Source organism: Pelodiscus sinensis, chromosome 2 (assembly GCF_052426305.1).
Source record: "Pelodiscus sinensis isolate ZL-2025 chromosome 2, ASM5242630v1, whole genome shotgun sequence".
In the NCBI taxonomy this organism is placed as follows: Eukaryota; Metazoa; Chordata; order Testudines; family Trionychidae; genus Pelodiscus; species Pelodiscus sinensis.
This window is the reverse complement of record NC_143053.1, coordinates 74,038,361-74,326,718: the sequence shown is the minus strand read 5'-3', so window position 1 is coordinate 74,326,718 and position 288,358 is coordinate 74,038,361. Positions and strand designations below refer to the sequence as shown.

Sequence of the window (288,358 nt, the reverse complement as noted above, 5' to 3'; positions counted from 1 at the left end):
ATGCCGGCTGGAACCAGCCAGGGCCCCAGGGAATCAGCCCAGAGCCCGCACCTCCGCAAGGGTGCGGGACGCAGAACAGCTCACTGTCCCGTGCCTGGCTGTGAGGCACAGCCAGCTGCTCCTGGGAAAACTGCAGCATCACAGCCCTGTGAACCTGGCCCCCACTGAGCCCCTCGCCTGCTCCCGGTGCCTTGGCTGGCTCCCCGAGGGAAGTCCCCACTGTGGCCATACATGTCCCTGGGCTACGTGTGTGAGGGATAGTGAGAGGGAGAAGGGGGGGGAAGTGCTCGGGTCACCCCTAGGGCCGCCTGAGTTTTGCTGCAAGGATGGGACACTCCCCAGTCACTCTCCTGGTTCTGTCCAGGAGATATCCCACTCGCTGGGGATCTGAGAGCCCAGACCACGTCTGCCAGATGTGCTCCCAGGCACTGTGTGGGGATTCATCTCGCTCCCTGTCAAACACCAGTGATTAGCCCAAAGCCTCACAGCCTCCACCAGCACGGAGTTCCACAGGTTAACGCAACACAAGCACCCTCCTACCCTTCACGGGGCCAGGACACAGACCGGTGGTTACAATACATGGAGGAGGACCCTACTCCAGGGGCGGTCCTCCTTACAAACATACAACACAGGAGGCAAGGGGGAACCAAATGGGCCCAAGCCACACTACTGTGGTGTCACCTGGGCTCAGGGGTGGAGGGCATGAGGTGTGGGGACAGTGACCGGGCTGCTTGACTGACCCATCCTTTCTTCTCTTTCCTGCAGCGGGACCAAGCACAAGCCGGGGACCCTCCAGTCTGGCAGCAGCAGCGGCAGCACCTCCAGCCACCCAACCACCGAGGCAGGGGCGCCGCCACTGGGACCAGCTCCTTCGGTGCCATGTGCAGGCCGTCGAGCGCATCGAGGATGCCATTATGCAACGCGTCGAGGGGGACCTGCAGTGGTGACAGGAGGCCTGGGGCGCCTTCCAGGCCCAGTGCACGAGGATGGCCGACTCCATCGCCACCCTCACCGCCCATATTGGCCATGCCATACATTATGGCATGGCCTTGCCCCACGCCCCCACCATCCCTCCCCTAGCACTGCCACTGCACCCTCCTGCAATGGCCCCTCCTGCCCACCTCCCCATGCATCCTGCCCCGATGCGGCCTGCCCCCCCGTGTCCAGGTCTGCCCCCACAGGAGCGGTCGCAGGGGCCACCCCTCTGAGGAGTAGCTCCTCCCCCTCCCGGTTGAAGGTCTCCTCCCTCTCCCCCTCCCAGTTCAAGGTCTCCTCCCCCTTTCTCCCTTGTAAATAAAAACATACCAGTTTTTCTTGTTAAAAACAAAACTGTGTTGTTATTGTGTTACTCGAGGTAACTTAAATAATTGATTTGAGATGCCAATTAGCCAACTAAAATTAAGAAGATTACAAAATGCGGATATCAAATACCGTATTTATCACTGGTTGTTCCTTTAATTGATCATTGGTTTGTGGCTCATAAATAAATACTGACACTGTAGGTAAAATTTAAACCACAAGACTATATTAACATAGATAACAAACAAGCAAGAAAGGTTAAAACACAAACACAAAGAATTTGTACATAGTCTAGACACAGGGACGATTGTCGTGTTGCTGGCGACCTCAATCCTTTGGTCCTTCTGGGCCTCGGGAGAGGAACAGCCAGGAGTCCCTCGATGGAAGACGACGCCAAAGCTGGCGACCTCAAGTCTTTGGTCCTTCTGGGCCTCAGACGAGGAACTGCCAGGAGATCCCTCGAAGATGACTGGAATCGGGTATGATGACTCGAGCCTTCCGCACGAACCACGAATCCTCCTCCTGTTCTTCAGGACAGCTCGAACAGGCGATGGTGGCCTAAAACCTAGCCTAAACTAAAAGAAAAATCCTAGCTACGTCCGACGCACCCGACAAACATGCACAATGACGGCCGATATGCTTTGAACCGACGCTGCCTGACGAACAGTCACAACGATGATAGCTAATTTAACTAAACCTAACTCTGGACCCAATTTAAATTGGTAGGTGCAAGCCTTCCGCTTGACCTGACCTGTCAGACAAGACTACCAGGAGTCTTCATACCCAAACAAGTATAACCAAGGTTGGTTTGCTGAATCCAGTACATTTACAATTGGGAGGTAAGGGGGCAGAGTAGAGGATGGGAGGGAGTTGTAGGGGGAAACCGAGGTGACTCTACTATGGGGTCATGCATGCCCTGTGTGAACATGCCCGTCAGGGCCTCTTGGATGCCCACCCCATCCTGGTGCGCCTGGCGGATGGCAGCTGTGTGAGGCTGTTCATAAGTCTGTGCCTCGGCTGCCATCCATGTGGGGAGGAAGGCCTCCCCCACTCTGCTCCACAATGTGGAGCACGCAGCAAGCGGCCACTACCTCCGTTGCATTCTGCTCACCCATCTCGAGACGGGTGAGCAAACAACAGAAGCGGGCTTTTAAGTGGCTGAAGGAGCACTCCACTTGATTCCGGGCCTGGTTGAGGCGGCTGTTGTACCGGGCCCAGTTCTGGTCCAGCCGCCCCGTGTAGGGCTGCATTAGCCAAGGCAGCAGGGGGTAGGCCGCATCCCCAATGATGCAGATGGGCATAGGCACATCCCCGACAGTCAACTCCCACTGGGGGAAGTAGGTGCCCGCCTCCAGCCTGCGAAACTGTCCGCAATTGCGGAGGATGCGGGCGTTGTGTGCCCTGCCGGACCAAAGTTTGCCATTTTCGCGATCGGGACATTTTGCGGAAAACAAATCTCAGCTGTCTACACTGGCCCTTTTGTGCAAAACTTTTGCTGGGAGCAGCATAGAATTTCCGCAAAAAGCACTGATTTCTTATAGTAGGAAGTCAGTGCTTTTGCGGAAATTCAAGCGGCCAGTGTAAGCTGGCAAGTTTTTCCGGAAAAGATTTTCCGGAAAAACTGGCCAGCCTAGACACAGCCTATGGAAGGAGGAAAAGTTGGTTGTTTTCTTTCCAAGATGTATGCTAGAGACACTACAGAGCTACTGAGAGAGGACAATAAAAGTAGAGAACACTTTTCTTTTGGAGAAACAGGTATAAATGTAGTAAATGATTATAAGCATTAATAGCACTCTTGACATCTGGTAGGCAATTGTGTATAACCATCTGTTTCTTTGTTAGCGACTTGTTTCATTATCTGGTTTATAGCTTTAGCCATGTTTAGTTTTGTCACAGTTGAGGGCCTAGCTTGGCAGTCCACCCAAGAAGCATATCAAGAAGCAGCCTGTTATTAGAGGGATGGTATTTGCTATAGCATTGATAGTGGCAAAATACATCCTGCTGAGAAGATGGAAGTCTGAAGCAAGTCCCAAATGTACAAACTGATTGGGTACAGTGTCAAACTTAGCATTTGTTAATTGAATTGGGTAAATAATTGGGGAAAACCAACTATACAGGACAGATGGAAATGCTATAAACTCTACTAAATATAATTCCTTTCTTCTGCATGACTCAGTACTCGTTCTTTCCACTTGTCAGCACATTATGGACTCCTTTTTAGGTTGCTTACTTGCTTGGGGGTTGTTCCTTGCAGCAGCTGCAGCAATGACAAGTGTACTGTCATGCAGTATCAGCTTGCAGCAATGGTGGCAAATAAGTCATCTGACTGTCTCTAGATGTAGAGTGGTTGGGGATGGGTCATTTTTGCTAGTAAGATAGTTCCAGAATGGATTTTGTTTGTTTCTTGAGGGAAATTGGTCTTCCCTGACTGCTGGATGTCTCTTTGAGACAGAGACACAATGTGTATTAGGGATGTAAAATCCCATTTAAATCAGTTAACTAGTAAGCATCAGCCAGTAAGGTCTTCTGCATGATTCAGTTAACTACATGTTAACAACTAGCATTCCTAGTGTGAATATAGAAAGGGGCTGTCTCAGACAGATGTATGTGTGGGAAATTTGAGTGGGAAGAGAAATGGGTCTCCAGAGTCACCCCCAATACCAACTATTTAAACTCAGGAGTTCACATTAAAAAGGCCTGGTCAACAGTACTGAGTTAGTCAATGTAAGGCAGCTTACACTGACCTAATTGTGTAAGCATCTGCACTACACTAGTCCTCCTGCTGCTTTAATACAATTACTACGCCCACCTAATCATTCCACCTCAGCAAGAGTCATAGTGCTGAGCTCAACATAGCGCATTGCAGTGTCAGCGTAGACACTGCATTACTTACGTTGACTTTAGTGGCCTCCAGGAGGTGTCCTACTGTGTCCCACCATGACTGGTCCGGTCGTGTAATGCAGGTACTCGCTCCTCCCCTTTTAAAGCCATGGGAAATTTTGAAATTCCAGTTCCTGTTTGCTCAGCATGAAGAGCTAACATAGCAACTGTCCTGCTGACCATTCCTGCTCCATGTAGAAAAGGTGTTTTTGCCTAGAATACAGGAGATAGATCGCCAGAGTCTCTGGGGACAGGAAAACATGCAGCCACGGCTCCACTCAAGCTGTAGGAACATTGAGATCATTCTGGGCATGGGGGAGAAGAGCTACAACTAGGGTTGCACCTTTGAAATGCAAAAACCTGGCAATCCCTCCCCAACACATGGGAAGCCTGCTGCAACTTTAAACCCCATACACAAGGCAACGCTGCAAACTTCTCACTGCTTACCCCCACTCTGCTTCAATAGCCACTTATAGTATCTAGAGAAATAGCATATACAAATAAGACTGATAACATTGCACATCTCTCTCTGGACTCAAACCCTCTGGCACACATGCACATTGTGCCTGCGTGTTGGTGGGCACACAGCTGATACGTTTTCAACAGTTTTGATTCATTATCACTTATACTGTGGAAGTGGGAACTCTGCAGCATCTTTACCTCGATACAAAAACTTTTAATGTTAGGTATCCCAGTGTACTGGGATAATATTACAAATCTTTAAACCCCTGGAAGATTAAATTATTTTTCTGACAACTGGAAAATCCTTACAAATCCCAGGCTGGTCAAATACAAGCTAGGTGATAATCCTAGCTGTGACAGGGACACTCAGCAGTGCCATGTGAAAATTGAGGAGCTGCAGCAGGTGTACCAGAATGCAAGGGATGCAAACAGTTGCTCTGGTGCAACGTGCCACTTCTACAAGGAGCTGTATGCCATCCTCAGCAGTGAACCCACATCTACCACCAGGCATCCCGTGGATACTTTAGAGGAGGTGTAGTAATAGGCCAACACCAAAGGACTGGGACACTGGATGAGGAAGGAGAGTACAGAGGACAGGAAAACGGGGTTCCAGTAGCATGGCAAGCCAGGACCTGACTCCTGAGCAGTTGAGCCACTTCCAGCAGTCCAGCACTGGAGAGTCTGATTCAGGGAGGAAACTTCTGGTAAGTACTCAATTTGTTTCAATATTGCATAGACACTTCTGTTCACATACTGTTGTTTTAATCAGGCCACAAGACGAAGTGAGTTAACTGATAGAGGCACAGCTGCTATCTGCTTCTTATTCCCCTATGTTGCTAGGCAGAGAGTAGTGCCCTGTGGAATAGTTTGTTTATGTGCATTGGGATGTCCCATGAATCCTCCATAGAGGCTTCTAGTAAACTTTCCTGAAAGTTGTCTGCCGTCCTATGTCAAAATTTTCTTGGGAGGGCTACCTTACTTCTTCCATGGCAGTGGAACACTTCCCTATGCCAGTCAGCAATTACATCAGCAGATGCTATTGCAGCAGACTGACTAGCAGCACGTAGCCCTGGTCTGCAGCCAAATAAGTGCAGGAGCTGTTCACTTGCAGCCTCAGGGTATGTCTATACTACCCCGCTAGTTCGAACTAGCGGGGTAATGTAGGCATACCGCACTTGCAAATGAAGCCCGGGATTTGAATTTCCCGGGCTTCATTTGCATAAACTGGGCTCCGCCATTTTTAAATCCCCGCTCATTCGAACCCCGTGCCGCGCGGCTACACGCGGCATGGACTAGGTAGTTTGGACTAGGCTTCCTAGTCCGAACTACTGTTACTCCTCATTCCATGAGTAACTAGGAAGCCTGGTCCGAACTACCTAGTCCATGCCGCGTGTAGCCGCGCGGCACGGGGTTCGAACGAGCGGGGATTTAAAAATGGCGGCGCCCAGTTTATGCAAATGAAGCCCAGGAAATTCAAATCCCGGGCTTCATTTGCAAGTGCGGTATGCCTACATTACTCCGCTAGTTCGAACTAAGAGGGTAGTGTAGACATACCCTCAGTTACTATCACGAGTGAGATATCAGCTAAAGTTACCACTGCTGGTGGAGAATGGTGCCAGTATTTGGTTTAGTTGCCCCATCCTCTTGTACTAATGCTCGAGTGCTACCCTCTTTTATTGTTCTCACTAACCCCCACTTCTCCAGCTATATTCATGGATGGGACCACTGCTGTTCTCTAGGCCAGCAGTTCTCAATGGGGAGCCAGACCCCCCTCAAGGGCTGCAAACAAGTTTTAGGGGGGGTGCCAAGCAGATTCAGCATTAGACTCACTGGAGTGCAGGGCAGAAAGCTGAAGCCAGAGGTCCACTGCTGAAATCCAAGCAAATAAGCTTCAAGTAGCTATGTTTGCATGAGTGTGGATTCTATTTATGGAAACTTAATTAATCTTCATTAGTCTCCAACATATGGTGATTGTGGCTAATATCCAACAATAACAGCAATAGTTGCATTTGCTTTGTTATATTAGCACGCATATAGCACTCATTACAAGGTTCATAGCACATTGTAAAAAAAAATATATCTAGGCCCAGTATACCACAGCAACACATGTGGCTCATTGTTAAAATGCTCTTTAAAAGCCCCCCTGAGCTGAAAAGTTCCCAGCTGAGCTTTTCTTATAGCCCTGGCATCTGGCTGCACAAAATCAGCAGACAGCCTATCCACCTCCGCACTCCAGCCTTACAGAAACTTCTCCCCCTTTTCTTCACAGATATTGTGAAGTGCACAGCAGGCAACTGTGACTGGGGGGATATTTTCTTCGCTGAGGTCTAATATCATGAATAGACAGTACCAGCAACCCTTCAAAAATGGCCAAAGGCATATTCAACAGTTACTATGTGTCTACTGAGTCTGTTGTTGCAGCACTCTATGATGCTGTTGAGGTGGCCAGTATATGGCTTCATGAGCCATAGGAGTAAAAGCTAGCAAGGGATCACTGTTGGGATTTCAACATCTCTAATGTAGTTCTCTTATCTGGAAAGAAAGTCCCTGCGTGTATATTCTCTACAGGCCTATGCTCCCAAAGATGCATACGTCATGCACCTTCCTTGGCCAGTCCACACTGATATCAGTGACACAACTCTAGCGTTTCATTGCTTGCAACCCCGTTGTTTGTAACACCATAGAAAAATATCCTTTTCTATTGATGTACTTCATTGCAAGGTGGCCTGATGCTAAAACAGGGATATGCATGCCATCTATCACCCCTCCACAGTTCAGGAACTGCATTGCAGCAGAACCATCCACTGTTACCCACATATTGCCCAGAATCAGTCCTTTATAACTGAATGTGATTAATGGCCCCTCACATTTCCATCAAAGCAACTCCCATAGGGGAATTACCATCTCCAAATCATGGGCAGCTGGTGAAGGCTCAGCTGGGGAAGGCAGCCAAAGCCCTGTGTCTTCCGCCCAAAGCCACACCCTTTCCCTGGGGCCATGCCCCTTTGCAGCCTTTCCCTCCATCCCCCGCCAAACCCTGCCCAATCCCAGCTGAGGGCCGGAGCTGCCACATGGCACAGCCCCAGCCTTCCCTGGTCACCGGGAAGTTGAGCTGCCACACAGCGTGGTCTCAGCCCCTCCCAGGTGGCTGGGCAGTGTAGGCAATTTGGGGATGGCAATGCCTTCCCTTGCCTACATTACCAGCTGCCCATGCTCCAAATAGATTCCAGACTAATTGGTAGCAATCTGGCATTGCCAGCTCCCACACAGAGATCACCACACACTTCTCCATTGTGAGTGCAGGTTTCATTTTGGAGTAGCTGCACTGGCAGGCTTGGTTGAGCTCCACATACAGTTCTAGGAGTGTGCCCTTGCATATCTGAATGTACCATAGCCACTGTTCATCATTCCATACCTGCATAGCGATGTGATCCCACCTGTTCATTCTTGTCTCTCAGGTCAAGAACCCTGTGCAGCTGCTCAGTGAATGCTAACAGCAAACCTGAATTGTTTCTTTCCACAGCGCACTGTCTTGCAACTCGGGAAGTATTGCAGGCTCAGGCACATTTTGTTCGTAATGCTCCATGAAATATTGAAGAGCAGTGTAGGATCCATGCTTTTCACAGAGATGGCAGACATGTAGTAAACAAACTAGAGCAACCCTGTAGCAGCTCTCTCAGAGTAGGTCCGCAGACCACTTTGAGAAATACTAGTCAAGAGAAGTGGGGTCTAAAATGCTAGTATTGGTTCTTACACAGGCTTCCTATGTGGCCTTAGGAAAGTCACAAACTTTCTCCCTGTTTCCCTCTCAGTAAAATAGGTTTATTAATACAATTCTCCCTGCTTTACAAGAGTTTTGTGATTAGTTTCCAAAGTTAAGTGCTACATATATTACTCTTATTTTTTTACAAGAAAAGTTACTTGCAAAATATACATTAATGATCTTAATGAACACATGAATGGGGTTGTTGCAAAAGGGCATGGCCTTGATCAGAGACTTTCAGCGGAGGACAGTCAGATGCCCCTGGGTGGGAGGTACTGGAAGGACTCACCTGCCTCACCAGAAGCAGAAGGGCAAGTTCAAAATAGGAACAGGAAGTATAAGAGGTGAGCCCTGCAGTTAGAGTGGGCAATAGCTGCAGGAGGAGCCAGATACCTTCCATCTGCTCCTGATTTGGGAGACTGCAGCAGCCCCTCGTGGAGTGATAGACTGGCCACAAGCTGCCAACCTGTTATGGGAGCTGGAAACCATGGAGGACTTCAGCCATCCAAGGAAACCACTCTGGTACCAGGACTGTGAGATGTGCTTGATGAGGAAGATGTTGGGATTTCCACTCACTGTGTATCCAGGGGAGACAGAAGATGGCCTGTGGATGCAGGTACAAACAAGGGGGAGTTCTGGAAATAGCTCAGGGAAACTGGACTACCCTTTGGCTGGCATGTCCCTAGAGACTGTCAGCATGTTGCAGTGGAATCTCCATTGACCCAGTGGCCAACTATGCTGCCACCAATAGGTCCCTGGGCTGGGATGTGGTGGAGGTGGGCGAGCTTGTGTCCCACCTGCTACTCCATCTCTGGGTGGCAGTAATCTCCCTCCATAAGCTCAAAGACCTGCTGAATGTCCAACCCTGATTCCACAGCACCATACTCTTGCAGGTATTCAACTTCCCTCCCCATGTTGGAGGACCCCCTAGACTGTTTGTGGGTACACAACCCACATGCCTGAGCAATCTAAGTTGCTAATTGCCCTCTGTTTATCTAGTTGGTTTCAGACGCAGCTATCTCAAAGGGGCGTCACCTCCCTCAGAGATTGACAATGAGGGCAAGGGCCACAGATGCGTATGGTTTACAGGTGTTAGCAAATTTTCTAAAAGAAATAGACTTTACTGATTGGATGATTTAAGATATAAAACAGCTTGACTTATATACCAGGGCAAAGTTCCTGAAATATTAAATATACTTCCTCTGTTAGAGAGTCCATAGCCTTTCACGGAATAAAGCAACATGTTGTCTGTGCCTATGCTCCTGATGTGGTCTCTTCTTCAGGTTGGCTGTGGTCTGGTAAGAAAAAAAAATCATTTTTACATTTTGAAGTATAATATAGGTCATAACAAGCTTGTGAAAAAAGATAAACTGCTTCATATAGTTCCTGCATATAAGGGTTTCTCTGTTAAAAAATTGTTTAAAAAAAATTGAGGCAGAACAAAACATTTTGTTTTCTGAGGCCAGGTCTGCACTATACCCGGAGGTCGACTTAAGGGACACAACTCCAGCCATGTAAATAACATAGCTGGAGTCAATGTACCTTAAGCTGAGCTTGGCACTGGGAGGTCGACAGCAGGAGGTCGACAGAAGAAATGCTCCCACGTTGTGAGGAGTAGTGGTGCTGATGGGGTGCTCTCAGCATTTGATTTAGTGGGTCTTTACTAGATTCATTAAATGGAACCCTGGAAGATCAAGCGCCAGAGCATCAATCCTCTGATAAATAAAGATGTGGTGTGAGTAGATTTCTTATTGCTGCTGCTTATAATCTAGCCCTGTATCTGGAAGGCATGATCCTTCACTCTTGACTCAGGCAGGACTCTCACTGATTTTTTTATAGCAGTTTTGGTTGAATACATAGTCTAGCATTGAAGACATGGTAAGTGGTAAAACCTTTTTTACTGTTTTGAATACAAATAGTGATATCAAGTATTTTATTTAATGTAATTAATATGGCACTGAAATTAATGCTCTTATTCAAACTGGGCATATTTATCTTTGGCTGCACCAGCATGTTTCTCATCCTGTGGTGAACTATTTTGTGACAACAACATAAAAATACCAACTTTGAAATTGTATATTACCTTATATATGTTTTTAAATGCAATATTTTCCCATTTCTGTGAATAAGACCCAGTGAGATTTAGAAGAATTTGGAACACAAAATAGTCTGAGAAATACTTGACGGATGGAAGTGAAGTGAAGATTGATTACACAGTTTTTACTTTGTCAGGAAATTGTACTTTATCTCACATCAGTATCAGTGGGGCAATGCATGGAGCAATGTATTACATAATATGAATTAAAGTGGCAGAATCTGGCCACCTTACATTTTAAAGTCTATAACATCATTCACATACCTCTGAGCCTATGTATACACTACAACAGAAAGATGACCTAACATACGCATCTCAAGCTACATTAATAATATAGCAGGAGTTGATGTACCTTTGGTTAAGTTGCTGCATGGTCTACACTGAGGAGTGTCATTGGGAGAAACTCTCCTGTTGACTTATCTTACTCTTCTTGTCTGGGGGAGTGTAATGGGGTTGACTAGAGAGTAATCTGTGGTTGATTTAGCAGGTTTTTCCTAGCCCCATTAAATTGACCGCTGGTGTATCGATCTTTCATTATCAATCCCCACTGTGGTGTAGTTGTAGCCAAAGTGTTCCCCAAAGTTAGGATAAATAAATCACAAACAGTAAGTTATTCAGAAAAGAGGAAATGTCTTTAATTTAGATTTTAAATAGTAGTTCAGTGAATTAAATGTATTTCTCTTTGAGAGACCCTTAGGGTGCATCAACACTGCAATACAGGTCAAAATAAGATACACAATTTGAGCAACACAAATTTCAAAAACGCTTATTTCAAAATTTGGCACTGTCTACATAGCACTTACTTCAAAATAAATCGCTATTCTGAAACATCCCTTACTTCTCGTGGAATGAGATTTACAGGGACGACAGAATAGCAAGCCCGTTATATTTTGAAATAACAGGCATGCTCAAAAGACACAGAATAGCTATTTCAGGATACCGGAGGTCAGTATGTCAGGTAGCAGCGCACACAGTTATTTTTACTTGTGAATTTGTTATAAACATACAACGTTATTGCTATGCATAAATGACTAGGAATTGGCATTCTGGTAAGTTGTGTCAATTGTGTTTGCTTTGAGGCTTTGAACACTTGGGTTCAGATCATGTAGCTGGTGAGCCCCTGAGTAATCTTTATTCACACAAGTGTCCCCACTAAAGTAGGTAATTTCACTGGGATTTGTTGGAGTCCAGTGCTACATATGAGTAACTATTAGTTCTTATCTAGCAGAAAATCACCAACTTCGACAATGAAGCCATCAGTTGGTGACCGTTTTCAGTCACTGCTGACCTGGGCTGGATTTGAACTAATTACATGAAGAATAGGAAATAATTGAGTATTTGAATGGTTTCCCATTCACGCTTTCTCTTATTCACTAGGAGTAAATATGTGGGAATCACTTAAATTGTTTCATGTTTCTACTTATGAACATTTTGATGCCATTGGAAAATCTTTCCCATGTACTGAAAAAAATAGCTTTCTGCTGGATGTGTTGTTTGCATGATGGATTTTGAAGTCCTAAGGCATTGTCATTATAATCATAGAGATCTCAAAAATGCTTTACTTTTAGTGCCATTAATGAAAGGTTTTCAGCAGCTTAAAAATATGCTTATAGAAAGCATTATTTCAATTTTTGGATAAACCATCATGAAAGTGAAAACACTAATTAGTTAAATCCATCGGGATTAATTGTATTCATACTAAACTATCAGGGAAATTATTAATTAATTCCATTAATGGTAACGATTTGGAAGCATGAGACTTTTCGCTGTTTGGAAATAAATTGGCTCCTGTGTAATCTGTCCAATTACAAATTACACTTTCATTGTCAGTCTTTGGTCTTTAAATCAATATTTGGAACACTTCCTATTAGTCAGGATTTTTTAAAATTAAATTTATTTATGTTCAGCCTCACCTTGCACATATTTACTTTTCTCAGTGAAATTTCTCTGATTTGGCCGCCTAAGAGCCAGAACCAAAGTGCACTGAAGAACATTAGATAGTCATTTAGGGTGAATCTACACAGCACCCTTACTTCAAAATAAGGCACTATTCCAAAAAGTCCCTTATTCCAGTGTCAAGCTTCAAATGAATTGGGCAGCTTTGAGCTGGGACCTTAGGCTGAGGGATGTCGGAATAGTGAGGCTGTTATATTTCAATATAATGGGCTGGCTCTTAAGACCAGAGGTATCCTGAAATAGTTCCACTGTGACGTAGCCCTACTGATTTCAATGGACTTTGTTATCCAGGTAAGTGAGGGCTACCTGTGTGAGTAAGTGTATGCAGGATCAGATTCTTCAAAAGTAGATGAAGTCTGTGAAATTATTTGATATCTTTCCCATGTGTGTCTGTTAGATATTGGACTATGGATTTTTTAAAAGGTAGATCAATGTGATGGTAGGACATCAGTGCCATAAAACTTTACTACATAATGGAGGGCTATTGACATTATAGAATCTGGCAAGATTGGGCTGGACAAGATGACTTGTTTTATCTACTCCGTATTCCTACATTCATGACTATATGATTATCCTTTCATCTAAGGCCCTCATTCTGATCTCACTTACAATAGCCCAGTGAAGTCAGTGGAGCATGAGATCAAAAAGTATTATTTGAAATGTATGAAGTGGTTTGCTTCATGATGCATTTTATGTTCTGCAATCTAAACAGGGGTAGTACAAATTTGAGAAGGGTTCTCCCTTTCTTCAGTCTGGGGAACATCTGAGTGCAAGCACACACATAAACAGACATACACAAATAGGAACAGATTGCAGAACACAAAATGCAGGTTCCTACTACAACCTAATCCTAGCTTGCTAAAATACACTGAAAATGGCCAGCAATAAATGCTGTTAGTTGAGCTCAAGATGGATCTCTAATGTTTTTAAAAGAATAATGTTAGTAACATTTCATTTTGCGCACCCTTTTAATTTCTCTCTCTCTTTTTTCCCTCCTCGCTAGCCTACTCCAGAGTCATTGGGTGAGTTCTGTTCAGAGTTCTATATGAGTGTGCTGAAGGCAGCTAACAAAAACAGCTGCACATAAACACACCAGTGTCGGTTATCTTATTGCATTAATTTTCATACTTCATAAAGATAATAGCAAAGATTAATGTCCTATCTCACTTGCTTTTTGTTTTTCAGAAGTAGATGTAGATGGGGGAATTGATCAAGATATTTTGGACATCAATGAAGGTGGATTTAAAAAAATATTCTTTGTATCTTTTGAAAGTTTCATTGTAATAGTAAGAGATCAATACAATGTTTGAATGTTAATCAGTTGTTACTTTTTAGCTTTAGGACTGAATCTTTTTGAAGGAGATATCAAACACGATGGGGTGAGTTTACACATAAAATATGAAACCAGAAATGTGCCACTGATTTATGTAATATAAAGCACCGCTGATCTGAAAATGCTCAGCGCCTCTAGTTTGTACTAGCCATAAATGTTGTTTCTGTAACCATGAACTGAAATAATTTGGGAATGATTTGTATGAAATGTTGTAAATAATGAATGAGTTATGTTCATTTACAAAAGCTTTAACCAGAGTAAAAATCAGTTCAGCCATCAGATCAATGTAATAAACTTATTTTCTTTATTGTGACTTGAGACTTGTAGTTTTAGGAGTATTGGCAATAATCACATGCAGAGATGCCTGCTTGAGATATTCTTAGTTTATCTGCAAATCTGCACAATGTTTGTCAGTGTATGAAACTTCAGACATTTCCCTGTAAACCTTTCCTTCTCACATAAGTTGCCCAACTGAAATTTATGCAAGTTTAGGTCCTTGATTATCATTTCATTTTAGACTATCCTTCTGGTATCTCTATTCACCTCAAAAATAAAAATTGTATTATATAATGCACCAAAAGACATACCCAACATTGCTAGGATCCTTAACTCAAGTCGTGTTTGCTTTTTAGAAAATAAAATAAAAATGTACATGCTTCATTTAAATAATTGCTCTAGGGTGGGACTGAGGATGAGGGGTTCTTTATGCAGACTTACCTGGGGAGAGAGGACTACCCCAGCCCTCTCTCACTGCAGCAGCTTGGGGCTAAGTGAGAAATGTCTCTTTGTGGGAGCTGCAGCTCCAGCAGGCACAGCTGGGGGAGGGGTGCATGTCCCCCACCTGAGGCAAGTTCAGATTCAACTACTGTGCTCCCCCGCCAGAGTGAGGAATGCAGCAAACTGTGCACTTTCCCCTCCCTCCCTGACGAAAGAGAGCAACCAACAATGATCCCATAAGAATCAGGGGGAGGGGAACTTCAGCCCTCCTTAAAGGGCACCTACGGGTGAGTGTGTAGGAGGCTCGGGGCTGAGGAAATCCTGGATAGAGGGGTCTATCCCCTGCTCATCCCTTTCACCTGCCTAGTGATTGTGTCTCTTTTGTGTATGATTTAATGAGATGCTATCCCACTCCAGGAACATCCAGACCTTTAACATTTTATGGTAAGACAGTGTTTCCCAATTGGTGCTCCACAGAAACCTGGGGGTCCGTGGAGCAAAACTAGGGGTTCCGCGAGGAGCCAGCACTCCCCCGCCCCCTCTGAAAAAGAGAGAGAGAGCTGGCTAGCCAGTAGAGGCATGGGTGGCAAGTTGTGTGGGCTCGTGGTGCCCATGCTCCAGCAATATTTGGAGCTGGAACGGGTCCCAACAACCCCCTCCCGCGCATCCTCCCATCCTGGCCCCAGAGCGTCTCTCCCCCATCCCCATCCCGGTCCCGTCCCTGCCATGCGCAACCTTCTCTGAGCTCCCACTTGCTGGCTGCTGCTGCCCTGCACAGCGCGCTCAAACCAGTGGGTGGGGAGATACCCAGACGTGACGTAACGTCACGGCCCGGGATTTTAAACCTGTTGGGCACTGTGTTGCGCCGCATGGCTGAGTTGCAGGTTCGGAGTCCAGGGACAGAGTACAGACTCCGTCCCGGCAAAGTGGAAGGCAGAAGGTACGGGAGAGGGAAAGGGAAAGGGAGGGAAGGGGCTTGTGCAGAGGGAAAAGGGAAGGGCTGGGACAGGAAGGTGCTTGTGCGGAGGGGGAAGGGAGAGGGGGAAGAGGAAGGCACCAAGGGACAGGGATGGAGGAGAGACAAATGCCAGGGGGCCAAGTGCAGACAATGAGGAAAAAGGCAGGAGGGGAGGTGTCAGTGGGAGGGGGACAGGGTGATGCTGGGAGGGAAGAGGGTAAGGGCATTGGGGGCTAGAGGGGTGAGGGGAGGTGCTGGGAGAAGGCTTGAAAGAGGGGTGGGCATGAGAAAGGCCAGGATGGAGCAAGTCATGTGTGAGGGCACAGGGGCATGAGGGAAATGGGGGCATAGGATGGTGAGAGGTGGGCATCAGGGGAAAAGGGGGCAAAGGAGGCAGGGGAAGTGAGGGAAGGGGGAGGCACCAGGAGGGTGCAGGGGTAAGAAAAGGTGCAGGTGCCAGGAGATTCTGGGGGTGAAGCAGAAGGGCAGGCACCTGCAGGGGAGGGACCAGCACCAGAGGAGAGACGCAGGGCAGGTTTGTAGAGGGAGGTGTTAGGAGAGGGGATGAGGAGGGGTAGCTCACATGATCAGAGTGGGGCTACTGGAGGAGTGGGCACAAGAAGGAGAGAAGGGCTGGTGGAGGAGGGCAGGTTGCAGGAGGGCTGAGGACAGTGAGAAGGGCAGGAGTCAGGACAGCAGAGGAGGGTGAGCAGTGGGGAGGGGGGGGGCAGCAGGCACCAGAGGAGCTGATGGAGCACGGGGAGGAAACATGGAAGCAGAGGGAAAAGGTAGAGGTTTAAAAATATTTATTAATAACTTGGGTGGCACATTCAAATAAGCCACATAAACTCAGTACTGGTGCACAACACAAAATTATTTTTGCTCATGTAAGGAAACTTAGGCAATGTCTACACTGGTTGTTTCTTGCACAAGAACACCTTGCGCAAGAGTTCTTGTGCAAGAACACATCCACACTGCCATGTGCGAGCTGTGCTTTTGCACAAGAGCCTATGGCAGTGTGGATGCCCTCTTGCCCAAGAAAGTGTCGATGGCCATTTTAGCCTTAGGGCTTTCTTGAGCAAGAAATTCATGTTGCCTGTCTACACTGGCCTCTTGCGCAGAAGAGTTGCACAAGAGGGCTTATTCCTGGGCGGGAGCATCGTAGTTCTTGCGCAAGAAGCCCTGATTTCATACATGAGAATGTCAGTGTACTTGCGCAAGAACACACGGCCAGAGTAGACAGGCAGCAAATTTTTGCACAAGAGCGGCTGCTTTGGTGCAAGATCGTGCTAGTGAAGACACAACCAAGGGGAGGGAGGAAGGCAGGGGCAGGGAATCAGCACTGGCTCAGCATGTCTGCATGGTTTGGGGGAAGGTTCAGGGAAATTGAGCTCAGCTGGGTTGCAGAGTGGGGAGGTCTGGGGAGCTGGGCTGGGCTGTGGGGTGGGGGGGGGGGGGAGCTCAGAGCTCAGTTCGGCTGCAAGAGGCAGGAGGTGCCAGGAACCGAGGCTAGACTCAAGGGGAGGGAGGAGCAGGGAATCGGCTCTTGGCTCAGCAGTTTTGTGGGGCTTGGGGGGAGGTGCAGGGAAACGGGGCTCAGCTGTGCTGTAGGGGAGGTATGCAGAGAACCAGTGCAGGGCTCAGCCGGGCTGAGGTGGATGGGGGAGGGGATACAGAACAGACTGGCGGCTCAGCTGGGCTGAGAGGGGCTGCATGGAACTGATGCTGCACTCCCTTGGATTGTGGGGGATGGTTTTGGGGGAGGTGCAGGGAACAAGCAGGGGTGGGCAGCTCAGTTGGGTTGCAGGGGATAGAGGTGCAAAGAAGCCTAGTGGGGAAGGGGAGGGGGAAAACCAGGAGCCCTGAAATGACCTCCCGTGGTCCAAAAATTCCTCATCTGGGGCCAGTCAGGTCCAGAGGGTGCCAGATCAGGGAGGTCCAACTCCTACCCAAGTCCCCTACTCGCACCCTCGTAGCCAGACACCCTACCCCAAATCTGCTCCTGCTCCCTCCCCCAGCCAAACACCCTACAATCAGCCTGCTTCTGCACCCTACCTACCACTCAGACCTTGACTCCTTCCGCCTCTCACCTTCTTCCCAGATCCTGCACCACATCCCTATCCCACTCCTTGGCAGCCCTGCCGTCCACCCTAGCACCGCCCTGGCCCCAGCACCTTGCCTCACACCCCAGGACTCAGCAGCACCCTGTTCCTTGTCCCAGCACCCTGCCAGTCACCCTAGTGCCCAGCAGGACCATGTCCCTGACCCCAGCACCCTGCTACCTGAACCAGCATCCTTCCACCTAGCAGCACCCTCTCCCCATCCCCAGCACCCACTAGCACTCTGTCCCCTACACCCACCAGCACATTTGGGACCACATTAGTGAGGCTTGGGGTTTTTTGGAGGAGTGGGTTTTTTGTTTTTGTTTTTTGCATCTCACTTGTGTGATCCCAACTGACTTTTCTGTGGGTCAGTGACCTTTGACTCAAAACAGGTTCCTCACCCCTCTCATAAATAAAGAAAATGCTAAAACCTTTTGAGTTTGACATAATTTATTTAAAAATGAAACCTGTCCAACAACCCCCCAATTGGGACCAAACCCTCATTTCACTGCAGCATCATAACACTTCTGCACCACCTGACCCCAAATCTGAGCCTATCATACACTGGAACCCCCTATCCTGAGCCTCTTACATCCCCAAACTCCTGCATCCCCACATCTCTAGTCTTCTGCCACAACATTCCTCCACCATCCACACATCACAAATCTATGTCCTGAGCCCATCATACTCACAACCTTCTTGCCCTGAGTCCCTCACGTATCCAGCCCAAACTCCTGCACCCTCACAGACACAAGCCATGGCTTGCTCAAAACCCCAAGCTTCCACCTGAGCCCAACACTCCCCAGCCTAGAGCCCCCTCCCCGAGCCAACAGCCCCTTCTCCTACATTCAAATTCCCTCCCAGAGCTTGTACTTCTCACCCCTTCCCACACCCAAATCCATCATTCCCACCCCACACCTCACTCTCACTAGGTTGAGATAGGTATAAGGGTTGGGGATAGAAATTGACGGAGAGGAGGGGAACAGAGTGGATGAGGCCTCACGGAAGGGAGGTGGGGGGAGTCCATCCCCCCCCCCTTTTTTTTTTGCTTGACAAACCTAGGGGTTCCTTGAAATTCTGAAAAGCTGAAAAGGGTTCCTTGGCCAAATAAAATTGGGAAACACTGTGGTAAGAGGAAGCTGTATATTGGACTTGGTGGCCCTAGTTCAGGGGTGGGCAAAAGGGAATCTAGCCTGCCAAGTGGGATGATTAAGTTTTCTCTGCCCTGACAGGAGTGTGTGACTCCTGGCAGGGCAGGAAGAGACTCTACGTGCTCCCTAACCCCAAACCCTGATTGGACTGGAGGTAGGAGGAGCATGCAAAGTTTTCTCTGCCCTTTCCTGCAAGGAGTGCACAGTGTTTAGAAGCACCACACACTCCTGGCAGGGGGGGAGGAGGCTTTGCGTGCTCCCCCGCCCCGGGACAATCAGGGTCTGGGGGCGGAAGGAGTGTACAAAGTTTCCTCTGCCCTGTCCCCGCCCTGTGAGGAGTGCATGGCACTTGCCACACACTCCTGGCAGGGTGGGAGGAGGCTTCACACGCTCCCCTATCCCCAAGCCCTGATTGGCCTGGGGGCAAAGGGGGATGCATGCATAGTCTCCTCCCACGGCCAGGGGCACAAGTGCCTAGAGGGAATCTCTGGGAGGGGGGGGCAAAGGTACCCTCCCACCCTCAGACTAATCGTGGTCTCTGGATGGGGAAGCAGGGAAGTATCCTGCCCCCGCCCCTTCTGCTTGAGGCCCCGCCTCTTCCTCTTGAAGTCCCACCCCTTTAGGTGTAGCCAAGAGCCACTTCAAAAATTTCTAAATTGGCCCCCAGCAAAAAATTATTGCCCACCCTTGTCCTAGCTCTTACCTTTTAGGAGGAATTCTTGAACAAACAGACAAACACACCAACACACACACACACACACACACACACAAACTCTCTCAAATATATAGTAGATTATATTCCAAAGAATCCCAATGGGAATGTCTGACAATCTGCTTTAGCCTAATTCATTTGAAGTCAATGGCAACTTTGTCATCAAATTTAATGGGAGCAGATGATTATTAGTCACTCCTGAATTACTTCTGGGATGGATGATAGAAATCAATCTGCACATGGCAGATCAGTGACAGTAAGGGTATGTCTACACTACCCCGCTAGTTCGAACTAGGAGGGTAATGTAGGCATACCGCACTTGCAAATGAAGCCCAGGATTTGAATTTCCCGGGCTTCATTTGCATAAGCGGGGCGCCGCCATTTTTAAATCCCCGCTCGTTCGAACCCTGTGCCGCGCGGCTACACGCGGCACAAACTAGGTAGTTCGAACTAGGCTTCCTAGTTCCAACTACCGTTACTCCTCATGGAATGAGGAGTAATGGTAGTTCGAACTATGATGCCTAGTTCCAACTACCTAGTTCGTGCCGCGTGTAGCCGCGCGGCACAGGGTTCGAACGAGCGGGGATTTAAAAATGGCGGCACCCCGCTTATGCAAATGAAGCCCGGGAAATTCAAATCCTGGGCTTCATTTGCAAGTGCGGTATGCCTACATTACCCTGCTAGTTCGAACTAGCGGGGTAGTGTAGACATACCCTAAGGGAAGTTTTAACCAAGGCCACTAGAACAAATCCCTACACTTCTGAAAGAAGTCATGAAGTTGTTAATGTCCAGGTAGAGAAGATAGGAATTTATATTATAATGATACATTGAAAGACAGATCTTTATAACCTGTAAGGAACTTAAGGTTTAGCTGGCGCCGGCAGGGATTTGAAATTCTGGTCCAGGGAAGTCTCTAGCAAAGGTGCCACCTTTGTAATGTGGCTGGGGCAGCTCTCCTCCTGGTGCTGCCCCAAACTTTGCCCCCCACTCCACCCCTTCTCGAAGACCTCACCCCCACCCTGCTTCTTCCTGCCCCTGCCTTGTCCCCATTCCATTCTGCACCATCCTCTGAGCATGTCCCAACCTCACTCCTTTCCTCCCCATCCCTGGGCCACCTATACAGGTTGAGCTGGGGGGAGAGGGAGAACTGCTGAGCACCCACCATTTTTCCCCCCATGGGTGCTCTAGTCCTGGTACATTCATAGAGTCAGTGCCTATGATCGCTAATATTTCAAATCTGAGGCCAACCACTGAGCCATCTTCTTCTGCATTTGTGCTCCTAGGCTTATTTCTCACCTATTCACCCAGATTCATGAGACATATTGCTTACTTGCAGGTTAGAGCTACAAATCTTTCTTTTCATTACCTACTCCTATGTCATTCCTTATTGAACTTTTTATATTGATTTTCCTTCTCAAATACAGACACGAAACTCCATTATCGGTGACAACTATCGGTGGCCCCTTACCATCCCCTATGTCCTTGAGGATAGCCTGGGTATAGTATTTGTGACTTTGAATTATATATATTGCATTGTTTGAAAAATTGCACTAGTTTTAAATACAAGTTTGTTTTTAAAGTCAATTGCCTAAGGTATGACACTACGTGAAGGGAAAAGAAAGAAAAAGTTACTGGGGATCTTTTTAAGTTAAGTTGCCTTTCCATTTGCACAGTTGAGTGACCAAAATTTTGGCTATGAATAGATGAAAGGCTTTAAACCAAATAAATCTCTTCGAGGGGATGACCTAGACATATTGCTAGCATTCAAGGGTCTGAACAATCCCAGTGAGGTGTTCATAACCCTTTACTTTCTCTGGGTGAAATCTGAGTTTTTTTAGTCAATCCTTGGTTCTAAAAATTCCACTAAGATCAGTAGGAGTGGAGAGCACTCAGCAACTCTCAGGATCAAGTATTAAGTACTTATCTTGTATTGTATGCATAAAAATCACCCATAAATATATTGTATTATGTTTAAAGAAAACAAGGCTAAAAAACAATGTAGCTTCTTAGGCCTTTACTGAATTTTTGCTCAATCCTTCATCCAAGATTTTAATAGTAGTTTGCCCGAGTGAGGTCTGTAAAAGCTCTGCAAGGATCTATATTGATAACAATGCTCTGTGTTTCCCTTACAGAAATGAATGCTAAAGGACTTATACTCAAAGCATTTGAACGATATCGTCTAAAAACATGTATTGACTTCAAACCTTGGGAAGGAGAACAAAATTATATATCAGTGTTCAAGGGCAGCGGGTAAGAGGGAAAATGTGACAAATTCTCATTCCATGTGGATATGTGGCCAGTTTTTATGTATACTACTTAGTATGTTCTCCAAAACCAGAGAACTGAATATAATTCCTTATCTCAACCTATTCATTTCTCAGATTTTACATATTGTAAACTATAATTGCCTGAAACCTGGTATGAAGTTGGAAAAGGTTAAGTTTTCCCTTATACTTATTTGCAAACAAACACTCTAGGTCCCAATGGGAGTTGTAGAGAACTGAATCCTTAAGTGACAGTTTTTTCCTTTCTTTGTAAATCGAGCTATTTGATCAAACTCTTGTTTGGCCATTGGACTTACTAATTTCATTGTCAAGTTTTCATACTACATTTCTCTTATAACAATTATGTACCCCACACTGGGAATGCCATAGCTTCAGTTGCAGGACTGCAAATTTGTCCGATCATAATAAAGAGAATTTCATGTGGTTAGTGACATAGCAGGGTTGTTTTGCATCCCACCTGTGCCTGGAAAATGGTTAAAAAAAAAATTAGACCTAGGCTAATTTGTTCCTTCCATGTTTTTTACTATATAGGCCTATGCACTAATAGTGAAAGTGCAAGTGTGATCTGAATACTATGGGCTAAAGCCAAAAAAGGATTTAAGCACCTAACTCTAAAATATAGATAATTAAAACTACTATTCAGCTGCCCTCTAACACTGTAGGTTCCTGGATTTCAGCCACTAGATATGCACACAGCCACCTCAGTCCTGACACCCAACTTACACCCAAGGCCCTGTGACATCTTCAGATTAGGCATCTTTCTTGCATGCACAGTCCAATCCATTAGGCACGCTGAAAACATGTCTAGTAGATGGGAATCCACATGAAATATTATTAATGGTGGTAGTGCCATCTTCTTGTATCTTTTAGCCCAATGGTTAGCACATGCATCCAGCAAGTGGGTGACTCCAGTTCAAATCCCACCTCTGTTTGATGGGAATGAGGATTTGAAGTCCAGTCTAGCACCTCACAGGTGATTGCCCTAATCACTGGGCCATAAAGTATTCAGGATGCCTCTCTGTCTCTCCTGCTGAATTTCTTCTACTTCATGTGAAATACTTAAGTCACTGATCTGAAGAGACAATAATAATGATTCTTGGAACTACCCAGCACACTTGGGATATGTAAGGTTCAACTTCAAAGCCCTGTTCTAATGGTCATTGACACAAAATGGAACAGACAGGCTACGTCTACATTGCAGGCTTCTTGTGCAAGAACTGTTTTGCACAAGAAAGAGTTCTTGTGCAAAAGGTCTTCCACAAGAGCGCGTCCACACTGCCATGTACTTTTGCACAAGAGATGTGCTTGTGTGCAAGAATGTCCATGGCAGTGCGGACACTCTCTTGCACAAGAAAGCTCTGATGACCATTTTAGCCTTAGGGGTTTCTTGTGCAAGAAATTAATGTTGCCTGTCTACACTGCCTCCTTCTGGAAGAGCTCTTGCGCAAGAGGGCTTATTCGTCATGGGGAGAGGAATAACTCTTCTGGAAGAAGCCCTGTTTTCCGATGCTGTATTGTACATTTACTTATGCAAAAACACGGTGCAGTATAGATGCTCTGCAAGTTTTTGCACAAGAACAGCTATTCTTGTGCAAAAAGCCTGCAGTGAGGATGTAGCCATATTACTTTACTTCCTTTCGAGGAGTGTGGCTTTGGCCATACTCCTCTCTTCTGCATTTTCTACTTGTTAGCTTATGCAGCTCACCACTCAGGACCATGCTGGCTTTGGTGGATCCTATTCTTGGCACCAGACTTTCCTCATGCATCACATAGGGACTGGAAGCCTAGACTCCTAACTCAGGGCTGTGGATTCCACTAGCTGGAAGAACACCTAAACATTAGGCATTGCAATGCTGAACCTAACCTATGAATTTATTAACTAAACCTATGAATTTTCCATGCTAATAAATCCAGGTGTTTTACCAGCCAGATCAAAAAAGATCATATACGGTTAAATCCCTGGACTTCTGAACTTCCACTGACTTCAACAATAAGAACTGCAAGATTTAGCCATTGGTGTTTTAAAAGCCTCACCATTATTATGGTCCTTTTTGTAGCTCTATTAGAAGTTATGCAATACCATGCTGAAGCAGAAATTCCGACCTTAAAAGCTTAGTTTGATTACCCTTATTACCTTGGCTAGCTTATCAGTAAAAGTTATGGATAGTCATAGTTTAAATAATGCCACTTAAGTATTTAACTTTACAACCTCCTTGCTGGTAAGTTTCAACAGGTACTTTTTCAAATTGGCTCCATTATTACTGTCCTTTAGTTCCCCGTGTGCCCATGTTCTGTTATAGGAAAAGATAAAGAGACAAGAACTGATCATCTTTCACTCTGCTCTACGTAACCTTGATTGTTTCAGTCAAGTCTCCTGGGTCTGTACGTTAAAAAGCCCTAATCTAAAAGATGCCATTTAGGCAGTAGTGTAAAATTCTTGGGGATGATATACACATAGATAGATCTTTTGGGGGGTAATAAAGTTTTGATAAATCACCTTCTCCTTAACATACATGTATCTAATTCACTTGCCTCTATAAAATGACATCAAGAGGTGGGAAAGTAGGTGTTTCAGAAGATTAATAATGAGATATGGAATCTTTTAATGTCTAGGTTGTCTTTTTAAAATTCAAATGACATCAGTAATAGAAGAAAATTGTTACCATCTGATTGCTGTTCAGCATCATGTATGAAATAAGTTGATGGTGTCAGTTCTTAATGGAAATGCCTCCACTGACAAATGCCACTTCTACACTTCACACTCTTATTCCTAATGTCACAACAGAGATCAAGAACTTGGTGATTGAAGAACTACCTGCTAATCCATAAATGTGCTCTCTTTTGGTAATAATTGGGGCACATGGTCAGGAAATTGAACTGCTGCTGCCCTGAAGAAGAGCTCTGTGTAAGCTCATCCTGGGTCAGACCAGTGGTCCATCTAGTCTAGCAACCTGCCTTCCAGCAGTGGCCAATGACTGATGCTTTAGAAAGAATTAAAAAAAAAACAGTTATCAAGTAATCTATCCTGTCAGCCAGTTGCAGCATTTGGCAATCAGAGGCTGAAGGACAACTAGAGCATAGGGGGCAATTAGTCAATCTGGACCAGGAAATTATCTCATTCTTTTAAAGTCAATTATAGTTGTGCTGTTCACAACACCCCACTGTAACAAGTTCCATAGGTTGACTCTTCATTGTATGAAGAAATACTTCCTTTTGTTTGTTTTAAACCTGTTGCCTATTCGTTTTATTGGGTGATCCTGGGTCTTCAGTAAATTGAATGAGTAAATAATACTTCCTTATTCACTTTTATAGACCTCAATCATCTCCTCACCTCTTAGTCATCTCTTTTCCAAGATGAACAATATTTCAGCTCCTACGGAAGCCGTTTCATATCCTTAATCATTTTTGTTGGCCTTCTTGCTATCTTTTCCATTTCTAACATTTTTTAAATGGGGGAACTGGAGCTTCATATATTATTCAAGGTGTAAACATACCATCTATATGGCATTGTGATATTTTCTGTTTTAACGGTTCACAATCGTGGTGAAAGAGCATAACAAGTGGGGTTCCACAGGGGTCTGTTTTGGGACTGATTCTGCTCAATATCTTCATCAACAATTTAGGTATTGGCATAGAGAGTACGCTTATTAAGTTTGCAGGTGATAGCAAGCTGGGAGGGGTTGCAAGTGCTTTGGAGGATATGGTCATAATTCAAAATTATCTGGACAAACTGCAGAAATGGTAGGAGGTAAATAGGATGAAGTTTAATAAGGACAAATGCAAACTACTCCACTTAGGAAGGAACAGTCAGTTTCACACATACAAAATGTGAAGCAACTTTCTAGGAAGGAGTACTGCAGAAAGGGATCTATCCTCAGAGGCTAAGGGCAACAATTTTTCTCCCCCCTCCTTGTGACACCCTTTTTGATACCTTAAAACTACTATCATATCCCCTCTCAGTCTTCTCCTTTCCAAACTAAACAAGCCCAATTCTTTCAGTCTTCCTTCACAGGTCATATTCTCTAGACCTTTAATCATTCTTGTTGCTCTTCTCTGGACCTTCTCCAATTTCTCCACATCTTTCTTGAATTGTGGTGCCCAGAACTGGACACAAAACTCCAGCTGAGGACTAATCAGCGCAGAGTAGAGCAGAAAATCATAGTGGACCATAAGCTAAATATGAGTCAACAGTATGACGCTGTTGCAAAAAAAAGAAAACATGATTCTGGGATGCATTAACAGGTGTGTTGTGAGCAAGACACAAGAAGTCATTCTTCTGCTCTCTGCAGCACACCTCCGACTGCCTCGTGGCACACCAGTGTTTAAGAAACACTGTTCTGGACAATACTTGGTCCTGCTGTGAGATCAGGTGACTGGACTCAATGAACTCTCGAGGTCACTTCCTGTTCTATGATTCTGTGATTAGTTACCCCTTTTCTAATGGTTCCCAACATTGTTAGCTGCCTTTTTTTTAACTGATGCTACATATTGAGTGGAAGTTTTCAGAGAATTAGCTACAATGACTCCAAGATCTTTTTCTTGAGCATTTACAGCTAATGTAGACCCCATCTTTTCATGTGACACTTTTGTTGCTTAGTTACCCAGTTTTGTGAGATTCCTTTGTAATTCTTCACTGTCAGCTTTGCACTCTCTTCAGTAATTTTGTATCATCTGCAAACTTTGTACATTGGTGTACCCCCCTTTTTTCTAGAACATTTAAGAATATGTTGAACACACTGGTTCCATTACAGATCCCTACCTTTTGTTTCCTATGTTCTAATACATTACTGATCCAAGAGAGGACCTCTCATCCCATGACAACTTAGTTTGCTTAAGAGCTTTTGGTGAGGGACCTTGTCATAGGCTTTCTGGAAGATCAAGTATACTATATCCATTGGATCCCCCTTGTCCAAGTGTTTGTTGACTCCTTCAAGAATTCTAACTGATTGGTGAGGCATGATTTCCCTTTATGAAAGCTGTGTTGAATATATTTCTGTTCTTTACTAGAGTTTCAATGAATTTGTCTCGTTCCAAAGTTAGGCCTGCAATTACCGGAAGTGCCTCTGTATACCCTTTTTTTAAAAAAATCGTGTCGCATTAGCTATCATCTAGTCATCTGGTTTAGACACCGATTTCAGTGATAGGTTACATACCACAATTAGTTCTGCAATTTCATAGTTGAGTTTCTTCAGAATTCTTGGGTGAATACTTAAGTCTCTGTCTCATATCAACAGAGGTGTGTCTAATAACAACAATTACCTCTCTCAGCTTGTCTCTTTCTTTCTTTGGGAATGTCAACACCAGTATCTTCCACAAGCAACTACACTCAATAATGGGAAAAATCCTTAATTAGAAAAATAATTTGATGGCCTGAATTTGATAGGAAAAATGTTATGTGTATGTAAGAATAGACATACTGGGTCAGATCAAAGGGCTCCTCATTTATAGGATTTTTGCAGGATCAAAAAAATCCCATCAACCTGTTCTGTCATCAGTATTTTCCAGTTAAAGAAATAAACCGATAGAAACAAAACACGTTCCAGACAAACACGTTAAACTGACTACTAGAAGAAGGGACAAGCTGGAGAACTAACACCAAATATGTTAAACTAGAATAAATTATAAAAGAAAAAGAAATGTGTTCTCTGTGTGGCAAACACATTATTTCATGAAACTTTGTTACTCTTAAATGCAAACTGTATGGGTACATCTACACTGCAACACTATTCCAAAATAACTTAGTCCACGTCTACACAGCAGGCAGTTATTTCGAAATAGTGTCTAAATACCATCAAGCTGGAGGACTACTTACTCCAACTTCTGTAATGCTCATTGTATGAAGAATAAGAGGTCAGAGGAAGAGTGCTCTATTTTTAAATAAGTGCTGTGTAGATGCTCCTTATTTCAAAATAAGCTATTTTGAAATAAGATACGCAATTGATGCAGGTCAATTTGCATAATTTATTTCGAGTTAAGCCCTTCAGTGTAGATGCACCCTATCTGCCAAAGCAGACTGATTAAAAAGATTATTTGGGAACATTAGTTCTTTGTTTCTCAGACCTCTCCTACTTTTTTTTATTAGTTGCTGGTCTTCTGTGGGGAACCGCCAACAAGGGAAACAGCAGCTCTCGATTGGAGCCAACTGTGACAGGATTGGAACTATTCAACATGAGTTCCTTCATGCTCTTGGATTCTGGCATGAGCAATCACGATCTGATCGGGATGATTATGTCTCCATAATGTGGGACAGAATTCAGTCAGGTAAACCATTTCCACTTGCTTTCTTTTTACTTAAGGCAGGAGAGAAGACTAATCTGTTAAAATCCTGCTGTAGCTGAATGAAACTTAAAAATAAAATCACCTCACCTTTATTTATTTAAAAAACTACCTACACCAAAGAGATAAATGTTAAGGGACATCTAATTACGGCAATAAATTCCGTTATTTTCATCTGTATCATGGCAGTTCCTGGAGGCCATAATGAAGGATTGGGGCCTCATTGTGCAGGGTGCAATGCCCAGAGTAAGGGAGCATTTTGGAGCACAGTAATTGGATTCATTTACAGTAGTTTACAATGACTCCATCTATTTCTCTAGAAGCTTTTGGCAATATTTAAAAAACAATCAAAAACCCAGTGCAACCAAATCAAAACCAGGAGCCAACCATGGAAAATCTCAGCAAACTACAATTCCTGCTCATCCAGAAATATAATTTATGCTATCATGTGCTGAAAGTGTCCGTCTGCTATGTACATTGGACAAACGTCTCAGACACTTCGCCAAAGGATCAATGCCCACAAAACAGATATTAGACAGGATCACAAAGAAAAAACAGTTTCTTGCCATTTCAACCAGAAAGGACATTGTCTCAACGACTTAATCACCTGCATCCTGCTTCAAAGACCTTTTAAATCTACACTTGAAAGGGAATCCTCTGAACTGTCATTCATGCTAAAATTCGACACTTTACAAGTGGGTCTCAACAAACACTCTAGTTATCTTACCCATTACAAAGATAGCTTCCCCAATTATCACCTCTAATACCATTAGCTCACAGACATTTACCTTCCTTCCTCCCCCCCCCCCCACATCCCCCTTCGGTTCTGAAATTTGATTTGTCCTTTTCATGTGCTCATTTTTTTAAAATTGTATCCTTTGGTATATATGGCTGTGACTATTTTCTTCCACTATTTGATCTGAGGAAGTGGGTCTGGCCCACGAAAGCTCATCATCTAATAATCCATCTTGTTAGTCTTTAAAGTGCTACATAGTCCTGTATTTTGCTACAATCCACTGGTATTACCAAGTCTTTAGGACTCTTTAAGGTTCCCACACTCACTCCCCCCACTTAAAGGGTATGTCTAGACTACATGGCTCCATCAACGGAGCCATGTAGATGAGTTTTCTAAACATAGGGAAATGAAGCAACAATTTAAATAATTGCCACTTCATTTACATCAAAATGGCTGGCGCGCTGTGCCGATCAGCTGTTTGGTGGCACAGCGCGGTAGTCTGGACGCGCCGCGGTCGACAAGGGATGCCTCGTGAAATGAGGTTTACCAGGGCGGTTGACAAAGGCTTCCATTGTCAATTGTGGCACAGCGTGGCGACCATTTTGATGTAAATGAAGCGGCGATTATTTAAATCGCTGCTTCATTTCCCTATGTCTAGAAAAGTCATCTACATGGCTCTGTCGACGGAGCCATGTAGTCTAGACATACCCAAACTGTCACCTACGTGAAAACATGAATCATGCAGTATATAAGCTCAAAAATGTTGGACTATAAGGGTATGTCTACACTGCAGAGTTTTGTTGGAAAAACAGCTGTTTTTCTGACAAAACTTGAAGAACGTGCACTCTGCAATTGCGTTCTTCCACAAGAAAAATCGAAAGAACAAAGGGGTTTTTCCGGCATTGGTAATCCTCATTCTACCAGGAAGAAGCCTGTGGATAGGGAAGAGGGAGTTCTTTTGGAAGAAGAGGAAAGAGAAAAAAGCTCAGGTGCCTTGGTGGCCATTCCATCCATTGTAATCACAGCTTACATACGAGAGAGCATCCATTCCATGTGGACGCTATCTTTCAAAAAAGTAGATTGCACTTTTGCAGTGTGGACACTCTCTTTCCGAAGAAGATTTTTCAGAAGATCTGTTCCAAAAAAGCTTCTTCCGAAAGAGGCCTGTAGTCTAGATGTAGCTTAATAGACAAGGGTAGAGGCTTGTTCCACAACTGAGGCCCTCTCAGAAATCTTATTGATCTCTGTTTCTTTGGTTCATTGGGATTGTCTGTGTTTGTCAGACAACATGAAGGTTATGGCACTGAATATGAGCTCCATTCCTTTCGGACTCAAGAACATGTACAAAATCCCACAGTGAAAGGCATATTTATTGGATCAAATACATTTTATTTATGGATGATCAGCCACAAGCTGAAGGTGCAAGAAGATATTGTAAAGAATGACAATTTAAACTATCTTTTTTGGATTTGTATTTAATTGTTTTTTGCGGACATTTTATCAGCAGATAACAATGCTGTTCACAATTTTAAAATGCTATATTTCTAGAGATAAGCAAAGATGTTGCACTCTCTCTTATTGGACCAACTTCTTTTGGTAAGAGAAAAGTTAGTCCACTAAAATATATTACCTCATTCTCTCTTTAAAATCCTGGGACTGACAGTGATGGCAACACTGCATATATTTCCACAAAGCTAGAGCACAGATGCTATTATTTAGACAAAATAATTTTAAATGTTTCTAAAATGTAAAACTTGAGTCTCAAACAGATGATTTATAAAAAAAATCTAGGAAATATGTATAGGAACATATTCTGAGGATGGCTGTAAGTGACTTATTAGATAATGTATTGCTAAGTGAAATAACCAGGCATAAAACATCAGGGAATATCAAGCAGAAGCATAAAGCAGTACTGGGTCCAGTCCTAAGGTCTCCCCCTCAAAGGGGTTACTGACAAATTGGAATGGCTTCTGAAAAGAGCTACAAGAATGAGTCAAGATCTGAAGAGCATTGCTTCCAATGAGAGACAGAAGAAACTTTTCTGGTTTGAAGACAGTTGCACACAAAACTCACTCACTCACAGTGCACTAAGTCCATATTTGCTGTCTCTCCGGAGTCCTCTTGCCAAGTGGACAAGGGTGGCTACAAATTGAATTAGCGCAGTCTACTATTTTTGTGGATGCAGTTGCTGTGCACCGCTTTTTTCACAATTCCAGTACCTATCCCACAGTAACATTATAGGTTTACAATTATGGACCTGTCCATTCACCTGTATGCCTTCCCCAATCTGGTGTTCAGTTCCCAGGACATTTCCTTTCACAGCAGAGCCAGAATTTGCCCATTTGCTCCCGGACCTGAGAGTTTCAACAGTTTCTGCAATGCAACTATGATAGTGCTTCAGCTGTCCGAAAACATGTCTTATGCAGGTGCTTCCTGCTGAGCGGAAGTCCTGGATCTCATCATCATCTGAGGAGAAGTGTCCATGCAGGAAGTTCTTGTGGCCAGTCACTGGAAGAAAGACCTTTTTGTGTACATTGCTAAACAGAAGTCTGAGAAGGTCTACAACCAGGGGCTGACCCGTGCTAGATAAAGAGCACTAAGCTCAGGAGTAAGTATATTAGAATGAGGGACAAAAAGATGATAATCCAGAAGAGACTAAGCAACCTGTCCGTTTTATGATGAGCTGAACAAGACCCTACACCATTATAGTGCTACCCATCCAAGATACCACCTTAAGCCTGCCAGCTGTAGAAGTTCTGGGAGAGAGGGGGATGTGCTGATCAGCAAGGCCTGTCAGCAGCCTGGAGGTGTGTGCGGAGAGGGGGGGTGGAAGGGAGGAGGAGGAGTTGATTGGTGGAGACACTAGTGGTGCTGGTTTTTTTCCTATGGATGCTCTAGCCCCAGAGTCAGCACCTATGTTAGAGAGGAGCTATCTCCTGAGTACCAGGATCTTCTAGGGATCTAGGACCTTGATACCAGCCATCTGAAGAGCCAATCCCAGTCATGCCTTGCAACAATTCCAGCCCTGCTATGAAGCAACCCCAACAATGCTACTCCCTCAGTTCCCAATAAACTACCACCATGTGTTTACATGATGCAAACTGAAAATAGAACAGGAATCCCATGTGAATGCTACTGGTGCAACATGCAACTGGGAGTTACCAGACATGCATCAAAAAGTTTTATATTAAACCATCCAAAGTCAAAACTTTCAGTTCTTGTAAGTTGAAGCAACAAACATTTCCAGAACCAGAAATAAGGTAAGTCTGTGTGTGTGTGTGTGTCGGGGGGAAGAGGGGGAGTCTTCAAAGCAAAACTGGAGGTGCCAACAATATACTTTAACCAGAAGTTATGGATTTGATGCAGGAATCACACAGTAAAATTCCATGGCAGCAAGGCAGACTAAATAATTATAATGCTCCCTTTTCCCCTTAAAAATCTATTATTCAGTCCTTGAAATCTTAAATGACATAGTTTTCTTAATGTAAATGCAGACACTTCACATATGTATTTTAGGTAACTTTTACATCCTTCATTAGGTAAAGAACACAATTTCAATACATATGATGATAAAACATCAAGTGCCCTGAATGTTCCCTATGATTACACTTCTGTGATGCACTATAGTAAAACGGCATTCAGGAATGGAACTGAACCAACCATAATAACTAACATACCAGACTTCATGGATGTGATTGGGCAAAGGATGGACTTCAGTGATTATGATCTCCAGAAGCTAAATCGCCTATACAACTGCAGTAAGTTTTTCAAGTTCTCTTGAATCATTATTGCTTATCCTGTCTATTATATAGAAGAAATCAAGAAAAAAATACCCATATTGGATGCACCCAGCACAAGTAACAGAGAAGTTAACAGTTTAAAAAAGTGGTATATTAAGAGCACCAGAAATAACAGTGCAGTGAAAATAGCTAGAAATAATAGAACACTCCTACAGGAGTCCTGCTGTGTAGGAGGTAATGCAAAGCTTCCCCTGAAATTTTATTTGACCTTTAATTAAAGAACGGCTTTACTAGTCAATTGACTTGTGTTTATAGCTTGGGTGGTTGTTTTTAGATATGCTTTGCTGTACACAGTTTTTTGATTCCAGAGCAGTTACAGTAGCAACTGTAGAAAAATACAGTAGTCACTGCTGTTTCTATTATATTTCCACTGGCTATACACTTACCTCTCACAGTTTGTGGGATAAAGAATGTATCATCAAATTAGACTGTGGAGTTTCTCTGAAGAAAATAGGTCTGCATTAAATCTCTTCCACATCTAGTCTATATACAGTATAGTGACAGTGTGAGACCAGTGCTTCTGCATTTAAGCCATGTAATTCAAGAAGATGAGTGAAAACAAGGGAAGATGAATTATAATATATCATGGATCCATATATCTGTAATTGTGATTGACTAAACCAATTCAGTTAAGTATACAATGGCGTACATTCTAACTTTTTTGTAACCTCACCACAACATCAAGCAAATGATGTATCATTAGACATTATGATTAAAAGAATTATGGTTTCAAAACCATTATGCAATAAATACGAACATTAGAATTCTACATATTTCTAGTAAAAATCCCTATTCTGACTTGGGTCCCAGTTCAGCAGCACACAAACACATGCGTAACTTTAGGCACATGAAGCAGTGGAGCTCTGTGGGACTGACATGTGCTTAGCGTTCATTGGGGCCATAACTGGGTTCTTTCCTTATCTTCTGCAACTCTGTTTCCCCTTTTCTAAATTGTATACAACCACTTTCTTGGTCTTTCCTCGCCACATACCTGCCAATCTAGATCTCTTACCTCTATTTGCATTCATATCCAGTGGGTGAGAGAAATCATAGACCTATTGAAGTCTTGTGTGTTTTGCTACAGATTTCATTGGGGCAGGATTTCAACCAATATCTCTCCTAGATTAGCTGTGCTTTTTCTTACAGTCTGCTTAATATTTATTATTAAACTACGTATTGTGCATTCAGCAAGTATAGTTTTAGTTTATTTTTTATATGAGACAGACAAAACTTTCACAATTTCCATGGGCTGATGTAACCACAAGTTTCAAGTGCAAACAGGTGTTTGTGTTATTTTTAATATTGCAGCTAAATTATGTCCAGCATAATGCTCTTTAGTGTTACATTCAACTGATGTTCCAAAATTAGTAGTCATCAGAGAAATTTTGGGAAAACCAGTAGCCATGCCTGGGATAAATGGAGGAGATGTCAGTCTGGGGAGGAGAGTCCAATATCATTTTAATTGAGTAAAGACGGAGGATCTGGGCTGTCATTTTTATAAAGAATTATCTATTTCACAATATCAATATGTGATGGGACATCTGTCCCTTTAAGGGTTAAAGCCCAGTTCTAGGAGAGTGCTGGAGCCCTGGAGCAAACAGCACTGAAGCAGATAGGAGCCAATTAGCACCCAGATGAGGGAAGTACAAATAAAGGCTCCTGGAAGGGAGGCAAGACAGACAGATTCACTCTTCTTGCTCCAGCTGTGGAGTAGGAGTTACCTAGCTATCGGGGAAGTTAGATGTTTCCTAAGGTAGAACAGGGCTGGGAAAGGCAGGCAGGGCTGAGGAAGCTCCGGCCAGGCAAGCTTCCAAGCTGCAGGGCCTGAAGCAAGGCCTGAGGGTACTCAGGCTGCAGAGGGGAAGCCAGGGGAGGCCAATGCAGCACACCCATACCCTCCTTGCCAATGGTGAGTGGCCATTTGAGACTGCAGTTTGCCCCTAAGGCAGGGGCTAGATCAGAGGTGAGCAATAATTTTTGCAGGGGGGCCATTTAATGAATTTTGGTATGTGGTTGTGTGCCAGCTCCACCCGTGGAAGGGGAGAGGTCTGGGGCAGAAGAGAGGGGCTGGGGACTAGCATCCCCCCAGAGTTGTGTGGGCCAGAAGCTTTGAATTAAAAACACAGCAAAGGGCTCACAGCTCTGGCCCTTGCTGAGGTAGCTCTGCAACCAGGAGCCATTTAAATAGGATCCAACTGCCTAAGCCACCGCCTAGAAATTTGGTGGCATGGGCAGCAGGATATAAATAGAAAGTGGTAAAATGCTGTTTGCAGGCCAGATTAATGTGGTAGGCAGGCCAGATCTGGACCCCGGGCTACATCTTGCCCAGCCGTTGGCTTGATGAAAACTGGCAGTGGGTCACTGAGGCAAGGTGGGCATAGGGGCTTGGTTGTTCCCTGAGGACCCCAGAATGTGGGGCCACTGCAGTATCCAAAAGGGAGGACACCACGGTCTGGGCAGGATGTGGGTCCTAATACAGAGGTGGAAGAAAAATAGCTAACAGCAGATGATGCACCACCTGAAAGGGAGCACTCCAGAGATGAAAGCTAACTCCCCAGAGTGTCCAGCAGGAGGCAGCTATGGTGGGGAGCATACCCCGTTACACAATACAACACTTAGAGATGCAGAAGATGATTGATGGTTGATGGAGCTCTTGATTGTGATGGAGTCATTTGATGTTCATGAGTGCTGAAAAAGAACCTGAACTTTGAATTAATCAGTCCCACTCTAATATGTCACTACTAATTAAAGGCCCAATTATGTGAAGTACTGAAAATGCAACTCTTATTGACTTGTTGGGATTGGTGGATGGATAGAATGCCATAGGTGCCTAATGTCTTATATTCTCTCTGACACCAGCTATGGAAGACGAGGATTCTGACTTACCACTTACTTTCTTTTGTATCTTACAGCCTCCTCATTAAGCTTTATGGACACATGCACTTTTGAACTTGAAAATGTGTGTGGCATGATTCAAAGTTCAGAAGATAACAGTGACTGGCAGCGTGTGTCTCAGGTGTCTGCTGGACCACGTACTGACCATACCAATATGGGAGACTGCAAAGGTGATGTCTTGGAATGCTTATCACTTTAGGAAATGTTTTGCATAAATTGTGACTTTGAGCTTGTTCAGAGTGCACCTGAGGATGAATTTTTAACCAAGCAGCATAAAATTATCAGGGACATGTGCTGTTTTTGCTGTAGATATTTATGAAGGTTGAAAGTTCTAGTCTCTTTCCTCTGCTTTCTGACCTTTGGCATAATAATAAAACAAGATAACAGCACAAGATGTTTTAACTAGCTTAAGAAAAGATTTTCAAACCATGGTAGTTCAGGTCTATGAAACATATTTCTGCTAAAATTTATAAATTCTTGTTTGCAATTAACTGCTTAGTAGTAATTTTGGGTTGAGAGAGAGTTGGGATTTGAGAATTTATATTATTTGGGGTGGGTAAACAGTTTATTGGGAATACAAATTGATTGTTTTGAGCCTGCCAAAACAAATATCATGAGTTTGGGTTCAAAAGCCTCCACACTCCAGCTAGTGTATGAAAGCAAATAATTGGCCATGGGGAAAGGAGCCTTTGGGGAAGCAACCAGAATAGTTTTATGTTAGAGCTTGATATTTATTAATGGGATTCTCTGACACAGTTGCCTGAGATAGCAGGGTATTAGACTCAGAGATCAAGAGGTCCCTTGCAATCCTATGTCCCTGAAGGCATGTCTACACAGCAGGGCTAAATTAGAAATAAGCTACGCAATTGACTTAGCTCAAGTCAAAATAACTTATTTTGGCTTTTGGGGCTGTCTATGCAGCAGGAAGTCCAAGGAAGAGCACTCTTCCTCCAACTTCCCTTACTCCTCGTAAAATAAGGAGTTGGAGTAAAAAGTTCTCCAGCTTGACATTATTTTGACATTATGTCAAAATAACTGCTTGTTGTGTAGATGCAGACTATATTATTTCAGAATGACGCCAGTTATTCCAAAATAATACTGCTGTGTAGACATATCCTAAATGGCTAGATCTTTTGGAACATGGATAATAAGAGACAGGCAAATGGAGAAAACAGATAGCAAGAGAGAATTTCTCTGTACTTCAATACCCTATCCCCAGATACTCTAAGCCCTTTGGGGTAAGGACCACCATTTACTATGTTTTTACAGGACCTAACATGTGGCCCCCAATTGGCTAAGCCCTCTAGGCATTACCAAAACATAATGTTAAATATTAATAAAAATGTAAAACTATTTTTTTCTTTTGCATTTCCCATGCACTTTTGACAGATACTGGGTACTTCATGCATTTCAATACCAGCACTGGCAAAATCAGAGACTCAGCTGTTCTGGAGAGCCGAATTCTATATCCCAAAAGAGGATTTCAGTGCTTACAATTCTATTATTACAACAGCGGTCATGAAAGTGATTACCTGAACATCTTAGTCAGGGAGTATGCTTTAGACGGCTCCACTAGTGCTTTAAGACTCGTTGAAAGGATACAAGGTATGAAATAAAGTTGGTTGTTAAATGTGTGCTTTCTGGTTCAATATATATTCAATATGCTTAGCAGACTTCTGAGAGGAAAAAGCACAATACAGTGAAGTGGCATTTTTCTTTATCACTGTTCCCCTTTTAACTCCTGTCCTCTGCAGTTTTATTAGTTGCTTTCTTCTCTTTTGCTACTGCAGTGATTGTATTAGCTGAGGAGTTAATGTGATACAACCTCAGTCAGTCATTTTCCAGTAACATAGTCGGTTACTGCAACTGACTTGCACATTTCAGTATGGTTCTCTCACCTAATATAGCTAAAGGTCCACAAGCATGATAGCTGATCTAAAATGGCAGATAATTATTAATATTAATTTGTATTTAAGATATGAAATACTACAAAAGTGAAAAAATTGGAGTGAATTTAAATTAACCTAATACCCTGGTCTAAGGGACCTTACAGATTGGAAGAAAATATTTCCAGACACTTAACAGTATTTGGACTCTCTTCACAGAAGTATGCAAATAACATACCATAATTTGCAGTTGGCACACAACAAGATATATACTGTGAGCTTTCAACTGTAAATACACTTAAGTGATTTAGGTACCTAATGTCTTTTGGAAAGCAGCAGAACTTAGGATCCTAAGTCACTTGGACACTTCTGAAATATTTTCTCCTCTCCCTCCATTTTTTGAAAATATAATAAACTTTAAAACTGACTTTAAAAGCCCACCAATTTCCAGGCTTCTAGGTCCAGTCAACAGTGGTATATTTTTCACATAAGGACTAATTAAAATGCATTGAAATCAACCTTTTTTTTTTTTCATTGATTCATCAGGTTTTGGATCTGGCAGAAGATCTTTTGTCATTGCTAATAAGTCAAGGTAGATATCATTAGAAAAACCAAATGCACCGTACCTAAACATACAGTTATTCATATGCTCACTCTTTTAGATTGAATAATAAATATTCTCTATAGTCTAGTTTTCCTTTACAACAAAGGCTTATCCTGCACTTCATTAGTCAGTATAGCTTTTTTGGCCATGAGTGTGGAAAACATCACAGAGTCACTGAGGAAAGAACAGTAATTACTAATCATTTGGGGGAGATGGTGTTCTCGCACTAATGGGGAAAAACCCTATCAATGTTGACTAAAGGGTTATGCTGACATGCCTATGTAGGTATAGTCTTCATAGCACAGACATAGCCTAAATCTAATTAGATCTGTTTGCTTACAAGTTCTTCCCTGTAACAAATCTCAAGTCCTTGAGCTTTGTCTTGCTACATGCTTGATTGCTCACATCTGCTCGTGGTTGTGGTGCTTTTGTCATCCCTATACAATTAGCAGATTTCCCTCTGAGGGATCAGGGCTTCTCAGGGCCTAATATAGACCTAAGGTTAATTTAAAGGGATCCTTAAATCTCATTAAACCTATTTTGATAGTAAGTCCTCTCTCTATATATTTCATCCTACTACCTGAAATCTCTCTCATGGATGTTTGGTTGGTATCTGCCTGTCTGCACTTCAAGGTGGATAAGTCAAAAATATTGAAATCTGGTTTAAAAACAATTAAGTACAGTTTTAAAAAAATAAACCTATTTAAAATTAAATTTGAAATTGAAAACCTATATTAAGCCCTAAATTTATTATCCATCATTTAAACTAAATACAAAAATAACTTTAGTCAGCACATAGCTACTGTCAAAGTTTAAAGGAAGTCAAGCCACTAAACTGGTGGAAGACATTAGCTATGCACCTGGAATCAGAATATGTTGACATACTAAACCAACTTGTGCTAGCAGTAGTATCTTCTGCAACTGCAGAGAATATTTTATTTCAGTTTATTTGATTAGTTCAATACAATGATTGATTAATTCAAAGTCTCAGTTGGGAGCTGAGAAAATAGATGTGACAGGGTAAGATCTGCTAATTTCAAAGTCCCGGAGAACATGGTGATAGGAAATAATCCAGTCAATTCACTAAATACAGTTAATATTTCCTTTGCTTAATAAATCAGTTTTCTCAATGGCAAATGTTTGATACACATTTTTCTTTATGTATCTAGAACAGTTTCTCAAAGTGGTCCATGGATCTACTGAGAAACCTGCTAACTGGCCCTCCCGTTTGTTTACTGGCTCTGCAGCCAGAGAGCCTCGTGGCTCCCATTGGCTCCTGTTCACTCTTTGCAGCAAAGGAGAGCAAAGGGAAGTAGCAGCCCGGTCCAGGCTGCTTCCTACGCTCCCTTTGGCTGCAAATGGTGAACCGCAGCCAATGGGAGCCGTTCCATAGCTGCAGAGCTGGTAAATAAACAGGAGCGGACCACTTTGAGAAACACTGATCTAGAATATTTAAAGAAGTTTTATTAATAAAAAATTAAAATGTTTCTTTTGTGCATTTTAATTTACTTGAATTTCCATCCAAATAGTTTGACATAAATCACAAGTAAAAATTAATCTAGTAATCAAAAAAGACATCATTACCCCTTTTCTAATATAAAAACTGAGTATCTGAATACCTATAAATTAAGTTACATAAATGCTTAAATAAGTTTAATAAATATGTACAGATATAGTGTGCTTTCCTGGTGGGCCAAAAAAGAAAAAGCAAAGCAAGCACCATATTTGGTGCAGAAGCTATATTTAGTTGCAAATCAACATATTTTAGTAGTTGCCAGCCAGTAGTTATCAGCCAATGAGAATCAGTCTTTCTTGAGACAAGAAAAAGTAACTAAAAAAATATAGGTGCGAAGCGCACACAAAATGTATTTAAATCAAGGTTTCCTGGTTGCTGAATTACATCATGATTAAAATCGGCAATTAAACAGCTTTCATTTAAAAATCAATCCAACTTTTTTTTTTTTTTTTTTTAAACTTGAAAAATAAAAACCTGTCCATGCACGTGGGCTGCTTTTTGGTAATAGTGGTGGTGAGATGTGGATTGTTTTGTTTGTGGAAGACGGATTTGTTGCAGAGGTATTAGGTAGTTTTTTTGGTGCATGTCCAGTAATTACAACATCTGGATGAACTCACTACCAAATTATTTTGAAAATACATAATCAAGAAAAAAATCTCTAAATTATAATTTTTTCCACTATTAAATTCAGTAAATGTTGTGCATGTGAAACAATTAAACATACATTAGAAAATTAGAAGGGAAAATAATGTATTCCTGCACATTTTTAAATTTCATGAAAAGCAGTGTTTATGAGAGACTGGCAATCTCAGCTCTAACGAAATTAATACATTTTTGTATAATGCTGTAACAGGTCCTGAATATTGTATAGTATTTGACTGCTTTGTTTGGCATCTTGGAAAACCCCACAATTTTCTTTCAGGTTCACCTCTGGATTATTGGCAGCTTTACCACATTCCTTTGAAGGTCACAAGGAAATTCAGGATTGCATTTGAAGGCGTAAAAGGACATGGTTCATCCAATGGAGGCCTCTCTATTGATGATATTAACCTTTCAGAAACAGAGTGTCCCCATCATGTCTGGCATATAAGAAATGTTACCCATCTCCTCAATACAAGTCCTGCAGGGACAAAGGGAAGAATATTCAGTCCACCTTTTTACTCTAGTAAAGGATATGCTTTTCAGGTTGGCTTGTATGTAAACGGTACTAGTGACAACCCATTCACCTTGGCAATATATTTGTACTTAATTTCTGGAGTAAATGATGATCGTCTGCAGTGGCCTTGTGTATGGCAACAAGTTACTATGGAGCTGTTGGATCAAAATCCTGATATTCGTCAACGCATGTCCAATCAAAGAAGCATAACAACAGATACATCTGTACTAACAGGTTAGCTAAAAATTGACTACACTGTCTTGTTTACACAATACATTGTCTTGCTTTTGATAAAAACAGAACAGAAAGACAATGGGTCAAATTCTCTTCTAGTACAAATAAGTGCAACTCCATTGTCTTCAGTAGAGTTTCACTTATTTACATCAGTAAGGAATTTGATGCCATGATAGGAAGCAGAGACATACAAGAATTGTATGTCCCCGAGTGGGACAGGACAGTTTAGATTGAAGAGGGGCCTTGGCATCCTCTCTGAAGATATCTTTCATCTGATACAAGCAGTAACCTATACATCTGCTTTTGAGCAGGTAGTGTTACAACCCTCTTGAAAATAGATCTGCAGAAATAACCAACTATTCAATAGGCATGACTGAATACGCTGTAAGCATGCCGTCATTAACGAGAGCCCATGATGATTGGAGCCTTGGTGTCAAACCTCATCTTCAAATGGACAAAGGACTAATCATTCAAATTCAATAACCTGCAGCTAGAGGGGATGAGAGAAAAGAGACGAGATGGAATGGTGACAGCTTATAGCCAATTTAAAAGAAGAAAATTCAGTGATGGGTCCCCCATTTTAATAAATTAAAACACTACACAAGATTTCCTGTTGATGGTCCTTTTCTTCCCCTGTACATTCTAGTCCATGACACTTAGTCCTTTTCTATCCCATATATGGGCCTATGGGCATGCTGCTTAGCTCCACTTGGTTCTCTACATCCCTGCACATGCAGCCCACTTTCCTTCTTCTCTTTTCACTTGGTCATTTGTATGCTGCTGGCAGCTTCTATCCCCAAGGCTAGCTCTTAATTCTGCTCTTTCTAGGTAGCAGAAGCCTTTAATTACAGGCATCTAGGCTGGCTCCTTCACTACATTACTTCACTTCACTCCTTCACTACATTATTTCCACAGGTGTCCGGTCCCCTGCTTTGCAATGTCAAGCTGGCATGTCTGGAGGAAGAGTTAACAACTTGTGGCTAGCTTGTTGTCCACAGACTACCAGCAAATGCTTCACTTTTGAGAACCACCACACTAGAGCATTTTAAAAACAAATCATGTGCTACCAATTTTCTCTTCCAAAAAATATTCCACAACAGGTTTTTTTGGATGACACAGAATTGGCTTCAGATTCCTCTTCTTCCACTCCCACATAAAAATCTATTTAAGAAGCCACCAGTAGCCTTCCTTGAAATAGCTTCCTGAGAGACACTTCACACTTGAAAAACAACAAGCAGTCCAGAGACTAACAAATATATCATGAGCTTTAGGGGGTAAAAACCCACTTTGCACTTGTGTAGATTCTGAGGGCTGGAAGGTGTGGAGAGGGGAGAGGTGACAATTTATGTACTTTTATGAATACAACCATTGCTTCTCCTTAACTGAGTTTTGGACAACTTCCTGTTTTCATATTCAGAACACACACATATACTAATTCCCCCCTTCCAGGTTCCTCTTCATATTTTTGGGACAGACCAGACAAAGTAGGAGCACCTGCTAATTTCAGTAATGGGACTCAATTCATGAGAGGGCCAGGACGAGGAACTAGTGGATATCTAACTCATCAAAGACTCAGAAGCCTCAACTTCATCAAAGATGATGGGGTTTTCATTCTTTTGTCAATGGAAGGTATGTAAGCCTTGATGGTAGCTATATGTAGTTACATTTTATTATAATGTCATAAGCATGCAGTATTATGTTTTTAGTACCACGTAAGGTCCCCCTCCTACAAACATATGCACACGATTAGCTTTATGCATGAGTAGTCCTGAGGGTCAGTGGATTTATTCATATGTTTAAAGTTAATCATGTGCTTGACTAAATTGCTCCATTATTCACTGTATAATCACTACTTAGCTCATTAGTGGGTTAAAAATCTAACTATACAATACGTAAAGCTGTTCCTGTACAAAATTACTTAGATCACTTCTGGTCTCTTGTCTATTTCTGAATGTAAACTGCAAAACATGGCATAGGAATTTCATGTTGCTGAAAGTTGAAAATATCAGTTATTTATTTGTAACAGCTGAAAATTGCTTCCGCCAGTATATTATTGCTATTTACCTTTAGAATTCATCAGTAGTGCAGTATTTTGTGTTATGTATTCTTGTTGGGGAAATATTTTGTCCCTTTGCAGAACACGAGACAGTTTTAAAAAACAGGATAATGGAAAATTGTATAGCTGGTCTATTAGGGTGTTTCTACACAGCACCCTTAGCTTGAAATAAGCTACTCAATTTGCACTACACAAATTGCATTGCCTATTTTTAGTGTACTTTGAAATTTGGCACTATCTACACAGCACCAAATTTCAAAATAACTCGCTATTCCAAAATGCCCCTTAACCCTCATAGAAAGAGGGTTACCGGGACGTTGGAATAAGCTGCCCATTATTTCAAAATCTATTTCAAAATAATGGACTGCTTTGTTAGACATGGAATAGCTATTTCAGGATACTTCTGGTATCCCAAAATAGCTTCTCACTGTAGATGTACGCTTAGAAAATAGCACGGACTGAAAACCTCATGCTCCTTTTTTTTTTTCTTTAGACATCTCACATCTGATTAATCAATCAGTCTTTATAAATACCACAGCTCCAGGCAGAACCTGTAGAAATTATCCCTGTGAAAATGGCGGTGTCTGCACTGTTGTAGGGGAAAAACCAGAATGCAGGTAACTGAGTTAATTCTGTGGCCATAGACTGTGGCCATAATTTAATAGAAAGGGTGTTTAAAGGGTGCGGACAGCTGCAAACTGCTGCCTAAGGAGTTACCAGGTGTATAGATCAGAAGGAACAGGGCATTTATAAACTCACTAGTAATATAAATGTAAAGTGGTATTTTTCAATAAAGACCCTGAAAGCACCTGCTCCCTGAGCCGGCACTTATATCTCCTGGGCATAATAGCAAACCTAGCTAAGGAGAGGGAAGCAGTTCTTTAGAACAGAAGACTTTTTCTACTTTTTGGTGGATGGTGCTCTGTTTGTCCTACCAATTTCTTTTTCAGAGGGGGGGAACAAAAGGGGCCATACAGAAGTTGCTGCAGTATAAGGAAAATCTCTAAGGGCAGCCCTACAGTACCATTCCTCCCAGCTAGTAGGTGAGAAGGCCTGGACAAGGAAAGACGACATGACTGAAGCATCTTCAGTTGAGCCAGTCCCAGAACTGGGGTATTGCAGTGGTGAAGCTATTGTTGCTTCCCTGCCTCCCAGCTCCTAATACCAAAACACTACTTGGTTAGACCTCAGAATTTGGGCCAGAGTCCCATCCTGATTGTCTTCAGTTTAACAAATTGATATATATGATCAATAATGAGGGAGAGAGAGAAGACGAGATGAGAATCCTGGAAGAAGAGGGCTGCTAGAGTGTGCTAATTGAATTGCTTTGAATTTTAAAACCTTCAGAAGGGCAGCCGAGTTAGTCTGTAACTAGAAAAACTTTAAAAAAACTGAATAGTAGCACCTTAAAGGCTAATAAAACATGTAGATAGAATCATGAGCTTTGGTGGGCATAACCCACTTCTTCAGATGACTGAAGTATTAAAAGTTCAGATCCAAGAATAAATAAGTTGGGGAAGGAGGAAAAAAAAGGAGAAAAAAAGACAGTGAATAGATTGTTCAAGTAGTTACAAGAGGCTGATGAGAACAATTAGCACCTCCATTGTTTGGTTGGTTAAGTCATTAGGATGGGGAAGGAAGTGTGAGCCAGCCAATATCTCTGTTCATTCCATTCTGATAAGACTCAGACTTGTCAACGAAGTTAAGTTCCAACCCTTCCCTGTGTATTTGGCTTGTAAAATTGGCTTGAAACAACACAGTGACTTGGAGATCCATTAATGAGTGCCTGGGTAGATTAAAGTGTTCTCCAACAGGTTTTTGTGTGTTGCCTTTTTGGGTATCTGATTTGTGTCCATTAATTCTTTCCCATAAAGACTGTCCAGTTTGGCCAATATACATGCCAGTGGGGCATTGCTGGCACTTGAATGCATAGATCACATTAGTGGATGTGCAGTTAAATGAGCCCCTGATGTAGTGGCTGATGATGTTTGGTTCAGTGATAAAATCACCCGTGTAGATGTGTGGGCAGAGTTGCACCTGTGCTGATTGCAGAGGTGGTTCCTGGATGATTCTGATGGAGCTGTGTTGCGTGGTTACTAGAAAGAATTTGTTTGAGGTTAGGGCAGGGGTTCTCAAACTTGGTGATACCGCGACCCCCTAAAATGCTAAATAAATTTGTGTGACCCCCCCACCCTCACTGCTCCACGAGTAAAGGGGAAGTTGGGGGGTTGTCGGGGGCAGCAGGGCTGACCGGGGGAGATCGGACGGGGGAACTGGCCGGCAGGAAGCAGGGCTGGCCGAGGTGGGGGAGGAGTTGGGGGGGCAGCGGGGCTGGCCAAGGGAGATCAGGAGGAAGTGGGGAGAACTGGCTGCTGGAAGCAGAGCTGGTGGGAGCAGCGGGCTGGCCAGGAAAGATCGGGAGGAGAAGTGGGGGAGAACCAGTCGGCCAGGAAGGTGTCAGGGGCAGCGCAAATTGGCTGGCGGAGAGCAGGACTGACCCAGGCACATGCAGATCCCAGGGCGCTGCAAGTCCCACTCACAGTCCTGGCAAAGCGCGAGTGAGTTCGGCTGTGGCTCCACCACGTGCTTGACCAGCTCTCAGGAGCACATACAGGGCTTCCCCTCCTCCCCAAGGCATCACACACAACCAGAGGCTCTCAGCGCTGATCGCGCCCCCACCTCCCAGCCACTCCCCCCACCAGGCTTCCGTCAGGGACCCAGCCAGAAGATACCGGACATTGCACATATCTGGTATTTTCTGAATTTTTTTTTAACCGGACACAGGACCCAAAAAACTGACTGTCTAGTTGAATAGCAGACACCTGGCAACCCTAACCTGCGACTGCTCCCCCCCCAACTTGCTCATGACCCCCCTGGTTGAGAAATGCTGAATGAGGGGGTTGTCTGTAGATGAAGATTAGCCTCCCCCCTCTCCCGCCCAAGGCCTGTGAGAGGGTCATTTTCCAGGATAGGTTTTAGATTGTTGATAATGCGTTGGAGGGGTTTAAATTGTGGGCTGTATGTGATGACAAGTGGAATTCTGTTTTCTCTTCTTGGCCTATCTTCACGTCTGAAGTAGTTCACGTCTGGGTACTCTTTTTGGCCCTGTTGATCTGTTTTTTCCATGTTTCTGAGTAGGTATTTCAGTTTTAAGAATGCTCTGTATAAATCCTGTAGGTGTTTGTATTTGTCTTTGGGATTGGAGCAAATCTGGTTGTATATTAGGGCTTGGCTGTATACAGTAGATGGAGAATGTGTCTGGGATGGAAGCTAGAGATATGAAGGTAAGTGTAGCAGTCGGTAGGTTTCCAGAATACAGTTGTGGAAATTTGTCCATCATTTAATTGTACTGTTGTGTCAAGGAAGTGGGTCTCTCGTGTGGATTGATCCAGGCTGAGGTTGATGGTGGGATGGAAGTTGCTGAAATCCCTGTGAAATTCTTAAGAGTCTCTTTCCCGGGGGGTGCATATGATGTCATCAATGTAGCATAAATAGAGTAAGGGGGCGAGAGCTGTGGAAACATTGTTCAAGGTCAGCCATAAAGATGTTGGCATATTGTGGTGCCATGCAGGTGCCCATGGCTGTGCCGCTGACTTGAAGATACAAATTGTCTCCAAATTGGAAGTAGTTGTGGGTGAGGACAAAGTGGCAGAGCTCTAATCAGATGTGCAGTGCTGTCATTGGGGATTGTGTTCCTGATAGCCTGTAATCGGTTTTCATGTAAAATGTGGTGTAAAGAGCTTCTACGTCCATGGTGGCTTCAGGAAGATTACTGATGTTTTGTAGTTTCCTCAGGAAGTCGGTGGTGTCTTGAAGATAGCTAAGAGTGCTGGTAGCATAAGGTCTGCGGAGAGTGTCAATATAGCCAGATAATCCCGTTGTAAGTGTGCCAATGATTGAGATGATATATATCATATATCGTAGATTAAATGTGCTAAGTGTTGCTCTTATTTTATAGGTGTGCTGTAGGTGATAACTGGTGGTATATGGGAGAGAAGTGTGAGAAGAAAGGCACAACTAAAGAAAATATTATAATAACTGTTTCTTCATCAATTGCTATATTTGTCTTTATGCTACTGGTCACTATTATAAGCACATGTTGCATAAAAAAGAAATACCGCCAAAAAATGAGAGAAAACAAAGAAGCTTGGATTTTAGAAAATGTAAGTATTGTCTTTTCAGCTAAAAGATTCAGGTGTTTTCAAAACAAGGCTATTTTGCAGAATAATTTTGGGTTGTGTGTAAGTGTGATAGGTACTTTAGGAAAAGTGAATTTAAACAAGCAGAAGCTGAGCAAAATGTCCAGGGGACTCAGTCTTAACACATAAATAAGATACAGTAAAGAGCCTGTCACTTATTAAGCAAGGTGGCAAGATTTCAATCTCTTCATTTGAAGTACTTCCTTCCCTCCTTGCACTCTGCATTGTTGCTTATATAATCTGCAGCAGTTTGCTGCTTACACAGCCCAGAGTAGTAAACCGCCTAGTCTGTGTTGACCACCTCATTCTAGCACTGTGAAAGTAGCCATAGGGTGTGTCTAGACTACAGGGTTTTGTCGACAAAAGTGGACTTGTCGACAAAATTATACCTGCGTCTACACTACTGCTGAGTTCTGTCGACATAATGTCGACAGAACTCAGCAGTTTTGTCGACGCTGGTAAACCTCTTTTTACGAGGCATAACGCCTTCTGTCGACAGAGCTCTGTCGACAGAAAGTATTATTGCATCTAGGGTTGTGTCTAGACTACAGGGTTTTGTCGACAAAGCAGCTTGCTTTGTCGACAGAACTGAATGTCGTCTAGATGCTCTTTGTCGACAGTATCTGTCGACAAAACTTCTGTCGACAAAAGCCTGTAGTCTAGACGTACCCTGAGATAGCACTTTGGCACTGTGGTTCAGGCTTCAGAGTCCAAGTTGCAGTTTCAAAGTGCTGTTTTTGAAGCTATTTTTAGTATGCTAGCACAAGCCCAAGTTGGTCAGTCCAGGCTGGGCAGCTTGCTGCCACATGCTGTGTATATGCATACACACGTGCGCACGCACAGATTTTCTGTATTACACACCCTAAAAGCAATGAATGTATATGGCTTCTACACCCCATTCTGTTAGCTACAAGCCAATGTTTTCAGATACCCACCATTAAAGATTTTTTTATTCCAACTTATTCCCATGTAAAGTAGCTATTGAGATTAACTTAAGAAAATGAAGGAAAATGCATTTAGTCATAGTGGGTGAAATCCTGATCTCATTAAATTTAATTGAGGGTTTGCCACAGACTTCATTGAAGCCAGGATTATATATTATATGCTCTCCTGCTCACTGTGTGTAAACCTGACGTACAAGTGGTAACTGTCCTCATCTCCTCAATCCTCATCCTCAAACATAAAACGTCTGCTACTGTATTCTCTAGTTTTTATTATGCTCATCTTAAAGAAAAGCATCTCTGCCCAATAGCCAAAAAATTCTTTTGCAAGTAAAAGAATTTTATAACATTTAAAAAGAAAAAATAATAATAATAGAGAGCAAGTTAAAACTATTTAAAAAACAAGTCACCAAATCAGGTGGCCTTACACTGAGTCTTGAATAAAACAGGGTCTCTAATATTCTTCTTGAGGCAAGGAGTTGCACAGACATAGTCCTAAACTGAGAACTTTTATTCTACCCTGACCAAAATGAAACCTCCAAATCCAGCAAGGATGAAGAACTGGCTAATCCCAACATCCATAGCAAGGCACAAGAGTACCACAAGAGAAAATGGCAGTACAGTGAACCCTCGCTACTTCGCGGTTCGACCATCGCGGATTCACGACTTCGCGGACTTTTTCATTACATTATGTATATACGTGAATCCGCGATGGTCGAACCCCGAAGTAGCGAGGGTTCACTGTACTGTGAACATAAAATTGATCCTTACCAAAACTTTAAAAAGCCTCCGGGGAAGCCGGCGGGGGGGCATCCCAGGCGCGCCTGGGCTGCTCCCCCGCCGGAGCCCCTCCACGGCTTTCAAAGCCTCGGGGGAAGCCGGCGGGGGGGCATCCCAGGCGCGCCTGGGCTGCTCCCCCGCCGGAGCCCCTCCGCGGCTTTCAAAGCCTCGGGGGAAGCCGGCGGGGGGGCATCCCAGGCGCGCCTTTGAAAGCTGCGGAGGGGCTCCGGCGGGGGAGCAGCCCAGGCGCGCCTGGGATGCCCCCCCGCCGGCTTCCCCCGAGGCTTTGAAAGCCGCGGAGGGGCTCCGGCGGGGGAGCAGCCCAGGCGCGCCTGGGATGCCCCCCCGCCGGCTTCCCCCGAGGCTTTGAGGATCCTACTTCGCGGATTTTCAGCTATCGCGGTCGGGTTTGGAACCTATCTACCGCGATAAACGAGGGTTCACTGTAATTCAATATAAAACAAGTCTTCCAACAGCATACTGACAAATTTCACTTTCCTATAACATTTCTGTCTCTTAGCTTGTCTTGATCTGCATCCAGATTACACTGTTTAATGTTGTTCCTGGAAATAGTTGTTTGTGTTTCTAGAGTCAATCAAGTTTTGGCATTTCACTGTTATAAGTTGCATTTTCTTCATTTTCAGAGACATAGGATGAATGGAATCTAAGACAAAAATCATGACAAAGATCGATCTTTGAAGTAATCTGGATGCCTCAACCACACAAATGTTTTTAGAGTTATCTTTCAGTTTAGCCTTGCTGCTAAAATCTTAAGAGTGAAAAATAAAGCATCATCTTAAATAAGGCTGGGTACTGTCATAAAACCGATAAAGTGTCTGAAGTTGTTGGGCTTGTGGGTTCTGCTTATTGCAGATGGAAATGTGTCATTGTGTGAGATTTCTGCCGTTTGCTTTAAGTCTCCATGAACATGAAGAGCCATAGAACAAAGAGAGAAGATTTAAAAAAAATCTGTTTAAAAATCATCATGAAGCAAGGTTATCCATTTTACTACGATGACTGACACTGTCTTACTGTGCTGCTGGCATCTTATCTTGACATACACATTCAAGTAAATATACACACTTACTAAATGCTCCCAATACCTTTTCATCAACTGATTCATTAGCTACTGTACTCTCTAGTTGTCTGTCAGCTGCTTGTTTTTACGTACAAAACTTTCAAAATAAGACTAGCTTCAAAGACCTGAGAACGTAACAGTAGCTAAACACTAACTGATAAATACAACATTATCTGACACCTTGACTTGATTGTCCTTTGTGCATCTTGTCCAAGAGATACTGCTTTTTCTTAGATTCAAAACATTGATCATTATCACTGTTTATAGAGTGAAAAAACTGAGGAACAGGGCTATACTGTAACCAAGTTTCTCTGAATGCTTTGAGAAGAGCCGCTTTAAACTCTTTTCCTCTGGCAAAAGTGAAAACGGGTTTAAGGCGAAAGGACAGACTTTTTAGAACACTCGAGTTCCGGTGTACTGGTTTCACAGAACACACATCTATAAGTATATTTCAAAAAAACAGAGTTAGTGATGGCGCATGTTAGGGTTGATACCACTTGTAACTTTAAAAAAAAAAACTTTGACATGCTCAGACAATTATTATCATTTAGCATATTCACTATAGTTCTTGGAATGTTTGTATTTAAATTGTTTGAGATTGTAATTCTTTCATATTCCCTCAGTGATAGATATTCATTTTTGTCTGCCACTTGCCTGCATCTTACACAAGACTTATTTTTTATTATTGCAAATATAAATCCTAGAAAAGTATTTATGCTAAATTCCATAAAATGTCATTTCTTACACTTATATATATTACCATAGCACCTGGGAACCATACACATGGACAAGACCTCAGTGTGTTACACAAAAAAAGTGTACAAACACAGGACCAGGTTAAATGCCATGGGGTAGGGATAATTTCAATGTAAGACAAGAGATTACAGCCATAGGTGTTGAAACGACAGGTGAGGGGGCTACTGCAGCCTCGCCTCCCCAGCTTGAAGTGGTTTCCGTTATAGAAAGGATTTCCAGTTGGGTTCAAGAGCTCTCTGCACCCTCTCCTCTCCCCTTCCCCCCCCCGCGCCACACACACACACACACACAATAAAAATTATTCCAGCATAAAGGCACAAGAAAGTTCAATCAAACAATATTGGTGCTAGACTAACACTGCTACCTTTCATGAGTTGCAACTCACTTCATCAAATACATGAAGGGAAAGAAACAATAGAGTGTGGCAGGGTCACTCCAGAGGGCTACTGCAGTGGGAGAAAGGCAGCCCCCAAAGGATAAAAGACCTGCTAAATAGAAGCAGAGAGCAACAGGATAATTAGAAGCAGCTGGTAGGAAGCTGGCTCCACTGCTGGCTTGGTGGAGGCTTTTAAAAGCCTCCACTATTGGAAGGTGATGGGGAGAGTGAGAAGTAGGAAGGAGAAGTAGAGGAAAGCCAGTTTGTCAGTAAACAGAAACAGCAGGGGAGGAAGTCCCAGGAGGAATGGCTGGGCTCCCTACTCCAGAAACCAGCTACAAGCCCTGACCCCTGGGGAAGGGGGCGAGAGGCTGGCCCAAGCAGTGGCTTGGGTAAGAGGGGCCTTTTCCACAAGAGATACAGAACTGGGAGTTTTACATCAGAGCTAATTCCGTCAGGGTGGATGTGGATTAGGTGGTGGGAATATCCAAAGTGGAAAATTATGTATTTAATTAGTGAGCCATTCCCAGTCCCTATTCAGACTCATTCTGATGGTGTCAAATTTGCATATGAATTCCAGCTCAGCAGTTTCATGTTGGAGCCTGTTTTTAAAGATTTTTTTACTTGATTTTGGCAGCTTTCACAGCTACAGCTATGTGCCCAGGGTGGTTAAAATGTTCCCCCACTGATTTTTGTATGTTGTCATTCTTGATGTCTGAGTTGTGTTGATTAATTCTGTTGTGGAGAGTCAGTCTGGTCCAATGTACATAGCAGTGGGTCATTGCTGGCCTGATGGCATATATCACATTAGTGGATGTGCAGTGAATGAGCCTTTCATGGTATAGCTGATGTAGTTAGCTTCTGTGATTATGTCACTAGGATAGATGTGTGGATAGAGTTGGCAATGGGTTAGTGTGTGTGGTGGTGAGTGTTTCAGATTGGGGTGGGAGGCTGTTTGCCTCCCAAGGTTTATGAGAGCAAGGGATTGTCATCTAGAATAGGTTGTAGATCCTTGATGTGTTGGAGAGGTTTTAGCTGGGGTCTGTAGGTAATGGCCAGTGGCATTCTGTTGTTTTCTTCGTTGTGTCTGTCCGATAATAGGTGACTTCTGGATACCTACCTGGATCTATCAACCTGTTTTTTAACTTCCCCAGGTGGACTTGTAGTTTTAAGGATGCTTGATAGAGATCCTGTAGGTGCTTGTCTCTGTCGGAGGGATTGGAGCAAATGTGGTTGTATCTTATTGCTTGGCTATAGGCAACGGATTGTGTGATGCAAAACACTGTGGTTGTTTTTTCAGAAGTTTACAACAGAATATTGACTTAATACAGCTTTGAAACATTCCTGTGCAGAAGAAAAATCCTGCTTTCCTTTTATTTCATAGTAGCCTTTAGTTCACACAGTCCTGTACAGTGTTTGCTTCCCACCTCCATCTTTGCTACTGCTCGATTATGTACTTTCAGTTCCACATGTGGCATGTCATTGACTAGTCAGGTCCCTGGTATTTGTAATTTTCAGATTCTACTATGTTCCCCATTATGACTCCCCAAGGTAGGAGCATAGAACAGATGTCAAGGAAGTGGGAAAGTGTTGAACAAAACAGACTGTAAACATGTGCCCCAAAATAAAACACACTGATTTTAAGACAGTATCAAATATTTTTGCAAAAGAAAAAATGATGCAAGTCATTGCACTAGTTTGGCTTTTATTTTCTCACTAATATTGCATAACAGAACAACACCAGCATGATGATAAAGAGGGGAGCAATAAAAATAATTCATCAATGCATTATTAACTCTACATGCTCTTACCTATTAATAAGAAATTGATGTCTCCTCTAATGTCTGTCCCATTGTTGAGAACTTTCTCATTACTGCCAAGTACCATACACAAAATGGCTTTTTTTTAATATACTCATGGCCGTGAATGCCTGGTGCTAGACTTGCTTAAATGGTCAAAGATACCCTGTTTAAGAAACAAGGAAACATTTACATTGCACATTATCAACGTTAGAATGAAATCTCATTATCCAGTAGCCTGTGTTAGTGCAATTTGTAATATACTTTAGTTTGAGCTTTGCAGGATTGCTTGATCTTTGCCACATCATCAGCTGAGAATGTGGTGCTGTTTCTTTGCTCATCAGTTTGATATTATTAGCCAGGGTTATTGTCTTGAATATTTTTACTTAGCTGCAAAGACATTTCATGAGGTTAACTATTGAATAAATTAACTAACAAATGCTGCAGGGCCAGATTAACTTTTTGTGGGCCTGGTGACAAATATATTTTTGGGCCCCCATAACACCCAGGCTTAAAAATCAAGTCCAAGCCCTTCTCAAACCCAAATCGGCATTTTTCAGCAGAAAAAAGTTGGGGTAGGACAATTTCTCCCAGCTTCTTGTTACCCACCCTCCCCCCACTCCTGAATGTTTCATATCCCTGAGGAGAAATAAATTCTGCTTTGGTTGGAAGATGCCGGCTCTGTGTGTCTGCCAACAGGGGCTGTCCCAGGCTCTGGCTGGGGAGTGCTTCAAACACTCCTGGGCCCATGTCTTTAACACATTTGCAGCTCTCTGGTTCAACGCCTCAAGATCCACTCAGGAGGGGACTGGGCTGGGTGCTTCCACCTGGGTTGCTCAAGGAGTGCGCCTGTATCACGCCATGCTGAACCCTTCACCTCCCAGCTAGCCCTGAGAGCCACCAGGAGCATGCCTTGTAGCTATCCCACAGCAACTTAAAATGCCTGGGGCTCCAGCCACCTTTGCTGCTCCTGTGGTAGCGGCAGCAGCAGCCATGAGCCCCTGCCCAATGGAATTTCCAGGCCCCTGGGCAGTTACCCCATTCGTCCCCCTCAACCTCCACCCCAGCCCCATCGGCAGAACACCATGAATCAGCTTTTCCTGGCATTCCAGCTCTGGGAGGGATGGGGAGGAGCGGGGACACAGCGGCTCCTCCAAAAGTGCTGGGATGGAGGAGAAGAGGGTCTTGGTGCCCCAGTGCACAAGAGGCGTATGGGGGAGAGGACACAGGTGGTGCGGGGGCCACAGGTGGAGCCCCATGAGGCTGTACCACTGAAGGTCTAAAACCACTATTGATTTTCTTGTTGAGAATCTAACACTTGCCTCCTACCAAATGCCATTTAAATTAGAAACTGCTTACTTATTAGATGGCCGCTCCCATATCTGGGAGTTTGAGGAATGTTTGATGCAGAAGGACCAACACAGGACTCTAGCTATTTTGTAAAACTAAATTTGGAGAGGGAAGGGAAGGAATGGCGATTTGCAAGCAGTGTGTTTTTTGCAAATACTCATAACAAAAGTCATTTGTCCCTTACCGCTCATCACAAGCAGATAGAATAGTAAAGTGTGCGTGACTGGCTACAAATATTGGCACAGTGAATATGACATATTGGGCCAAGTTCATCCCTGGCATAATGCCATTGGCTGGAGTTACATCAGGGATGAACAACAGTACATTATGAGCAGCGCTGCCTCTTTGAGGGATAGCACTGTAACTGGCACTAAGGAGAAAGACCTAAAGCTGGTGACTTACTTTCGTGGTTTGTGCTTTCGCAGCAGCAGGGGCATGGTCAGCTCATAAACCCAGATGATCAGATTCAGTATTAATGGGGTTTGTCTTTAAAAAAAAAAAAATCCTTTGCAGCCACCTAGTTCTTATTCTTGCAAAACGGTAGTTAAGCAAACGGTATCAATAAAGTTATAATCATTAGGATGGATAGACCTTTAGAACTGAATAAGATCTTTGCCACACCTCTAGCTGTTTTCTTCTTTGCTGCCTCTGTATAAATGCACTAAAACATAACGCCGCAGCGCCGATCTGTTGACCTGTACTAATTGAGAATGGTTTATCTAATTTAATAGCAGTAATGATTAAGATGGACTTTAACTGTAGCAGAGCTTTTAAAACGATTGGCAAGGACTGTTAGATAATGAGTCATGAAGCCTAATGAGATTCTAAGGCCAACCGTTTGAACAATGTACAAAGTAGATGAGCCTTTATTTGCCTTTCACCAGCTCTATACGAATCTGACACTGTGTGGCACATCATGGTACTGCAATGGCTAACCAACCACTTAGCTCAACAGCACTTCAGAGAATGACATTAAGTTTACCACTTCGTTGCTGTCCCCCTCTTAGTGATAAAACAGGAGGTATCTTCCAAATCTCTTTATGAAGTCCTGAAAATTCCGTTTCCTCCTGTTACATTCTTCTTCCTCCTATCTCAGGCCTCTCATTCTAGGGCTGGCCTTCAGAGCCACTCAGTGCTGCTGTTTAATGAAAGGTAAGTTTGCTAGCTGACTCCTTCAGCCACCCCTTCCAGGAGTGGAATGCACCCGAGTATTTCTCATCCTTGCTAAGCAACAAATGCAACAAGGGTTCATGTAGATTTATTTCCTATTATCCTTGCAGCTCTACGGGTGCCTTTAAAAATAAAAGGGGCATCAGCATCTCGGAGGAAATATCATGATCTATCATTAGGTAGTGCACCTTAGCCCCTCAGCTTCAGAGCAAGAGATTCAGCTGACGGGCTAAAACCATTTTGGATATGGACTACACCCATTAGAGGGTAGCAACGCACACAGCCCAAGCAAATTGCCTCTTGTTAAAAAGCTATTTTTAAAGAAACATCTGCTATTTGTAGTCCATATTTATGGAAACTATTTATGGCTATTAACATTATGGGCAGGGGATCTGTTTCAGATGTTACATGGAAATCGTTGCATCAAAATATTTGTTCACATTTGAGATGTTTTAATGTGTCCAGTGGGAATATTTTCCTGAAAAGAAATCTTCTGTTTTATTTTACAATATGCAACTGCCTTTGCCTTCCCATCCATGTATCAAATAATCTCTCAAGAGCTTGGAATTCAGCCAGGTACATCCTTCCTAATTAAAGTACATAAAAAAATCAAAGTGTTCCTCCATTTTTTGGCAGTATCTTTTAGTTTTCAGGTGGGATTATTCTTTAGCACAATGTTTCTCAACAACTGTCCATGGATTGGCACCAGTCTATGGCAGCCTTTCTGCTGGTCCTTGAGTTCTCCCTGGTATCATTTAGGAAGGCACAAGCTGGTCCTGGTATGAAAAAGGCTGAAGGATAGATGTGTCCAGCTGTCAACCGTTCCAAAGCAGTGTAACTCCATCCACTTTACTGGAAAAGCCAGGGGTGTTTGACCATTATATACCAACAGAACACAGGTTTAATCAGTTTATGCCCCTCCCTTCACACACACACCCACACCCCAGCCTCAGTGACACATGAAGCCCTGTCCTAGATGGCTCCTTCTGGGGAGGGGAACAACAAATGAACAAGTAGCCTAGGACAGATCATTATTTTGTGTAAACAGAAGTTTTGCACCAGATACTGCTCCATATTTTGCAGGATGTATTTGTGATAGATAAGGCAATTTCCTGCAATGACCTGGACAAACCTTACTGGATGCAGTTAAAGCTTATTAAATCTATATGTCATTGTGGGCCAGGGATGCTCTGTAATACAATGGAGGAAGGGCACCACAGCCCTCCAGGGGCTAAGAATAGTGGGTGTGGAGTGGGGGAGGAAGTAATTAGACAAATTTACTCAGGTGGTAACACCTCTTGAAAGGTACCACCACTTGGAGATGCTGACACATACTGGTTCAAACTGGATTCTCTCTACACGCCAGACAGATGAAGAAAGACATGAGGGTTAAGTAGCCGGAGTTCAAACCAGCCTAGGATTCAGATCCAGCAAACAGTCAGGAGCTTCTGTCTTTTGGAGGCCCCCATCCTTCTAAGGGAGGGTTGGAAGGAATTGGCTTAGTCACTGGGTCTCTTATTCTGAGGGATAGGGGGAGGAGGCAGGGAATCCTGTGGGGGCTGGAAGGAGAGTTCACTGGCCAAAGCCCATGTTCCAGCTGGGGTGATCTTTGGCAAGTTATTAGCATGCAAGTTTTTATTGTTTGTAATTAGTTTTCTCTTTCATCTTGAAGATGCTTGTTTAGAAAGAGCAGCGGGGTTACTTAGCTGTGGCCAATTTCTCTGTTTATGGCCTCTGAGCAGAAAGCAAAGGGCTGCTTAGGCAGTGTGACTTGCTGGGAAAGTCACAGGCAGGGGAAATGTGCAGCCTGGAAATGCCCCAGTCAGGGCGACAGGCCAGGGAAATGTGACCGATGGGGACAAAGGAAGGTCAACAAATGGGTAGAGCTCTGCAGATCAGTGGCGATCTGTGGGCCATTTTTGTAGATCGTGGAGCAGATGTGGATACAGCCACACAAGGCTCTAGGCAGTGTTGGTGCCTGGCTCACAGCATTGGCTGACGGAACTTGGGGGGAAGCAGCATGCTACAGGTTGGTGGTCAGTGGCTGGGGCTGCGTGGAAGTCCATGTCAGGGCTGTCCAGCATCTGCTTGACATGCCACTGGCCTTCCAGCGGCTTGGGCAGTGCCAACGTTCCCAGCAGGATGGCTCAGTGTGGTCCTGCTCCCAACCCACCAGCTGCTGGGCAGCAGGGCCCATTCCTGGCTGCGAGTACCCCTCTTCCTACTGTAAGGCAACACACGTTGCTGTGGCCAGGTGCTGCTGCTCATGAGCCTCTGAGAGCAGCACACAATGTGACACCCCTTCACCCCAGCTCTCCCCCTCACTCCATCCCTTCTCTTTGAGGCCCTTCTCCCTCACCTCTGCTCCCTCCTCCCTGACCCCACACTTGAGACAGATAGGTACTGCAGGTGCAGCTGCAGATAGAGGTAGAAGACAGCTGGTGGATCCACATTTTTATACCCATGCAGGGCTCTACAAAGGGGTGCTCTTGCTAAATCAGAGAGGAGGAATACAGATGCAGCTGCCCTGATCTAGGACAGAATTTATTCATGGTTCTGCACTAAAGATTGTTCTTTAAATTTTAACTGAATAAATTTCCCTAAAAGCATGCTAGAAGATCTAGAGCTCATAAAAACAGGATTGTAAGTGTCCTTGGACAAAGAATAGCTTACTAGTTATAAATTGTTTCCTAGCGCTAAATCTCCTGAAGATGTCAATACAGTGCGATTGCAAGACCACACAACCAGTAGACTTTCTGGAAAGCAGAACAGAGAAGTCTGACTAGTGTTATTGAGAAGAGTCATTTTCCACTGAAGTAGTGGAATTGCAGTGGTGTTGGTTATGCTTGATATACACTGATGTAAGTGTGGTGTCAGTCACTTAATAGGTTCCTAAACCTGAAATGCTAAACAAGTATTCTCTACATGAAACCCATCCATTATTTCAACAAATTGCATACACATTTAAAATACCATGAAAATAGTATCTTTAATATACAGTTAATACTCTTACAATACATAACTGAAATTTGTTTATACACATTACCAGGATATTTATTTGCATCTGGTTTAAATCATCTGCTTTCAGTCTTTTACGGGAGAAGCCTATAACAGCACAGAATTCCACCAACCCTCCCAAAAAATTTAAAATACATTTTATAGCAGAAGTGTACTAAGCCAAAAGATTTGGATTTCTGTGTTTGTTTTCAAATGTTACTTTTTTGACTATACGAAGTGCATTCAAACAGCTAAAACTGGAAGTTTTTACTTTTGCAGGTAAAAAACCACAGAAGACTATTAGAATAAAGAAGAATTATACTCTAGATTTTCAGTCTGGCCATTATTAAAATGGTCAAATATGAACAGCTCTTTCATATTAGGAGCTGAAGACATCATTAATGGAAAGATCCTTTCCCTTAAACTGCAGTAAAGCCTCAGAACTGACTTATTACCTAGATATCACACAATATTAGTGACAATTCAGGCAAAAAAAACAGTTACCTACCTGCAACTGTTATGCTTTGAGATGGGATGCTGATGTGTTTTGCCTGTGGACATTGGAGAACTTTGCCTATGAGCACCTGCAGAATTAGTGCCAACACCATGTGGCCCTTCCCATGCTGTATAAGGGTGGCACCCCTCAGGTCCTCACACTGAATGCCAGAAGCACAGACGGATGCAGAGTGGACAGAGGGTGGGTTGCAGAATACACGTCTGCATCACCACTCAGGGAACAGCAGGTACTGGTAAGTAATTGTCTTTTCTTCGAGGAGATGCAGTTATGTATCCCATCTACTCAGGAGTTCCATCCCATAATGGCATAGTGGTATGCAAAAGTATGCACAGAGGACCAAGTGACCACCCTGAAAATATCCAACAGACCTGAAGAAGACCTCTGTGTAAGCTCTCATACCAACAGAAGTTAGTCCAAGAAAGGAATTACATCACCCACCTTGTCTCTCTGCTATCCTGGGACTGCCATGGCTCCAGCACCACTGCATGCAATATAGGCATGTCATTCAGAAATCCTGTTGACACCACCTGAGCTCTCGTGGAATGAACTCATACCCCTTGTGGAGGCGTAATCTGGGCTACATCATATGCTGTCACAACACAGGAAGTTATCCACCTGTGGAGAGACTGCTTGGCCTTTCATTGGGCCCACAGATGAAACAAATGGACAAGGTGAGGAATGGAAAGTCTTATTTCTCCCTAGATAAAATGCTAGACAGCACCTGACATCCAATGTGTAAAGACACCTCTCTTCTGGGGGTGCACACGGCTTAGGCCAGATCTTCCACTAGGCAATAGATTCAATTTAAGATACGAAACTCCAGCTACTAGAATTGCGTAGCTGGAGTTGACATACCTCAAAATGAATTTGTTTTGCTCCCAACAGCAGGAGGTTGATGGGAGAAACTCTCCTGATGACTTCCCTTCCTTCTCACAACGCCATGGAGTACCAGGGTCGGTGGGGATGCCAGAGTTTGATTTAGTGGCTCCTTTCTAGATCCGCTAAATCAAACCCGTGAAGATGACTCTCTGCAGCATCAATCATCCCATAAGCATAGACAAAGCCTATGCAGTTACATAACTAACACAAACTAAGCCTAAGGCACTTCTACATACAAGGGAAGTTCTCAGAAAAGTAAGAGCAAAAGTGCAAGAAGACATCAGACAGGGCACTTCTCAGTCACGAGTGCTGAGAAGAAACTGAAGAAGTTGGGGCATCACTATCTTTACGTAGCCAATGAAGGGGCTACAAATGCTCAGCAAAGTTATTTGGCTCCAGTGTGCTGGGTACACACACAGGCATCTACTCAAAGAACTTTCACCCTCCCACCCCATAGATTTAATTAGTCTCCTCCGGTCTGCACTTTGAGCATTGCAACACTACGCACAGACAGGGTATGTCTACGCAGCAACTAGACACAGGTGGCTGGCTGGTGCTAGCCAGCTCAGGCTCACAGGGCTGTGCAGACATCCAAATTCGGCTACAGCCTGGGCTCTAGGCTGCTGCAATGTGGGAGGGTCCCAGAGCTCAGGCCCCAGCCAAGCCTGGAAGTCTACACAGCAATGGTACAGCCCTGCAGGCCAGGCCCAGAGAACTCAAGATGGCTGGCATGGACCAGGGGTGGGTTTTTCTGTGCCACATAGACAAAGGTAAGCAACTTGGTGGGTTGGGTCTGTGGCCAGGTTTTGCTTCTTAACACCCTCTGCTAGGCCAGAAACTCATTCTTAGTTTAGTGTGCTCCCCTTTCTATGGTCTAGCCAGTAATACTTCTAAGTAGATTCCTCCTGTGGTCCCTAAAAGGTCATATGCCTACCTCTGCTCCACACATGCTTGCCTTCTGTCACATCTTGCCCTCTAACATCCAACTCACTACTAGTGATAGAAACCTAAAAGGTAAATAACTTGCATTAACCGTTTTTAATTAGTAGAGAGTCAAGAAGTTGTCTCAAAGCAGAAAACACTTCAAGCACTTACCAGATTTCAAATAAAAGGTTTTTAAATGTTGGATCCATTCACACAATGAACTGTTAAAGATATTATAAAATAAAATCAATTTAAGAAGAAACTTAGAGGGTGATACTGACAAAATGCATGCAAAATATGGAGTGCATTAATCCACTGTTTCTTAAATGCAAAGAAAGCTTTTCAAAAAGACATTTGCCTTCTTGTATTTGATGCATCAAGTGTCTTTAGCCTCTAACTTTGTAGCACTAAACTCTTAGTGTTTTTTTACTTTTGCTGCATTAAAACTATCTGAATACAAAGACAACAAACTGATTTCAGTTAGACCTTCGTTAATCAGACAGGCAGTAAGTAATAAATAGTATGTAAAGAGAGAGCTTCCCCTAAATTTCCCCCTCCTCTGAAAAAAATGTGTTGTGACCCCTTACAAAAGTAGACAAGCCCCCTTGTGTTAGAACTTGTCTACACAACACAGTAAAGCACATTAGAAGGATGTGATATGTAAAGTCTCTAACTGCCTCCATGTAAATTATGTTGGCACAAACTAAAAGGTACCTAGTTTGCATTAACATAGTGCAGCAGGTAGAGCGCACTACAAACCACAGAACAGGATTCAATTCAGGGTAGTGTTACAGAATTTGTACTTTTAAAAGAAAGAAAAGTATTACAAATACCAATCATTTAATAAGTATCAGTGGCCTCATTTCCACAAACAAGGAAATCCGAAGTTTGGAATAACCTTCTACTTTTGGGAGAAGAAGGGGGTCTCTGCTAAGCATGTCATTTTAGCACCCAGTCCTGCAGGTGGTGGATCTCTGAAGTGAGCTCAATAGGTATCTTTAGAAAGAGACACGCAAGCTAGTTCAAATGCACATCAAAGAGGATAACAGTTGACACTGACAAGAGTAAAGTTGTTTTCCCATGTGGAACTGAAGAATTTGCTTGTATGAAAAATACATGTCAAAGTGTCTCACTCAGAATAAAAAGAATAAAACATCCACAAGCTCTAAATCTATGAATGTATTTCAATGCCAAATGACTGAGGCACAGATTTATTCAGGTGTCTAAGAGCTGGCTGTTAAGTTGTAAAAAGGGCCTGGAAGCACAGAATAGCATAGTTCAGAAAAGGAGAATGTGCTAAAAGTTGTTCAACGTGATAAAAGTAACATTCATCGAGAGTCCCAGTCCCATAAAGGACCAAGCATTCCCCCCTCCCATTGACTTAAAAGGAGCTGGAGCACATCATAGGAGATGTTCCGTACTCAGATCTGCTTGGAAGTTTCCAATTTAATCAGAAGAGGGAATTTTAATACAGCTTTGAATCTAAGCGTGTACAATCTGTTGGATTTTTGTTTAAGATTGATGCTCCAAAGGCCCAGGTTTTTAAAGCTATTCAGGCTCTGCCATGCTCAGCATCACAACACCTGATTTAAAAACCCAAATGACAGGCACTTAGGGTTCCCACCAATACACGTCGACTTAAGTTTTTAAGTGTAGATACGTCCAAATGCCTAACATCCCTTTTGGAAATGAGTATTGCAATGCTGAGTGCAGCAAGGCATGGAGAGCCTTAAACATCTGGGCCAAAGTCACTTGGTCAAATTATGCACTTAAGCCTTCCAGTGCCTAAAAGCCCTCACTCAGGCCCACAGCTCAAGCAGGCAGCTTTCTTAAGCGATTCAGGACTAAAAAAAGTCCCTTCTTTACAGTTATATATTAGTTGACAGAATTCTAATAAAGGACTGGAAAATTAAGCCTGTGAACTGCTTTTTAGGAAAAGGAGATGGAGGAAATGTTTCACACTAATGTACTGTGCATAAAGATATCCAAGAAGTCCCAAGGCAGAACAAGACATTTCAAGGAGCACAGAAGTCTGATGGGCCTGCAATTATGTTCTCAGCTGGGAATTTGTACATGGAACCTACTTCTACAAACATATATCCCTCTGTTCTTAATGAGGGGAGGGGAGAAGATAGGTCTACATTGTAGTGTAAAAGCCCAGGGTTCGAAGTCTGGCTGAAGCCTAACTCCCCTTCTTTACATACAAACTGCATCAACCCAGAGCTCAGACCCCACAAGGTGTAAAGGTCTGAGCTTGAATCAAGCAGCCCCACTGGAGTCATTGTGCGGGACTCCACCAAAATTGCAGTGTCCTCCAGACACTCTTAGTCATCTGGACAGTCAAGTTTGGCAGACAGTCATGTTTTTCCCCACACTGCACCACAAACAGTAGGTCACCTTTAGGGAAGGGATTAGGAAGTCTGGGACACAGGAGGATTGAATTTAGGCCACCATAAAGTGGAGTGTAAGACACTGGGACCCAGGGTTTACAAACCCAGGGTCTGCCAGCTTGAGTTCTACTAACCCTAGGCTTACATTGCAGTGTAGACCTACTTTTAAGAGGCCTGATCCACTTTAGACTAGGCTGGTGCAATATTAATGCCTCAGATCTCTGCTTTCAGATTCCAATAGGTTGTCTTCAAGCAAAACAGACCAACAGGCAAGGCAGAGCACAGCTGCATGCAACCAACTGTAATCAAACAAGTCCAGTTTCTGTATGTTTTTTAAATATCCTGAGAACCATCTAAGATGCTCAAATGTTAGCAAGACTTCAACTCTCTTTGGAAGAGCAAACCTTTTCTAAGCATAACAAATATATCAAACACACAGAAATACTTTTAAATACATTTAAAGTTTGGGCCTTCCAATGTTGAATGTGTCCACTTGGATTAATTAGGGCCAAAAATAATAACTGCATCCTACACAGCCTGAAGGACAGACTAGCATTGAACTCGGGACATAAATTGAGTTTATCCAATTGATCCTTACTTGAACTTTACAAATATAATTAGTAAATGTAAACCATTGAATGAATATTTACAAACCCTAATTAACAGAGCAACAAAAAAGCAGCTTGGCAAAGTTATTGATTTATTCTATCAATCTGCTATCTAGTCAGATGTTACAATTAAAAACACACTTTAGGGCAGGAGATTTTTTGTTATTTGTTAGGGTTGTCTGGCACCCACCAAAATAGGGTCTTTATTCCCCATTGGGACTTCCGTATGCTCCTGCAACAAAAATAATAAAGCTGCCTTTTGCACTAAGACATGAGCAGAGATGTGTCCAGGTCAAAGGCTGTGTCTAGACTACATGCCTCTGTCGTCAGAGGCATGTAGATTAGACACATAGGCAAAGTCAAATGAAGCCGTGATTTAAATGATCGCGGCTTCATTTAAATTTACATGGCTGCCGCGCTGAGCCGACAGACAGCTGATCAGCTGTTTGTCTGCTCAGCGCGCTAGTCTGGACGCTCCTCTGCCGACATCAAAGCCCTTTGTCGGCAACCCCGTTATTCCTTGTGGGATGAGGTTTACCAGGGCTGCCGACAAAGGGCTTTGATGTCGAAAGGGGAGCGTCCAGACTAGCGCGCTGAGCGGACAAACAGCTGATCAGCTGTTTGTCGGCTCAGCGCGGCAGCCATGTAAATTTAAATGAAGCCGCGATCATTTAAATCACGGCTTCATTTGACTTTGCCAAAACAACAAATCTACATGGCTCCGTCGACGGAGCCATGTAGTTTAGACGTACCCAAAGGCAGCATATTGATTGTTTATAAACACCCCTTTCCCTGAGTGGATGAGAAGACAGTCAGTTTCTCAAACTTTTGTCTGCTCTCTGGGTCCACTATTCTCCTCTCAATAGCAAAAGTTCTTTTTCTGAGTGTCAAAAATATAAATATTGGAGGACATCCTCACCCCCGCTCAGGCCCTTGCACTCCAGGTGAACAAGGCAGAGAGATGTTAAGACACTAACATGGTTGGGTCTAGCCGGGTGAGAATTCCCCTAGGGCAGGAATTGAGGATAGTCACAGGCTCTTGAAGACCACCTTGCAAATCCTGGCATAAGGGTGAGCCAATGCAGGGCATGACAAGGCAGGTGGGCGTAGGCTTTACAGATCATAAGCCACCCTGCTGCTCATAAGCAGAAAGTGACAGGCTGCTGAAGGCTGCCTAAGTTACTGGTCAGGTTCATTTTGCACCCCAAACAGCCCAGAGTTGGAAAGGATGAAAAAGTTGCTGTAAGTCACTTCACCCTCCCAAGGCTTCCCGAGTTGTGTGCTGGGTGTTAGGGGTTGTCCTCAACACAAACTGCATCTGTGCTGCTGCGAGCAATGCAGCAGCATCGATTTAATGGGTCTAGTGAAGATGTGGTAAGTCGATGGGAGAGTGCTCTCCTATTGACTTAAACCACCACCACAAGAAGCAGAATCTAGGTTGACAGGAGAGTGTCTCCTATTGACATAGCATGGTGTAGACACTTCTGTACATCAGTGTAAGCTATGTCAACTTATGTAATTTACGTCAACTCCCAGCATTAGTGTTGGCAAGGCCCTAGAGAAAGAGCACAGAATCTCACCCAGTGTATTTAATCCTCTCTAAATTTCAGTGTCCATACTGCTACAGGGAGTTTGTGTGCTTTTGTACCTCAGCAATGATTTATTTCAGGGGGACTCTATACAAGGGTCAGTATCAGCCTGCACAGAGCTCATTGCAGAGTCTGGATGGGTTCATGGAATTCATCATAACAGTAAGGATGATCAAACTGATGAGAGGGACGTGGAATGTGAGATTTAACAAAAGACTCAACTTACTACATGCCACATGGGGTTCTGCCAAAGAAACATGTGAACTGAGTTGAAGTAAAACTGCCTTTCCCGTGAGAAATTGACATGACCTGGTGGTCATATTATTAAGTGACCTACTGGACAACAAAGCACCTTTTGAAATTTATGGATCATGAACTCTTAATTAGTTTATGGCAAGAGCAGAATGGTTCATAGTAGCAAACAAGTTCCCCCATGGTCAACTAGATAAGCAGGCTCTTTATTTTCAGGAACACTAAGCTTTATTTATTTCATATATATATATAAATATTTTACTCAGAAGCAGTAACATGGCAAATTTGTCTAGGTAGTCATGAAGATATTTTGGTAAAATTATCCTGCAAATATATCGTTTTAGTGGCATTTCAAAAGATGTTTTAAAACTCTTTAAAAAGTTCAAATATAATATTAAAAATGATGTTTTATATATTTCATCATATCCTTTATTAACAGTAGAAAAGGAAAAAAACTAAGACATGGCATGTTGCCAATAATCTGAACAGAAATAACCTTAGAAGAAATGTTTTTGTTTGTTTGTTTGGCTGTTAACACAAACTGGATTTGTGTGTGATTTTTCAGATTAATTGTTCAGTAATAAATACCATGTCTTGACAGACTACATGAGTAAAAATGAATTCTCTTAATGTCCAGTTTTTAGCAGCTGCTGAATGTTCAGTGATGCACAAGGCACACTTCTATGGGTTCTCTACATTTTTATTGACATAAAAATCTTGTCACCACATTAAAACTTTATCTGCATAGTAAGAATTTCTTCCACTATTATTTACAGAAAGGGCTTTTAGTGCAAAAACAGGAAATGACGTACTAGCCCCAGCACTTCTAGCACATCTCTCACATACGTTTGCTAAACACCAGAGAATCACTGGACTACATCTTCGGCCGCCAGCCATTAATGAATTGCAGTATTTTCTTAACCTGCAACTTGCTTAGCTTAAAGTCCTCAGAAAGGATCTCTTCTGTAAGCTGAACCAGTAAATTGCCATCAATCTTCTCTGTAACAAAGAATGATATGACATCTTCTGATAAACCAATAAACCTCAGAGATTTTGACACTTCCTCTATTGAAAGCCCAGAAAGGTCTGTGGGTGGTTGCCAAGGAGAGCCATCACCACAAGACCTTGGTGCTAACTGAAGGTGTAGGGGGGATGAAAAAGGATAAGAAACAGAGAAAATGTCCTGCATGCCCTTTTTAACAGGAAATTGATCTTCTGAGAGGTCTGGCGAACCAGTCTGAGATTCTTCCTCAGCACCATCTATTTTCAGAGGCAAAGGACATGTATTTAGAACGGTCTTCTCATCATTGGATTTTGGTGCACGAGGAGGTAAGGCAGGGCATGAATGACTCTGCTTTGCGTTGCTGCCTGCTAGATTTTTCTCATCAGTACATTCTAAAGAGTAGCTTGCTGACTTTGGACAACTGGAGAAGGTGCTGCTGAACTCTGCTGTTGCCAACTGAGCATACCCAGCAGGGAGTTCACACCCATCAAAGTCAAAAGAAAAAGGAGCTGGACAGTTTCTCTTTGGTGTGCCTGGAGTCTTCTGCCTGGGATAACTATAACTTCTGCTTGGATCCAGCAGAAAATTGTTCTTATTTGAGCCCTCAGCAGCTACAGAAAAATGGTTTGGCCAGGACAACCTAGAAGGCAGAGTTTCAGCAGATGGGCTTCCAAAAGTTATCTTGCTGTCAGGCTCTTTTGATTCAGTTTTCATCATGTTGCAAGGGTAACAAGAAATAGGGACAGTCTCAGTTGGATTTGTTGTATCACCTTCTATGATACTGCTAAAAAACAAAACAAAAAAGATAGTTAATATGAAGACATGTTAGTATTTAAGCTATGTTGATATTTAGCCTTATAAACCAGGAGATGGGAATTACAGAAAGTAAGAACCAAGCCAGAAGAACTTTTAACATCTGAAAAGGTTCATAGAAGTTTATTATTTTGTTAGCCGTTGTGCACATTTGCATGTCTTGGCACTAGCCTAAATGAGAGATGCCCAAGTACACAAGCATATCATTAGAAAGGCATCTGGCCTGGTTCTTCCAATTCAAGTGAAAGGAAGAAACACCAGAAGACTTGCAAGAAACTACATATTATATCTCAAATATCATCTATTCTGCTGCACCCCAATCTAGCTTCTTATACCAAACACCATGGTATTGGAGCACTTCTACAAGCTTACACAGCATCTTCTAATACTGTATTTTATTATTAACAGTAAATATTCCTATTTACTAATGGTCCCAATCAGAACTGGAATCCCACTGTAGTGGGCAAATAATCCAAGCCTTGAAACATTTAAAATTGCTACAATACTCTGCCAGACAGGATCAGTGCTTTATGTCAGGGCAACAATACAGATCAAGTAAAACAACAGCAATAATGAAAGTTTGCTGTCATATAAAATCCATTTAAATTTGCAGGTGCCTCTTCCTTTCAAGTGCACTCAAGAAAGCATAGTCCTAACTGGTAAATTAAATTCAAGATCAGATAATTTATATCCAAGAGTGCTGGAAGGATTTAAGAACTGAGCAGTGCAGTTGCGAAATAAACTATGTAATCTCCTATTAAAATCAGGCATATAATAGAGGACAGCACAGTAGCAAATGTTTTAGCTCCCTTCCCCCCCCCCCCCCCCCGTTAAAGATGTTTGGGGGTAGTCCTAGGAATGACAGACCAGTAAGTCATCTTTTAGTAACAGGGACACTGGAAAGTTAAAATGAACAGGATTATTTACAAAATACCTACATGTACAGTAGACAAACAAGCACAGAAGTGAAAAGAGTTATCTGAATCTTTCATATATATAACTAGGTTTTAAAGGACTGGATTTTTATCAGTAAATGCCCATTTTCCCCATATATACCCAGATGAAAAAATGTTCCATCAATAATAATCAAAATTAATGGATAATTAAGAAAAATGCTACTTGAGAAGTTTAAGGCTATTTCCTTTACATGATGTTGACTATTTGTCTTGTAATGGTTATAAATAAGGCCCTACTTGAACTGCTGGAAGATCTTCAATCATGGCTGAATTGCAGACAAAACATGGCAAATAGTGGAAAAGTGATAACAGACAATGTCAATTTGGAAAAGTCAGAGAAGATGTATCTGTCTAAGAAAAAATTTCTGGAACGATATTACACTCAAGTATTATGCTTTATCTGCTAATGTTTTTAATACCAGATATTTTGCTGTCATCATATTATATTCATTAAAAAAAAGTGACTGGCACAACCTAAAATTCAGAAAACTAAAAGTCTCAACACAATTGCTGTAGAAAGGAAAAGTCAGGCAGTATAAAGATTGGGACAGAAAACAGCAAAAATACGATGGCATTTTATAAAGGTATTGTGTGCTAAGACAGAGTGGAGAAAATGGCTGCAGAGAGCCAGCTCTGCTCACTGATTTAGGATCATGCCTCCCTCGCACACATTATAGCTGCACAGAGGTAGCATTAACTTACACCATTGGAGGATCAGGCACAGCGGAAATCCTCCTCAGTGTTCCTCCTCTCTTCTCCCTATTCTGCCTCTGACCCCCTTCACCACCTCTTCTCTGTGCACTAGATGTAAGGGGGTGGGCAGCTAATATAGGTGGCAGGTTTACGACAGGAGAGAGCACCCCTGTACTTCAGGGTCATTTTCCACTGTTCATCTCCTGCTGTTTTAAGAGCATTTAGTGCCACTTAGGCTATGCAAAGTGGTCTCAGCAGACAAGGGGCTGATAGCTATTCCGGACCCCCGAGCAAGATGCTGGGGGGCCCAACTCTATGAACCCCGGAGGGGCAAGGCCTCTGGAGGAAAGGGCGGGGCTGAGGCAGCCAGCCCTCAACACCACTCTGACTGTGGCACCTCCCCCCGCTCCCCCAGCCCTCAGCACTGCTTGCAGCATGCTGTATGGCGCTCCAGCGGCAATTTAAATGGCCCAGGGGTTCTGGCCAATGCTGTTGCAACTGTCACCCTGGGCCTTTTTGAATTACCAGGCCCTGTACCAGTTGCCTTCTTTACGCCCCAGTTTCTCCCTGCTCCTGCCCCGTCAGCAGGCCTGTCAGCAGAAGAGAGAATCCAGCTCAAGGCCAGTCTAGGTTAGAGGGATAGTTAGTAAGAGAGCACGACAGGGGTGTACAAAATGCACACGACAGGGGAAGTGGATTCCTTACTTCTTTTTACTTTCTGCCACGATACAAGAACAAGGGACTATCTAATGACCTTTTAAAAAATGGAAATAAATTCACTGAAGATGTTTATTAATACCCTTTCCTACCCACAACAAACAACCCAGTTGGAACTCAGTGCCACAGGGCTTAAAGGGGTCCAGGATGAGATCTTTAGATGTGTATATGAACAGTGAGAACATTCAGTTGTTAGATCTGTTTTTTGAAATGGGTACATCCATCTTCATGCTTAATGGCATATACTGACTTCTAACAAGGGAAGTCCAGGAGAACAACTATGGGCTATTCATAATTTGCCTGCTGCATGGTTCCCAACACTGGGACCACACCACTAGTCTGAATTAGCAAGGTAATTTCAACATAAATTAACTTCACAATTTACTACCTGAACCTTAATAAATATACTTCCATAAAAATGTTCAAGAGCAATGTACAAAACAAGAGTGATGATAAAAATTTTGCTAGGATATTAAAATTAATTTTTTCACAGAGTAAAGGTTGCACATACAAGCTACATGTAGCATTCTCGGGCTTGCATTTTTAAGCCACAAAGTCTTAACATTCTCTTCAAAGGCTGTGTTTTCAATTGAGCATTATATAGAATTTTATGTGATTGCCCTAGAAACTTAGGACAGATTCTCTATCTTGTGCCTTGCATACCTCTGATAATGTATGCAATAATTAAGAAATAATTTTCACTTACTGCAAAATAAACTAAGTTTCAGCTTATATAAGTTTGCTTTCCTTTGAATATTTAAAAAAGAGCTACTTTGCCAAGTTAATCCTTAACACAAAGCTGTGACACCAACATGCATCATATATTGACAGGAAAACGTTAAAAAAATGGTCATAATAGTTTCAAAATAGTCTGCCAGAACAGTTAAAAATATCAACGTTCATAGACAAACCATGGTAACTATAGAGGGATGTATTTTAATTTAAAAGCTCAAACACATACATGTTGTGCAGTCCTGAAGAATAGTAGGACAGAGTAGGACTCGGAGAGCGAGTCTGCTGCCGGGCTGGTTTGCTTGTGCGAGGAGGAATGGAAGGACTGGTGGACAAGGGCTTTGAACTTCGAGGTGGAACAGGTGGAGCATTGAGGAGCCTGCATTCCTCTCTTACCTATATTAGAAAAGAACATTTAGCAAATAGCTTAAGAATCCTGGCAACACCATTCTGCGACAGATGGAACCTGTAAGTTCAGGTTTGTACCTTGGAAGGAAATAAAAAGGAAGGAAGGAGAAGAAAACATTAGCGGTAAATAATACATCATTGCCAAACAGAAGATCTCTGCCTTACGGAGACAATTATTTACATGAGGTTTGCAGCCAGGTCTTATTACTGGTGTATGTTTTCAGGCTCTTATTTCCCTAGTTTTATATTTGTTCATTCAAGAGGAGCTAAGACTGAAATGTATTTAAAGGAAACTTTTAAGTAGCGTAGAAGTTTAGTCTGAATATTTCAGGTATTGAGTGTACTGCAGGTTAATGAGTCATTGAAATAATCTGTTTGCTAACACAGTTTAGTTACTTGTAATGTTCCTTCCTAAGATGGGAAGTGAAAATATTTAAATAGGGTTTAATGCTTTAGGACAGTTTATGATTAATACTGAGAAGGCCACCATATCCTGGGCTAATTCCCACCTTCTATCACTCATGATACTATATATATTTTTGTTAGTCTCTGCCACAGGACTACTCATTTTTTTAAGTCACAGACTAATACGGCTACCCCTCAGACATTTCTGCTACTGTATGTCCTACATACCATAGGATGCATTTGATTAACACTCCAGAGCAGATGTATTAGCACTATGGAACTGAAACACGCTAGTTAGGATATCTGACACTTGATTTTGGTTGCCATTTTCACTTTTTGCAGCTTTCTCTTGCATTTTTGATTTAGTGGTCTTCATGGAAAATATGCAGAAGTTTTTTTGCCAGCCAGCAGAGGGCGCATAGTAATCAATTGTGCCTTCCTTGCTATCCTTAACCACTAAAGTACAAAAACTTAAAAAACAAAGAATAGTCTAGTACAGTGTTTCTCAACCTTTTTTTTTTAAATAAAGTACCCCTTTAAAAAAGTACCCCCCCATACCTACAGTTTGCAGACACACAACATTTTTTCTACCATTGCAACACATTTGTTTAAATAACAATCGTAGCCGGGTGGGCGATGAAATTTTTGGGTGCAAAAAGTACAAAACTTAAAATAAAAATTCAGTTTTCTCCAAATTTCAGTTGTGTTGATGTACCCCCCCAGACTTCTCTCAAGTACCCCTAAGGGTACTTGTAACCACAGGTTGAGAAACACTGGTCTAGTAGCACCTTAAAGACTAACAAAACATGTAGATGGTATCATGAGCTTTCGTGGGCACAACCCACTTCTTCAGATGACCTCATGATACCATCTGCATGTTTTGTTAGTCTTTAAAGTGCTACTAGATTATTCGTTGCTTTTTAAGTTTTTCTAGTTACAGACTAACTCGGCTACCCTCTGAAGCCACTAAAATACAAACACCCTGGTTGACCTAATACTAGGTCTGCCTGATAACTAATATACCCTTCTTCTCAGTCTTCACTGATTCCGCCCAATGGGCGTTTAGGTTTATAATAATAAAATAATAATAATAATACATGTCATTACAGATATATTATAGTTTGGGTCTAACAGAGAGTTCTTGATTTTAGTTTTACCAAAATCCAGATGTATTTTAGAAGCCAAGCATTGAGAGAACCTATGTAACCCCTAAAAGTGACTCATCACACTATATTATATGTACATTTACAAATGGACATAAATATTTTTTCTTCTATTTGTGGTGTCAAGTGAAAATGGACTCAAGCTCCCAAGCTCAAAAAGGGAGTTGGAAATAGCTAAAGACTCAGTGTTTGGGACCAAGGGAAGAGGGGAGAGAAAGAGAGAGAGAATTCAGAGAGTAAGATCACCACCACTTATGTAACACAAATGGACTAAAGTATGAGGGAGAGAGCCTGATAAAATACAAACTCATCCTGTTAAGGTGGATTTCAAGCAAAAGAAATATTTGTTACTCGTACATATTTGTAATGACTCCTACTACAGGTAATATTTGGCCCTTCATATACTGTATCCAGTTTATTTTAAATATGTAACTGAGCAAAGGAAATTCTCCTTTTAGATAGACACTGGATTTCTAAGTTTAGGAACACTGCTGAACTTACAGCAACACTGTAACATGCAATTAGCGTTTAAAGTGATTTAATTTATTTTAAAAAAAGGAAACTTGCAATTTACTTTAGTGTTTCCGCAAATGCAGCAACCCTTTTAATACTTATGTAAAAAAGGAAATCAGGGACGGGGACATTTCAGTACATTCCTTTCTCAATTCAGGGAAAGTTAAAAATCACAGGAAATGCCCAATAGCATGAAATGCTGAAATAAATCTGACTAAGGACTCTTGCTCTCTCTAAAAAGTTGGAATCAATTTTACTTACATTTGTTATTGAATTGAGGCATAAAACTCTTCAACCATTTTAGTGCTGTTCCCCCCAAGAATGCCTAGGGACTTCAAAAAACGAAGTCAGACTAAGCAACATTAATATGGCATACTATGGAACGTGCCTTTGGGGTCAGGGACAGGACATTCAGTGCAGTTCATTGTACATACGGAGCAGTTGAGGTTACAAAATTTTTTACTTGAAAGAGCGTGAGAGATTGGCACAATGAAATACGCTTAATACAGGTCACCTACATCATCCTATGTCTAATTCAGGTTAAGGCCACAAACAATAGTAGTTTGCAGTCTCAACTTGTTCACATCACAGGACCACCATAAAATACCTGGGCTCAGCTTCCATAAAACTTAGCACAGTAAGAAGTTGGGACTGAAAGTTACAGGTTAGACTGATCAGAACTTGGGGGAAAACTTTCACTAGGTCCGGCTCAAATTTCATGAGCATTAAAACGGATTAGGGATGTGAACATGTACCCATGTACCCAGTTTACCAATTACTCTAGGCTCATTGGTTAACCTTCATGGTTACACGCAGCCCCCTCTTGCCTCTGTATCATCTGCATCATACTTTGAAGAACAACAGTTATAGGTAGGTAACCACTTTTTATTCTCTCATTTCTTTTAACTACTGGTCAACAGAACTGGTCAAATTAGCTAGTTGCATGTGTTTGCTTTGCTAGGGCTAGACAAAATAGCTTGTTTATAATCAGTTCTCAAAAGTCCTCAGGAATCCCATACTTCATTATTTCAGACCTGCCACACTCATACTCCAGACCAGCGGTTTCCAACCTTTTCCAGATGGGGACCCATTTTGATAATTCAGGAAGAGTTGGTGACCCAGGGCAATTCAAAAAATGTGTGAATGGCTCCTTAAGAGCCTCCTGGGGAGATACCTGGCGACTCTTTGGAAATGTAATAGCGACCCATATTTGGGTCCCGACCCATAGGTTGGGAAAGCCTACCCCAGACCTTATGCTGCAGAGAATTAGGAATCCATGATGATTCCTGATTAAGAGTCGTCCCCTCCCTTCAGCCTCAATACCTGAATTGCCCACCTGCAGCACAATCTTTTACACTGGACACCTGGCTGCATGCAGAACAGATACTCTACCCTACCTTTTTAAAAAGTCACAGTGTAAGCTCGTCTTGCACTGAACTCCATGCTGACAGCTCTCTGTGCCTGTACGGAGCCTTATGGCCTATAAAGGAGATCCACCCACACGGCGGATGGCAGAATTGGACGTATGTCAAGCTGTGTTCCTGAGGCTCAAACCTGAGGGCACACTTAAGAAGCTGGGTGTCATGATTATGAGGGTTAGCCAGCAGGCTGGGGATTAAGGGGTTAACTACACCTAGCCAGGTGGAGTGACCAATAGGAATGTAGGTGGGACTTTTCAAACTGGGACAAAGGAATTTGGGTTTTTTCTTTTCTCCTTTTTGTCTCTCTGGGAGTTCTCTGCAGCTACAGAGAGGGACAAGCATGTCTCTCTCTCTCCAAGACACCATTCTTCATTTTCTGTAAGTAGGGTAAAGTTTAGGTAGTTTCGTTAGGTTTTATTGTTTTATGGATTGGGTATGGGATCTGAGATCTGGCACTGCTTAAAAGATGTTTTGGCTTTTCTTTGTAACTAAGTTCTAGGCCCATGGAGTTTCTCCATGAGTATATTTTACCACCTCCCTATCTAGTCATTATGTTTGCAACAGGAATATTGTTGTAATAATAAAAGTTCTTTCTTTTCTTTTTATTAACCTGGCAGTGGTTAATTGTGTGCCTTGATTTTTATTTTAGGGGTAAGATTTCCCAAATGATCTTTCCCCTGATTTCTTTATCAACATTTGGGTGGTGACAGTGGAAGTTTTATTCCCAAGATCTAGGTTTTTAAGATTTTGGGGGGAGTTTGATACCAAAGCCTGGTAGATAAGACTTTGGGGTACACTTGCTGGCCCCCACTTCTGCATTTATCATGCCAGAGTGGGGAAGGAGCCATGACACTGGGCACAAACTGCAAACTGGCCAAGAGTTCTTATACTTCAATTTCACCAATCACATGTCCAGTGTAAACTCCTCAGGCAATGACCGTAGCAACTTAACCATGGAGTCATAATCAGTCACCTTGGATACTCCTGTCTAGCTTGTCACCTGGGCAATCTGACTCTGTGATAGATGGTCCCTTACACCAAAAAAAAATCACAACAGTATTCATTTTACTCCCAGTCCCAAAGGACTAGTCACTTATCCCAGGTCAACTGTGCCCTAGATCTCACATCAAAAGATATTCCTTGCGGCCAATCCTATAATATATTACCTAAACCTTTATTAACTAGGAAAAGGAATAGGAGTTATTTACAGGGGTTATAGCAGGGAAACATATATGAGTTACAGTCTCAAGTTTCAAAAGGTAACAGAATTTTCTTTGATAAACCATTTTCTAATATGTCCGTTAGTGCTAGCTCGGGCTAAATCCTGGAGATCTTTTGCCTCGAAAGCCTCGCCCTCCCCAGTGTCCAAACAGCATAGAGATTTAATTTCTTTTTGTTATGGGTTTTGTTTGATTCCCTTGATATGAGCTGTAGTTTGGTTGATGGAAGCAATTGACTGTGCACATTTCCTCTTCATGGTGGGAGGATTGCAATCAAGGAAGTCTTTTGTCCTCTGATGTTCCACAATAATTAATCTAGTGTTCAAAGGCCTTTGTTAAGCAGGAAATAACACCTACTACTGAAGACTGGTATTTCACACTAGTTCAGTGATACTCAGACTAAAGTTTGTGAGCTGCAAGTGGCTCCTTAATGCATCTCCTTCACAGACGGCTCTTTGCAGCTCTCTGCAGCAAATATTAAACCAGGGATGGGCAATTATTTTTGATGGGGGGAGGGGGCCACTCCAAGATTCTGGTAAGTGGTCAAGGGCCACACTTTTCTGTGGAGGGGATGTGGGGTTAGGTGCAAATGGGAGCTCAGGGACTGGGGTGCAGCAGAGGGTATAAGTGAGGGGGAGTTTGAAGGAGGGGATCATGACCTGGGGCAGGGGATTGGGTGCAGGGTCTGGGTACAGAAATGGATTCTGGTCTAGGAAAGGGGTGTAGGAGGGTCTGCAGAGTCTGGGAGGGAGTTGTGACCTGGAGGGGGTACAGAGGGTTTGGGGGTGACCTGGGGCAGGGCTGAGGTGCCAGAGGCAGGCTGTGGCCGGGAGGCACTTATCTAAGCAGCTCCTAGCCAGAAGCCCTGCAGGACCCTGAAGTAGGCTGCCTGCCTACTGCAGCCCCAGGGTGCTCAAAATGGCTTTGCTCTGGGTGATGGGGGAGAGGAAGGGCTTGCACACTGCCTCTGCCCCCAGCAAAATCACTCAGCCAAGATTCCCTCAAAGCTGCTCCACAACAGGGCCCCGCAACTGCTTAATGATCCCTGTCCCACCAGGTGCCCAGGACTCCGCAAACAGACCTGCCTGGCTGGGGGAGGAGTACTTCTCCCTCAGCAACAGCAGCAGTTGCCTGCAGAGCACAGAGCAGGGAAAAGACTGGCTACCGGCTAGGAGAGATTTGCTGCTCTGTCCTCAGTAGGGAGCTGCTGCTGTCACTGAGGGAGAAGTGCCCCTCCCCCAGCCAGGCAGCACCAATCGCGGAGCCCTGAACCCCTGGCTGGATGGGGCTCATTAAGCAGCTGCAGAGCCGTGCTACCGCACATCTTAGAGGGAACCTTGCTCTCAGCTCCTATTGGCCGTTTTTGCAAAAACTCCTCCTTCCCCCCCCCCCCCCCCCGACACCTGGAGCACAAAGACACAGGAGCAGTGACATGGGGCTGCTCTGAAGTGGCTGGCTAGCGTGTGCCTGAGGATCCTGGCTGGGCAGTGCATGGGCTGGATCCAGCAGCTTGGCAGGCCAAATCTGGCCCACAGACGGTATCTTGTCTGCCCCTGTAAGTATTGTGATTTCATTATTAACAAGTCAGAATATTTTTACTTTGTTGTTAGCCAATTGTAATTGATAAAGTAATGATTCTTCGTCATTTTGCTGTGAGATATCGATATAGACAGTAAATGAAACAATTAATTCACACTACTGTGGCTCTTTTGGGTAATGTGGGTTGGTGATGTGGTACCTGAACCACTGTGGTTGGAGTATCACTGCACTAGTTAATGCTTCTCTCCTGTCTGGTAATTTACAGAGGATTACAATGCACACACTGGGATATAGAAATTATAAATGAGATTAGTGCATGCGGCAACTTATATGCATTCCATAAAATCTAAAACACATTTTTTAATTCTAATACCTATTTTAACAATGCTAACATAGGTGAGAGAGACAGGTTCCAGCTATGTATGTGTCACTGTTCAGTTGAAAGCTAGGGCCTTGGCATAAAAAGGTACCTGGTTTGCCAGAGTTTCAGTCTACAGACATTGTAACTTCTTGGGGTAAAATTTTCAGAAGCACTAAGTGACATCAGAGCTTCTGAAACATTTATCCATGACACAGAATATAACCCATCTACAGTTTTAAAAGTAAGATAAAAATCATGGCTAAAATCAAATGAACAGGGGTCTCCGCTTGAAATACATCAGCGTTTCCTAAATATATTTTTTCAACGTTTTTTGTTTATACAAACTTGACTTGTTCTTCACAGGCTTAAAAAATAAAAAAATCAGAGAATCTATCCCGCATTAAGTCTTTTAGGACTGACAACTTCCTATTTATAGGCCTTTATATTGAGTTATTTGTTTTCACAATCACAATTTTTCTAATACAATGTTTAGAAAATACATTATAGTGTTTTCACAAAGTATTAAAGTCTTTTGATAATCTTGTAGATGAAAAAAGGTCAAACTTCTAAATAGTTAAATGTCACACAAGCTTTTTTCCCCTTTTACATGTATATTATACATTTTGTGTATTCAGAAGTATAAGCATTAGCCAAGTTTGATGGAGAAATACTATGGAATGTCATTTTAAGGGAGTGATGATAAAACTGTATGTTCACTAGCAGCTACTGAACTCTATAAATACTATTCATGGAAATGGAACAAACATCTTTTCAACCCTCGCACACTGATGAAGTCAGTAGGTGGCTGATGTTCTTTCTAAAGCTATTCCAGAAAGGAACAAAACTGATTCTAATTAATTATCTGATGTATGGAAACACAAGTTTTTGTGAGGTTGCACTCAGCCCTGTCTGAAAATGTATATTAATAACTTTATCAGAAATTGGTTCCAATATACTAAAAATCACTTACTTTGCTCAGCCACAAATTATTCACATACGCCTTGCTAAGACAGACATCACTAAGACACACTTTGAAGAAAACTTTAAAAGGCAACATTCATGGAAATATCAACCAAACTCAGTCGTACTAACCCAGAATAATACTGAATTAAGGTTTCTGTATTTAATGTGCTTTTATTTAGCACTGTAAAATACCAAGTTTCAGAGTAACTGCACACTGTTTAATAAGAAGTGAAGTTCCAATCTACCCTGTTCCTATGGATTTATGTTCTTTCCAGGAAGCTCATTTGACTCCTGTTTCGAATGCAACAGAAGCTGGCATGGCCACTTGTTTTGACAACGTATGTTGCATTGTCAAGATACTTTAATATTGCATCTCCAACTGTCTGTCAGTGCAACTCTTGGGGTTATGTTTACAGACTATATAACGCTGCAGTTCCAGCTTGAGGATGGGTACTGATTTTCAGGAGGGCCTCATCCTGGCACTACAATTCTTTATATGAACTTCCCCGGCACTGTCACTGCTCCCACAGTTTATAATGTATTACCACTATGTGCAAGTGGATATGTATATTCTCAGGTGTGCATATGCAAAGGGTTTGGGGATGGAGAGGTTGAATGGGGGGAGAGTTTGGGTTCTTTTTCAGAAGGGCTGCGTCTAGATTGGCATGATTTTCTGGAAATGCTTTTAACGGAAAAGTTTTCCGTTAAAAGCATTTTCGGAACAGAGCGTCTAGATTGGCACGGACACTTTTCCGCAAAAGCACTTTTTGCGGAAAAGCATCCGTGCCAATCTAGATGTGCTTTTCTGCAAAAGAGCCCCGATCGCCATTTTCGCAATTGGGGCTCTTTTGCAGAAAACAAATCTCAGCTGTCTACACTGGCCCTTTTGCGCAAAAGCTTTGCGCAAAAGGGACTTTTGCCTGAACGGGAGCAGAATAGTATTTCTGCAAGAAGCACTGATTTCTTACAGTAGGAAGTCAGTGCTTTTGTGGAGATTCAAGCGGCCAGTGTAGACAGCTAGCAAGTTTTTCCGGAAAAGCGGCTGATTTTCTAGAGAAACTGGCCAGTCTAGACACAGCCAAGATGTTTAAATTGGGTAAAATTTTCTTCATTAGTTAACCTTGAAAAGAGGTTAGAAAAGCACCTAGGATAGGTTTAAGGCATTCAGATTTTGCATTAATTCCTAAATCAGAGCCTGTTGGCTAAGAATGTTTTTTATTTTAAAAAACCTTTAAGAAAGTTGCAGTCACAGCAACCCATCTAAGATTATCATCTCCGTCCAAGCCTATTTAAGGAGATTGAGGGAGCCCCTAAAGTGTGAGGCCCAGAGGCAGAAGTATCTGTAGCTTCACCTCCCTGGATTTTTAAACAAATTCCAGGGGAGTATTAGAAGGGGGAATAACTACTACAGAGTACAAAAGTAATCAAGCCTTATAAACTAAGAACTCTGCAGGGATCCAACGTGAAATGTAAGCTCCTTTTAATAAACAACACTTTCGCCTTAAAGAAATCCAGAATTAGCTCAAGGCATCTGTCTTCACTAAAACCAATCTATTACTTGCCAAATTTGGAATTCCTAGGCAGCTGTTTTAGACACATGACTTTTGATCAAACCATGTTTGTTAAAAGTCTCAAAAGCAAAGGTCTCCTGGACTTCTCAACTCTCTCTCAAATACCTTGCCCAGTTTGCCTTGAACTTTCCTAAGAGGCAGAGGGGAATTTACCCAGGGATCAAATTGGTCTTGGTTTGGTAGGTGCTGGAATTGAGGATGATTTAAATATACTCCAAAATATAGCCAATCTTATAATGGAAGAGAAAATAATCTACAGTCATTTTATCACTATTAATAATTCACTTAAATTTGAAACTATTAACACAAGATACACATTGAAAATACTGAAGTATCACTGTGTAGCAATCTGTCTGAATTGAGGATGGCTTCACAGTATTCTGAATGGAATCATGTCCAACATACTTCAGCCACAAGAAGCTTGAACAAAATGCGAGGCATTGAAGGAAAGGTATAATAGGAAAAGCAAAGGGATCATTTAGGATCTGAGAATCCTTATGTGTAGGAGCAGTAACTAATGCAATATAAATCCAAAAAACCCAGAAGGGATTAACTGTTAGTAGTTAATTTGTTTTAAGATCAATCCTACGGTACAATTTGGTAAGGATCAGATTACAGTACACATTTCTCCCTTCCTTTCCCATCTCAAGATTGGGTCTTGCCCAACAGTCTTGACAAGAACACTCTCAGTTAAAAATAAATAATTAACACTGACTTACAGCTTCTGATTTGGGAGGCACTGGAGGCGGAGGTAGGGAAACATCTGAAGGTTTTGTTGCTGCTGCTAGCGTTCCAGGTAGAGGAACAGATGCTGTACCGCACTTTGATCGGAAAGAACTTCTGTAATTATCACATTTGGTTTTTTCACTTAAAGAGCGAGTAAGAGGCTGATCGTTGGGCTTCCCAGACTCTTGATCCAGCCACAGTTCTTCATAAGGGAGTTCTGATTTTGCAGGTAGAAACATTGATTCTTCACTAACTTCAGGAAAAAGGTAGTCACTGCTACTATCACCAGAGTCCTGATATTGAAGAGCATCATGAGGAAACAGGGCCCATTCGCTACACAAGTCTCTGCACCCATGAAGGTTCACCTCACTATTTCCATGTAAGTTGTTTCCATAAACGCAAACTGACAGCCGGTGAAAGGACTGCGTTAGTTCATCCCGGGCATAGCTGAGAGAACTGGGCACATGATTGTGCCCAGTACACCGACTTTTCTTAGGGCTCTTACAATCTTCATTCCAGTCCGTTTTCACATCTCGCACGGCACGGGAATATTCATCTATGTCAAACTGTTCCTGGCAGATATTGAACCAGTGCTGGACCAAAGTTTCATGCCATAGCTCTCCTTTCACAAGGCTTTCTGGGAGGCTAAACTTTGGAAGAGTCAAGTGCAAGGGAAAATGCATTGGAATAACTTTGTTACCACGTAGCACACAACAAACCACCACAGTCTTGGTTTGAATGTTGACAAATTTGTATCTGTGCCCCTCACGGATAAAATGCAAGTCATAAGGGTTTCTTGGTGTAGGGCTTGGCACAGTTACATTAACAGGCAACCTTGTTTTTTCTACTATATTGCGAATTGTATGCTCACCTTCTTGCATCTGTAGCTCAAGTGGACTGCGAGTGCTAAATCTGCCCTTGCACTGGAAAGGAAGGCTAATGCTTTCATTGGTCCTATGGTTCATGCAGATGAGACATGGCATTTTGCCTCTGCCCAGTTTACTGATGGAATTAAGTTTCCCAATTTTTTTGAAGATGGTGTTGAGTCGGGACTTTTCCTTGGAAGTTTTTGCATAGAGAATTTCCGCTTGTCCCATTAAAGTGAGCTCATCCCCAGTGCACAGGGTGATATTATAAACCTCTGTATCTTCATTGCACTCACCTGAAGCCACCTGCAATACAAACAAACAAATAAAAATACTTTTTCCTGGAACAGTGTAGACAGCATCTGAACTCATACCACATTTATTTAGGTGGGGTTAGATAGTAGGATGGGAGATTACATCTAGTAAGAACTGTAAATTATTTTTGACTGAATAACTTCTGAATAGTCTCAACAAGGATTTTATCATGAAAATCTTCAAAAAAGTAAAACTACTAATGTGCATCATACATTACTATGGTCTTGCTTGAGAAAAAAGCAGAGTTATCTGGGACTGATTAGAGAAGACTTGTTTTTAGGGAAGGACAAAAAGAAATATTCTGCACATTTAAATAGCAGTCATCCAAAAAGCAGTAAAATATATTTGGGAGATATTGGTATCCTTAATTATTTGGTATCCTTAGTTATTTGGCACCCATTCTCTTTCCTGTTTGCTGCTTTACGACACTTCCCTGTTAAAAAGGGCTCTAGAGGCGATCCGGGCAATTACAGACCGGTAAATCTAACTTCAGTACCGGGCAAATTAGTCAAAACAATAGTAAGGAATAAAATTGTGAAGCATTTAGAAGAACATAATTTGTTGGACAAAAGTCAACATGGTTTCTGTAAAGGGAAATCCTGTCTTACTAATCTATTAGAATAGTGATAGAAATGTAGCCGTGTTAGTCTGGGGTAGCTGAAGCAAAATGCAGGACAATGTAGCACTTTAAAGACTAACAAGATGGTTTATTAGATGATGAGCTTTCGTGGGCCAGACCCACTTCCTCAGATCAAGCCCCTGTATAAAGTCACTTGATCTGAGGAAGTGGGTCTGGCCCACGAAAGCTCATCATCTAATAAATCATCTTGTTAGTCTTTAAAGTGCTACATTGTCCTGCATTTTGCTTAATCTATTAGAGTTCTTTGAAGGGGTTAACAAACATGCGGACAAGGGGGATCCAGTAGATATAGTATACTTAGATTTTCAGAAAGCCTTTGACAAGGTCCCTGACCAAAGGCTCTTGTGTAAATTACATTGCCATGGGATAAGAGGGAAGGTCCTTTCATGGATTAAGAACTTGTTAAAAGACAGGAAACAAAGGGTAGGAATAAATGGTAAATTTCCAGAATGGAGAGGGGTAACTAGTGGTGTCCCCCAAGGGTCAGTCCTAGGACCAATCCTGTTCAACTTATTCATAAATGATCTGGAGAAAAGGGTAAGCAGTGAGGTGGTAAACTTTGCAAATGATACCAAACTGTTTAGGATAGTCAAGACAGAAGCAGACTGTGAGGGACTCCAAAAAGATCTCTCAAAACTAAGTGATTGGGCAACAAAATGGCAAATGAAATTTAATGTGGATAAGTGTAAAGTAATGCACATCGGGAAACATCCCCAACTATATGTACAGCATGATGGGGGCTAATTTGGCTGCGACAAATCAGGAAAGAGATCTTGTGGACAGTTATCGTGGACAGTTCTCTGAAAACTTCCACGCAGTGTGCAGCTGCAGTCAAAAAGGCAATTAGGATGCTAGGAATTATTAAGAAAGGGATAGAAAATAAGACCCAGAATATCTTATTGCCCCTGTATAAAACTATGGTATGCCCACATCTTGAATACTGTATACAGATGTGGTCTCCTCACCTCAAAAAATATATTTTGGCCTTGGAAAGGGTTCAGAAAAGGGCAACTAAAATGATTAGGGGTTTGCAACGGGTCCCATATGAGGAGAGGTTCAAGCGACTGGGACTTTCCAGTTTAGAAAAGAGAAGACTGAGAGGGGATATGATAGAGGTATATAAAATCATGAGTGGTGTGGAGCGGGCCGATAAAGAAAAGTTATTTATTAGTTCCCATAATAGAAGAACTAGAGGACACCAAATGAAATTAATGGGTAGCAGGTTTCATAGGTTTAAAACCCTAGATTAAGGCAATAGAACCAATATTCTCCACCTGTCACCTCTGCCCCCTGTCTCTACCAGACTCTGGGCTTCCCCCTTGGTGTTACTAAGACTGTGAATGGAGAGTTTAGGTAACATTCGTGGTTAAATGTTTCCTAATATGGGAACTGTACTAGAAGGTAAAAAAAATGCCCATGGTTGGCTGTTCAAAGACTGCTGAACTCTAGATCCTGTCTCGCTAGTTAGCCATTCCTTCCTGCTTTAGACTTGGGTGTTTCCAAAAAAACCCACTTCTCTCAGGCTATGTCTAGACTACATGGAAGATTCGAAAGAGGATATGCAAATTCTGCTGGAATTTGCATATCTTCTTCCACTCTCACTTTTGAAAACAGCTTTTGAAAGTGAAAATAGTCTGGATGTGTTTTTTCCAGCAACCTCTATCCCCTTTTTTAAAAAGCCACTTCTCAAAACATGAGGTTTATGCGGCTTTCAAAAAAAAAAAAAAGTGTCCAGACTACTTTCACTTTCAAAAGATCCACTTTCGAAAGTGAGATCGGCAGATATGCAAATTTCCACATAATTTACATATCCTCTTTCGAATCTTCCACGTAGTCTAGTTGAGCCCTCAGTGTAGTAATGGAATTCAGCTAGCCATTTCTTAGCTGGAGCAGCACCTCTATGAAGAGTAAAGTGTTTCAGGCAGACCCTGTCATCTTGTTGCAGGTACCTGCTGTATAACACGGTACAGAGTATTATTGGCTGGGCATGTAGAGCAGGGATTTCATATGCAGATTTTTTTTTAAAACTGCATAAAAACTTTTTCCACCATAGAAAATTCGGTTTATGTGCAGAAGTAGAGCCCCAATTCCTGGCTTCAAAATCTGACATTGTTAGCAAATGGCCTCCACGTAAATGAAGACAATTTACTAACCAATTCTGTTGCTTCAATCCGTTAAATGAGAAACACTAACACTTTTCCTTGTGGACGTTGTGATTTGCAACTTGTCCCTATTTGTGAAAATGTGATTTACTTCTGAGATTTTTTTATAGCAAGTACAAACAATGCTTTCAATACAAGTGCTTTGGTATGTTTAGCATGTCTGCTTAGCATTCCAGTTTCAGTGTTTCCTGAGAGGAAGTTATTCAAGTTCTTCATTATCTAAACAACACTAATCAGCCTACTCCAGGAAACTACCAGGGTTTTATTGTACATAACACCCATTCACAATTTACGTTAGTGGTCAGGCAACATTCAGAAACACTGATATACATAAAAGGAAAGCATTCAGTCTTCTGACGACAACATTTTCATCAAGATCATTTCAATTTACTGTTCCAAGCACAGTACACAGGAAGTTACATTCAGAATTTGGTTACTGGATGTCATTTTGACTTCAGTGGAACTGGTGAGAGTTGAGAATACCCACTTACTTTCTTAAAAAGTCATCTTCTGCAAGAACGTTTATTTCCACAAATTATATGTGTATTGTTTGGAAGCAGGGCACACAATGAGAAATGTAAGACTTGAGAGGTCACTGTATTTTCTTACTGTACGTTTTTCTTAAGGACACCAGTGGGAGCAAAGAAAAGCACAAGGGAAGTGTTATAATCTACAACAGCTGAATTGCTGCTTTTGACAATTTGTAATCCCCTAGAGATCTACAATGATTCACAATAGCGGGAAACACTTAGCCAGATATTAAGCTACTGAGGTGATTAACCCCAAGGCTTCACAATGAAGAGTGCAGTCTATGTTCTGCAGAAGTGAATGCTAGTTATCAGTGATGCCCAATTCCTTTCTTTGGGTATGTCTACACTACAGCACTAATTCAAACTAACTTAATTCAAATCAGTTAATTCGAAATAAGATAATTTGGACTAGTGCATCTAGGCCTAAAAACTAATTCGAATTAGCATGGAGCTGCAGCCTCAGGCTAGCCAAGGGCTGTGTTTAAAGGGACCCGACCCCCATCCCGGACAAACAGTTCTCAGGGTTCCCCACTTGCTTGTCTACCTCGATGAGGGACAGCAAAGCAATCCTGTCTTGGAGTGCCCTGAGTGCCCACACTTGGCACTTCACAGCACTCGGCCATCAGCCCAGCTGCACTTGCTGCAGGCTGCCATCCGGGGGGCTGTCAGGATCCAGGAGACCCTGCAGGAGAGCTTCCACTCTGAGGAGCCCGCAGAGCCACCCCAGTCCTCCCCATCGGGGGCTCGTACCCCATTCCTCCCTCACCTCCTTCCACTTAACCCTCCCTAGCCCCTCTTCCTGATGTAAAAAATAAAGGACACGTGTACTCAAAAATAGAAACTCTCTGTATTTAACAAAACTGGGGGAGGGAGGGATTAACCCCTGGGGAGACTGGGAAAAGGAGGTGGGAGAGGGGAGAGGGAAACCTGGGAGGAGGGAGCTGGAAGGGGAAAGCCAGGGGAAGAAGGAGATAGGGAACTATAAAACTATGGTACGCCATATCTTCAGTACTGTGTACAGATGTGGTCTCCTCACCTCAAAAGAGATGTTTTGGCCTTGGAAAGGGTTCAGAAAAGGGCAACTACAATGATTAGGGGTTTGGAACAGGTCCCATATGAAGAGAGGCTAAAGAGACTGGGACTTTTCAGGTTTAAAATGGTTTAATGGGTAGCAGGTTTAAAAGAGGAGATTGAGGGGGGATATGATAGAGGTCTATAAAATCATGAGTGGTGTGGAGGGGGTGCATAAAGAAAAGTTCTTCATTAGTTCCCATAATATAAAGACTAGAGGACACCAAATGAAATGAATGGGTAGCAGGCTTCAAACTAATAAAAGAAAGTTTTTCTTCACAAAGCAAATAGTCAACCTGTGGAACTCCTTGCCACAGGAGGCTGTGAAGGCTAGAACTATAACAGAGTTTAAAGAGAAGTTAGATAAAGTCATGGAGGTTAGGTCCATGGAGTGCTATTAGCCAGGGGGTAGGGACGGTGTCCCTGGCCTCTGTTTGTGGAAGTACGGCCGTTCTTATGTTCTAAGCTCAGGGCTCAGGGTTGGGGGTCTCACTGGACCACCCTGATTTTCATGCAAACCTGCTCCTGGGTTTGCATGTGGCCTTTGGTGGCCAGGCTGGCAGCTATCCTGCCCTAGACGGCCACTGTCCTGTGCCTAGTGCGGAGGTCGTGGACGTTGAAGGCCTCCCAAACCTGGATGAGGTCCACGATCTCCGCACTAGACCAGGGGGGAGCCCGCCTCTTGCGGCCCCGGGCAGGCTCCTGGGAGCCACCAGCCTGGTCCCGGGAAGAGGCGGAGGGCTGGGTGGCAGCAGGTGGCTGGCTCATGCCGTTCCAGGTGCAGGGTCTGCTGGCTGGGTGCTGGCAGGCTTGCACCTGGCACAAGCACCGTAGCCAGCCCGTGCCCCTTTAAGGGCTCCGGGGCCGGGAGGGGGGGCAGAAGAGTTTCCCTGGTGGTGCCCAGAGTGGCCACCAGGGAAAGCTGGGGAGGGCTAGCCTCCCACTAGTTCAAATTAAGTGGCTACACAGCCCTTAATTCGAAGTAGGCGTTAGTCCTTGTAGAATGAGGTTTACCTAGTTCGAATTAAGCACTCCGCTAGTTCGAATTAAGTTCGAACTAGCGGTTTGTATGTGTAGCGCCTATGGAAGTTAATTCAAACTAATGGCTGTTAGTTCGAATTAACTTTGTAGTGTAGACATACCCTTTCAGAAAAAGAAAAGCAGCATTTAAAAATCAATGATAGTGCAATGATTAATACATTGGATAAATCAAAATTCATTTTTTTCAACCCAGACTCTTTGCAAGTTAGTTTTATTAACTTTACTGCATAAGTTCACATGGTGATGATTAAGAAATAAGGTTTGTTTTTTACTAATGATGTGCTAAACAATAGAAGAGTCTTGCCATAGTTCCAGTTTGATACGGTCCTTGAATAAAATGCAACTCTGCAAACTTCATTCTGAATGGCAAATGACAAACAGCTGTTGTCTAAAACCGTCGTAAGAATAAAAGAACCACAGAACATTTGTTCCCAGGTAAAAAGACCACACAACCAGCTCTCACCTAAAAATCCTCATTAAGGTGAAATTAAAGTTGAAGAAGATCTCAGTGGGTGTAGTGCATATTAATTCCAACATTCTTTAAAGAGAATTATGAAAACCTAACTCCCCTATTCCTAGGTTATGCCTACGTTTGATGTTTTAGTCTTATTTTAAACATATTCATATGGTTGACACACTGGTAGATTCTAGTGCACAGTATGTAAAATGTTTGTTTCAGAACACAAACATTAAGCTACTGGTGTTAAAACATAACCAAAAAAAAAAAAAAATCAAGAAGGGGACATATCCTTAAGGTTATATTTCTCAAATAAGGCACCTTAACTACTGTGACTCTGCCCTTGTAGCTACATCCCGAGAAAAGTAAACTCTCACTAACTTGTTCATAAGAACTTCACATTATCAATGACCACAAAAACTAGTGGTTTAATCTTTATCCTCCTGTGCTGCTCTATGGCTGTCTTTATCATCATATACAATACAAATCCCTGTAGCACAATTTAAGCCAGGCATGTCCAAAGTCCGGCCTGCAGGCCAATTGCGGCCCGTGTTCCGGTTTAATACGGCCCCACAGGTAATTTGGCAATATCTATCTTTTATGGCCCCCAACGAATCCATATGTATTGAGATGAATACATTGTAAAATCTCAGTTAATGTCAGTTGGTCTAAATCAGTTATAAATATATTTGGACACAACATGTATACTTGGTGTTATGTTCCTGTTCATATTTTTTGAACTTAAAAGTTGACAGACAACCTTTATTACCAATAATATGTAATGTACTTTACAATGTTCCTGACATATTTCAGCTTCCTGGATTTTTTTTTCATCTGGCCTTCAGATATGAAAGGCAGAGTGATTTAACACCTGTTTAGATTTGTCATCCATGTGACGAAATGAAAAGTATGCCGTTTGCAATAAACTTTGCATAAAATAGTTAATTTGCATTTAATTTTAATGGTTCAAAGAATGTCAGGCAAAATGGTCGGCCCTCATGCATGTTCACTTCATCAAATCTGGCCCTCTTTGAAAAAAGTTTGGACACCCCTGGTTTAAGCAATCACTTCTCATACTTATGGACCCAATGCTGCCCGAGCTGAGGACACCCATTTTCTTATCAAAGGTGTTCAGCACCTTACTGAATCAATTCCTTTAGAGTCCATGCTGCAGCCAGTTATCCAAGTGTTATTAGATACAGAGTTAGCTTGCTTCCATATTAGGGATGTAAAATCCCATTTAATTAGTTACCCTAACCGGTTAATCAATTAAACTGGGCCTATCAGCCCTTTCGCTTGCTGTGGCTGGGCTGGAGCACCCCTGCCTGCTACAAATGCCAGTTGCTCCAGCCACTCTGGATTGCCCCCTGCCTGCAGGAGGCCCCATGGGACTGGAACAGTCTCCTGCCTACGGTGCACCCGGGGTGGGTGGGTGGGTGTGTGCGCGCGCTGAAAGGCCCCTAATTGCAGCAGGTCTGGCCCGCCGCCTGTGACAGGCAGGGGGGCTGCTCCAGCCCCCACCGGTTAACCTTACACATCCCTACTCATACACAAAGATAAATAATAAGATGCGTGAAATTGAGGATATTGAGATAATAGACATCAAAGAAAATTAGTGGAATGACAACTATCAATGGTACATGGTAATACCGACATATGAAACATACAGGAATAGCAGCCACTTCCCCAATACCAGTCTCCCTTATTTCCTGCCTCTGGAGCCACTCCTACTCCCCCAGCTACAGGGCCAAACATGTAGGTAGGACTCAGTGGAAGGGCGTGTCTGCGTCCTTTACCTCATAGTTCTTGCACAGAGCTCTGCCTGCATACCCAACCCTGAAACAGGAACAGACACAGGAATGCCTCATGTCATTATGGCAGCTCCTCCTACAGGCATCAACTTCCCACAACTCACCATCAATTTGCAAGAGCTGGCAACACTATTATTCTGTCTCTTCCTAGCTGGCTGGAGGGCTCACCCCTTGCCTGCCATTGGCGGAAAGAACAATCACCTAAGCCCTCGGCTCTCCCATCCACCACTGTCCTCTGCACCTTGTCAGCTTCCTTCCTGCCACCAACATCCACCTGCCATCCCCAATTCTGCCTCTTGCTCCCTGCATTGCTCTGCCCCTTCTTTCCCCATCCAACTGTTACACTGCCTCTACTGTTCCTCACAGTCCTTGTCCTCCTGAACAAGAGAATGGCAGCCATTTTGCCTGGGCGGCCTGGCTTCAATCTCACCGAGAACAGTGGAAGGTGGCAGCAAATTTTATTAAGGGCAGCCTCCTTCCACATGCAGATAGATTGCAAGGAAATGGTGGCCATCTTGCAGGATTCTGCTCCATTGATGGTTTTAGATGGTTATTTCGAGGAAGAAAATTTTTTTATGTTGGTGCCTTTCACCATGTTTGCATAAGATAGGTAAAACACCCAGAATCTTGAGCTGGCTGAGTATCTTTAGAGTTGGGGTAAAACGGTGGGAGTTGGCAATACTGATTTATAAACATGTTTAGTCTCGGAACATGCACCCTCCTGACTCGTAGGAAGGTAAAACCTGGCAATGGGAGGGGAAGGATTAGTTCAGTGAATGAGTTTTGTTTCAACAATTCACCTTTCAGCAGTATGATAGCATCACACGTTTTTACATTTCTCTGAATAATTGTAAGTGGAAAGGGAAAAACTTAAGTATTTAGACATTTCATTATAAAACCCCGAGGTGCTTGCAATTAGCTTGGTAATAGGCAAATATTGTGCTAACAGATTCCAAGATCATCTTCCTTGGAGTTGACTCAGCTACTGCTTATGGTTATTATCTCATAAACAGGAAGCTTCCTTGATTTATTATATTAACCTGGTAGAATACTCAAGTAACCTTCTGTTCCTCCACCACACCCAGTTATTTTTACTTTCTTGCTTGTTCTTGAATTATTTTATTGCTACTAACATTAAATATACTTTTTATCTCCCTTACCTCCTACTCCCCTTAAATTTTATTCCTGCTGCTACATGACCACTCCTCTTCTTGACATTTGCAGTAATTGCTTCATTGCATTTCAAAGCCTTTTCTAAATCACTAAGGGTACGTCTACACTACAACGTTAATTCGAACTAACTTAGTTGGAATTAGTTAATTCGAACTAAGCTAATTCGAACTAACGCATCCAGACTAAAAAACTAGTTCGAATTAGCCTTTTGCTAATTCGAACTAGCATGTCCACATTAAGTGGACCCTGAACCGGGCTTAAGGATGGCTGGAAACAGTGCCGGCAGGGCATCAGAGGAGGACTTAGAGCGTAGAGATGCTGTCTCAGGCTAGCCGAGGGCTGTGCTTAAAGGGTCCCGACCCCCACCCCGGACAGACAGTTCTCAGGGGTTCCCCGCTTGCAAAGCAGTCCTGGCTTGGAGTGCCCGGAGTGCCCACACTCGGCACATCACAGCACTCGGCCATCAGCCCGGCTGCACTTGCCGCAGGCTGCCATCTGGGAAGAGGGGGCAATCGGGGGGCTGCAGGAGAGCTTCCACCCCGAGGAGCCTGCAGAGCCAGCCCAGTCCTCCCCATCAGGGGCTCGTACCCCATTCCTCCCTCACCTCCTTCCACTTACTCCTCCCTAGCCCCCCTTCCTGATGTACAAAATAAAGGACACATGTGTTCAAAAACAGAAACTCTCTTTACTGAACAAAACTGGGGGAAAACTGGGAAAAGAAAGTGGGAGGGGGGAAGAGAGAGGCTGGGAGAGGGGAGGGGGAAAACTGGGAGGAGGGAGCTGGAAGGGGGAAGCAAGGGAAAGGAGGGGGTGGGGAAACTCAAGGATCAGGGGTGGGGGTTTCGCCGGGCCAACCGCCTCCCAGCACAGCGAGGGAGGGGGCCTCGGTGTCCCCGAGGGGATGGGGTGGAGGGTGCAGAGGTTGAGGTGGGGGGTGTGGACATTGAGGAAGAGGGTGTGGGGGTTGAGGAGGAAGAGGTGGGAGGCGGGGCAGGAGTGGGAGGAGGGACAGCAGTTGGGGGGCAGCAGGCGCAGGACCAGCACGGGGCACCATGCTCTGCAGCAGGAGCTGCAGGTTGGTGCTCAGCCCTCGGACCTCAGCCAGCAGCTCGTGGCGGACCTGCAGGTCTTCCCGCATCCAGGCCTGCAGTGTGCAGTGCACGGCTCGCAGGGCCCCCAGCTGCTGGTCCCAATACTCCTGCTCCGTGGTTGTGGTCCGGAGCAGGCCACGGGTGCGGGAGCATGTCCCGGGCGGGGTGGTGCGCCCTGCATGAGCAGCTGGTGCAGCTGTAGAGAAAGAAGAGAAGTGGTCAGTTCTCCCTGGGGACGCAGAGGATGATGCCCAGCCCCCTCCCCCACCCCGCAACGTGAGGGTGACCATGTCCTGCACCGTCAGAGCCGCTGTGCTTGTACAGAGGCCATGGTCAGGATGTCTGGCTCTCCCTGGGACTGGGAGCTGCCCCAAGACCGCACCCATGTCTCTGTGCCATGTATAGTGTGGCCGGGGCGGCGGGGAGGAGGGGGACATCTCCCCGCCTCCGTGTAGAGGGGACATGTGAAGGGAAAGCATCCTGCTGGGTCGGGAGCATGTCAGGTCTCTTTGCACAAGCATGTGCCTATTGGGCCATGGCCCCTGGGTGTCACGCAGCTGGAGCCACCTGCCCAAGGGTGGCATGGCACGTGCTCGCACGTGCACAGGTGTCTGCGTGATCCGTGGAAGGCATGGCCCACGCGTGTGGTCTCTGGTCTCCCTCCCGCCTCCCCCCCGAACTACTTACCCAGCACGGTCTCCCTGAATGCTGACCCATCCTGCGGTGGCCCCTCCGCTGTGCCCAGGTCAGGGCCCTCTGGTCCTGGCTTGCTGCCTCCTGGGCTGGTGCGGACCGCCCTGCCCCCCAAGAGTTGGTGGAGGGCGGCGAAGTAGGGGCAGGTGTCATCCCCTGCAGCGGCGCCGCCCCTGGTGGCCCTGGCGTACCCCTGCCGCAGCTGCTTCACTTTAATGCGCACCTGCTCCCGGGAGAGCCTGTGTCCCTTGCGGGCCATGGCAGTCGCTATGCGGCCGTAGACGGCCGCGTTCCTCCTCCTAGTGCGGAGATCTTGGAGATTGGGGGCCTGCCCCCAAACCTCAATGAGGTCCATGACCTCCGCACTAGTCCAGGGGGCCGCGTGCTGTCTACAGCCCCTGGCTGGCCCCTGGGTACTCGGGGACTGGGCAGGGGACGACTCGCTGCCAGTGGCTGCCTGGCTCATGGTGGGGCCACTGGGTCAGGGGCAGAGACTGCTGGCAAGGCTGTCTGTCTCCAGTGCCGTCTGGCCAGAGTCTACCCCTTTAAGGGCCCGGGGCTGGGGGAGAGGAGAAGAGTTTTCCTGGTTGTGCCCAGAGAGGCCACCAGGGAAACCTGGGAAGGGCTAGCCTCCCAATAGTTCGAATTAAGGGTCTACACAGCCCTTAATTCGAACTAGGAAGTTCGAACTAGGCTTAGTCCTCGTGGAATGAGGATTACCTAGTTCGAACTAAGCGCTCCGTTAGTTCGAATTAAATTCGAACTAACGGAGCGCTAGTGTAGCGCCTATGAAAGTTAGTTCGAACTAACGTCCATTAGTTCGAACTAACTTTGTAGTGTAGACATACCCTAACAGACATTTAAACTGAACCACTCCCAATACTGAAAAGTAGGTTTGGGACTTATCTGCCACCAGAAGGATCCTCTTCTATATATTAGTAGTTCTCTGTTTTTTCTCTGCCAGTTATCAATCCGTGTAAATAGTTCAACACTGATGCCAACAATTTTGACCTCGCTCACTGGCTTCCTACAAAACATTTTATCAAATGCACTGCAAAACAGTGATGATTTATATCACAGCGATCTTTTAAGCTCTTCATCTCCTGCCATTCAATGGCAATTTAGATTGATTAAAGTGACAGTTGCTGCAGAAGATAGACATCTAGTTGATAAAAAGTGATTACCTAACAAAAATTCTGTATTGGGAAGATAAACATATTACCTCTCACAAGTTAGTGCAAAATAATAGATTCTGCCAACAGCTGATGTGATAGATTTTCAAGCTCTAATTGTTCTGATCTGTTACAGTTTGATGAAAAAAATGTTTAACCATCTGGATATATAAAAGACATGTTGCTTTATTATAGCTTGTTATGTCTGCTGCATGTTATTATGAAGGAGTGCAGTAGTTATTCTATAGTAAAGGTTACTTAGCATCAGTGCTAACTAAACATCCTTCAACTACAAAGCTTCAGTACTTTTGAATGTTGAGATTGTTTTACAAACCCACTTAAGTTATATGTAGATAGCAAAAGAGGTTAATAAAACAGGTTTTTTTCCTAAGGATTGTTAAACCATATATACATACACACGCTCTTTCAGACGGATGATAAAGTGGAAGAGTAAGCAGTTGTCTACATCCGCAGTTCCCAACCAGTAAGCTGTGGCCCGCTGCTGGGGAACGGACCACACAGCTCTCACCAAAGTTGTTGGAAGAGGCGTGTCCTGCCCCACTTCTCAGCCAACCAGGACCAGACAGAGACGGGGTCTTCTCCCAGCAATACAGGGAAATGCTCTTCTGTGGCCTGGAGGAGACCCCACCCCTGTGGGATGCTGGCTGGCTGAGAGGGGAGGTGCTAGGTGGTGTATCCCAGCCCCAGTCCCCAGAGCTGCTGCAGCCACATAAGGGGACAGGGCAGGCACTGGGGGCTCCAGGGGCAGGACTAGTGCTCAGGGGTCTCTGGAGACTGAGCTAGTAGTGCGGGGGAGGGGGGGGACGGACACTGTAGGGGCAAAGCTGGCACTGGGGACAGGGCTTAATACTGGGGAGAGGCTCAGGGAGATTGGGTGCAGTGGGGCTCTGGAGGCTGGCACTGGGGGATAATGAAGGGATGGGGGAGTTCTAGGAGTTTATAATATAATATAAAATATGGAAATATACCATCTCATAGAACTGGAAAGGACCTTGAGAGGTCATTGAGTCCAGTTCCCTGCCCTCACAGCAAGACCAAGTACCATCCCTGACAGATTTGCCCCAGATCCCTAAATGGCCCTCTCAGGGATTAAACTCACAACCCTGGGTTTAGCAGGCTAATACTCAAACCACTGAGCTATCCCTCCACTCCTATAGGCACCAACTTCCAGGACTTGTTCTATCTTAGCTCCCAGTTATGCTCTACCTTCATGCTTCCAGCCCCACTCTACCCTCAACCTCATTTAATCCCCAGTTTTGCTCTGCCTCCAGACCAGATCAACCACCAGTCTCTGGGGAGTGGAGTGCCCTGGCCCAGCCCCAGCCTGCTGCCCCAAATCCTGCATAGATCAGGGGAGCAGCGCACAGCAGGCTGGAGCTGGGACACTCCGCTTTTTGCTGCTGCAGTGATTCAGAGGGACCTGACTGGTAGAGGCCTGCTGTGTGTGTTGCTCTGTTCCCTGGGCTCCCACCACTGAACTGAGCAGGGGGAACCCCTGCTGCCACCATGTGCCAGACCCCCCCTCAGGCTGCCCAGAGCCCCATGGGCTCTCATCACTATGGGGGACTGCCCTGTCCATAGGATGGCTGGGGCACCCACCACGGCCCCCACCCAAAGTATAGGATGTGGGGTGGCTGCCCCGAATCATCCTCTGGACAGAACAATTCTGTTAAATACATTACACTTCAGAGACTAAATATCCTCCTCCCCCAGCCAAATGATTTGCTCAGTAAGGGTGCATCTACACAGCAGTGTTATTTCAGAATAACGGACATTATTCCAAAATAACAATGTGAGTGTCTACACAGCAATTCCGTTATTTCGAAATAAATTCAAGATAATGGATGGCTTATTCCTACTTCTGTAAACATCATTCCACGAGGAATAACTCCTCTTCCAAAATAGCTGTAGTATGGATGCTTCACTGATGCTATTTCGAAATAGCTTTCTCTCAGGGCCATTCAAAGTAATTACTCCCTAATGCTTTCAGGGGCTCTAAACTGAGCTAGCACATCCACATTAGAGGAGTCTGCCTCGGACTAATTTTGAAGCTTCCCTGTAGTGTGGACGTGCTATTTCGAAATAAGCTATTTTGGAGTATTTTTTCTGGAATAGTTTATTCCAAAATAAGTGTGCAGTGTAGATATACCCTAAGAAGGCATAAGTACTGTAGCACATTTGTATCGTCTACATGCATGAATTCTCAGAATCTTTCTTTGAAGCAGTAAGTAGTTCTGCTAACTCATTTTGGAGATAAGTGATTCCGGCTACAAAATCAGAGAGAGTCTTTGTAAATCAAGAATTCACAGCCCCTGGTCCTATGCTCTATCCTCTGGGACAACTTTGTCTTTCTTTATGGAAGCTTTACCAAGTTACATGACCAATAAGACGTGTGGGGGGTGGGGTGGGGGGGAAGGGGTATTCTTTTCCCCCTCCCCCATCTGACTAGCTATATAGGTACGTATGTGGACTGTCTCTCCCCATTACATCTGAATACGTACCCCTGACAACATATTGTTATTAGCATAGAAAGAGCTAGTTCCCTGATGCAGCTCAGCTTTTCTCTAGTGGTTTCCCTGTAGAGAATCAAGAAAATCAAAGATCTCTGTGGTGAGTTACCAAATCTTACAATGAAGAGGTTACCAAAAAGCATTTTAGCAAAGGACAGGTACTTGCCAAAACTACACATTTAACCTGGAAAATCTCTCTCTCGTAAAATTTTCCAATTCTCATTTCAGTGTAAACTAAATTTGGATCCAACAAAGTCTGTATGTAGAATATTCTAAATTCTCTCTCTCACGCACACAGCACACCTGTGGAGCCTTTTACCCACCAGGAAAACTTAATTTTGATACAGAAGGACTCCTAAATTGTTAATAATTCAATAATTATGCTATTCCCACTTCTGCCTGATGTCACACAGTACTGTACTCCAGTCACATGCACTGCTTCTCCTATCTCACAGATGACCCAGTAGATATTGCACCACGTTTGCTAGCCACAGGTATAGGGTGAATAGGTAAAGAGATGCCCCTATTCTTAGATGTTAGTTATTACGGGAAAAGAAGCCATCTTCCCCACAAAGTGAAGTAAATAACTTCTTTTCCCACTAACAGGACAATTCAATTTTAAAATATCCACAGCTATACCAGAAGCTAGGTTTTCTCCATTTCTCTAATTGTAAATCCTATCCCACCACAAGTGTTTAAGATGGAGAGGCAAGTGGATCATCCATAATAGGAATAGCAGGTACATATTAATGGCTGGTTCAATATGCATAGATGGGGAGCAGTACAGAAGACAGGATCTTTTTCTTTTAAAGTTACCTATCAGTGAGAAGCCCTAACGGTCAGACCTCTATTTTTTGCATCTGAAAACAAAATTAAGGGAGAGAGAAAGCTTGGAGGGGAAGTTTGGAGAACTGTGATAGGAAAAAGCAGACAGGTACGAAACAGAACAAAGAGATGAGCAAAGGGAGATTCAAACAGGAAGTGAACTCTGAACTGCCCTAGGAGAAATAAAGTTTAGTTTTCACTTATAAAAAGAGGGAGAAAAGAAATGGAAAAAATGGTTCAATAGCAGAGTGAAAGAAAATGGATTTTTATAATACTTTCTGTATTTTATTGCATTACGATGTTAATAGCTAGGATGGGACTGGAATGAAATTGCTGCTGCTGAGTATGCAACAATATTATTCTGATGTATAAACATGGAACTTTATTAACTGGGCAGATATTTTTTAAAACTCTGTCACAGTGGCAAGAGACTTTCAAGGCTTGCCTATCAAGCTTTGTACAGAATTTGGGTTTCTTTTTAATAGTAAAAAATAATAAAGACTCATCTTCTTCTAACTCCTGAGTTTTCCAAGATCAAAATACTGACACCACAACTTTGGTTACAAGATTTCCTTTGCAGAGATAGATCAGCAATTCTTAAATTTTCTGCATGTCCGTACCTCCCTGCCATGCAGCTGGGATCTACCCAGAACCCTGCATATGGAAAGAGTGGCAGAGGGAGAAGAAATCACAGCTCTCACAGTCAAGGACCCTTAGTGTAGATCCTAAGAACTTCTTGTGTGCATCTGTGTAAATGCTGCACACATGTGGAACCATCAACTATCTTACACAATCCTCCCCCTCCTTGTATTTGAACATAGAATAATGCTATATTAATTTATAACATAAAACTAGAATGATTTACAGCATGTAGACATAATAAACTTTAGTCTTCTCCCTGTGCTTAAGTCAATTTGATGGGCTCTTGTACATATGGAACTTGTACAATATTTATTTTGTTAGCATCTTATAAAAAGTTATTATTTAAACCATTAGTCAATCCTTTTCAATTACCTCACTTATTTTTGGAAACAAACAGGCTTGATCTGGACAGACATCACTAATTTGAAATAGCTGCGGGGGGGGGGGGGGAGAGCCAAGGCAACTGTTTAGCCCACTGTTATATAGAATTTTTTTAACTGATTAATATTACTGTGGATACGGATTTTCTGAATACAGCATTGCTATTAAAACAGCAAGACACACTGAACTTTCAGTATACGGAACTGGCAAAGACTTTAATAAAAATTGTGCTCCACTTACATGGGAGCATTTTACATTTAACAAGCTTATTGTTGTATACTTCTCACCTTATAAAATCATAGCTATGCACTTCCACTGTGTCTGTATTTTATTTCTTCCATTGATTAAATTATGCCAGTACATTTGCATAGTGCTGCACAGAGCTATGAGTCCCACTATAAGAATGTATTTTATCTTATGGAGATCAAGCTTTGTCTTTGGAATGCAAAACTGCTTTGTACCCTGACATAATGGTGTAAAGTCATCAGGTGCCCAGTTATAAACATCCAGGTTAATCAAGAGTCTATATGAAAACAAATGCGCTGATTTGAAAGATGCATTCATTTTGTCATTACATGAGTGAAATCATATTTCACATTTATATAGCACCCTTTCAAACATCATGCTTCATATGTACAGGACTATGGGTGAAACCCTGGTCCCCTGCTGCAGTAGCACAAGAAAGATGGAGGAGTCATCTAGGGAGTCCTCTTGGGTAGAAAACACATTGGCAGTGTAAAGCCAGCATAATCTGCTGGCTCCCACACAAGTATAGGAGGTATGGTTAGAGCCTACTCTGCTCCAGCTCTAAGAGGTTACGTAATAACCCTAGTTGGTGTTCCAGCTGGCACAGATTAGATCCCGGTTGGGCACTGAACTGGATTGCACTGTATCCTACTGAAACTACAGGTGAGAATGTGTGTGGACAGAGTCAGACATTGTCCTATTTAATGTGGTTTCAATGAGTGTTTGTGTGAGGTCACAGGAGGCCCTTTCCAACTCTCATGTGAATCATTGAACCTCTCACAGACTCAAGATGTACACAAAAAAAGCAAGTGGATCTTTTTGTTGTTTCCTTTACATACAGTGCTATTTAACTGCAGTAGCCTCCCATCTGATTAGAGACAAGTAACTCCATCACAGTAACCTACACATAGAGGGGAAATGAGGCTGTCTGGAAACCAGTTGGAACAGCTGGTGCGTAGTGGGGAGTAAAATCAAGACTGCTTTTTTTGGGGGGGAGGAAGAGTGTGAAACAAAAGACACTTTGTCTAAAATCTGGCAACAGCAGTCAAGTTAGATGGATAGATTATTGGGGGTGCTCCCCTGACAGGCTATGTGATCAAAAGGGCCCTTGAAAAACACACCATGTTAATACTACAAAAAAAATTACACTGAGGATCACTGTCTAAGAATATAAGACTAAAGACTCATCTGTCTTAAAGTCACTTTTCCCACATAACAGTTTCTTGTTTGCCATGTGTATAAAGATTGTAACAATTAATCATTTAGACGGGAACAAATATTTATTCAGGGGCTACCTTAACGTTGAATGTTATTTCCTCCATGACGTAAACTCGTTCAGGAAATGCTTTAGCCACCTCCTCCACACTGTTAAAATACTGCACTGGCTCCTTAATATCTCGATCTTGTTCCAGCAGCTTAAACTGCCCTGAAAACAGATGATAAACAGAAGAGCAGTAAGATATTTACATTGGACAGCTGTCACTGTGGCAACTGCTTGCTCACTCTTTCACTATTATGCGCAGTCAGTTTCATCTGATTATTAATAGTTAAGCAACAACAGAGGAGATTGCAAAATAATCTTCATAAGCTTGCACAGGAAAAGCTACCAAGTTTCACTAACCCAGAAATATAAGAATGTGTGGGAGGTGAAGTCTAATTAAAAAGGAATCTTTTATCAGACGCTCTTTCTAGAGCTGGCAAGTAACTACTACATGTCTATACTTATCTTTTATAGCTTCTGTGTAAAAAGCTCTTAGAATACTTCAATTTAAAGAAAACATTAAAAAACCTCGTGCTACAAAGAAACCAATAATAGTGCTGAAATTTTTAAAGTGTCAGTAGACTGCAGTACAAGAGTTAAACTAAAATCCATCTCCTTAGGCTTACACCATATTTTGACAATAGTAGTGGTTGAATGCTTTCCACATGAGCCTTTCCATTTCAGAAACAATGTTTCAAATAACTTGTTAGAGCTAGTCAATCTGTCTGTCTCTCTTTATTTAAAACCCTGTAGAAGACATATTATTCTCATTCTAAAGTAAATAAATTATGAAATGTTGGAAATAAGTGTTCCCTGCTAACTGTATCCTGAACCACATAACAGACATTTTAATTTTATTGGTTTTCTAAATGTCACAGAAGACAAATTTCTGCCAAGACCTTATACTGTGGTCACAACCAGGATTTTGGGAGGAATGTTTATACAATCCTGAATAGTCATCTCATTCACTGCGTTTCTTTTTATGCACTATGAAAGCACAAACTGAAAGTAAACTTTTGCTGTAAGGAGCAGTAGCTAAAGCTGAGATAGACACTACATACATTTTCGGTATATTAGATAAAGGTAATCAGTGGAGTGATTCTCCCCCATTTTTGAAAAACACAGATTAGTATCCTATGAGATATTCCCCATCAAAACACAGTACCATGAAACCTGCCTTAAGCAAGGATTCCACACAGAAAAATTGGTTGCTTAATTTAGATTTTAAATAGCTAAAATGTGCTTATCCAAGGCTATAGGTACCCTCACACACCATTAACAAATACAAGAGCATCAAAATTATCAATTAAACAGGAACTCAACTAGGCAACCACCTAAAAATGCTCTCCTGCTCCATCTAAGAAACACACTCTCTGACCTCTCCAAAAACCTTATTAGATGGGCATCTTTTGGAGCATACCAGAAATTCGCCAAATGTTGACTGCTTTGAACCATGGGTGGGGGGGGGGCAAGAAAGCAAACCCCAGAGGGCTAACAGCAGCCCCCTTTCTTTTATAGTCGTGGGATCCATTCCAAAGTGTCCCATCTGCCTATAGCCCTGTTTACAAATGTAGGCTAATAAGGTCACTGGATACTTTGGGTGAACTCACAAGATAGGAGTTTGCCCTTCTTGTATATTTCATGGTAACTGTAAGGTACCATAGGCAGGGCTGTTAGCATTGCCTCTTAAAGCTCCCTGACATTTCCCACTACAATAATACTGTTTTCAGTTGCTTATAAAATTTGCCAAACTGTAACCATTTGGACTGACATTTTCCATTATGGTTGCTGGGAAAAATTTAACCAAAATTAGTTTAGCTGTTTCCAAGAATGAAGCTAGGGACAAATAAGTTGTTTTGCCCAGGCTAAACAATTCTGACAGCCTTTTATTTGAGAAACTCTAGATTTCCCTACCTTATAGCGGGGCCAAGTTGCAAGCCTTTGAAGAGTCATAGCTTGCACATGATGAAAAGAGACTTTCTGGAGCTTAATATAAACTCTCCAGAGGTTCCTTTCTCAGTGAGCATACTCCAGCATAGGGCTGAACAGGATTTTACCTACAATTACAGCGTTAGGGAACTGTGGGACAGGTCAGGTCTAGATCCAGGCATTAGAACTAAAGTAGGGTGACTTTCACTCCTGTGCTCTCAATGATTCCTTGCCTGAGCAACCTTAATTCAGACCCTTACACAAATGTAATACAATATTGTCTTTAAATACATGATCATACACTATTTAGCATACTGGAGATTAGAGCTTCCAAGAGCTTTAAACAATTAATAACAGTGACAGAACACGATTTATTTACAATTTTTGGATGTTTTCCTCATTTTCAAATATATTGATTTCAATTACAACAAATAAAACAAAGTGCTTACTTTGTATTTATTTTATTGGAAATATTTGCATTATAAAACAAAAGAAATAGTATTTTTTCATTTCACCTCATACAAGTACTGTAGTGCAGTCTTTATCATGAAAGTGTAACTTAGTAATGTTGACTAATGTACAAAAAGTAACTGCATTCCAAAATAGAAACTATAAAACTTTAGAGCCTAAAAGTCCACTCAGTCTTATTCCTTGTTCGGCCAATTGCTCAAACAATATTTCCAGCAATTTTTTAAAACTAGCATCGTCAGAATGGAAGCATGCCCTCTGGAATGCTGGCTGAAGGATGAAAGGACTTACGAATGTTTAGCATCCCTGGCACGCAAATAGCTCGCAATACCGACCACAGCAGTGTCATGTGAATGCCTGTTCTCACTTTCAGCTGATACTGTAAACAAGAAGTGGGTAGCATTATCTCCTGCAAATATAAACACACTTGTTTCAACTATCAATTGGCTGAACAAGAGGTAAGACTGAGTGAACTTGTAGGCACTTAAGTTTAATATTATTTTGTTTTTGAGTGCAGTTATATCACAAAAACAATCTACACTTGTAAGTGTATTTTCATGATCAAGAGATTGCATTATAGTACATACATGGGGTCAGCTGAAAAATTCTATTTCTTTTGTAATCAAAAATATAAAGTGAACTTAATATAACTTCATATTCTGCATTGTAATAGAAATCTATTTGAAAATGTAAAGAACATCCAAAACATTTAATAAATTTCAATTGGCATTTAATTGTTTAACACTGATTAAACTGCGATTAAATGTTTTGAGTTAATTACATGAATTAACTCCAATTAATTGACAGTCTTGTTAGGTATACTTGTTCTGCCTCAGTGAAAGGGACTGGACTAGAGGACTTCTTGAGTTCTCTTCCGGTGCTACATTTCTGTTTTTCATAGAATCCTAGGGCTAGAAGAGACTTCAGGAGGTCATCAAGTCCACCCCCTAACCAAAGCAGGACCAATCCCAACACAGGATCCGTGCCCTTTCAGGATGTGTCTACTCTGCATCCTGAACTCGAAATAAGTTATGCAATTTGAGCTACACAAATTGTGTAGTTTATTTTGAGTTAATTTCAAAACAGAGTGCTATTCTGAAACTCCTTTAATCCTCAGAGGTTAACAGGGATGTTGGAATAGCGAGCCCATTATATTTTGAAATAACGGGTGTATGCAAAAGACATGGAATAGCTATTTTGGGATATTTCTGGTATCCTAAAATAGTTCCGCAGTGTAGACATAGCCTCAGGGTATATAGCGAACCAGTTCTGGGGTCAGTCAGTCTGTTTTGTAGTGAAGGAGAATTTTCTGTAGGATCCCTGGTTCATTTGTTGCAGAAGTTGGAAGGTATGTAGTGAGAAAAGGACAGTGAAGTATTATCTTTTATTGAATAAACTTTTCAGAACTAAGGTGCTTGAATCCCTTTGGTATATATGGTCATGCCAATTTTCTTCCACAATTTGATCTGAGGAAGTGGGTCTGGCCCATGGGATGCGGGGGCAGGAAGGGGTTGTCCCAGGCCCTGCCACCCTCCCAAGGATGGCTTTGTCAGTGGGGCTTGGTCTCTCCCTCCTCTCCCGTCTCAGGCAGTGTGGCTCAGGAGTTCAGGTGTCAGTCCCTCCTCTTAGAATCATGTAGTATTTTTTGTTATCAGAAGGAGGTCGCAATGCAATGAAGTTTGGAGAATCCCTGACCTAGAGCATGGTATCTGATGCAGTGAAAATAAGACAGTGTTAGGGTTTCCAGGTGTCCAGTTTTGAACTGGACAGTCCCATAGTTGAGCTCTCTGTTTGGGAAACAAATTGAGAAAAATATAAATGAGAAAATATAAATGTTCTTTATTTTTTAAATAAGATGTAATGTCGATCGTGATGTAATGTCAAGTGTATCTGGTGTTTTTGTTGAAACCATCTGGCAACCCTAGACAGTGTATTAAAAGTGCAACACTACCTTAAAATACCATCTAAATAGGCCGAGAAATGAGATTATTTCCATGCAAAGGCGCTGGTAATGAAAATGGCAAATGCAACAGATGAAAGAGATAAACATGGAGACCCGAAACAACAAAATGCTTAGAGCAGCCATCCTTCCTTTGGATAGTACCAAATTTGCTAATTTGGGGATGATCTGTGGATCCCTATCAACAAAGACAAAGCAGTGAGTGAGACAGAAGATCAGCATTTTCCTCTACAAGTTTTGGGATCCACTCTCCTGTAAAAAAGTCCAGTCTCCCTTAAACAGTTCCAAACACAACTCAGAACAGAAGAACACAGTGCAATGAGACTACTAATTATGTTTCTTACTGTAACAATTCTTTCCACTTTTATAGTTAGGGTTTTACTGCTATGAGTTCTAAAAATCCCTGTTTGAATATAAACACTGGTTAAAGGTTAAAAATATACCCATTCCCAGAAAAAAAATGTAAAAGTTAACTCAAAAGCAAATGTGAAACCAATTTGTTAAATCAGTACAGAAATTCTGTAACAGACCATTTTGTGTACAGTGCTTTTGAACCACCAAATTGAAAGGGTGGAGGTTTTAGAGAAACATCTGCTCAGATATGTTACTTGTCAAACCCTTCTCTAAAAAGAAGCTGTACTGTCTTTCAGAAGCGTTGATTATTTAGTCAAATCTACAAGTGAGTTATTCCATCTGCAAGGCCCAATGTTGTTCAAGAATTAATAGACAGTACATTGAAATAGCAAGAGAGAGAAGAGAGTTTTATGTTTCATACTGTGTTTAGTGTTAACAACACACTCAGCATTGTGCAGAACTACAGTCATGGAATAAATTATTTAGAGTCTTTATCTACTTTACAAAATTCTACCATTTTAGGAAAGACGATGTTGATTTTGCCAACAATCCCCATAAGAATTCTAGTGCCCGTGGACACTTCTGCTTTTCTTTTTGAGCATAGACACTTTACTAAGAAGTGAACAGATTTTAAAAGACATAGTCAAAGGAGCAAGAAAGATGTGAATGACCAAAACAATGAATTTCAAACTCAAGTGTCTTGGGAAAGAGGAAGGGACAGCTTTTTAGGAGTGGAATGGAATGGAATACCATGCAGATTTTTGTTTGAAAGGACACTTCAACACTGTTGCTGCTCATCTGGATTGGGATATTGTACATCCTTCTTCTTTTCATTCATTTCATGTAATTCCCATTAGCAGAACTCACAGCGACAGCAGATTAACCCTACGGTCTGACAAAGGAGGTAGATGGGTCTCACTAGTGGAAGGCTCAGTTTATTTGATCAATCTTCATTCTATTAGCTAATAAACAGAGTGAACCTTTCTTACAACACAGATAAGGCAGAGAGTGTTGAAGGGGAAAACTGGAAGCCAGAAAAAATATAGTATAAAAATAACCTTAACTCATACTAACATGCAGGTAATTTTTCTTCCTTTTATAGTTACATTAGCGTTGGTCAAAAAATTATGTACATGGCACTCAAATTCCATTTCTGTCATCACATATACTCAAAGCATCAATTTTTAGGGAAAAACCTCAACAATCATAAACCCTGATGCAGCTGTAATTTGAATAGTTCCAGCTGCATACAATATACTTCATACATACTCAAAGTCATTATACCACCTGCCACCAAAAGCTTACCATCTAGATAAGCAGCTTGCAAAGTAAGGGTTTGGGGGATATACAGCAATAGTGACAATTAATGGGAAGCTACATGTCTTGCTTTCTTCTTTGCTTCCCTTCTTTCAATTTGTTGCAATTTAGAGTTTATTAGTCTTTTATTCATTGGGTTTACAATATTTTTGCAGAAAGATCAGAGGGCAGTAGAAGTGACAGTCATTTTGAAACAGGAGCCCGTGTTTAGGAGGAGAGTGTGATGATATAGTAGACACAGTAAAGAGGTGATCATATGGGGCACATCTATATTTTGCATGGGCTATACACACATTATTAAATCCTCAACAGCTTTGAGAACTAGTAAAATACTGCATTTCTCAATTAGATGTATTTTTTTTCCATTCATTTTTAAAGAAAGGAACCCCCTCTTCCCCACACATGCAAACACGACACCATACACACACTTTTGGCAAATCTGGGAATGGAATGAAAATCGATTTAAGTAAACATTAAATTGTAATTAGAATCTGTGCTATGTACATGAGCTGAATCTATAGTACTGTAAGAGACAACACAGGGCAAGGAACAATAGCACATTCAATAACCTAATAACTGATTGTATAATATCCTACACTTGGTGGAAGACAACTGGCCTATGAAAAGAAATAGGAAATATTTTACTTCTTGAAAGGATAATTAAAGTTTCGGGGGCTTCAAACACCACAATTTATTTTTGTTTTATAACTCTGGCTAGCGGTCCTGCTTTGCTGTCATCCCTTCAGCCAAGACAGACTGAGCCAAACATGATCATTCAGTCAAGGATGTTATAGTGAATGGTTAGCACACTGTCAGGACATCTTTACATATATTGTTCAAGAGATCAGGAAAGGGAATCAAAACAGGGTCCTTCACATGGCGGTACAATCAAAGGCTACCTGAATTGTCCTGGACAACGTATATTCCTGTCTTGGCAAAGAGAAAGGGACCACATGGTCTGTTACATCTTTTCCATCTCCAGTTTCTCTGATTCTAAACGTATAGACACTGGCACCATAACATCAAGCAGTACAAATGTGCCAATGGCAATTTAATCATATTTAACTTAGATTTAACCAAAGATGTTGAATAGGTAGGTTTATTATGTTACAGATGACTTTAAAATGGCTAGCCAAAACAACCACCACCCCCTCTATCCTTTGTTTTATAGGATGCAGTCACAAGTACTAGGTTACCACAATAAATAAGTGATATGATTTACTGAAATCATGTGACTAACTGCAGTATGTGGCAAGAGCATAAAATATTAACCAGGGGTATGTCTATGTTTAAAACATTGCTGCACAGCTGTGGCACTTCATTATAGACACTTACTACAGAAACGGGAGGCTCTCTCCTATTATTGTAGGTAAACCACCTCCCCGAGGGACAGAAAATAGGTTGATGTAAGAATTCTTCCATTGACCTAGTGCAGTCTACAGAGGGGGAGGGATTGAGCCCACCACACTGCGCTTCACAGGCTGATGCTCTATCCCCGAGTTCACTGGAGATCCACTCCATATCCCTGCCTTCAGCAGGTCAACTTAACTGTCTCTCTCAGGGGTACAGATTTTTCACATTGCTGAGAGAGGAAACTATGCTGATGTATAGTATACAAACCTAGGTTTTTGCATATCTTCCTAGATATTATCAACCTCCTTCATAATTAATATTATTTCAGGTTTCTTGTGTGTTGTTGAAAGATATAAAGAACATTACATGAGCAGCTTTCAGTTTCCTAAATATAGGTTGGTGTCCTCTAACAATGGGCAGACTAACATGAATCTATTGTAATGGCTGACTTTCTTCATGAGCAATATTCAAACGCATTGAGCAACACGCTTATACAAATATACCTGGATTAACAGCATAACCTAGAGCAGGGGTGGCCAACCCGCAGCTCACAAGCCGCATGCAGCTCTTGAAAGAAAAAATTGTGGCTCCCGCACCCACACATGTGGCTCGCGGCTCTGAAAGGGGCAGCATGTTTTTGACTGAAAGAGCCAGAGCTGTGGCATCCCGTGCAGAGTTCAAAACGGCCACCTTAAAAAGGCAATGCCTACTCTGCTCTGCTCTTAAAAGGGAAAACGCGGTGGGCCCTTTTTCCTTTTTTGGCTCAACCAAACAGCAGCCGGGTGGAGGGGTTTTTTTGCTCAACTTTTTTCCCTTGGCTCTTTGTGCTGTATCAACCACTATTTTGGCTCTTCGTCTAACGGGTTGGCCACCCCTGACCTAGAGGATGACAGTAAAACCCACCACACTGTGGTATAATGTGGGGAGAGGGAAATGTTAAAGAAAATGGAAAGAACTACTCTAGAAGTTCACACCAAACAAGGTTTGAAAGCAGATAACAGCAAAGATAAAGACACTACAGCAAGGTGGCTTTCTTCTGGGGAAGGGGCAGGAAAGACGAGAGACTGCTAGAGGCTTGCTCAGCCTCTGGCATTACTAAATAAACCAGGGAGTGTGATCTGTGGTCACCAGATCCACTCTACTGGTGTCATGGATGCTGGGAAGGACAGCGGCAGTCTGTGTTGTGGCTTTGGGATGTGTAAGGGGAGAGATATTCTGGAGGAGGCATTGCCAATTCTGGAGGAGGCATTGCCAATTTGTTTCTCGTTTGGCTTGAACCTCTGCCAAAGTATATTGGACAACACATGAAAGGCCGAGATGAGTATGGCAGGGAGGCAAAGGGAAAGACAACCATGCTTTTAAAATTTCTGTATTTTCCCAAACGAACCTAGATACTATTTCTGTTTGCATACTAACTCTCTGATTCAAAGTTAAAAATCTACCAAACGATAAGTTCTTGGACTAGGAAGAAGACTGCTTGGTCACAATTAAAGAAATGCCTTGGTAAAAAGACAAAACTAAGTATAAATAAGCAGCTTAATTTACTGACTGAAACAAGTTGTTACTGTCTGCCCCAGAGAGCTGACAGCTCTAGAACATTTACAAACAATAGCTATTAGGTCTTGTGCATCAGCTAGGCTGACAGCAACAGCGAGTTCAGAATCCAAAACCCTTCCTGCACGTGCTAGGTTTTATTTGTTTGCTTGCTTTATTTTAATAAAAGTTTTGATTTCTAGACATAGGGTTGACCCTGCAGTGCCAACATTTACACAATCTGATTTGGACTAGAAAACTGAGCAAATTTGATGCAGAAGTATCAAATGGAGAACAGACACCAAGAAGATATTTTTTACAGAGTTGCCTTCCAAACCATAACCCAATTTTGAGATGATTTCAGCATTTGTTCTCCAATAGCTGATTTTCTGCTGCATATTTCTGTGTGGGATATTAAATTAAAATAGCTCAGCAGGAAAAAAAGTAGTGCACACATTACTGTATCAACTCTAATCTGCCTTCAGACCTATTCTCCCTCTTACCAACTATAAACAGTGGTCTCAGGGGATATTTGGGAATAAAAAAAGGTGGAGGGCATCTAAAACCAGATGAAAATTTACTCCTTTCACAAGAAAAAGTTAATTTTGATAATCTCAACCTAATTCCTGCTGGACATTTGTCATTCACAAAAAAACCCAGTGTTTCTGGCAAACCAACAAACATACCCAGGTTTAGAACAGCAGACCAATTAGAGGCTGTGTTAGTCTGTAATTTTCAAAACAACAAAGAATCCTATGGCATCTTCAAGACTATCAAATGTATCATGAGCTTCTCTGGGTAAAACATCAGATGAGTTGGAGTAGTTAGGATTAAGGTGCTTTGGCCATTTTTATCTTATTCTCCACATAACACCGTACTTAAATCAGGTATACTAGGTCTTCATCTTCATGCTTGCTATATATTTTTGGCCTAAAGAAAATAGTCATTATTTTGATATTTCTTGTTAAGGGACCCTTCAGCAGTCACTAAGGGTCAAATGCCGTTCACTTTAAAAAGAGTTATAATGAGTAAGACTGAAGCTTTTGTCCCTGAGGGTACATCTACACTGCAAGGCTACTTCAAAATATGCTATTCCGAAATAGCTTATTTCAAAATAGCACATCTACACTGCAGGGAAGCCTCAAAATTAGTCCGAGGCAGGCTTCCCTAATGTAGACATGCTATCTCGACTTAAAGCCCCAGGAAACACTGGGGAGGAATAACTTAGAATGGCCCTTGTGAGGGGCTATTTCAAAATAGCAGCAGTGGAGCATCTACACATGCTTTATTTCGAAACAGCTATTTTGGAATTGGCGTTATTCCTCATGGAATGAGGTTTACAGAAGTAAGAATAAGCCATCTGTTATTTTGAAATTATTTTGATATACCAGAAAGGCTGCGTAGACACTTGCATTGTTATATCGAAATAACGCTAGTTATCTTGAAACAATAATGCAGTGTAGATGCATCATGAGCCCTGGTATACACTTATTTGAAAATAACAAGGTGAGCGTCCACACTACCAAGCCCATTATTTCGAAATAACTCCTGCTTTCAATGAGGAATAACACTTATTTCAAAATAGTTATATCAAAATAGCAAGTGTGGATGCTCTACTGCTGCTATTTCAAAATGACTACTCTCCAGAGTACTCTTCAGAGTAATTACTCCCCAGTACTTCCTGAGGCTCTAAGTCGAGGTAGTGTGTACACATTAAGGGAACCAGCGTTGGACTAATTTTGAGACTTCCTTGTAGCGTGGGCACGCTATTTTGCGATAATTTCCTAATGTAGACATGCCCTAAATGTAGAGCTACACTATTTAAATTCCCTACTTAAGTTAAAATAAATGTTCAGTTCTGACCAAAATTTGTGGCTAGTAAGGTATGTAAAAAAACCCTCATGGTTATCTCTCTAACTCTTTCTAGACATGTGTCCATAACAAATATAGTACCGCTGGGTCATCTCTGAAGCTACAAATTATGCCAAAGGATTGAATGGGCACAGATATACAATTATCCCTCATCTCTAGAAGTTGACTTTCCACACTATGATTATTAGAGAGTCATGAAAGGAAACAGTGGACTGCCACATCCCTCTTCTCTCCCTACACCACCATCACCATAATCACAAGTGCAACTGTTTGGAATTTTAGTACTGTCAAGCTGTCATGTTCTATGGGCACTAAAGTTAAAGCTTTACTTCAAGAGTGGGGAACCTAAGACCTGGAGGCCAGATGCGGCCTCTGGCTTCCCTGGATCTGGTCCACAGGGCTCACAGCTCCCCCTACCCTAGCACTCTGGAGCCTGCATCAGTGCTCAAGCCCCACTTCCCCACTCTCCCATAGGCTGGGGCACAAAAAAAAAAATAAAAAAAAAAATCTACTAGACTGCCCACACTCCCATCCCCCGCCCCAGGCTCCGGTATATGAAAGGAATGTGGGGAGTGTCTTTCTCCTCAGTTGTGAGGCCCTCCCCCGACTGATATTTCTGTGGGTCAGCAGCCTTCGACCCACACAAGGTACCCCACTCCTGCTTTACTTTCTACCAGAAACAGAATGTTTCAAATATATTTTTATTTGCTTATAATTTTACTATTTATAGAGTGTATATTCACCAAGAAGAAGAATGGAAACTCTGTAGTGACAAACATACTACAGTAAAACCCCGATGGTCTGGCATCTGACAGTCCGGCACTCCTGATGGTCCGGCACCATCAGGAACCCGGAAGTGCTCCAGGCAGCCGGACCATTGGAGCTGCTCTGCCCCCAGCTGTCCCGGATTCAGCCGCTGCTGAAATTGACCAGCGGCTGACTCCAGGAAGCCCGAGACAGAGCTGCTCTGCCCCAGCTTCCTGGAATCAGCTGCTGGTCAGTTTCAGCAGCAGCTGACTTGGGTACAGCTGGGACAGAGCAGCTGGGGTGCTGCTGGGTTGGTCCCCGCAGTGCTGAGGTTTGGCGCTACCAGACCAACTCAGCAGTGCCCCAGCTGCTCTGTCCCAGGCGTCCCCAAGAGCAGCAGGGGGGCTGACGGGTTGGTCCAGTAGCGGCAAGGGTCGGCGCTACTGGACCAACCCAGCAGCACCCCAGCTGCTCTGCTGCAGGCGTCCCAGATTCAGCCGCTGCTGAAACTGACCGGCAGCGGCTGAATCGGGGACTCCTGGGGCAGAGCCGGACTATCAGAAGGGGGGGCTATGAGGGAGTCTGGGGTAGCATCCCCCCACCCCACCCCAGACCCCTCATAGCCCCCCCTTCTGATAGTCCAGCATATCTGATAATCCGGCACCCCCTGGGTCCTAAAGGTGCCGGATTATCGGAAGTTTACTGTATTGATAGGATACTATCGGATTGTCTAATAAAGCCTTATTTAAAATTTCTACAAACGTGATTGCAAAGATAAAGCAGACTTATCACTTACTTACCACCTGCACTGAATAAGAATGTATCTGCACAGCAGGGCTTAACCCGAAATAAGCTACGCAAATTGAGCTACATCAATTGCGTAGCATATTTCAAAACAGCTTATTTGAAACTGGTAGCATCTACACAGCACTTATTTCAAAAGAGCACTCTTCCTCCGACTTCCCTTACTTCTCATATAATGAGGGTTACAGGAGTTGGAGTAAGAAGTCCTCCAGCTTGACAGTACTTCAACACTATTTTGAAATAATGCTAGTTATTTTGAAATAATGTTGCTGTGCAGACACCTTCCTAACTTCACCTTCCTAAGTAAGTTAGGAAGGTTTGTCTGATACGCATTAAGAACAAATTCTTGTCAATGGCAAAAATCGTGATGCTTTAAATGAAATTTTCATTCACAATAGGGGCCAAAACATTATCCTACTGAACTCAACAGGAGTCCTGCAGTTCATTAACTACAATATTTGGTTGTGTTAGGCCTGCTCTAAATTCTGTCACTTCATTTGGTTGACTAAAAAACAACAAACAGCTCCAATACTGGGGAAGAGAGGTAGTATATAAAGAGAACGAAAAAGAGGAGATTTATGTGCAAATTAATGACTTCAGTGCTTCTGAAAATAACGATTTATAAAGTTACACCAGAGACAGTTAAAAAGCATGTATTAAAAAATACAGATTTAATGCAATGAGACTGGCCTTTCTATTCAGGCTTAGACACATTGTTTAGCTCTTGACAAATATTTTTAGTCAAAATTCAGATGAGCCTAACAAATTCAAGGCTAAATGATTAATTTCTCTTCCAGAGCATAACAGCTTTGACATTAAAAGAGGTTTCAGGGTTTATGCTTCTAACAGTCAGCACATTAGTACCATGCTAGAAATAGCATGCTAGATTTTTTTCTTTTGGGAACAAAGCTCTCCTCAGCCCCCCGCTTTTCTTTTTATTCATTTGCTGACAAGACTTCCTGGCTTTGCGGCTCCCACATCAGTGCCTTCTTTTCAATAGCACAAGTTTTGCTTCATTCATTGCAACCTTGCTTATTGAGCATTCTTTTGTGCCTTTCAGGTTTTGACCCTGTTCCATGTTAAACAGGCTGTGGTGCAAGTGTAGGATGGTGTATAGTAAAATATTCCGTTTGACAAGGACAGTGCTGTTTCTGGCAGAAACTTCTGATAGGCTGAACAAAGCTAAAGAAAAAGTGCATTCAGACAGCAGCAATTTTGAAAATGTCCATAGATCCATTTCATATAAAAAGTGCTTTTGTTTCATGTGCAGGAACAGGTTTTTTAATTAAATGAATGGGAGGAGCTTTAAAAACCAGAAAAGGACTGAGTTAGCAGCCATACCTCTTCAGAGCATACAGTGTTTTATGGGAGATGGATAAAATAAGAACTAAAATACTGGGTCAGACCATCTTGCCCAGTATCCCATTTTCTGATAGTTGCTTGCACCAGAGCTTCCAAGGGAGAGTGCAGAACAGGGTAATTTTGGAGTGAGGAGTGATCTATCCCACTTCTACTTGCTGCTTCTGGTAATTAAAGATTTAGGACTGCCTCAAACATGGGGTTGCATCAGAGTCCATTTTGGCTGATATCCACTGATGGGCTTAATCTCAATTAATACATACAGTTCTTTTTTTAAAATTATACAGCTGTACTTTGACCATCACAGCATCAATGGCAATGAGTTCTAGGTTAGTCATGAACGGTGTGAAAATATACTTCCTTTCTTTTGTATTAGAGCTACTAATTTCACTGGGTGACTCTTGGTTTTTGCATTCTTTGAAATAATCACTTCTCTCTCTATTCACCTTTTCCACACAATTAATGATTTTATAGAGGTCTATCATATCCCCCTTAGCCTTCTCTTTTCTAAGATGAACAGGCTATACTCTCCTTAAGACTTGATAATAAAGGAGGCCCCTGACTTGCAACCGACCGAGTTCCAATCCCCCACACTTACAACCATTTTTATAAGTGTGGAAGGGGCCAGAAATCCCCAACTTACGTCCTCTGCCCGCATTTACGACGGCGCACAGCACCTATCAGAAATATGGGTTAGAGTTACGATGCCCCTGACTTGCGACACTTCCCCCAGAACCAATCACATCGCAAGTCAGGGGCCTCCTGTATTTGTTGCCCTTCTCTGAACCTTTTTAGATGAGTTGACTAGAACTGGAACAACGTATGAGTTCAGCATGGATTTACATAGTGGCATTACGATATATTATCTTAGGGTATGTCTACACTGCCCCGCTAGTTCGAACTAGCGGGGTAATGTATGCATACCGAACTTGCTAATGAAGCCCGGGATTTGAATTTCCTGGGCTTCATTAGCATAAAGCCGGCGCCGCCATTTTTAAAAGCCGGCTAGTGCGAACCCTGTGCCGCGCGGCTACACGCGGCACGGGCTAGATAGTTCGAACTACGTAGCCATTCCGAACTATCTGTACTCCTCGTTCCACGTACCTTACTTTCTGGGTCAATACCAGACACCTGGAAACCCTACTCAGTCTTCTTTTTCCAATCTAAAGAAACCCAGTAATTTCAATCTTTTCTCATAGGACCTAGAGAGACCTTTTCTAGACCTTGAACCATTTTTGTTGCTCTTCTCTGGACCCTCTCCAGGGGGCGGGAGGGGAGCAGGAACTGGTGCTAAGGGAAGCCGGCTTAAAAGCTGATTCCCCCCAGCACCATCAGTGCAGGGCTCAGGGGGAAAGGAGTGCAAGAGAGGCAGAGCTGCAGCGGTCCTGGAGGCAGAGCGAAATCTACCCCTGCTGCAGCTCTACATTTTAAATGTTGTCATGTACCCCTGTGTACCCGACTCCTACTACACAAACTGCAGAGCCACAACAGGGGTAACGAGCGCCTCCCCTCAATAACTAATTGTATAGTCAATACAAATTGTATCGACTGAACGATTAGCAAGTTGCCCACTTCTTAGCAACCTTAATATCCAACAAGGTCAGATTTTCTCTGTTAGTGTCCAATAAGTAAAACAAATCACAAATACACATCAGGTAAAACTATCCTACATGCATCTGATTTTGATGCACAAAATCTATCTGAAAAACAGTGACATTTCTTGTATGAACTATGCTTTTATCCCTTTTCAATCATCTAGGAATTGATTTTTTTCTACATATCAGAAAGAAGAAAATGTCAGGTTACTTGATTCTAATTTATATCCTTGCAACTTAAGGTCTGTCCTTATAGTATATTTTAATATTTTGCCCAATCTCGTTTTATCTTAAAGAGCTTCTACTATTTCTCAGCACAGAAATCTCTCCACAATCTAATAGATGTTGCAGTCCAGAATATTTTCCCATATAGCCTATGTGATTAGTTTTATTTCATTACTTAGTTATAGCTTCTATGACATATTAAGTAATTACTCTACCATTTTGATACTTTTGACTGTAATCTGTTGGAGAGCAGTACACATACTCACAGTCTGCAGTGTAGAGAAGTTTGAAATCAAGGACCAGTTACCTGAGACAATAACATGGCTAAAGAAACTCAGGCCGCAGCCTCACAATCAACCAGTTGACCAAACAGAAAAAACAATAGTTCATTTTGGATAACTACCTATCATGAGTTTTTATATGGAATATCCATAGTAATACAGTTGTACAAATATTTTTTCTAATGGAAAACCTTATTGGTTAGATTACAATCTTATTTGCAAGATGCCACTTCGTACTGACATTTAAAAATGTTCAACTATCATCATTAGTGTCTTCATGCTAGATGAACATATGCATACATCCCATCTGTATTTTAGGTTGTGTTGCCAAAACATCTGTGTGTGTTATCAAAAAGCTAGAGCACCAAACAACTTTAAATACTTCTTGAGTTACTGTATGGGATTAGCCAACTATATCTTCCCACACTACATATTAATCTAGGCTGGGCTAATACTCCTGCACACAGTTATTACGGAAAGATCATTTTGATGTTGCAAGCATGCATCAGCATATTATATTGATACACTGAACATGGCCTGGTAGGACTGCAACCTCAGACAGAAATGAAGTGTAAAGTAACGATAAACTCGTGTAAGTCTTGCTGTTAAATTCAGAGAGAAAAATATTAGTGTCCCTTTGGTTAAAGAAAAGTTACCTCAGTACAACAAAAAGTTGTGACACCTTAGAGATTAGGAATGTAAAGGTCTAGTTGACTAGTCGCTCCCCCATCATTTGCTGCCTCCATCAAACAGAGGTAGCAAAGGGAGAGGGGGAGAAAGAAGGGTACTTAAAAGCAGCAGCACTGCACGGAGCTTGGCGTCAGCTGCTTCATGCGGTGCTGCTGCTTTGAATGCTGCAGGGAGCCCGTGTCAGGCTCTTCGCGGCATTTCAAAACGGCAGTGCCGCATGGAACCCGGGATCGGCTGGGGACTTCCCAGCTGATCCCGGGCTCCATGCAGCGCTGCCGCTTTGAAATGCTGCACCGGACTCCACACAGCGTGCCAGCTTTGAAATGTACAAGAGTTCCCAGCGGGGGCTCTTGTGCATTTCAAAGAGGAAGCACAGCATGGAGCCTGGGGCCATCATGGGATGCGGAAGTGCTTATTGAGTAGTCGATGGAAATTCCATGGACTACTCGACTAGCAAATTAATCACTACACAACATCCCTATTAGAAACAGGGATGTGAAGTGTTAACCGGTAAGCATCATCCTTACCAGGTGATGCCTACCGGTTAACTGGCGGGAGTTGGAGCAGCGCCGCATCTGCCATGGGCAGAGGGCTGATCCAGCCAGGCTAGAGCACCCCTGTCTGTGGCAGGCCCCTGCAGGACTGGAGCACCCTCCACCTGCCCCTGTTTATTTGGTTAACCAGTTAAACTTGTTTAACCAGTTAAATGGTATTTTACACCCCTACTTAGAGAATAATAGCTTTGAAAAGGCATAAGCTTTCTGGGATAAAACCCACTTCACAGATGAAGTGGATTTTACCCAAGAAAGCTTATAGCCTAATAAATCTCTTAGTCTCTAAGGGTATGTCTACACTGCCACCTTAGTTCGAACTAGGGTGGCTAATGTAGACATTCGAACTTGCAAATGAAGCCCGGGATTTAAATATCCTGGGCTTCATTTGCATGTTCCCGGGCAGGCACCATTTTTAAATGCCCGTAGTTCGAACTACCTGTTGGTGGCTACATGCGGCACAGACTATGTAGTTCAAATTAAAGCTCCTAATTTGAACTATGTAGTCCAAATATATTTAAATATATTTAAATCCCGGGCTTCATTTGCAAGTTCGAATGCCTACATTAGCCACCCTAGTTCGAACTAGGGTGGCAGTGTAGACATACCCTAAGGCGCCACAGGACTGCTTGTTGTTTTTGCAGATGCAGACTAACATGGCTACCCTACCCTGTGAGACTTTTCACCTCAGTACAAGTGAGGCAACCTAACAAGACCTGTAGCTACATCCTCTTAATGATTTCCAAGCAATGTTTGCTCATTATAGTAATTAGAACAATTAGCTAAAGCCTTGCAGGGTCAACAATTTTATAAATATTAAGCTGCTTTAGTTCAGCTTCACTCATCACCAGCAGTAAAAAGTCATTCTTAAACTCTCATCACCAGGCCGTTTACAAGAGAATGCCTGGAGCACCATTCCCTGGGCTTTCAGACACAGTGCTGATTTGCAATACCCAGCAATGCTGAGAGTAGCTAGGAGCACGTGTGTCACTCTTAGGATTCATCTGGTCTTCCTGGGCTCATTGCCCCTCCTCGGTGCTGGGGTCTCGCCTCTGTCCAAGGGAGTGGGATGGCTCAGCCAGTGTCCGTTCTTTATCCTGAAACCCTCCTGATCTTGGGAGTCTGAGCTGCTGCCTTGAGGGCTAGTGTAATTCAACAAGCAGTGCTGTGAAGGTGCTCCTGAAGCCTGCAGGCGTCTCCTGAGTCTGGGCTGCCCGGTTTTTCAGACAGAAAGGCCTGATAACACTAGGTTGGAACTGGTGCTGGTACTTAGTTAACTTCTTAGGGTTTCAGCACAGCGGACCTTGATAAAGGCAGCCCCTCTGCCCTTGGGACTGAAGGTTGTTCGTGCTGCACATGTGCCACATACCAAGATGTTCCATAGGCTTCTTTAGGCCTTAGCCTATGGCTCCACTGCCATTGACCTGCAATCAAAAGGTGTGATTGCAGCTCAGGTAGATTTATCTATATGAGTTTTCATGTAGCTACAACAGCTAAGCACAGCCCTGAATGTGCGGTACAAGTGTCGGCATGAGCTGTGCAAGCCCACCCATACTCTCAGTACTAGCTTGGGCTGAAGCCCGTGGCACAGCATCTAACTACTGCTACTTCTTCTAGCCATGTTACTAGTTGAAACATGAGCTGACATCCCACTTTTGAGGGTCTAGTTCAAGAGCTCAGATTCTGGGTGCTGAGTCTTCTTTTTTCCTGCACTAATGCCACATTAGCTATCAGAAAATCAGGCTGTACACTTTGATACAGATCAGCCAGCAATATTTTTATATCCTCCACTTTGAAAGACTTGGTTCAATCTCTCTCTCTCTCTCCCCCTAAATTGCTTTTGGCCTGAGGTCAGCACTCGGAACTGCTGCTTCTCATGCTAAAAGCAACCAGAAAACTTTTTGAAACTGTCCTTTTTTAGCTTGAAGTACCTATGTCATGGAATCTGAAGCCTAGAGTTCTACCCATGAGGTATCAGAATATAAAATGCTGGCAGGTTGAGATTTCAGAGAAGATTGTAAACCTAATAAAATCAGCCCTTTGACAGGGATTCTTTCTGCTGATAACATTTCTAAACCTTTAGGACTATAATTCTAAATTGGAATGGAAAAATAGTGGTGCTGAAACCATCACTATCTTATACCAAAACCGAACAAACAGATGGACTGATCTGAACACAGATTAAGGATTATATATATTAGATTAAAGAGGTAGCGGTGATTGCAAATAAAGATCTCAAGGCCTTTAATCTCCAGCAAACAGTTGGCTAGTACCCCAGAATCTGCTAAATCCCTTTCATTTTGATTTAGTCAGGTTGCTTTGCCTGTTAACAAATTTGAGGTGTGAATTCCAGTTAGGACCATAATAGTACCCTTCAGTATATTTAGCCTCTGTAACAGAAGCCTTAAGTGGCAAAAAATACTTTCACTATTTTAGAAATCTCCTGGATTATAGCCAAAATATTAGCTGGGCAGTTTAGAAGCGTCAAAATAATTATTCATGTTAAAAAGGCCTCTGTCTTTGGTATGGGACAATAAATTTCTTAGGTTCTTCCACAGTTGAACTATCTTTGCTCCTGGGTTTCAGTTCAGTATTGACAGATACTGTGAAGCAGAGATGGCTTTTGGAGAGAATAATTTTTTGATGCACTACCATTTCTCAGTCTTTATTCTTCTGACATAGGTAAGAGTGTAATAACCGACATCAAATTGTGCATAGGATGTAGAAGGAGAACATTTTTACAACAACAAAAATCAAAGAGAAGGTTTTTAGGCTTTTTTATGGCCTCAGATCCCTGCTGACACTAGGGTACGGTATCAAATAGTATTTTTCCACATACAGTTGTTTGTACCTTAAGCCCCGTTACATTTCATGATTTAAAAGCAGAATCCTTTTAACACTAGTAAAAAACTAAGTTACATACTAATGAAAGGTTATCGTAGTCTTATATTGCAGTATCCAAGACTACTTCTCAATATTAAATTTGTTACATTGAGGTAACATTTTAACAAACAGGCTTATTAAAGAGTCAGCCACACACAAATCATTTACAAATCAAGAAGGAATTTTCCTAGTTCTTGTTAAGGTGGAGCGGGGAGGGGTAGGAGTCACTGTAGTTAAGCAGTCAAGAACCCACGCGGAATTAATTTGCATTGCCCAACTCCATTCCAGTTTCAGTGGGATGGGGAACTAAGTATTTGCCTCCAGCAGAGTAGAAAAAAATGTGTTTCCATGGCTTTGCCGGGTAAAGCGCTGTCTGAAAAAGAGGTTGAGAGCTAGTACTTTAAGTATGAAATGGCTGGGTTAATTTTAAACAGCCCAGAGCACTTCTAACTGGTATAGAAGACTGGAATGGCTAGATTGCTGGTTCACTGATAAAGAACAATGCTTTCAAATATTATACCATAAATTAAATTTAAAGAAAATATTACTTAAACAAATCCAAGAAATTAAGATTTAAGCTAGCATGAGAGCTCCAGCCATACATCACTGAACAGGGTAGAAACTATTGCTCTGTAAAGTAACAATGTAAAATCCAGTTTAATCAGTCAATTGGTTAAACTTAAGCTGGTTAACTGATTAAGCAGGGTCCCATAAGTTCAACCCCCAACAGAGTCACCAGCTTCACTGGCCTGCCCCACAGTAGGCTTTGTGGGGCTGCTCCCAGGTGGCAGTTAACCAGTTATTGTAAGCATCACCCAATAAGTGTGATGTTTACCAGGTAACTGGTTAATTGTTCACATCCCTACTGGAAAGCAAAGTTCAGGATGTCAGAGTTTCCACATTTACTATAAAGCAAGGCTACTGTGTGAAAGTCAAGTATGATGCTGCGAAGTGCCGTTTCAGCATGCCTGAAATCATGTGCTGTGAACACCTCAAGAATACCAGGATTTCATTTGCAAGAGGTTTGTCATCTTAGACATGACACTTGCAAGCATTAAGTTCAGGAACTTAAAGTGCCAAGGGCATGGTGCCAGCTTTTCGAATAATTACCACTGGAGAGGATGTGTGATTAACCTTATTCTTCTTGCCATATGATAAATTATGAGATAAAGGTAATCAATGCAGTAGTCACTGTGCAAAAACCTTCACGGAGAGAATTGTGTCAGCTCAGTCACTGCCATTAGTGGTGCTAAAAGTAAGAAATCTACAAAAGGGCAGTGGAAAAGAGCAGGAATCAAAATGGTTGGCCCTAACAAAGCCATGCATTTACACAAAATGAAAAACCTGCATGATTAAGCATAGAAACCATGTACCCTCTTTATTTGGGGGTAGGAATAGACGGAGCAGGAAAATCTTACCTAATGAGCACAACTGGAGCTCATCTACTACATTTTAAATAAAGGGTGGAACAAGTATGACCCTCAAAGCAGTCAAATGTGTCTCTGTTGCTAGCATCCATTCCTGCAAGTACTACTAATCTCTCGCCTACCCTTTTCTACAAGAACTCCCAATCATGCAGAAGTGGAAGGAGAGTTTTCTTGCTATTGTAAACTATTCCACTGCTGTCAGGGTGATCTCCACTATGAATAATTTCAAATCTGAAATGATTTGTTCAGCAGGAGAAGAAAAGGGGTTGGTTGCTAGGTCCCACAGCAAGCAAGTCCATCTGCCCTCCCAACAGGAGATCCAAGTGGATTTTATGGAGGAGGGGGACGGGAGAAAGCAAAGTGAAAGCTTGTTTGACAATTTAGGATTTTTCTTTGGGTGGGGGGTTGGGAGTGCGATCCAAGTTACTTGGTCATCCCTTGAAGAGCGCAGCCTAACACTGGATTTTGGAGAGCATGTAGGTAGGGAGGGAATTAGAATCTACAGAGAGGATGTGGATGGATAGTGGGCATCAAAAAGGCTTTTCAGATGAACAGGTCTAAATTTTCCAACTCAAGCACTTAAACAAAAGTGATCAGAATTTTCAGAACTTGGCCTAAACGGGAAGTGTGATGGCACTTCAAACATTCAAAAGCTTATGCAAAGTCAAGCTCCATTATGAACCTTTCAGATTTGTTCATCACTAGTTCAAACATTAACCGACTTCCAAAAGCCATCAGCTAACCAGGAGAATTCCTTAAATCAATGAAATTACTAAAAATCAATTATGCATGTACCAAACCTTCATCCAGCTCTCATACTGAATTTTTGTAAACTTCCAAAAAGATGCAGTTACAGTCAGGCCTGGCCTAAAGGGCCTGTGATCAGGACAGTAGATCTGGGTGTCAAATTAACAGACCAGTGGGAGGGAAGGGACATATTGCTTGGGCCTTTTATTTTGTTGGGCTGCTCCACTCAGGTTTGGTTTTGTTTCAAATTAACTCAAGGGCTTTGTAAATGTTTTCTTCACTGGACAGCAAAATACCTAGGGTGTGTCTAGACTACAGGTTTTTGTTGACAAAAGTGGACTTTTGTCGACAAAACTATACCTGTGTCTACACTACCGCCGACAATGTCAACAAAACTCAGCAGTTTTGCCGATGGTGGTAAACCTCATTCTACGAGGAATAATGTCTTTTGTTAACAGAGTTCTGTCGACAGAGGGCGTTATTGCATCTACACTGTCCTTTGCATTTACACTTTTATGTCGATAAAACCTCTGTCTACAAAGGCCTGTAGTCTAGACGTAACCCTAGGGTGGGCCCTGGTTACTGAGAGAGGATGGGGTAAGGGATTAGCAGAGAATGCAAATCCAAACACAGCTTTTTAACCCTTGTATTATAATCCAGGGAAGAGACAGAAAAATAAGAGAAATCTAGCAGCCTGCCACTCTTCTACAACATATGGTCTCATCTTCTATATCAGTGATTCACAATCTTTCATACAAGGGGCTGGCAAACCCATTCACAAATTTTTGGTGGACCAGCAACATTTCATTTGCATAATTGTATATTCATTATGCAAATAAACATACAAATAAAATGTTACCAAGTAAGGTTTCCCACCCTTCCACTACCTCCCAAGTCCCCTGCACCCAATCCTCCCGTGCCAGCCTCCCACCCTTAGAGCCCTCCAGTGCCAGCCCCCCACCACCAGACCACCCCCCTCCAGGGCCAGCCCCTAGTCTCCAATATTAGCCCATCCTCATAGTCCCCCAGTGCCAACTCCCCACTCCGGACTCCCTAGTGCCCTGAGTGTCAGCCCCCCACTACTTAGAGCCCCCCCACCCCAGAGCCTTTCAGCACTAGCCCTGCCCCCGCTCCATCACCTAGCCCTGTGCTGCCTTCCAGCTGAACACTGATGCCCGTGTCCAGGTTGCTCTAAAGCTGCCATGCTGGACTCCGCAAAGAGAGGCAGTGGGGGGGGGGGGAGGAAGGGGGGCAGGATCCAGTCCTGGGGGGAGAGTCGGCTTAAAAACCGGTTCCCCCCCAGCACAGTCTCTGTGGGGAGAAGGGGCAGGGACACAGAGGGGAACTGGCGGCGCGTCTGCCTTTGAAATGTAGCAAGACCATTCGATAAGTTGATTAATCTAAATGTAACATCTTTAATTTGCACTACTATGTGCAGCTACACATCACGGTGTGGATGCAACCTACTTTTCACTGTGTATACTCTACATGCCCCTGCTGGTTTAGAAAAAACCTGTATGCCTCTCTGGCCTTATTTAAAGGTAGCAATGGGCAAAACACAAGTGGTCCTAAGTTTGGTGAGGATAAGTAAAGGATATAAGGTCAGATTCTAGTGGCATTCTCTACCCTTGGCAGTACCGATTTCTCTCTTGCCACTACATTGTTGGTTATCCTTTCCCCATAAATTTCCAGTTTCATTATTTGAATGCTTGGGATTGGCAATACTGAAATTGTGAGCTAAATCCTGTTCCACCCCTTCAAAAAACACAAACAAACAAAAAAACCCCACACCAAACCTGCTGCATGCCCAGGGCTGGCATTGCTCCTGTGCCACGCGCCCGCAGCCGGGGCCACCTCTGTGCCATGCGCCTGGGGCCGGCACCGCCCATATGCCGTACAGCCCTTGCACCGTGCACCCGGAGGCAGGGCCACCCAAACGCTGTGCACCCGGGGGCAGGGCCGCCCATGTGCTGCGCATACAAGATGCACCCAGGGGGTTGGCACCGCCCATGCGCCATGCGCCCGGGCCGGCACATTTCACTTGGCAGGCGCACAGAAACGGCCCGGCCGGCGCCATGACGCCCACAGGCACCGCGTTGGGGACCACTGCATTAGGGTAATTCTTGAATAATAATTTTCCAGCCTTTATCCATAACCATGAGAGCTAGAAACAAAAGAGCTGAGAGTCTTGCAAGTCTAGGAGCTGGAGATTTAACACAAACACAAAAAACAAATCTTGAGACTACATGAAATCCCAAGCATTAGCAACAAAGCATTTTAGTGTTCCTCAGCAGTCCACTCCCCACTCTGATGCAGTGAAACAAGCTAAATTTCTCCACTTATAAATGTTGCAAAACACAATGAGACCGTGGAGTCTTGTTTCTGTGTGCACCATGAAATGGTAAAATTCCAAGCCTTGGTAGATCTCTGCTTCTATTTCCAGGCAACTGCTAATCTCTCACTCACAGTGAGCGATCTTTTTCTCAGAGAGAAATAAGTCCAGAAGGGACCACATCCGTTAGAAAAACATCTAATCTTGATTTTAAAAGTGTCCATGGTTAGCGAATCCACCACAGCTGCTGTTCCAATGCATTACTCTCTCTGTTAAATATTTGTCCTTTGTTTCTAATCTGAATTTGGCTAGCTTCAATGTCCTGACTCTGGATCTTGCTATATGTTTGTGTGCTAGATTGAAGAGCCCTCTTATCAAATTTCTGTTCCTCGTGTAGATTTTTAGGGGCTGTGGTAAGTTGCACCTTAACTTTCCCTACGTTAAATACATTGAACTTGTTGGTCTCATTTTAAAGGCATGTTTTCCAATCCTTTAATCAGTCTCATGGCTCTTCTCAACTCCCCAAAACCTAGATTGATTGGCATCCATTCTAATTACCTTCCTTTAATTTGTCATTATCTCCATCCTTGTTCGATTATTTTGCTGGTTATCAATGTCAGATTGATAGTTCTGTAATTACCTAGGTCATCTGCTTTACTCTTAAAATATTCAGGCAATATTTGCTTTCTTCTGGTCCATATGAACTGAACTCAAGCTTTAATACTGCAGTGTGCTCAGAAAGGCATGACTTTTAAAGTGGTAGAGCAGTGGGATTATCTATCTTGTCAGAGTGGGAAGGAGACTGCTCATTTCACTCCTCCTCTCCTCCCCCCCCGGTGAAACTGGACACTAAAGGGAAAAAAAGACAATGGTACAGGGACACAGAGCCTGATGCAAGTTGTCGGATCTCTGCAAGGAAATATTTTGTTCAATCAGTTTCATTTCAGCATTTCCACAGGCCAGGGACTCATTTACTTTGGCTGCAGCAAGTCAAACAGCTTCAGATCCAAAGCTTAAATATGTAGAATAAAAGCTGCTAAATAATTTTCCAGTCAAGGACTCGGGTGAATCCAAAACGGAACCTTCCTACTTTAGCCTGTATGGAATTGGCAAGCTCACCAAAGTGATGAATGGTCCCTTTTATTATTTGCAATGCCTGCATATGCATGTCTGACCTGAGGGCGGTGAAGGAAATGGTAGTTTAACCATTTTAGTCTTACATTCAGGAGGGTTCATTGAAACAAGCTTAGAACACTGAAATACTGAACTACACCCATGTAAGTCAGTTTTACACAGTCCCTATATCGTAAGCGACAATGGAATTTCAGCTGAAGTCAGCCACAGAAGAGGCAGTTTTGATTGCATTCCTAGTAGAAATGGTGAAAGCAAACTTCTGCCAAGAGAGAAGGTGGGAGCTGAGAACAGAAAGAGAGCAAGTTATCACTCAATGTTAACAACTGCTCCTTTTCTGTATTTACTCCTTTAAAGCACTTGCCTACTTCAAGGTTTAAGTCCACCCCAAGTGGTCTTTGATATATACGGACATCATTTTGTCGGAGGCATCTCTTTTGACCTTATTCCACATTCTGTAGTGGACTCCCCTTAAATTGTATACAACTTTCAAACTGTAACTGTTAGTGACTAGGACAGTCAATCTACATACTTCTGGGAGGACCATTTGTTACAGCTTCAAACAAGACTGAAGTTAGCTGTGCAAAATTATTATACAGGAAAATATACAGCATCCAAGCAGAACCCACAAAAGCACAACATTACACAGTTGATAGGAAGCCTGTCTGAATATGGAAAACCAACCCTGAAAAAAAATTAGGAAGGGATAGGGATGGAAAAAATAAAAAGGAAAGAAAAATGTATCTCTTTCGGCTATACTAATCTTGAGTGACACATGACAACAGTAACATTGTAAGTTTTCAGGCAAAAATATTGGTTTTTTTAAATTTAATGTTTCCTTTTAAATTTCAGTGAGGAAGAACAGCTGAGAGAACTACCTTTACTAATCTAAAGAGTAATCCGTAACCATCACTCAAATGAATAAATTACAGTTGGAATTGTGGTCTCATTTTTTACTTTGTGCTAATATACCATCAGAACTTGGAAATCCAGTTACAGAAGAACACCATGGTCCTCTGAATTTCAAAGCTTCCTTTTTTTAATGCAGACAGTCACTTTCTATAAAATTTAAAAAGGTTTGCTCCCTTCCTCTTCCTTCTAAATCTAGATTCCTTTAATATTAATTTTCTCTTCTCATATATACCAAAGTGACGATTGTTTTTATCCCACAGAGGTTCCTATTAATTTAGAAATGTTTATGAAGGACTCATGGTAGAAACTACAATGAGTGTAAAACATACGATACAAAATGGATTGTAAAATTTTAAATAGATACTGTTGCAATATGGTTAACTAAATTTCAAAAATCAGACAAGTAGAGGAAATGAATTAAATTTTTGGAACTTGGTATTTTGGAAAAGTACAAAGAAACTTTTAAAAAATACAAAGCTTAAGTAGAAAAGTTCATAATTATTTTTTATTTGGATTTTGAATAATACCGCTAGAGGGGACATACTTTGTATAAAACTACAAAAAGTAAATTCATTAATTTTTCTAGTTTTGGTGAGCTGGAGGTCAAATAGTTAATTCAGGAATCTGTTGCCTAAAAGTATGAGACTGAATATTTTTACCCTTCACCTCCAAAGATTTGCTTAAAGCTGTGCCACATGACTTAAATTCCTCTCAATAAGTAAATTAATATTGGAAATTGAGAAACAAGGAAACTTCTGTAGAACACCCTTCCTTCAAAAAATGTTGGATAAACATCCTTTTCTTCAAGGATCAGAGCTGCAAGACGCAAACAAAATATACAGAAGTTTGCAAAAATAAAAACCAAAGTTATAGTAGAAAAAAATTACACACTAAAAACTACAAATATGACATGCCAGTGGTGCCTCCAATTTACATTTATGATAAATGCTATGTGCCTTGTCAGCTCTTTCTTCATCTGTAGGAAGAGAAAAAAAAGAAATCTATAGATTAATTTCTCAAACCATTTATACATCTTCCTACAGGTCTGATTCGGTATGATATTTCCTATGTTTTCCATATTAAACACCATATTTATAAACAGTAAGGATGTGATAGCGTAGACGTTTAAATGGTTAACTGACAAGCCTGATCTCATTGGTTAGCCTTCACAGTTACATGCTAGCTCCCCCCTCCTTCCCCTGCAATCTCTGTATCAGAGGCAGGGGGAGCAGGTGGGAACTGGTGCTTGCTGGGAGACAGCTTTTAAGCAGGCTCCCCACATGTACCGGCTCCCCCCCAGAGCCACATTCCTCCCCCTGGCACTGACACTTAAAAGCTGGATCTCCACAAACACCAGCTCCTTCCTGTCCTGCTGTGTTGCTACCTCTGATGCTAAGGCAGCAGTGCGGGGAGGTAGGGGAGAGCAGGCGGCTCCAAGGGAGCTGGTACACGTGGGGGCTGGCTCCTCGCAAAGCCGCTTCACCCCTCCACATGTAAACAGGTAACCACTGAAAATTCAGAGGCTACACATTTACCAAAAAAACAAAGCAAAAAACCCCCACCACATTTTAACATCCCTAATAAACAGAGTCCATTCTTAGGCTACATCTAGATTAGGAACACTTTACGAGTATATCACATCAGCAATTAGTACCTAGCATATATGCAGCTATATTGGCAACACTCTGCTTTTAAAACAAACAAAAAACAAAACAAAACAGGAGAGAGAGTTACCCTCCTTCCCATCTGAAATAAGCTATGTAAGTAAAGCAAAGTTTTGCCAGTATAGGGATTTTTGCAAACACAGCTACATTGGTCCAAGATCACATCTCACTGCACCCCTGACTCACATATCTATGGCAGAAGGAGTCTGTAGTATAGAATTAGCTTTAGAAAATCTCCCATTTTTAAAATCTACCTTAAAATATTCCCAAGTACAATTCTATTTCACCTTCCTCCAGATGGCTAAATCTATTAAACTGATTTGTCAGTCTGAGTGTTTAAGACAAGTTTAAATTCTCTAATCTCTATATGTACAATGTCACCACAACATTCAAAACTATCAACCATTTATAGAAAAAAAGTTTTGCACCTTTTAACACAGCAGTTGTAGCATAATTAAATCATAACCTTTCAGTTTTTCTTTTGTGCTCCCTTTTCATAGAATTATAGAATACTGGAACTGGAAGGAACCTTGAGAGGTCATTGAGTCTAGTCCCCTGCACTCTCAGCAGGGCGCAACAGTGTCACAATGTTGACTCAATCAACTTGTGGTCCACTATGATCCCTAGATCCCTTTCTGCAGTACTCCTTCCTAGACAATCACTTCTAATTCTGTATGTGTGAAACTGATATTTCCTCCCTAAGTGGAGTACTTTGCATTTGTCCTTATTGAAATTTATCCTATTTACCTCAGACCATTTCTTTAGTTTGTCCAGACCATTTTGAATTATAATGCTATCCCCTCCAAAGCATTTGAAACCCTTCCTAGCTTGGTATCATCCACAATCTTTATAAGTGTACTCACTAAGCCAGTTTGAATATGAAAATTACCTAATCCTGACAGAGAATTTACATCATAGTTTTAGAAAAGTGCAGTGTTATTCATTCTTAGGCATCAAGACTTGCAAGAATAATATTTCCCTGAAATTCAACAATTATCTTAAGAAGTGTTCTGACTGGTAACAGTGTATAAAACAGGACTGCTTTGAAAGTTATAAATATTTATAAGATAACGTGGGTGAGGCAATAGCTTTCACTGGACCAACTTCTCTTAGTGAGAGAAGCACACATCCACAATGCTCTTCAGGGCTCTGCATAAGCTTGTCTCTCTCACCAAGAGAATTTAATCCAGTGAAAGATATGGTCTCACCCACCTTGTGTCTCTAATATCCGGGGACTGACACAGCTACAACACTATACAAATATTTATAGTAGACAAGTTTATATTCTTATAAACAAAATGATTTTTTTCAAACTACTTTCTTCTAGAAGATTCTGGCTCATCTTGGGGAGTGAATTTTTAAGCTTGGGTATATTCTAGGAAGTTACAAAAGCAGGACAATATATGGAAAAACATTTGTGAATGTTAGTCGCTCAGACACTTTATCTTGTGCTAATTTTTATATACTTACCTTTCACTAAGCTAGTAGATTAATAGGGAGAGAATGCATATAATTACTGGCCACAAGATCTCTCATTGCCTCTTGCCTTGGTAGAGTCTAGAATTGCCCCAATAAACTATCTTTTGTACAGGGACTAATGTTCACTATTATTTATCATTAGGCCTAGACTCCTGCAACACTGGACATCAACGTCTTGACAGTGTCCATGACCTCGGATATGGAGTGGCCTTTTACTAGCCAGGAGGTGATTAGGATGCCTGACACCTGAAATAGACCACCAGCATGGTCATGCATTTTGTAAACACTTGTGATATTGTAGCAAGGCTGAAAACAGCACTGTGTACTGGCAATGTGCCAAATCCACTGTGAAAGAGGAAGCACCTTTGTCCCTGGAAGATTGCTATATTGAAATAAGTGTCCTTCAATTGACCAGCCTCCTGAGACCAGGGAGATCATATGGAATTTCAACTTCTTGAAGTATCTGTTGTGGTCTCATAGGTCCAGGAAGGGTCTCAGGCAGTCGCCGGACTTCGGGATTAGAAAATAATGGGAGTAGAATCCTTTGCCCCTGAGGGCTCGGGGGACATCTACCACACCAACCTGAAGGGAAGGTCCAGGAAGGGTCTCAGGCAGTCGCTGGACTTCGGGATTAGAAAATAATGGGAGTAGGATCCTTTGCCCCTGAGGGCTAGGGGGACATCTACCACACCAACCTGAAGGGAAAGAAAGGGAAGGTAGGGCAAAAAAAAAAAAAAAAAAAATGGAGTGCATAGTCCTGCATCACAGTATTGATGACCCAGGAGTCCGAGGCTATAGATGTTCAGGCTGGAAGGGAACACACAAAATACCCTTTTGGAGCTATGCTAGGGGGTGGGAAAAGCCTACCTGCACTGAGGGCTGCCGGCCCTGATGGTGCTTGCAGACGTGCAAAATCCAAATCTTGGTACGGCTATATAAAGGGAAGGCCAGAAGGGAGTGATTTTAATGTTTTAAAATAGATGAATATTTGGTATTATGTCTAGATATATTCACTTATTGGTTTGATATCTGAAAGTCTTTTTTAATATCTTTTCAAGACCTGATTGAAATGTGGAAGAAGGAAAAGGGAATATTAACAGAGCTAGTAAAACAGTCAATTTACAGAAATGCAGTTCTGCTGCTGGGATAAATGTAAGTGCTCTTTCCTTGGAAGTTCTGATGCAGTAATTCCAGTTCTGTTAGGTCTAACTCACACTTCAGAGTTTCCCTTCTTCTGGAAGGGGTTCTGTCTGTGCTGGTAATGGTGTTGGGGTGTAGGCTGCCCCTTGAGTAATTTTCTCCGCTTTCTCGGGATGTACAAACCCACAGTCTTAAGTGTGGTACATGAGTCTTGAGCCTGTAAAGTTTCTCATCAATTTTCCCTGCAAACAGAGCTAGTCCATCAAATGGGAGGTCCTGTAGAGTGCTGGTGGTACATTCCCTGAGGTGCTGAGCAGAGCCACACAGATAGAGACCAAGGTCTTTAGTCTGTGGCACCCCCTCCCCTGCAGAGAAAAAAACTTTATGGTGAGACTAGTGTTGATTAAAAGTCAGAAGGAGTATAGGCAGTTTGATGGTTAAGTGACTCTAGGACAGTAATACTGAAATGCACTTTTTATATGAGCAGGATTATGCCGATATTGGGTACTTTGAGGTTCATCCTTTTAAACACATCACAATTGTTTCCTGCAGATGCAAAGATCCAGCCAAAGCAAGCAGAAGGGTGGACTAACGGATCATGCTGCATATTCGTATACAGCCACAGGATTGCAAACCCCTAATCCCCAATACCTTTCTGAAAGTACTCTGGTATTCAAGGAATCCATTTTGAAACACTTGGAGGAGAAAGTGATCAGAAATATGGATTCACCAAAGGCAAGGCATGCTTGACCAACCAAATTGCTTTTTATAATGAGATAACTGGCTCTGTGGGCATGGGGAAAGCGGTGGACATGATATACCTTGACTTCCGCAAATCTTTTGATACAGTCTCTCCTAATATTTTTGCCAGCAAGTTAAAGTTTGGCTTGGATGGACTATAAGATGGATAAAAAGTTGGCTAGATCATCGGGCTCAAAGGGTAGTGATCAACAGCTGGATGTCTAGTTGACAGCTGGTATCAAGTGGAGTGCCCCAAATGGTCTAGTTATTACTTAGTCCTGCCTTGTGTGCAGAGGACAGGACTGGATGGTCCACTGAGGTTCCTAGGGTACTATGGTATAGCTCGAGAATGCCGGGGGGTTATCAGGAAGGCGAAAGCGCAAATAGAATTGCAACTGGCTAAGGATGTGAAGGATAACAAGAAAGGTTTCTACAGGAATGTTAACAAGAAGGTGATCAGAGAGGGTGTGCGGCCCCTAATGGATGAAGGAGGTAACCTAGTGACAGATGATGTGGGGAAAGCTGAAGTACTCAATGCTTTCTTTGCCTCTGTATTCACGGACAAGGTCGGCTCTTAGACTTCTGCGCTAAGTGACGCAAGATGGGATGAAGATGGACAGCCTGTGGTGGGTAAAGAACAGGTTAGGAACTATTTAGAAAAGCTAAACATATACAAATCCATGGGTCGGGACTTAGTGCATCCGAGGGTACTGAGGGAGCTGGCAAATGTCATTGTGGAGCCTTTGGCTATTATCTTTGAAAAGTCGTGGAGATCGGGAGAAATCCCTGATGACTGGAAAAAGGCAAATGTAGTGCCCATCTTCAAAAAAGGGAAGGATGATCCAGGGAACTATAGGCTTACCTCGGTTCCTGGAAAAAAATCATGGAAGGGATCCTTAAGGAATCCATATTGAGGCACTTGGATGAGAGGAAAGTGATTAGGAATAGTCAGTATGGATTCACAAAGGGCAAGTCGTGCCTGACCAATCTGATTAGCTTCTATGATGAAGTAACTGGCTCGGTGGACATGGGGAAGTCAGTGGATGTTATATACCTTGACTTTAGCAAGGCTTTTGATACGGTCTCCCACAATATTCTTGCCAGCAAATTAAGGGATTGTGGATTGGAAAAATGGACAGTAAAATGGATAGAAAGATGGCTAGAAGGCTGGGCCCAGCGGGTAGTGATCAATGGCTCGATGTCAGGATGACGGTCGGTTTCTAGCGGAGTGCCCCAAGGTTCGGTTCTAGGACCGGTTTTGTTCAATATCTTTATTAATGATCTGGATGAGGGGATGGATTGCACCCTCAGCAAGTTTGCGGATGACACTAAGCTGGGGGGAGAGGTAGATACACTTAAGGGCAGAGATAGGGTACAGAATGACTTAGACAAATTGGAGGATTGGGCCACAAGAAATTTGATGAGGTTCAACAAGGACAAGTGTAGAGTCCTGCACTTGGAACGGAAGAATCCCAAGCATAGTTACAAGCTGGGGACCAACCAGTTAAGTAGTAGTTCTGCAGAAAAGGACCTGGGGTTACAGTGGATGAGAAGCTAGATATGAGTCAACAGTGTGCCCTTGTAGCCAAGAAAGCTAATGGCATATTAGGTTGCATTAAGAGGAGCATTGCCAGCAGATCCAGAGATGTCATCATTCCCCTTTATTCGGCTTTGGTGAGGCCGCATCTGGAGTATTGTGTCCAGTTCTGGGCCCCCCACTACAAAAAGGATGTGGACACATTGGAGAGGGTCCAGCGGAGGGCAACCAAAATGATTAGGGGGCTGGAGCATATGACTTATGAGGAGAGGCTGAGAGACTTGGGTCTGTTTAGTCTGCAGAAGCGAAGAGTGAGGGGGGATTTGATAGCAGCCTTCAACTTCCTGAAGGGAGATTCCAAAGAGGATGGAGAGAGGCTGTTCTCAGTAGTGACAGATGGCAAAACAAGGAGCAATGGTCTCAAGTTGTGGTGGGAGAGGTCCAGGTTGGATATTAGGAAAAACTAATTCACTAGGAGGGTGGTGAAGCACTGGAATGGGTTACCTAGGGAAGTAGTGGAGTCTCCATCCCTAGAGGTGTTTAAGTCTCGGCTTGACAAAGCCCTGGCCAGGTTGATTTAGTTGGAATTGGTCCTGCCTAGACCAGGGGGCTGGACTTGATGACCTTCTGAGGTCTCTTCCAGTTCTATGATTCTATGGCTTGCATCTACTGCTTCTGTGATCTATAAACAATTAGAGGTAGCTGAAGCTTCTGGATCTGCTACCCACATACTAGGAGCTGAATCTGCCCACCATTTTCCTTGTCCCAGCTTCTAAATTTCACCAAAGTAACAGGGCTCTGTCCACTGGTGCCTAGCACATTCCCTGAAATTTTTGAATTGTTTGAATGAAGATATTAAAAAGTTATTGCGTTCCAGACAGCCTCCATTGAGTTGAATGTAAAACCTCACTTGGTTGACCAACAAGGGACAAAAAATTCACACTTATCAAAAAGACAAATATCAAAATAACTTATACAAAGATATTTGCAGGTCTCTAGCTAAGGATATTTTATACGAATGTGTTACCAGACTCCATCGCTTGGATTAAATATGTTCTTAAGACATCAGTGAAAATAATTTAAGGAATTCCCTGTGTGTGTGTCTCACTCACACTCACACTCACACTCACAGCCAGAAAGGAAATGCTTCCATTTTAAATAAGAATCTTTAAACATGCTAGCCAAGTTCTCCCATTTTTTCCTAAGCACTCCCCTTCAGCTTCCAGAAACCTAAACTGTCTTAAGGACCACTATGTTGCCTGATATCCTAATTTGTGTTTTGCACTATGCAAAGCACTATGCAAAACACACGTCAAAACATACCCTAAATCACCTTTCTGGTAAGCCTTCTAGTTTTAGCTCCACTAACATGGAGTATAACAGTAATGCTGTTAGACAATACTTCATTAACAGTAGTTCTACATCAACTCCACTCAACAGGTACGAACAGGCCAGGAAATGGAGGTCAGTCATCACCTCAAAGTCTCAGATACACATATAAATAAATTAGGAAAGGAGAGAGTTTGGAGTTTTAGTGCCTACACAGGAGCAACACCCACCTCCTCCTCAAAAGGTATATGTCTACCAAAAGTAATTTCCTGATAGCATATATAGGTGGTCCCCAAGTTATAAACACATTGACTTACAACCGTTTGTACTTACGAACAGCCTCCCATTAAGGGCATTACAGCCGGTCCCGAGTTATGAACGTGTGAGCCATGCTTACGAATAGCGCAGTCACACTTAAATGAATGGAGTCCGACTTACAAACATATCCAGTTACAACCAAGTGTTTGGAACGTAACTCGTTCGTAAGTCGGGGCCTATCTGTACTTGTGTTTTTCAACCTTTATTTATAAAGTACCCCTTTAAAAAAATAAAGTGTAAGTACCCCCAGTACCTACAGTTTTCAGACACATTTTTTTTCTACCTTTGCAACACGTTTATTTAAACAACTTAATTGTAGCCGGGCAGGTGATGAAATTTTTGGGTGTAAAAGGTATAAAAATAATAAAACACTGTAAAACTTAAAACAAATTCATTTTTCTCCAAATTTCAGTTGTATTGATGTACCCTCCGGACTTCTCTTAAGTACCCCTGAGGGTACTTGTACCACTGGTTCAGAAACACTGTTGTATACCATGGGGCATTCGCCTCAGGTTTAGTTCACCTGCATAGAGTACAGGCCTCAGAACAACAGCTAATGCATCTGTGTACACTACAAGTTTCTGGTTTTAATTCACACTGAAGAGTACTAGTGACTGGAGAAGTTGGCGGCTGTTTAGAGGCCAGATAATGGGGTTCAGGAAAGATATCTTCCAATTATTGACTGCAATTGTTTGACAATACTCTGTATGGTTTCTAAGACAGGTTGGTAGGTGACAACCAGGGGTGTGCAGTTAGTGGATCCCCCCACCCACTGAAGCAGATTCTCTTGGGGGGGGGGTATTTGTTTGCCCCCCCATTCCTCAATATGAACTACTTCTCTAGTGGAATGTCCTTGTCTGGTGAAGGTGATTTTAAGTGAGCTTAGATTTGCATTCCTCACACATGAAATAAATCTTTCCCCAACCCCGTCTTTTGGCCTTCAAACAACCAACCCCCTACCTCAGAAAGCTCAGCACAGACCAACACACCACCTAACATTGTACAAGAGCCTGCCAAACAACAGGAAGTAAAAACTGCAGAGCTATCTCCACTGCTAGGATGTTCAGCATTTCCCACAACTGCTTTCAAGATCCATGAATTTTACATATGCTTATCACAACATGTAATATACCTGTCAATGCATGAAATGCCCCAACAGCCATCATCATGCTGTTAAATAAACTAACCCAGCAAAAACAACAAAAGACAAAACACCCTGCCATCTATGATTGCTCCACATCTGACCTATCAATCCTCATCTTCAAAAGAAACCTGCACAACTCCTTCAAAAGACAAGCTGGAAGTTAAATTCATAACTCTGCTAAACTCTAAAAATCATGGTTTCCACGGAGACACTAGCTTTACGGCTCATTATAACCATTAGTAACCTATACCTACAGAGTATGTTCAGGCCCTCTGGGTTCTGTATTTTTCCCATGCTATAGCTGATGCCTATAGGCGCTAAGGCTGAAAGTTTAATTTTCAGCTCAGGGAGATGTAGGGGGCACAGCAGCGTAGCCCCTGCGGCACAAGCACTGAGATGGGCTAGTTACCTGGGACTCTGGGTACTCAGATGGCTAGCCCCATCACTGCTCACTCCACCACAGCTACACTGCTATTTTTAACATGCTAGCTTAATCAAACCTAGTGTGCCTATGTCTCCCCAAGCTGGAAATTAGAGCTCCAGCTCTAATTGTAGAGCCCAAAGGCCCTAACTAAGCACAAGACAAACACAGAACCCCAATGGCCTGAACACAGGTCTTGGTAGGTAAGTAAAGGAGGAACTATAATTTATTGCTAAACATATTAATCATTTGAGCATTAAGTTGTTGCATTTTAAATAAACTTTACTTCACCTTAATGACAAAGCCCACAGACACAGAGAGTCCTAGAAACAATTAGGCTGCCAAAGAGACTTGGAGAAGCTAAGACATTAAATAACAGACACTGTCCTACATACATCCACCATGCTCATGTTTTCTTCTCTCACAATTATATACAGCCACTCTCAATATTTGAGCTTATGTTGGATTATATTAAATGTAAAAACCATTTCAGTTTAACTCATTTATACACGCACACAGTGGCGTTACAAGACACAAACGAGAGGCTTTCAAAAGTGCCTAAGCCAAAGTCCCTGTACCAAATAGTTCACACAATGAACAGACAACATGAAAGCACAAGGTTGGTGTAACTCAGGTCTTTTGTTTGTGGTGGATAGTGCCTTCTCACTCTGTAAGCCTGTCTAACAAAACAATGCAGCTATACAACTCCCTGATAGCACCAATAGGACTGAGATTGCCTGAGAAGTGGGCCACAATTTCGGAACATTTGCTTAAAACTAAAACTAAATATCTCTAGGAATTAGCTAGACAAAGTTTTGTTTTATTTTTCAAACCATAATGTATAAAGAGGATTGTCCTTGGTGGGGAAGAAACAGCGTCCAGCAGGAAGCAAGTTGTCCAAATTAATAGGCTTCTACGGTCTACACCAAACAAAGCAATCACATTAACTACAAAGAAGATAGTGCCACAGAGTATTAAAAATTTAATCCTTTAAGTTTAAGATATTGCTCTATAGAGCGGGAACATCTCTCAGGGAGATGCTGTACTGTTTTGTGGACAACCTTTCCATTCACAATCATTTAATGATGGTAATGATCCTTAATGATTCTTCTTGGTGGTAGCAACAGCAATTACTGAAATGCAACAGAAATACTCTAAAACAAGCTATAAAAGTATCTAGAAGCTGGAAATAAGGAGCATATCCAGTTCCATGTCACCAGCCAGCCTGCTCTCCAAAGCCCACTAACAAGTGGTCCACTAGCCACAATTCGGGAACATTTGCTTTAAAACTCAATACCTCTAGGAATTTGCTAGACAAGGTTTTGGGTTCTCTCCCCCTCCCCTCCCAAACCACAGTGTAAGAAATAAATCTAAGCCCTTTAATGCCATATAAGCATAATTAATGTATCCAGCTACCCTGCTTAGCCTGACATTCTCTTGGAAGGTGGCCAGAGGTTACAGACATGGTACAGGAAAGGAAGCTACAGAAGGAGCTACTGTATTTGCTTAATAAATCTACTGCACAGACTGCTGTCAATAGATTTTGTTTGAAGAAACTGCACAAACAAAACAGTCTTTGCAGACTGAAGAGAGAGGAGTAGGAGGAAAAAACTGATCTTATGCTCACTAAAACTGAACAGCTGAAATATTCATTGACTGTCTGTAGCGCTTGTGGAGATCTTTTGAACTTTTCTGACAGAACTTTGAATTTTGCAACCCTAGATGAAGAACGTTAAGTGATTTTAAAAAACGGATGTTCACTTAGAACTTGGTAACATAAGCAGTTTCCTGTAATAAACAGAATGAAACTGATCTCACTTTTCTAGCTAAGCCAAACATCTTTTGGAGAAGTTTTCTGCTTTCAATAAATTACCATTTTTTGAGTACAGTGTAATAGGTTTTCCTAATGGAAATTACACTTTCCATTTTTTAAAAGGAGACGCTTAAACATGCTCAAGCAACATTCCCACTGTATACGGTATAAAAAACTTTATTCAGACAAATTTTAAATTTTTCCTCCATCCCTACAATCAAGTGCAATAACAGTGTGAATCCTAAGGTGCTTAAAGATTATATTAAAACTAAACAGAAGTGTTTCTTCTTTCAGCTTCAAATAAAACACAACAGGGAGATAAAGGCAGTAATTTCTAGCTTTATGAATACAGAGCAAAGTTAAGAGTTATTACATTTAATTAACATTCCCAACACAGTAGTATTACTTCATGGACTAGAAGGTACATGCTGATATCATTGAAATAGCGAGTGCCCACTTCACATACACACACACAAAAATTATATACCTAACATTAACTGGGCTCCCAATATAGTCTTCAGAATGAAAACTTTGAATAGACTACCCAGAACACCTAGTGTGTGTGTGGGGTGGGGTGGGGTGGGGGGGGGGGAGATTCCATATGCATGCCAATTAAGGGAAGTTTATTTTAGACAATTAAGTCATCTACAAGTGTCCTTTTTAACTGTGAGCAAGCTCCTTACCATTGCTCTCTATCACCTTCCAAACAGACTTACTTACAGTTTTCCCTTCACCCTTTACTGATTAGAAAGCTAGATACAGCTAATCAACTACATTTTATTTTCCTCATAAAAAGAATTTAAACAGGTTCTCAGCTGTTTGCAAAAATCCAAAATTACCACCAAAGATTCTCCCCACCCATCTCCATTTCTGCAAATTCAGAATTTCATAGATATTTAAAGGAAAAAAAAAAGGAGTAAATCTGACCAAGTGTTTTAGCAAGCAATTATCTGACTAAGTTTCATGCTGGTGTCAGGGAAAGGTCTTCTGCTTGTGGGGCAGGATTCCCACCAGAAGCAGATACTGTAAAAGAGATGCTTGTAGGAATTTATATAGAACCGCTGTTTGTGGATTTACTTTTAAATCACATGTAAAAAAAAAATGCCCCTCTGCCCAAGTAACACAGACTATTCCCCAAATCACCTTGGGGTAGGAAGCCCTAGCTAGTGCACAAGTCTCCTAATACTTCCTTCTGCAGCTGGTCTTTAAGCTTTTATAAAGGGGGGGGAGAGGGGAAGGTTGAAATCATGCTCTAATCTCTTAAATGTGTAAGAATCAACAGAGCTCCCCTTTGAACACCCAAGCCTACGCCAAAGCTCAGAACAGATTGTTTCAAATGACAGCTGCATTCTGGCAGAACACATAGATTCTCTACCAAGAATGGAAGACAGGAAGCATCACTCAGTCAAGGGAAGAGGTTGCCAACATGAGAGAAAAAAAGGAACTCCAGTTTGAATAAAAGATCAGTATGACACCAAAAAGTATCATCATGAACATAATTGGCGTCGCATTTTACACCATATCGGTCTCCTCCCTCCCTTTGCATGTTGCTTGTCTTTATTGAACTGACAACTCTTTGTGGTAGGGACTGTGCCTTCCTATGCATGTGTCTTGATTAGACTACAGGGTTTTTTCGAAAAAAAGTGGCCTGTTTTTGAAAAAGCTTCCCCTGTGTCTAGATTGCTGCCGTGTTCTTTTGAAAGTAAATTGAAAGAATGCAGCAGTTTTTTCAATCGTGGAAAACATCGTTTTATGAGGAAGAATGCTTTTTTTTCCTCCCAAAAGTGCTCTTTTGAAAAAAGGTGCTATGTAATGCAAACTGCTTTTTCAAAAGAGAGCACTCAGACTGCCAGGGTGCTCTCTTTCAAAAAACCGGCTTGCTTTTTTGAAAGTGGCTTTTTCGAAAATATCTTTTGAAAAAGCCTCTTTCGAAAGAGGCACATAGTCTAGACGTAACCTGTGTTTGAGTGGTGTTCAAGATGCCATGGGTACTACTGAAATATAAATAATAAATATCAATTATCTGAAAAGGTGGAATTAAAAATTAATCACATCAATGCTAAGAAGTGGCGCAGAGACATACCCTTCAAAGTCAAAGTGAATTTTTTTTGTTAGTCCCTTAGGTAAATGAGCTGCAAGTGGCTAACTTTAGTCACAAATGTCACACTACTCCACTTTGTTTCATTCACTCCATCGTCAGTAGGTGGAATTCCATACAGTTCAAGAGTGCTGTAAACAAACAAAGCCTGACTATGGTTCTACAGAATGGCTATTTACATAAATCTAATTTCTTTAATAAAAATGGCTTCATAGTTTTACTGTCAAACTTCTGGATTTTTATCTCAAGTTCCAGCAAGTTAAATACAATACAGTATTTACTTCCAAATGAAAATACTAAGTGCAGCTTAAAAGTAGTTGCATTCAATTAAAAAAAATGTAAAAGGTCTAATGCTATATGTGTTTGCCAGCTGCATAACTAAGAGTTGTTAGTGAGTTCTCATGTTCTGCAATGGAGTGAAAAACAATTATTTTTTTTTTAAAGAAGTTTATTTTTTTAGTTGTGTCACACTCCAGGACTTAATTTTGAGAAGAGCTAAGTTTTATTTCCCCCTCATTTCGGTTGATAAAACCCTAAACTGGGGCGGGGAACCTTTTTTGGGGTCAGGGACTGCTGACTCACAGATAAATCAGTCAGGGCCCTGGGGGAGGCTGGAGTTCCAGCGCAGGCTCCTCAATGATGGAGGAGGCCCTAAAGCAGGCGTTGCCAACACACTGCTTGCAAGCCACATGCGGCTCTTCCCATCAGTGTGCCTCGCAAAGCCGCTCCGAGGTTTGCAAAGACGACCCCTGAACACAGCCCACGCATCCCAGCTCCCCTGTGCTCACCAGGGCAGAGGAGCAGTCTGGATCAAAATGGCAGATCTAATATGGTGGCGGTGGCTGCCGATGGGAGCCTGCTGAGGTCTCAAAAAGACTTCTTAAAAGGCCAGTCCTTTTTTTCTTCTTTTTGGTTGCTCTACAACTGTTTGCAACATCTCTTCACGCTGGATCCAGCTGGATCTTGGCTCTTTGTCCGGAACGGGTTGGTCACCCCTGCTTCTTAGGAACCAGGGAGTTAGACAGGTGCTGGGGCTGGGGCTGCGAGTCCCACTGTGGTACTGGGGATCTACAATGCTGGGGCTCTTTAGTGGTGTCCCAGGGTTACACTGTATCCCACACTAATGCAGGGGTGCTATACACCAATGAACCCGGATCTGGCTGTTCCAGGGCCGCAGGCCTGAATGCCGTTTCCATCAATAGCTGCCACAGGGGAAGTCCGTGTCTTTCTTCATACACGGCTTGAAGGATTTGCAGATTTTAACAACAATCTTCCTGAGGAGTCTCAAGACAGCCTAGGCAGTCGTGGGGGGTCACTATCAGGCATAGGCTTACGGCAGGAACCACAACCATTGAAGCCTGAGGCTTGTGACACAGCACAACGCCCGAGGCAGGTGGTAGCTATTATATACACCTTAGCTACTTAAGGCATATAATTAATACTAGACTGAGAACATTTTAACTGAGAACAATGAATATGAACTGAAGCTAGGGAATGGCGCACTTACGGTCATGGATGGTAAGACAGAACTAAGGGGAGGGGGTCAGCAAGGTCAAATATTGCGCCGTATACCAGCGCCACTCCAGGAGGCTCCCTGGCTGACCCTACAGAGGCTGCTAGGAAAAAGCTTCCAACAACCGTGCACACATTCCTCAACTGGAACTGATGTGAACAAACACTCGAAGAACCACCAAACTTCTATTTAGGCTTTCAGAGGTGTTGATAATGTAAAGGCAAGATGGATCTTCTGAGGCATTATTATATAGTGTTCTCTTAACTTTGTCTGCCCACAAGCAATGCACCCTGGAGCGTAAGTATTGAATTGCTACATCCGGGTCCAGTCCTCCTTTCTGGACAGAGATACACACTTCTAAGACCCCGTGGATAATTATTGGTCATTATTCCTACACGGGGGGGCGAGGGGGAAGGAAAGGGGAGGGGCTGAGGCACAATCCTGGATGCATGCCATGTCTGTCACCTTTCTTGGGCATGGGAACTGGCAGCTTGGCTCCTTACACCTTGGGACCAGTGCATTGGCCCTCCCAAGCTGTTTAGACATATTTACTTAGAATCCATCTGGTTGTGCAAACTCTTATTTTCTAATGAAACCTTTTAGGGACAACATGGCAGCAAAGCAAGAGACAAAGGCTTTAGCAAAAAAAATGTCTAATAATAAATAAAGGAAATATTCTAATAGCAAAAATAATTGAAAAACAAACAGCTCTGAATGCAACCCTTCCCCCGGCCCAACATTTCTCCCAAATCTCACTTTACACTTTCTGCAAATCCTAGATTTGGAATCCGCATTTCAATGCTAAAATCTGACCCTTTTTGTTAGGTTTCCTTTTGCCATGTGTCCAGACTGAAGAGCTAGTCCCTTCCTTCAGCCAGCCTTCTTGTAGAGAGTACCTTGACTTTCCCTGTGAGCCCTGAGGTATCCCAGCTTCAACTTCAGTATGAGCACAGAGTGTACAGAACAGACTGTCCTTGTCAGATTAGACAAGTTTTCAACACCACTTGGGTATCTCAAAGAGAAAGGTTACAATGCAAAGCAAAAGTTACAGTGAAGGTTACAATCACAAAATGGCTTGAAAGACACCCTTGTATGCTGCAGTGGCTTGGTTTGGGGTTGAAGTTACCTCCTGCAGGCACACTCTCCCCTTTATATGACATAAAAAAGGTTGGTAACCACTGCTATTTCTGAGACCGGCAAACCCATTCACAAACTTTTGGCAGACCAGCAACATTTTATTTGCATATTCATTATGCAAAAATGAATATATCAATATTAATAAAGTGTTACAGGTCTACTAAAAGCCCTGGCCCCCAGGGCTCCCCAAGCCCCCATGGGCCAGCATGAATCCTTGGTACCCCCATCCCTCCACGTCCCTCCCAGTGTCAACCACTGACCCAAGTCCCCTGCACTCAACCCCCCCCCCCGTACCAGCCCCTCCATCCCAAATGCCTCAGTGACAGAACCCCACCCCTTAGAGGCCCCACCACCACCAGACCCCCCCAGTGCCAGTCTCCTGTTTCCAGAACCCCACTGCACTTAACCTGCCCAGAGCCCTCTCCAGTGTCAGCCTCCAATATTAGCCCAGTCCCCAGAGCGCCCCCCCAGTGCCATCCCTGCCCCCATAGCTTCCCACTACTAGCCCCGCTCTCAGAGCCTCTCAGTGCCAGCTCCCCACCCTTGATGCACCAGTGCACCCCAGTGTTAGGCCCCCCCCACCTCTTAGAGCTTCCCACCCCTTTGAGCTCCCTAGTACGAGCTTTGTTCCCAGAGTCTTCCAGCACCAGACCCCTGCCTCAGAGCCCCCAACCCCGGAACCCCCCAGCACTAGCTGTGCCCCAAGACCTCCCAGTGCCTGCCTGACCCCCCTCACCTAGACCTGCGCTGCCTCCCAGGATCACGGCTGCTCTAAGGCTGCCGCGTTGGGCTCCACATGGCCCTACTGCCATACAGCAAAGTGCTCTGTGTCTGGGAAGAGACCCTGCCCGGCGCTCATTCAGTGAAAGGTAGGACAGGACATGCCTCTCCCAACAGCTGCGGTGTACCCCAGCCCTAGCCCCCAGAGCCACCGCAGCCCAGCTGTCAGAAGTTTGCAGCCCGCCGGCAGTCGGGAACCACTGACATATAGGGTTGGGGTCTCCCAATAGAGTGGACCACCTGCTTAGGTGAGAAACTACATCTTGTGAGATCTCACTCTTGGAAGAGATTAACAGTATGTGTACATTGCAGCTGGGAGCTTGACACCCAACCCACGTAAACAGATTCATGGTACTGCTCTTGGCTCAAGCCAGAACAGTGTGGACACTGTGGCATCAGCAGACACACAAGCTAGTCATCCAAGCTCAAACCCACCTGACCCCTTGGTCTGAGCTCCCAGCTAAAAAGGTCCCATAAGCCTACACACCCCTATATGCAATTATTGCAGCAACCAGCACATCACTCCAAACACTCCACTTCTACCACTCTTGTGGGAGCTGCGGCTGCAGGCCCTTCTCTCACCACAAGGGAACAGAGTGGACATATGAAAAAATAGGATCCCTGGAGGAGGGGCTCTTCTGAGTGCCAAAAGTCTAGCTACTTCCAGCGAGTGGGGCTACTTGCAAATATAAGAAACAGCAACTCAGACTGCTGGTCTCTAAGGGTGTGTCTAGACTACAGGGTTTTTCCGAAAAAAGTGTCCTTTTTTTGAAAAAACTTCCCCTGCGTCTAGACTGCTGCCACGTTTTCAAAATTAAATCGAAAGAACGCAGTGGTTTTTTTGACTGTGGTAAACCTAATTTTACAAGGAAGAATGCCTTTTTTCGAAAGTGCTCTTTCAAAAAAAAAAAAAAAAAAAGGCATTCTTGAATGCAAACAGGGCTTTTGCGAAAGAGAGCATCCAGACTGCCTGGGTACTCTTTCAAAAAAGCAGCTTGCTTTTTCGAAAGAAGTGGTTGCAGTCTAGATGCTCTGTTTCAAAAGAGGCGTGTAGTCTAGACGTACCCTTAGAAGAAACCTTTTTTGTAAAAATGACAAGATCTAGAACTAATATTCACCATTTCCCATCTGAGTGATGCACTATATTGATCTTGTTTATTTATACAACTGTGTCCAAAGTCACACGACAGAAAGGTAATTCAAATTTAAGGTTAAAATAGTTTGGTAATTTTCTTAACATTCAACAACTATTTGAAATACACCAATAACTATTTCTGGTCAAATAAATAGCACACAAGGAGGAGTATCAAAAAGCATAATGGGATTTGAGATGCCTGTAAATCTTAAAATAAAATCCTATACTCAGAATCTGACATTTTGTGCTCTGTCACAAGAATATGACAACTAAGAGTTCACATCACTGTATAATTTTAAAACAGGGAGCAAATGAACCCATCTAAAAGTGACTGCTATACAGTATTTAGGATCTGTACAAATCAATACAATACAGACATCAGCTCCACTAACATTGCTTGGGTCAGTCACCAATACAGGCAGTCCCCGACTTATGTCGGATCCGCACTTACGAACAGGGCTCTCTCGCCCCGGAGGTCGAGGTGGTGGATTGCTGCCTGCGAGCTCCGGGGCGAGAAAGCCCCGTTCGTAAGCTGCTCCCGGTGCCCCTGGTCTGCTGGAGACCGTCTCCAGCAGACCAGGGGCACCGGGACTGAAGCCACAGCAGCAGCGGGTTCCCGCGCTTCTGAGGCTTTGCTAGAGCAAAGCCTCAGAAGCGCAGGAACCCGCCGCTGCTGCGGCTTCGCTCCCGGTGCCTGTGGTCTGCTGGGGACAGTCTCCAGCAGACCAGGGGCACCGGACTGAAGCCGCAGCAGCGGCGATTCCTGGCAAAGCTCTGGCAAAGCCTCAGAAGCGTGGGAACCCACCGCTGCTGCGGCTTCAGTCCCGGTGCCCCTGGTCTGCTGGAGACGGTCCCCAGCAGACCACAGGCACCGGGAGCGAAGCCGCAGCAGCGGCGGGTTCCCGCGCCTCTGAGGCTTTGCCAGAGCAAAGCCTCAGAGGCGCGGCACCCCGCTGCCGCTGCGGCTCTGCTCCCCGTGTCCCTGGTCTGCTGGAGGGGGGGCGCAGCTAGTGTGTCCCCCCTCCCCAGGCAGACCAGGCTTTTGTTGTGCACCCTGGGGCAGAGCAGCTGGGGCGCTGCCGATTGGTCCTGCAGCGCCGCTCTGGGCACTACTGGACCAACCCAGCAGCACCCCAGCTGCTCTGCCCCAGGTCCTGATTCAGCCGCTGCTGGTCAGTTTCAGCAGTGTCTGAATCAGGACGCCTGGGGCAGAGCAGCTGGGGTGCTGCTGGGTTGGTCCAGTAGCGCTGAGGAGCGGTGCTACTGGAGCAACCCAGCAGCACCCCAGCTGCTCTGCCCCAGGCGTCCCCAAGTCAGCCGCTGCTGAAACTGACCAGCGCTGACTACAGGAAGCCCGAGGCAGAGTTGCTCTGCCCCAGGCTTCCTGGAATCAGCGGCTGATCAGTTTCAGCAGCAGCTGACTTGGGGACGCTTGGGGTTCTTAAGTTGAATCTGTATGTAAGTCAGAACTGGCGGTCAGTTTCAGCAGCGGCTGAATCTGGACACCAGTTCCGACTTACATACAGATTCAACTTAAGAACAAACCTACAGTCCCTATCTTGTACGTAACCCGGGGACTGCCTGTATTTGTTGAAAAGTCAGTTTTATAGCAGAAGAGAAACAACTTATAGAAGACCAGACAAGCCCAAAATAAATATCTATTTTCTTTTCTGACAAGTGATTAAAACTTTGCATGAGACTCAGCTAACCTGGTTGCTCCTTTGCACATTCTGACCTGGATACTGGGCTAGTTGGCACAAAACAGGCAATGATTAAACAATGATCAAAAACATTCAGATGTTGTTCAAGAGGGCATTCATGCTCAGGAGGACAAGATACAACATAACATGTGACATACTGCCAAACTGCTTCCACTAACAAAATAATACCTCTCATTTCAACTTCACAGCCAGAAGGGAAGTGTTGTATTACTATGTCAACATGGGGATATTTTTGGTGGTCCTGTAATCACAGCTAAAGCTAAAACTGTCTGCTCCTTTAAATTAGTTGAGAGACAACTGCTGTCTGAAGGGGCCGCTATGTTGACACTTCAGACCCAATTATGGGTCTTCAGCTCTGCCTCCTTTTAGCATAGGCAATGACTCTGGGGCACAAATACAATTAATTCTCCAGAGATACAAGGTGAGTGAAGTAATCTAGTGTATTGGGCCAACTTTCGTTGGTGAGAGACACAAGTCTTTTAGCTTACATGGAGTTCCTCAAGTCTGGGAAACATTCTTGATGTGTCACAGGTAAATATAAAGTGGAACATCCTGTTTAACATAGGTAGTTAACACGTTTTAAAGAGAACATTCAAGGTAATGTGGCCATTTAACCTGCACAATACCTTCAAAAGACAAGCCTGAAAGGTTAAATTAACTTTTCTAGACACTAAAAAGTATAGATTTAATAAACACACTGGATCTATGGCTTATTACAATGATCTGTAACCCACTAACCCTCCTTAATTGTCCTATCAGTGCAGAGGTGATATCTGACCATTTCATCATGAATGGTCTCTTAATATGTGTGTTTACTTATGCTACACATTCTAAGTCGTATTTAGCTGTGACATTCTGCATACCTTTCCCAGACTTGAAGAAGAGCTCTGTGTAAGCTGTTGGGCTCATAACAGAAGTTGGTCCAGTAAAAAAATATCCTCACTCACCTTGTCTCTCCAATGTCCTGGGAATAACACAACTACAACAACACTGCAAGCAACAATGGCAGATTATCCCACTAATTGACTGTGCCAACACACCAGGTAAACTTGCACTAAATTACATCAAAGGTATCCTTACATAGTTATAACTGAAAAACTTTGTGTGTTATACTTTGCAGATGCAAAATAAGGATATATAAAGAAGGGCTGAATTCCAAACAGGGCTCTAGCTTGATATGCATCTGTAGAAGTGGTATTAAAGGATTCCGCATCAACCATCTTAATGATTTCAATAACAGATGCAACTCAGTACATGAAGAGAAGTAATATAAACTCATGTTTGTCAATGAAGCTGGCAGATGTGACTGAATACACAAAGGGACAGTAATGTTGGGTTAAAAAGTACCATGCAGAAATAAGCCAGTCTTGGTATGACTGCAACAGCAGTACTTAAGCTTCAACCCGCTCCCCGGAAAGACTAGCTAGCTCCAGTTTAAACACAGACTTAACTTGAGCTAGAAATGTGTGTGCACAGATATCAGTTGGAGTAGGGGAACCATTTGAACTGCATCTCTAGATAACACTGCAGTGAAGACAAGAACTTAATTTGAGGGAGTTCGCTTCTACATTCCAATCAGCTACACCTATAAACTTGTTGCTGTTGATATATATATATATATAATGTCAGAGTCTAATTAGAACCTTTATAAACCAGTGATGAGGCACCTGTAGTTAGAGAATTCAGAAAGACTTGGCAGGGTCTGTAATTTGTTTGGTTGATTCTGAAACTTACTACAATTAAGCTACAAAGATATAAGCACCTTTTTAGCAATATAACTCATTACCAGGAGATGCACAAATTTAAACTATAATCTGTTTTTAAGTAGGTCTATTTAAGCCATACAATAATTACATTTAGATATGCCCTAAATTTTCATAGTACTGTATGAACACATACTGATTTTAATCTTTTGTTAAACATTAAAAGGACTTCAGAGTGTCATATTCTGAAATGATTTCCATTATACCCCTTAGACACAAGACCCTAGCACTGGCCAGTGTGTCCAAAACACGTCAATCTCTTCCTCACATTCACATTTTAAACACATCCTTAATTATTCTTTACCCAAGTCTCATTCAAAAACAACAGAAAGCCTGAAAAGATGTATAAAAAAAATACTTCCAAATGCTCAAAACAAGAAAGCAGCGTTTTAAAGGTGGGATTTTCAGGAACACTCATCACTTCAGGAACTTTCAGTGAAGTCAAAGGGACTTGGCTTCATAATATGTGTATGAAGGTTTATGACTCCAGTTCAGGATACTGCACTAAGTTACATCAGAAATGCACGTATTACTGCTTTATGAAAATAAAGGCAGAGTGATATAATCTCAAAGGCCATTTAAAAAATGTTTCAGCTTTGTTTTGTCAGCTAACAAGTTTACTGAATATACTCCAACAAACATTGAGCTTAAAATACTGCTGTTACTATCCACTTCAATGTCATCAGCGGTCTCATACTGTGATAAATAAAGAAAATGTGAAAGAAAAAATAATACTGAAACCAGAAACACAAGAAGTATGATTCTTTGGCTTTGCTACATGAACAACTTTGAAAAGCACTTCTAGGCATCTACATTGAATAAATGCTTATTGTGTATCTGGACCTCTTACATAGAAATGGCATATGTTTCACCATATAAAGAGTATAGAATTACAGCTTCATAAATTAAATGAAAATAAAGTCCCAGGGAAAGTAAAAGAAATCTACACCTCAGAGGCTACTTTCTAAAACAAAAGGCTTAAAGAAACAATCCAAGTCTTAACACAGAGACACGTGTTTGTATTTATTTTAAATGGAATCTTACTATATTACATCTCCTTAGACTTAGGAAAAACATGATTAAAATATTACAGATGTTGATAAATGTAAAGAACCAAAAAGAAAACTAACACCACTGAACCAATACAGGCAGTCCCCGGGTTACGTACAAGATAGGGACTGTAGGTTTGTTCTTAAGCTGAATTTGTATGTAGGTCGGAACTGGTACATATTGTAGGGGAAACTCTAGCCAAACATTTCTCCAGAGCTCAGTTTTATTCTCCCACACCTCACTTCCCTCAGTCCTTTATTCTCAAGCTGAAGTGTCTGCTGAGAAAAGCTGCTCCACATCTCCCTGGTCTGCTGGGGCGGAAGCAGCTAGTGCGGGGTTGCCTCACCCCGTTTGTAAGTAGGGATCCGATGTAAGTCGGATCCATGTAACCCGGGAACTGCCTGTACAGAGGAAGGAGTACTCAATTTCAGCATTACCAAGATGTAGGTTGTTGTGTCTTTTTTTTTTAAATAAAGACACCCACACAACCCAACCCATTTGTACTGTTGACCTCCAGATAAGCTGTCAATATTGAACTTTGGGGCAATTATAACCAATAAGATATCAAATTTCTGCTTCCCAGTTGGCTAAACATAGGGGAGGATTTTTGAGCAATTAAGCCTCATCAGCTGTTAGAAAGTCTGTTTGAAAGAAAGTGTTCTAGTTAATTGAAGATTGCCAGGTATTTCTGATGAAAATGCTTTCTTTCAGAACACACAACAGCTGAAGTGACTTCAGATTTGAAGAGTAGGGTGTACTGGTCTTAAAGGTATGTCCCTTTTCAATAAACCCTGACTGCCACAAACACCCCTCCCATTTATACAATATGTTTATTGATCAACTTGTAAGTACATTTACAATGAATGAAAACAACCACCACCACCACCACCACTGATTCCAAAGCATATTCTATTTGGAAATAGAATACGTAATCTCTCCCCCACAGAAAACACCTCAGTACACAGTAGCCAAATCAACAGATGTAATACCTACATCTAACCAAGTACAGTAGTTCTTTGGCAAAGTGAACAAAGTCACGAACACAGTTTTGGAAACGGGTGGGAGGAGGAAGGAAGGAATTAATAGTTTAAAAAGTGTTGTACTTAGTTGAAAAAAATAGGAAAAATATGCGAATCCAGGCTTAAACTCTTCTTATTTACCACAATTCTAAAGTTTAAGACAACAGTTACAAGCCTCTGGAAAGTAAGGCAACATCTCTATAATACAGACAGGCCCCAATCACTGGCATGCAGGGTTGAACCTGAGAACTCTGAAGTTTAATGTACAGACAGTACCCGAGTTACACGGATCCGACTTACGGCGAGAAAAGCTGCTCCGGGTGCCCCGGTCTGCTGGGGACCGTCTCCAGCAGACCAGGGACACCTGGAGCAAAGCTGGGGAGGCGGAGGGGTCCCGCGCCTCTGAGGCTTTGCTCTGGCAAAGCCGGGGAGGCGCGGGACTCCGCTGCCGCTGTGGCTTTGCTCCCGGTGTCCCTGGTCTGCTGGGGACCGTCTCCAGCAGACCAGGGACACCTGGAGCAAAGCCGGGGAGGCAGAGGGGTCCCGCGCCTCTGAGGCTTTGCCAGAGCAAAGCCAGGGAGGCGCGGCACCCCGCCGCCACTGCGGCTTTGCTCCCCGTGTCCCTGGTCTACTGGGGGGGGACGCAGCTAGTGCCCCCCCCAGCAGACCAGGGAGACGTGGAGCAAAGCCCGGGGCCTGTGGTAGAGCAGGTGGGGCGCTGCCGGTTGGTCCCGCAGCACTGCTCCTTGGCGCTACTGGACCAACCTGGAAGCACCCCAGCTGCTCTGCCCCAGGCGTCCCCAAGTCAGCCGCTGCTGATCAGTTTCAGCAGCAGCTGAATCAGGACACCTGGGGCAGAGCAGCTGGGGTGCTGCTGGGTTGGTCCAGTAGCGCCGAGGAGCGGCGGCGCTACTGGACCAATCCAGCAGCACCCTAGCTGCTCTGCCCCAGGCGTCCCCAAGTCAGCCGCTGCTGAAACTGACCAGTGGCTGACTACAGGAAGCCCCTGCCCCGGGCTTCCTGGAATCAGCCGCTGATCAGTTTCAGCAGCAGCTGACTTGGGGATGCCTGGGGTTCTTAAGTTGAATCTGTATGTAAGTCAGAACTGGCATCCAGATTCAGCCGCTGCTGAAACTGAGCAGTTTCAGCAGCGGCTGAATCTGGACGCCAGTTCCGACTTACATACAGGTTCAACTTAAGAACAAACCTACAGTCCCTATCTTGTACGTAACCCAGGGACTGCCTGTATGAGCCTTTACTGCAGGAACTAAAACACCCACATGGCTCAAAGCCTAGGCTGCAGCAGACCTACAACTCTCTAGATGATGTAGGTGCCACTAAAGGAGGACAGACCACCATACTGAACAAGTATTGATCACACGCAGAGAACAAAATCCGTCAACCTATCTTATATTGGCATACAGCCACTGCAGTTATTAAATCGCTTGTTCATGCTCATGCTTAGCTTCTGGCATTGACACTGCACATCCCATAGGGATGTAAAATCCTATTAAAAGGTGAACTGATGAAACATTACATTTAACTGGTTAACAGGGATCCCGCACCATGCCATGGTGGGCTGCTCCCATCTGGCTGGGTCTGCCGTACCACAGGCTGCTCGGGCTGGGACAGGTGTAGTTAACCCCTTACTAGGTAGTTAACCTCTGGCTAGGTGTAGTTAACCCCTTAATCCCCTCATAATCATGACAACCACTTACCCAGTAAGCATCACCCCAGTTAACCCTTTACATCTCTACATCCTCACCAGGACACTAGTTAAGTGTATTATCAGGTTGGGGCATGATTGGATTAGAGAAGTTAAATTTCAATTAATTAGCTAGTTGAGTGGTCCATGGAATTTGCCACACCTCTCCCTTTGAAACGTACAAGACCTGCCCGCTGCGCCTCTCCCTTTAAAATACTGCTTCAGTCCTTGTTCACACGGGTTCCACACCGTTCCTCTGCCTCTCCCCGGGGAGACGGTGATGGAGGGGAACTGGCTTTTAAGCCGGCTCCCACTTCTCCCACCTTGATGCCTCTGACACAGAAGCAGCGGGGGGGGGGGGGGGGCAGGGAGAGATAACTAGTAGAGTAGTGACTTGATTAACCAGTAAGCCTAGGTTTATCAAGTAGTTGACTAGTGGCTTACATCCCTAGGTTGAATGGCTCCTGAAAGCCAGTAACAGTCAAAGCAAGAAATGCAGTGTCTTCATTGATACTGTGTCACCCTTATTACCTTGGCTGTGATTCTATGCTGCTCTTGCATGTGGTGTTAATAAATTGGTGCAGAGCATCACTTACGTTGACAGTAGCCAAACTTAAGTGAAAGCACTTCCACAGCTAAGCTGACGCGAAGCAACTTAACCTAATCTTGTGATGTAGACCAAGCCTAAGATTTTTTTTAAGGGCAGTGCTGTCTATCCTTACTTATAATAATCCAGTGCAATAAACTACAATAATTTATCACAATGAAGCATCATCAGTAATCTCCTTTTCCTGCTACCCAATATTATTAAAAGTGTTCCTGGAAGCATAACTTCTATTCTGCCCCTTTGGACATTTGGTATGTTAACACACTTCAGCATTTCTATCAGCCCACATAAAATGCTGGAAGAGCTAGTTACAAAAACACAGAAATCTCCTTTTATGGCATGCTAACAGTCATTAAACAACTTAGCCACAGAAAACTGCTAAAAGTTACTTATTTATGTGGCACAGTAAATTTACACTGCTCTCTACAAAATGGACTAAAGCAATGGAAATAACCTAATAATCAATCTCTTTTATTTCCCTTCTAGGAAAATATTGTTCATCACTGTTGCTTCCAGTTGTTAACTGGAAGTCAATGAGCATCTACACCACTCATGCAGGATCTCACCTAGCTTACCTTGCAGTAAAAGCTACAGATGCCTTGTCTCTGCTACATTTTTACAGCAGGAGAGCTAAAAGTTATATTACTCCAACTACAAAAGCAGTTTCTCCTCTCTTGGGGTATGTCTAGACTAAATGGCTCCATCAACGGAGACATGTAGAGGAGTTTACTAGACATAGGAAAATGAAGCAGCGATTTAAATAATCGCCCCTTCATTTACATCAAAATGGCCGCTGCACTGTGCCGGTCACCTGTTTGGCGGCACAGCGGGGCAGCCTGGACGCTTCACAGTCAACAATGGAAGCCTTTGTCAACCGCTGCGGTAAACCTCATTCCACAAGGCATAGTGGAGCGGTTGACAAAGGCTTCCGTTGTCGACCGCGGAGCGTCCAGGCTGCCCCACTGTGCCGCCAAACAGGTGACCGGCACAGTGCAGCGGCCATTTTGATGTAAATGAAGCGGCGATTATTTAAATCGCCACTTCATTTTCCTATGTCTAGTAAGCTCCTCTACATGGCTCCGTCGACGGAGCCATTTAGTCTAGACATACCCCAAGAGAGGAGAAACTGCTTTTGTAGTCGGCTAGCCATTCACAGTCTTTGTTTAATCCTAAATGGATAGCCTCAAATTAAGATACATAGTGGGAATGTTAGTTTCTCTTTGTGAATAAGAGAAAGAGACTGAACAGAGAAGAAGGTTTCTCCGCCTGCAATCCATATACCTCACAGGTCCACACAGCAAGGACTGAGATTATTGATGTGATTTGCTGTACTGTAGCACAGGATTATATGTATAGATATGGATTCTACTGTCATTTTCAATAAGTAGTTAAAATCCAAGCGGTTTCTCTTGAACTTAACTGAATTGTTCTAGGGGAAAGGAGATTTCATAATACAGCAAAGGTAAGTACATGCATAAGGATTTGCTGGATCAAGGCCTTAGTAAGTGATATTAGTTACTTAACCATATTAGAGTCCTTTTGCAAAAATCTATACTCACAATTCAGCCCTACTGCCCAAATAAAGTTTTTTAATGTTTGCAAATGGAGGTGTTCGGATTAGAACATTTGTCTTGTACTGAACAGATTCAAGAACTGAATATAACCCTTCCTAAGAAAGTCTCTGTATATGCGTCTGTGAGACTATTACCCACTTCCCTTCTCTGTGATAAAATAGCAACTCCCCAAATAGAGGCAAAAGTCATATTGGCCTCTTTCTTCCATGTTGCATGGTCATAAGTGGCCATTGCTAAATTTAAGATGGAAAAGACCGTAGTTTTTGTCCTCTTTCTGCAGATGTGTAGAGTGCAATGTGGGAAGAGAGAAAGGAGGGAGAAATTCACAACATGTAAAAGTCAGCCATATTTCTCTCACAAATTCCCACCCCCTATTAAAAACTGCAATGTAATGGTTTGCAACAAGAAACCTGGGCTGTCACATGAAAAGCTCCAATTTATGAATAGATCAGGCGTTTGTCAGCTGATAGAGCTAAACTTCTAAAGAGGCTATGAGAAAACACAGCCTTAACCATCTCCCAGACTACCACATTGCTCATGAGATATACTTTGTGTAGCGACATTAAATTAGATTTAGCAAAAGGCAGAATTAACAATGGGAATGGGATCTGAACTAGTTATTGAAATGTAATTTAATGGGTTAGACACAGATTAACTTTTTGCTCAGGATATCCTCTCCTAAATTCAAGGAGGAATTGCAAGAACTTAGTTGCAAGAAAGATGTAATTTCACTACAGCTCCTGTAAATATTTCGGTGTTATCTAATGTTACTTTGCTATTTCCCAAATGCCATAATTCTCTATGAGCCCACACACACTTCCCTGTGTGTCTCCTACAACCGTTTGCGACTAAAATTATTTAACTCTTCTACCCATCCTCCTCCAGTATGAGAACTTCAACCAGAGGAACAAAGACACACTGAGATTGTACAGATATAATTTAACCAGTTCTATTTGCAGCCGTGTACACTGCTATCCTGTTTCAGGGACAAACAGGATGACACATTCATATACAGCATTACCTGCCAATGTTATTGTACTTATCCCCTCAGTATCTCACACAGTTTCAAGGAGTAGGTTCATAATAGCGATCAAACATGCGTGTACCTGCTGAGATTTTATTTTTCTTCAGCAATTCTTTGATGTATACGAAAGCATGTGCATGCACCTGCTGTATATCCTCACTACAGATGCAATGGTGGAAAAAAAAAAAAAAGAAAAAACCAACAACCTTCCCACTAGTTGCCAGGCTCCAGCGCCCAGAACTTCTGTCATTATTAAAATGAATACAAATCCCTTTGAGTTAGGGATGTTAAATTTCAATTAACTAATCAAATAGTCAATGGGATTTCCATTGCCTATTCGATTAGTTGATAAGAACTTCCGTGTTCTGCCTCTGAAATGTACAAGAGCCCTAGCAGGGACTTGTGTACCTTTCAAAGTTGGCCACTGCTGCGTCCCTGACTCCCTCCAACGGAGCTGGAGCTGGGGATGGGGAAAAGAACTGGAGCTTCGTGATAGACGCAGCAAGGGGGGCAAGCAACTAGTGGACTAGTGTGTTGACTATCCAATAAGTCTTTGCAGCAGTGCAAGATACCTAGATGAGTATTTTCTCCCTCTAGTGCTCTCAGGTCTGCATGCCAACTTGAAAATAGTTTGGTAGGTGGCAAAGTGCACCGGGCTTTCAAAGCAGTCACTGGATTGTGAAAAGCATTGTGGGATTACAACTGGAAAGACAAATAGCATCACTGAAATGGCTACACCAGTCCTTGCCAAAATGCAGAGCAGCATGAAAAGAGATATCCTTGCTTAGGGCACATCTTCACTCCGCAGAAGATCAATGCTGCCACAATTGATCTTTCAGGGTTCGATTTAGCGAGTTTAGTTAAGACTTGCTAAATAGAAGTCAGAAGGCAACCCTGGCAGCATCAAGTACTCCTGCTCTTGCCTGGAGTAAGGGAAGCCGAAGGGAGCATTTGATTTCATCATTCTCCCACTGTGGGGACGCCACCAAGCTCAGTTTAAGGTAGGCTAATTCCAGCTGGAGTTGCATACCTTAAGCCAAGCTGCCAAGTCTAGTGTAGACCTGGCCTTAGACAAATGCAAAGTACCATGCTATCACACTGGAGAAGTATTGAGTCAGATCCCATTATTAGAATTATTCGTGTAGCCCTGGAGTGTCTTCACTAGGACAGATTAAATATGGGTGACAGTCTAGTTTCACTTCAAATTTATTTGGACTCTCCAAGTTGTAGTGAGAAACCGTGTTTGTAATATATGTAGGGCCATTTTTTTTTGCTTTTGTTTATACCCATGCAAATTTGTCATCTAACACTGAATTGCACAATTGTGATCAAGAGCAGAATTTGGCCAACAAGAATTTCACACTCTATGCAAAGGTCTTTCAGAAGTTAACATTTTAAGATATTTTTAGTGTCCACATGATATTTTCAAAACCTTGGAAATACTGTTGGGGTATTATGTTACTTATTTATAGGATTTCTAATATAAGCAGCCGTGCTGTAATGCAGGAGTGGGGAACCTAAGCTTGCCTGGATCTAACCCCTGGGGCTCAGGGCTCCTTCCCCAGGATGGGGGAGCTCACACTGGCACTTCAATCCCTGCTGCTCCCAGCCCAACTGATTTTAATGTGGATCAGCACCCCCTGACTCAAAAAAGGTTCCCCACCCCTGCTGTAAAGATACCACATAACAACTGTGGGTATCTTACCTCCATCAAGAGGAAAAGAACTTGACATTTACCCAATCCGCAAACTAAGTTTTACCACATTTTTTCTTGATTTAGCTTCTTCTACATAAGCATATCTGTACTTTTATTATACTGTTACAGTTTAGTCTATTTTTTTTCCAAAACCTGAAAGGTCATAAGAATTTTCTGGCAGTCAGAAACGTTTTTAGCACTGCGCCACACACAAACTGTATGAGCAGCCAACTGCTGAGTGGGAGGCTCATTTACACAGGCCATTTGCTTGCCATATGTCTCTTTTTTCTGGAAGAAACTAATTCCAGTCTGCAGTTTTAACCATAAGTACAGCTTAGCAAACAACTCTGTGTTGAAAAGATATCACAACGCTTAAATTGAACCACAGTGATTAAATATATTGAGAATGTTACAAGCTTAAAGATGATGGCCCTGATCCTGAAATTCTAGCAGCATGAACAGACCCTCATGCCTGGATGGGGTCCCACTGAAATAAGTGAAGTTGCAGAGGCACAGGGACTGAGTCACAGATATAAGCCCTGCTTCTGCAACGCGAAATGTATCATTAAACATTCTTTACAAAAAGGATTTTTGACCGACACTGACAGTTATACATTCAGATTCTTATCAGGCCAGTATGTTTATTATTACACCCTGATACAGGACATTACCTCCATCTTTAGTCCACCAGTTCTGAATTCAAACGGTCTTTGTTCATTCTATTTTCATAGCCACGTTTTTCTATAAATATAAAGCTCTCATTTCTATAGCAACCATCCTCCTGAAGGACACCGAAGTGCTTCACAAAGAAATCTGATACCATGTAATAGGGATCACTTCGCCAACAAACACAGCCACAGCTAGGTGTAACTGTTTAATACCACATAGCAACCCTACTTCTCATCCTAAATGCTTCCGTCATGGATTACTAGGTATGCCCTGTTGTACTCTGCAGTCTCTTGTGAGTGCACCCTTCTAGTGATAGAGGGCTTGAGGCAAGTCCCTCAACTCTTCCACTCTTAGACCATGTCGCTAGGCCTCAACATGAGATTTCTCACTATGGCTTCTTTTGCAGTGCCCATTTGGCTTGGCAGGAGTCTTTTCTCTTAGGAGCGCCAAACACAGTGACAGCTCAGCCTTTTCAAAACACAGTATTACTTAATAGTGAGGAGAACACTGTAGTCAGAGAAATGGATTAAAAGAAAGGACAGTGGCATGCAGAAATCATGCCAAATGATACTGTTTCCCTGCAAGTTTTCACTATGTTCCATTCAGCCTTCTCCTGTGCTGGGAAATACAGCAAGCCCTTCCAGCATCAGTCAAAGAGAGGAAGAAACTGAGATCCTCCTACAACCTGTGCTTAGGGTTGCCAGGTATCCGGTATTCTACCGAACAGTCCAGTTTTTGTGCCTTCTGTCCAGTAAAAAAAATTCAGAAAATACAGGACATGTGCAATGTCCGGTATTTTGTTTTTCTGGTAAAAAGTTAGACACATATTACTCAGAAATAATACAGAAATATCCCAAATTCTCCACTTTTCCATAAACAAGTTAAAAAAATAGGAATTTTTAAAGAACTATCCATTTAAGATTTTCTGAAGCTCTAGCCAGGTCAGACTCCGCTTCTAGATGCAAGTTCTAGTGTATTTCATATGTAATGTGCTTCATTTAGTGGCATTGCGTGTTGAGTGACGAATATCTGCACTATGCTCCTTAACTAAAGTTATGGGGCAGCAAATTAGCAGACAGTTTATGCAGCATGGGGGAAAAAACTATTCAAATACACACATGTAAGCACTTCTGAGGGAGGGAGAATGGGCAGAGAAGGGAAGAGGGGAAAATATAGGAAGGACATTTAAATGCACTAGAAACATAAAGTTTGGGATTTTAGCATTACTCTCCATAAACAATTAAAACTCAGGTTAAAGAAAATTGTGTTTTGATCCTGTCAGACTTGACAAGTTTTAGAAGCCACAGCATTTTTTTCCCCACATAAGAGTTTCATCCTTGTTTCCAATAATCTGGTCCACTGTTGAAGATATTAGTACTTTTCAGGAAGTATTTCTTTATAAATGAGCTTCTTTCAGAAATGATCCAGAGAATGGGTAAACTGTGAAGTAGCCAAATTTGCAGATGATAATAAACTGCACAAGATAGTTAAGCCCAAAGCAGACTGTGTAGAGCTTCAAAAGGATCTCACGAAACTAAATGACTAGGCAACAAAATGACAGATGAATTTCAATGGTGACAAATGCTAAGTAATGCATACTGGAAAACAGAAATCCCAAATATATGTATAAAATAAAATGATGGGGACAAAATCATGATGTGTGTGTGTGTGTGTGTGTGTGTGTGTGTGTGTGTGTGTGTGTGTGTGTGTGTGTGTGTGTGTGAAATATATATATGAATTGTGGATAGTTCTCTGGAAACATCCACTCAATGTTCAACAGCAGTCAAAAAAAGCAAAAAGAATGTTAGGAATCGTTTAAAAAGGGATTGAGAATATGAGAGAGAATGTCTTATTGCCTCTATATAAATCCATGGTACACATGCATCTGCATGCAGTATTAATCTCAAACAAAATATGTTGCCACTGGAAAAAGCTCAGAAGAGGGAATATGAGGAGAGATTAATAAAACTGGGACTTTTCATTTTAGAAAAGAAAAGATAAAGGGTGGATATGATAGAGGTCTATAAAATCATGACCAGTCTGGAGAAAGATAAGGAAAAATTACTTACTTGCTCCCATTACACATGAAGTAGGGGGTCACCAAATGAAATGAATAAGCAGAATGTTTAAAACAAACAAAGGAGGCATTTATTCACACAGTGCACAGTCAACAGGTGGAACTCCTTGCCAAGAGGAGGTTGTGAAGGCGAAAACTATTACAGAATTAAAAAAGAACTAGACAAATTCACAGCGGTTAGGTCCATAAATACTTATTAGCCAGGATAAGTAGAAATGTTGCCCATCGCTTGTTTGTCAGAAGCTGGGAATGGGTGACAGGAGAGGGATCATTTGAGTATTACCTGTTGAGTTCACTCCCTCTGGGACACCTGACATTGGCCATTGTCGGCAGACAAGATACTGGGCTAGATGGACCTTTGGTCTGATTACGTATGGCCGTTCTTATGTTCACCTCACCATAAAGTATTTACATCTTAAGGAAATATACTTCTGTGTAATTATTTCATTCTCTAGTTTCTCCTGAGATTATTAATGAGACTTAACTTGGCAGAGCTGAAGCTAATGACCAATCAAGATATAATATAATGAGCTACTGCATATAGCATGGATTCTCAAATGGAAGCTTATTGACATGTCTAAAGAAAGGGATGGGAGGAACATCCCAAAATGTTTCTCTCTCTCTACAGTGGATGAGTGTCACAGAAGAATGACTTCTGAACCACTTAAATGAGGAATATCGAGGGGAATCATTGTCACAATTTCCTTTGTTTCCTCCCACTGTGGCACCTAGAGGGAACTGCCAACTGTTTTAAAACAGCTGGTGATTCTCTCTAGGCACCAGGAGGGAGGAGGAGAGAGGAACAATGACTTCATGCACTTCCCTACCCCTAGGTCAATCAGAGTCTGTGTGCAGGGGAGCACAAGAAGTCTCGTGGCTCCAGGTCGCTGTGAAAGGGGGGAGGCCACTTTAGAAATTTATGAAGTGGGCGTCTTTTAAAAATCATTGCCCACCCCTGTCCTAGTGTAACCCATTCCTTCATTACCACTTGTTCATCTCTTAATTTTACACTGTACTCAGGTTCAGGAAGAATACAGATAGTCTTTTTTCTAACATTAGCAGTGCTTACATACATATCTAACTCTAAGTTAATCACCTTAATTAAGGAAAAACTATACAAAGCACACTATAGCCTTAGGATGCTTAAAAATAGCCATGAACCTGTTCTCTCTTCATGCCTTAAGACCATAATACACTTTCATCCAGCTGCAAATTCAAAGCTAGCACAACAGCAGAGGCACCAGAGTTGCCTGAAGAACCAGGAAGATGATGCTGTATTGGACACAAACTCCATACTTGGCTAGTTATCTTCTGCAATAAGAAAACTAAATTTGTGGCCTGAGTCTCTTTCTACCCACCCCAAAAGAAAATTTAGATTTGAGGAACTGAAGGCTTTCATTAGAAAATTTAATCTGCTTTCCATAGAGGATTGCTTTTAAAATCCAGATGGAACTCCCAGCTTTCATCTCTAACTTTAATATGAAGAATTAAGACTACAATCATGCGAGTGTGGAAGTAAAGGAGGACAAGAGTTTGTCATCCTTACTTCTCCAAGTATTTTATTGATCACTAAATTCTCATTATAGAACAGCTCCAACAAGCTACCTAGATCAGGGGGCTTTCTAAAGAAACATTATATGAAATACATTCTACCATTACCTGGTTCTCAGGTAACATTATTTCCCACCAACTTAATTTTAGTGATGCAAAGTATGTTATATACAAGAGCTAGCATGCTGGAAAAGTGAAAGAAGTTTTTAAACTGATGGCAAGAGTAGGAGCAAGCCATGCCGAGGTTGGAGATAGGGCAGGAGATTGGGAGGGCAGGAGATTGGGACGTGACTGGGGACAGGGACGGGCTGAGTGTTGCTCTCTTCCCTGCTCCGTGTAGGGGCTGGCCTTGGCGCACCCCCAGAGGTTTCTTCGCATACAGACTCCAGGGAGGCGCACCCCATGTTTGCGGACCTCTGCTGTAGACCCAGGCTCTGAGATTTGCCACCATGATTTTTTAAAACACTTTGTAGACACAAGGAGCTCTTCAGCTTCACAACTGGAAGGGCAAGTTCACTCATGAGAGAGCCTTTAGCCATCCTCCTCCTCCTCCTCCTCTTTAGCAAGACGCAAATGAGCAACACAAGCCTATGGGGCATTGCGTCATGATTGGCAAATCAAACTAGTATTAACAAGTGTTGGAAGCTACACACAATAACATCCTACTAAACCAGCAAAGAGATTTCTGACTTATTCATCCCAGCTGCCTCACCTGTCAGACTCACATGACACAATTTTAAAAGTTTCTATCATTGCTTTGCTTGAAAGACACACTCGGATAGCTCTCAAAATGCGTAGGTAAGAAACAGGACAGGGCATGTGTTATTACAGTGCAATAACTGCACACCTCCGCTGTGCTTTGAGACATGACGTCAAAAGCAGAATGTTTCCAACACCCAAAAATACATCTCACACACCCTGGAATGTGATGTTCTTTTATTTAAAAAAATTAGAAAGTGCTTTCTTTACTAGTTACACCATAGCTGCCTTCTGTGTATTCATATATGGAAGGAGATCTCTCCCTCAGGCTGAGAGAGAGAATTGTAAAAAAGGTTTAGTCTGTAAAACATGCTGCTTTATATCTTCCTTCGGAACTGTGCTCTTGCTCTGAGGAAACTCATCCAACGTGGCAGTCACAAGAACAAATGAGGTAAGCAACCAGCCATTGAGGTACAAGAGAATTAAGACCTTCTGTTTATATATATTTAAAACCCTATCGCTCATGTTCTGCAAGATTGGACTTGGGGAAGTCCACAGGAAAAGAGTAGAGCAAACAGATCACTGGGGAAATGAAACTCCAGTTGCATTAAACTTGTTTGTCTTCAATATACACTTCTCTTCCCCCATTTTTTCATCTTTTTTAAGAATGGCCACATTGGGTTTATTTTAAGAATGGTGTAAGATAGCCCAGTGTCCTGTCTGACAGTAACCAGTACCAGATGTTTCAGAGGGAATGAACTGAAGAGGTCAAATACCCATCATCCAGTCCCAGCTTCCAGCTGTCAGAAGCTTAGGACACCTAGAGGAGAAGGTTGTATCCCTGACCATCTTGACTGACTGCCATTGATGGACCTATCCTCCATGAATTTATCTAGCTCTTTTTTAAACAGTTATACTTTTGGTTTTCACAATGTCCGTTGGCAATCAGTTCCATAGATTGACTGTGTTGTATGACGACATGCTTCTTTCTATTTGTTTTAAACCTGTCTATTAACCTCACAGGGTGGGCTACTCAAGTTTGTGTGTTATGGGAAGGGGTAAATAACTAGGGATGTTAGATATCGTGTAATTGAATAGTCGTGTAACCGCATGAAATCTTAGCGGTTAAACAACTATTTGAAAGCCGTCATCCCGCGCTGCTGCCTTTGTATCAGAGACAGCAGTGCAGGGTGGCAGGCAGGAGCCAGTCCAGAAGGGGAGCCCATTTAAAAACCATATCCCCACACAGACTGGCTGCCTGTGACCCCATGCTGCTGCCTCTGATACAGAGGCAGCAGCACAGATGCCAACAGCCCATGTCTGCAGAGGTCCAACCTCCCTGTGGACAGACCCTGTCCACAGGGGGTCCAAGCTCCCCACAAATAGGGGCTGCTACCGGAGGGGAGAGGACAGGGCCCACCGCAGACAAGCAACTGTCTGTGGTGGCCTGGGCTAGCCATCCACAGAGGCTGGCCTATGGGGGGGTCCAAGCTCCCTGCAGACAGAAGCTGACCCACCTCCCATGGAGCAGCCTCTATCAGCCATGGCCTGGTCTGGCAGCAGCCCCTGTCTGCAAGGAGCTCAGACCCCCGTGGACAGTAGGGATGTAAGCAACTAGTCAACTACTTATAGTCTCCCGCTTGCTGCCTTTGTATCAGAAGTAGCAGGGGGGGCAGGGAGAGAGCCGGCTTAAAAGCCTGTTCCCTCCCAGCAGCATCTCTGCAGTACTGCCTTCCCTCCAGCGCGGTGGGGGGGAGGGAGGCTGCTCCAGCAGCAGCCCCTGTCCACAGTGGCCCAGACTGGCCGTAGGCAGAGGCTGCTCTGGGCGGACAGGCAGCCCAGCTGAGTCCTGGCTTGTGGAGGCTCTTTCTACATTCAAAGTGCAGAGCTGCAGGGGGGGTAGTTTCCAGGGGCAGCATGAGCTGGGACTAAGCAGTCCTGGTTTGAGCCAGCTCTGGAACACTGCAGCTCTGCCCACCCCCACCCCCTGCACAGTAGAGATAAGGCTGGGGGAGAACAAGCTTTTAAGCCGGCTCCTCCCCAGCGCTAGCTCTTGCCTATCCCTCCTCACTGCCTCTGTAGGAGGCAGCAAAGGGGGGAGAGGGCAGGCAGGTCTGTAGAGCCGGCACACATGGGGAGCCTGCTTAAAAGGCAGTTCCCTGCATGTATCTGCTCCAGCCTGCCCCCCTCAAAATCAGTAGCGTGGGGATGGGGGGGGGCAGGCCAATCTAGGGCTCATGGGCAGGAGCGGATATAGGGCAGGGCGAATGGGGCGGCCGCCCCGGGCTCTGCGCTTGAAAAAGCCCCGCGCATGCGCCGTGGCATCACAGTGCATGGTGTCACTGCACATGCGCCGTGGCAAGGGAGGGGCCCCGCAAAACGGTCACCTGCCCCTGCGCTCATGGGGAACCTCTTAAAGCCATTTCCTCACGAGCACCTGCTCCCACCCATCACCCTTGCTGCATCTGACAGAGAGGTAGCAAGGGGGGAGGGCGGGGAAGAAGTGCATGTGGTCAATAACATTAACCGATAAGCCAAGGCTTATCGGTTAATCATGTAGTTGACTACACACTGACATCCTTATAAATAACACTTCCTTATTCGCTTTCTCCACACACCATTCATGATTTCATATCTTCATCCATTGTATTATACTAACACCATCTTTGTTGTTTTGTAAAATTTTGTTGTGTTAGATTTAAAGAAACCATGGTGTTGTCAATTTTTACTTCTACTGAAGTCCCTTGGCTTCTCATGTAATTCCCGCAGAACGACACATCTAAGTAACGTGTCCACTTCTAGGGACTTTCTAAGAAAGTTCATTGCACTTGCATGTCTTACAACCCCACGCAGAAACACTGTGGTCATCAGCAAGGACTGAATCTGGAATCATCACCATCAAAAAGCCTATACCTCTTGAGCGGAAAGAAACCTAGAGGAACTCCAAGATATTAGTAGGTTGTATAGCTAGTGGATCGGGACAAGAGCACATGCAGCAAGCAGTGTATTACATACTCCCTTTCAAGCCCAGGTAACGTGCCTATGTGTAGACACTGGGGTCAAATCACACTGATGATCAAAATGTCTATGGAGCCATCATTCATTATATAAAAACATTCACCTTTCCAACTAACTCCCAAGGGACCAACACAGATGGGGAGGGAGATGGAGGTAATCAATGATTATAAGTAGCAGCATACTGCAGTCTGCTTTCCATTTCCTGAGTCCCTTTTGTTTCAAAAGGAAAGTGTAATCATGGAGCTCCCTTAGTCCTATACACCAAGCTAAGATAATAAGAGCTTATGACTACCTTTTACTAACATCCGGAATGTTATAGGCCATTGCTTGAGCTGATGTTATTAATTTCTCCAACCTGGCCCATTCATAATTCATACAATCAGTTGAAGATAGTACAGAGACAGATGTCCATTTGTTCAATGCTTATATGTACGACTAGGTGCATTTTAAACATTTATAAAGCTATTTTACAACAGGGTGCCTCCTTGATAGGTTTTTTTTATTAAATAAAATGGCGAATACCAATTACCCTGGAATAGGACAGACACACTAGGCAGCAAATTAACACCACTACGAGTAATGTAATGTCTTTAAACTTTCATGAAGCCAGATTCTGCTCATACACATTAAGATAGGACTCACAATCAAAATGTTAATTTTGACCCACCCTTCATTTAACATGCACGTGAAGACTTATCCTTTGTTTTAGAAGCCAGATCACATTAGCCATTTTTTTTTAATTATATGAAAATTGAACTAGACGCTACATTAACTTTAGCTTTTACTCTAAAGAGAAGCAGACTGGAAACAGTATTCAAAAGGGAACACTAACAGACTAACAGCTGTGCCATACTGAACTGTTCCTCTGCAGCAAGAACCTAACCTTGTCAGCATCCATAGTAGAATTTTTACACAGAAGCAGTGGAAAAACCGATGAAGTGATGGTCAGCAAGATGGTAGAGCTACGCCCAGGATTCAACATTCAATAATTCCTTTCCAGACTGATAAAATAAAAGCTTTAGGTGAAATAAAAATTAATATTTAACTTTCTAAAGACTGTGTGTTCCTTATTTTGAACGGAGAAAAAATAATGCTAGCTCAATATTAGATGTTACATATAGGAATGGTGGTCTCATGCAGGAGAATAAAATTAGTTTCAATTCCCCCTTTTGTTCTGCAGTTCCACTCAAAGATCATGAGGGAAGCTACCGTAATTTTGACCAAAAAAAAAAAACCTGCTCCATCCCTTTAAAAAAAAAAGATTACCATTATAACAACTGAAGGAACTCTATAGTTCTTGTGGAGAATTTTAACCATAACTAGTATCAAATTGCTCATGTGGAATTCACACTGCATGTTCCCAATTCATAAGAGCTCAGAATTATAGCATTCATTAAAAATAACAGTAGTCAACCAAGCATTAGATGTCCAAAATTGATGTAGTATTTAGCACCACACTATTTAAAAAAAAAAAAAACACCAGACATTAGGGATATGAAGGACTAGTCGACTATCCAATAAGCAAATGCTAATAGTCAACAGGCTAGTTGATTAGTCACTCCTCTTCCCCTCCACCCCCTGCTGCCTCCATGAAAAAGAGGCAGCAGGGGGTGGGGGAAGAGAGGGTGAAAGTGGTGAGGGGAGGGAGTTGCAAAGCCCTCAAGGCGTGGGGGTCCTCAAAAACACCTTCACTTCTGTGCTGCATTCAGGGCAAGGCGTGAGTAGATTCCTGGGGGTGGAAAAGAACAATTTATGGGCTCCTGAGAAAAACAGGTGCCCCAGGTTTGGAAGTTGCCCCAGAGGCTGCAGCCCCTACTACCCAGTCACCCAGAGTTTCAGTAGGAGCCATGGCAGAAAAAGCCCTGAGCCCTAGCTGAGCCCAGTAGGAGCCACTGGGAAAACAAGCCCTAAACTCCACTCCCTGAACCACCTGGGGGAGGGGGGGTGGAGCCCAGAGTCCAGGCTACCCCTAACTGCAGATTCTGGGAGCAGCACCCAGTCCTAGCTGGAGCCACTGAGGGAGAGGAAGCCCCAAGCTTCCTATCCTGATCCAGGGCAAGAGCTGCAGGGGTGGGCAGAAGCCCAGAAACTGGGCAGTCCTGGCTACAGCTGTCAGGAACAGACGTACCCAACTCCAACTACAGGGGAAGAAAACCCCAATCTCTGCTCCCAGAGCTGCACAGGAGCTGGCAAGTGGGTAGGCAGGGGGAAGAGCTCAGGCTACCCTGGTTGCAGCCACTGGGAAAGAAGCCCCAGCCCTGGCTGGAACCACTGGAAGGAAGAAGCACAGAGGGCTCCACAGCCCAAATGGCAGCAGGATCCTCATGGGAAGCAGGGTGGCAGTCGGAAGCTGGGAGCCTAGCTCTCTGGCTTCTCCAATGCCACCATCATTTCTGCACTACATCTCAAGGTGCATCTGATCTCCCCATCAAAAAAGTGGCCAAGAAGGGGAAGGACAACGCTGATCTCTCCCCAGCCCAGCCAGACTAACAGCTAGGAGCCCCAGGCTTCTAACAACATGGGGAGATCACATGTCAAGGGGCCGGGCAGATTTCACTGTCTGTGACTTTCATGATCATAAAATTGGTAGGGCCCTGAGACACTACTGCTCAACATGTACCTGCTGGGTATGGGGCCTGCTGCCATGAGAAGGCAGGGGGAAGAGCAGTTCACAGGGGGCAGGACAGGGCTGAGGAGTCCCTGCGGGCTGCCCTAGAACCCAGCTAGAAGTCATCCGCACCCCGGCTGTTTGGGCCTGTCTTCCCTGCGGGGACAGGGATGGGCTTGTGGGTATTCTTGCCCACTCCTGCTTCTCCCCTACCTCACTGACTTTCATCCCTTTGCTCCCCAAGCAGCCCAGTTTCTTGGCATTTCATAGTCTCTCCAACCCTTGCCAGGAACTGACTCTCTACATTTCTCTCTCTTCACCTCTCACTCTCCCTTCCTGTTGCTCCCAGCCCAGGCAGTGGACTTTTTATTCCTATTTAAAGCCCTCCAGGTTCTGCTGGCAATCGGATTTCCTTTTTCCTGAATGCGATTCCTGGTTTCATAGCCCCAGAGGGGAGGTGGGGGGCAGAGAAGTGGCCACTTCCATTGCAAAGGGGGCTGGTGACCCAAGCTACAGAGGGTCCCCAGCAGCACTAAGCCACCCAGAGGGCACTGGGAAGAGGCAAAGAGCCTCCAAAGCAATTTGGGACTTGGCCAGGCATGGCTTGGCTTGGCCCTGTGAGAGCATCTGTCTTTGCTCCAGATCCATGGAGCCCTGCACATTTGAGTCTGCATCCACTCCACTATCCACAAAGATGGTCCGGGGATATCTGCGGATTTGCAGGGCTCTACTTTACTAGCAGCAAAGTGTCTTATGCATACTAAGCACACATTTTTTGTTGGTATTAGCCACATCCTATACTAATGGAATCCTTACGTAAAACTAGACTTCTGTGGGATCTTGGAAGATAGCCTAATTATTTCAGATTTTTATCTCAGTGACATTTATGTAAATCTTGAGTTACTACATAGGGTGGAGGAGTGACTCTGGATTCATACCAGTGTAACAGATTAGAATCAAACCCTCAATCTCATATTCAGAATTAATTAAACCAATATTTCAAGAAAAAACAGGAAATAAGTCAATTACTGAAAAAAAAAAACATTAGCAACAATCATGCTTCTATAAACCCCTTTAGATGTCAGCACTCTTTTGTACCAATAATTAGTTTGATTTTAGGTTCCCTGTCTTCCGAGATCATACTGAAGATTCTAAAACACACCATTCAGTATGTAAAGAGCTAAGCGCTTATTTAGCCAAAGCACTGCAGCTCAAGCAGGGAAACTCCTGCTACTATGCATACAGTAAAAACTGTTCATATTAAAACGAGTTTAATGCTGCCCATGTTATGAAATATGGTTATGTGCCTTCACTCTAAAAAACATAAATGTAGCTTTTTAAACAAAGATTCTGAACTCCAAGGAGAAACAGGAGTAAGTCCCATCATCGAGGCATATCATTGCCGCAGGTCTTTCATATTTATTAAACTTTTTACTTTAAAGCCAGCCAGCTTTTTAAACAACTAAGTAAACTTTGATTACACTTGTTAAGTATTAGAACGAACCAAAAATACAGTGTTAACAAAGGACAATAACCTAGTAAACACAATGCAGGACAATGTAGCACTTTAAAGACTAACAAGATGGTTTATTAGATGATGAGCTTTCGTGGGCCAGACCCACTTCCTCAGATCAAATAGTGGAAGAAAGTAGTCACAACCATATATACCAAAGGATACAATTAAAAAAAATGAACAAATATGAAAAGGACAAATCACATTGCAGAACAGAAGGGGGATGTAGGGGGGGGGGGGAAGGGGGAGGAAGGAAGGTAAGTGTCTGTGAATTGCTGATATTAAAGGTAGGGAGAGTGGGATGTTTGTGAGTTAATGGTATTACAGGTGATAATTGGGGAAACTGTCTTGGTAATGGGTGAGAAAGTTCAAATTCTTGTTAAGTCCTTGTTGGCAAGTGTCGAATTTTAACATGAATGACAGTTCAGAGGATTCCCTTTCAAGTGCAGATGTAAAAGGTCTTTGTAGCAGAATGCAGGTGGCTAAGTCATTTAGAGAGTGTCCTTTCTGGTTAAAGTGGCAAGAAACTGTTTTCTCTTTGTGATCTTGTCTGATATCTGTTTTGTGGGCATTAATCCTTTGACGAAGTGTCTGAGATGTTTGTCCAATGTACATAGCAGACGGACACTTTCGGCACATGATAGCATAGATTATATTTCTGGATGCGCAGGAATATGTGTTCTTGATCTTATAACTCACTTGGCTGGGTCCAATAATGGTATCAGCAGAATGAATATGTGGACAAAGCTGGCAAACCCCGTTATAGGAAAACCAAAGCTGGCAAACCACAATATAGGAAAAGAAAGAAAATAGGTCTCAAATTTTGTTTCCTACATTTTAGTGTTGGTAACCCAAGCTGTCTATTCCACTTCACAGCCCGTGCCCCACTTTTCCCTTCAGAGAGAGGTGTTCATGCATCTTCCTAGGGTAGATGATATTTAAATGCTAAACAGGTTATCCAATCCAATTGGGGAACAAAGACAGCAAATACTCAGGTAATACAAAATTGTAACAAAACAGTTTCTGCCACACTGAAAATAACTAAGAAATTATATTAATTATTTATACTAGGGATGTCAATGTGTAGAGGACAGCATATTTAACTGATAAGCCTGGGCGTATCAGTTAATTTTGCCAACTGCACACAATGCCCCCCCCCCCCCTGCTGCCTCTGTATCAAGTAGACTCCCCACACATGCCAGCTCTGCAGACCCAACTGCCCCCTCGCTTGTGGCCTCCTACAGACCCAGTGGAGTGGGGCAGGCAGAAGCCGGTGCTGGAGGGAGCTGTCTTAGAAGCTGGTTCCCCCAGCACCAGCTCTACAGTAACACCTGCCTGTATCTCCGTCCCCCTCCCCCCCGCCCATGGCATGAGTTCACCGCAGATAGAAGCTACTCTGCGGCAGCAGCCCTGTCCACAGGGAGCTCAGACCCCCTGCAGACAGGGGCTGCTACTACCGTGCACTGCTGCCTCTGTATCAGAGGCAGCAGCACAGGGCAACAGGCAGGAGCCATTCTGCACGGGAAGCCAGTTTATCAACTGGCTCCCCTTGTGGACCAGCTCCCACCTGCCACCCTGTGCTGCTGCCTCTGATACAGAGGCAGCAGCACAGGGTGGCAGGAGGCTTCCCGGGAGTGGGTTTGGAACACACTGGTTGCCGCTCCTAGGGACTATTGCATAGTCGTGTAAAATGTCATGCGGTTACATGATTATTCAGTTACACACGATCTAACTTCCCAGATTTATACCACATTTATATATAACAGTAAAAAAGCATATTTTGTTCAGACAACTGTCTGTAGCAGGAAGGTACTGCAGTTGAGTTAGAATTCATTTTACACTTAGCTGCATATTTTCATGATAGGTGTACATGATAGTACTGTACCACAGTCTGAGCCACAAACTGATTTAAGATCGTAACATTATACTATCTCTGTCCTATTCCACTTGTAGTGCTATTAAAAAGTATTCAAAAATACCATGAAATTATTAATGAACTCACATGAAAACTACTGACAGCTAATTATACTCCAAAATGACACCCTTTTTTACTAAATAGTTAGGCTGTCAATTGCAGTTAACTCAAGCGATTTAATGCAAAACAAATTAACTAGATTTAAAAAGTCACAATGAATTGCAGTTTTAATCACAATGTTAATAACAGAATACCAGTTTAAATTATAAATATTTTGGATGTTTTTCTATATTTTGATTGTAATTACAATGCAGAACACAGTGTACAATGCTCACTTTATATTACTTTTGATTAGAAATAGTTGCAATGTAAAAGAAACAAAAAAGGAGTATTATTCAATTTACTTCATACAAGTACTGAGTGTTCAATCATGAAAGTGCAACTTACAAATGCAGAATTATTTTTATGTAACCTCACTAAAAAAAACGAAGCAATGTAAAATATTAGTGCCTACACGTCCACTTTGTCCTAATTCTTGTTCATGCAATTAAATTTGTTTGCATTTATGGGAGATAATGCTGACCATTTCTTATTGAAAATGTCACCTGAAAGCAAAAACAGGCAGTGTTTTAGCTGATGTTGTAAGGTATTTGCATGGCAGGTATTCTAAACATTCGCATTGCCCCTTCACAATTCAACCACCATTCCAGAGAAACTTCCATGCATAATTTAAATTGGTATTGTTAATCAAGTAATTATGACTCTTCATCTCATGATTAATTGCTATTATTGTTTTTCATCATCTGACAACCCTATTAAATAGCTACATGATTTGCTAGTGTGCTCCCTAAGTAAATACATACATTCAATCTAATGCAGTAACTTTGGGTATGGTTTCGGTTCCGCTTTATGTTCTCAGATATTGTTATAAGCTTCTGAGACATTTACTCTAACATCAGATATTTAGCTTCTCTCTGCCAAGCAAAGAAGTGACCAATGTAATTGACAGGCAATTCATTCTCTTTGATAGTTGATTTTTAAAATCAACAATAGCTTTACCTGCATAATGTACAGGGATTTCTATCTTTGGCCCTATGACATAATGACCCTCCTCCAGACTATGAGCTGTAATTGTTGTCCACTGCCGACATGAATGAATCACAAGGTAATCATTTTCTCGAAGGCCTTCTACAGCATCCCCTGCAAAACAGATGTAATTTTATATCAGATTAGCTGCAAAATGAAATACTAAGCTTTGTGATATACAACTTAAAATAAGTCATTTATTCAGCATTACTGTTTACTGTCATGATTAAGTATTTTAATACCCACCTTAAATATCAAATAGTTTCTGAAGACAGGTTATAATATACGTTTTCATTTAGCAATTTACTCTTACAACTTCAGAAAATAAATGTAATTATAGTATTTATATATTAGAAACATTTAATATAGTTACTCAGCAGCAGCTTTAGGGTTTTTATGCAGAAGCTAGAATGAGAAGACTTTTTGGCCTCCGTTTATTTTTATTTAGCTCCCTTAAAGAAAAGTACAATACAGAGATAACCATAGGGTTGGCAAGCCTTTGGTTTTTTTAGTGGAACACACAATCGAAGAGAGACCCTGGTGGCTCCTGTTAGCATCACTGGCCAGACCACTGAAATTTCAGTCAGCAGTAAAGCAGGGCCAAGGCAAGTTCCCTGCTAGCCCTAGCTTTGCATGGCTCCCAAAAGCATCCGGTATGTCTCTGTACCTTCTAAGCGCAGGGGCAATGAGGGAAGCTCCCCATGCTGCCTCCATCCTGAACACTGGCTGTATAGCGCCCATTGGCCAGGAACTGTGGCCAATGGGAACTGCAGGGATGGCACCTGTAGATGGGGCAGTGTGCAGAGCCACTTAGCCACCCATGACCCTAGAGGCACAGAGACATTGTGGCCATTTCCAGGAGCCATGGAGAATCAGGACTTAGCCCCACTGCACCCCCAAACATGATCCATCTGAGATAAGAGCTGCCTGGCTGGAGCCCAAACCTCCACCCACACGCTAATCCCCTTCCCCAGTCCAGAGAGCCCTCCCAGCCCCATACGTCACACCCCAATCCACTATCGAGCCCTGAGCCTGCTCCCAAACTCCAAACCCCTTGGCTCCAGCCCAGAGTTCATTCCTGCCCCTCAAACCGCTCATTCCCAGCCCCACCCCAGAGTCCATAACCCTCTGCCCTAACCCCTGAAGCCATTCCCACATCCCAAACCTCTCATCCCCAGCTCTACCTCAGAGCCTGCATCCCCACCCTCAAACTAGACCCCTCACTCCCTCTTGCTCCCCAACCCCTTGAGCCAGCCCAGTGAAAGTGAGTGAGGCTGGGGGAGAGCAAGCAATAGAGAAAGGAAGGGATTGAGTAAGTGGAAGCAGGACCTTAGAAAAGGTGTGAGGTAGGGAGCAGGGCAAGGATGTTCGGTTCTGTGCGATTAGAAAGTTAGCAATCCTGGATAACCAGTGGACTTACTCACAACTTAATGGGGGTTTTGCAGCAAGTGCTGGGAGGGAACAGAACAAGGGAAATCTTCCCCACCCCATACACATAAACTGGGATTGTCTGTACAAAACCAACATTAATTGTTCTTGAGAAATATCGAGTTACCGACCAAGACATTTTGTTTCTAAGCAAAAAGTTCATTTCATCATCCACCTTTGCGATATGCTCAATCACAAACTACAAGTAAGCACAATTCTGCACATTAAAGAGAAGCAGCACTTATAAAAGCTCATCAAGTATCTCCCACTGTGCTACACAGTACTGTAGTGATTCCATGTTCTAATCAAGAAGATAGCAATGGAACAAAAACCTCTGAGGACAGACTAACACAACATGGTACACTCGCACAGAAACCTGAACTCAGATGGATCTCAGTTTGCATATACACAGATATTGCTGGCAAACCAAACTATCATTTAAACATCAATGAAAGTACTCAGATCAACCTTTTGGTTGCACTAATACTTGCTTGCTTTAATCCTGTTTAGTAAAGCAATTTAAGCAGGTGTCGTAGACTAAGGTATAATAAATCATATAGAAAATATGACATAGTACCACATTGTTATAAGTGTCCTAGATAAGAGGATACTGTCCTCCCACAGGTTCAATCCATTTAGGGAATGACATCCATTTTGTGCTCTAGACTGTTCTACAAGAATTTGCAGCCATATCAATTACAGTGAACAGGTCACAGCATATACGTGCTGGGCGTAGGAAGATATTTCAGTTTAGTCATTCTACCCTCTTCCCACTCACTACCCAGTTGGTGATTCCTGCTATTAGAAGCTCAATATCCTGCAGTCTTTATACCAACATTTGCTAAGGTTGAATTGAATGAAAATGCAAGGTGAACAAGAAATGTAAAACCAACCCTTGCTAAGCGGTTTTGTCAAATACCTTTCCTTTGTCTGTTGGAAGGTGTAAAGCCCCTCCAAAACATTCCAAATTCATTTCCCCATAACTGTCCAGCACTTTCATCTTCTATGGGTGTCCCTGCCAAATTTCAGATGCACATACCACTCACTGTTTTTGGTCAGGACAAAAGCATTTGGCATACACAGCGCCTGTGAGAGTCATGTCATGTGACCATTCAAAGCAGCAGACAAACCAGCACAATACAAATTTCAAAGAATAACAGATCTCATAATATAAAACAAAAATACAAAGTAGTCCCTAGATTCAAGATACCTAACTACAGCACCTCACACACCGGAGTTCTATGGCCATAGCATTTACATTACAGTCAATTTAACAGTTCATATGTCATAATCTGTCTCCTATACAGCATGTTGCTCTTACCTACCTTCAATCATATTCAGTCTTACCCATAGGAAGCAGCCTTAAGGCAAATCCATTCTCTCTTTCCACCAAAGAGTCTTTAGAGACTGATGTGTAGCCTACATAAGCCAGAAGTAGTGGAGCAAAAATGCCATCAATTTTAGGTTTTATTTCCCCTCCCCACACAAGTCATGGCCAACAATCTTTCATATTGCAAGTCCTCTTTCAATCTTGCTATCAAATCTGACAATACATATTGTCTTCAGCTACTACAGAAGCTCATGTATCTTGTTCCTTGAACTAGTTCTCCAACTTCTACCATGGAGATAATTAGTGCACAATTTCTCATACTTTTACCATTTCCAAACTTTATTTTCCCTGGTGGGGCTCTTCACAAAGTACAGGCAGTCCCCAACTTACGTGGATCCGCACTTACGAACGGGGCTCTCTCGCCCCGGAGGTCAAGGTGGCGGATTGCTGCCTGCGAGCTCCGGGGTGAGAAAGCCCCGTTCGTAAGCTGCTCCCGGTGCCCCTGGTCTGCTGGAGACCGTCCCCAGCAGACCACAGGCACTGGGACTGAAGCCGCAGCCATGGCGGGGTCCTTCACCTCTGAGACTTTGCCAGAGCAAAGCCTCAGAGGCGCGGCACCCCGCTGCCGCTGCGGCTCTGCTCCCCGTGTCCCTGATCTGCTGGGGGGGGCGCGCAGCTAGTGTGCCCCCCCCAGCAGACCAGGCTTTTGTTGTGGACCCTGGAGCAGAGCAGCTGGGGCGCTGCCGATTGGTCCTGCAGCGCCGCTCTGGGCACTACTGGACCAACCCAGCAGCACCCCAGCTCCTCTGCCCCAGGTCCTGATTCAGCCTCTGCTGGTCAGTTTCAGCAGTGGCTGAATCAGGACACCTGGGGCAGAGCAGCTGGGGTGCTGCTGGGTTGGTCCAGTAGCGCCAAGGAGTGAGGAGCGGTGCTACTGGAGCAACCCAGCAGCACCCCAGCTGCTCTGCCCCAGGCGTCCCCAAGTCAGCCGCTGCTGAAACTGACCAGCGCTGACTACAGGAAGCCCGAGGCAGAGTTGCTCTGCCCCAGGCTTCCTGGAATCAGCCGCTGATCAGTTTCAGCAGCAGCTGACTTGGGGTTCTTAAGTTGAATCTGTATGTAAGTCAGAACTGGCGGTCAGTTTCAGCAGCGGCTGAATCTGGACGCCAGTTCCGACTTACATACAGATTCAACTTAAGAACAAACCTACAGTCCGTATCTTGTACGTAACCCGGGGACTGCCTGTAGATATAGACCAACAGAACAACGTAAATTTACAGGCAACTTCTAATATTCTGTTTGCAATGGCTGCCACATGCTCTCATCTTGCCACATTTCATGTTTCCATTCCATCAAAGTACCACCTTTCTACACATTTTTTAAATATGCGTTCTGTGTGACTTCATAGATTTTAAGACCAGAAGAACACATACGGTAATCTACTTTGACCTGTATAAGACACATCACAGAATGTAATCCACTTACTCCTGTATTAAACCCAATAACTTGTATTTCACTAAACATCCTCTTCCAGAAAGGCATCCAATCTTGAAGATTTCAGGACATGGAGAATCCACTATTTCCCTTACTAGTTGTACTGCTTGCCAAGGTTAAAATACGTGCCTCATTTCTAATTTAAAATTTGTCTGGACTTACTATTCAGTCCCAGTTATGTAGTCTCAATTTGATTAAGTAGTCCTTTATTGTACCTATTTTATCCACGGAAAGGTACAATTCTAGTATGCCCTTTGTAGTCCAGAAAGGAAAAGATAGCTTTGAAATGAACATTGGTGTTCAGAACTGAATTCAAAGCGGTACATTTATCACATTCCTTGATATTTCAGTGGGTGGAGTCTATTTTGTTAATATCATTTCTTCTAGTTGCATTACAGCACCCACTCTTGCAGCATGGTTGTTCCTGAGCAAGTGAGATGGGTGGGAGGGAGTCTGGGGAGGAAACAGCAAACTTGTTCCACAGTAGGGGAATGATATCCAGTCTCACAATGTATTTTAAATAGGTCAGGTATTTGGCAGAAGAATCTGATGTTCTTCCTCTCTGCTATCTTGACTATTTTGCCTGCAAGCAAACTGCTAATATATAAAAATTCTCTTTGAATATTTCTGTCATGCAGAGCAAATTAAGAGTTGGTGAGTTTGAAAAAGAGAAGATTTTTACAGAAGACATCTAATAACAGATTCAATTCCTGGATTTAAAGGCAAACTTGCAGTTCAAATGGTTAAATTCATGCTTTTTATAGACATGAGAACAAGCAATTATTTTGTCCTACAGTAAATATAATGATCATGTCCATGTGGAATTAACTAGAACGTTACTAATTTCACTGGCAACCATGCATGAAATTTGACGGGAGTACAGAGCAAACCTAGAACACCTTTTTCTGTCAGTGAGAGTTCAAAGTTATAACTTCAAAACAATACACAAATAAAAAGGTTGGGTGTAATGTACAGGAATTGCTGCAAAGAGGTCAGCCTTGGAAAATACAGCAAAAGATATACTCAGCAAAACACACCCAAGAATTGTTTCCTTTAAGGTTCTCACTACATGTTTACTGTATTAATTAAAACTGGGTGGGGATTAAAGTGTAGAGGTATTATTAATGGAGGCCCAAGAGAGAATGACACATTAAGGCTGCATCTAGCTGTAGTGTTTAGCAGGACTTTAAAAGGCTTGATACTGGTTCACCAATTATTTTCTCAGAGTACTGTACTTTGTGCAGTCTTGGAGAGCTAAGAAGTGAGAGCTAAGATGGGGTTGAGATGACAGGAGAAGAGGAGTGGGAAGGAATGACTTGGAGTTTAGGTTTCCCAATGCAAAAAGCTGGTCTTTAAACCACAATGGGGTTCACCACTCTCAAGGAAGAGGAAAGGCATGGATTAGTGGGGCATCTGTGCTAATCCTCAACCCTATGCTACTGAAGGGGAGATACAGAACGAAGAATACAAGTGGGTCAAATGGAGTCCATACATATCCCTTTCTGTTGCTGCTACTCATTCACAGATCCCTATCTCTGGTGGAAGGCTCCTAAAAGAAGAGCTTCAGTACCAGAGCTGCCTAGCTATCAGACTAGGAAAAGGACAAGAGTCTCTCACGGAGGAGGCACCTCTGCATCTAGCTCAATTTGGGGGCCACTGCAGCCAAAGCTTGTCCCCTGCCACCTTCCACTGTCCCCTGCCCACTATTATGCACATCCTCAAACAAGACACAAACCATCAAAACAGAGTTAGCATATCCCTTTTCTGTCCTAGACCTCAGTTATCCAAGCCCTTATGCATGATTAACAATATGGGAGTGAAGTCAGGAGACATGAAATATATCCACTGTCCTATTCCACTTTGATCTGTTAAACAGACTCCCACATTCTTAGTTGCATAAAGATCTTACACCACAAGGAAAAGCTAATGCAACCTACTCACCATCAACAGGGCAGGGGACATGGGAACTATGTCAAATGATATAATATGTATTAAATTATATCCCAGCGTTTCTCCTCTCTCTTCCCATCCCAAATGCCTACAACTACAACCTCAGAGAATTTAGAGCAGGGTTTCTTAAACCCTTTTCATTGGTGTTTGTCAAAAAAATTGTTTGGTGTTCCTAGGTCTTAAAAAGTTTAAGAAACACTGATCTAGACTTATGCTTGACTGTTTTGTTCTCCAATAAAAAATAGGGCAGCAAAGAATTAAACCCACCCTCATGTTGCCAGCCTGGCCCTGTTTTTCTTTTCCTTGGGCTTTATGGATAAGTTTAACTGGCTTTTCGGAAAGAAGCAAGTTTGGGGGCAGTGTGTAAAACCTAAATAAGGATCAATAGCTGTTCTCTCTCAATATAACAAGTATCACATCTGCTGAATTTCATACATCTACTATATTTGAGAGTTTGTTTAAATTCAGTATATAGCTTCCTCGCATCATAACTTAAAGCAACATATGGTTTGGTTGTGCCAGGACAATGAGATGTGCCTAGAATAGGATTGCTTCTCTCAAAAACATACAGAAAAGAGACAATTACCAGGCAGGTGAAAGGGGCTGGTAGGGGTGCCCCACTACCCCGCTACTCCCCAGGACTGTCCCAGATCTGAACCTCCAAATCCCCATGTGCCCTTTCAGGAGGAGGGGGGGTAAGCCCCCCAGATTCATATAAGGACATTGGTGGCTGTTCTTCATCAGGGAGTGAGGAGAAAGTGCAGAGTTTGTTGCATTTCTCACTCTGGCTGTGGAGTGCAGGGGGCAGACAAGCTATCCACTGTTCTCAATCCCCAACAAGGACAAGAAGGGGGAAGAGCAACCAGCCCTGGCACAAATCTTGGGGGGGGGGGGAGAGGCTATGTCCCACCACCAACCACCCTATGTGTGCACGCACACACAGTCCCCTGCCCTGAGCCCCTTCTCACACCCAACCCTGATTCCTACACCCCTGCATCCCCAGCCTCCTGCCTTAAAGCCCCTCCTTAAGGTCCCAAGCAACGCTGGGTAAATGTGCTAGTTCTACATAAATAGATAGCTACACAAGACATCAATGGAAGTAATGTAGTTGTGACAGTAGTAGACAGACTATTCTAGCCAGTATCATCATTACTGTAATACAAAACCCAAATGTTTATATGTACATTCAAATTCAGAGTTGAGTGTACAGCTGACAGCTTACAATTCTTTAATGGACGACCAACAGAAAATGCATTCCACTCACACAGAAGCAACAAAATAGGCAACAACCTCACTATGAAATCTACAGCATTTTCATGTCCAGTTGCAAAGGGATTGTTCAGATCAGCAATAAAGATATAAAGGGGTAACCCACTAAGCGATTAACTAGAACCTGGCCAGTCTGTAGCAGTCCCCCATCTGCAGTGTGGTGGGCCCAGCCATACCTGCTAGTCAGCCCTTTAGTACAGTTAGTTGCTTCCCTGCTCAAGCGTTCTTTAATGGATTCTGTCTAATACCAACTACAATGATTTCTTACAATCATTCTCAGCTTTTGTTAAGAGACAAAAGACCCACTGTCAGTAAGATCTCACACCGAGATTAGGTTTAAAGTTTGAAAGCAATTGTTTAGAATTGGACCAGAGCACTGTGGTTGGTTATATGCTGTAATGGAAAGAGACAAGTGTTTAGGTATTAGGATGTAAGATTCAGCGGTGAGTCATGTCACTGGGGTGGATGTGATCATTACCTGAACGGATCACCTTTGAAACTGCCTTCAATCATTTTAACCATAAACTAAAGCAGTTAAAGTGGAATACGTGCAGTAAAAATTCCATTCTTTCATATGAAGGATTTGGGGTCAGAAGCATGTTTATATATAGAGTGGAATGGCTTCATGTATCCTACCAAAAAGGCAAAGAGTGCATTCCTGTAAAATATTTTTACCATTTTACTGTGCAAGAGCAAAAGCTTTTATTTAACTCAGCATGTTTAATAAATATCATAAATGTCTGCTACAGTAGTTAAAACCACATCCTATTCTTAAAAGTTAGTGAATGGAGTTGCTCTAGTTTAACAATTAAATTTTGGTCCATTAAGTTTCATAAAACAGCATTCTTACCCATTACACATGCTGTAGGTGACCGATTTTCAACCCCAACAAGATTTTTTTTAAGTATCTTGTTCTAGCACTAGTAAGCTGACATTCAAGTTACTTACAAAACATGAAGAGCAACATGACTCACTTACAAAAATATGCTGCTGAAAATAAAGTACATATCCTCAAGAATCTAAACATTTCAAAATGCCACATTTGGTTATCTTGGTTAAAAATGTATATCCACCTCTTCAACTACTTTTGTTTTTAAACTCTAGAGACATTTAAAATGAAGGTAAATAGAGTTTTGCAAAGGGAGAAAAGTAATGGGCACCATTTAAATAAACCAGATTATCAAATAAACTAGATACCATATTTCTAGCAAAAAGATTCTGAAGAAGCACTTCTTTGTCTTCATTCCAAGAGGATTCCAAGCCTAGAACTATCCCGTATTCTTCTCTTGAAGGCACTGAAGCTTGTAAATGTTTCCTGTAGTGGAAATCTTTTTCACTTTCTCATTAGAAAACTGAAACAGCAGCATATGATCTAAAATCATTCCTAAATTTTGAACCCCAGTATTTGACAGCACTGTACAAACTGACTGCAAGCCTATTGGTAACGAATAAATTATGAGCCTACTGGATGGCAGCAACCTCTTCTGGGCAAACTTCATGCTATATCTAGGTATTTATACAATGTTTAATAGCATGGTATTCCAGTCCCAGAGCAACAAATTAGAACCTTAAATTAAGCCATACCCAAAATCCATACTTCATTTCATGGGTGGGTTCACATGTCAAGTCAGCGTTTGACCAGCCTCAAGCATTAGAGTGCCTACTTAATTTGTCACTCCTCTTTGATCTCGATATCCACGTGTGTAGCTGTGAATTTAGAGAGTGACTCAAGCTGCACATTCTGGATCCAAGTTCATACAGCTCAGGAGTATCTGAATGTGGGATCTGGTTCAGACTCATCTATAATGGTGGATGGTCAAAGAAGTCCCATTTGGATTGTTCTGCAGCGTACTGACTGTGCCACTGAGACCCACCTTCTTGTTCTCTGGGGCTTCCCATCACCCTGTCCTGCTGGGCCAGGTCCTCTAGTTTCCCCCATTCAAGGCACTGAGCTGGAATAACTGCCCCTTGCAGAGAAATGCAGACATCTGAACCACTTCAGTTCTGAGAGGACACAGTTCTAATGCCCAGCACCCAAGAAATCAACCCTCTCCCCTAAAATCCGTCTTTCGCTATGTAGAAATTTTACACAGTTAAACCTCATCAGATAAGTTCCCTTTATCCAGGAAATAGACACGTGCAATGGTTGCTTTCCCCCAGGTGACAATTATTTACACTGGGCCCGATAATAAAAACACTTCTGTTTACTAAGTACAAACAGTAGGATTTAATGATAGAAATGTAGCCGTGTTAGTCTGGTGTAGCAGAAACAAAAAACAGGACTATGTAGCACTTGAAAGACTAACAAGATTTATTAGGTGATGAGCTTTCGTGGGCCAGACCCACTTCCTCAGATCAAATAGTGGAAGAAAATTGTCACAACCATATATACCAAAGGATACAATTTAAAAAAATAAACACATATTTGATTTGTCCTTTTCATATGTTCATTTTTTTAAAATTGTATCCTTTGATATATACGATTGTGACAATTTTCTTCCACTATCACTGCTCTACAGCCAAAATGCTTCTGAAATAAATGTAGTCAAACTTTACTAATTCTGGGTCACTGAGAACGAAAATGATGCTTAAAATTGTTGATTGGCTCTAGTTTTCAAGATATGCTATTGGGTCAGTATATACGACCCTTGACTTGCAAATGGCGGAGGATAAGTGAGTTATAAAGGGAAGGGATCTCAATTTAAACCAGAAATGACTAAAATACATCTTTGACTGGATCTATGAATAAATCTATGACTGGGTTTGGACAGTACTTGCTTTTTAGGCAAAACAAGGAATGATGCAATCTGAAGCTGGTATTGCGTCATACATGAGATGAATTGCATCATGTTATTCCTAGAAGTCATGGATGATGCAATCATAACGAAGCTTACATCACTCTGCTGAACAAATTGCCCTATATCAGCTCTAGAAATCATATAGTGTCGTGCTCTCTTATTTGTCAGTGTTTGATTTTGCAAAGGGACACATTTCTGTTTAGCCAAAGTGAGCAGAGATGCTCGTACTTGTGTGAACAGTGCAGATAACTTCTGCTATGTTTGTGGTGAAGTGACTTTTGCATCACAAAAGCGCAGTATAACCACTATGGTTAAGAAAGCCTATCACTTTTATTTTGGCTGCAAAATTTGAGATCAGGACAAGAGGTGGGCCCCACACATGCTGCAACACTTGTGCAACAAATCTTCGCCAGCGGTTCAACAGGAAAAGGAAATCTATGCCTTTTGCAGTGCCAATGATTTGGAGAGAGCCAACAGATTATACCAGCAATTGTTACTTCTGCATGGTGCCTCCAGTTGGGAAAGGTGTGTCAAAGACAACAAAGTGGACTGTGCATTATCCAAACATTCCATCAGCTATACGCCCAGTACCCCACGGAGAAGGGCTGCCAGTTCCTGATGCACCAGAATCACTCTCACTTGAGTCAGACGAGGAAGAGGAAGAAACTTCTGGTCCTGAACCACCAATGTCACAAGACCCACATTTTCTCCCATCCTCCTCCTCTGAACCACATCTCATAACACAAGGTGAACTGAATGACCTTGTCAGGGACTTGGAACTACCGAAGAGTAAGGCAGAGCTGTTGGGCTCCAGACTTCAGCAGTGGAATCTCCTGGCAGGTGATGTTAGGGTTTCCATGTTCTGTGACCGTCAAAAGGATCTTGTCCCATTCTTCTTCATGGAAGGTGATTTTGTAGTCTGCAACAACATCAATGGTGTGATGGCAGCCCTCAACATCGTTCACGATCCGGATGAGTGGAGACTGTTCATTGATTCATTGAAGACAAGTCTTAACATTGCCATTATGCAGCAAAACAGCTTTTTGCCATCAATTCCAGTGGGTCATGCAGTCCATATAAAGGAAACCTATGACAACATGAAACAACTTTTGAGGTGCATAAACTATGACCAACATCAGTGGCAGCTTTGTGGCGATTTGAAGGTTGTTGCTCTCTTGCTTGGGATACACACTGTACAGACTGGATACACAAAGTACTGCTGTTTTCTCTGCGAATGGGATAGTCGTGAAAGAGATTCCCACTACATTAAGATAAACTGGCCACTCCGACAGTCATTGGAGCCTGGGAGGAAAAGTGTTCAGCATCCACCACTTGTTGAATCAAGGAAGATTTTGTTACCACCCTTATACATCAAGCTGGGTCTGATGAAGAACTTTGTCAAGGCCATGGACAAAACACAAGCAGCTTTCAAGTACCTCCGTGGAAAATTTCCAAGGTTAAGTGAAGCTAAGAGAAAGGAAGGTGTCTTTGTTGGTCCTCTGATTTGTGAACTTCGAGATGATGCATTTGACCATGTACTGCGTGGCATGGAAAGCCTTCCAGTTACTGGCAATAAATTTTCTCGGAAACAAGGCAGACAACTACAGGTTGTTGGTGGAAAACCTCCTCAAGGCATACAAAAGCCTTGGTTGCAACATGTCACTAAAGATACATTTTTTACACTCTCATCTAGATTTTTTTCCACCGAACTGCGGAGCAGTGAGCGGTGAGCAATTTCACCAGGACAGTGCAACAATGAAGAAATGCTATCAGGGCAAATGGAGCCCATCAATGCTTGCAGACTATTGCTGGACAGAGACAAGAGATGCTACATTTAATGAATACAAGAGACAAGCCAAGAAGCGCCGCATAGACACTTAATAGGACTAAACTATGTACATAATAGTTTTTTGCCTTTTGTTTCATAATTAAAAATCAGCAAAAGGGTTATATAAATAAAATTTAAGTGTTACATAAACAGGACAGGTGAAATATCATGTAAAGCAACTATAAATGCATGAAAAGATCTAGGTTTACAATTTATGATTAAAACTCTACTATCTATCTACACAATATACATAGACGTAAAATGTAAAAATTTAAATATCTTGGAAACAGTAGCCAATCAGTTGTTTTAATTGTCATGTTTGAATTCAGCACATCAAAATAAATAGCACATTTTATCTCTGAAGCAGACGACTTCTAAAAAATTGTAGACCAGTGTATTTGATCTGAGGAAGTGGGTCTGGGCCACAAAAGCTCATCACCTAATAAACCATCTTGTTAGTCTTTAAAGCACTACATAGTCCTGTTTTTTGTTTCAGTAGGATTTAAGTCATTTCAAGTGAAAACACACAGATCAAAGTCAGTTACTCAATTAAAATGCATAGAAAATGTATAGCTAGTTAATTCACTAAATAGTTTAGTCTTAAAAAAAAAGCTGCCTTACTTAATTCAGAGTAAAAGGCCAACTTTGATTTGAAGCTTTTTACCTGATTTGGGTCTCAAGCCCTTTAAAATTCTTTGTTTCCTCTTAGAGTGTGCCCTGGCAGTTTCAGAAGTCAGCAGAAGATAAAAGGAGATAGATACTATTTAAACAATGAGAAACACTCTCCCAGAGCAGGAACCCTTTGTTTTATATCCTCCACTTCCATGGAAAACTACCAGGTTCAAGATGGATTCCAGAACCAAGTGGTATGATCATGTTTCTCTCAGACTCAACCACTTTCTGTACTTACAGGAGCAACAAGGCTGTTTACAAGTCTTTGAGTTTATCACCCAGTCATCAGTCTAATCCGGGCACCAATCACAGTTCTCATTTGCAGGGCTCGACAAATCACTGAATCTACTTGCCCGTGGTCTTGCACATGCACAGTACGGGGCTGGCGCGTAGGTTACGCTGCCATTTGTCAAGCCCTACTCATTAGCATATTTAGAATTAAACAGACTCACAGGTCATATTTCTAGCTTCACATACATGAGTGATACAAAAATAGGATATACAGATCCAGCAGATTGTAACATTAAAAGATAGGTTACATGAGGTATTTTGTCCAAAGCATCTCTGTATTATGCATATTTTCATAAAGCATGGGTGAAACCATCGTACCATCTTGACCAGTCAGCCATATTTGTTGGTTTTTTTTATCCTAAATGGGCATTTATTTTGAAAGTCAATTCTCACATCTCAAACAGTTCTTGACTGACAGAGCTGCTCTAAAGTGCAATCCTATGTTGGCAAGATGACCTCCATCTTTGTTCAGTGGGCCAACTTCGGCCCTTAAATATGGAGATGCAATTCCCATTGAATTCAACAAGAGCAGTCGTTTCTAGATTTTCAACTGACCAACCTGAAAGGCACTGTATCATCTGACCAGCCCAATCAGCCAGAAATCAACTTTAAAAAAAAGGTTCAGAAAAGTGTAGTAGCCCTACACAAAACAAAGAAGAGCAACAAAAAATAGTAAATATGATTTAATTCAATAAAAAGAATTCTGGTAAACTGAAGTTAAGAGTATAAAAAAGAGGAAGGGGGATAGAAATGTAGCCGTGTTAGTCTGGTGTAGCTGAAACAAAATACAGGACTATGTAGCACTTTAAAGACTAACAAGATGGTTTATTAGGTGATGAGCTTTCATGGGCCAGACCCACTTCCTCAGATCAAATAGTGGAAGGGGCATTTGATAATCGATAACTGTTCAAATTAAGACAACTCACAGTCTCAAGACAAACAGTGACCTCTAGCAACAAACAGAAAAAAGTAAGGAAAAACTTCTTCATGGGCCTTGTCTAAAACAATATTTATTTATTGGCAAAGATTTCTCAGTGTTGCTTACACCAAACAAGAGTGAATTTGGTGTTAACCACAGGAGCACTGCCAGTGTTTTTAAAACACTGCATTGATTGTGCTACTTTGGTATTAGCAGTGGTGGGAAAGTTTAAAAACAAATCCTTCATGCAAAACTGAGTAGTGGAATGGAATCCTGAAGGAGGTCAACTTGCCAACACCTTAGACACTGAAGGACTAGTTAGATAAAATATTAACCTAAGTGAAACTGAGTTCTCATACAAAATTAAGGGCAGACTGGAGGACTTGATCTTTTCTGACCTTATTTACAATGAGGGATAGGAACAATATGAAAGTGTGATATTCTGGTGGTAGATTTACCACGGAATGATGCAGGATACTGTAGAGCAGTCAAAATCTGTACTATGTACAGTAGTATGTGGCCATTTGGAAGCAGTTCAACCTCATGAGAAAAAAAAATAGTCTGTGCCATTAAATATCAATTTCAGCCATAATGAAAACCATAGATACTGAGTTTCAGACACACAAACTGCCCAGCTTTGGTTTAATGGCTAGGGAAGCGCGTGCACACACACAAATGAGAACAGCATAACAGTATCTTTTTTAGCCAAAGGCCAATCAATGTTAATTTCCCATCCAGCTCATGACTTAGGAGAATGTTACCAATGTAACAAGTTTTACCTCTTGAGGTCCCTCCAGTTCCAGTATTCCATGACTTCTATGGTATGGTTATAATGAATTAGCATAGCAAATTCTTCCCTGTAGAACAGGTGCCCCTTTATTCCTGCAGCTTAATTTTTTTTTACTAATATAAAAAAAAGATTTAAGTAATTCCACTTATAAGCTTAAATTCTGACGGGGGGGAATGCACGCTTCTTGTAAAATCGGGATTTTAAAATTAAGATGCTAGGATTTTTCTTAATATCAGTGAGAACATACAAGCTGTTCTAAGGCTCAATTCTGGTAAGATTAAAATACTGACTAAACAAGTCACCACTACAGTTTGCTACCAACTTGGATCATAGATCAGTGGTCCCCAAACTATGGGGTGAACAGAGTATCATTCAAGGGGTTATAGCAGGCCCCAAGCCAGGCCCCATGGTGAATGGGGTGGGGCCACCACCCAGTCCTGCTTTGCCCTTGTCCATAAACCACCCCCCAGTTCTAGCTCTTAACAGCAGTTCAGGGGATGTGGGCAAGGACAAGATCCAATACAGGTAAGGTCGGGGGGGAGGGGAGGGAGAGGGCGTGATGGAAAAAAAATGGGGAACTTCTTCCCAAAACTGTCTACATGATTTGTTTAAATTAAAATAATGCACCTTAAGAAGGCAATGGAGTTTCATTATTTAATCAGATAGGCTACGTCTACACTGGCTCCTTTTCCGAAAGGGGCGCGTTAATTTCACAGGTCGTAATAGGGAAATCCGCGGGGGATTTAAATATCCCCCGCGGCATTTAAATAAAAATGTCCGCCGCTTTTTTCCGGCTTTTAGAAAAGCCGGAAAAGAGCGTCTACACTGGCCCCGATCCTCCGGAAAAAAAGTAGGAATAAGATCCTCCGGAAAAGGGCTTTTTTTTCCGGAGGATCGGGGCCAGTGTAGACGCTCTTTTCCGGCTTTTCTAAAAGCCGGAAAAAAGCGGTGGACATTTTTATTTAAATGCCGCGGGGGATATTTAAATCCCCCGCGGATTTCCCTATTACGACCTGTGAAATTAACACGCCCCTTTCGGAAAAGGGGCCAGTGTAGACATAGCCATAGGGAGGTTGGATTTTGGGGGGGGGGGGGGTAAGACTTAATCCAGTACCATATGATCTAATGTCAATAGCGCTGAGAAGATGCACACCATATTTCTTCCATACTAACATATTCTAGAGATTTATTATGACGACAAGGAAGAATTTAAGAGTATAACCTGATGAATATTACAGCTTTAAGTTGTGATGAGAATTTGGTTCAGTATCATTTTGACAAACATTTGAATGTGTGATGGAAACTAACTGTTATAGAAACAATGCCCATAGCAATATGAAAAAAATTCCAACACACTTGGGGACTACAACGATTGGAGACTTTTCTTTCTGGTCACTGGTACTGAACAAGTGATAGTGTAGTGGTACACCACACACCCCCAAAACACACACACTTACACTTTTAGCGCTGACAGATCACAGGGCATTACCAGGGCTGTCGGGTGTCCTGTTTTCAACCTGGAACACCTGATCAAAAAGGGACCCTGGAGACTACAGTCCCCACCATTGACTAGCTGGCAGTGCAGTTGGGCTAAAGCAAGCTCCCTGCCTGCTGCCCATGTGGCTCCCAGAACCAGGTAAATGTGCTCCTTTGGCTCCTATGCATAGGGGCAACAAAGGGGTTCCACATGCTGCCCTCATCCCAAGTGCCAGCTCCCACTGGCTGGCAACGACAGCCACTGGGAGCTGCAGATAGGGCAGCACGCAAAGCCACCTGGCTGCACCTCCACATCGGAGCCAGATGGGGGACATGCTGCAGCTTCCGAGAGCTGTTTGAGTAAGCACCACTTGGGAGCCTGCTGCACCCTTTGACCCCCCCCCCGCCCCCACTCCAAACTTCCCGAGTCCTGACCACCCTCTCTGAGCACCTGAGTTCTAGCCCGGAGCACTCTCCTATACCCCAGCCTCCCATCCCCAACGTCTGCACCCCTAGACAGTCTCTTCACAACTCCCACACCCCAACTCCCTGCCCCAGCTGGAGCCCCTCCCCACCGCAAGCTGAATCTCTCATTTCTGGCTCCACCCAGGGACCCGCACTTCTAGTTCAGAGCCTGTACTCCCTCTCACACCCTACCCACTACCTGGCACCCACTCTCATACGCCGAACCCCTCTGCTCCTCCGGATTCAGCCCAGAGCCACCTCCTACACCCTGAACTCTTTATTTCTGGCCCAACCCTGGAGCCTGCACCCTCCAGCTGAAGTCCTCACTCCTTCCTGAACCCAACCTCCTGAGTTAGCTTGATGGGAAGGAGAGAGCAAGAGTGACAAAGGGAGGGAGGATGGAGTGAACTGGGGGCACGTCAAGGGCTAGGAGGCTGTGGTAGCCACAAGAAAAGCCCTAGGTCAGGAGTGGGAACCTCAGGCCTGGGGGCTGGATGCAGCCCTTGGCTTGCCTGGATCCAGCCCCTGAGGCTCAGGGCCATCCCCAGCATTGGGGAACCTACGCTGGTGCTCCAATCCCCCTGCTGCCCCCCATGGTTCTGGAGCACACACAACCTACTAGGCTGGGTCCCTCTAGGGTCTGGTGTGGGAAGGGAATGTGGGAAGTGTCTTTCTTATTCAGGGGGCCACAGTGAGGGATCCCCCCCCCCCACTTCTCACTTGTGCGTGGCCCCCAACTGATTTTTCTGTGGGTCAGCAGCCCCTGACTCAAAAATGGTTCCCCACCACTGCCCTAGTCAGTCGCGTGTGCAGCTGCATTTAAGAAATTGTGCTGTAAACAGTCACTGTATGTGCAGCCTGAGACTTAGCGCCTCTAAAAATGTGCTACAACGGGGTGGGGGCAGGAACTACAGCGGAAGTACAGGTAGTTTTACTAGGTTTTATAAGATGATTTTAAAGTTCCAACACCTTGTGAGCCTCCATAGCCAGGATTCACAGTTCTTGAATAGTTTGTTTCTGGTTTTGCTTGCTCACAAGATAGCAGTCTTCAAAAACTGTTACTGGTGTCTCAGTCCAACAGTGTTGTGTTGTCATTCATTTATTGGATTCCAGACCACTGTAGTTTTCAGTTTCTTGACCACATCAGAATTTATTACAGTGCTAAATGGAATAGTTGTGTAAGGGGGTTGGTGAAAATGTTTTAGGGAATAGTTCTCTTAGTATAGGAGAAACAAATTGAACAAGTTTGACAGGCTATGATTTTAGTTTTTCCCTTTATTGCTATCAATTTCTTATTTAATAAATAACTGAAAACAGGGCAAATAAATTTAGTTAAACTTTTTTTCACAAGGCATCGCACTTACATGTACATTTCAGTTTTTCAACACTTACAAAGTATTTTGCGGAACAGTTACAAAGGATGAATGCTTTAAATTCTGGGAGCAGTAACATAATTCAACACATGCTAAAATTTCTCGCATTGGTTATTCTAATTTGGAATGAACTAATTAGGATGGAGTGTCTGACAGAATCATCATCTGATGAGGTCATTAGTGTCAGAAGAAAGAGGTGGATGATGAAGAAATCTCATGGTAACACATTAAAATAGTTCCCTTTCTAATCTTCAGGATGCCAAGACCTTTTGAGACAGAGATCCAGAGAAGATGGGATGCATACTGTGGGTATTTAGATTTGTTTGGAACTAAGCTTTCTGACAGTATTATTGAAGCATTTAATCTGTCTTCCCAATACATTTTCTGTAGACCCCACAAATATGTAATGCTGTCATTCTGACTACACTGTATTTTAGTTGTACAAGTTGGGATAATCAGGAGTGGGTGGAACAGCCCCAATACTTCCTTTAAAATTGACACCACCAACTTGCAATTCAGCCAAACACACAGGCAAATAAACTTCTTATGAGTAGTTTCAGGTGCCACACCTGCTCCTCCTTTCCCAAGTACCCTTATCAGTTTGAGGTTTTACAATCACTGTGTTTTCACTTAAGGAAAGAGGTCTCTTCTCTATGTAGAATAGTGATAGAAATGTAGCCGTGTTAGTCTGGTGTAGCAAATACAAAATACAGGACTAAAGACTTTAGTCTTTAAAGTGCTACATAGTCCTGTATTTTGTTTCTTCTCTATGTCTCTGGCAAAAAAGGGGGGGGGGCAGGGAGGGAAAAGGAGAGGGAAGGTAAATGATGAAGAAAGTCATGTCAAATACACACAGTAGCAAACTGGAGGAAAATAAACCCTTTCTGGCTTCCCTCTAATCTTTAGTGTCACTAGTGCAAAATGTGATTTTAAAATTGATGGTGTTCTGATCACAGGAAACCGCAGATAGTTAGTACCCTTAAGGTTGTATCCTGGGAATGTGTAAAAGTATTTGGTTGCATTTTAAATACTAATGTTGCAAGTAGGACTGAGATGGGTTATGACAGCCCATTCAACCAACAACTGAACCAAGTTGAGAGATGAAATTGACAACTAACCACAAGGACAACGTCCATTACTGATAGGATGGGGTTTTTTTAGTTTATGCTAACAGACCACTCTGCAAACATTGTGAAATACTGTAGAGAGAACCCTTTGTTAACTTCCAGAAGCCAATGGTAAAAGGTTAAAAACATCAGAAGGTGGTATATGCTGACCTTGGATAAATAAATAAATAGAATCAAGGAAGAGAGTGTAAAGGGGCCCTGGCATTTGAAAGTTCTTGTACAACTCCAAAAGAGAGTTACATTATTTAAGCCTTTTACTGAATTTGAATATTGGAAAAACATCATGCAGCTTCAGTTGATTGGGGGGAGGGGAGTTGTCAATTACAGCAACTAATTTGCAGGAATGGAAGTTACAGAGCTTTCCCAAAAAAGTATACCCTGCAACAAAGGTTGCATGGATCATTTGGAGCAGTGTTTCTCAACTTTTTTTTTTTTTTTTTAATAAAGTACCCCTTTTTTCAAAACAAACAAAATATCATAAGTAACCCCAATACCTACAGTTTTCAGACACACAATTTTTTTTTCCTACCATTGCAACACATTTGTTTAAACAACTTAATCATAGTCGGGCAGGCGATGAATTTTTTTGGTGTAAAAAGTAAAAAATAATAAAGCGCTGTAAAACTTAAAACAAAAAATCAGTTCTCCTAATTTCAGTTGTGTTGACGTACCCCCAGACTTATCTTGACAACCCCTAAGGGTACTCGTATCACTGGTTGAGAAACACTGATTTAGAGTACAATGCTGTTTGCAGCATGCAACATTAGCTGGTATGTGACTTGCCCAAAATGACAGAATAAATCTACAGATGTAATAGTAGTGTAGCTGAATCTATGGCTGAGCTGGGAATAGAACCAAATTAGGATTCATCTTCCCTTCTCTCATTTCTGAACTACTCCACTTTACCAGCCCCTCAAACCACAAACCCTGCTAGTACTAGGCTAAACAATAAAGCAGCACCACACAACTGGTCATGGGAAAATGCAGCATCCAGATGGAACTGCAGAGGACTCATAGGTAGACAGAATCTAATCACAGGAGTAAAAATTCAGCTAAGACACCATGGTTAACTTTATGGGTGCGTCTAGACTGGCAAGATTTTGCACAAAAGCGACCGCTTTTGCACAAAAACTTGCCAGCTGTCTACACTGGCCGCTTGAATTTGCGCATGACTTTATAATGTACAAAATCAGTGCTTCTTGCGCAAATACTTTCACGCTCCCGCTCAGGGATAAGCCCTCTTGCGCAAGAATACTTGCGCAAGTGGGCCAGTGTAGACAGGCACCTTAATTTTTTGCACAAGAAAGCCCGGTGGCTAAATTGGCCATCCGAGCTTTCTTGCACAGAAGCACGTCTAGATTGGCACTGATGCTTTTGTGCAAAAGCACTTTTTGTGCAAAAGCATCCGTGCCAATCTAGATGCTCTTTTGCGGAAATATTTTTAACGAAAAAACTTGTCCGTTAAAAGTATTTCTGCAAAATCATGCCAGTCTAGACACAGCCTATATGTTTAGGGTAAGAGAACATTCAGCAGCACTATTAATGGCCACAACCAGACAAGTTGAAACCAATTTTAAATGACATCTGAGACACAAGACATTGAATTCCATAATGCACCCAACTTCCTACAGTTCAGTATTGACCAGAGGAGAAAAATGCCAATTATAGAATCATTAACACCACCCTTTGAAGCACTAATAAGTTACTTTGAGGTCCCCTATCTCTGCAATGGCCCGATTCACCTTTGTTTAAGGTCACAGTGTATTAGCTATTTTAGGAATTAAACTTTCACCCCCTCTCAGTCCCCAGCTCTCCTGAAAGAGCTGGATACAATCCAGTAGACCCATCGTGTCCAACACACTAGCCACATGTGGCTATTTGACTGGTTGAGTGTGGCTAGTTTGCTATAGCAGTAGCCACTATAGTGCTTTAGAACTGATTGGACACCACAGCAGTAGACAATCAAACACAACTGTTGCACTACCTACCCCGGAAGGCATAGACTCCTTACCCCTTTCACATCAACCAGCAGAAACAGTGAAGTTTCATTTCCTTAGGATCAGAGCTCTACAGCAGCACTAGTGAACAAGCACGAAGCCTTATCTTTCCCATTGCTTCACAACACCATTAAAACCCCAGCTTGTTCCAGGGGAAGTTTCTCTCCTACTTCAGGCCTTTACATTCATACAAACTGAGCCTCAGACTCATAAGTTCCGTTTAAACCACTACTCATGACTAGTTTAAAAAACAAAACAAAAACCAAAACAAACATTTTAAGGATTCAGATTTCTGGCTAACAAGATATTTAAGGTGAAATTCCGGCCCCACTGAAGTCAATTACAAATCTCCCATTGACTTCAATGAGGCCAGGGTTTTCCCCCCTGCTGTTTTGATTGAATGCGTGTTTATGATCCACCAAGTGAAAGGCCAAGACTAACAATCCAGGTTTCATTAGATTTTTGTTTGTGTTTGTTTTAAATCTTTTGAACAAACATCCCAGAGTATGGGAAGTGTTTCCTTTTTATGAACACAAGCCAAACATGGAGCAAATCTTTCAACACAACCCTCAAACTTTGCAGTACTTTATTTTCATAACACTGAGTTATAACACTGATACAAAAGAACCATTAGCATAGTTTCTCATGCATTGCTATGGAGAATCTTAACAAGTCCTTGAATTAAACAGCTGACTTAATAATCTGCAATATATTTTATCCAAGTCTTCTGATATTACATGGGATCAAGCATGGACAAGCTGACTGGAAGCAAAGATCACTTAGGAAACTCACTAGCTCTCAGACACAGGAGGCCCATTTTAACAACAGTTTGTTAGCTTCCACGACTTAAAATAAAGGATGTGCTTCCTCTAGTGGGCCAATAAAGCCTAACATTGTTACTGTAAAACCCATTTATTCACTATTTATTCACTCAGTCTTTTCCTGAGCAAGGCAAGCAAGCTGAGGAATTGTTTTAAACTGTCATATTGTCAGCTGTTTATATTTCATGTTTTAAAATGACATTTGCATGAATATGGTCTGAGCATATTCTGTACCAAGGCCACTTGCTTTCTGGGCTAGAGGTGCTGCAAACGAAGGCATCAGGCTCACTTATGGAAATCTTACTCGAGGAAGCACTTATCCCATTTACAGATCAACCAGATCATGAACTTGAGAACACCTTGGACAGAATGCTCAATCAAAAAAAATTAAATAATGTAAGTAGCATTCAGGGGAAGCTTCACAGATCAAAGGAAGAAGTAGTCATCATTCTCCATCTAGGCTGTTTTTATATCCCTCAGGTGCTTTTAGTTCATGTTGGAAGTAGGTAAAAAGATTCAAAATCAGTTTGCATTAGAACAGAAGAAATGTTACTGCACACTAGTAAGTCAAGACACAGGGCTTGTTGCCACCCGAGAAGGATCGACACTGCAATGATCTACCTACTAGGGGTTAATTTAGCAGGTTTAGTGACAACCCAGTAAACTGACAGATCACTCTCCCGTTGACTCAAATACTCATTCTGGTGGTGAAGAGTAAGGCGAGTTAATGTGAGAGTTTCTTCTGTTGACCCAGCACAGCTATGTCCATTTGAATAATGCTACTAATGGCATTCAAATTGCATAGCTTAGATTGACTTGCCCCAAAGTGGAGACCTGCCCAAAACTTCATATGGACTTTCTACACAAAGACAAAGCCTGCATATACTGACAAAAAGAAAACTGAGTAACCACTTTAATTCTGAATAAGAATTTATCCTGTTATATCCTTTTAATTATTTTTCCAGTTAAACTTCAAATTGGAAGTATTTATTAAAACCCAAACCATCCTTCCGAAAAGCCAAAGAGTAAAATATCATCTTCCTCTTTAGAGGGTTATTTTAATTTTTCTACAAAGAATTTTTTTAAAAAATGAAAGGAGGAAAGATCCCACTTTTGTCAAGCAGCATACAATAATGAGAAATAAAATCTTCATGGTCAACTTCCCTATTGCTAAGCAGGTGGGGTGGGGGAGGAAGAAACAACACCCACAGTTCATAAATAACTTTTACAGTCGAATAGGGATGTCAGATAGTGTGTAACTGAATAGTCACGTAACCACATAAAAACTTAGCAGTTACACACCTATTGGATAGTCCCCGGGGCAGGACTGACAGCCAACGTACTCCCAGCCCCATTCTCGGGTAGGGATGTTAAAGACTGGTTGACTATCCATTAAGCATTTACTCATCGGAGAGCCTTTTGATCTCCCCCCCCCCCACACACACACACACACACACTTGCTGCCTCTATAAGATACAGGCAGCAAAGGGGGGGGGGGGGAGAGAAGGGGTACTTCAAAGTGGCAGCACCACACAGTGAGCTCCCAATGCATATCAGCTCCCCTCTCTCTATTAGAGGCAGCAGTGTGGGAGGGGGAGCAGGCGGATCTGGTGCTTATGGGGAGCTGGCTTCTCTCCCCTCCTCCCCCTCTTCGCCTCTAATAAAGAGGCAGCAAGGGGAGAGGGAATTCATGTAGGTGACAAGATTAACTGATAAGCCTAGGCTTATCAGTTAATCATGTAGTCCGCTACACATTGAATGCTATAGATTTGGGGGTTTTTTTTTAATCAAACTGTTTCCTTTCCTATATGCTGTTCTTTTACCTGCACTATGAAATGATACTTGTGGAAGTTTTGCTAGCCATACCCAGTCCCTGAATGCTGTGTGGTACTATACATATTAAATACTAATTATGTACATTATGGTTTTCACTATTCAAGCCTCTCTTTCCTACTCACCATCCACAGAGGCTCGACATATTTTCCTAAAACGAATATGAACAAGTCTCAGATCTGAAAAGTGAGAACAGACAAGTATGACCATAATACAATTACATGGGCACAATTTCGAAAGTGAGCATTTTATGATCAAATGTAAAATACGTGATATGGCTATAACCTCCAGCATGGGGGAGCAAGAGATGTGGGTCTTTAAATAAACAGCAGTTTGCATTTTTCTGTAATTTTACACAGATACTTAAGTGCAGTACTTTTTTTGTTAAAAAGAAGAAAAAAAAAGAAAAAAAAAGGTGCCAGTACTCCAGGGGAAAAGTTGTTGAGCTCTGACTGGAGGTGCCAGTACTGCGTACCAGGCAGTACCATCACAAAAAAAGCACTGCTTGAGTGTAACTTAAGGCTTTTGAAAGTGTTTTTCCAATGACAAGGATGCAAGCATGTGAATCAACTTAAATGTAATTAGCTCCATGACTTCCAGTTATTCACACTCCACAAATGGGGGTGGATGGTTTTCCCTACAAAACATGCAGTATATTTGCTAGCTTTCCAAAACAGTCTACGTAACATCTGATTCGCTCAACTTGAACATACTTCCCTACTGCCTCATACACCATGGTCTTTCATCAGTATGTTGTATTTTCAGTCTAAATTACAGTACAAAGCTTTTTGAGCAGAAACAGTTTTTATTGTATATTTGCTTATAAAGTACCATGACTAGCTAGAAGGCTATATATGGTATGGAAAATGCAGGCTGTACAAGAAAGAATAAAATTTAAATACCATAATTTAACTAACAGAAAGCACCATAAATATAAAATTCAAGAAGTTTAAGTAATTTGGCTCACTATGTTTTACAAAGCTTGTTTTCTGAGTCATATCCAGTATGCGTTGTTAATATGATGAGTATTTTCCTATAAGAGATTCTCAGCTTTTGACAGCTAATTATTCACTATGCCAAAATACCAATATTCTTGCTGCAGTCAAACCACAGGTAGAATTCCTGGAACATAGTTCCTGTTACTGAAACTGAAGTGTTATACTAAGTAGTCCCATTTTGGTAGCATTTCTTTTCACCATGCTCCTTTAAGTTCACTGGGCTACTTACAGGAGTGCTGGATTCATTTAATTAAAACTGCCAGGAACACCTTGACCCATAAAGATGTTAATTTTTTTACTTCATTCCCATGCCAGTTTTAATGCTAGTTTTTCATTACAACCATGTGAAACAACAACACACAAACCACTACACAATGGTCGTTTTAGTTTCTTAAGAACTAGCCTACGTGCTTGGGCATCCTGTCTTAGTTTCTGGCTTTATCTTTAATTTGTGCCCCAAGTCAGTGGTTTTCAACTTGTGGTCCATGGACTCTGAGGTTCATAGACTATATCTAATGACGCCACAAAAGACACAGACTGAAAACTAATTTAATAGAATTCAACTATATATACAGGCAGATTTACATTCACCTCCATTCAAATTTCCAAAGCGTCTGCAAATGAAAAAAGGTAAGAAACACTGCCCTTTAGTGATATTTTAAAAATGTAAACCACGGCAAGGCACTAAGTCTCCCAGAACACTTTATTATTTCTATTAAAAGAAATTTAACTATTTAAAAACAGAGCCATTGTTTAAAAAAAAAATCAAGTATTTTCCCTCCACTCTTGATCAAAAGAATTTGCTGGAGATATGTTGTTCTTCAAATATTTTCTTTTAAAAGTTTGTGTGAACAAGTCAAGAGTGCAAAATTTCAGCCCAGAAGATGGTGTTTTGTATCTTTATCTAGGTATCATCCAGTGTGATATCTGAGTACTTATGAGCATGTGAAAATAGCATGTTAGGACAAACTGTTCTGAATCCTTGACTATCATAGCACAGCATTCGCAAAGCCCACAACAGCAGAAGTAGCATATGAATTCAAGAACATTCAGTACACTCTATTGTATCCAAAATTGTTACTGAACATGAAAAGCTCAAACGAGGATTTTTAGCTTTAAAATTGAGATACATGTTAGTGAACTCATGTGCATGTCATCTGACAATATGTTCTACACTTGAGAACAGATGTTGCCAAGTTACTCGGACTCTCACTCCAGGAGGGCACAATTATTTTCACAGATGCCACCGAAGAGCAGAAGACTTATATTAAAAGCTCTCTCACTAACGTGTTTCTGGAACACATTTCTGCCTGTTGGAAAAGAAAGGGCCGCTATCATCTGCTTTTTCACTCAACTATCATAATGGGATCAGCAGACCATGAGGGAAGGCGAGTGTGGGGAGCAGAGGATATTAGTTGAGAGAGGATATTAATTATGTGCACTAACATATGTGCAATTCAAACACTAATGGTCTGATTTTTTCAGAGCTGCTCACTAGGGATGCGAATGGTTAGCCGGGGACTGCTCCAGCATTGAGGGGCCCGCCATAGGGTGAGGGATGCTCCAGTCAGGCCAGAGCAGCTCCTGTCTGCAGCAGGAGTCATTCCAGTCCCGCTAGGCTGGAGCAGCCCTCACACCTGACCTCCTTTTAATTCGTTAACTAGTTAAACATTACATTTAACCAGTTATATGGGATTTTAACTTCCCTACTGCTCAGTTTTGGGGGGGGGGGGGTGTCAGGCCATAGGTAAGTTTTCACTAGTCCCAAAGCACATCCTGACTTTTTACCTTCTATCTAAGTGGAGGCTTTACCTACTCAGTGAGCCATCACTTACCTACATACTGTAAAATAGCTTGCCTTACACAACATGGATATTTGGATCACATACATTCCAAGGGGCTTAAGTCTCATTGATCTACTTTTTAAAAAAAACTAAAGTGGTTCTTATCTCTAACCTCAAATACCAGGGGCCATTGAAGCACTTGGCAGTAGTTTCTTGAAAGAAGACCATCCACAATAGCAGAAGAAACAATACTACACGCAAACCTCAGAAGAGTGAAATTTAGTATAAAACAATTGCTCAATTTCAAGGATATTCCTGAGATTGTGAAAGGATGCAATGTGAATTGTTCGCTATGTACATAGTCAGGCTGTTCTATTTAGTGTGATGTTCTTTGTCTTGAAAGCATATAATGCTGTCTTATCAGTCAGCACTAGACTAAACATTTTATATGCTGCAGGGAACAATCTTGCACTAAATGAGGAATGGAGTAGATAGAGATGGAAAAGACTTCTAATTCCTAAACTGTTGTTATGGTTCTGAACTTTTTAAAAATACCTCGTTGAAACTGGATATACAATTCAATAATTAAAACTTGTTCTTTCGCAGCAACATGGCAACCTCCCAGATCAGGTACCTGAGGTAATGGTGCTTCAGCTCGTTCAAGGATTATAAATAGACAATAAAATACTTAACTCCACCGGACAGGTCAAAAGTTATAATGGTATCTTCTTTATCTGGTAAACAAATCAAAACTCTAGGTAAAGCTTATCCTTATTTTCTCAAGGTTTTTGAAAATTCAATGTCCTACAGTAGCAGGTGTCAAGAAAAGTACCTCCCAGTGCAGTTATTTAAGGGACAGTTTAATCACGGTTCATAAGACATTTTACCCAAATCTTACAATCTCTCCTTTTCCATTGGCTTTCCCTCCTTGAAATCCACAGCATAATTCAGTCTGCATTAAAGCAACCAGTTAATACTACATTTATGCTGCAGGTCAAAAGAAATTATTTCCCCCTGAGCCTTAACAGACTATAGTGATCCATCAATACTATCTGCAGAGAAATTCAGTCATGTTCTCAAGCTCAGTGAGCAGCCAAAAATGACTTCTGAACACTAGTTCCTCAAGTTGGGCTGTCTACCCAGATTAGTGCCAGGTTGTTTGATTTTAAAAACACGAATATCACTTTTTTAAAATACGTTTTCTGCAGTGATGAATATTAAATAGCTGACAGCACCGGGAAATACTTTTATCCACAGGATGAATACAAGCAGACTGCAGTGATAATGACCTCATCACTAGAGAGAGCAGCCTCTGAATTGAGAGGGAATGTGGTCCCCAGCCCTTCCTCAGGGGTCAGAACAATAGCAAACTGTCAAAAGTTAACAATGGTGCTAGGATAACAGTGGTCCTAATAAATAAGACAACAGTAGGACACTGAATTTTCCCATTTAGAAACAAAAGCTAGATTTGAATGTCAGCCATAGAGTTCACCATTTATAAACTACATGGCTTTTTGGATAACTTTAACCAAAGCATAATTTTCTATTTTAGTTTTAATACCATATTTCTTCTAGCTTCCCAGAATAGCCTTAGCCTATACCAGTACTACCAGAAATTTCAAAAACCTCGAGAAAATAAGAATAAGCTTTACCTAGAGTTTTGATTTATTTACCAGATAAAGAAGATACCATTATAACTTTTGACCTGTCCAGTGGAGTTAAGTATTTTACTGTCTATTTATAATCCTTGAACGAGCTGAGGCACCATTACCTCAGGGACCTGCTCTCGCCTAATACCCTGCAGTACCAGTAAACGTCATATAAAGGTATTTTTGCTGTTAGTTCCTGGGGTGCAATCCTTTCCCTTTGGTGGTTAATGGCAAAACTCCCTCTGACTTTAGTGAGACCAGGTGTCTCTCCCACAGAGGGGTGGACACAGGACTCTCTCATCCAGTTCTTGCTGCCTTTGAAATTTGTTCCTCTTGGCCTAACAGCCAATTTAGTGATTCATTGAGTTTAGTGTTTGTTAGCTATGTTTGCACTTGGTTAGCTTTCATTTTTCTATTAATATTTAGCCTATAAAGGCATGTTAGCAACATGCTGGTAATGGTAGTCTTAAGTGCTGTCACTTGCTAAAGGTGACAATGCAGCTTTTTTTTTTTTTAAATACCTGCAACTGCTATGACAACAGTCAGTCAAAGACACAAAACTAACAGCATCTGAAAAAGTATTTACCACTTTTACGGATGATTCTGTATGAGAATTAACCACTTTAACAGCATTATGATGAACTACCAAGTGCAAGCCAGTTTTTACCAGAAGTTATGAATATGTATCTTTTAATTTCAGTTTGAGGAGAAACATCACAGCCTAATTATTATTGTGCAGTTTTTATATAATTAAAAGATTTACCTCGCGTTGCTCAGGTCCTTGATTAAAATAGTTTTTGGATAATGAAGTAAAAGTGTTTATAGCTTTAAATGAACTAATGAGAGCTATTACTGGTGCCCCCTCGCAAAGCCTTAACAACCCAGTGATCAACTTAACTTGTATATAGCCTTGTTTATGCTTAAAGTTCAGAAGGTGGTTGGTCCTAGGAAAACATGTGACCATACTACATGGTACTGGGACCCATCTTGAACCTGAAAATTTCCACAAAAGAGGAGTATGTAAAACAAAGGATTCCCACCATGAGGAAAGATTATTTAAGTAATGAGAAGCTATCAGTCCTTGGTCTTCCAGTGGCCTGGGGAACTCTAGGCTACAAAGAGAGCTGGAGACCCAAGTCAAAGAAAAAGAGTTTGTCTCTGACTTGAAGATTATGCCTGAAATAAGAACAGCTCTTTAGGGTAAGAATCTGTACACAGTACTTTTTTTAAAAAAAAAGTGGAATAGCTCTAGCTATGCATTTTCTATTCATTTTAATTCAGTAACCTACTTTGATCTGTTTTCACTTGCAACCACTTAAATCCTACTGTTTGTACTTAATAAAAAACACTTATGTTTACTATCAGGCACAGTGTAAATAACTGGTACTGGGAGGAACAATAATTGTGCACATCCCTCTTTCATTAATAAAGGGGGCTTACCTGGTGAGCTTTCACTGTGTAAAAGTTTACACAGACGAAGACTAATTTATTTGGCTTTTTTTGGTCCCATTTGAGGGTTGATTTCCTGGGTGCATAGCCCTAGAACTCTGTCCACCCAGAGCTCAAGTGGTTCTGTCTCTGCATTGCTTTTTAGGGGGCAGTAACCCCAACTCTGTCCCTTTTTTGGGGGAGACCAGAAGATCTGGCCCAGCAGGACAAGGCGGCTGGTATCACTGGCATAATCAGAATACCAGGAAACAATTCCAAGGGGACTTCTGTGATCACACCCTATCAAAACCTAAATCACAGAAGAGATATGAAGACAATAATCCCCTCATCACTAGAGAGCTTCAGGAAATCACCTGCTCAAAGACAAGAAAAAATAAGTCTTACAAACACTAACACATGAAAAAATCTCCATCCATCTTCCTACTTCACCTACCAGCCTCCACAAAGAGTTTGCTTTTAACAAAGATTCACAGCTAGTCTATGAATCTCTTTAAAGTCTAATAGTCAGTATTTTTAACTTAGGGATCCTTATGTTAGGCAGCTAATTAAAAGCGGCTTGATGTTCATGGGCAGAGCACCTGCAGCGCCCATTGACTATGACAATTTGTGGATACTCAGTACCCTTTTCAGATCAGGATAGTTTTAGACTAACTTGTTAACCTTCAGGCACCAATGTTTAAAAATGCTGGCAAACATATTTACAAATTGCAAATATTTTCAGTGAAGCTCATTTTAAGAACAAATGCACCCTGATAAAACTGATTTATCTGTTCATGTTACAAAGTGTGTTAAACTTCAAAGGATGCATGTCAGCAATAGGTTTTGCCTCCCCCCCCCCCCATACTTAATGCAGAGCCATCTTCAGTCACATTCCAATAAGTGGCTTTGTATAGATAGAGGACCTGGAATGACAAGTCAGACAGCCACTCATCACACACAAACCTTACTTCCTCACTTTAGTGGACAAAGCTCTGGTTCACTGTTTCCTACCTCTCATCCTAAAGCAACCCCCTTTTAGGAGGAAAACAATACTTTAGAACCAATAAGATAGGCTTAATGTTGTCTGCATTCTTTAAGAAATGGACTTGTGTGACTGCCATCTCTGTAACATCACAAGCTAAAGCAAAGAAACCTTGAGATGGAGATTACAAGAGATCTAAGTGCAAAGTTGAGCAGTATCTGTGCCCCTCTCAATAACTATTAAGTATTCCTCTCCCCACTCCCAAAAATAAGATACAAACAAACTAAGGAAGATGGAGACAGCGAGGGAGAAGGAGAGAGAGAGAGAGAGAAGCATTGGAGCAGAAGGCCAATAATAATTTCATTTCCAAGCGCTCTCCCTGATCCCAAAAAACTTCCAGTGCTTTTCCAATCTGGCAAGTTGAGAAAGATAAAAACAAGCATAAAACTACATAAGACTGAGGAAGAATGAGTGTCCAGGAAGATTAAAGTGTTCTCCAACAGGTTTGTGTGTGTTGCCTTTTCAGATATCTGATTTGTGTCTATTCATTCTTTCAAACTGGATAATCTCTACAGGAAAGAATGAATAGACACAAATCAGATATCTGAAAAGGCAACACACAAAAACCTGTTGGAGAACACTTTAATCTTCCTGGACACTCATTAATGGATCTCCAAGTCTCTGTTTTGTTTCAGACCAATTCCACAAGCCAAATACACAGAAAAGGACTGGAACTTAACTTAATTCACAAGTTTAATTCTTATGCAAATAGTCTGAACTGATGGCTCCCACACTATCTTCTACCTTTTAATGACATAAAACAGTATTTCCCCAATTTTATTTGGCCATAGAACCCTTTTCAGCTTAAAAGAATTTCAAGGAACCCCTAGACCCACCAGAATTTGTAAAGCAAAAAAAAAAAAAAAAAAAAAAAAAAGCCCCGCAAATAGACTCTGTCTCTTTAAGAGGGGGTGGTGAGTGAGTGCCGAGTTCTCAGGGAACCCCAGGTTCCGTGGAGCACTAATGGGGAAACACTGACTTAAACAACCAACCAATAGAGGTGCTAATGATTGACAACCTCTTGTAATTATTTGCACTTTCTTCCTCCCCTTTGCTTTTTCCTTCTCTTCCCCACCCCACCCCCTTATCTTATTTATTCTTGGAACTGGGCTTATTATACTCCAGTCATCTGAAGTGGGTTTTGCCCATCGTGATACCATCTACATGTTTTGTTTGTCTTTAAGGTGCTACTATACTATTTGTTGTTGTTTAAGTTTTTCCTGGTACAGACTAACTTGGCTACTCCTCTGAAGCTTTTGAAGATGCATAAAGAAGGAACAGAGAGTCACAAAAAGCTCTGCTTACTATTACCTCAGGATTATCAGGACAAATAAGTAATCAGCTAAACAGAGTAAGATGAGATATTACTTAAACATGCTGGTCCAGTCCCAAACTCTGAAAAGGACAACTTTTAAGTCAAATGCAAAAGTTTGTAATCAAATTATTTTACCAGATCACCCAACTCTCAGTGTCACTTCAGAGATGACATGCTGAAAGTACCATAACTGCTGCAACAGATACCCAAACATGAGGCATCATCTTATATGTCAAGGGTAAACCAAATCACTCCTGAGTTTGTATTGGACCAAGAAAGTCATTGTTTTTGTACCTCCTGAGCTTCTCGCTCTAGACTAATCCCCCTCACCCAATCCTACACTCTCCTTCTATGACTGACATAATACAAGCTTTTATGACCACCAGTTGCTGGTCTCTGAAAATCCACGATTAGTTCCTTAATACTCCAAATCTCCAAAGACCATCAGTACCAAATATTCTCAAATTCTTGTCTCATATAGTAACATGTTGCTCTATTAACCATTCTGTCAAGGGCATAACCTCTAATTTCCAAATTTTGATATTAAATAATATGCTGATCCTGAGACAACAGATTAGAATACAAGTAAATAGGAATAAAAAGTTCCTTTCCTTTGAGATGTACAGACTTCTAGTGTTACCACTTTTTTATAGGTCTGTTACCCTTTCCATCAACATTTCTAGAGTTTAGGCTACTTTATTTAATATTCCTTTTACTTTGGAACCTACCTCGAGGCCACAACATCCAACACAGGATTGAGCATTAGGTGTTGCAAATATTTTCCTACATTTTAATCATGTATTTTTTGACTCTCAAAGACATTCAACTGACATGAGATTGGACCCCCGGAGCAAACATGTGCACCTAAAAGACCATGATCCAATGTGTTCGAATAGAACACAAACAGAAAAAAGTGAAAGTCAAAAAACTTTAAGGCAACATCTAATAAGCAGAGATGGCTGATTTAAGAATGCAAAACAAATGCAGTTTTAGTACCTTGTACCATTCTGCAGTTCTCCTGAGACGGAAAACCTGAATTTTTATGGGGATTTACATCTTTTCCAAGCGAGAAATTCTCGGAGCTAATCATTACCCTTACAAACATCCCTCTCACTTCTGCATTTTCCATAGTTAATGATGGATTGCTTACACCAGGCAGACAGAGCCGCAAGAGACATGCAGTTCCTGCCAGACAGCAAGCAGTTGAGATCGTCTCGCAAGCCAAGGCGAGCTGGACAGGCGGGATCCCCCTCCCACCCCATGCCTGGCCCAGTCTCCTGGCCCCAGAGATGAGTGCAGGCCGCAAGGGACCGGTCTGGGAGCCCAGTCACCCCGAGGAGCCCAGGACTTGGGAGGCTGCAACAGCTGGGGAAGCGCGGGCGGGCTACGGGCAGGCTCTATCCGCAGCGCCGCCAGGGACACGCGGGAGGGGTCCCCGGGCAAGTCCCTTCACCCTGCGCCCCGCGCGCTCCTCTGGCCCGGGGACAGGCTGTGCCGGCGGAGCCTTTCCCGCCCGCCCAGCCTGCCGAAGTTAATAGTTAATGGGCGGCTGCTGGTCCCAGACACGCTCCCCTCCCCCTTTACTCACCGCTGTCCAGCCGCACGAGCTGGGGCAGCCGGTAGGTGCTGACCAGCAGGTCCAAGGGGACGGGCACCGCGCTCCACTTCACCTCCTTGAGACTGGAGCCCGGGTCCATCTTCCCTTCCGCCCGCGGGCCCGAGCAGGGGGAGTCGGGCGGCCAGGCTGTGGCTCCTGCCCGGCGCGGAGCGGAGCTGCAGCCGACACGACTGAGCTCAGCGGCGGCTGCTGCTGCTGCTACCGCCGCCGCCGCCTCCGCTTCCCGGGGACATGCTAGGCTTGGCGAAGCGCGAGGTGACGCCCGCCCTGCGGCTGCTCCTCCAGCCCCCCGGGGCTGCTCCCCGCTCGGCTCGCAGCGGCGGCGGCTGGCCCAGGAAACGCCATCCCAGCACTGACTAATCAACAGGGGGCGAGAGACGCCTGCGCAGCGGCTGCTCCTCCCCGCTCCCAAAAGGAAAGTGCCGGGCTGGCTGGCTCCCTGCTCGCCCCGCACGGGGGAGGCTCTGACACCGGAGCGCCGCGCAAAGACTGTCCCGCTCGCTCCCCCCTCTGACCGCTCCGCCAACCTGCAGCAGCCAGCGCCGAGCCGCTGCTCACGGCCCCTAGCGGCCAGCCTGCGGGCGCAGCTCCTGGGAGACATAAACAGCCCGGGACACACACGGCTGTGACCTACAGAGGAGTCTAGGGGTCACTTCCCAGCTTGGCCACTGACTTACTTTGAGACCCTGAGCCTGTCGCCCTGCCTCTCCCAAGCACCATCTGGGTAACCTCTGGGAGAGCCCCGGGGTCAGGAGTCATTATAGCTGCTGATTACACAGCAGCCTCTGTGGCCTTACACAGCAAATTAAAGGGTTGCTCTCCCCAAGAGAAAACGTAAAAAACAACCAATGGCCCTGCAGCACCTTAGTGGGATAAAGGGGTGTGCCTTATTGGTCACTGCTTGGGCACCTGCAGCCTCGGAGTCTTCTGCAGGCTTTGAGGTTTGCAAAATCTATACCGCATCACTCATCTGCAAACATCTGTCTCTAATTCCTAGACATGGCAATTTATAAAAAGTGTACACCATAAACTAGAAAAAGAGCACTTAGCATATTATGCTCCTGTAGAACACTGAAGTCTCGAAGGGCACTTCCTTCTTTCCTACACAAGATAACAGTAAAACTTGCAGGTGGGTTTGAATAATTGCAAAAGCAATTCTACACCTGGAAAGATAATGCTACCAATTTTGCAAAGTGTTTGAGCCTTGTTCAAAGTGCTATCCTGCGGTGAGCTCCCAGAATTTATTAGCAAAACCTCGTAAGCAGCAACGAGAACACAGAATGACACAAAGTTAAAGGGGATACCTATGTAATTTCCCTTAACATATATTGTGTATGTTTTAAGCTAAGCATCTCTCTGGGCTCTCTTCACCTACGAGATTTTCATGTGTTGTTTCCCTGTGCACAGGGGGAATAGAACAAATCCCCATGAATACACTTTTGTGTCTAAACTATTACTAATTAATTATTTTGTTATTATTAATCTGTATTACTGTAGTGTAGTAAGAGCCCTAGTCATGGACTCCCCCACATTGTCCTACATGCTGCACAAACACATGGAGACAAATATTCAGCAGCTTCACTCTTCTTATCACAGCAGTTTTGAGTTAGGGGCTTGCATTAAATCTCTCCATTATTTAATTCTGTATTGAAGATTTTGCCTGCAGAGTTCATAGCACATTAAGGAAAGATATCCAATTAAGCAACAGATCAGTTTTTCGCTTTTCCCTTGTGACAATGTTTGAATATTTAGGGCATGGAAACTATTAGATCAGGATTTTAGATTTATGATTATTACATATGGATTCGTTAAACATACATTTGGTTACTATGGCATTAAATTCATCTGTACAATGACATTTTTAAAACAACCATTAGACTTCTTTTCAGAAGGGGTTTTGTTATGAAGTCTTTATTTTAGGGAACCCACATTTTATGTGACGTGATTCTTTACAATGAGTGTAGGATGTGCAGATTGCTAGGCAGTGAGAACTGTTTTAAATCCACAAATACAACAAACAGATCAATGGGGAAACTAACTTCAACACTATATTGTATTGTGATAATATTACTGTGTTCACTTTGTCAGAATTCTGATTTTGTCAGGTTGTGTGGACTGCATTACAGCAGCATCTGTGAGCATTAGCATATTTCAGAGTGTATCAACAGTTTCATTTTAAATAAAAGTATTTGTCAGTGATTTGTAACATGCTTGTAAACATCCACATATAAGATCTTACTCCAGGAGTGATAAAATCAAGTTCTGATACTGACCCAGATTGTAGCTGGTCCTTGTGCTACAGCCAGGGGCAGATGACCATTTTGCGGGGCACAGGGCAGCACAATTTCACGGGGCCCAGGGAAGCACAATTTCACGAGGCCCCCCTTTGCCACGGCGCATGCACGGGGCTTCTTGAAGCGCGGGGCCCGGGGCGGCCGCCCCGCTCACCCTGCCCTATATCTGCCCCTGGCTACAGCACAAAGGAGAAGAGAGGGCAAGGAGCCTTCTCTCTTGTACTTCTGCAGACATAGCACAAAAAGTTCAGATTTGCAGTTCCCTACTGGTTCCCCCTGGAATGTAAACAACCTCAAAGAGGTGGGGAGGAGAAAGAATAGCCACAGATTTACCCTCCCCCATCCACGTGCTCTGAACAGCAAAGTGGATCAGTTGTTGAAAGAACTACAAACTGCACAACTCTAAAGGGTGGCACAGCAGTTGTAAGACCCATTGTGCATATTGTGCTACAGACATAGTCCTGGGGGAATGCTGCAAGTGTTGCATTTGGAGCCATAGGGACAGTATGGCTTTGTGCCCATTACTCCAACATGGGTCTCTGCTTTAATTGTTCAGTCTGGTCCTGTTTCTTCAGAGCTCTGATGATGGAAAACTTTCTTTAGTCTTAATTATGGTTTCTCGCGTGTTATGTGTAACAATATAAACAGACATAAGTGAGATTTTTAATTTGTGTCCCCTTAATAAATTAATGGTTGGAAATGCTTGGAAAAAGACCTGTTGAAATACAAAATTATACTATGCTAGCTAAAAACATAATTCTTATTTGAAAAGCAAAAGGATGGTTTGAACGTGCTACTCGAGTAAGAAACTCAGTGAATGTAGACAATAAAATATTATCAAATAATTCACAAGACCATGATAGGACAGTCTATTTACTAAGACCTGAAGCACCTTTCTAGTAAGAACGTTTTTTGAACATGGTGCTGGCTAATGTTTATTTTTAATTCCAGTGTAGATGTGGCTTCAGAATATGGTTTAAAACTTGCATCCCTCAAATCTCACGTAAGTCATGCACCACTGTACTGGAAGAAAAAAACAGTTAGCTACCTTTCGTAATCATTCTTCAAGATGTGCTGCTCATGTCCATTCCATTCTAAGTGCATGTGCATTCCATGTGCACAATCGTGTTACCAGATTTGCCCAATACTCTGGGGTATGCTTATTTATTAGGGTTACTCTTATGAGGCTGGGAAGGAGGTTAATAATTCTATCCGTGTGCTGTTTGTGCTACTTGTGCTCTCATATGGAGCTGAATTCTCCCTGCTGCCAACTCCCTTTCCCAATGGAGCTCTCCTGCAGGAACTATGTTGCTCAGGACGGGGTTCTTCCCACCTTAGAAAAACATGGACACTCACACCCACTAACAGAGCACATCTGAGGGGACTGGTTAATCAGCACTCACAAGCTGACCCCTTATAAGTCCCTGGACTCAGCAGGCTGGGTTTAACAGCAATGCCACACTGTACCCTCATGTGCCTTTGGACTCAGCGGACTGGATTTAACAGCACTTTAAGCTGCTATCCTCATATGTCCCCAGGTTCAGCATCTTCCCTATCCCCACTTTCACACCACAATCATTTGCTGGTAAACCACATGATGAACAAACCCCAAAGGATTTTTGGGCACTACAGGGATCTTTAGCTTGGGTACAAGAAGCGTTGTTGTTGAGTGAATGGGGAAGCCAAAACAACACCCCTGAGGAAGAGTGAGAGAGAGAGAGAGAAAGAGAGAGAGAATAACAATTAAAGTTATTAATTTTGGGGTAGTGAATATATAGATATATATGGAGAGCCAAACACACAAAACAGTTACTATATTAAATCTAAATTGAAAATGATTACAAAGGTTAGGGCTAGCAAACCATATAACAGTATGCATAGGGCAGGGTCAGGAGGCTATTCTGGAGGGAGGGGAGGGAGAGGGGAGGGAGAGACAGAGAACTCACCACTCCCTGGAGTTTGCACTCATCAAGGTTCCCAGATGGTGATGGTAGCCGGGGGTCCAGAGGGCAGGAGACAAGCAGAGCAGAGCCCCCAGCATGATTAGGCAGGAGATGATGAAGTCTCAATGGAACGGATGCAGTTTAAATCCAGGTATCAGAACAGTTTTTCTTGAGCAAAGGTAGGCATTTTTGTAGGGACAGGACAATAATTCAAGGAGAATGCTGGATTTGTTTATGGGCAAACAGAGGCGAGACAATAGAAACTGGTTATGGGGGATGTTCCTTGGAAGAGCTCACAATGCAACTAGGCAGTTCCAGTATTTTGGATGTCAGTAGGATCCATTACTAGAATTGGTCTGATAATGACTAATTTGGGTGTGAGCAGACCTGGGTTCATTAGCACCTAGAGCAGAGATTTCCCATCAGGCAGTGCCTCTCTGCTCTCGTTATCCCATAGTTCAGTGCAGTTCCTGCTTTGGAAGAGCTGTTCTCCATTCTGTATGCTAATGGAGAGGTCTCTCTGTTCTACCTTCAATGCAGATGAGGCTGAGGTGTTTCCTTAATTCTGTCACCCTTGTCTGGAGGAGTTTAGGTGTGTCTTCCCCCGCCTTTTCCTTGCTTTTGTAGGGATAACATATTAATGTATTGAAAATGATTCCTCCAAATGGAAGTGACTCCCCATAATTTGTTCCCCACAACTTAAAGTGTTTAGATTTATTATTAATTCTTCTTATTATTATTATTATTATTTGTTAAGATTGTTAAATGTTTAGATTTATTATTATTATTGCCCCTTTAGAATATAATGTATTAGGTCATGTAACTTAGAACTGTTAAGAATATAATCCTATGTAGCCAGAAACATCCCCCCCTCTGTGCCCCAGACCATGCTCAAGCTTGTGCAAGGGGCTGCTTGAAATTGACATTGCAGAGATACATTGTAACAATGCATTGTCAAGCCACTAACTCTGCTGTGGGAGCCAAGCCCTGTAATTGACTAAGGGCATTGTTACATAATTGACGCCTGTTCTCTTTAAAACATTGTAACTTTACTCAGCACTCAGAGAATGTTTTAAGCAATACTACCCAGAAACTTTTGTAACTACAACTTTTATTATACAAAATACTGTATGAATGTATGAGAGAGTGCTTGGACGATGAATGAATGGTTCTGAGAGGTGCCAGCCTGAGAATACAGCAACAAAGGGCTGAAGAAGGCGTCAGGTGCCAGTGCAACCAAAAGGTGTCAAGTGGAGAAAACCAAGTACTGGAGGTCCACCCTATGAGATCACTGACGAGCACCTGGCAGCCACTCTGGAGACATCAGTATGATGCAGCAATTTCCATAGACTGGCATAGGAAGAAATTCCTATAAGAACTGGACTAAAAAAGTATGGAATCAGAGTCCAAGGGTACGTCTAGACTACCGCGTTTTGTCGACGGAAGTTTTGTCGACAGATACTGTCGACAAAACTTCCATCGACAAAGAGCGTCCAGACACATGGAGTTCTGTCGACAAAGCAAGCCGCTTTGTCGACAGAACTCCGTAGTCTGGACGCAGTGTTACAGGCAATAACACCTTCTGTCGACAGAACTCTGTCGACAGAAGGTGTTTTGCCTCGTAAAATGAGGTATACCAGCGTCGACAAAACCGCGGAGTTCTGTCGACGTTATGTCGACGTTCTGCCAACCTACCAGGAGCTTCAGATGCGCATCTGATCAGGACTTTGCTCCCCACTACCATCACTTGTGTACAGAATACCTGGCCAGTATTCTGTCACAAGCAACTTCCAGGCTGGTAAGTATAACAAATACACAGAACCTGAATGAATGGATGAATGAATGTTTATATGTATAAGGATTAAGTAGTTAAACAACGTTGTTTGCTTCTATCTTTTCTTTATTTTTTTATTATTATCTTTACAATAAATGTGGCTTTTTGCCTTATCCCCCTCATAAGATCCTGCTTGCTTTTATTTGGTATAACACTTTGTCTTTGATTCAAGCAGAGGCCTGGGGGAGGGGTATTGTTTTCCCTGAGTATCACTCCCTGGCTCCCCAAGAGCACAGGGCTACAGGTGGCTATGCTCTGGTTCCCCAAGAACACAGAGTTGGTAGGTAACAATCGTCAGAGAATTTTTCCCTTAGCAGCACCTATCTGGTTGGCTGTGGAGCCTCTGGCGTGATGCCTTCAAGGCACAGTATATAAGACACTGCCAACTCCATACCTTCTCAGCTTCTTTGCCCCATTATTCCGACAGAGGAGAGATGGGTGGGATTTGGAATGGACACAAGCAACACATCTCAAAGAACAACAGTTATGAAAGGTAGGTAACTGTATTTCTTCTTCAAATGATCGCTCATGTGCATTTCAATAGTTGTCTCACCAGGGGTCGGAGATAAGAACAGCCATTCTGGATCAGACGAAAGGTCCATCTAGCCCAGTATCCTGCCTGCCAACTGTGGTCAATGCCAGATGCCCCAGAGGGAGTGAACACAACAGGTAATCATCACGTGATCCCTCTTCTGTCATCCATTTCCAGACGAACAGAGGTTAAGGACACCATTCCTATCCATCCTGGCTAATAGCCTTTGATGGACCCAGCCTCCATGAACATTTTTGAACCCCTAGTCTTCACAACATCCTCTTCCAAGGAGTTCCACAGGTTGAATGTGTGCTGCATGAAGAAAAACTTCCTTTTGTTTGTTTTAAACCTGATACCTATTAATTTCATTTGGTGACCATTAGTTCTTATATTATGGGAACAAGTAAACAATTTTTTCATATTCATTTTTTCCACACCAGTCACGACTTTATAGACCTCTATCATATCCCTCCCTAGTCTCTCTTCTTAGCTAAAAAGTCCAAGTCTTTTAAATCTCTTTTTATATGGGACCCAATCCAAACTGCTAATCATTTTTGTTGACCTTCTCTGAATCTTTTCCAATGCCAATATATCCTTTTTGAGATGAGGCGACCACATCTGTACACAGTATTCAATATGTGTGAATGCCATGGTTTTATATAGAAGCAATATGATATTCTCTGTGTTATTCTCTATCCCTTTTATAATGATTCCTAACATTCTGTTTGCTGTTTTGACTGCCCCTGCACACTGAATGATGTTTTCAGAGAACTAACCACAAGATCTCTCTCTTGAGTACCTGGCTGCAAATTGCAGGACCGCCCAGCCAAAAGCCATATCTCCTCGTGCCTATTGGATAATGGCATAGTGAGATGTGAAGGTGAAGCTGGATAACCAAATGGCTGCCTGACAGGTGTTTGGATAGGGACTTGTGTAGAAACACTGCAGAAGAAGCCTGTGCCCTTGTGGAATGGGCTGTTATTGCCAACGTTGAGACCTGGGCTAAGTCATAGCAGCATGGGCACTGACATGGGTCACTGGGCAAGGTGTAGGGAGGGCCAGTTTTGTGCTTCTAGAAGGGGGCGGGGCCTCAGGCAGAAGAACAGGGTCAGTGCAGTGCGTCATGGAGTGTGGCATGCCCCCCGGGTTACTTTTACTGCTGCTTGGAGCATGCCACATGGCACTCCAGTGCTGATTTAAAGGGCCTGGAACTGTGGCTGGGAGCCCTGGGCCCCTTTGAATCACCAGGCCTTGGAGCAATTGCCTCCTGGGAGGAGGCAGATGCAGGGGACTCTCTGCTGCCACTAGCACCTTGTCCCCTCTCCCCACTCCTCAGACCCCACTCTCCTGTCCCCAGCTACAGAATTCTGTCCCCACTCCCCTGACCTCAGCTACAGCACTCTGTCCCCATTCCCGTCCCCACTCCACGAACTCTGTCCCCACTGGCACCCTGTCCACTGCTGCAGAACCCTGTCCTCTGCCCTTCCAGTACCCTGTTCCCTATCTCCTGCCCCCAGCTGCAGAACTCTGTCCCCACAAAATGTATAATTATAAATGCTTCATTTTAGATTTAAATAGCATGAATAAAAAACAGACCATTTATTTCATAACTATAAACACGTGATTTTAATTTTATATATCACATCATTTAAAAATAAACTGTTTATCAGAGTGTGTAAGTAAGAGCTGGGGATAGCAAGTGATGGACAGGAGGAGAATAGAGAGGGCGGGGCTTCAAGGAAGGGGCGGGGCTTCAAGGAAAGGGCGGGGCGGTAGATCTTCACCTGTTCTGCAATTTAAAAAGTGATCTTCGGTGTAAAAAGGTTGGAGACCACTGGTCTAGGCGAACCATGCAATGAGCTATCCCCACCCCCGCAGCGCAGGGGAAGACAGCCGATGTTTGGCTTCTACAGAGCCAGATGATCACCCCTCCCCTTCCTGCGGCAAGGGAAGCAGGCCCGCGGGAAGGGGAGTCGGTGCCAGAGGAGGCAAGCAGCGGCCGGCTTCCCCTGCCACGGAGGGGAAGGGGGATCCGCTGGCTCTCTAGAGAAGGCTCGATCCCCCCCGGGAAGACAGCAGGCATTTGGCTTCTCTGATGCCAACTCCCCCTCTGCAGCAGGGGAAGCCGGCACCCGCCCCCCCCCCCCGGTGCGGGGAACACCCTCCCCCCTCGCACACCCTTATCCCAGGACTGTGACCCCCCTGTAGCACAGCAGGGAATGAGTGCTCTTGGTCACGGTGCTCCTTACAGCCAGGTAAGACATTTCCGGAAGGGGAGGGGGAAATGAAAGTGTAGCAGGCACAGCAGGGTCCAGGAATTTGGCACCCCACCAACTTGGTGCCCTAGGCAGCTGCCTAGTTTGCCTATAGGCACCGGCCGCCCTTGCCCTAATGCAGGATGTGATCCATGATGAAAAGTGCTGAGTTGATATGGAGATACCTTTCATCGTCTCCGCTATTGCAATAAAGAAGTGCATTGATATGGAATGGTTGGTGTATTCAGCTAGGGCATGTCTGACATCCAGTGAGTGGAAGGCCCTTTCCTTTCCCTATCTTTGGCATGGTGGTTAGGAAAGAACACAGACAAAAATTTATCCTGGCTCATATGAAATTGGGAAACCATCTTACACAGAAATGCTGTGTGAGGGCATAATTGTCCTTTGTCTTTGAAGAAGATGGTGTATGATGGTTCCTAAGTGAGAGCCCAGAGCTCAGACACCCTCCTGGGTGAGGTTATAGCCACGAGGAAGGCTGTCTTCCAGGAGAGATACGACAAGACACAGGTCACTAGGGACACTTAGCAGGCCAGGCGCACCGCCTGCAGCTCCTTGATATCGATGTGAAGGGAGAGCACTACCTCAGACCACCTGCCCTGAGTCCAGAGTGTGCCTATGTGCATCCCGCCCCCCCCCCCCCCATTTACGAAGCGCCTGTGGTGAGGGTGAGCATGGACTGTGGCTGGTGAAAGGGCACCCCTGCTTGCACTACATGAGGCTGAAGCCACCAGGACAGGCAATGGAGGGAGTGGATTTGGAAGGTTATCAGTCTGTCTATGGAGCATCTGCTGGGCCCATAGACCTCTGCCAGCCATGACTGCAGTGGGTGTAGTCACAGCCTGGCATGCTGCACCACTTAGATTCAGGCTGCCATGTGGCCCAAGGTCCACATGCAGGTCTCTGCCGTGGTATGCCAGAACCTATTCTCTGGCCCTGCCCCTAATTAGACAGTTATCCAAAAGGCTGCCATATCCGCTATGCATTCTGTGAATACCAGGGGGGCTGTGGAGACGCCAGATGGGAACACTGTAAATTCGTAGTGTTGGTCCTTGACCAGAAACCTGAGAAACTGTCTATAAGCTGGGATAATAGAGATATGGAGTTGAGGGTAGTGTACCAGCAGGGGCAGATATAGGGCAGGGTGAGCGGGGCAGCCACCCCGGGCCCCACGCTTCAAGAAGCCCCGCGCATGCGCCGTGTCAAAGAGGGGGCCCCGTGAAATTGTGCTCCCCTGGGCCCCGCAAAATCCTCATCTGCCCCTGCGTACCAGTCCCCTGAATCTGGAAGGGTCTGATGCTGGTTAGGAAAAGCATTCAAAACTTAAACTTCCTGCTAAAGGTGTTGAGGTTTTGCAGATCCAGAATGGGTCTGAGCCCACCCTTGTCCTTGGGGATGAGGAAATATTGGGAGTAGAACCCCTTGCTCTGAACTCTCTGGGGACCTCCTCGATAGCACCCAGTGTGAGGAGTATGTGCCTCTCCTGCATGCGAAGCTGATGAAAAGGACTCGAGATGGGGGTGTAAGACAATGGGAAGGGGTAGAATTAGATAAAATATCCTGCTTCCATCATGCTCAGAACTCAGCAGTCTGAAGTAATCTGGGCCCAGGCATGGCAGAAGTGGGGCAAGTGGTTGCCAAAGGGGAATGGATCTGGCTTAAGAACTGGTGCTCCATGCTCAGGTACACCATCAAAAGTTGAGTTTGGAGCCTGGAGGTTTTTTAGTGCTTCCCTGACCCTGGTCATGGCCTGAGTTGGAGTGAGGTTGATGCCACCAGTGATTCCAGTCTCTGTACCTGGACAAGTCCTGCCTGGGATGCCCAGACTAGGAGCAAGCTGGGACCTTCAGGCTGTGTCTAGACTGGCCAGTTTTTCCAGAAAATCAGCAGCTTTTCTGGAAAAACTTGCCAGCTGTCTACACTGGCCGCTTGAATTTCCGCAAAAGCACTGACTTCCCTACTGTAAGAAATCAGTGCTTTTTGCGGAAATACTATGCTGCTCCCGTTCGGGCAAAAGGGCCAGTGTAGACAGCAGAGATTTCTTTTCCACAAAAAAGCCCTGATCACGAAAATGGTGATCGGGGCTTTTTTGTGGAAAAGCCCGTCTAGATTGGCCACTGACGCTTTTCTGCAAAATGTGCTTTTGCGGAAAAGCGTCCTGCCAATCTAGACGCTCTTTTCCGAAAATGCTTTTAACTGAAAACTTTTCCGTTAAAAGCATTTCCGGAAAATCATGCCAGTGTAGACATAGCCCCAGTGTAAATGATTTTCTCTAGGGTGCAGGAGTATGGATCCCCAGGGATTTGAGAGTTGCCCTAGAGTCCTTCAGGCAGTGGAGGTGAGAATCCTTGATTTTCACAAAGAGCCCAGAACAGTCCAAGGGAAGGTCTTGCAAGTAGGGTTGCCAGGTGTCCAGTATTCACATGGACAGTCCGGTATTTTCACCTCTTGTCTGGTAAAAAAAAATCAGAAAATACCAGACACTTAAGACGTCCGGTATTTTCTGATTTTTTTCCCCAGCCAGGAGGCGAAAATGCTGGGCACCTGGCAACCCTATAAACACTCAGTGCCCGGCCTCCTCCAGCCCCCAGGCTTCATGCTTACCTGGTTCCGCAAGGCTGTCAGCACAAAATGGCTGCCAGCAAAAGGACCAAGGGGAAGCAATGACTCCCCTGGGTCTTGTGCTCAACGACTCCCCTGTTCCTATCCCTGCACTCATTCTTAAAGGGGACATGCTGTTTTATTTTAATTTTTTTTTATTAATAAGTCTTGGAGTCCTTTTTTTTTGCTCAATAACTTTGGTCTTCCCCCCCTTTTTTTTCTTCAACAGAATTTTTCCCCAGTGGTTTTTTTTTTGGGAAGGTGTGTGTGTGTGGGGGGGGGGGGCAGGTGTTTGGTATTTTTGTTTCAACCATCTGGCAACCCTACTTGCAAGGCAGTCTGGCTCTCCAGGGGAATGCCTAAAACCTGCAGCCATGAGCCCTTTCTCTGTAGAGCTGTAGTCATCGTACGGGCGGCTGAATCCCCCTGAGTCCAAGGCCACCTGAAGGGAGGTCCTAGAGACCAGTTTGCCCTCCTCAACCAGGGTGGCAAACTCCTGATGGAAGTCTGCAGGGAGGAGTTCCTGGAATCTAGCAAGGGCCTCTAAGAGTTAAACAAGCTCTGGCTCAGCAGTGCTTGCTGGTTGGCCACCCACAGTTGTAGACCTCCTGTGCAATAGACCTTGCACTCAAAGTGGTCTAGCTTTTTCACTTTCTGATGTTCCTTGTGATCTACTGCATCCATCACAAGGGATCCCTGTTGTGAGTGCGTGAAAAGGTGTATCGGAGTTCAACCCCTTTAGCTGTGGGGGGTATGCCACAACACCTTATTGTTTTGGACAGTTTTGATGAATCAGAAGGCTACTCTGGAGAGATCCTTGGAGGTGAGGATTTCCCATAATCTCCTGTGCCTATAGTCTGAGGTTCTGAGCCTCCCGCCTTCAGAGGTCCTGGTGGCCTTCTATGCCCAAGACAGGAAGTATGGTGGTTGAAGTACTAGCCATGGCCTCATCCAGGGATGAGGATGAGGAAGCCTGCAAGACAAGGACTTCCTGGGCCTCCAGCTTCCCTATTAGCGAGTCTGAAGTCACTCAACACACCAAAATTTCCAGTGCTGGTGTTGGTGCCGAGGTCAGTGCTGGAGCTGAAGCCAAGGTTTGCACAAGTACCACATGCACCAGGGAGGGAGCCTCGGTGCCAGGCCTTGCACCCTTGATGGGGACCTTGGTGCCACATTTGGATACTGCACTAGCAGTTGCACATTCCCAGCCACCCAGACAACAGTGTCTGTCAGAGAGCAGAGGGAGGGGCTTGCAATGCCGACACCAGCAACATGTCCGTAGAGGGGGATCCCTGGGCTTGGTGGTAGACCCATGGGGTCCAAAAAAGGCCATTGAACCCGTGGTTGCCACTTCAAGGGAGTCAGAGTGAATTCCTGAGTGTGCTGGGGCTATCTACCAACATCCTGCCCCTTCTACTGCTAGACATCATCCTTTTCACCTCTGGGAGCCAAAACCTGTTGACCTGAACTTCTGCTAGTACCACAGGATCATTTCTAGTAGCAATGGCAAGCTCCTCTTCGATCTGCAAATCCCCCAAAAGAGATCCTGACACCTCAGCTAAGATGTCCACCGTTGCGGAGAGTGAGAGTATGCTGACTCTGCTCAGAAAGTGGCTGCCAACGCTCTGGCAATTAAAGCTACAATCACTAGTAGATCAAATGCAAGGCATGGCTGCCCACATTGAGATACACTTCGGGGATATAAAATTAATTAAAGCTAAATTGACTGATCTGGAAGGCAGATTTCACAGAAACAATCTTAGAATCATTGAAGTCCCTGAGGGAGAAGAACGAGGAAAACCTCTGGAATTTATCCCAACGTTAATCAGAAATTCTCAAGCTGCCTGCAAATTTTATATTTTACAGGAGTACCTCAGAGTTATGAACTGATCATTCAACTGCACTCCTCATTTGAAACTGGAAATATGCAATCATGCAGCAGCAGAGACAAAACAAAAACATTTACAGCAGAGTGCTATGTTAAATGTCAACTACTAAAAAAAAAGGGAAAGCAGCATTTTTCTTCTGCATAGCAAAGTTTCAAATCTGCATTAAGTCGATGTTGAGTTGCACACTTTTGAAAGAACAGCCACAGAGTTTTGTTCAGAGTTCTGAACGTTACTAAGTTAGGAACACAACCTCCATTCTTGAGGGGTTCGTAATGCTGAGGTTCTACTGTACATTGAAAGAGCCCTATCAGAGTGAGGCAACAAGGGAGGGGGAGCATGAGCCTGTGAAGAACCGTCTCAAGGGGAGGGGGCAGGGGAACAGTGGGAAACTGGCAGCGTGTCTGCCTTTGAAATGGAGCAAGAGGGATCTTGCCCCATTTCCAAAGCAGAAGTGCCACGGGGAGCATGGAACTAGCGGAGTCTCAAGCAGTACCCCATTGCCCCATGTTCCCTGCTTTTGAAATGAACAAGAGTCCCAGGGGGCTCTTGTACATTTCAAAAGCAAAGTGTGCCGAGAGCCAGTGGGGGACTGCTTGAGTCCCCTGCTGGTCCTGTGTTCTGTGCACTTTCCTTTTAAAATGCACAAGAGCCTGAGGGCTCATTGGGGTAACCAGAGCAGTATTTGGTGACATTTGTTTACAGTTTTTCATCCAAATTCTGTTTTCATTTAGACCATGGGTGGGCTAGAGGCAGCTAGTGGGCAGGATTGGGTCTGCCAAGCTGCTAAATCCGCCTGCGGGCCACCCTTACTATACAGCAGCTTGCACTGCTGGCTAATTACTCTGGAAGCTGGGGAGGGACAGGGAAGCTTCACTCACTGTCCCTGCCCCCTGGCAAATTCGCTCAGCTCCTATTGGCCAGAAGCCTCCTCTCTCCCACGTGGAGCAGCCCACCCAGCAGACAGGAATGGAGCCTGTCTCAGGTTCCCGGCCTCTGGCATCCCACCTCTTCTCTCTTCCCAACTTCCTGCCTCAAGTCACCACCCAAACCCTCTGTATCCCCTCTCCCCACCTCCTACAGGTCACAACATCCTCCCAGACCCTGCACCCCCTCCTACACTCCTTCCCCAAGCCAGAATCCTCTCCTGCACCCATGCCCCCTCCTGGACCCTGCACCTCAAGTCCCTGCCCCAGATCATAACTCCCTCCAAACTCCCTCACAGACCCCACATCCCCTCCTGCACCACAGTCCTCTAACCCAAGCTCCCTTCTACACCCACAGTCCCATACCCTGCACCCACCATAGAAGTGCAGCCCTCGAACACTACCAAAATCTTGAAGCAGCTCCCCATTAAAAATTATTGCCTACCCCTGATTTACACCAATGATAACTCAGAACAACAAACCAACTGCATTACTCTGGACTTTTATTGGTGTAATTGATAGCAAAATTTGGCAAAATATTTATTCATTCATAAAGGATGGTATACCCAATTAAATTAATAATCAACTGGGGAGACATAACCTCCATGACAAATACTATAACCGAACAGAAATATATCAATAACACTCCTTCAGCTTAATGTTCTTTATTTAATTCATGTGCGTGTGCAGTGTGATGTGGTTGTTCTTAACTAAAATAAACACATAGGATCTGATTCTGTTCCAATTTATACTTGTATAAATCAGGAGTTACTCCACTGAAGCCCAGTGTTATTATACTAGTACAAAATAGGTTCAAGTGAGAGAAGAATCAGATTCTCAATGTATTTGTACTGGGATAAAGTGACAGTAAAGATTTAAAAAGCCACAAAATGTAATTAACCCTAAATATACCTTTATTAATATTCAGATAATCTAATATAAAAGAACAAATTGGTAACAACATTAGAAAACTTAAATATATTGAAAATATCTATTATAATTATTTTATAAAACATCTTATCAGCTATCTATTGACCACTGGAAACATTCCATTGTTCTGATGTACAAATTAAGAAGATGCATAGGTCCAAGTGTAACAGGATGAAGTCTTTTCCTTAGCACATGGAGTCCAGTACATAATAAGCACTGATTATTTGATATTCTATACAGTATGTAACATCAGTATAAAATTTGTATTTATTAACTTGTTTTTTCTTCATTCTAAAGTCTATATTACATATGTACATTATATAAGTTTTTCTTTTGGTCCTCAGTTACACTTCATTTTGCATTGGTATTACAAAACAATACAAACTCTTTAAATAGGAAAAAAATCCAAACAACCTCTCTATTCTCCCCCTCTCCCCCCCCAAAAAAAGAAAAAAGCGCTATCCAGAAAAGTATGTTAAGTGACCATTCTAGGGTCTAGGGACTGGCAGAATCTCAGTTATGGTCACTAATGTATTTGATATTATTTCTAACAAACTCAGTTCATACTGTATTGGAAACCTTGGGAATATTTTAAACCCATCACTTACATCAGAGGTTGCATGTGTGAGGGGCCTTTGTTGAATGGTTCACTATGTCAAGAGACTGACAAAGGAAAAAAACTTAAGGCAGATATTAACTTCAACAAAAGAAGAATTGTACATTTAGGTCTCATTCCTGCAAACACTGGCATATATGAATACTCCCACTGTCCTGGCCATAAAAGTCCTAAGTTCAAATAATTAACTTAATTTCACTTTAAAAAACTTGGAAACAGTACATTCATATAACAGCAGCAAGATTTCTATAAAATACAGAAATTGCCTAAATAAACAAATTAATTTTAATACCTTTGTGTATTCCTATAAAAAAGTTAACATTTCCTGAAGTAAAATAGAAGTGCTGGTGGCATTTCACAGTTGGCAGCAAGTTTTCTTTTTCTTACTTTCATTTAGATCCACCACATCTAAGTCACACAATACACAGGAATTCTGCACAATAAATTAAAACAAACATGGCATTAAGATAAATACAGTTGCAATACATTAACATAGATGCTTGAGTATTCTTCTCCATTAGAAGATTCCTAAGGCAACCCATCATATATTTTAGCTTTATTAATTAAGATCTAGAAGATTTATCCTGTGTTGCTTGGGTCTCTAACTCAATTAATTTTTGTTCTTCTTCATTTAAATCATTGCTGGGGGGAGGGAGGAAAGAGTTCAATATACAGGCTGCTGTAGGGAGACAGGACTACCCCAGCCCTCTCTCACTGCAGCAACTTGGAACCAGATGAGAAGTGCATCTCCTTAGCTGCTACACCCCCAGGAGGCACAGCTGGGGGAGGGGTGCATGTTCCCTGGCTGGAGCAGGTCGAAATTAATCTGCCTCTATGCTCCCCAGCCAGAGTGAGGAATGGAGCAAACTGTGCACTTTCCCATTGCAACCTGATGAAGGGGAACAGCTATCAATGTTCCCGTACAAATTGGGGTGTAGGGAGGGAGGAGGACAGTTGCAGCCCCCTCTCCACTCTTCCTAAAGGGAGCCTATGAGTGAGAGGCTCATAACTGGGATAGTCCCAGTGTAGGGGGGGGGGGGGGCGAGAGGTTGCTCCAGCAAGCCCCTTTAATCCCCCTGGTGATGTTATCTCTTTTCTGTATGGTTTTTATGAGAAGCAATCCCATTCCAGGCACATCCAATTTTCCTGGCACCACCAAACCCTTACTTAAATTATAATAAGAGGGATCAAGATGCTAAATTTAGTAGTCCTAGCTCTAGCTCTTACCATTTAGGAGGAGTTTTTGAACAGACAGACAGACTCACCGACAGACGTATAATATTATAATAGATATACAGTAAATGTAGTGTGTTACTGAATATATTTATAGCTCTGAAGAGTCAAATGAAAGGCTAGACACAATATTTTAGGGAGCTTTCTACGAAATTGAATGAGTCTAGCACCCATGGAAATGACAGGCTGGTAAGACATGGCATACTATACTTATCCTGGGGATGGCCTGTGCGGTCTTCTGAGAAGACATTACATATCATGAGCTGATCCTGCAAATCTCTACTTCATGGAGTAGTACTTACTAATGTACTCATTTAGCCCGAGTCATCTTTAAATAAGCATCATTTTGCTATGACAAATGGTATATTTGTGAGATGTGCGCAATTTTTCACTATTAATCTAAAGTAAAAATGAATCTTGTGCTCTAAAACCCCAATTTCCAGAGATACTGTACTGTGATATTGATTAACTGACCTATTTTTACTAATGTACTGTACAGTAATACGAAGTAGTATAAACTCCCTCTGCTCTGAGAAACTTGATTTGTTTAATCTCATCCCTCTCATTGGTAGAAAGTCAGCTTAAAGGAAGTGTTTCAGTAGCACACAGCTCATGGCGGGATGGAGGGGGATTGTGTAGTTCCAGAGTTGGGATGTTAAATGTAGGTTAATTAACGAATGGATTAGTCAATGGATTTTCCATCGACTAGTCAATTAGTCGATAAGCAGGGGAGCCGCAGCAGGATTAGCTCCTGACCCTGGGAGCTATCCCCGCTGTGGCTCTGTCTTTTAAATGTATTAAGAGCTGACAGGCTAGTAATACATTTTTAAAACTAAAACAGAACAGAGGGGACCCAGAGCGAGCCAGGCCAGCTGATTAATACATTTATTAGTCAATGAAGTCGATAAGCAGGGGAGACGCAACTAAAAGGCTAAAGTGCAGCGGGGGGACCCTGTGTGAGCCAGAAATCAGCTGGCCTGGCTGGTGCTGGGTACCCCCTGCTGTGCTTTAGCCTTTTAGCTACAGCTAAAAGTTGCAGCATCTGGGATTGGGAGCGAGCCAGGAATCAGCTGATTCTCAGATCATGCATGGTCCCCACTACTCCCCTGCCCCCCCGCAGAGATGGTGCAGGGGGGAACTGGCTTTTAAGGGGACCCAGAGTAAGCCGGGCCAGCAGATTAATACATTTATTAGTCAATTAGTCGATAAGCAGCAGAGCCACAGCTAAAAGGCTGAAGCGCAGCAGGGGGGACCCTGCACGAGCCAGGAATCAGCTCGCCCGGCTTGTGCTGGGTCCCCTATGAAGGCAGCAAGGGGGGAGAAAGCGACTAGTCAAGGGACTAGTCGACCAGTCGCTTACATCTCCTAATCCAGAGGTGAGTGGTGGTGTTCAGGCAAGGACATGTCTGGGGTAGCCAGGGATGTGCCAATTCAGGGCATCTTCTGCACTGCTAAGGGATCCAAACAATAAGTAGAACGAGCAGAATTCCACAAGAGACGAGCAGTGTGGAAAATGCCTGCCCTTCCTCAATGATAATTCTCTTGGAGAAACAAGGGCCTTTCTGGACTAGAGATAACAACTGCTCCTTTCTGTTCCAGCTATGGTGACTTGTGTGACAGGCTGCAGTCACAGAATACCCCTTGGGATTGTTCTCCCGTGTACTGATTGTGCCACTGACACCTGCCTTCTTGCTCTCTGGGGATCCCTACCACCCTTTCCTGCTTTTCTTGTCTGCTCCAGGCAAGGAACAGTTGCCCCCCTGAAGAGCAATGCAGACACTGAACCACTTCTGCTCTGGGAGGGCACAGTTCTAGGACGCAGCATCCAGGAAGCCAACCCTCAAATAAATGTGTCTGGGTACGTCTACACAGCAAAGTTAATTTGAAATAAGAGCCGTTATTTCAAAATAACTTTACTAGCATCTACACAGCCAAACCGCTATTTTGAAATTAATTAGAAATAGTGGAGTTCTTATTTCAAATTTGGTAAACCTCATTCCACAAGGAATAACACCAAATTCGAAAAAGCTACTTCAAAATAAGTGCTGTGTAGACACTTATCTTGAAATAGGGGGCCTCCAGCCTTCCCAGGGTGCCCTGGTGGCCACTCCAGCCTCAACCAAGAACACTGCTCCTGCTCCCCGGAGCCCTTAAAAGGGTAGCTGCCTGTGCCAGCTTCAAGCCTGTCAGCCCAGAGCCAGCAGTCACTGCCCCTGACCCTGTGGCCCCAAAACATGAGCCAGCAAGCCACCAGCAGCCAGCCCTCCACTGCTCCCCAGGAGCAGTCTGCCAGCTCCCAGGAGTCTGCCAGGGCCCGGAGAAGGCAGGCACCTTTCTGGTCCAGGGTGGCGATCACAGACCTTAATCAGGTTTGGGGGGGATGCGTCCAACATCCATGATCTCCGCACTAGATGGAGGAACGCGGCCGTCTATGGCAGGATAGCTGCCAGCCTGGCCACCAAAGGCCACATGTGAATCCAGGAGCAGGTTTACATGAAAATCAAGTTGGTCCAGCGAGACCCCCAACCCTGAGCCCTGAGCTTCCCCTCACTTCCCCCTTCCAGCTCGCTCCCTTTCCCTCCCATCCTCTCTTCTCCCCTCTCCTAACTCCTTTCCCCAGTCTCACCAAAGTTTCATTCCCTCCCCCCAGTTTTGTTAAATAAAGAGAAAATACATGTGTAAACTAGTCTGTCACAGAGAGTCAACAACACGGCCGATGGCCCTTTATTGCGCTTGCTTGCGCCTTCACCCGAGCTGGATCCGTTGGTCAGCGGAGTAGGGGGGTTTGGGCCCACCCCCTCTCCGAACCCCGGCCCAGGGCCCTAAAGGCAGGGACCCATGGTCCCTCCCTAGCGGATGGGGGAAATGCCCCCAAACACACCCGCTCACGGGCTCCATGACCCTGCCCTGGGCCGCTTCCTACTCCACCAGGCCTCCCGGCCCGCCTCTCCCGTGTTATCCCGTCTCACCTCTCCCTTCTTCTCCCTTCCTGCTGCTCCATTCACCTCCTCCCCCTTCGCCGTGCCGGCCCCAGGTTTTAATCCCCCGCCGGCTCCGCTCCCCCTGTCCGTCACTTCCTCTGCGACGCTCCCTAGCCTCCCTTCCCCTGTGCCCTCATCAGCCCATGCCTCCCTGGCCCCTCCCTCCTGGGCCTTGTCTGTCGGCGCCCTTTGCCTCCCGGCACTCCCCGCGCCGGGTCCTGGTGCGTCCGCGCAGCCCGACGTGTTGGGCCTGTCCGGGCTCCCCGCCCCCCGGTGTGTCCGCCCGGCGTCCCCCCGAGCGCCCTGAGTGCGGGGCGGGAGCGCCCAGTCACAACATGTCTTTTATTTGACACCAGGAAGGGGGTTAGGGAGGGGTAAGTGGAAGGGCGTGAGGGAGGAATGAGGCACAAGCCCCCGTGGGACAGACCAGGGACGCTCTTAGTGCTCCTCAGGGTGGAAGCTCTCCCGCAGGGCCTCCTGGATACTGATAGTCCCCCAATGGATCTCCCAGATGGCAGCCTGCAGAAAGTGCAGCCAGGCTCGCAGCAATGCATCCACGAGAAGCACCAGAGTGCCCAGGGGCAGCTCTGGTGCCATGTTGCAGAGTGCTGTGGTGTCCTGAGTGAGGGCAACCAGAGCACTCAGAGACAAAATGCTTTGCTGTCCCTCATCAAGGTGGGCAAGCAAGCAGGGAAATCTGAGAACCGGCTGTCCAGGGGGTTCCCTTTAAGCACAGGCCTTGGATAGCCTCAGGCAGCAGCCACACAAAGTTACTCCTGACCTGATGCCCTGCCGGACCTAGTTCAGGCTGGCCTTAAATGTGATTCAGCCTCCACTTAGTGTGGATGCTCTATTTCGAAATAGCAAAACGCTATATCGAAATGATTTTTGTGTGTAGACGCGTTATTTCAAAATAACATTTCAAATTAACTATCTTGAAATAAAATATTTCGAAATAACGCTGTAGTGTAGACATACCCTTTTACTCTGAATAAAAGTTTTACACAAAGAACGCTTATGAGGCTTTTCACCCTTGTTATAAATGAAAGAGAAATGTACACACTAGTCATCTCCCAAGGTAACAATTACTTTCACTAGGCCTGATAGCAAACAAAAGTGTTTTTAATAATTAAGTACAAACAGTAGAATTCAAGTGGTTGCAAGTGAAAACAAAAAGATCTAAGTAAGTTACTAAATTAAAATAAGAAAACTGGCATAACTAAGTTCTAATTTCACTAGGAAACTTAATGCAAGCAGATTCTTACCCTAAAGAGCTGTTCTTCAGGTCAGAGACAACCTCTTATCTTGACCTGGGTCCCCAGCCCTCTTTGCAGTGTGTCATGTCAAGTGAAGACAAAGAGCTGATAGCTTCCCCTTGCTTAAATAGTCTTTTTCCCAGGGCAGGAATCTTTTGTTTTACATTCCCTCTTCCATGGAAAAATACCTGCATCAAAATGGAATCCCAATACCAGGTGGTAGGGTCACATTGTCTTACTATTCCAATCACTTTTGGACTTACAGAACAAACAAGGCAATTTACAAATTGTTACAGTGATTACCAAGTCATTAAGGCTTCGGGGGGGGGGGGAGGGAGGGAGAAAGGGGCGCACCAGTAATAGCTTTCATAAGCACATTTAATACTATAAACAGAATCCTGCTTCATATTTCTAACTTTACATACATGATACATGCACCAATATAGGCTACACAGATCCAGCGGATTGTAACATTAAAATCAATAGGTTATATGAGATATTTTGTTTAAAGCTTCTTTGGGTTATGCATTTTTATAGTCATAAGCCAAACTTCTTAAAACATTGTGGGGGCATCTTAACCTGAGCCCAGAGTATAAAACTTCCTAAACTCATATTTTAGTAAATGAAATGTACTTGTTTAGGACCTGGTTTGCAGATAAGCTGAGTATCAACAATTCTGGTTGGAAGACAGTGGGAGTTGCAAGTTGTGGTGTAGTATGGGGGCCTTGCTGGTTGCTGGGCTTGGGCAGTGGACTGTGGGTGACCTCCACTGGCGGCTGTTTGTAGCATGGCCCAGCAGGACAGCAGATGAGTCACTAGACAAGGGTCTCACAACCTGTCCAACCCGTCGCCTCCCAGGGAGAGAGACAAAGGGAGGAAGACAGGGTCCAACCCCTGGCTGGGGGGCAGGGCTGGAATCAAGTTTAGTTTCTGTCTGGGAAGCAGGGGAGAAGGGGCTAGGGAGGGGGGCTGAGATTGTAGGGCCCAGCCACCCCATCTCAAGGGGGGAGGAGAGCTGTGGCCTCTTGGCCCCAGTTCCTGTAACCAGATTACATCTGTGCTGTATCTGGGAAAAACAATAAACTCCCTCAATCCTACTGGCTGGCGGAGTCTGTTCGTGCCACTATGGGGGTGCAAGAGATGGGAAACCCCAATGCGTAGTCACACAAGTGTTCGGCACCCTTTAAAAAAACAGACCCTTCATTTTTATGAAGGAAGTGAATTTATCTTGGCATATACATTATAGTTCAGTAGTTTGGGTTATAATTTTTTTTAATCCAAGCACAACCCTGCATTTAATTAACTCAATCTCAACAGAAGTAAAACCATGAAAACAGCATTCTATAATAGTAAAACATTTATTAATGTTAAGAGAAGATAGTAATCCCGGCAAAGGTTTTGGCTCAAGGCCCTTCCTCTAGGACAGTAATGAGATATATTGAATGGAGCAATTAATACTGACAAAAACAATCATAACCAATTATGCAGCGTACTGGCAGCAAACAACTTAAGTCTCAGAGGTATGGGGCACTGAACCCCAGAATATGGGGACAAAAACAGGAGACGTTTTGTTATGCAGATAAAGCTCTCCCTCCATCCCAGCCCCCCGCAATTTTCTCTACTTATTCTTTCCTTGTCTGCTTGGCACTGAGTCATTTCGGAATCCAGCAGCCAGTGGCTCTCAACCTTTCCAGACTACAGTACCCCATTCAGAAGTCTGATTTGTCTTGTGTGACCCAAGTTTCACTTCACTTAAAAAAACAACAAAATCACAAACTGTGATTAAAATGTGGGTCAGCATCTGAACCACATTCTTCCGGAAACAATGTACATCTGATCCACAATCTGCTCCCTGTCTTATGCATATTTATACCCACATCCGCTCCTCCTCAGCAGCAAGCGGCCTCACAGTGCCTCACGCTCGGGAGGGGCATAAGGGGAAACCCCATTTAGCAATTAAAATTTTGGTGTAAGCACAAGGGGCGGTGCACCTCCTAAGTGCTACCATGAGTCACCTATGGGGGCACAGGTTCTTGTCCTACTCTGCCCCACCAACCACTCTTATTGGGAAGTGGGACAAGCACCCTGCCCTGACCATGCTCCTCTGCACAAGGGCCCTGCCTGGTAAGTGCCAGGCAGGACAGAGCAGAACAAGCACCTGTGCAGAACCCTTTTTGTAGTATATGCATCCACTCCAATATCTGCAAAAAAGAATAGTGGACATGGAACAGATATCCACAGATTTGCAGGTCTCTATATATGTTCAGAGCAGAGCTGCCAACGACCACATTTGTAGTTGTGAGTACTTTGCACATCTGCAATCAGACCCAAGTGGCTCAAGTTGGGTAACAGAGGAATACAATGAGGAGCACACTGCCCACCTGTGAAATTTTTTTACGTGACTTCCCCAGCACCACATAGGATCCAGTTCTCCAGAATGGCATGCCTTGACAACAAGACACGCCTTTCTCTTTTGTTCCCTTTCCTCATTCACCACACATCATTCTTCTGCAACAAATGAGGCATGGGCCACACAGACAACAGCCTCATTCACTACTCAACCCTTATTCACTCCCAGAGTACAGACTGTCCTGTCCACAGAATGAGGAAATGCTATGTGGTCATGTAACTAAAAACTGCAACGTAGTGCATTGTTTTAATATAGCTTTAGGCATGTAATTAAACATAGTACAGATTCATAACAATCTTTCAGATTGCATTATCTAAAACATGGATGCTCAATCATTTTTGACAGGGGGACACTATAAGATTTTGGAAAGTGGTCGAGGGCTGCACTCTTCCATATTAATGGACGAGATGCAGCGTCTGGGATGGAGGTTGGGTGCAGAGGGGAGTTTGGGGTAAGGAATTGGGGTGCAGGAGGGAGATTGGAGTCTGGGAGGGAGTTTGGGTTGAAAGGGGCGGTTGAGGTGTAGGGCAGGGGACTGGAGTACAGGAGCTTGGGATGTGACCTAGGGCATAAGGGGATTGTGATCTGGGGCAGGGGATTGGGGTGCCAGATCTGGGAGGATGCAAAAGGGGAACAGAGGGTTTAAGTATGTTGAGTGGGGGTGCAGAGGATTGGGGCAGGGAGGGGCTGGGGTGCCAGAGGCAAGTTGTGGCCAGGAGACTTACCAACCAGCAGCCAAATCAGCCTGTTTGCCTGCAGAGATAAGGCTTGCAGAGCTTAAAATGTTTCCCAGCCAGCCAGCTTGCATGCTTGCCTGGACATGTGCTTCAGTGAATAACTGAGTTGAGGAGAGGGGGTGTAGTTTTTCTTGGCTGCCTGTTATTCAAACAGGTAGCTCCCATTGTCCAGTTTCTGGACAGAAACTGGCCAATGGGACTGTGCTGGGGGGGGCGGCTCCTGGAGCTTCCCCCCTACCCTCCAGTTTTGAAACAGAAACGGATCCCGGCAGCCGCATTTCTGTGTGGCACACAGGGCTGCGGAGCAAGCAGGGGAGACTGCCTGGGGCTTCTTGCTGCCTCTGTGGGCTGGATCCGGTGGCTTGGTGGTCATATTTTGCCCAGGCCTGATTTAAAACATCTCTACTCAATATAAAAGAAACCATTCTGAAATGGTTATGGTAGTACTTTCATATCCAGTAATGGTACCTCATCATCCAAAAGGTATCCCATCATTAGGTTTTATATATTACTCTCATCTTCAATATAGGAAAATCCTGTTTGGAAACATTGTGCTCTATTTTGATATTTCTCTTGCTCGGTAAATACACATTTATCAAATATGGGAAATTGTTTTGATGGTTAATTACTTTTCTGGGGAGTAGAGAACATTGTCTGACAATTTTATTGTATTCTTCAAAGAATAGCAATTATTTCTGTTATTTATTTTGCTGATTTGGGGAGGGGAGAGAATTTGAGTATAGTTTCTTTATTCCTCTCCTTAGTTAATATGATGCCATAACCAATAATCCACAAAGACTAGACTTAAGTTATAGAGGCTATAATAATCTTGTCAAAAGCTATTTGGGAGGACAACTGATCTTCAGCCATTAAACTGAGCAACATGTGACAGTATACATAAATCTAAATGCTAACATGTTATTTTCTGTTTTTGTTTAAAATGTGACTCATGACTGCAAGATGGGTCATTTAGTAACCATGACCAATGTTATTAAACAGCTGTCATCTTCTATTAAGCAAGTTTAGGCATATCTGAATCCAGACTCTTAAGAATTCTGACTAAATAAAATACTGTTATTTGTAAACATGTCGCTGCAAACTTTCAGAATACCTGATAAGCCTCATATACAAATGTCAGAAACATTATATCACTGAAAAAAGTAAGTAATTTAATAATAGCTGTTTGGACTGAAAAAAAAACATGCACTAATTAGTCTCAAAATTATGGCCTGCCTCTGCTACTCAGGTGAACAGTTGCAATGAGTTGAGGTGATCAGTGAACTTTAGTGAGACTACCTACGTGAGAGATGCAAGACTGAGGCCTTACTATAAAATGGTTTTCACAACTTTAAAAGTCTGTATAATGCTTAGTTAGCTATCTAATAACATTGATCATGAACAATATGCTTCTAGCCCACTATACAAATATAATACAAAGGAAGATGTAGCAGACTCAGACAAAGGATAACTTGCTGCCACGGTTTAAAGTATGGTGCCCACTCTTTTATATTAGTAAGTATAATAACTTTAGGCTCATCTAGACTATGCTAAAGCGTCGAAAGGGGATATGCAAATTCTGTGGCATTTGCCTATCTTCTTCCGATCTCACTTTCAAAAACGGAGCTTTTGAAAGTGAAAGTAGTCAAGATGTGGTTTTTTCGCCAATCCCTCCTTTTTCAAAAAGCCACTTTTCCTCAAAAAATGAGTACACAGCTTTTCGAAAAAGGGGGAGGGGGGAGTTGCCAAAAAACAAGTCTTGACTACTTTCACTTTCAAAAGCTCTGCTTTCAAAAGTGAGATCAGAAGAAGATATGCAAATGCCACGGAATCTGCATATTCCCTTTCGACACTTTAGCGAAGTCTAGATGAGCCCTCTGAAAAACAAATATACATGGAGCTTTAAGTCTGCATAAATCAATATTCCTTCCAATCTCAGAATCTTTCTTCAAGCCACAAACTCTTCTAACTTTACAGAGATCCAGGAAGCCCTGTGCCTGTGCACATATCATAGTCCCCAGGATCCCTGATGCAGGTGGAGAATATATAGTTAATGAGGGCTAGCAGATGGTGCTCAAGAATATTTAGAATAGTTTCTGACTTTTGTAGAACCAATAAAAGTTGCTATTGTGAACCTGCAGACATATTTATCTCTGAAACTCCTTACATCAACTCTTAACATGCCTCACCTGCTTCCTGGCAACCTGACTCTAATGGCTTCTCTAGAGAACTCCTTAAAGGGGATATCCCTTTAAGGCAGTGGTCCCCAACGCGGTGCCCATGGGTGCCATGGCGCATGCAGGGGCATTTATGTGCACCCGCTGAGTGACCAGGGCCGGCCTAAGCCATTCTTGTCCCCCGGACCTCAGGTGCGCGGTGCATGCATGGCACCACACTGGCTGTGTAGCGCATGCGCGGCACCGCCCCAGCTGCGTGGTGTATGCACGGCCCTGCCCCCAGCTGTGTGGCTCATGAGTGTCCCTGCCCCCGGGCACCCGGCAGCCCCAAAAGGTTGGGGACCACTGCTTTAAGGGAACTGGTTGGGGGCAATATGTTTTCACTGGTCTATCTACATCCAGCATGGGCCCACCTAATCCTCACCCCCTACTCCTGTGTGGATCCCAGGATAGGAGGATCAATTCCATGGAAATAAACTGGCCAAAGTGGAAGGGAACTAGGGCTCAAAGACCTGCGCCTTGAGGAACAATTTTGGACCAAAACATCATGTGAGAGATGCAATATAAGATACCTTATTTTAGGATGGGTAAATAAATGTTTTACTATTGTAAAAAAGATGTATTGCTGTCCCAGATGCATGGATTACATCACTGCATCATTCTTCACTGTTGCTGATCCTATTGCTGACTACATTCACTTATCCAACACAGTTATGAATGTTAAAATTCAAGCAGTCCATCCACATTTCACTGTTTTGTGAACATGCAAATGGTTCTGTTATACCTGAAAATTTTAGTGATACAGTAAGGCAGATTTTTGTTTTTATTGTAAATTTGCTTTACCAGGCTAGTGGGAAAACTAACGAAACTAAGGTGAAGAAGCACCTTATCTGAATCAACAAAACGAAATTTCACTGACCAAAATAATGTCACAGACGCATCTGTTAAGACATCAGGGATTTTAAACATCTTCAGACAAGATGACATTTTACCAATGGCAAATACATAATTCTCATGAGAACATTTTGAGAAAGCATACACACACACACAAAGGAGAAGTTAATACTTTCACACACCTTTACAACTGCATAATCACTTCAGCTTCTTTACCCTTTTCCATGATGGACTTGTGCTTCTTTTAAAGCTAACTTTGGTGTTTTATTTACCCCCACCCCAACCCCACTTAGGACGACAGGCCCAGTGCAGGGTACACCAGTTAGTCATGGAGTCTACTTTCACCCTAGAGCACAGACAAGAATGCTGGATTAATCTGACTGTGACTGTCAGTTCCACTTTATTTATAACTGAAGATGCATCTGAATAAAGACTTTTAGAGATTAAAAAAATGGTTACCTTTAAACAGTGGCCATAGAGAGGTGCTTCTCACCTGGCCCCCAGCTGTTGTGGTGAGAGAGGGCTGGGATTGTGCTCTCTCTCCCCTGGCAGCATGCATCGTGAACCCCTCATCCCCAGCCCCACCCCAGAACAATGATTTAAATGAAGAAAAGCAAAACTTGTTGGCGTTAAGGACCTGAGCAACACCAGGTAAATCTTCTAGTTGGTAAATAAAATAATGAATGGATGGGCTACTCCACCTATCACTCTCCTTTGGGATCCTTAAAAAAAGACTTTGAGAGGAACACTGGCTATTGGAGAAAACTTTACCATAATGGCTGCAGCCCCAACTGTCTACTGGGGCTCCGGGTCTTTGTCATCCTGATCCCAACATTTGTTCTGTCCAGACTGGGCCAGAGGAAGTGCCCCAGATGATTTTGCCATCTCTACTAGCTCCAGCTGAATCCCACACATCACCTGGGATGTGAGATTTTTTTCTCTCTCTCCTCCCACCCCAATAACAAAAGTCCTTTTCCTTCCTCATCTGATTTCCTCTCTTTCAAATCTTTCTCTTTTTGCCTTCTGTTTAATAAGACTTAGCCAGCCAAGCTGCTACAATATTTCCAGAAGTGAGATTGCAAGTGAAAGTCAATGCCAGAGATGTAAGTTTCATTTTCTACCCGTGCCATTCCTTTCTCTCTCCTTTGGCGTGTATGTGTGTCAAAGGAATGAGACTTTAACAGCGGCAGCAACAATAGTTCCAGCCCATCTCTACTAACTTCTCTTTTCCCCAAAGGATAATTTTTACCATCTTTAATACCACCCAAGAGACAATCTTTTAATGGATTGTTAGGATTTTTAATGCTATGTTTACTATGGCACTAAGCAGGCTGAAATCTCTGCACACCAATCTCCAAACTCTTCTGAAACTGTGTAATGTTGGACATTGATTTGGTTATGTTAATACTTTTGACTCTTTGGCCCAGACAGATCATCTGAATTAATAAACAACCACCCCATCTGGCCATTTCATCAAAACACTGGAACTTCCAACTATGTCAGTAATTTTGTTCATTTATCTTCAATGACTTCAAGACTATTTTGAACTGAAGACTAGTTTTGTATAATTAACGATGGTGATGAATGACACTAATAACACACTTATGAAGAATATCCATTGTCTAAAGCAGCGATGGGTAACCTAGGCAAGTGAGTTGTGTAGTGTAAACAAAATGTCTCATGGGCCACACATAAAACCTTGATGGGCCACAGGTAGTCCACCACTGAACTAAAGCAATATTCTACTATCTAAAAATAAATCTCTGTATGGAAAATATTGTCTTAGCTACTTTATGATTCAGTGTTTTGTTATTAATCTAGAGACTCGGGCTCCATCATGCAGTACCTACAATAAGTACCTTTACACTGCCATACCCTTCAGGGTAAGAAACACTATATCAGACAGCAGCAATCCATTGCTTAATTAACTTAGAATATTTTAAATCTTAGCAATTTCAGAAGAAGAGTACATTTTCCTCTCTAGCAATAATGATGTAAATCATTTTCACAAATATGTTATAAATTGGAGATCAGATATTTGCTAATTGAACAGAAAGGTCTAACTCCTTCCACGTATTCTTTATCCTCAATCCTCCCCCCCTCTAAGCCACTCTGGCTATGTCTAGACTGCAAAGTTTTTCCGGGATACGAAAAGCTCTGCCGTGTCCAGGGAATGCGTCTACTTTTTCAGAAGAGTTTCCAAAAAAGCAGGCACATTCTTTTGGCATCACTGAATTCCTCATTTTATGAGGCATAAGGTATCTTCCAAAAATAACAAGCAGAAAAAGGTATGTTTGTTATTTTTCTGAACCTCTCCCCCACAGTAGACATAGCCTTTGTGGCTGCCGTACCTTCCTATGTGGCTGATGAATCTGCAAAGCTGCACATTCACCAGTCCTACTTCTTCCCCGACCCATGTTTTCCTTATGCCCAAAACTTCCCCTTGTGATAGAATACAAGGCATACCCACAAAGCACAGCTCCATGGTACACAGGTGACAAACATTCCCCTGTATAGAGGCTCACCAAACTGGTTCTGGTAGTGTTAAAGGTATTCTGCAGAATTTATTCTGTCCACAGGATTTGGCCGAAAAAAGTTTTACTGCGTGACCTTCGCCACCCAATAAAGGAGCCTACCTTGTTCAATATTTCTTTGCTCAATACGGAAAAAGCATCTTCAATATTTATGTTATCTGTAGCACTGGTTTCAAAAAACGGTATACCATATTCCCATGCAAGCTGAAAAACAAATAAAGGCAAGTGAAGGACATGTAAAATACTATTTATAAAACAAAAATATTTGATAAAGTAAGTTTTCAATACAAGTAAAACTTAGATTACATTAATAATACATAAAGCATATCTTCATAAATGTATTAAATGTGATTCCATAGAAAAATTTCATATGCACCCTTAACTTACTAATTTCAGGAACTCTTAAAACATGATGAAAGCGGGAGGCTGCTCCAGCCTGGCTGGGCACACTGCACCATGGGCGCAGGGCTGGCTTTAGGAAGTGTGGGGCCCAATTCGAAACAAATTTTGGTTTAGGAAAAAAAAAAAAAAAACCAACCCAGCACATAAAGAAACAACTCATAACCCCTTTAAATCCCCAGTTACAGGGCAGAGTCCCGCCTTCCAGCCAAACCCACGGGCCGACTCCCACTCCTGTGGTGCACAGAAGTCGCCGTGCTCCTCCTCTGGGGCTGACGCCCTCTCCAGCAGTGTGCCCAGCACATTTCCGGGTTTAGGGCATGGGGCCCTCTGGCTTTAGGGCACGGGGCCCGATTCAGAGGAATTGGGCGAATTGGCCTAAAGCCGGCCCTGCATGGCCGGGGGGCTGCGCTAAGGTTAACCAGTTAAACCTAGCGTTTAACCGGTTAACATTTTAAATTATAATTAACATCCCTAGCTAACATCTCTCCTAAAGACAAACTTTAATATAAGATCATACATCTCTTGGAATGCTAAGTATACTAAGTTCTTAGCAAAGAATTGTAACACGTTATACCTCAATGTTTATCCAAAGAAAGAAGTGTTTGGAATATTTATGATGCAGTACAGAACACCCATGCTATAAAACCCTTTGCAATATCAAACCTTGAGCTATAGAGAATATGATTCCTAGTTCCCACCTCTGACCCCACCCATTGTGGGAGGGGGAAGAGAGCTCCTACAGCCATGGGGCTGCAACGGGTGTGTTTGTGCGTGTGATATCTCCTTCAGTCAGGGACTGAGGCAGAGAGCTGACACGTCCTTCAACCTCTGGGCCACAGCCAATTGGGTTGCCGAGTGTCCGGTATTGATCCAGACAGTCCAGTATTTTCACCTCCTGTCTGGTAAAAACTTCAGAAAATACCAGACACCTAAAATGTCAGGTACTTTCTGATTTTTTTCCAAGCCAGGAGGCGAAAATACCAGGTGCTTAACTGGTTCTGTAGGGGAGTTGTCTGGCTCGGCCGCTGGCCAAAAAGCCTCAAAGGCATTTCTTAAAGGGGCCATGCTGGGAATTTTTTTTTTTTTTTTGCTTAAAACTCTCGGGGTCCTTTTATTTTTTTTCTCTATTCTCGTCTCTCAACAGAATTTTTTCCCTGGTGTTTTTTCTTGGGGGAAGGGGTTCAGTATTTTTGGTTAAGCCATCTGGCAACCCTAATGGCCATGTGTTCCTCTGGCCCCAGTGCCGTGACTGGGACAAAGTGTTCCTCCAGCTCTAGGGCTGTGGCAGATGTCAGAGAGCTCCTCCGCTCCTGGGCTTACTCAGCCCCAGAAGCCACTCTGCTCTGGACACACTTCCAGGGGAGGAGGATCTGTACCCTCCCTTCTCCTGCTATAACGAATCCCTGGGTATCCCGAACAAAAGGCTTGGATCCCTGGCATTCTTTATAACCAGGGTGTATAATTGCTGTTTGATATTGTTATTAGTGTAAAATCCTACTTAATTTTAAATATCTGGAGACAAACAAAATAATGGCGGGCTCCTTCTTTGGCTAATGCTATATTCTGATGCAATGAGTTGCTTAAGGGAAAAGTCACCACCATTATCTACTAATATTAATCCTCATTTTATTTACTCTTGAGGGACAGAGATAATGTTACTAGTTTTGCTTTTCAAAAAGCTAAAATTTCTGCCAAAATGAATGACTACAAAAAAAGAAAGTGACTTGTAATATATACTACTTCACACTGTCAAGATTAAAATGTATGATATAATGTCATCTTCCGAGCAGTAGAAGTAAGAGAATTACAAAGCCAAATGGTTTTAAAGAAATTCTCTAAATGAAATTGTGGTGGTCTACTATAAAATGAAATAGTGCGGCCAGACTTGAGGAACCTTCAGGAAGAGCCAGAATATAGGACAATGTTGCAGATTCTGTAAATTCTCCCAGCAGGATTTTACAAATGTATTATTCTTGTTGCTTGCTTCTTCATTGACAGAATTAATATTCTAAGATTTTATTTTTGTTAATACATGCTTTTAAAAATCGGCATGAGTGGACAGTGTTAGCTAAGTCAGAATTCTCTAGAGCGAAATCACATTAGAAAAAGAAACACTTAGTATAACTAAAGAGTGATTCACAACACGGGAAATCTGGGGAGCAGACTGGATGGTGAAGAGATAATGATGTGTTCAAAAAACGTGTTAAAAGAAATATATGGTTACATCGTTAAGCACTCAAATCAGAAAACACCACATTTAACAGTCTGTGAAACCTTAACACTGCCCCCTTGTGCATGTGCATTATAATAGTCTCCAAGTTACTTGATCACTTTGTTTGAAAAATGGTATGTAAATATACACATATAGCATCTTGTTATGACTCTGCATAGGCTAGATGAAGTCCATGAAAATCTTCCAATTCAAGGTGTATAATGAATGAGGGAACTGTGCCCTTTAAAAGGATACAACTTGCAATACAGATCACAGGGTGACATCACTATTTATTATTATTACTTTAGAGCAGTGGTTCCCAACCTTTTCGAGCATATGGACCCCTTTTCAATCTGTTAAAATTTTACAGACCCACCTCCCCCCAAGGGGAGCAGTGGAAAGCGACAGCCAGAACGTTTGTTGACCCATGCTGCTTCCTCAGCTCCCACCCGAATGCGTCTCCTGCCCACTCACGGAGGATACAGCAAGAGAGCTCTTGTGGCCAAAGACAGCTCCTGCCCCATGGGGCACTCCGCCCTTGGCTGGGCATGGAGCCCTGGGGGAGAAAAAAAAAAGAAAGGAAAAGAAGAGTAAGGATCAAGCCCAATGCAGGACTGGGAGGGAAGTGAAGGCTGGAGCTGAAACGGCAGCGCAGCTGGTGGTGGGAGGACGGATGGTGCCTCCTGGGGTATGAAGATCCCACCCTGAGGGCAGGAGGCAGCCTGTATGTAGCTAGTTGCGAATGGCGAGCCCCCGGCGAGAATCGCCTGGCGGAAAGTCCCAGTCCCGTGGTGGGCCCGATCCTTTCCTTTCCTTTCCTTTCCTTTCCTTTCCTTTCCCATGAGCCCCTGGGGTCTGCAGACCACATGGTGGGAAACACTGCTTTAGAATTTTATTTCATGATCTGAAAAAAATGGTTAAATGCTTGCAGAACACCCTGTCCCATATAAAGTGTTCACCCTGCTTGACGGAGTGTCCACCTTATAAAAGAGATAAGAGCTGATTACAAACCTTATATGTGAATACAATTTTTAGCTGCAAACGCCAGTGTATGCTCAGAGTTATAGCTACAATATTGAGATGTGCCTCATTGATCTCCCAGCGGGTTCTGACAGAGAGTAACTTGCCACAGCTCTTTAAAAGGTTCCTACATAACCTCCCCCCGTCACAGCCCCCCCCCCAGTCAGTTCCACTATTCTCATTTCCTTTCAAGTAAGTTGCACCCACATGTTATAAATTAAATGCTTATGAAACTTTAACTACACCCAAAAACTACTTTATTTTGAAGCACAGGCCCTTGGTTTCTGAGGCACAATGGCATAGCAATATAGAAATTTTGAGATAGCTCCATTCTAAAAAAATACATGTTTTGTTTATCCAAATGTGAAACCAAATAAAGCAATCAGTAAGTAGCCCTGTGTTATTATATTTTACCCAGTTCTCACATTTTCAGTTCTTCATGTGCTTCCAGATTTTTATGTTGACAGTTTATATTTGCACTGCAGAAAAGATCAGAGTGGAGTTGTGGGTATTGACAGCTGGGACTTTGGGCATCTAAGAGCAGGACTGATCAAAAATGCTATTTATATTTTATGAAAATTTTCTCAAAATGTTTTTGTCAGAAGTTCTCAGAATCTATTTAGCTTTTCAGTGAAAGAAAACTTTATTGGTTTTTCTCCCCACTGGAAAAGTAAGATGCAGTTTAACAAGGAAGATAAAATTTATAAAAAGAAAATATCCCATTCTTTTTTTTTTTTTTTGAAAACCTGAAATATGTTTTTTCAATAACTCCCTCCCCACCAAAAGAGCTCTTTCGCAAAAAGGTGTGTGTGGAAAAGGAAGAGGAAAAAGCACAGGTACCCTGATGGCCATTCTGTTCATAGTAATCACTGCTTACATGTGAGACAGCGTCCAGATTGCCTGAACACTATCTTTTGAAAAAACGCATCGCTTTTTCGATGCACTTTTGCAGTGTGGACGCTCTCTTTTGCAAGAAGATCCCTTCCAAAAAAAGCTTCTTGCGCAAGAAGCCTGTAGTCTAGAGCAGTGTTTCTCAATTTTTTTTATACAATATCCCTTTAAAAAATAATTATAATTACCCCAGTACCTACAATTTTCAGACACACAATTTTTTTCTACCATTGCAACACATTTGTTTAAACAACTTAATCATAGCCGGGAGAGTGATGAAATTTTTGGGTGTAAAAAGTACAAAAAAAATAAAGCACTGTAAACCTTAAAGCAAAAATTCATTTTTTCCCAAAATTCAGTTGTGTTGACGTACCCCCCCAGACACCTCTAAGGGTACTCGTACCACTGGTTGAGAACACTGGTCTGGACGTCGCCTACACGTGTCTGAGAAAATTATCAGCAGTGAAAGGGTTAACAATGTTGACATTCAAAGCTCTCTGGTCATATCCTCAATTAATATAAATCTGCAGAAAGTCCATTGACTTCACTGGAGCTTTTCTGTGGTACACTAGCTGTGGCTCTGGCCCATCTTCTTTAGAATTTATTGTTAATATTTACTGATATGAATGGAACATCTATGGGTTATTGGTGCAGGCTGTCTGTAATTCAGGAAGACATTTCCATGCACATTTTCACAATGGCAAGGTCTAGAGACCACTTTGAAAACTGCAGAAAACTTAGATTTGGAAGCAAAATTCAACATGCAGCAAATTCCATGGCCACAGAACACAGATACTGCTGATTATACCTGGAATGCTATTTATTTATAAATTAGAACATTGCCCTGAGCTTCCCAATGCCTTGTGTGCCTAAGGCTACGTCTATACTGCTTCCTTCTTGTGCAAAAGCCTATGCAAATGAAGCATGGATTAGTATATTGCCGAACTTTATTTGCATAATTAATTAGGGGTCGTTTTTGCATAAGAGGCTTTTGCGCAAAAAGGAGCTGTGTAGACGGCTCCTTTTTGTGCAAAACTCCCCGCTTGTGCAAGAGCCGTTCTTCCTCATTTTTTTCAGGAAGAACGGCTCTTGCGCAAGAGGGGGTTTTTGCGCAAAAAGGAGCCGTCTACACAGCTCCTTTTTGCGCAAAAACCTCTTACGCAAAAACGGCCCCTAATTAATTATGCAAATTACGTGCAGCGATATGCTAATCCACGCTTCATTTGCATAGGCTTTTGCACAAGAGAGGTGCAGTGTAGACGTGCCCTTAGTGTGGTGTATTGGTTTAAAGTCAAGCTCCTTGAGGCAGGAACCATTTCTTCATCTAGTTTGTATGGTGTCGGTGCTGTAGAGAAAATGCACTAGGAAGTGTAGAGATGCAATGCTTTCTGTGCACTCCTTATAAAGCCTTTGGTTCCCTGTGATGCACTTTCTGCTGAGAAACCAAAACAAAGAAACGGAGTTCAGAGCAGTTGTAGGCTGAATCTATACAGAGTAGTAGAAAGTTTGTTGACTCATTGCTGTATGCAGCTTCTCTTAAAAATAATGGGTTTATCTTGGCACCAGTCTGCTTGTCATAAATATATACAGTGTCTAGAGCTATGTCTACACGAGAAAGTGTTTTTGGAAAAACTGATGTTTTCCCGAAAAATCTTACATCCACACTGCAATTGTGTTTTTTCGAAACAAAAAAATCTAAAGAACAAAGGGGCTTTTCCAACACTGGTAAACCTCTTTCTATGAAGAAGCTACCTTTTTCCTAAAGAGCTCTTTTGGAAAAAGGCATGTGTGGATGGGGAAGAGGGAGTTCTTTCGAAAGAAGAGGAAAGAGGAAAAAGCACGGGTGCCCTGGTGGTAGCCACTCTGTCCATAGAAATCACAGCTTAAATGCAAGATAGCATTCATTCAGTGTGGACACTATCTTTTGAAAAAGCAGATAGCTTTTTTGATGAGCTTTGGCAGTGTGGACATTCTCTTTCGGAAGAAGTTTTTTCGGAAGATCTCTTCCAGGAAAGCTTCTTCCGAAAGAAGCCTGCAGTCTAGCCGTAGTCTAGCACATTGTTGCAAACAGTATTGTGGCAGACTTGTTGGTCCTAGGATATTAGAGAGACAGGGGAATAAGGTAATATATTTTCTTGAATCAACTTTTATTGATGAGAGAGAAAAGCTTTCAAGCTTATGCAGAGCTCTTCTTCAGGTCTCTCTAGCGCACTGCTGGTATTTCAGCCAACACTTTCAAAAGTGGCCATTGATTTTGAGACATGTTGGGCCTCATTTCAGAAAGGAGAAGTACCTGCAGCTCCTACTATTTCATTTCTATACAGACATTCACATGTATCCAAGCAGCTACCACTGTTAATTTCAATAGGTTTATGAAATAATTTTGTCTCAGTGTTACTTGTCTGAAAGATTCTGAATCCCTTGCTACAGTTACAACATGAACCAAATAAGTGAACATATCCTAGTAAATATCTTGTAAAATTCCTCAGTCCAATTAGCATAAGTATAAAAAACAATGGAAACAAAACAATACAAAAAATCAGTCCCACTGTGAAGGATACTAAAAATAAGCATAATTAATAAATGGAGGGATAGAGATGCAACAGCATGAGCCCTCAACGGACAAGACTCTGCATCATACTCTTTAAAGATAGTGGGTCACAAACTTGGTTGTTTATATAGGTGGCCCTGCGTACTCAATATGAGAAAACAGTGTATTAAGCTGCTGCCTATGATATATGTAAACAGCAGCAGAGGGTGTCAGAGAGATTCATTGGCCTATAGCAGCAAATGGGTGTTCTCTGGGCCTGATTTTGCTCTCGATAGTTTTAGAAGAATTGTATAGACTCAAAGAGGTATAAAAGATACAATGATGCAACTCTAGACTTTCTGTTGCTTTGCTGTCTGGTGAGGAAGACAATGAAAATCATGCTTCAAAGACAGCAAAGGAAGAGTCATAGATTCAGTTGTGGAAGATTACTGATAGATCAGGTTTCAGAAAAATGATGTACAATGTTCCCTCTAATCTTTTCCATCCATGTATATAATAATGTTATATGCACCAAGGCATATGCGAAAGTGCACCAACAATAGAAACATAAAACCTAGCTGTGGACACTCTGCTAAACAGCTGAGCGGTATTTGAATTTCTCCTCAGTGTCCACATATGAACCCAGCTTACAGGGAACACTAATGAGGAATGAAATAAGTATTGTATTTTAACATTCCACTTAAAAACAATAACCTGAAAATGCAGACTCCAAAATATTTTAAAAGTCTACCTTTGAAATAAGAGAGTTTTCAGATGTTATACTAGAAAGTGTATAATAAATATGTTTTAAAGTTAAACTTATATAATAATCCGTGCTCTAAATATAGCAAATAGTAAAATTATTTGCCATATTCTGCTCATATATTAAACAAGTATTCTTTCATATCAATTCATAACAAAATCTTTGAACCTCAACAACATATTCCACTTCTTAAGGTCGTAATAAATGCAAAAATACTCTGCAGGGCTAGGAGAAAACACTAGTGACCAATGCTTACCTTTTCCCCTCTTTGTTTTGGTATTACCCGTTCTGCCTCCTTATCACACTTGTTGCCCAAGAGTACTATATCCACTTCGTCACCTGCTTTCTAATGACGAAAGAAAAAACAATATTAACATATATCACATTTAAAAAACAAAATACAAACCTCTTTTTCATTCTATCAGCATTTTATTTCTTTGAAATAAAGGTCTAACCTTTGCCCTGGCATTTTCAAGGATGAGTAGAGATGCTACCCAGAGACCTACAAGGATCCCGATGACCAAAGCAGGACATCACAATATAGAGTAATGCAGAGTGGCAGAATGTGATGGAGTAGAGTATAATTCGCTGATTCTTTGAAAAGGTACAAGGTATATAACCTCCATCTTCTGATGAAAGCTTGATGCTATTGATATGGGAGGCAGGAAATGCCTCCAACTGTCAGGCAACCACTCGTAGAGGAATGTGATGCATGAGCTGGTGCTATCTGCTGGCACTCATGAGTACAATGGAATGGTCATATTGTTTGAGCACAGGGGGTGTGACAAGAGGCTCCTGGAACCTACTCTACCTTCCATTCTTGTACACTAGGGCTGTGTCCAGACACAGGGGTTTTTTCGAAAAAACTTCACCTGCGTCTAGACTGCAGCCGTGTTCTTTCGAAATTAAATCGAAAGAACGCGGCTTTTCTTTCGATGGCGGTAAACCTAATTCCACGAGGAAGAACGCCTTTTTTCGAAAGTGCTCTTTCGAAAAAAGGCTTTCTTGAAAGCAAACAGGGCTTTTTAGAAAGTAAGCATCCAGACCCACTCGCTGCTTTCTTTCGAAAAAGCGGCTTGCTTTTTCAAAAATTCCGCGTGCAGTCTAGACACTCTCTTTCGAAAGAGGCTTTTTCGAAAGTATCTTTCGAAAAAGCCTCTTTCGAAAGAGGCTTGCAGTCTAGACATAGGGTACACTGCAAGAATATCCAACTTCTCTGTGATAAAAGTTAGATTATTCCAAAACCTTCTAACAAAAAGCACCTATCATCTTATCCTACTCTCACTGAGATAAACAGCAAAATCTCATCAACCTCAAAAGAAGCAAGATCAAGCCTACTCTCCTTTGTCTTCCTTCAGTTCTCCTGCTAATCCAGCTAAAGTACATAGTTAGATGCCTTATTATATTATCATTATTTTAGGCCAGGCCATCATAACTGTGCGTATGTGAAGTGGTGAAAAGGGAAGCGAGAATTTCAGCAACTGAACCTGAAACTTGCCAACTGTCACATGCTCTGAAATAAATAAAACTGCTTTCTGTGACTTGACTGAGTGGAATTGATGCTTTCAGTCCAACCCCTAGTGCACTGAGACCCCCATTACAAAATACCACACTCACAGCTATAACAGATGAAAATGCTTATCAATATCAAAAGAGACCAGAGAATGAATGGGCTTGGAGAATGAGTTGCCCTAAAAGTGGCCCAAATAGGTGACAGTTAGGTAAGTTTACTTTGCTACAGACAATACAATTAACTTAGGGTACGTCTACACTACCCTGCTAGTTCGAACTAGCGGGGTAAGGTAGGCATACCGCAATTGCAAATGAAGCCCGGGATTTGAATTTCCTGGGCTTCATTTGCATAAGCGGGGCGCTGCCATTTTTAAATCCCCGCTCGTTCGAACCCCGTGCCGCGCGGCTACACGCGGCACGACCTAGGTAGTTCGAACTAGGAAGCCTAGTTCGAAGTACCTAGGTCGTGCCGCGTGTAGCCGCGCGGCACGGGGTTCGAACCAGCGGGGATTTAAAAATGGCGGCGCCCCGCTTATGCAAATGAAGCCCAGGAAATTCAAATCCCGGGCTTCATTTGCAATTGCGGTATGCCTACATTACCCCACTAGTTCGAACTAGCGGGGTAGTGTAGACATACCCTTACATAGCTTAACAGAAACACTTCAGTCTGTTGTAGACTCATCACTCCCAGGATACTCAGCAAGCTTTAAGTGCTAGTCTACATTAGAATCGCTAGTGGCACAGCTGTACAGATGTAGCTGTGCCACTGTAGTGCTGCTAATGCACTCACCCTATGCTGATGGGAGCTCTGCCATCAGCATAATTACTCCATCTCCCTGAGTAATCTTGCAAAAAGAACACTGACCACAATGGTGCTGAGGATAGTAGGTACAACTTACATTGCTCACAGGCGTGGCTTTTTCACACCTTTGAGCAACTTAAGTTATACTAAAGTGAGTGCTAGTGTATGTATACAAGTCCCAAAAGGCTTGTAAGGCTTCCAACATGCACACACCTTCAGAGAAAATAAAAAAAGAATCATTATTCATTGAAAGATCATAGAATCATTATTTATAGTCTACTTGCACTTTTTACAGCTAAGTTGCCTCCTTAGAAAAGTATGGCACAAGGCACAATTATTTATTATTAAGATATACCATTTCATTTTTTTTAATCCGCTCTCATTTTAGTCAGCTAATCTTGTTTCATTACTTTAGATGATGGTCAAAATAATGTTATATTAAAATGAACTAAGCTCATCATAAGAGTACAAAGTACAGACCTAAAGTAATAAATCAATCTAACCTGGATTAATAGACCAAAATGCTGGCTGTTTCAGAATGCACTGGAGCTTTACTCATTAAGGTTAATGCTTCTCCTACATAAAATTACATATTTCAGTCCCTAAAATAGGATATAGTAAATAGACAATTTAAACATACCACATAATCAACTTATTTTGAGAGATTTTATGTATCTAATTTTTTAATTACATTTGACTTTACTTTGAAGAAAAAGTAAAAGGAAATATTAATACTTATTGTGCAAAAAATATGGTATTCATGATTTAAATGAATTAACTTCTGAACATTCAAGACACAAATAGTCTTACCTTAGAAATGTTCTTTTAAAACAATTTCACTTCACAAATAACAACTAAAAAGGCCTAAGACAGCTCTTTCAGACAACTCTTTCAGAAATCTATTTTTCTATGCTAATGTAATAATAAGATTAGATTTTATAGCATTTTTTCTATCAAAGTTTTCAAAGTGTTTTGCAAAGACAGTATTATAGCTGTTTTCTGAAGTCTGACAAAACTGCTAGTCACTGGCCACATCTTCATTTTGGGAAACTACACAATAAATGTTAAGCTGAACTTCTAGCTTCATTTTTTCAAAAAGATGATTAAGTAGATGATCCTCCTGAAAATGGAAACCACTACAAGCTACAGAAATCTGACTCTGTAGCCAGATCATTAGCTGGGGAAAATCAGCATCCGTGGTGCTATGCTGATTTACACCTGCACAGAATATGTCCCTCTGCTTTTTCCTAAAAAAACTTCAGGATATTCATGGTTTTTCCTAGTGTTACTCAGGAATATCCCTTCAGACTGAAAAACCCATAGCCAGAAGTACCTAACTTCTGGGAAGTGGTGGTGGGGAGGAAATTAACCCCTAAGTAGAGTTAGCAGCTACAAATGTGCTATGGCCAAAGTGGCCACTGATGAAGCCTCTGTACCACAAGTAGGAATGGGCAGGAAGTGGTTTTTGCATTCTCCAATTTATTTTTTTTAAAAATTTTGAAAATGTTTTCCATCCCAAATCAGAACCAAAAGTTGAACTCTCAAATATGTTAATGACCTAACCAAGAAATAAAAAATAATACAGTTTCTGTCAGTCAAAATAAATGGTTACTCACCCTGTGTAATAAGAGTAGTTTTTCAAAATATGTATCCCTACAAGTACTAGTGCCCTCCTGCGACTTCGAACAGAGATTTCTTATAGTAGAGTCCCATTTGTCTTTATTGAGCAGTGTCCCTACAGGCTCTCCACTCTAGGAGTATGTCTACACTACATCACTATTTCGAATTAACTTAATTCAAAATAGTTAATTCGAATTAAGCTAATTCAAAATAATGCATCTATACACAAAAACTATTTTGAAATAGTCCCCTGAGGCTGGGGGACTTTGCTATGGACTCTGGTTAGCTGGTCACGTCGTCCTGGCAGGTGGGACCATAGAGAGACAACCAAAACTATTGAGTGAAATGGTGTTGAGCTCAACCACAGGGCCTACACGTAGAGAAGGACAGGCGTAATGCCACCTGACCACTGTGAGACTGGGATAAAAAATCTGCCTGCCCTCCTGGGAGAGGTGATGGAGAGCTATGTGAAAAGTTATCGAATAGCAACCAGCCAGCTGAGTCAGGTAAGGAAACCATGTTTGTCTGGGCCATGGCAACACCATTACGTTGACTCTGGCTCTTTCTTTCTTTATTTTGAGCATAATCTTGACTATTAAGAGAACTGTTGGGAATGGCTGACAGCCACTCAAAGTGAAAAGCACCCCCTACAGACTGTTGACCCAATGCACCCTTCAAGCAGAAGTTCTTGTTTGACTCTGTGGTGAAAAAGTCTACCTGAGGGGTATTAGTACATTTACTCGTGTTGTTCATGTCGGTAAGGAGGGGCTTAGGGCGAGGGTGTGGGGACTGCAGGTCAGGGAGCTGCAGGATACAGGGTTTGAGGGTGAGGAGGAATTGAGGGCAGGAGGTGGAGGGTGCAGGCCAATACCCGGGGCTGACTGGGGCGGCGGGTGATATGCTGCTCCACTGCCAGCTCCCTGGACTGGCCAGGGGGTGTGCAGTCTGGGTGCTGGCTCCCCATGGCTGGCCAGTGGCTGCACTGCCTGTGCACCAGCTCCCCAGGGCTGGCTGAAGTAGTGGAGGTGCAGTGCCTGGCTGGCAGATCCCGGGGCTGGGATCAAATGAGGTTTACAGGATCTTTCGAAAAAGCGCCCCATTTTCAAAAGAACTGCATCTAGACTGCGGTTTCAAATTCGAAAGAGCACTTTTTCGAAAGAGCGCCATTACACGATTATGGGATATTTAAATACCGGCTTCATTTGCACTTTCAAAGTGCTTCATTTACATCCCTCTGCCGACAGAGGTAGTCTAGACGTAGCCGAACAGTGCACAAGTACTTTTAAAATCTGTATTATATGAATATAAAATTATAAGGTAGATGTTTTAATGGTCTCAAAACTCATATTTGACTGACTAATGTGCAATACAAGAGTTCTCTAATAATACCTTGTACTTTACAAATGAAATTGCATTATACAGTTAATGAAATCTGCACTGTGGTTTTGCCTGCACACTCCTGTGTATTTTTAAACTTACGGTAGCAATAACAACCTTAGCACTGAGCATTTACTGGGGATTAATGATTCGTTTGGATTATGGCCCTGGCGCAGGAGGGGACCTCTTTTCCCAGTCAGTAATTAATTTTCATGAAATGCTCTGCATTTTAATAGTTATTGCTTAAAAACACATCTTTTACAATGAATGGCCCAATATATTTTACCCAAGATACTACATAAATTGACGATATACTAGAGTGGGATTAAGTGTTTATTATTCCTTATCTTCAATTATGAGACCCACTAATTGGCTGTTTCTAGGCTGATCTGCAACAATCAACTCATTCACATACATAAACATTATTTTAAATTGAAATTTTTTTCCACTGTCAATCTAATCTAAGGAACTAGAACTTTATGAGGAAAGGTTAAACAAGATAAATATGCACAATATGAATAAGCATCCAAGGGAACATAAGAGTATACACAAAAAAAGGTATAATCAAGAAAAACAGAGAGGAGCTGTGTAGTTTCATACAGGTTGAACCTCTCTAGTCCAGCACTCTCTGGTCCGGCAACATCCATGGTCCGACAAGATTTTAGTTAGCCAGATGTCCATTTATCATGGGTGTGGCCAAGTTTCCTGTGGTCCCATAAAGTTTTTTTACAGCCACCAGCCCTGGCTCTCAGTGTTCTGTGCTGTTAGTTAGCTTTAATTTACCCCAAATGTCTTTTAAGAGCCTAGTAAGCAGTGGAAGTGTTGGTAATGCTGCTAGACAGTACCAATCTCCTGTGGTTCGGCAAATTCTCTGGTTTGGCACTGATCAGGTCCCAAGGTTGATGGACTAGAGAGGTCCAACCTGTACTTGTGACTAGGTAACTAGCAGCAACTAAGAGTAACTAGGAATAATGGGGTGATCTTCTTGATAAAAAGCTAATTAAATCATTGGTGATGGAAGCCCTATAACGTGAAATATTTAAAACCCGACTTGACAAAACTCCAAAAAACAATTTAGTGTTGATAAATGGATAGTCTGGATTACCTACTTTCTTTTTTACTCTCTAAGTAAAAAAACTTATAACAGTAGTATATCGTATGCAAGGCCAGAATGGAATAAACTCAGGCAAAAAGCTTTTATCTGGAGCTCTAATGACAACTGTCAAGTATTTATTAAAACATAATAAATGTGGTAACTATAGGGGGAAAAAGATGTTAACTACCCTGAGCAAAATGTCAACTGCAATTAGATAGTCTTACCTCATGTATATCTTTCATCCAGTTTGTTATACCTTGAAAACTGTCTGAGTTTGTGATGTCATAAACCAGAACAAAGCCACGTGCTCCACGAAAATAACTAGTGCTAATTGTATGGAATTGTTCCTGACCAGCAGTATCCCTGAAATACACCATACAGAAATCACTTGGTATAGCATACGCTGAAAGAGCATGGATGTTTTTTCAGTGCAATTTAAAGAATACAGCCCCAATTTTGAGCTATGCCTTCTGAGAGAAAAGGGGTAGAATACAAACCCAGGCTTATCAGTTAAGCATGTAACCAACTACATGCTAACATCCCTACTTGCTAGCCCTCACCCAAAATCCTAAATCTGACCTTATATATGTTTGTAGGATAATAAATTATTTAATTTCAAATCTCTTGATTTTTTTAAGTTAAACATTGAAATAAAGTAGTTTATATTTAGAATTTAATATAGGTTTACGTTTTATCCATGGCTATAATAACTTCATGTTAAATATTTCTAAGAGAACTGATTTTTTAAAATGTACAAATTGCTATAAACATTATAGCTTCCTCTTCTAATTCAAGTTTTAATATGCTCTATTAAATAATCAAGACAGTGAAGGAAAACAAATAATCAAAGCTGGACAAAATTTTGTACAGTGTACAGTTATATAATTTAGCTGGCTTTCATTTGTGGGACAAATTATAACTTACCATATTTGAAGTTTCACTGTTGTATCATTAAATGTTATTGTTTTTACTTTAAAATCAATGCCTAAAAGAAATAAGAAAATCTGTTACATGTCTTGAGATAATATTGATTTCTTTTGGAAACTGTTTGTAAATACATGTTGTTTTGTGGATGTAGAGAAATGGAAACACACTAACCAAATGAAAACACCAACCAAAAATATCCTAAACCACTAATTGCATACAAACAAAACAGAGGTAGAGAAAAATCTATTAGAGTTCTTTTTGAGACACATCTGTAATTATATTGAAATTAACTATCAAACTGGTCAAAATTTTATATTCAGTCACTCGTTGTGCATTGTCAACTCAGAAAGTATAGCTACAAACCAGCATTAGCTGGCAAGTGACAAGACAACTGTTTGATGGTCCATGTACAAAGCAGTTACAGTATTGGCAATTTCTACTAAGGGAATCAGTCCCATAATAATAGTGCTGCAGTTCTGAATGGAAGCTTAGTGACAAATGCTTACATGGCATTTGCTCACCCTATGCCATTCTTTAGCCTTTACCACAACATTACTGAAAAGAAGTGTCCAGGATTACATCAACAGGACTAGAAAATAATTAACTGAATTAATTAGATACAAAGATAAGTCGGCATGCATTCAAGTTCAAGTAAAGAACATTTACCGCTACACTACCCTTCCATCAAAACATCAATACCTCAAAATCCCAAATGTTTTGGTTACTGAAATCTATTTTGGACCTAGCATTATTGCATGCTGCCTCTGAAGCCATTATGCTGTTTTCCTCATAGATGTTTTTCTCTCTAACTTACATATTTTTCATTACTTGTATAATCACAAATAGCACACAAAAATCCTCTTAGGTGCCATACAGATGGGAGGATGCATATCTTGTCCATAGGCATTTACAATCCAATAAAAATGAAACTCCAAAAAATTGCATTGGAGTCTACTACCTACTGAAGTATGAATGTCCAAAATAAAAGGAGTTACACAATACTTTCCAATGACTTTTGCAGTAACATTTTAAAGAAAATATTTCAAATGCATTTAAGCCCCAAAATGCAATATTCACTCTAAAACCTCTTCATTCTGTTCATTCAGGACAGAGTAACTAGGAGAATATATAAATAGGCAAAACAGTATGTATTTCAGTCACATGAGCTCAGCTGAATTTGCTTAATGAAACTGAGAAGCCCTGTTAAAATGCAGGTTAATATGTCTCAAGCTGTGTTGGTGGCCATACAATAACCAAGGCTTCCCATTAAGTTAAAAAAAAAACCAGAGCTAACTAACATGACTTCAAATGCGTCAGCCTACATCTCAATGGGACTTTTCAACTGTGTTAAACTAATTTGATTGGGTTAACACAATTGAAAAAATACATCCTTTTCGTATGTAAGAAAAGGCCATATTGTGTTAAAGAGCCAAAAAGAAATTTTATAATGGGCATCAGTTTAGTCGGGAACCAGAGTACAATTCTGGTTTTGGTGCTACCATAGTATAGATAAATAAATACCTCACACCATGAAGAGAGGTTATATTACATTTCAGACCCTACAGGACACAGTCATCTGCAAGTTATCTTACTTTCATGTTTATGAGTGAAGCCTCAGCCTATCAGAATCAACCATACTCAGAAGTCTATGCCTACAATATTCTTGAACTGTTGTACCACAGCTCTTTTTTTCTGAAGTAAATTAGCACCATCTTTAGATCGCATTGAAAGGATATCCCTAATAGTCTGTCTTCTATAAGACTTAAATTTTCTTCTTATCCCTTAGCTGTGTATTAATAGTCATAATTCTAGAAATCTCCCTTAACTTTGACAATTTTAAAATAAAACAAAACTGTCCTTTGTAATTTTCCTAAAATAACTCCTGATAGAAAAGGGCCATGAAAAATGTCAGGTTTGGCAGTTGTGTTCTGGTGAAGTTTGTGATTTAGACAGAGGGGCAGAGCTTAGGGTACGTCTAGACTACATGCCTCTGTCGCCAGAGGCATGTAGATTAGGCTACCCGACAGAGTAAAATGAAGCGGCGATTTAAATAATCGCCGCTTCATTTAAATTTACATGGCTGCCGCTTTGAGCCGACAAGCAGCTGATCAGCTGTTTGTCGGCTCAGCGCGATAGTCTGGACGCTCCCCTGCCGACATCAAAGGGAGCTGTCGACAACCCAGGTATGCCTCCTGGGATGAGGCATACCTGGGTTGTCGACAGCTCCCTTTGATGTCGGCAGGGGAGCGTCCAGACTATCGCGCTGAGCCGACAAACAGCTGATCAGCTGCTTGTCGGCTCAAAGCGGCAGCCATGTAAATTTAAATGAAGCGGCGATTATTTAAATCGCCGCTTCATTTTACTCTGTCGGGTAGCCTAATCTACATGCCTCTGGCGACAGAGGCATGTAGTCTAGACGTACCCTAGATTCATCACACAAATAGCAGACTACCCTATCTGCACCTCCCGCATGCATGTCACTTTTTTTCCTCCGTAATCTCAGGGTTTCTTTATACAAACAGGGGTGCTGGAACACTTTTCTAGTGGGAGTGTTCAGAACCACTGAACCAAACTATAAACCCTGTAAATAATGGAAACCACTTCAAGCCAGGTGGTGCTGCAACACCCCCACGCCCTTTGTTGCAACACCTATGTATATAAACATTTAGTACATGGCAAGTTTAAGTGTGAATACAGGCAGTCCCCGAGATACGCGGATCCGACTGCAGACCAGGGGGACGGGGAGCAAAGCAGAGCAAAGCCGCGGAGCCCGAGGGCAGCAGGACAGCCACGGCGCGACTGGGCTGTCCCGCTGCCCCCGTGCTCCGCGGCTTTGCTCCGGACGCCTGTGGTACAGCAGCTGGGGCACTGCCGGTTGGTCCCGTAGCGCCGCTCTGGGCGCTACTGGACCAACCCGGCAGCACCCCAGCTGCTCTGCCCCAGGCGTCCTGATTCAGTCACTGCTGGTCAGTTTCAGCAGCGGCTGAATCAGGACGCCTGGGGCAGAGCAGCTTGGGTGCTGCTGGGTTGGTCCAGCGGCGGCGCTACTGGACCAACCCAGCAGCACCCCAGCTGCTCTGCCCCAGGCATCCCCAAGTCAGCTGCTGCTGAAACTGACCAGTGGCTGACTACAGGAAGCCTCTGCCCCGGGCTTCCTGGAATCAGCCGCTGATCAGTTTCAGCAGCAGCTGACTTGGGGACGCTTGGGGTTCTTAAGTTGATTCTGTATGTAAGTCGGAACTGGCGGTCAGTTTCAGCAGCGGCTGAATCTGGACGCCAGTTCCGACTTACATACAGATTCAACTTAAGAACAAACCTACAGTCTCTATCTTGTATGTAACCCGGGGACTGCCTGTATACCCTAGACTAGCCTGCCATGCACAAACTGTCCATGTAGATCCTGATGATGCACATTAACAGCTCCTTAGAGTGAACAACTACTGCTGTACTGTTCACTAAGACAAGCTTCAAGTTTTCCATTTAAAAACAAAAATAAGTGCTAAGATAACTTCAAAAATGACACCACATCATTTATACTTGGGTTATATCTATCTGCAACTGCAGAAACCTTAGCTCTAAGAGATGTGACCTTTACTATTCATCTCAAATGGATAACTCAGATATGAATGATAATACTTTAAGTTCACACTCTTAACTCACTGCTTATTACACACCATAAAAGGAGAGAGACAATCACACTGTTAAAAACTATCTGTGAGTGACTGCTCAGTTTGACACCATCTATAACTGGGATTGGGAGACAACACTACTCCCCTGCCTCCCCAGATCAAGAAGCTAAGCTAAACTCAAAACTCAGTGGAACATGAGCCTACTCAAGGAGGAGCCAATATCAAGAGTCCATGGAAAGAATCAGACTCCTCTCTCTAGTTATAGTGGAACATCTGCATCATCTATTACGATCAGCATGTCATGTAGGTGGAGTTTACGTAAGCAGGGGAATGGTTCCACAAATTTAAGTTTACAGAAGACAGACTAGTAGGGCTATCCTTTCAGGATGGTCTAAAGATGGTGCTAATTTTATTTCTGGAAAAAAAAGAGCTGTGGTACAACAGTTCAAGAATATTGTAGGCATAGACTTCTGAGTATGGTGGATTCTGATAGGCTGAAGCTTGACCCAAACATTAAAATAAGATAACTTGCAGTTGAAGGTGTCCTCTAGGGTATGAAATGTAATACAACCTCTCTTTATAAGGTTATCCTTTTACGGTATAAGGTATTTATTTATATGGGATAGTGTAGAAGCCAGGAAAGTTCCCCTCACTCCAGCCTTCATTTTTGAAAAATGCAATCATTGAAATAAAGTGTATACATTTTTTATTTATTTTAAAAAAACCCACCCTACTTCAGTTAAAGACCCAAGCAATGCCATGTACAGCTGCTAGTTAAAATCTAACCGTCTGCTCCTTTCCTTCCCCCCAAAAGTGGAACTTGAATGTACTTTGAATTTCTGTTCCTTCCCTTCTGTTCTTTCCCTTCCCCAAATAAGTGGAAGCTTCACCTTTTTAGAATCAAGATCTCAACAAATATTTTCCCACATAGAAGAAGCACATGGCACTGTCAAGAACACAATAGCTAAGATATGTTACCTATCAGTTCTGTGTTCTTGTGGAACCCAGGGCATGGTACTCACCGAAGCCCGTCTCACTTCCCCCCTCAACCCGCCCAACTGCTTGAACCAGAGTGGAGACAAAAAGCAATGAAATGGGAGAGGAAGACACAACTAAACCCCTTCTGGACAAGGGTGATAGGAGTAAGGACACACCCTTAGCCTCATTTGCATCAAATATAGGATAGAAAGGCATCTCCATTAGCATACAGAATAGAAAACAGAGATTCTAAAGCAAAAATCGCACTGAACTCTAGGACACAAAAGGCAGGAAAGCATTGCCTTATGGGAAATCTTTGCTCCCAATGCTAATGAACCTATTTCTGCACACACCCAGATCAGTAATTATCAGACCAATTTTAGTAATAAATCCCCTGCTAATATCCAAAATACTGAAATTGCCTAATTGCATTATGAACTCCTTCAAAGCAACACCACTCAACACCATAGTCAAAGCAACACCATAGTCAAGAATGATCAGTTTCTATTGTTTAGCCCAGGGGTGGGCAAGACAGTCTCCATGGGCTGGATCCGGCCTGTCAAGCTGATTGATCAGGCCCCTGGCCACTCTACCGCTCTTCTATTCCTAGGCCAATTGAGACCTGGGAATAGGGGAACACGCAAAGTCTCCTCCCCTCACCAGGGGTGCACAGCGCCTAGAGAGAACCACCAGGTATTCAAAATGGCTGGCGGTCCCTCAATGCACCGCACCCCCCTGGCAAGGTTGGGGCGGGGATCAAAGACTTCACATGCTCTCCTTCCCCCAAGCACTGATTGGCCTGGGGGAGAGGGGAGTGCATGAATTCTCCTCCTGTCGCCAGGGGTAGACTCTGCGTCTAGAGGGAACCACCAGGTGTTCAAAACATCAGGCAGTCTCCTCTAGGCACCACATGCCCCTGGAAGGATGAGGGCAGGGGGCTAAGACTTCACGCGTTTCCCCACCTCCAGGCCAATCAGGGTCTGTTGGCAGGGGAGCAGGCGAAGTCTCCTAGACCTGCCCCTTCTGCCCAAGGCCCCGTCCCTTCCAGGGTGGCCCTGGATTCTGAAATTCGCGAAATGGCCACCCTTAAAATATTATTGCCCGCTCCTGGTCTAGCCTAAACAAAGCAAGTTTAAAATACTCCCTTGAACAGTTCGTTTCCACATAAACAAATCTAATGTTCCTTCTCAAACTTCTGTTGTTTCCCTACAACAACTCCTATCCATGCTCCAGTAAAGTGTTCTGATGCGCCTGGATCTAAATTCTGCATCAGTTCCATTAGGTCTTTATCTTTTACTGACTGACCATGCTGTGAACTCTGCTCTGCTTGTCTCCAACAGTCTGGACTCACAGCTACCATCACCAACTGGGAACTCTGATCAGTTCAAGCCTTACAGAGTGGTGAGTTCTCTCTCTCTTCCCCCTCCATGCCCTGCCTTATGTGATCAGTTATGGTTTGCTTGCCTTAACGTTTGTAATCAGATTCAAGTTAAGATTTAATATTGTAACTGTTTTGTTTGGTTCCCCTTGTATGGCTACTACCTAGACATAAATAACTTTCATAGTTAAGCTGGTTGCTTGCTTTCTGTCTCCCTATCCTCTTCTTGAGGGTGTTGTTCTTCGCTTTCCCATTCACTCTACAACAATGCTCTTTGTCCCTATGTTAAAGGTCCCTGTATCACCCAATAATCTTGTGGGGTTTGCACATCAAGCGGATTACTAGCAGAACGATTATGGTGTGAAAGTGGGAACACATAGGTGCTGAACCTGGGGGCATACAAGAGTGGCGGCTTGAAGAGTGGTTTAAACCCAGCCCACTGAGTCTAAGGCCACTGAGGGTGCAACCCAGCCTACTGAGTCATAGACCATATAAGGGGTCAGCTTATGAGTGCTGAATAACTGGTCCTCTCAGATGTGCTGTGCAATGAGTATAACTGTGTTCATCAGATTCTAGGATGGGAAGAAACCAGGCCTGGGGAACCTATATCCTTCAGGATAGCTCCATTGAGAGGGAAGTGGCAGAATGGAGAAGCAGAGCTCCATATGAGAACACAAGTAACACAAACAGCACAGTGACAGAATTATCAGCCCTCCTCCATAAGAATAACCCTAATGAATAACGAATACAGTTTGAACCTCTCTAGTCCAGCACTCTCTGGTCGGCTAACATCCGTGGTCTAGCATAATTATAGTTAGCTGGACTAATCGTGGTGTGGCCAAGTTGCCCATGGTCCCATAGACTGTATCTAGACTGGCAAGTTTTTCCGCAAAAGCAGCTGCTTTTGTGGAAAAACTTGCCAGCTGTCTACACTGGCTGCTTGAATTTCCGCAAGAACACTGACTTCCTACTGTCTGAAATCAGTGCTTCTTGCGGAAATACTATGCTGCTCCCGTTCAGGCAAAAGTTCTTTTGCGCAAAGCTTTTGCACAGAAGGGCCAGTGTAGACAGCTCAGATTTGTTTTGCGCAAAAAAGCCCCGATCGCGAAAATGGCGATCAGGGCTTTTTTGCGGAAAAGCGCATCTAGATTGGCATGGATGCTTTTCCACAAAAAGTGCTTTTGTGGAAAAGCTTCCGTGCAATTCTAGACGCTCTTTTCCGCAAAAGCTTTTAACGGAAAACTTTTCCGTTAAAAGCACTTGCGGAAAATCATGCCAGTCTAGACGTAGCCATAAAGTTTATTTACAGCCATTGGTTTTTGCTCTCAGTGTTCTGTGCTATTATTTAGCTCTAATTTACCCCTAAATGACTTCTAAATAAGGATGTTAAAGACTAGTCAACTATCCGATAAGCCAATGCTTATTGGATAGTCTAGTTGACTAGTTGATTCCCCCCACCTTGCTGCCTCTATCAGATAGAGGCAGCAAAAGGGGGGAAGAAGGGGTACTTCCCGGGATCAGCTGTGAGGCTTTGCCCCTTTGAAATGCCACGGTGGTGTTCAAAGGGGCAGCACTGCCCTGAGTCAGCTGGAGACTCCCCAGCTGATCCTGGCTTCCACCAAAATGCTGCGTGGAGCCCGGGATCAGCTGGGGAATGCCCCGCTGACCCAGGGCTCCATGCTGCACTGCTGCTGTTAAATACACAAGAGTCCCTGCTGGGAACTCTTGTACATTTCAAAGCTGGCATGCTTGCGTGCAGCCTGGAGTCAGCAGGACTTCCCGCTGGCCCCAGACTGCACGCGGTGTTCCACATTTAAAAGGAGGAATGCGGAAGTGCCTATCGACTAGTCAATGGAAATTCCATCAACTACTCGATTAGTAAATTAACCACAATTTAACATCCTTACTTCTAAAAGCTCAGTAAGAAGTGGAAGTGTTGGTAATGCTGTTAGACCAGTGGTTTCAGCTGCCAGGCCGCAGACCTCTGGCTGCCGGGCTGTGGCGAGTTTGGAGGCCGCAGCTGGGGTACACCACTCTTGCTGTGGCTGTTGGGGAAGGTGTGTCCTGCCCTGCCTCTCAGCCAACCAGCACCTAGCAGGGGCAGGGTCTCCTCCAGGCCACGGAAGAGCACTTCCCTGCGTGACAGGAGGGCTGCATAGAGCCGCTCTGCGCGGCCCTCGCACTGCGCAGGGAAGCGCTCTTCCACAGCTGGGTGGAGACCCTGTGCCACACAGCCCTTCCACCACACAGAAAACCGCTCTGGGGATGGGGCTAAAATTGGGGGCTGGCACTGGGGGAGACTGGGTACAGAGAGGCTCTGGAAACAGGAGACTGGTACTGGGGGGTCTGGTGGGAAGGGGGGCTTTCAGGGTGGGCACTGGCACTGAGGCATTTGGGATGTGCTGTTATTTAGCCCACATATTTAGCTTCATTAACACTGGTCCTACAACTGACAAGTAAATGCTTTTGATTATATGTATTTCATGTTATATATATATTGATTATGTCATTTCTACTCTAACTCATCTGATGATCCTATATATTTTTCGTCAGTCTGTAAGGTGCCATGAGAGGACTACTCGCTGTTTTTAAAATTATAAACTAACATGGTTACCCCTCTGAGGCCTAATAAAGGAGCAAATCCCAAAGTAACAGGCAAATATGGTAACAGATAACTTATTTTACACATAAAATACATAAAACAAATAAAGGACTGCATAGAAACTTCATATTCATTTGTACACAAGATTTTTTTTGTTCATAGGCTTTCCCTATGGCTTTCTACCCTGTGCCATTGTTTAAATAAAAAGTTATTCTTTATAGTCTGCTATTCTCACTATGATGCATCTGCCTTATGATCCGTGTAAGTTTAATTAGAAAACTGCTTATAATTCACCCAAACTGCGTAATTGAAGAGGAGGAAGGGCAACCATCCCTGAGTGTTTAAGTGCTGCATAAAATGCTTTCCATGAAAATTTAATGTGAATGCATGTTTTCATTTTCTAAAATATATAATTTTAGAAAGTTTCAACAAGTACAATCTATTAGCAACAACTACAGGACATTCAATTTTTGTAGTCTCAACAGGCTTACTTGTATCAACATGGAATACCCAGTTGCCATGATACAAAAAGAGACCCTCAACAGTTCCCTCTCAAATCTTTTTCTTCTATGATTTCTTTCTTTACTCTCTGCATAAAGGTGGGTTGATGACACATAATCCCATCAAAAAACTCAGATTCCTAGCGGACTAAATATCCCAGAGTATTGGTAAATGTCTTTTACTTCATTTCTAGTTTAAATTCCAGATGGGTAGGTAATGATTAATGGCCATTCATAACCTTCAAATGAGTGTGCAATGGGCTGCAAGAAAGGAAAGCTCTCAATCGAGACTGTACCAGACATCTGTCCAAATCAAAATTGCAACTCTTGTTGGTAGACTCAATAAAAAGACAGAAGACTAGATGAACATAAAGTCTGAACTGCCCTCTCCCTGGAAACTGTCCCACCAGGATACAGACGAGGCCCATTGGGAAGCTGCTGCAGAAAATTAAACTGTTGTTGCCCACACTGTACTTTCTAGAAAGGAGGCTTCTCCTGCCAATACTGTTGACCTGCTTGAGATTTTGAAACCAGATATGCAAATAAGCATTATTCAGATTTGGATCATTTGCTTACAGCATAGATACAACATACTTTATTAAAACAGTTTTTAAAAATCACAGAAGACATGACTTCTGAAAATATACTCCTAATGTGATCAGTTTTTTAAAAAATGGGAGGCTTTGATTCTTGAATGAACAGAGGTAGAGGATCAGAAATTTCATCTGTTTGAGAAAAAAAGCCTCAGAGCATGAGTTCATTTCCAATATTAGGAATCATCATGAAAGGAGATACTCCCTTTCACAGGTATTCCATGGGGAAAACTTAGGTTTCATCATTAATTATAGGCTTTTAAGACCAATTTTGCCATCTGACACGTCCCTTTCTGATAGGCTCTGCTATTCTTTGTATTGGTTTCAGTAGAATGACTTGCAAAATAGAGTACTTTAGTAAGGAAGTTAGAAACTTGGCCAAATTCATCCAACTGTCATAGGGCCAGATTCTGACATTCTCACTTACATGAACAAATTCTATTTAAATCAATATTAATTAAGAGAAAGGTACCACTCAACATTGCTTTAATTATAATAATTAATTATAATTATACAAGTAATAATGATATGAGGCTTTCCATTAGAACAGGTTGGACAAACACCAGTCAGGGATTGTCTCTAGGTATTTATTTGATCCTTTCTCAGCACAGAGGAACAGACTAGATGACCTCTCCTATCTTTTTATGACTCTGTGTTTCAGGACAGACTCTCACCCATCCTGAAAAATATATATATATATATATATAAGAACATACATATGCAGAATAAGATTGTAAAATCCTGATTAATCAGTTAACTGGTTTAACGTTACATTTAACTGGTTAACCGATTAAACAGTGGTAGGCAGGGGAACACTCTAGCCCACCTCCCGCAACTGCTACAGACAGGGCAGCAGTCGGAGAGTGGAGTGGCCCATCTCCCCTGGATAGGGGCTGCTCCAGCTGGACTGGGCTGGGCCCATCGCAGGCAGGGGCTGGTCAAACTGGGCTGGAGCATCCCCTGCCCACAATGGGCCCCACAAGGTTGGAGCAGCCCCGTATACCTCAGTAAGAGTGATGCTTAATGGTTAACCATTCACATCCCTAATGCAGAACTGCGGAAACACAGAGGCTTTTCTGCATACTATTTTTATAAGTTTCCACTAAACAGCACATGTAACAAGGCAATTATACATGCAGCCATGCACACCTATGGAAGAAGAGATTCTCTTGGCGATACCATGCTTGACAAATCATTACCTACAAGGTCAGTAAAATAAATGAAAAGGAATTTAACTTTGTACCTATCATTGAAGATGAAAGAATTAGGCATTTTATTTTAGGTCGTAAGTTTTCTGGAGTAGAGGTGGGGAACCTGCAGTCCACGGCAACATGTGGGTCATTAGAGTTCTGTGTGTGGCCCACGAGACATTTTGTTTACCGTTGCCAACGTGCAGGGTTGCCAGATTCCACTGGTTTTTATCCTCAGTTTTTTTCCTACCAGTATTCAGAGGTGAAAGTAAGCTGGTACACCCTGGTGTGGCCCTCCAGAAAGAAACTGGCCAGTTAGCTGGAGGCACTTAGCTGCAGGGGAGAGGCAGGCTGCCGCACTAGAAGCAGGCAGCCTGGTAGGTTAGAAGGACTGGCTGGGGAGGGGGGGGGGGCGTCTGGGATTGCCCCAGCCTGGAGCTCCCCTCCCCACACCGCCATCATTTCAGGGGTAAGGGGGTGCTGCAGTGGCACTTAGCCCAGTCAGTGAGTGGGTGGTGGTTTTTGTTTTGCTGACTAGAGAGAGAGGTAAATTTCACAGCCTGCTCTTGCTCTGGGTACCCAGTGAAGGGCAGAGGAGAAAACTACACAGGTTGTGAACTTGGCCTCGCTCCCTAGTCTGCAAAAAGAAAAAAACACACAAAGGCCGTGTCCAGACTCAGGGGTTCTTTCAAAAAAAGTAGCCTTTTTTCGAAAGAACTTCCCCTGCGTCCAGACTCAAGCCGCGTTCTTTCGAAATTATTTCGAAAGAACGCAGCTTTTCTTTCGATGGCGGTAAACCTCGTTTCACGAGGAAGAACGCCTTCCTTCGAAAGTTCCTCTTTCGAAGGAAGGCATTCTTCAATGTAAAGAGGCCGTCTTCGAAAGAGAGCATCCAGACTCGCTGGGTGCTCTCTTTCGAAAAAGCGGATTTCCTCTATCGAAAGATCCGCCTGCTGTCTAGACGCGATCTTTCGAAAGAGCCTCTTTCGAAAGAAGCCTGCAGTCTAGACATAGCCTAAGTGAGCAGGGTAAGTGAGGCTGCAGGCCCCCACCCCTGAAATCTTGCCCTTGCCCCTGCCAGCACTCACTCAGCCCCCTGCCCTGAGCCTCCTCTTCATACACCCAAACTTTGGCTCCTGCATCTCCTTCCCTGGCCCTAACTCCTGCACCTCCCTCCCCCCCCGCACACCCAATCCCCCTGCCGTTGAGCCCCTTTCTGAGCCTTTCATACATCCCAACCTGGACTCCTGCAGTCCTCTGTGCTGAGCCCCCCCCCCCCCCCGCACTCCACTCCATACTTAAATTTTTACAAGTACTTTTGTCTAACAGCCCCCAGGCACAGCTCCCCAAAAGGGGGGACAGGTTGTGATAGGGCAGTACCTGTAAGAAATGTAAATTACTTTCACCCCTGTCTGTATTACTGAAGTGACACAGGCATAAAGCAAGGGCATATGAAGTGAGATGCATGCTGTTTGCATACAACATTGATTGTGAGAGCTCTGCACCTTCTCTGCATTCAAAGTGCTTCTACAGTTCAATGGGCACACCCCGCACATTTTAGGTGTGGAAGCGAAATTAGCTGTCCTAGGAGACCCTCTTCATTTCAACAATATTGTAGCCCTCTTCTGCAGACCATTCATTAGCCTAAGTTGCCCACTGCTGCTCTGGAGCAAGGAGCGTCATTTTCTCTGTGCATGTACAGCGCCTTGCACAATGGGACCCTGACTGGGGTGAATTCCCTAGTATACTAACTACTGCAATAAAAATGTTAAATAAACAGTAACTTTCACAGCAACAGGAGTATATCACAGATATATTATTAATTAATGACAGCTGGTAGGGGGAAGATCTGGAGGTGGAAAGACAGAAGCATGTATTTATTTAGCTCAGAGGGGTAGCCGTGTTAGTCTGAATCTGCAAAAGCGGCGAGGAGTCCTGTGGCACCTTATAGACTAACTGAAGTGTTGGATAGTGATGTGTTGGATGCTCCAACACTTCAGTTAGTCTATAAGGTGCCACAGGACTCCTCGCCGCTTTTCTTTAGCTCCTCACCCTCTCTGTTTAAAAATCTAATTTAGCAAAGACTGGACATGTGTTCCAAACTACAAGCGGCACATTATCGGTCTCAACAGATGCAAATGCATATTTGTGTGGTGTGAAAGGGAATGTGCGACTAGTGTGTCGGGTGTGTGTGGTGCACACGTGGGTGTGACACAGACTACCAAGGAGCGTGTCAGTGCCATGACTGCAATGAAAGCGTGTGTCAGTCTCGGTGTGCATGGGGGTGCCTGTCAGTCTGCAAGGGTGTGCTGGGGGCGGGGTGCCACGGCGGGTGTTACACCGGCGCTCGCGGTGTCTCACTCACCGACGGTGGCGATATAGCAGGCGGCGGCGGCGGCGGGCTCCGTGTAGCGCCTCACGAGGGAGGTTTTCCCTACGCACGACTCCCCGGCCATCACTATTTTCACCAGCAGCGGCTTCCCCGCGGCGCGGTGCCCCGGCCCCGCCATGTGCCCCCCGCCCGGCAGCAGCAGCCGAGAGACGCGTCCTGCGGCCCCGCAAAGGGGCGAGCGGCGCGAAACCGAAACCAGAGCAGCGGCGCAGCGGGGAGGCGGCGCCTTCTCAGCCTCACCGGGCGGCGGCAGCGCCCGCCTGCGGCCCCGGGGCTCTCCGGCCTTGCGCAACAGCCGGCCCGCCGCGCGTGAGCCTGGGGGGGGTGTGAGACACAGAGGTGGGGGGTTGGGGTAGTGGTGCTGTGTGTGTGTGAGCGGGGGGGTTGTGTGTGTAAGTGTCTGGGGGCAGTGAGGCTGTGTGTGTGTGTGTGTGTGAGAGAGGCTGTGTGTGTGTGTGTGGGGACGGGGGGGTTGTGTGTAAGTGTCTGGGGGCAGTGAGGCTGTGTGTGTGTGTGTGAGCGGGGGGGTTGTGTGTGTAAGTGTCTGGGGGCAGTGAGGCTGTGTGTGTGTGTGTGTGAGAGAGGCTGTGTGTGTGTGTGTGTGTGTGTGTAAGTGTCTGGGGGCAGTGAGGCTGTGTGTGTGTGTGTGAGCGGGGGGGTTGTGTGTGTAAGTGTCTGGGGGCAGTGAGGCTGTGTGTGTGTGTGTGTGAGAGAGCGGGGGGGTTGTGTGTAAGTGTCTGGGGGCAGTGAGGCTGTGTGTGTGTGTGAGAGAGCGGGGGGGTTGTGTGTAAGTGTCTGGGGGCAGTGAGGCTGTGTGTGTGTACTTATGTGAGTGGAGGCAGTGGGGCTGTGCATGTGAGTGAAAGAGTGTCGGGGGGGCAGAGAGGGGCTGTGTGAGTGAGAGCCTCTGGGGAGCAATAGGGCTGTGTGTTTGTGTGTGAGCGAGGGGCGGGGGCTGTGTCTGCGTGCTGAGGGAAGGCAGTGTTGGGGCTCTGTCTCTACCCCCCCTCTGGCTTTTCTTCCCCTGGGCTAATTCTGATGCCTGAGCCCCCAGCCCAGCCCTGGGAGTTTGCTACTCAAAAGGTCTGGAAGTGTTTCCTTTTGCTCAGAACTGAGCGCTGTGAAATCTGCACTTCCTCTTTAAGTGCCAAATGTGCAATGTCACACACAAACCCCATTGGCTTTTGTGTAAAGATCAGCTTTTCCCAACAATCCCTATACAAGTCCTCTGGCTAGACATTATTTTGACATCATGTCAAAATAACTGCTTGTGTGTAGACAAGCACTTTGTTATTTTGAAATAACAGTACTCTGTAGACATACAGGGCTTCCCCACTGTAAGTCGCCCAGGTATACTATAAGTCTGTTCCACACTAAAGTCGTTGACGTTTGTAGGAAATGATGCGTTATAAGTCCTCCCATTCCCCGCTGTAAGTCGTGTGAAACACTCCCCCCAATTTGCTTAAATAGAAGTCAGTCACGGGAAAAAAAATTCCCTGCTTTAAGTTGTTCCACTATAAGCCCAAGTTTTTTGGAATGTATCTTGGACTTACAGCGAGGATGGCCTGAACCCTCTTAGGGCATGTCTTATTTCAAAATAACAAGGTGAGCATCTACACTACCAAGCCTGTTATTTCGAAATAATAACTCCAACATACGAAAATGAATAATTTTATTTCAAAATAGTTATTTCAGGAGTTATTATTTCAAAATAACTTATTTTGACATAACCTGGTAGTGTAGACATGACTCAAGGTGCCACAAGTCTATTTGTTTTTAAAGTCCCTCTGAGATTTCTGGTTTAAACAGTAATTTGCCTGTAATGAATACAAAGATGGGTTTTGAGAGACATGGGGAAAAAAAAAGGTTGAGAACATCCTTTGCGATTGTAAAGAATCTAATATTGAATTTACTTATAACAAAATCAGTCACCTAAAAGCAATGATGTTTAAACTCAACTGTATGGTAAGAGCATCAGAAATATGTAGCACCATTTAAAAAGCAATGCTACAATTAAAAAAGTATTGGGAAAAGAGACTACCTATATATCATGAAAGGCAGCACCTGGCAGCTATCAACTCAGAGTCTGAAGAAGCCTAGCAAGACTCTAGGAAGTATGAAGTAGCCATGGGAAGTAGAGTAAGTTCTAGTGGAAATCCCAGAAACAGATAAAAAGTCTGGGTAGGAAGTACCACAGATAAACATCAAGGCTATGTCTAGACTACATCCCTTTTTCGTAAAAGGGATGTAAATTAGACGTATCGCAATTGCTAATGAAGCGGGGATTTAAATCTCCCCCGCTTCCTTAGCATAAAAATGGCTGCCGCTTTTTTTCCCGCACGGAGCTTTGTCGGAAAAAAGCGCCAGTCTAGACGCTGATCTTGCGGAAAATAATGCCTTTTCCGAAAGATCCCTTGTAAGGCTTTACTTTCCGCAAGATCAGCGTCTAGACTGGTGCTTTTTTCCGACAAAGCTCCGTGCGGAAAAAAAGCGGCAGCCGTTTTTATGCTAATGAAGCGGGGGAGATTTAAATCCCCGCTTCATTAGCAATTGTGATGCGTCTAATTTACATCCCTTTTACGAAAAAGGGATGTAGTCTAGACGTAGCCCAACAGAAAGTGGAGGATTAGCCACTGAAGTCTGTGTCCAGGGATCCTGGCCACTTGAGGGCTCCTTCTGGGGAATGGGATCGGGGGCTTGCATTCTACCTGCCTGGCACTCTTGCCAGGAAGTGGAGGAAGCCCCTGCACCCCAGCTCCACTCCTTGGTAGGAGCAATAGGCAGGCAAGGCAGAGCAGGGCAAGCCCCCATGCCCTGAGCCCAGTTCCCCAGCAAGAACAGTGTGGAAGAGGGACTTCAGGCAAATCAACTGGTTATCTAAGGTGTTTGTACACGAATGCAAGAAGCCTGGGAAACAAACAGGAAGAATGAGAAGCCCTGGCCCAGTCAAAGAACTATGATTTGATTGGAAAAACGGGGACTTGGTGGGATGACACACATGACTGGAGCACTGTCATGGAAAGTATAAACTGTTCAGGAAGAACAGGCCGGGAGAGAAGGAGGAGGAGTTGCACTGTATGTAAGAGAGCAGTATAATTGCTCAGAGCTTCAGTACAGTAAACTTCCGATAATCCGGCACCTTTAGGACCCAGGGGGTGCCAGAATATCAAATATGCCGGACTATCAGAAGAGGGGGCTATGAGGGGCCTGGGGTGGGGTGGGGGAGATGCCACCCCAGACCCCTCATAGCCCCCCCCTTCCGATAGTCCGGCTCTGCCCCAGGCGTCCCTGATTCAGCCACTGTTGGTCAGTTTCAGCAGCGGCTGAATCGGGGATGCCTGCAGCAGAGGAGCTGGAGTGCTGCCGGGTTGGTCTGGTAGCGCTGACCCTTGGCGCTGCGAGACCAACCCGGCAGCACCCCAGTTGCTCTTGGGGACGCCTGGGGCAGAGCAGCTGGGGTGCTGCCGGGTTGGTCCCGCAGCGCCGCTCCTCGGCGCTACTGGACCAACCCGGCAGCACCCCAGCTGCTCTGCCCCAGGTGTCCCCAAGTCAGCCGCTGCTGATACTGATCACTGCCTGACTCCACGAATCCCGAGGCAGAGCAGCTCAGTGGTGGGAATCACTGGCCGATGGTGTGGCGTGGCCGGTAGGAGCAGTGGCAGGTGAGGAGCGGCGATCAGCAGCACGGAGCGGTGACCAGTGGCGTGGCGTGGAGCGGCAGCAGGCAAGAAGCAGCGACCAGCGGCGTGGCATGGAGCGGCGGCAGGCAAGGAGCGGCGATCAGCGGCGGCAGGGAAGGAGCGGCAATCAGCGGCGTGGCGCAGAGCGGTGACCAGCAGCGTGGCGCGGAGCGGTGGCAGGCAAGAAGCGATGACCAGCAGTGTGGTGCGGAGTGGCGGCAGGTGAGGAGCGGCGACCAGCGGCGTGGCACGGAGCGGCGGCATGCAAGGTGCAGCGACCAGTGGTGGCGGCACAGCTGGTAGGAGCGGCAGCAGGTGACCAGTGGAGCATCCGGTGGTGTGGGACGAGACAGCTGGTGGAGCGTGGCGGAGTGTCATAAGGTGTCCCCTATCTATCCCCCCACTCCCATTCTTACCCAGGTTGGGAGGTGAAACCCTGCGGGTGAACTTTTGGACTCTGGGTGGCACTGACCAGGGACAGAGACTTTTGTGGTGTCAGACTCTTCGGACTTCAGGTGATTCTTGGCTGGGGGTGGGGTGGGAGGGCTTAGCTCATGTTTGGGTTATGAACTCTGTTTGTGGTATTTTCCCCAAGTTAATGCCGCATGACTTCTCTCTGTTTCATTAAATGTTTCTTTCCTACACTCAGACTCTGTGCTTGCGAGTGGGGAAGCATTGCTTCTCAGAAGCACCCATGGGTGTGTGTGAATTTCCCAGATTACTGGGTGGGGGCTCGAGCCGGTTCCGTGTGAGATGGACCCCAAGATATTGAACCTGGCCCTGGTTGCTGCCAGGCCTACCTGGCAGAAGGGTTACAAGAATCTATGGGTTAAGTTTAGAGATGGAAGTAACAGAGGTGATGTTGTGGTGGGTGTCTCCTATAAATCACCAGACCAGATGGATGAGGTAGATGAGGCTTTCTTCAGACAACTAAGAGGAACTTCCAGATCACAGGCCTTGGTTCTCATGGAGAACTTTAATCACTCTGACATCTGTTGGGAGACCAATACAGAAGTATATAGACAATCCAGGAAGTTTTTGGAGAATGTTGGGGATAACTTCTTGGTACAAGTGTTGAAGGAATCAACCAGGGGTCATGCGCAGCTTGACCTGCTGCTCACAAACAGGGAGGAACTAGTAAGGGAATTAGAGGTGGGTGGCAACCTGGGAAGCAGTGATCATGAGATGGTAGATTTCAAGATCCTGACAAAAGAAAGAAAGGAGAGTAGCAAAATACACACCTTGGACTTCAGAAAAGCAGACGTTGACTACCTCAGAGAACTGATGGGCAGGATTCCCTGGGATGCTAACATGAAGGGGAAAGGAGACCAGGAGCACTGGCTGTATTTTAAAGAAGCCTTATTAAAGGCACAGGAAGAAACCATCCCGATGCGCAGTAAGAAAAGCAAATATAGTAGGCGACCAGATTGGCTTCCTGGGGAAATTCTTGGTGAGCTTAAACACAAAAAGGAATCTTACAGGAAGTAGAAACTTGGACAGATGACTAGGGAGGAATATAAATATATTGCCCGAGAATGCAGAGAAGCTATCAGGAAGGCGAAAGCACAACTGGAATTGCAGCTAGCAAGGAACGTGAAGGGTAACAAGAAAGGTTTCTACAGGCATGTTAGCAATAAGAGGGTGATCAGAGAGGGTATGGGACTTACTGGATGAGGGAGGTAACCTAGTGACAGATGATGTGGGAAAAGTTGAAATACTCAATGCTTTCTTTGCTTCTGTCTTCACAGACAAGGTCAGCTCTCAGACTACTGCACTAGGCAACACAGTATGAGAAGGAGGTAGGCAGCCCATGGTGGAGAAAGAATAGGTTAAGAATTATTTAGAAAAGCTAGACATACACAAATCCATGGGTCTGGATTTAATGCATCCGAGGGTACTGAGGGAGTTGGCAAATATCATTGCAGAGCCTTTGGCCATTATCTTTGAAAACTTGTGGAGATCCTGGATGATTGGAAAAAGGCCCATCTTTAAAAAAGGGAAGGACAATCCAACTACAGACCAGTCAGCCTTACCTCAGTCCCTCGAAAAATCATGGAGAGGATCCTCAAGAAATCCATTTTGAAGCACTTGGAAGAGGGGAAAGTGATCAGGAATAGTCAACATGGATTCACAAAGGGCAAGTCATGCCTGACCAATCTGATTAGCTTCTATAATGAGGTAACTGGCTCTGTGGATATGGGAAAGTTGGTGGATGTGATATACCTTGACTTTAGCAAACCTTTTGATATCATCTCCCACAATATTCTTACCAACAAGTTAAGATATTATGGATTGGTTACATTGACTGTAAATTGGATAGAAAGCTGGCCAGACTGTTGGGCCCAATGGGTAGTGAGTGGTTAATGGCTCAATGTCAGGTTGGCAGTTGGTTTCTAGCAGAGTGCCTCAAGGATCGGTTCTAGGGCTGGTTTTGTTCAAAATCTTTATTAAATGACCTAGATGAGGGGATGGATTGCACCCTCAGCAAGTTTGCGGATTATACTAAGCCAGGGTGAGAAGTAGATACATTGGAGGGCAGGGATAGGATCCAGAGTGATCTAGACAGATTAGAGGATTAGGCCAAAAGAAATCTGATGAGGTTCAACAAGAACAAGTATAGAGTCCTGCACTTGGGATGGAAGAATCCCAAGCATTGTTACAGGCTGGAAACCGAATGGCTAAGTAACAGTTCGGCAGAAAGGAACCTAGGGATTACAGTGGATGAGAAGCTGGATATGAGTCAATAGTGTGCCCCTGTAGCCAAGAAGGCAAATGGAGTATTAGGTTGCATTAGGAGGTGCATTACAATCAGTTCTAGAGAAGTGATTATTCCCCTTTATTCGGCTCTAGTGAGGCCACATCTGGAATATTGTGTCTCTTTCAGGACACAATATAGAAAGAATGTGGATGCATTGGAGAGGGTCCAGCGGAGGGCAACCAAAATGATTAGGGGGCTGGAGCACATGATCTATGAAGAGAGGCTGAGGGATTTGGACTTATTTAGTCTGTAGAAGAGGAGTGAGGGGGGATTTGATAGCAGCCTTCTGTTTCCTGAAGGGAGGTTCTAAAGAGTATGGAGAGAGACTGTTCTTAGTAGTGACAGATGGCAGAACAAGGAGCAATGGTCTGAAGTTACAGTGGGGGAGGTCTAGTTTGGATATTAGGAAAAACTATTTCACTAAGAGGGTGGTGAAGTACTAGAATGGGTTACTTAGGGAGGTGGTGGAATCTCCATCCCTAGAGGTTTTTAAGTCTTGTCTTGACAAAGCCCTGGCTGGGTTGATTTAGTTGGGATTGGTCCTGCTTTGGGCAGAGGGCTGGACTTGATGACCTTCTGAGGTCTCTTCCAGCCCTATGATTTATGATCCTAAAAGGGGTGGGGAGGACCCCCCACTTGCTCTGGCCTAGAATCATACAAAACCCTAATCTGGCAACAGAGACTGGGGCTGAGATTGAGCCAACCTGGATTGCTGTTTATAGGGTCCCTGAGCTGGAACCTGGCATAGTGGGTGGGCCTAGCTTCCCTTACCAGCCACTGAGAGTGGCACAGAGCCCTAAGCTGAAACTAAAACCCATCTGGAGAGCACATTTGTCCTGTTGGACTTTGTGATCTTGGAAGCAGTGGATTAAATGGTGAACAGGCAGAAGGGACATGTTACAAGAAGAAAAACACTTGCAGAGTGAACAAGCAGCAAGGGAACACCTAATGCATCAGAAACTACATTCTTGGACTAGCTAACAGTGGCAACTCTTTTACAGCATCCCACAATGCACGGTGAAAAAAATCACAAAGCTCATTGCTGAGCAACAGAACATTACACCATAGAACCCTGCAAGGTTAATTGTTCTAGCAATCAAAAACCTGCATGGACATAGTGATTAACAAGGAAAGTGCTATAACAAAGCAGCAGATGCACTTCAGCTGATACAGTGAAATCACTGTTACTTAGAGGGAATGTCTATACAGCAGTGTTATTTCGGAATAACTGACATTATTCAGAAATAACATAGTCCATGTCTGCACTACAAGCAGTTATTTCTGCATATATATTGGCCAAACTGGACAATCTCTATGGGAAAGAATTAATGGACACAAATTAGATATCCGAAAAGGCAACACATAGAAACCTGTTGGAGAACACTTTAACCTACCCGGGCACTCATTAATGGATGTCCTGGTCACCATATTGTTTCAAGCCAATTCCACAAGCCAAATAACAGGGAATGGTTGGAACTTAACTTAATTCACAAGTTCAATTGTTATCAGAATGGTATGAACAGGGATATTGGCTGGCTCGCACATTACCTTCCAAATGCTAATGACTTAACCAACCAACCACCCAATGGAAGTGCTAATTGTTCAAATTACATGAGGCTGATGAGAACAATCTATTCACTGTCTCTCCCCCTCCTCCCCCGCTTTTTCCTCCCCCTTCCCTTTCCTTATTCATTCTTGGATCTGGACTTCCAATACTCCAGTCATCTGAAGAAGTTGGTTATGCTCAGGAAAGCTCATGATACCAGCTACATGTTTTGTTAGTCTTTAAGGTGCTAATAGACTAGTTGTTTTTTATGTTTTTCTTATTTAGGGAGGTTGCTGGCTTCACATTTGTTTGCACCACCATGACTACATTTTCCCTGCATGTCCTAGAGCCCCAAATAGACCCTTTTTATGTATTATATAACTCTAAATAAGTTAATATGATCAGGGCAGGGCTGAAGGATGGGTTTGGTGCTATTTGGGATAAAATGTTTAGAAATGCCATTAACCAAACTATGAGTAAAAAAAAATCAACTATAAATGCAGACTCTCATCTTGATTCAACTAACTGATGTCGCCTCTGACACCTACAATGTGACTGCCAGAAACAAAGTATTTTATTTATCGCTAAAAGATTGTAAAGGCAATTTCTTTTTTAAAGCATTCTGAAATCTCAAAAGAAAACAATAAAGGAATATGCAACTTTCAGATGTTATGAGCCTCTTTCTAGAAAAAAGTGCCACTGGAATGAAGATAAATTGGTAATAGCTAGATCTGTTGTAAATAAATTAAATTATGTTGAGCTGTATCATGCTAATGACTCTAAAACAATATGTACATTGCATTCTTTTCATTTACAATTCAGGATTCTCAGAATAAGGGATTCAGACAATAATAACCCATGTTCTCCATAACAGATTCTTGGAAACTGAAAAATAAGGTTTTTTAATACTTCATGATAACTGTTTTTCTTGGCTTAAGCGTAGGTTTTTAAAAAATGGTTCTCATTGTTTTGATTGTAGTTCTTTCATGCATGGACAATCATGCTGATGATGCATTCATTTCAAGTGAATTTTCCAATGGAAAAAAGTGCTCTTGAGTGGCAAAGTACTATGAATCACCAAAACCTCATCTAAGCCCCATAAAAACACAAGCTGCGAAAAACAGCCATAGCAAGAAGACATATTGGAGTTGTGCTGCCTGATTCAGCTAAACCAGAAAATATTTTATGAGAGGAGCATTTCAAGAATTTGACAGTATTGTTAAGATGAATAATATCATATTTTGCCAGCAGGATGGAATTAACTTTTCTGCTGGAAAATCCTGTCAGACTTTATAACCATTCTTCCTGTAATCATAGAATACTAGGACTGGAAGAGACCTCGAGAGGTCATCGAGTGTAAAACAGACTCCTGAAACAAAAGACCGCAATCCCCGAGATGTAAGCCATGATGTGGGCAAATTTTATGATTCTGTTACCATTCCCCTCTTTTCCCCCCAGTTGCTATTTTCTTTCTCTGTCTCTTTTGGTGCATCTAAACTACATCCCTTTTTCAATAAAGGGATGTAAATTAGACGTATCGAAATCGTCAATGAAGCTGGGATTTGAATTTCCCAAGGTTCATTTACATAAGGGTGGCTGCAGGTTTTTTTCAAAAGGTGACTTTAAAAAAAAAAACCCAAGGTCAAGACGGGGATCTTTCGACAGAAATGCCCCGTTTCAAAAGATCCAGTAACCCTCATTTTTCTTTCGAAACAGTGCATTTCTGTCAAAAGATCCCCATCTTGATCATGGTTTTTATTTTATATATAAATGAAGCCCGGTTAATCTGTATTTGGAATCTCAACCATGATTAAAAGCTTTAAGTTCTGATCCTGCAATAGATGGTACCTGGATAAAATGGTGCCCTATGTGGTGCACCAGTGAAGGTGTCAGGCGCTACATAATCAGAATTGCAGTGTGGGAATGGTAGGATGGTTAGTGCCTATCACTATCCACAGTTCTGGTTTGCTTAAACTTTTCATATGATCCAAAGTTCAGCTGCCTTTGATACAGCTAAAAGGTTTCAGGTATAAACTAGAAAAGCAATTTATACATTGTAGTACAACATATGTTATTATATGGTTTTGACTGTGGATTCTTTAGAGACTTGTTCTGAATGGCTGTTTGGATCTTTCTGGTGAGATTGTGTACATTTATTGAATTTAGTTTAGATATATATGTATGCTCAATTTCTAAGCCTATATTCCCAAATAAAAATATATATACTATAATGTGGAGTTACGGTTGTGTACATATCAATAATTTAAGGATAAAAATAATACAGGGAAGTTGTAATTATCCCCAAAATTAGCATTATAAACCCAGAAAACACAGAGTTAAGGTTACATTTAAAATAAATCGAAACAAGTTATGGAAATACCCAGTTAGGGCACCCAAACAACCTTAACTCTACCTTCTATCTATGCTATGAAATAATTGTTCAATTATGAGGAGTGCATAATGCAGGATCTAGTTCCAAATTAAATTAAACATATATCATTAGATTTATCTTTTTTATTTGCTTATTTTCATTTTGCCTGAACACGGACTAATGAGTCATATTCTTTAGAGAATTGCATGAAGAACTACCCTCTTTCAAAATGGCTGCCATCTCCTATTGTTTTCAGTGAGAAGGGAGGCTACATTAGTTTGGAAAAAAGAAGATTAAGGGGGGACATGATAGCGGTTTTCAAATATCTAAAAGGGTGTCACAAGGAGGAAGGAGAAAATTTGTTCCTCTTGGTTTCTGAGGACAGGACAAGGAGTAATGGGCTTAAAGTGCAGCAGGGGAGGTTTAGATTGGACATTAGGAAAAAATTCCTAACTGTCAGGGTGGTCAAATATTGGAATAAATTGCCAAGGGAGGTGGTGGAATCTCCCTCTCTGGAGATATTTAAGAACAGGTTAGGTAGACATCTGTCAGGGATGGTGTAGACGGAGCTTGGTCCTGCCTTGAGGGCGGGGGGCTGGACTCGATGACCTCTCGAGGTCCCTTCCAGTCCTATTATTCTATGATTCTATGATCCTTCCTTAACAAAGCGCTCTTTTTCCAATATGACCACAGTTTCCTGTTGTTCTCAATGGAAGGTAAGCCTGTCTTCCTCTTGGGAAGACTGTAGTTCTTTGAACATTAGATCTCCCTTTAAAAGTGCCAATATATGGATCTAAGTACCAAATTGTAAGTGCCTAAATTTGTATATTTAAAGCTTTACCCTTCCATAGTTATTCCAAATAGCTCTGAAAGGCACAAGCTTGGACCTTCTATTCTAATCTTTTATGCACCTGTGATTTCCCGAATCACCTCCATGAATAAGAATATTCCTAGTTTGCAATGCATGCCTACATGATAGATTTATACTTCCAAGAATCCACAAATCTTAAATTAATTCTAGAATGTATGTCTCTGTGAATAGCAATGTGCACCTAAAATATTAGTGGGCAGGAGGGTCAAGTTATGAATGTTAATTCAAATACTAAAGATACTCATATTGATCTTCCTCTTATGAATTAGTGCATATAAGAAACACTTTTGTAATTCCCACTTTCAGTGCCTTTCAACAGAATTTGAAGAGAGGCATGAGAGCTGCTTGGATTCCAGAATTAAGAACTTAGTTTTAAAATAATTGCTAATAAGTCACTAGAAAAGATTATGGGCTGAGGGTTTTTGCAGGATATTAAGAATTATATCCATTTGTTCCCCGGTTATCTGCAAATTCTGCTGGTGTGATAAAATCTTTAGAGTTAACAAAAGATAGGGTGCAACACATGCCCTTGCAAATCAGAAGAGGACTTTTTCCAAGACACTGAGGTAGTAAGAACTAGAGTTGTTGTTATAATGCTGTTAATGGGTGACAGTATGCTAATTAGTCAGATTAACTAAGCGGGTGAGTCATGCAGTAACCCTTCTTGAAAGAAAATGCCCATTTTGAGATGCTAAATGAGAATATAAATGCAGTCAGGCATAGAATTCTTGAAAGAGAAAAGGAGTGCAGATCTGCTTGTTAATGTAGCCAGTGAAATTAATTTTTCTTTTTGGGAGAGGAGTGCATCTTTTCATATCCAGAGATCATTTTAATGGAAGAGGATTCAAACCCACCCAAGATATACAAAATATTTCACTCAAGTTTAAATCCGTTTTAATGACCTAATCTTGCAGTTAATTCTGGGACTCTTTGCTATGTTCGTACCTTAGGAAAGAAGTGTTGTTTTTTAAGCCGAGGCATTCAAATGTTTCAAAAAACATCAGGCTAGGGAGAGTCTCATATATTTGGTGCAAAATGATCACAAATTCTGGAAGTCCTCATATTAAACACATATATGCTATATTATATGCTATAGTCTTCTTATGTGCATATTGATAATATGCATATTGATCAGATAATAAAGGCTCCAATTGTGCCATGCAGGCACTGCACAGAGTCAGGAGTAAAGCTGAGTTGCCACATGCCAGGTGGGACAATTGGAGCCATTTTGGGGAGCAAAGCTCTGCAATTTTTTTAAAAAAAGTTAATTGATGGCTGTCTACTTTGTACAATACTGCCTAACTCCTGAGGGAAAAGAGGTTACAATGTACAATTCCAGGTAGTACATCAAGATTCCTCTCTAATAAAAGATATTGTGTATTCATCCTATATACTCTCCAAAATTTACACAGTACAAGCAATTTGCTTAGGTCCAGAGAATAAAAGAGAAATGAAAATAAATCCTGAGCCATGTAATGATTCCGTTTCACCACTGGAGAAGTGCAAAGGAATCATTGGCTGTTAAACTGGGAAAAGGAGGAGGTTACCCCTGATCCTGAGAAATTCCCTGGCAGTGTAGCTGGTTCTGCACAATTCAGATTTAGGAAGTATGTTGGGGAAGTGCCTGAGAAAGGGTTGTGGTTGGAGCACTGTTATATTCTTGCCATTTGTGGCTGGCATAACATATCCTGAGGCTACTCAGACTTTCACTGGGTGCTGAATTGGTCCCTCACAAATCCCCAAAGGTCAGACAAGTGCAAATACTAGCAGCCTCTGCAAATTCTTCTCTCTAATTAGGGTCTGATACCAAATACAGCATACGGAGCCTGCACAGTCAGAACCACAGTATGAAATATATAGCATAGAAGCCATCTTTCCAAGAACCCAAGGATTGTTTGTGCCTGACACACAAATACTTCTCGTATTACACATTTAAGTAGAGAGACTAGGTGGGTGAGATAATATATTTTATTGAACAAAAGATTTACCTCATCCACCTTGTGGGTCCCATATTCTGTGGCCACAAAACCACTATACATTCAGTAGTCAGACACACACAAATAATATTTGCCTCTGCCACTACTTATGCATCCCTGTGCATACATAGCCATGTGCACGCAGGAGCCTTTGCAGATAAAAGTCTTTTGTGATTAAAAATATACCTGTACTCTAGACAGTTAGGGTACATCTACACTGCACCATAGGTCAAAGTAAAATACACAATTTGAGCTACACAAATTGCATATCTTATTTCAATGTTATTTCGAAATAGCTTATTTTGAAATTTGTTTACTTATTTAGAAATAAATCGCCATTCGGAAATGTCCCTTACTCCTTGTGGAATGAGGTTTATAGTTACGTTGGAATTTTGAAATAATGTTCATGCTCAAAAGATGCAGAATAGCTATTTCGAGATACCAGAGGTAATCTGAAATAGTGCTGCAGTGTAGACATAGCCTTAGAGACAATGACAAGCAAATGGTAGACATAATGTAGTACAAATATGCAGATCTCGTAAGAATGAATCTTAGAAGGTTTACATTGTCATCAGAACTCTGAGAAGAGAGTGTAACTTTATGCACAGCTTTCTTGTGTAAATTCACACAGAAAAATAATCTTGTACATGTTCATTTTTGGTTACATTCAGTTTATTCAACATTTGCACTAAACCATCATTTTTAAAAAGATGTTTATGCTTCCAGTCTGATTCCAAGGCAGTTATGGAACAGCTCTTAGGTATCAGGATCATTAGAAGACACTGAATAAAATATTCTTCTTCTCTTTCTAATCCTAAAGGGTTTTCAGTGCCATTTCATGGGTACATGTCTAACTCTGAGTTGACTGTCCTTAGGCAGTGGGGATAGTGATCTTATATATATTCGTAAATCTGCAAAGCATTCTGAGGCTTGCAAAAAGCACCATATAAATCAATTAACACCATATCAGAGATCATAAGAATGGCCATACTGGGTCAGACCAAAGGTCCATCTAGCCTAGTATCCTGTCTTCCAACTGTGACCAATTCCAGATGCCCCAGAGGGAGTGAAGAGAACAGGTAATCATCAAGTGATCCCTCTTCTATCATCCATTTCCAGCCTCTGAAAAACAGAGACTAGGGACACCATTCCTACCCATTCTGGCTAACAAGTACTTATAGACCTAACTTCCATGAATTTATCATGTTCTTTTTTGAACCCTGTAAAGTGCTAGTCTTCACAACATCTTATAGCAAGGTGTTCCACAGGTTGACTGAGTGCTACATGAAGAAAATCTTCCTTTTGTTTGTTTTAAACCTGCTACTTATTATTTCATTTGGTAACCCCTAGCTTCTATTATGGGAGCAAGTACATAATTTTTCCTTATTCCTTTTCCCGGCTGCATCCTCCACCCAGCCTGGGCCAGGGCTTGGGGAACCCGGCACTGCATGGGCACGCCAGAAGGCAGGAGCAGATTGGGGGTAGGGTATCTGGCTGGGAGGGAGGGTGCAAGGAGGGATAGAGTTGCCAGTTTTGTACTGGAAAGTCCGGTATTTGAGGATTTTGCCTGCGAAATAAATTGAGAAATTACCAGACATATAAAATGTCTGGTATTTTCTCATTAGGTAAGTTTTATTATCATTAGGTGTATCAGTCCTTAGCTGGGAACTGCCTGGCTGGTAGATGTGCTCACACTGCTTGAGTGTGTCTACCTGCCAGGCAGTTTGCAGCTACTGGAGGGAGGGCATGGGGGGTGTGTGTGTCAAAAATGGAATCCCTGGCCTGACTCACTCATCTGCCAGGGTCTGCATGCCCGGGTCAGTCCCACTCCCCCACCTTCTCCCGATCTCCCCCGTCCAGCCCTGCTTCCGGTGGCCAGTTCCCCCCACCCCACCAGTCTCCCCCGGTCAGCCCCGCTCCCCCTACAGCCCACCCCCCAATGTCCAGCCCTGCTTCTGGCAGCTGGTTCTCCCATCCTCCGCCTCCTGATCTCCCCCATCCAACCCTGGTTCTGCCACCTGCCCTCTCCAATCTCCACGGGACAGCCCCGATGCCTCTAACCCTGCTTCTGCTGCCCACCCACCTGCCCGGATCTCTGCGGGACAGCCCTGCTACCCGTAGCCCTGCTTCCGCTGTCCACCCAGATCTCCGTGGGACAGCCCCGCTGCCCCCAACCCTGCTTCCGCTGCTCACCCACCCGGATCTCCGCTGGACAGCCCTGCTACCCTTAACCCTGCTTTCACCAGCCGCCTGCCCGCCTGCCCTGATCTCCACAGGAGAGCCCCGCTGCCCCCAACCCTGCTTCCCTGTGGCCAGTTCCCTCCCCCCCCGCCATCTCCTCCCTGCCTGCACCGCTCTGCCCCAGTCTGCTCCCCTCCTGGCAGCCACCAGGCACACTGAGGCCCAGTATTTTTTTCCCTGCAGACCAGTACCAGGCCACAGCCCATACTTTGGGAAACGCTACTCTATCCCTTTTTTAATGATTCCTAACATGGTTTGCTTTTTTTGACTGTAGCTGCACATTGAGTGATGTTTTCAAAGAATGATCTGCAATGATTCCATCATTTTGTATGTTTAGTTGGGATTATTTTTTTCAATGTGCATTAGTTTGCATTTATGAACATTAAAATTCATCTGCCATTTTATTGCCTAATCACCTAGTTTAGTGATATCCTTTTGAAGCTCTTGACAGTCTGCTTTGTTCTTAATTATCTTGAGCAGCTTAGTATCATGTGTAAGTTTTGCAACCTCACTGTTAACCCCTTTCTCCAAACCATTTATAAATAGGTTTAGTAGGATTGCTCCCAGTACGGACCCTTGGGGGACACTACTGGTTACCTCTCTCCATTTTCAAGACTGACCATTTATTCCTATCCTTTCCTTCCAGTCCTTTAACCAGTCATCAATCCATGAGAGGACCTTCCCTCTTATCCCATGACAACTTAAGCCAAATAGAATACAATTTAATTTAATGAGCGATAAATAAGACAAAGAGCTATACACACACAGTCAGGCTATGAATATGGAATTTCTCATGTTAATCACAAGAATTTTCACAAATAGAGAAGATAGTTGTGTCACTGCCATTTCTCAGTCCAGTGTAACGTCTGTTACTGGTTTTGATGTCTTACTTTGCTTTGTACCAGTATGATTTTAGAAAGAGTGTACATTATTTTCATGAAAACAAATATGAGCGAAGAAGCATTTTCCCCTTGCGTGCAATTCCTCCTAAAGAATTTACATTCTTCTAATTTACTGGTTTACCGCATCACTTAGTGCACTCCTGAGATGTGCAGAATGTCCTCGCAGTTAAGAATGTGAAGATGAAATTTACCCTTTTTGCACTGAATCACTTACTCTCCTTGAAGTCACCATATTCTTTCTTCCCTCGAATTCTCCTGTAATCATCCCTATAAAATAGTTTATTTTGAACACTTACACAATGGATTAAGAATTGTTAATTGAACAGTTGTTTTGAATGTACAATTTTATATTTTAAGAAGTAATTTGCTAAAAAAAAGTCTTATACATTCTACTCCATCTTTCTGTATAAATCAATGTAAAAAGGAAAGAGGAGTGTCTCAATATACTCTGGGACTCAAACAAAAGCTGTGGGGCATCCTGCGTATGAAAAGACACACTTCATACAGTGTCAGAGTGAGAAGTAGGCATGGCCAAAAGACCCACTAATCCAAGGGGAAGCTGTGCAGAGTGTTAACTAGTAAATGTACTTAAGATGCCAAGAGACTTGCTGTCCTAGACTATCTGGTCACAAAGCTGGCAGCAGAACACGATACATGTGTCTTTAGAACCAAAGATTCTAGAGTTGATTTGATCTGTAGGATTCCAGATTAGCAGATTGAGTAGTGCTAGCAAATGATGACCTGGTCACCATTAAGTTGTATTCAATGTGTAGCCTCAACTTATGCATCATTCCCAGAGGAACATGTTCCATATGAGGTTATTGTCAGCTACCTTCTATCATGTCCCATGGCAACGCTAAGTGTGATATCTGTCCTTATCTTGTGCTGACACCCTACCATTTCATATTTAGCTGCAGCAGGAGGCCACTCATGGGTTTCTGAGCTGCTCCCTCAGAGGGACTGTGATAGCAAGCTGTGTACAGTAAATTTCTTCCTGCCATGCAAGATTTCCTACAAGTCTGAAATCAGACTCAAACAACAAAATTAAAAATACTTCAAAATGAATTGTGGAAAAAGCAAAGTCTGTCCCAAACACCTCCAAATTCATACACAACCTGTGTAATCCCCCTCCTAAATTCCTTTACTGATTCATACAGCAGAAAAAAAAAAGTCAGATAGAAACTGGTTTGCACTCTCACACTAGTCCCTCTGCTTCATGGGAGTCAGCAGGAGTTCTGAGTGCACATGGAATGCCAGTCTGGACTCATTATCAGTGCAGTTATCAGTCAGCTACGTAAATACCGCTGGTAAGAAGCTCAGAAATGTTCATTTCATATTCAACACAGAGGAGAATTTTACTTGTGGGGAAGTGTGTCTCACAATGGACCCAATCTTGCTCCCACCTATCTGAAGTTCTGTCATGGATTTTAGTCAGAGCAAGATCAAGCCCATGGTGAACTTTCAGGAAGGTGCACTGTGGGGAACAGGAATGGGTGCAGTTTAATTGAATGTGAAAGCAATCAGCCTTGGATGGATGGAACTTAAACCAAGAGGAACCTAACACAGTCTGAATCAATTCCTGAGCCTGTAGATGGAATGGCACCAATTCACTGAGATGGTCATGCTAAAGTCGGAGACAAACGATAAGAGGAAGCCATTATTCAGTTTGTTAATTTATACATGCACTGTAATTAGAAGAAAAAAAGTGCACTGTAATAATGGAACTTGCATTTATTGCTTAATTTCACTAATTGCTCATACTGGTACCTGTTTTACTTATTCACTCTGACTAGACAGTAACCAGTTTGAGTGTCATGACAGTCAAATGCACTAAGGTATGTAATATAGGACTCATTTTTCCATGATCCTCCTTCAGGCTGTGAGCTCTAGGACCATGCTCAGAGAAGCACAGAATACTTTAGAACCCTATTTCTAAAACTATACTATGAGGGGGGCTCTGGCCAGTGCTGAGCCTGGAGCAGCTGTTAAGAGCATCCATTGTTGCTGTTCTCTACTGGTATCTGTAGCTTTAAGGTCATAACCTTTTGCTGAGCTAATAGCCACAGAATCGCCTCCATATTAAGGTCTCTACCAGCTCCTCCCAGGTCAATGGGTCGGTCCTTCAACCAAGAAGACTTGCTTTCACCTGACCCAGGTCCCTTAAAAGTACACCACTGGCCCTTTAAGAGCTTGTTCTTTTGGGGTATGTCTACACTACAGCATTATTTTGAAATAGTTATTTCGAAATAACATATCTAGATACAAAATGCATTTCAAAATAGCATTGTGCTATTTTGAAATAGCGCGTCCTCACTGATTGGACACTGAATCGCTTTTAAGGCTGGCCGGAACTGGTTCTGGCAGGGCATCAGGTCAGGAGTTACTTTGTGTGGCTGCTTCCTGAGGCTGCCTGAGGCCTGTGCTTAAAGGGACCCCCCTGGACAGCCAATTCTCAGGTTTCCCTGCTTGCTGGCCTACCTCGCTGAGGGACAGCAAAGCATTTTTTTCCTCTGCGTGCTCTGGTTGTCCTCACTCAGGACACCACAGCACTCTGCAGCATGGAGCCAGAGCTGCCCCTGGGGGTACTCTGGTACTTCTCTTGGACATGTTGCTGCGAGCCTGGCAGCACTTTTTGCAGGCTGCCTCATAGGATCTGCGGCAACCCAACCCCCAGACCTTCTTCCAGACCCTGCTGGGGTAGGAGTTTTCCTGTTTGTGCCCAGAGTGGTCACCAGGGCACCCTGGGAAGGGCTGGAGGCCCCCTATTTCAAAATAGCCCCTATTCCCGGTGTACTCGGCGCCTATTTCGAAATAGCCATTCCTCGAGGAATGAGGTTTACCAATTTTGAAATAAGCCTGCCGCTATTTCGAAATAATTTCAAAATAGTGGTTGGCTTGTGTAGACGCTAGGAAAGTTATTTTGAAATAACAGCTGTTATTTCGAAATAACTTTTCTGTGTATATATACTCTTAGCTTTTCCCTCAGCTCCTACTCTTCTCAAAGCCTTATATCAAATTCCTCACAGGCTTGGTGGAAGGATCATAGGGAATTCCTGTCTTGCTCTAGCTCATGGAGAGGAGAAAAAGGGAAACTTCTTTAGACTGCTAAGTTCCCCCCACCTGGTCAGCTCACCTCAGTCATCAAGGGATTTTCAGTCCTCCTCCTTGAGCAGTTTGCTGCTGCCACAGCATATTCCTGGGCCTCTCTCGTAACCACTCCTTCCTCCCTTGGCAGTAGCTTCTTATTTATGCTCTTGCTGGTCAAGCAATTAACTGCACTTGGGGATGCAGCTACTCTGTCCCACAATCCCTTAGTGGTTATTTATACACCCCATCATGCCTTTGGTCAGCTAGATATGACATCACCTCTCCTCCCCCAATTCACACACTAAATTCATAGGCTAAAATAATGGTGACAATATATGTACATTTTTTGAAGGACTACAGTCTGCCCTTCTTTCTGTGTGCAGTATGACTCATTGCAGTTACATCAGTAATTAATTTGGCCCAGAGTGTTTCTTTCCAGCCACGGTTATAACTCTCACCACACAAATTAAATATTATGTTGACAGCTCTTATGACAGAGATTGCAGGCTGCCCCCAAACTGTAAATAATCAGTGCTTCGCTTCTTTCTCAAAATGACAGTTGCAATACTGGTCCCTCTGATGTTCTCCAATCACCTTATAAATCAACTAGAAATTAGTTTTATCCAGCAAAAGCAGAGGCTAGTTCATTCACTAATTAGACACAAGCAAGTAAGATGGCCAATTTAGGATTCTTTTTCAGTATGAATTCTGGATGTCATTCTTCAGCCCTCCATCCCGCAGTAAAGGATGACTCGGTCAGAGAAATGTGAAAGCGAGGCTCTGACATGCAAGCTGCAGATCAGGAATGAAGTGACAACATACATTGATCATAAATAAAATTCTGGACAATAGAAGAGAAAATACCCATGAATTCCATCATCCTCAGAAGATGAGCTGTTGATGTTGACTAGAATCTATGTTAGTTTGAGACTTCAGTCTTCACCATTTTAGAGCTAGGATGTGTTAATGCGATATATGACTTGTTTCTGCATGGTTCCCTTTCAGGCCTAGAACCCTAGGACTATATTAACCTTCTACTTTTGAGGCCTGGGCCATAATCTTTTGGATTGCAAAAGAAAAAGGTCTACCTTAGCCCCACTTCCAAACACCCAGCTAACACATCAAGCATTCTTTCCTTAAGGGAGGCCAAAGGCTAAAATGGTAGAAGTTTTGCAGTTAAACTCTGGGCTACAAGGTCACTGGTGTATAGGAAGCTTGCACAATGCCTAACTTCTTTAAGCCTGTGGTAATTAGCCAATAGCACTTATCCCTCCCTCTCCCCCAACATTTTTTGCAAGGAAACAGAAAACATGAAGATATTCCCCACATGATGAGAGGGTGTGGCAGAGAAAATGGAAAAAATTGATACCACAAACATTAAGGTTGTGAGAGAGGAATTCAGTGTGGGTTTCATCCAGCTCTCATTGAAGTGACTAAGCAAATTCTCTCTAACTGCAATGATGCAGAATCATGGTTTATATGGGAAGGGGAAACTTTCTTGGGTGGGGGCCACTGACCTGTGTTCCCTCTTATCTGTGGGGCAGCACAGCTTCACAGGTGATTAGTCGGCCCCACCTAGTCAGAAGCTCAGGGCAAAGTGCATGGAGCTGACTGACGGGGTGGGCTAATTAATCATCTGTGAAGCTGTTCCCCCATGCAGCTTGCAGGGAACACTGCTGCTGACTCACAGGAAAATCAGTTGGGGGCTGCATGCAAGTAAGAAGCAAAAAAACCCCACCCAAACAAAAAAAACAACCCCTTCACCTATATGGTCCCCAACTGAGGAGAAAGACACTACCCACACTGCCCTCACATACCAGAGCCTAGTGGGGCTAAGGCTAATACATTGTGTGCTCCAGCCCTGCAGGAACAGTGGTGGGGCTCCCCAATGATAGGGAACAACCTTGAATCTTGGGGGCCGGATCCAGGTAGGATCCAGCCAGGATCCTTAGTTCTCCCCCCACGGTCTATATTAACATAATAGATCAGATTTACCCCTGAATCAGAAACCCACTGAACCTGAGGGGCTCAACTCCTAGAAAGGCAAGCAGTGTTGCTGCCACTGCTCTCACTAAGGGAAGGTAGGCCAGTGTAAGGTTTTGCAGGGAGCTGTACAGGAGCTCTGCCAGGGCAGGCTGCATAATCAGCACATCTTATTGCTCCACATCCTTCTGGGTTAACATTTTCCACTTTGTAGGCTGTCCTGGTCCCTGGTTGGCTTGCCCCAATGTAGAAGGAAGGATGTGGGTGCATTGTGTGATTATATTCTAGTGAAGAGGAGGGCAATCATTTTTTTGGGGGGGGAGGGCACTCCAAGAATTTGGTAAGTGGTCAAGAGCTGTGATGGAGGCTGAGTGCAGAAGGAAGCTTGGGGTAAGCCAAAGGACTGAGGTGCAGAGGGGGTGTGGGATGTGGGAACAAGTTGGGGTGAATTGGGGGATAGGTTCTGGGAGGGAGTAGGGATTGTGGGGAGGAAGGGGCTGAGGTGCCAGAGGCAGGCTCTGGCCAAGAAGTGCTTACCTGGCAAGCTCCTGGCCAACAGCCCAGCAGTTTCCTTACTCTAAGTCCCTGCCTTCCATGCACCTGCACTGGCTGTAGGGGCCATGTGTGGCTTTGAATGCTGGGAGCCCAGAGAGGGAGGGGCAGCTTCCATTGACCATAAACCAATGGGAGCCATGAGATTGTGCTGGGGACAGCTCACAAAGCCTCTCCTCCCAGGCTCACAGAATTCAGAGAGCTGCTGTGAGCAGTGTGTGGGTCAGGACACACAGGGAGCCTGGCTGAGACTCTGGCAAGCCAGATCTGGCCCATGCAACATAGTTTGCTTACCCCGACCTACTATAAACCCAGTCCCTTAATCTATATACATGGAATTAGGTTTATAGCCAAATATTTACACTGTGGTCTATTACTAAAAGCAAAAGGGCACATGATTTTCAAATAGATGTTATTTTCCATCTAATTTTTGATACCTTAACAATAATTAATTCCTCACCGAGAGCCGTTCATATGTCAGTCCAGAACTTTCAATATGAAATATTTCAGTGTTATTGGAGTACAGATATTTTTGAAAACTTTGAAAATCTCTTTTTAATATATGCAGACCACTTTTTTTTTTTCATTTAGCTGCTTCACAAACTTTAAGACAGACTTGAGACTTTTCTAAAAAATGTTCTCTTTTGGATGGGGACTCAGTGTGTCATCTGGCAGACTCCCCTCCTCCCATATTTATTTTGAAATGTTGCAAGCTCTTGATACAATACAGTGCCCCAGCCTGCAAACCTTTACTACCATGGATGGTGCTTCCCATCAGGAACAGTCACATCAGATTCAAGAGAAGACACTGGATAGCACCAATACCTGAAATGAAAAGACAAAAATTATGCCATTTATCTTTTCATTTCAGATATTGATGCTATCCAGTAGCTCTTGAAATCACTGGAATATGTGATGGCAAAAGTGAATGCACAGACATAACTATTTACAAATGTGCTTCATCTTACTCAAGGGAAGCAAAGGAGCCTAAACGAAAGATGTCTTTTCTAAATGCCCATGCACTGAGAAAACTGTCATTTTCTGACAACAGAGTAGAGCTGTATTCATGTGTGTGAGTAAAAATTATTGACATAAGTAAAGTTTGAGGGTCTGAGAATACTGGATATCTGGATATTAGCTTTATTCCTCACCTTTGATGGAAAACCTGACATGACTATTAAAAAGTGAATATATCACTTTCTTATTGAAAAATGCTGAAATATCTGTTCCAATCAGCTCTAGACTGGGCAAGTAATATGAAGACCTAAATAGTATGGAAATAAAGAACTTTAAATCTCTGAGTCTGAGGATTTACTTCCTCCCTGAAGCTAATCATTCTATCATGATTTTGACCTACAGTGTAATGTGCTCTCCTACTATGGTTATATACAACCTCCTTGTGGTTATGCTCCCAGCTGTGACTAATAGGATCTTCAAAATCTAGAGCTTCTTAGAAAGCGTTTCAAAGAGCTTCACTATTAGTTTACAATATAAAAAAGAATTGGCAGAGTAGCCCTACAAACCTCATATATACAAAATAAAGCTCTATGCATCTCCATTTGATTATTCATACAGGCTCTGTCTACACTGCAGGCTTCTTGCACAAGAACTGTTTTGTGCAAGCGTTCTTGTGCAAACGGTCTTCCACAAGAGCGCGTCCACACTGCCATGTGCTTTTGCACAAGAGCGTCCATGGCAGTGTGGACACTCTCTTGCGCAAGAAAGCTCTGATGGCCATTTTAGCCATAGGGATTTCTTGCACAAGAAATTCATGTTACCTGTCTACACTACCTTCTTGTGGAAGAGCTCTTGCGCAGGAGGGCTTATTCCTTGTGGGGAGAGGAATAACTCTTCCGGAAGAAGCCCTGTTTTCTGACACTGTACTGTAAATTTACTTGAGCAAGAATGCGCGTGCAGTGTAGACTCTGCAAGTTTTTGCGCAAGAACAGTAGTTCTTCCGCAAAAAGCCTGCAGTGTAGATGCAGCCACACTGTATTTGGGATATATGTAATCTAATAGGATAGCAAACACACACAGATGCAATTTGAATACCTCTCATTACACCAAAAGCAAAAAGAAAATTTGTTCTTTGAACCAAGTGATATAGCTCGGTAGTCTCTTTAAGGTGCTACCAGACAATTTGTTGTTTTTTAAGGAGTCAATGTCCACAATCCAGGCAAGTCTGGTATATGTTTATTCAGTTAACGTGAAGTATCCTTAATCAGCCACAGGTTTTGTTTTTTTTACAAAGACCTGTATGGAATTACTTTGCACAAATGTAGACAAAAACTGAAGCAAATGGCAAACCACTAGAAATTGTATAAAACACACCAAAATGTGATGCAAAGCAAGAAAGCAATCAGTGTAATTCTTCCAGTATCTTTATTTTAGATTTTATTTGTTTGTATTTATTGCTGTGACTTTTGTGCTAATGAAATGGACTGACACCCCCATGAAAGTGAACTTGTAGTTCTCCACCAAATTTGGAATCAATAGTTGGAATTGCCATATGCTGCATTACTGGTGTTCAGAGGAAAAGAGAGTATTCTGTCCCTATGCCCATCAAACCTTGGCTTTCATGGCTGATTATTAGTACTAGCATTGATGGGGGTTTCTGAGCAGTGA

At 43.1% G+C, this 288,358-nt stretch overlaps 3 protein-coding genes across 9 annotated transcripts; 1 reads left to right on the top strand and 2 right to left on the bottom strand.

The window, feature by feature from the left end:
• Positions 1 to 7,007: 7,007 nt before the first annotated feature.
• Positions 7,008 to 49,588, top strand: MEP1B (meprin A subunit beta). The gene is made up of 14 exons (XM_025180006.3): positions 7,008 to 7,089; positions 13,641 to 13,691; positions 13,791 to 13,834; positions 20,853 to 20,925; positions 21,561 to 21,678; positions 27,796 to 27,974; positions 32,265 to 32,483; positions 35,438 to 35,590; positions 36,810 to 37,025; positions 40,349 to 40,816; positions 42,266 to 42,445; positions 43,366 to 43,489; positions 46,831 to 47,035; positions 49,437 to 49,588. The coding sequence occupies exons 1-14, from the start codon at positions 7,008 to 7,010 to the stop codon at positions 49,458 to 49,460; spliced, it is 2,136 nt and encodes a 711-aa protein (XP_025035791.3). The 3' UTR covers positions 49,461 to 49,588.
• A 16,568-nt stretch (positions 49,589 to 66,156) lies between these two features.
• GAREM1 (GRB2 associated regulator of MAPK1 subtype 1) lies at positions 66,157 to 206,121 on the bottom strand. 4 transcript variants are annotated; one of them, XM_075920763.2, is made up of 6 exons: positions 205,976 to 206,121; positions 171,577 to 171,717; positions 99,624 to 99,754; positions 80,675 to 81,853; positions 70,621 to 70,787; positions 66,157 to 67,264 (listed from the first exon to the last, which is right to left on the bottom strand). In XM_075920763.2, exons 1-6 carry the CDS (start codon positions 206,055 to 206,057, stop codon positions 66,352 to 66,354), a joined length of 2,613 nt encoding a protein of 870 aa, XP_075776878.2. In that variant the 5' UTR covers positions 206,058 to 206,121; the 3' UTR covers positions 66,157 to 66,351. The 4 variants fall into 4 exon arrangements, with proteins under 4 accessions (XP_075776878.2, XP_075776877.2, XP_075776876.2 ...); XM_075920762.2 differs by lacking the exon at positions 205,976 to 206,121 and adding an exon at positions 205,269 to 205,934 and having other exon boundaries at positions 66,157 to 67,261; XM_075920761.2 differs by lacking the exon at positions 205,976 to 206,121 and adding an exon at positions 205,269 to 205,931.
• Positions 206,122 to 219,974: 13,853 nt separating this feature from the next.
• Positions 219,975 to 264,043, bottom strand: LOC102455279 (ras-related protein Rab-10-like). 4 transcript variants are annotated; one of them, XM_075920760.2, is made up of 7 exons: positions 263,740 to 264,041; positions 250,502 to 250,562; positions 249,802 to 249,940; positions 243,427 to 243,516; positions 235,455 to 235,556; positions 226,613 to 226,791; positions 219,975 to 221,566 (listed from the first exon to the last, which is right to left on the bottom strand). In XM_075920760.2, exons 1-6 carry the CDS (start codon positions 263,882 to 263,884, stop codon positions 226,648 to 226,650), a joined length of 681 nt encoding a protein of 226 aa, XP_075776875.2. In that variant the 5' UTR covers positions 263,885 to 264,041; the 3' UTR covers positions 219,975 to 221,566; positions 226,613 to 226,647. The 4 variants fall into 4 exon arrangements, with proteins under 4 accessions (XP_075776875.2, XP_025035790.3, XP_089632403.1 ...); XM_089776277.1 differs by lacking the exons at positions 219,975 to 221,566; positions 226,613 to 226,791 and adding exons at positions 221,575 to 223,019; positions 223,755 to 223,814 and having other exon boundaries at positions 263,740 to 264,042; XM_025180005.3 differs by lacking the exon at positions 226,613 to 226,791 and having other exon boundaries at positions 219,982 to 221,566; positions 263,740 to 264,037.
• Between the last annotated feature and the right edge of the window lie 24,315 nt (positions 264,044 to 288,358).

What these genes read in the sequence shown, in the direction of transcription:
- MEP1B (XM_025180006.3), top strand. Translation starts at nt 7,008, where the DNA reads ATGGCCAAAGGCATATTCAACAGTTACTATGTGTCTACTGAGTCTGTT. An exon ending in GAGATATCAAACACGATGGG is followed by an intron (nt 13,835 to 20,852) that starts GTGAGTTTACAC and finishes TCTCAAATACAG; the next exon opens with ACACGAAACTCCATTATCGG. An exon ending in TCAGTGTTCAAGGGCAGCGG is followed by an intron (nt 21,679 to 27,795) that starts GTAAGAGGGAAA and finishes TTTTTTTATTAG; the next exon opens with TTGCTGGTCTTCTGTGGGGA.
- LOC102455279 (XM_075920760.2), bottom strand. Translation starts at nt 263,884, where the DNA reads ATGGCGGGGCCGGGGCACCGCGCCGCGGGGAAGCCGCTGCTGGTGAAA. An exon ending in ACAGTGAAACTTCAAATATG is followed by an intron (nt 249,941 to 250,501) that starts GTAAGTTATAAT and finishes GGTGTATTTCAG; the next exon opens with GGATACTGCTGGTCAGGAAC. An exon ending in GCAAAGAAATATTGAACAAG is followed by an intron (nt 226,792 to 235,454) that starts GTAGGCTCCTTT and finishes ATTTTGATGCAG; the next exon opens with GTATTTTTCCATGGAAGAGG.
- GAREM1 (XM_075920761.2), bottom strand. Translation starts at nt 205,899, where the DNA reads ATGTCTCCCAGGAGCTGCGCCCGCAGGCTGGCCGCTAGGGGCCGTGAG. An exon ending in AAATAACATTCAACGTTAAG is followed by an intron (nt 81,854 to 99,623) that starts GTAGCCCCTGAA and finishes TTTGTATTGCAG; the next exon opens with GTGGCTTCAGGTGAGTGCAA. An exon ending in TGCCTCCCAAATCAGAAGCT is followed by an intron (nt 70,788 to 80,674) that starts GTAAGTCAGTGT and finishes TTTCTAATATAG; the next exon opens with GTAAGAGAGGAATGCAGGCT.